General features: G+C 50.3%; 16 protein-coding genes, 2 long non-coding RNA genes and 1 other non-coding gene across 35 annotated transcripts; 12 read left to right on the top strand and 7 right to left on the bottom strand.

The window, feature by feature from the left end:
* Nucleotides 1-3,579: 3,579 nt before the first annotated feature.
* MEPCE (methylphosphate capping enzyme) lies at nucleotides 3,580-8,142 on the top strand. The gene is made up of 4 exons (XM_008141402.3): nucleotides 3,580-5,807; nucleotides 6,916-7,134; nucleotides 7,307-7,433; nucleotides 7,549-8,142. The coding sequence occupies exons 1-4, from the start codon at nucleotides 4,140-4,142 to the stop codon at nucleotides 7,599-7,601; spliced, it is 2,067 nt and encodes a 688-aa protein (XP_008139624.2). The 5' UTR covers nucleotides 3,580-4,139; the 3' UTR covers nucleotides 7,602-8,142.
* Nucleotides 8,143-9,533: 1,391 nt separating this feature from the next.
* PPP1R35 (protein phosphatase 1 regulatory subunit 35) lies at nucleotides 9,534-10,737 on the bottom strand. Its single transcript, XM_054714268.1, has 4 exons — nucleotides 10,451-10,737; nucleotides 10,118-10,370; nucleotides 9,900-10,036; nucleotides 9,534-9,797 (listed from the first exon to the last, which is right to left on the bottom strand). The coding sequence occupies exons 1-4, from the start codon at nucleotides 10,685-10,687 to the stop codon at nucleotides 9,624-9,626; spliced, it is 801 nt and encodes a 266-aa protein (XP_054570243.1). The 5' UTR covers nucleotides 10,688-10,737; the 3' UTR covers nucleotides 9,534-9,623.
* Nucleotides 10,738-21,262: 10,525 nt separating this feature from the next.
* Nucleotides 21,263-37,112, bottom strand: LOC103285983 (sperm acrosome developmental regulator). 3 transcript variants are annotated; one of them, XM_028145212.2, is made up of 6 exons: nucleotides 36,619-37,111; nucleotides 35,178-36,216; nucleotides 32,515-32,681; nucleotides 27,140-27,188; nucleotides 24,160-24,483; nucleotides 21,263-21,720 (listed from the first exon to the last, which is right to left on the bottom strand). In XM_028145212.2, exons 2-6 carry the CDS (start codon nucleotides 35,937-35,939, stop codon nucleotides 21,454-21,456), a joined length of 1,569 nt encoding a protein of 522 aa, XP_028001013.2. In that variant the 5' UTR covers nucleotides 35,940-36,216; nucleotides 36,619-37,111; the 3' UTR covers nucleotides 21,263-21,453. The 3 variants fall into 3 exon arrangements, with proteins under 3 accessions (XP_028001013.2, XP_008139625.1, XP_008139626.2); XM_008141404.3 differs by lacking the exons at nucleotides 21,263-21,720; nucleotides 24,160-24,483 and adding an exon at nucleotides 26,028-26,709 and having other exon boundaries at nucleotides 36,619-37,112; XM_008141403.3 differs by lacking the exons at nucleotides 27,140-27,188; nucleotides 32,515-32,681; nucleotides 35,178-36,216; nucleotides 36,619-37,111 and adding an exon at nucleotides 24,737-25,154.
* A 4,444-nt stretch (nucleotides 37,113-41,556) lies between these two features.
* On the top strand, nucleotides 41,557-47,767 carry NYAP1 (neuronal tyrosine phosphorylated phosphoinositide-3-kinase adaptor 1). Its single transcript, XM_008141406.3, has 6 exons — nucleotides 41,557-41,624; nucleotides 42,969-43,324; nucleotides 43,801-45,315; nucleotides 46,176-46,391; nucleotides 46,587-46,696; nucleotides 47,227-47,767. Exons 1-6 carry the CDS (start codon nucleotides 41,557-41,559, stop codon nucleotides 47,488-47,490), a joined length of 2,529 nt encoding a protein of 842 aa, XP_008139628.2. The 3' UTR covers nucleotides 47,491-47,767.
* Nucleotides 47,768-61,041: 13,274 nt separating this feature from the next.
* On the top strand, nucleotides 61,042-61,181 carry LOC114231638 (U4 spliceosomal RNA). The gene has a single exon (XR_003617620.2). It is a non-coding gene; the product is annotated as a U4 spliceosomal RNA (small nuclear RNA).
* Nucleotides 61,182-83,657: 22,476 nt separating this feature from the next.
* On the top strand, nucleotides 83,658-110,712 carry AGFG2 (ArfGAP with FG repeats 2). Of its 2 annotated transcripts, XM_028145223.2 has the most exons (13): nucleotides 83,658-84,035; nucleotides 94,335-94,428; nucleotides 95,610-95,725; nucleotides 96,805-96,958; nucleotides 97,538-97,703; nucleotides 98,416-98,541; nucleotides 99,379-99,411; nucleotides 107,107-107,227; nucleotides 107,409-107,491; nucleotides 107,676-107,759; nucleotides 108,651-108,779; nucleotides 109,134-109,219; nucleotides 109,566-110,712. In XM_028145223.2, the coding sequence occupies exons 1-13, from the start codon at nucleotides 83,815-83,817 to the stop codon at nucleotides 109,623-109,625; spliced, it is 1,473 nt and encodes a 490-aa protein (XP_028001024.2). In that variant the 5' UTR covers nucleotides 83,658-83,814; the 3' UTR covers nucleotides 109,626-110,712. The 2 variants fall into 2 exon arrangements, with proteins under 2 accessions (XP_028001024.2, XP_008139629.2); XM_008141407.3 differs by lacking the exon at nucleotides 99,379-99,411.
* Nucleotides 110,713-111,679: 967 nt separating this feature from the next.
* Nucleotides 111,680-113,940, top strand: LOC129148817 (uncharacterized). Its single transcript, XR_008555785.1, has 2 exons — nucleotides 111,680-111,903; nucleotides 112,671-113,940. It is a non-coding gene; the product is annotated as an uncharacterized LOC129148817 (long non-coding RNA).
* Nucleotides 113,941-117,402: 3,462 nt separating this feature from the next.
* SAP25 (Sin3A associated protein 25) lies at nucleotides 117,403-120,122 on the bottom strand. Its single transcript, XM_054714893.1, has 6 exons — nucleotides 119,918-120,122; nucleotides 119,589-119,701; nucleotides 119,394-119,500; nucleotides 118,074-118,203; nucleotides 117,838-117,935; nucleotides 117,403-117,755 (listed from the first exon to the last, which is right to left on the bottom strand). Exons 1-6 carry the CDS (start codon nucleotides 120,061-120,063, stop codon nucleotides 117,462-117,464), a joined length of 888 nt encoding a protein of 295 aa, XP_054570868.1. The 5' UTR covers nucleotides 120,064-120,122; the 3' UTR covers nucleotides 117,403-117,461.
* A 378-nt stretch (nucleotides 120,123-120,500) lies between these two features.
* On the bottom strand, nucleotides 120,501-131,393 carry LRCH4 (leucine rich repeats and calponin homology domain containing 4). Of its 3 annotated transcripts, none has more exons than XM_054714890.1 (18): nucleotides 131,085-131,392; nucleotides 127,455-127,599; nucleotides 127,184-127,310; nucleotides 126,896-127,001; nucleotides 124,964-125,100; nucleotides 124,707-124,822; nucleotides 124,468-124,567; nucleotides 124,143-124,233; nucleotides 123,976-124,052; nucleotides 123,794-123,855; nucleotides 123,562-123,687; nucleotides 123,364-123,432; nucleotides 123,168-123,271; nucleotides 122,963-123,046; nucleotides 122,661-122,746; nucleotides 122,336-122,473; nucleotides 122,159-122,236; nucleotides 120,501-120,854 (listed from the first exon to the last, which is right to left on the bottom strand). In XM_054714890.1, exons 1-18 carry the CDS (start codon nucleotides 131,302-131,304, stop codon nucleotides 120,750-120,752), a joined length of 1,971 nt encoding a protein of 656 aa, XP_054570865.1. In that variant the 5' UTR covers nucleotides 131,305-131,392; the 3' UTR covers nucleotides 120,501-120,749. The 3 variants fall into 3 exon arrangements, with proteins under 3 accessions (XP_054570865.1, XP_008139630.3, XP_054570864.1); XM_008141408.3 differs by lacking the exon at nucleotides 120,501-120,854 and adding an exon at nucleotides 121,235-121,859 and having other exon boundaries at nucleotides 131,085-131,393; XM_054714889.1 differs by lacking the exons at nucleotides 120,501-120,854; nucleotides 123,364-123,432 and adding an exon at nucleotides 121,235-121,859 and having other exon boundaries at nucleotides 131,085-131,393.
* Nucleotides 131,394-133,540: 2,147 nt separating this feature from the next.
* Nucleotides 133,541-141,549, top strand: FBXO24 (F-box protein 24). Of its 3 annotated transcripts, XM_054714892.1 has the most exons (11): nucleotides 133,541-133,648; nucleotides 133,981-134,079; nucleotides 134,180-134,363; nucleotides 135,677-135,915; nucleotides 136,137-136,371; nucleotides 136,958-137,116; nucleotides 137,376-137,497; nucleotides 137,745-137,876; nucleotides 140,411-140,581; nucleotides 140,903-141,010; nucleotides 141,125-141,549. In XM_054714892.1, the coding sequence occupies exons 1-11, from the start codon at nucleotides 133,646-133,648 to the stop codon at nucleotides 141,263-141,265; spliced, it is 1,593 nt and encodes a 530-aa protein (XP_054570867.1). In that variant the 5' UTR covers nucleotides 133,541-133,645; the 3' UTR covers nucleotides 141,266-141,549. The 3 variants fall into 3 exon arrangements, with proteins under 3 accessions (XP_054570867.1, XP_054570866.1, XP_028001023.1); XM_054714891.1 differs by having other exon boundaries at nucleotides 137,445-137,497; nucleotides 140,903-141,536; XM_028145222.2 differs by having other exon boundaries at nucleotides 140,903-141,528.
* A 957-nt stretch (nucleotides 141,550-142,506) lies between these two features.
* On the top strand, nucleotides 142,507-147,636 carry PCOLCE (procollagen C-endopeptidase enhancer). The gene is made up of 9 exons (XM_008141411.3): nucleotides 142,507-142,727; nucleotides 143,566-143,674; nucleotides 144,112-144,370; nucleotides 145,211-145,335; nucleotides 145,810-145,946; nucleotides 146,261-146,532; nucleotides 146,776-146,853; nucleotides 146,991-147,161; nucleotides 147,304-147,636. Exons 1-9 carry the CDS (start codon nucleotides 142,633-142,635, stop codon nucleotides 147,468-147,470), a joined length of 1,413 nt encoding a protein of 470 aa, XP_008139633.3. The 5' UTR covers nucleotides 142,507-142,632; the 3' UTR covers nucleotides 147,471-147,636.
* Nucleotides 147,637-149,178: 1,542 nt separating this feature from the next.
* MOSPD3 (motile sperm domain containing 3) lies at nucleotides 149,179-153,089 on the top strand. Of its 3 annotated transcripts, none has more exons than XM_028145228.2 (6): nucleotides 149,179-149,255; nucleotides 149,739-150,006; nucleotides 150,854-150,929; nucleotides 151,350-151,579; nucleotides 152,577-152,741; nucleotides 152,864-153,089. In XM_028145228.2, the coding sequence occupies exons 2-6, from the start codon at nucleotides 149,802-149,804 to the stop codon at nucleotides 152,893-152,895; spliced, it is 708 nt and encodes a 235-aa protein (XP_028001029.2). In that variant the 5' UTR covers nucleotides 149,179-149,255; nucleotides 149,739-149,801; the 3' UTR covers nucleotides 152,896-153,089. The 3 variants fall into 3 exon arrangements, with proteins under 3 accessions (XP_028001029.2, XP_054570863.1, XP_008139634.2); XM_054714888.1 differs by lacking the exon at nucleotides 149,179-149,255 and adding an exon at nucleotides 149,270-149,333; XM_008141412.3 differs by lacking the exon at nucleotides 149,179-149,255 and having other exon boundaries at nucleotides 149,499-150,006.
* A 6,213-nt stretch (nucleotides 153,090-159,302) lies between these two features.
* On the bottom strand, nucleotides 159,303-174,299 carry TFR2 (transferrin receptor 2). Of its 3 annotated transcripts, none has more exons than XM_054714267.1 (18): nucleotides 174,276-174,299; nucleotides 172,493-172,745; nucleotides 172,209-172,395; nucleotides 167,740-167,880; nucleotides 167,537-167,648; nucleotides 167,332-167,454; nucleotides 166,804-166,920; nucleotides 166,534-166,673; nucleotides 165,985-166,148; nucleotides 165,049-165,168; nucleotides 164,569-164,651; nucleotides 164,424-164,487; nucleotides 164,267-164,334; nucleotides 164,103-164,179; nucleotides 163,925-164,009; nucleotides 163,612-163,839; nucleotides 163,137-163,277; nucleotides 159,303-160,003 (listed from the first exon to the last, which is right to left on the bottom strand). In XM_054714267.1, exons 2-18 carry the CDS (start codon nucleotides 172,617-172,619, stop codon nucleotides 159,719-159,721), a joined length of 2,262 nt encoding a protein of 753 aa, XP_054570242.1. In that variant the 5' UTR covers nucleotides 172,620-172,745; nucleotides 174,276-174,299; the 3' UTR covers nucleotides 159,303-159,718. The 3 variants fall into 3 exon arrangements, with proteins under 3 accessions (XP_054570242.1, XP_008139637.3, XP_054570240.1); XM_008141415.3 differs by lacking the exon at nucleotides 174,276-174,299 and adding an exon at nucleotides 172,989-173,042; XM_054714265.1 differs by lacking the exon at nucleotides 174,276-174,299 and adding an exon at nucleotides 172,989-173,043 and having other exon boundaries at nucleotides 159,939-160,003; nucleotides 163,137-163,839.
* A 555-nt stretch (nucleotides 174,300-174,854) lies between these two features.
* ACTL6B (actin like 6B) lies at nucleotides 174,855-192,928 on the bottom strand. 2 transcript variants are annotated; one of them, XM_008141416.3, is made up of 14 exons: nucleotides 187,816-187,840; nucleotides 187,302-187,378; nucleotides 186,914-187,079; nucleotides 186,537-186,637; nucleotides 180,132-180,229; nucleotides 179,398-179,492; nucleotides 179,226-179,332; nucleotides 178,447-178,536; nucleotides 178,231-178,292; nucleotides 178,005-178,119; nucleotides 177,786-177,866; nucleotides 177,591-177,686; nucleotides 177,299-177,385; nucleotides 174,855-174,935 (listed from the first exon to the last, which is right to left on the bottom strand). In XM_008141416.3, exons 1-14 carry the CDS (start codon nucleotides 187,838-187,840, stop codon nucleotides 174,855-174,857), a joined length of 1,281 nt encoding a protein of 426 aa, XP_008139638.1. The 2 variants fall into 2 exon arrangements, with proteins under 2 accessions (XP_008139638.1, XP_054570239.1); XM_054714264.1 differs by lacking the exons at nucleotides 187,302-187,378; nucleotides 187,816-187,840 and adding an exon at nucleotides 192,911-192,928 and having other exon boundaries at nucleotides 186,914-187,040.
* Nucleotides 192,929-195,949: 3,021 nt separating this feature from the next.
* Nucleotides 195,950-201,216, top strand: GNB2 (G protein subunit beta 2). 2 transcript variants are annotated; one of them, XM_008141418.3, is made up of 10 exons: nucleotides 195,950-196,117; nucleotides 198,406-198,551; nucleotides 198,821-198,859; nucleotides 198,966-199,072; nucleotides 199,403-199,466; nucleotides 199,551-199,713; nucleotides 199,808-199,874; nucleotides 200,161-200,362; nucleotides 200,451-200,667; nucleotides 200,748-201,216. In XM_008141418.3, exons 2-10 carry the CDS (start codon nucleotides 198,495-198,497, stop codon nucleotides 200,852-200,854), a joined length of 1,023 nt encoding a protein of 340 aa, XP_008139640.1. In that variant the 5' UTR covers nucleotides 195,950-196,117; nucleotides 198,406-198,494; the 3' UTR covers nucleotides 200,855-201,216. The 2 variants fall into 2 exon arrangements, with proteins under 2 accessions (XP_008139640.1, XP_054570862.1); XM_054714887.1 differs by having other exon boundaries at nucleotides 198,319-198,551.
* Nucleotides 201,217-201,496: 280 nt separating this feature from the next.
* Nucleotides 201,497-216,855, bottom strand: GIGYF1 (GRB10 interacting GYF protein 1). The gene is made up of 29 exons (XM_054714884.1): nucleotides 216,631-216,855; nucleotides 213,358-213,486; nucleotides 211,624-211,852; nucleotides 210,794-210,928; nucleotides 210,645-210,703; nucleotides 210,423-210,530; nucleotides 210,199-210,328; nucleotides 209,995-210,090; nucleotides 209,749-209,860; nucleotides 209,531-209,639; nucleotides 209,127-209,167; nucleotides 208,734-208,904; nucleotides 208,259-208,512; nucleotides 208,020-208,128; nucleotides 207,358-207,495; nucleotides 207,062-207,162; nucleotides 206,690-206,861; nucleotides 206,402-206,568; nucleotides 206,202-206,302; nucleotides 206,002-206,118; nucleotides 205,780-205,880; nucleotides 205,578-205,660; nucleotides 205,337-205,477; nucleotides 205,027-205,254; nucleotides 204,606-204,790; nucleotides 204,349-204,509; nucleotides 204,095-204,258; nucleotides 203,883-204,012; nucleotides 201,497-203,786 (listed from the first exon to the last, which is right to left on the bottom strand). The coding sequence occupies exons 6-29, from the start codon at nucleotides 210,455-210,457 to the stop codon at nucleotides 203,734-203,736; spliced, it is 3,099 nt and encodes a 1,032-aa protein (XP_054570859.1). The 5' UTR covers nucleotides 210,458-210,530; nucleotides 210,645-210,703; nucleotides 210,794-210,928; nucleotides 211,624-211,852; nucleotides 213,358-213,486; nucleotides 216,631-216,855; the 3' UTR covers nucleotides 201,497-203,733.
* On the top strand, nucleotides 215,912-229,954 carry POP7 (POP7 homolog, ribonuclease P/MRP subunit). 4 transcript variants are annotated; one of them, XM_054714885.1, is made up of 2 exons: nucleotides 215,912-216,009; nucleotides 229,264-229,954. In XM_054714885.1, the coding sequence occupies exon 2, from the start codon at nucleotides 229,274-229,276 to the stop codon at nucleotides 229,694-229,696; it is 423 nt and encodes a 140-aa protein (XP_054570860.1). In that variant the 5' UTR covers nucleotides 215,912-216,009; nucleotides 229,264-229,273; the 3' UTR covers nucleotides 229,697-229,954. The 4 variants fall into 4 exon arrangements, with proteins under 4 accessions (XP_054570860.1, XP_054570861.1, XP_028001045.1 ...); XM_054714886.1 differs by lacking the exon at nucleotides 215,912-216,009 and adding an exon at nucleotides 216,108-216,231; XM_028145244.2 differs by lacking the exon at nucleotides 215,912-216,009 and adding an exon at nucleotides 216,944-217,305.
* A 10,232-nt stretch (nucleotides 229,955-240,186) lies between these two features.
* Nucleotides 240,187-242,138, top strand: EPO (erythropoietin). Its single transcript, XM_054714263.1, is given in 5 exon segments — nucleotides 240,187-240,257; nucleotides 240,259-240,472; nucleotides 240,734-240,820; nucleotides 241,089-241,268; nucleotides 241,438-242,138. Coding segments are annotated over 5 exon segments (711 nt in total). The 3' UTR covers nucleotides 241,597-242,138.
* Nucleotides 242,139-250,996: 8,858 nt separating this feature from the next.
* On the top strand, nucleotides 250,997-252,561 carry LOC129148702 (uncharacterized). The gene is made up of 3 exons (XR_008555665.1): nucleotides 250,997-251,051; nucleotides 251,940-251,992; nucleotides 252,497-252,561. It is a non-coding gene; the product is annotated as an uncharacterized LOC129148702 (long non-coding RNA).
* The last annotated feature ends 1,055 nt before the right edge of the window (nucleotides 252,562-253,616 follow it).

The following is a 253,616-nucleotide window of genomic DNA, read 5'->3' as shown; positions in this document are numbered from 1 at the left end:
TTTAAAGAAAATCTCTAACCTGATCAATAAAGGAAAGCCAGGAAATCACTGACAACTCAAGTCTCTGCTCCTCTGTTCCAGACTAATTATTTTTTTCCACAATAACAAATACTGAAATATAGTTCAGAGAGAGAAATATTTCTAAATAGTTAATAAATATACAAAATACCACCAACTTTCATCTGACCAGCTAATAAATAACTTTCACTTAAACACTAAAAATCATCACATTGGTTTTAAGAAAAAAATCGCCTTGCTCAGCAGTTCTCAAAGTGTGATCCAAAGACTCCTGGGTGTCCTCTCCCTTTTCCAACTAGTTATTGTGTTAGGCTAATTTTCTCATATACTTCAACCAAAACAAGATACAAGCATACCTTGTATATATTGCAGATTTGGTTCCAAACCACCACAATAAAGTGAGTATCACAATAAAGCAAGCTGTAATCTTTTGCTGATGGAGGGTCTTGCCTTTAATTTATTTTTTAAAAAAACCACCCTGGCTGGTTTGGCTCGGTGGATAGAGCGTTGGCCTGTGGACTGAAGGGTTCCAGGTTCGATTCCGGCCAGGGGCACAGGCCTGGGTTGTGGGCTGGATCCCCAGTAGGGGCTGTGCAGGAGGCAGCCAATCAATGATTCTCTCTCATCATTGATGTTTCTGTCTCTCTGTCCCTCTCCCTTCCTTTCTGAAATCAATAAAATAGATCTAAAAAAAAAAAAAAAGACAAACATGCAACACCTGTGAAGCACAATAAAGGGACGCAATAAAGGGACGTGCAATAAAACGAGGTATGCCTGTATCATAACAGATTGAATTTAGAAACAGATGAAAATCCAGCTGTCTTCTATTAAGCCAAACATGAAAGATATTGCAAAAATGTAAAACAACATCATGTTCACACTAACTTTCCTTTTGTTTGGGAAAATATATTTTTCATAAAAATGTAAACATGTAATAAGTTTATTATTTTAACATTAATAAATGTTTAAATTTTTCTGGTTAATTTCTGCCATAAATATAAACCAATCTTTGGAGTCCTTCAGAATTTTCAAGAGTACAAAAGAGTATAACATGTTTAAGAACTGGTCTAGCTAAATAACTTAATTCAGTCTTGTAAATGCTTTTCAAAAAGCATTCATTCTCTTCCCTCCTCCCCCCATTTAAAATGTGTTCACAAATTTCTTCCTCCTAACTATCCAAATATTCCCTCTATATTGTTTCTGGAATCCTTGATCTAAGAAAATAAATGTAAACCCTTTAGAATTGTACTCTAATATAAACTATGCAAGCATCAAAAACCTGTATTTAAAGACTATATTTAAAAATCTCCTTTAAGCTGGAATTGGATTTCCTTTTGGCTTTAATGTCTAATCTGCTTATTTTCATGCCTCAATCAGTAACAGTTGGTTTCTTTTCTCTCTTTTTTTTTTCTGTGCTCAGAGAGGATGATTTAAAACATTTAACAAGACAGAAGGAAAAAGAAGATTCCAGCTACCCTACTGCCTTTACTAGACTACCTGACATTACTGTCATAACTACTATAGTTAACCTAAACCTTTCACAGAATCTTATAAATGGTGAACTAAAGCTTCTTGGTTCAGAGAGTGCAGGGAAGCACAAAGATATGGCCACTTATCACAAAAACACACTCTTTCGGGACTCTGAGCTTGTTCTTGCTATCTACTGCCAAAGACGCTTCCAGTGTGCCCTCGTTCCCGACCTCCAACTAGCCTTTTTGGTGTTGTTTTCGCTTAAAGCAGCACATCTCCATCAACTTCCACATCACCGCGCCATTTTTCCTCTCAGGGTGCCAAGGTTTGGAACAGTAAAAGGCCTTAATTCCACCTTTAAAATTTGAGGGAGTAACTTTCTGGTGATCGCCATTTTCCCTCGCTCTTCCTTCACCTCGTCTCTCTTAAGATCGGAGGTATCACAGTCAAAAGTCCTTGACGCCCCTCAAAGAGTAAAACAGTGTCTTTCTAGATTCTCTTCCCCCATCAAGAACCCCACCATGAGAGACTTTCCCCTCAGCTGCCCCTCCCGCTGAGACACCAGAATCCTCATTCTCGCTCGGACCCTCAGTGCCCGCCAGTATGAAAGAATAGGTTACTTTGTTTGTTGGCTGGGGGCGAGTTTGCGGTTAGAGGTTCTCAGGAGCAGGGGTAAGAGTTGTCACCCTGACGAGAAAACTCAGACGAAAGATCCCAGGATTAGCTGCGCCTAACACCTTCATCTGTAACCAGGTTAGAGATAGCTACCTTCTGGAGCGAGGAACAGAGAGAACTACTGCAACAATTCTGCAAGCCCCTCCAACCTCGACCCACTTTTCCCGCCACCAAGAAAAGGCGCGAGGACACGCATAAGCTCCACAGTTCCCTCCAGCGGCGAACGCTCAGTGCTGAGGCGCATGCGCAGTCGGGAGATGCGTTTGCGCTTGCGCAGCTGAATGTCGCCATCTTCCCCTGTAAAACTACAAATCCCATAATCCTAGATGGCCTCACTTTTTTCTTTAGGCGTCCACAGCAGTGCCTGATCGTTAATGAACCACAGCTTTCTTTTACTAACTCTTCTCTGCCCCAAGCTGTCTTTTCCTTTTCGTTCCCTGATTCCTATTATTCCTTTTAGTCTCCTTCGCACCCGTACTTTAATATTTGTTTGAGACTCTCCGCCCCATTCTCGCCGCTCCCACCAGTCTGGGGTGCAACAGGGCCCGCACCCCAGCACTGTTGGCAGGGAGAACGGGCCACCTTGCACCCAGTAGAATGGGCGTTGAATAGCTTCCTCCTCATTGGCCGAGGCAGGGCAACCAAGCCTAAACCTCTTCCCCACCCACACTCGTTTATCTTAAGGCGGCACGAAGCCGTAGCTGTGCTCGGAAGGCCTGCGTGCGAGATGGTGGTAGTGGTGAATGTATTGCTATTGGTGGTTGCGGTGGGCATAGGGTCGCAGTCCTCGGGCTAGGGGGTCGAGCGCGCAGGAGTCCGGTGGGGTACGGGGGCGTTGGCATCGGGGCTTTGGGAGACGGAGGGAAGGGCGTGGTGTCCTCAGGTGATCGCGATTAGGGGAAGGCTGAGGAGCAAGAGGACTACGCGGCCATTTCGTTGGAAAAGGAAGTTGGACATCAGCTGTTTTAGTGATTTTTTTTTCAGTTCAGCAGTGAATATTTTCCAGGGAGGTGAGTTAAAATGACTTATCGTATTTTATTGAGAACAGTTCGTAGGAAGACAGTACACTCGCTCCTCCCTCTACTTTTAAGGTTCACCCCCTCGTTCCCCACAGCCCTTCTAAGTAGGTGGGCAAACGGAGACAACTAAGTCATGAATAATTCATGAGGGCCCTCCCGTTCCTTAGCCACGCCCCTCCCAATCGTGCTAACGCACGTTACGTGTACCAAACCTGGGGAAGCGACGTAACAGTCCCCGCCCCTAGGACGGAGGGCGGGGCACCACCATCAGCACGTGCTGCATCAACCCGCGCAAGCCCAAAAGGATGTGCGCAGGCGCTCCCCGCTAGGGGGAGGAAGGAGGCGGGGTGGGGAGGTTGTTGGGTTTAGAGCCGGGCGGAGACCGCTGAGACTCATTCCTCAGGAACAAGGGTCGGGTGTCAAGGAGACCTTTTCACACCAGCTCCCCGTCCCCGCCTACGGTGGGTGGGTTCGCGCGGCAGAGACAAAGGATATCAGTAGGGACGAACATAGCTGCGAAGGGAAGTAGGGTGTCAGTTTGGGGTGGTGGGCTTTTGGGGGGATTAAAGGGAGCTATATTTAAACTCCCGGAGCCGTTAAGTTGGTTCGTACTCGGATGCGCGCGCGACCAGGGTGGCGGCGGAGTGCGCATGCGTGATTCTGGGGCGAGAGGAACGCGCTTCGCAGTGCGCGCTCGCGGCAGAGCGGTAGTGGTAGAGGAGAAAGGGGTCGGCGCACGCGCGGTTTATTCCTGGAGTTCGGGTCTCGCGGGCATCTTGTTTTGGTCTCGTAGGCGAGGGGGCCGCGCTTCGGGGGAGGCGCTAGGGCGCGAGACTAGGCGAGAGGAGCTGCGCGCGCACCCAGGAAAGGGGGGAAGGGAGCGGGTGTAGGAAGGGGGGGGTTAAGCCCCCTGGTCCACCCTCTTAGCCCTCGACTGGGACGGAATAAGGGGAGGCAATGATAGAGATGGCGGCGGAGAAGGAGCCGTTTCTGGTACCTGCCCCGCCGCCGCCGCTCAAAGAGGAGTCAGGCGGAGGGGGCAGCCCCTCGGTGCAACCGCACCGAGAGCCCGCCTCCGGGGAGCTCCGCGGCGGTACGCAGCGTGGGCCTGGCCCGCGAGCACACGCAGCCGGGGTCTTGGCTTCTGGAGCGGGCAAGGAGAGCCCCGGGGCTACTGCCCAGCCTCGGGTCAGCCAGTCGCAGCAGCAGCGAGGGGGCGGCCTCCAGACGCAGGGGGAGGCCCGCTTGTCGGATCCCCACGGGCGAGCCGCTCCCCCGGACGTGGGGGAGGAGCGACGGGGAGGGGGTGGAACAGAACTGGGACCCCCTGCCCCGCCTCGACCCCGGAACGGCTATCAGCCCCACCGGCCCCCTGGGGGAGGTGGGGGCAAGAGGAGAAATAGCTGCAATGTAGGGGGAGGTGGTGGAGGCTTCAAACATCCGGCCTTCAAGAGGCGCAGGCGGGTTAATTCGGACTGTGACTCTGTGTTACCCTCCAACTTCCTCCTGGGGGGCAATATCTTTGATCCACTGAACCTGAATAGCCTCCTGGATGAGGAAGTGAGCCGCGCACTCAATGCTGAGACCCCTAAGTCATCCCCACTTCCGGCCAAGGGGCGAGATCCAGTGGAGATTCTCATCCCCAAAGATATTACTGACCCACTCAGTCTCAATACTTGCACTGATGAGGCCCAAGTAGTTCTTGCTTCACCACTCAAGACTGGTCGGAAGCGACATAGACACCGGGGACAGCACCACCAGCAGCAGCAGGCAACTGGAGGGATTGATAGCCACTCTGTGCTGCCCACAGCTCCCCCTACTCCCTCACTCCATGGGGAGGGCACCACACAGCAGCAACGGCATAGGGGCCAGAACCAAAACCGTGATGCCCCCGAGCCCTATGAACTCAACACAGCCATCAACTGCAGGGATGAGGTCGTGTCTCCCCTTCCATCTGCCCTACCGGGTCCCTCAGGCTCCCTCTCAGCCTCTTCAGCTGCCTCAATTGCCTCTGCACCCCCGTCTTCCTCCTCACGACATAGAAAACGGCGCAGGACTTCCAGCAAGTCAGAGGCAGGGGCTAGGAGTGGAGGAAGCCAGGGTCCCAAAGAAAAGGGCCGAGGGAGTGGGGGAGGCCGCCACCACCTCCACCCACTACCTGCAGCAGGTTTCAAAAAGCAACAGCGAAAGTTCCAGTATGGGAATTACTGCAAGTACTATGGGTACCGAAATCCTTCCTGTGAGGATGGGCGCCTTCGGGTGTTGAAGCCTGAGTGGTTTCAGGGTCGGGACGTCCTAGATCTGGGCTGCAATGTGGGCCATGTGACCCTGAGCATAGCCTGTAAGTGGGGCCCATCCCGCATGGTAGGCCTGGATATCGATGCCCAACTCATCCACTCGGCCCGCCAAAACATCAGACACTACCTGTCAGAGGAGCTGCGTCTGCAATCCCAGACTGCTGAGGGGGACCCAGGAGCAGAGAGTGCGGAAGGGATCACAACCATCCGAAAGAGGAGCTGCTTCCCAGCCTCACTGACAGCAAGCCGGGGTCCCATTGCTGCACCCCAAGTGCCCTTGGATGGAGCAGACACATCAGTCTTCCCCAACAATGTTGTCTTCGTTACGGTAAGAGGGTCTTGGGATAGGGCCCAGGTATGAGGATGAGATTAAATAATAATGTGACAGGAAGGTTATGAGCCAGAGGGATTTCTGTGCATGCAGTCCACACCAGGAGATCCAGATCCTCAAGAGAAGGGTCTGAATCCACTGGGTGTCCCTTCCTATAACCTGGAAAGGTAACTCCACCTGGGCTCCTTTCTTGTGACTCCTAGCCCCAAAATGGGATCTGACCCCTTTTGCCCTGCTCCCTACCTGGACTGTAATCCAGGCCAGTCCACCTTCCCTAGGGGGCTACTTCTGATGCTCACTAGGGGATTTGGTCCACATGAAAACTTGTCCTCTAACCTACTGAAGGTGCATGAAGGGATGGGTATCAGACATGGAGTGTCTCAGGGTGGAGGGAGGATTAGGTAGGGTAGTGGCTAATATTTGCAGTTTCTCTCCATTGATAGGGACTTTGTTTGCATTCGATAGAGTTGAAGAGTGTCAGTGGTCAGGAACCCAAGTGGCTTGGCCTTGGACCATCTCCACATTGACCCTAGATAATAGGATGGAGAAGAGTCAGAGTCCTCTGTGGGAAGGGAGGGTAACATGTCTTCAGCGTCTGTCCCCTGACTGCCTGCACGTAGCTCCTCATAAAAACACTCCAATTCGGCCATCTCCAGTAGTGTTGGAAAATAGACTTTCCAGAGGGCGGTATTGAGCTTATCTAGAAAAAATTTCTTAAGGGATGGATGGCCTCTTCACTTCTCTGGAAAGAACAGTCCTAAAACTTTGCCAGCCCCAACTACTGAGAAGGAACCACAGGTCTCCCTTTCAAATCTGGGTTAGGTCCCTTTGCAGAATGTTGACTCTCTGGGCTTAATGGACAGGGTCTTGGAGGAACTCTAGCATTCTTTCTCTGAAGTTTCACCCCAACTTTGGAGATCTCGTGGATACTTTGCTCAAATTAAAATTATCCAGGCTTCTTTTTGTTTGGTGTACCACCAATAGCATGCAAAAAAAGTGATACTGAGGGTATCGAAGATGATTGTGGCCAAGGGCTACAAAGTGAGGCTGCAGAGTGAATGTGTGGGGCCATGGCTCTTAATGCCGCTGTTGACCTCTCCCTCAGGGTAACTACGTGCTGGATCGAGATGAGCTGGTGGAGGCCCAAACACCTGAGTATGATGTGGTGCTCTGCCTCAGCCTTACCAAGTGGGTACATCTGAACTGGGGAGACGAGGGACTGAAGCGCATGTTTCGACGGATCTACCGGCACCTACGCCCTGGGGGCATCTTGATCCTCGAACCCCAACCTTGGTCAACCTACGCCAAGAGAAAGACTCTCACAGTGAGTTGGTATTTAAGTGGAAATTGGGTATGTCCTTTAGTTGAGGCAAGAAATACCCCCAAAAAAGTGGAATGGACTTTCTGAAAAAGGTGAAAAGATCTCCTGGGAGGGCATCATTCTCTGGCAGGGGAGAAGGCAGCAAGGTGAAGTGGTTCCCTGCTCTTCTCCCTAGGAAACAACCTACAAGAACTATTATCGGATCCAGCTGAAGCCAGAGCAGTTCAGTTCCTACCTGACATCCCCAGAAGTGGGCTTTTCCAGCTACGAGCTTGTGGCCACACCCCACAACACGTTCAAAGGTAAGTCTGGCTTATTTTGGTGGGGGGAGGAAGACCAGTCCTGAGGGAGAAGGCACAGACTCTGTGGAGTCTTGAGGTCCTGCCCATCCCTCCTGATTGCACACTCTCCTCTTAGGCTTCCAGCGTCCTGTGTACCTGTTCCACAAGGCCCGTTCCCCCAGCCACTAAGTGGCCCCCTGAACAGAAAGTGTGAAGAAGCTGCCCGCTGCTCTTAAGGACCTGGGGAAAGAAAATATCCTGCAGTCTTTCCTTTCTGGCTCCAAAAGTTTCCTTTCTTGGATCTGCATAGAAAGCTTTTCCTGTGTTGCTGCCCCAGCCTCCTCCCTACACCTCTGATACCTAAGCAGCAAGCCCAGCTGTTCTGGAGTTACGGCCATCTTCCTCTTCCCCCAGCCCACTGGCTGGATGGCATGGACTGTTTGCTGACCTCTGTTCTCCTAGGGCACAGGAGGGTGGGGAGTTATCAAGTTCTCTGGCCTCTTCCTCCTGTCCTTCCAAGGAGAAATTCCCATTCTCCTCAGCCCTTGCCCCTACCTACGTTTCAGTGGACCACATGATAGATGGACTGAGGCTAAAGGGGGGGAAGCTTGATGGGGAGGCATGCAGGTACTGTGAAAATCCCTCTGCTGTCCCCCATTGGGAGAGGGGGTTGGGTTTGGAATGTAAGAACAGCACAATAAACTTGATGTTTAGGGCAATGGCCCCCACACCTATGTCTAGCACTTTTTGTTTTATATATATATTTTTTTTAATTGATTTCAGAGAGAGGAAGGGAGAGAAACATCAATGATGAGAATCATTGATTGGCTTGCTTCCTGCACACCCTGCATTGGGAATCAATCCTGCAACCCAGGCATATATGCCCTGACCGGGAATTGAACTGTGACCTCTTGGTTCATAGGTCAATGCTCAACCACGGGGCCACACAGGCCAGGCTGGCACTTTTTAACTGGTGGGAAGGGATGGTGCCTCCCAGTACAACCTGTGCTTCCTCTGTCTAAACTACTCTCAAGGTTTTTCAATGATTGGGAAGATTGTGGATTGCTACATCTACACACAACTATATAGGACCCTAGTGAGGAAAAGGGTAAAATGCAAATTTTGATGTGAAACTTGAAGAGCCCATCTTTCTCCCATCCTCCCCCCACCAAAAAAAACAAAAAACATTCACAGTTGTTTTTTTGTGGAAGCTTTGGCAGAGGCTAACTTTGGAATTTAACAGAGTTCAAGTGGAGCTAGAAAAAGACAGTTTGGACTGGACCGACTCCCTGCTCTAGAACCTCCCTATCATCCAACCTCTTTTTTTGATACTGTGGAACCAGACTAATAGGCAGTTTAACTTAACATGTAGCTATTCAGCGGCTTGTCAAGTATTGAGTACTCTGGTCAGGTGTAAAGATGGGCAAGGCCCTTGAAGGTAAAAGGAGATAACTTAAATAACTAAATGCTAGTAGCTGCCTTGCCAGGTTCCTTGAGTCAGGTAACATGCAGGCTGAGATCCACATAAAGTGATCAGAAATAAGTGGTGCAAAGAAACAAGTGTAGTGCCATAAAACACAAAGGTGGTAGGTGTGACTGCAATCAGGAAGATGTGGGGAGGGTACCTAAACCCCTGACTTGACTCTAGCTAGTGTGGCTCACAGGGTTGGAGACTCCTTACACTGAAAGGTTGTGAGTTCATTCCCAGTCTGGCGTTTACTAGAGGCAACCAGCCGAATGTTTCTCCTGTCCTCTCTAAAAATCAATATACATCCTATGGTGAGGATTAAAAGAAAAAAACTAGCCCTGGCCGGTTTGGCTCAGTGGATAGAGCATCAGCCTATCGATTCTGGTCAGGGGCATGTACCTTGATTGCGGGTACATCCCCAGTAGGGGGTGTGCAGGAGGCAGCTCATTGATGTTTTAACTCCCTCTCCCTTCCTCTCTGTAAAAAAAAAAAATAAAAATATATATATATATAAATATTTGTTTTAAAAAAGAAAAAAACTAAACCTCTTACTTGGACCAGTGTTTTCTACTGGTCATTATGGAGTTCCTTAAAGAAGGGGCCAAAACACTTGACTTCCAGGCAGCTTCTAACCTACGGCTTTCCATCTTAAGCCTTCCAAGAAAAGTCCCATTTGTTAGCAAAACCACTTTATTATGTTACTTTCAACACAAAAATACGAGCAATTCTGGGAGCCTCCTGGTCTACACTTCCCAACGCCTTAGTGTTCGATGCATGAGGAAGGTATCCTCTGAAGGGCGGGGCCGGAGTTGAAGGCGGAGAGAGGGCAGACTGTCCAGGTTCAGGTGTGGAAATTCATAAAATAATGTTTCTGGGTCACACAGCATAGTCATGTCTGGCCCTGGCCCAGGTGGCTCCTGTTGGAATGGAGTCCAAAGCAAGGTTACACTAGGAGAGGGAAGAACCCGCAGCGGAGAAGGGAGGGGAACACGGGAGGGGACTCAAGCCAAGTCCCTCACCTTTGGAGGCGGGGCTCGGGCCTGCGGTGGCAGGAGCGCCAATTTCTCCCTCAGCGCAGCGTTCAGAACCTGTTCCTCGGGCACCTGCAGGCTCACCAGGTCCCGGAAAAGCCGCTTGGAGCGCGGCACGTTCAGTCCTGAGACCGCAGGGGGAGCGGAGGTGAGCCGCGTCTCTCACCCCAGCTCCCGCGCCCGGACTGCCATCTGCCCGCCCTCACCCTCGGCCACGCTCTCCTCCAGGACACAGCGGGTCTGGAACGATTTTCTCAGCTGTTCCTCCACGGCCTTGGCGGCATCGAAGTGGCCCGCGGCTGCGGCCCGCGCGGCCTGCAGCTCTAGGCTCAAAGCCAGGCTGCTGTGCTGCGCGGGCGCACCCAGGGCCTGCGACGCCGCGGGCTTCTCGCTCGGTGCGGCAGGGACTGGCAGCGGCTGGGGCCGGACCGGGGAGGACGGCGCCAGGCGGAAACGGACCTGGGAGCAGAGAGCAGGGCGGTGAAGAAAGGGGACCGGGGTGGTGGGCGGGCCGCCGGCCAGGCCTTCCGCCAGCTCACCTGCCGCTCCTTGCGGGCCCCGCCCCGCCGGCTTGCCCGCCCCTTCCCCCGCCCCGGGCTGCAGTTCGGCTGCTCTGGGCTCTCGGACCGCGGGCTCAGGCTCAGGCTGAGATCCAGGCCAGGCTCGGGCACGGGAGCTCCGGGCTCCGGGGCGCGGGGTTCCGGGGGTGGCCCCGGGGCCGCAATGGCCGCCTCCCCTTCCCCCGACCTCAGCTCTGATTCCTCGCAGCCCATCATCTTGGAGCCGAAGCGAGGCACTCGGTCACTGGGGGCGGAGGCTCACGGGGCGCGGGTGAGCACCTCCTCTCCCCGGCCCTTCCCAGATATCGCGACCGGAAACCGTTAGCCCGACCCAGGTGGGCGGGGAGGCAAGCCCTCGCCCCGCCCCGTTACGCTGCCCAGCGTCATTTTCGTTGCTCCTCCCCCAGCTCCCGGCGGGCTCCTGCGGGCCGGCCTCCGCCCCGCCCCGCCCCGCCCCGCCCCTAGGCCGGGCTTTTAGAGCCGGAGCCGTGGAAGCGCTACGGGTCCTCATCAGCACCATTTCTCCTTTCGAAATCTCCGACATGGCGCCTTTCCCGGCGCACTCTTCTCCTGGAGCCGGAGTATGTCAGTCCTCCTGTCGGGGTGCCAAATGGGGCAGCTTTAACTTAACTGCCCAGCTTCCTCGCATTGGGCCCCCCTACTCGGTGCCGTCACTGCAGCTCCCGGTTTTCCGGCGCCTCCGCGCTCGGACCAGAGCTGCCCCGTTGGAGTGAGGGCCGGGCTCGCCGCCCCAGCCGCCTGCTCCCTCCTGGGACTCGGGACGCTAGTGGTTGCTTGAGCATTCACTGCCTCACTCAGCCTTGAGGCTTTTTGTTACTTTTTCCTTTTCGAGGGTCTCCTAAAGTGCTCATTTCTATAAAAATAGGTATATGTTGAGTACCTATTTTATTTTTTGCAGTTTAAAAGGTCTCACACATTTATTACTGAACCTACTACTGCAGGAAAAAAAATCAACAGAGCAAAATCATGAGTCCAATAATTTTCCAATTAAAATGCCCCAACTGCCCAGACAGTAGTGATCTTTTCAATAATTTAAAGGTGCAAGCAACCTGGATACAGCATAAATATGTGAGCTATCTCTCATGTGTGATTCCTCATGGACCCGGTTTGGTTCTTCTCCACTGTCTCCTCTTCGAGTTGTACCTGATTTTATTACTAATTTTCATCAGAATCCCTTGGGGGATGGGCCAGGAACCTCTTGATCTGAAAGTTGTGGCAAGACAGGGCAAAGGAGAAGCAAACTGCACACACCTCGATGGTGGACAGAGAGAGAGAAGGCTTGAGTACAGTTTTTAAAAAAGAGGAGCTTGGTGGATTTATCGGACCCCTGGACTGCAAGGCAGATGACTTGAGCCCTCGCTTATTCCCTACCTACCTTGGGCAGGTCCTCTCAACTCTGTGAGCCTCTGTTCTTGTGTTAAATGTACTAAATTGGATCTAGGACTCAAGGTTCTCCCAAAAGTGGGTCAATATAAGTAAACAGGCATGTTTGTGTACCACTTTTTTTGTTGTTGTTAAACTTGGATCTTTTTTTTAAAAAAAATATTTTATTGATTTTCACAGAGAGGAAGGGAGAGGGATAGAGAGTTAGAAACATCAATGAGAGAGAAACATCAATCAGCTGCCTCCTGCACACCCCCTACTGGGGATGTGCCCGCAAGCAAGGTACATGCCCTTGAGCTGAATTGAACCTGGGACCCTTCAGTCCGTAGGCCGAGGCTCTATCCACTGAGCCAAACCAGTTAGGGCTGTGTACCACTTTTCACATCCTTTATCTTCCTAAGAAATGGTGTGGAAGATCAGATAGAATGGATAGTGTTGCCTTCGTTTTACAAAAAAGTTTTTGAGGATCTCAATGGCTAAACACCGAGGACTTAACTGTTAAAGTTGGGAATAAGAAAGTGTGCCCATTTCCTCTACTCTTTTTTTTTTTTTTTTTAATTTCAGAAAGTAAGGGGGAGGAAGAGAGAGATCGAAACATCAATGATGAAAGAGAATCATTGATCAGCTGCCTCCTGCATGCCCCTCATTGGGGATCAAGCCCACAACCCAGGCATGTGCCCTAGACCAGAAACGAACCCAGGACCCTCCAGTCCGCAGGCCTACGCTCTATCCACTGAGTCAAACTAGCTAGGGCTCTCTCTACTCTTTATTTGTAAAAGGGAGTAGGGAGGTACAAATGTAAATAAATAAATACATTTTTTTAAGTGGAAGTATACATTTAAATTTTTTAATGGTTATTTAGCTTGGAAAGGAGAGTAGAATGAAGCACGACTTGAATATACTTTGTGCATTTGACTTCAGAAATCTATGTTTTACATGATTGTATGATAAAAAATATTTTTTTAAAAAATCAATTCCTACCACATATAATACCTTAATAAAAAAAAATTGGAAAAAAAAATCAATCCCTACAAGTCAAAAGTAAAAGGAACAAATGAACCTAAATGTATATCTAGTTGGTGGCCTAACTGCACAGAAGGGAACTCTTCTGAATGACTTCAAAACACACTGTTTTAACTATACATCTGAAGATCTACCCAAAAGACAAAATTAACTGCCAGCCCTAGCCTGCTTGGCTCAGTGGATAGAGCATGGGCCTGTGAACTGAAGGGTCCCTGGTTCAATTCCAGTCAAGGGCATGTACTGGGTTGCCGGCTCCTCCCCAGCCTGGGCCATGGTCAAGGGTGCGTGCAATCAATATTTCTTTCTGTCTTTCCTTCTCTCACTCTCTCTAAAAATCAACGGAAAAATATTCTCGGGTGAGGATTTAAGAAAAAAAAAGTGATGAAGATGGATTGTGGTGATAGTTGCACAACATTATGAATATATTTAATAACACAAATGTAGCCCTGACTGGTTTGGCTCAATGGATAGAGCATCGGCCTGCGGACTGGGAGGTCCCAGGTTCGATTCCAGTCAAGGGTATGTACCTTGGTTGCAGGCATATTCCCAGTGGGAGGTGTGCAGGAGGTGGCTGGTGGATGTTTCTCTCTCATCGATGTTTCTAACTCTCTATCCCTCTCCCTTCCTCTCTGTAAAAAATCAAAATATACTTTTAAAAAAATAACACAAATGTATACTTAAAAATGGTTAAGATGTTAAATCTTATGCATATTTTACCACAATAAAAAAATGGGAAGAAATAATTATGTAGATTTGTATTATAACAGGAAAAAATATGCAAATCTAAAATCAGTGATTTATGCAAATTCCCTGTAGTCTTGATTTAATTAGGAAGTAACTATATGAAGTCATGGCATATTTTAGCTTAAATTAAAAAGCATATCCTGCCCTAGCCAGTTTGGCTCAATGGATAGAGTGGCAGCCTGCAGACTGAAAGGTCCCAGGTTCAATTCCAGTCAAGGGCACATGCCCAGGTTGTGGGTTCGATTCCCAGTAGTGGGCATGCAGGAGGCAGCCAATCAATGATTCTCTCTCATCATTGATATTTCTATCTCTCTCCCCCTCTCCCTCTCTGAAATAAAAAATAAAAATAAAAAGCATGTCCTTCTCTGACAAGGTGGCTCAATTGGTTGGAGAATCGTCCCATGCACCAAAAGGTTGCGGGTTTGATTCCCAGTCAGGACACATACCTAGGTTTCAGGTTCAACTCCTAGTCGAGGCGTGTACAGCAGGCAACCCATCGATGTTTCTCTCTCCCCTCCTTTCTCTCTAAAATCAGTGAACAGCCCTGGCTAGTTTGGCTCAATGGATAGAGTGTCGGCTCTCGGACTGAAGGGTCCCAGGTTTGATTCTGGTCAAGGGCACATGCCCAGGTGGCGGGCTCCGTCCCCAGTTGGGGGCATGCGGGAGGCAGCCAATCAATGATTCTCTGTCATCATTGATGTTTCTATTTCTCTCTCCCTCTCACTTTCTCTCTGAAATCAATTTAAAAATACTTTAAAAATGAGTTTATCATATTTAAAAATAAATAAATAAAATCAGTGAACATATCCTCAAGTGAGGATTTTTTTAAAAGCATATACTAATTCTGTCCACTGAAAAGCCCTTAGAAACAATGATGGACTCAATAAGCACTCCTAGCCCCCAGTTTGTGGTAACTAATTCCATATGGGCATTTTAATATCTATACACAAGTGTTCATAGCAGCTTTGTTCATAATAGCCAAAAACTGGAAATCATTCAAATGTCCTTCAACAGGCATAAAGTTAAACTATGGTACTTCTATATTATAGAATACTACTCAGAAGCAGGAGCAAACTGTTGATACATCCAACAACATGGATGAGTTGCTAGGTTATACTGAAAAAGAAAAATCCAATCCAAAAACTTATATATGTGGTTTCATTTATATAACATTTTAGAAGTGACAAAAGTTTAGTAATGGAAGACAGATTTAGTGGTTGCCAAATGGTAGGGACTAAGTGGAAGAGGTAGAAGGAGTGACATGGGTGTAGTCATAAAAGGGCAATACCAAGGATCTTTTGGTATTGGAACTATTTATTTCCTTTATTGTCATGGAAATAGGACCCCACACAGGTTATAACATTTTACAGAACTTAATACATACAGATGCAAAAATCAGTACAACACTGGGAAATATGAATCAGATTGGTGGATTACATGAATGAATATCAATATCCTGGTTGTGACAGTATATTATATAGTGTGTGAAATATTACTGTTTTAGTCTATTCCTGTTGTTATAACAGAATACCATAGACTGGGTGGCTGTAAGCAACAGAAATTTATTCCTCACAGTTCTGAAGGCAGGGAAGTCCACGATCAAGGCATTAGCAGATTCATTGTGTGAGGAGAACCTACTTCCTGGTCCACGGAGGGCTGTGTCCTCACATGGTGGAAGGGGGCAAGGGTGCTCCCTGGAGCTAAACGCCTCCCAAAGGCCCTGTCTCCAAATACCAACACTTTGAGGATTAGCTTTCAACATATGAATTTTGGGAGAACACATTCAGTCTATAGCAATTACCACTGGGGAAAACTGGGGAGTGTTTAAGTGATCTGTCTGTATTATTTTTTTGTAAATCCATGTGAATCTACAATGATCTCAATAAAAATTTTAATTTAAGTTAATGTTGCCCGGCAGCGGTCGCCAACCCGTGGTCTGTGGACCACTGGTGGTCCATGAGGTCCGAAAGGTTGGCGACCTCTGGGTTAGAGCATGGTCCTGATACACCAAGGTTGCAGGTTTGATCCCATCAGGGCACATACAAGAATCAACCAATGGCTCCGACCAGGTTGGTCAGTTGGTTGGAGATTGTCCTGTACACCAAAAAGTTGCAGGTTCGATTCCTGGTCAGGGCACATACCTAGGTTGCTGGTTCAATCCCTGGTCAGGGCGTGTACAGGAGGGGGGGTCCCTCAGCCAGGCCTACTCCCTTCACAGTGCAGGAGCCCTCAGGGGCAGGAGGCAACCTGGCGATCAGGGGAAGGCAATGGCCCCTTCACACAACGCAGTAGAAAAATCATCAGAGCATATAAACAGTAAAGGAAAAACAACTGGGTCTTAAACTTAGAGGATGAAAGAGAAAGCCATAGAAAGGTCATACAGACCGCCTGGACCCTGGAGACCAGCCTTCTTAGGGCCTCATCTGCCCCACCTTGGGCAAGCATAGCCGACAACACACCTCACTGAACAATGCACAGGTTCCTCCTTCAGCACAATAGACCAAACTTGCCTTTTAAAACCTGTCCCTCTGCAGCCACTCACCCCAGGAGGCATTGAGGGGGAAGTCAAACAGAGAGAAGCTTGTTCCTCAGCTTTAGCAGGGAGACAGACTGGAGCATCCAGGGTAAGCTGAGCAGATAGGTGTGGGGCAGGTGGGCTCAGCTTTGAAACAAAGAAGACTGAGCAAGGAAAGAGAAATCCCACCCTTAGTCCATATCCCCCTTCGAGATCTTACCAGCTGTCTGCCCAGTTCTCCAGACTGACCCAAGGAGCAGGCAGCGACTTCAGTATAGGGTGGAGAGTGCTGGAAAATACAGTAGCAATGATGCAAGGGAGAAAGGACTCAGCATGACCCACTATCAGAAGCGCCTGCTCCTAGGCCTGCAGCCCTCCTGACCCCTTGGAAAAGCGCCAGCCCTATGAGCTTCACAGGTGCTCCCCGCCAAATCCATGTATCTCCGAGTCCTGGGGAACCAGGGCCATACCTGAAGGGCGGTGCAGACAAAGGATGTTGGGCCCAAAACAGTCCTGGAGACTAACATCTCATTTGACTGGTGACTTATTTCCTCAAAGAATGCCAGCCTTGCAATCCTACAGTCTTTTCTCTTAATTAATCTCATTCCTGCCACTACTGAGAGGAAAATGGGAACAAGTTGAAATATAGCTACAGACACCCACAAGTACATGTAGGCACATGCATCTGTGTTCATCCAGCTGTACACTCTGCGTGCATGTGTGAGAATAACTGTGAGGCCAAGGTCTTCATGACTGTGGCCAGCCATGGTGGGGCTCAGTCAGGACTGGCTCTCCTTCCCAAGGGCTCAAATACTAAAGTGGATGAGGTACAAGGGAAGGGAGGGACATAGGGAGAAAGAAGATCCAGTGACTAGGGCTGAGACTTTGTTTCTGGGTTCAAAGGCTTAAACTAAGAATGTTTTATCCAGGTCAACTCTCTCCATGGCAGCTTTGAACTGTTAGGAAGCAGGGCTGTGGAAGTTGGAGGCACCATGTGTCCCTAACCCTGAAGAGTATATAGTGGGTAATGGGAGCACAGGACCCAAACGGGAACCCCCGGAAGCTGGCAGGGACCAGAGCAACCAGTAGCTCAACCCATCATTTTATTTTAAGAGCCTGAGGCCCAGTGAAGGGAAGTGACTCGCGCAAGTGCCACAGCAAAGTGGTAGTAATATTGCAACCAGGACTCTGTCAGGTCTTCTTCCTGCTACCCACTGCGCATGCATTTTTTTTTTTTTTTTGGGGGGGGGGGTCACACCTTAAATGGCGTTCCTTCCACCAGGCAGCTGGTTGGAGTATGCTTCCCACGCACTGGGTGAAGACGGCCTTCTGGTTCCTTCAGCAGTGTTAGGCCATGGGATAGTAGCCATAAACCGTAAATCTTAACCATTATCACAACATCAGCCAAAATGTATGGAGCCCATGTAGTGCCAGGCATCACATCCCTGATCATCAGGACAACCCCGTTATACAGTTGAGGTCCTGAGGCTCAGAGAGGTTAACCAATTTACCCAAGGTTACGCATTCAGGAAGTGTTAGCTTAAACCACTTCCCCTGCTCTTAAGTACTGCATTTCACTACTGTCTCCCAAGAATACGGGTAAGAAAGTAAATATGATGATTTCAGATACTTTTAAGTACTACGAAAAAAATAAAGCATGGCGAGACTTAGAGGATGGCCATGTGTCTCTCTTCCGTTCGTTAGGTTGGGTGGTCAAGGTTGAAGATGTAGCGGCCTCTGTGCAGATTCCAGACTGACCAAGAGCCCACCATGCCAAGAGCTGAGAGAAGGGCATTTTAGACGAAGGAAACTGTTGGATTTTTGGGGGGGAACGCCCTTGGAAGGTTTAAGCAGGGGAGTGACATATTTTGCTGTGTGATGAATCGATTGTAGGGGGATCCCAGGGAAAACGCAGGAGAAAAGATTTGACATTTTCAGGAAAGTTGGTGATGGGGGAGGAGGGGGAAGGGTCTGGGCTGGGAAGAGAGCCAGGGCATCTGGGACCAGCATTCTTATTTTGCTCCCCACATTCCCAGGGACCCCCCTTGCTAATAGGATGGTTAAGTTTTGAAAACAAAGAAGGACCCCTGGCCCTGGCCGGTGTGGCTCAGTTGGTTGAGCATCATCCCACTCACCGAAGAGTTATTGGTGCGATTCTTAGTCAAGACGCATGCCAGGTTGTGGGCTCTATCCCCAGTCGGGATGCCAATCAATGTTTCTCTCACCCTCTCTCTTCCTTTCTCTCTAAAATCAGTTTTTAAAAAAGGACCCTGGTTCCAGTTAGGCCCACTCATAGCCCTACCATTTTTGTCTCGTGGAGTAGAACAGCTTCAGAGGAGGGGAAATGCCCGGGGTCGGATGGGGATAGTGGGGGAGGGTGTCTAAGAATTTTCACTCAAGACTGCCACCGGGAGGTAGGTTTCCCAAGGGATCTCCCTGTCTGCCACTGCTCTCCACCAGGAGAGGGCTGTGGTGGATAAGAATTCTTTCCCCAAATCTCCACCCCAGGAGATCCCACACGCTTTCCTCCCTCCCAGTTGGGAAGTTCCTCCTCAGGTCCCACCACAGGCCTTCTACAGGGCTCTGGGCTGGATTATTGACCTTCCCTTTCCATTCTGCCTCTTTCTCTCTCACAAATCTCCTGCCCCTGCATGGCCAGGCCTAGACAGGACTCCATCATGTCTGGGGAGAGTGGTAGGAGGTGCTAACAGCTCCCTTGGCTCCTGGCTGAACTCAGCTTCTTCCTTCCCTCCTCCCACTCCCAAAATGCTGGAGAAGCCAATGGAAAATGAGAGCAATGTTCCTTCCCATAAGTCCACAGCCTCCAGCCCAGATTGACTCCTGGGCCTGTAGCTACTTGCAAGACTGTTTATTGATGACCCGCAAGTGCCCAGCCTTCCCCAGACCCTTCCCTAATTTGTCAAAAATTTTAGGTCCTCAGGAAGATAGAAAGACAAGCCTGTTTCTAAGGACTTGGAAGAGCTCAGTGGATCCCAGACAGGGAGGCACTATTCCAAAGCCCTGGGACCCATTAAACATCTGGGCTTCCTGGGATACAGACCCTGTATAGCCTGTTTGGCCCCAGTACATTCTTGGCACATAATGGAGGTGTGATGAGTAATCTGTGATTGAAAACCCCAGAAATGAGCCACTGCGTTATCATTTTGTTTTGAGAACCCATCTAAAACTGGCTTTGATTTCAGGCTGAATTCAGGACTAATATTGAGCAAAGCCACTTCATTCATGCATTGAACATCTATTGCATTACATGTATGTGTGTATACATGTCACATGCATGTAACATGTCCTGTGTGAGCTAGGCTCATTTGTTGGATGAATGAAAACATGAACTGTCCTTCAGTTTTCTCCTCTAAAAAAATGGAAGTTGCCCTGGCCTGTGTTGCTCGGTGGTTAGAGTGTTGGCCAGCGGCCCGAAGAATCTCAGGTTCAATTCCTAATCAAAGGCACATCCTGGGTTTGGGGTTCACTTCCTGGCCCTAGTATGGGCACATTCAGTGTCTCTCTCTCTCATATCAATGTTGCTCTCCCTCCCTCCCTCCTTCCCAGTGTCTCTGAGAAGCAATAGAAAAAATATCCTCAGGTGAGGAGTAACAAAAAAAGGGAAGTAACAATACTTCATTGTAAAGCTGTTGTGAGAATTACTTAAAATAAGACATAAAGCCCTAGCTGGTTTGGACTGAAGGGTCCCAGGTTCAATTCCGGTCAAGGGCATGTACCTTGGTTGCCTGCACATACCCAGTCGGGAGTGTGCAGGAGGCAGCAGATCGATGTTTCTAACTCTCTATCCCTCTCCCTTCCTCTCTGTAAAAAATCAATAAAATATATTTTTTTAAAAAATAGTCATAGTAGGTGCTTAATAAGTGGTGGTTAATATTAATTGTGGCTGTAAGTGTTCAGGTGCTTAGCTGTAGGGTGGGGCGGCCCAGTGCTACCCCGGACTCTTGGGAAAGGGCACCCGGATTCCCAGCAAATGGGTCCCAACTCTCCCAGAGCTGCAGGACTGGGGGGAGGGAGAGGGGGATTAGTGAATCCATGCTTCCAGCAAGCCATCCCTGTCGCTCCTCACTATCCCCTAGCTTTCTTTGCTCATGCGCACTGTCTGCTACTCACAACTCACCTCTCCGTGAGCAAGACTCTGCAGCAAAGCAGTCCGCTCTTTCTCCCCAGCTTCCCCACCCCGGCCTCTGCTGTCCCCTAAGCTTGGGCCCCGCTCTGCCATCCCTTCCTCCTTCCCCAGGCCGCCCCAGCCCTGTGGGCCCTGAAATCCCCGAATGTTGCTTGTTTTTGTTTTGAGAAATATCCCTGCTTTTCCTTGGGGAGACACCCCTGCATCTTCGCAAGGCTTCTCAAGAGGGCAGGCTGAGCTGGAGAGGGGGACTTGCGACTCCACGCCCCGCCCCCTCCCCGGTCCCCCACGTCGCCCCAACCCCACCCCCCAGAGCGCCAATCAAACTCCTTCTAGATCTCCAGGGGCTTGGCGCAAAGCCCACATCCTCCGAGCGGAAGTGTGCACGGCCCTCCCGCCAAGACTGCTCCACCCCCCGCCCCGTGGCGTCGCCGCCGGGAACCCTGGGATGTGTAGTTTTCGGCAGCTCTCGGCAGGGCCATCGCCAGCAGGGTCAGCCTTCCCCACAGATGCACGTCCTGCTATTGCCATATGCATCTTCAGACCCACTGACTCTCCGGGCCCAAGAGCACTAGAGAGGCAGGACTGTGCGCTGGCTGCTGGAGGCCGGCAGTTTCCAGAGGGGTCCGTAGGGCCTTGGACAAGTCCCATAATCGACAGTCTGACTTGCAGGATTTTGAGGGAGAACAGGCTCAGGACCTGGCACGCAGTGTGTCCTCAATAAATGGGTGCTAATGTTATCTTTACTGGCCAGGCAGAGTTGACAAAGACAGTTCAGCCCCTAAGCGTGCGTGGGCCCAGGCCAGGACCTGTAGATACACATACACATACACATCTTCCCAAAAGGCCCAGAGGTTACTCCCGATCATATTTGATCCAGCAACTCAGTGCCCCTCTCTGTCCCACCCAAGTTACCCTCTTTGCCTCTGGCCATCTACAAATACACTCTATATATTCCTACTCAGAAATATCTGATATTTATTTCCCAACATTTTGAAAATTTTTTTTACAAATTGAATAAAAGGAATGAAGGGGAGAAGTGGGACCCCAGGCCTGGCCCTGGGTTCCTGATGAGAGGTGACAGTGTGAAAATGTCTCCTCACCCACAACTCCTGGCCTGCTGCCCTAACCTCTCCTTAACAGCCTTACCTAAGAGTGAGGTGGGGGCTTTCTGAGGATGTGGGGTTCCCCCCTAGAGGCATCCTTTTTCAGGCCCTGAACTGGTTCAGGCTGGGGGCTAGTGTGGGCCCAGTGGTGGTGCCTTCTGCGCCTCTCTTGCCTGCGGGCCAGCTGTCGCAGTTGTTTCCGAATGGCCCACAGCACCAGATACACTTCCCGCAGCATCTCAGCTTCCGGTGACTGCAAAGGGGACCCGGTCCTTATTTCGGAAGGAACTGAGGTAGAACTCACAGATGACTGAAAGAGAGAGACGTGCACATGTAAACAGCTTGGTCTAAGGAGAAACAGCTGGTGGAACCACCTGCAGATAAATAGCAAAGGCTTTTAATTCCACCTCCTTCATTATGCCTTAGCTCAGGCATTGTCTCCTCCAGGGAGTCTTCTCAGGCTATATTAAGTGTCCGTCTCTACCCTGGTGTTTGCCCTGTCAATCATCACTATTTGTTCTTCAGACTCAACACTAGAATGCAAGATCCTGGAAGATTAGGATCTGACCCACCTTTGAGTTCCCACTGGTGTTTCATGGAAAGCATGTTAAAATGAAGAAGGATCTCTGTTTCCAGCCCAGAGCTCCCTTCTGACCTCCAGGTCCTTATATCCCACTGCCTCCTAGACATCTTCCTGCAGATGTCTTACGGACATCTCAATATGTTGTGTCTCAACGCCCAAACTCATCATCTCCTTCCCTAAGTACGCCCCTGCTCCAGCCTGCTCTGACTTCTATTTCTCCCTATTCCCTCACCATATTCCAACCAACCACTTAGTGCAACAATTCTACCCCTTAAATATTGCTCTGACCCATTAACTTGTTCTACCCGATGCCTCTCCCCAAATCCAGAATATCCTTCTCTCTTAGCCTGGACTACAACACCTCCAATGGGTCTGCCTGCCTCTCCTCTTGTTCCCTTCCGATCCCTGCTCCCTCCACAGGAAAGCCAAGTGACTCTAAATTAATGCTGCAATACTTAATTCAAGGCCAAGATAAGCTGATTTGGTAGTGATCTAGACATTTCCCAGATTTAAATTAAGTTTTTCACTTTGAGATAATTGTAGATTCACATGCAGTTGTGCAAAATAATAGAGTTCCTGTATACCTTTAATTAGTAGTCTCCCCTAGCCCTGGTTGGTTTGGCTGAATGGATAGAGTGTTAGCCTTCGGACTGAAGGGTCCCAGGTTTGATTCCAGCCAAGGGCACATGCCTGGGTTGTGGGCTCAATCCCCAGTAGGGGGCGTGCAGGAGGCAGCCAATCAATGATTCTCTCTCATCATTGATGTTTCTATCTCTCTCTCCTTCTCCCTTCCTCTCTAAAATCAATAAAATATATATTTTTTAAAAAAAGTATTCTCCCCTCCCCTATAGTAAAATCTTGCAAAATTCTAGCACAATATCATATCATAGATATTATAGTCAGGAAATTGACATTGATGCACTCCACTGATCTAATTCCCATTTCCCCAGTTTTACTTGTATTCATGTGTGTATGTGTGTGTGTGTGTGTGTGTGTGTTGAATCCTATCCAATTTTATATCATATGTGCAGGCTCATGTATCCAACTACCACAGTCAAGATGATACAGGAGATTTCCATCACACAAGGATTCCTCATGTTGTCTTTTATAACAAACCTTCCCTCACCTCCCCACCCCCACCCCCACCCTCACTCTGCAGCCCCTGCCAACTACTAAACCACTGATCAGTTCTCTGTCTATAATTTCAGTATTTCAAGAATGGTATATCATATAAATGGAATCACATAGTACCAATAACCTATTTTGGATTGGTTATTTTCATTAGCATAATTCCCTTGAAATTCATCTAAGCTGTTGAATGTATTAATAGTCTGTTCTTTTTATGGCTGATAAGTATCCCATGGTATGGATATATCACAGTTTAACCATTCACCCATTGAGGGACATTCGGGTTGGTTTTGGCTATTACAAATAAAGCTACTATGAACATTCATGTACAGATTTTTGTGTGAACATAAAATTTCATTCATTCATTAGGATAAATGCCCAAGAGTACAACTGCTGGGTCATATAATAATTGCATGGTTAGTTTTATAAGAAGCTACCAAACTGTTTTCCAGACTGACTATACCATTTTGCATTCCCACCAGCAACGTAGGAGTGCAGGTGACCTTTCTAAATCAAAATCTGTTATTCCTAGGGTCAAATTCAAACTCCACAACTGGTCACCAACTCTCCCTTGTACTCAGCTCCAGGATCACTTTACTGTGATCCACACAACTTGGGCCAGCGCTCCAAACATCTGTGCTTCTTCCTTCATAAATGCTCCTTCCGCTCCTTCCACTTTCTGTTGACACCTCCACCCTGCCTCAAGCTCCACTAAATCCTTCAGTCTCAGCTTCACCCTCTTCTGTTAGGAAGGTCTTCCTTGACGTCCCAGGCCTGCATGAGATGCCTCTCCCTTGGATCCCCACAGACCCCTGTGCCTCCTGTACTCAGCCAGCAATGGCTACGATCTTGTCTGTAGCCCCCCTTGGTCTGGGTAAACCTTGTCCATCTCTACCACGTATCCTCGGAGCCTATCTCAGCAACTGGCACTAAATAGGGGTGCAGGAAATCAATGTTCACCAAATGAATGGAGGGAGGAGGGAGTCCTGTGGGGAGGGGTGGGAAGGTTGTTGGGGACAAGGGGGATATGGTACTGACCTTCCAGCTGCACATTTGCCAGCCAGACTGGAGGGCCGAGATCATGAGTGTGGAGACAGACTTGGCAGCCGTCCGGGGCAGCTGCAACAGGGACCGGCTCCCACGATCCAGCTCCACTTTAGCCCCATCTGTTGTCTTGGCCAATGTGCAGGGATCAGCCACCTTGGGGAACACTCCCATCCTGGAGACTTTAGCCTCTGTAAGGGGCTCAACCAACTTGAAAGTCTCAACCATACTGGACGCCTTCTCCATCTTCAGCGCAGTTTTCTCGGAGTCAGGGTGTTCCACAATGGTTGACTTAGCTCTGGGTTTCCAGAAAAACACCTAAGAACCAAGAAGGGAGAGGAAGGATGGGAGAGAGAGCCAGAGTGGAGACAACAGTCAGAAGGGGAGGCACAGAAGGGATGGGACAGAGTGTGTCCTGGCCTCCTCCTTGGCTGTCCTACCTCACTTCTCCCTCCCTGTCTAGTTTGACCACAGGAAGCCAGGGGGAGGGGGTGTTTATGTGACCTAGAAGTCATTGGCCAGCACCTCCCACCCCAGCATGGTATAAGAAAGGGCAGTTTCTGAAACTTACCAAGAAAGTAATCTTTCGCCAAACCCACTGGCAGAATCTTCTGATAGCCATTTCTCCCAATTCACAAGTCCCAAGTAGGGGGCAAAACCAGCATTTGGTATGGGGAGAGGGTATGGGGGGCAAGCTGCAGGCCAGTGGCTGCCACCTAACAGGTCTCTCAGGAACTTCAAATGCAGCAGTGAAGAAATAAATAAGGAATCTAGGGGGAAAGCTCCCCCTGGCAATTCATCCTAGGCCTCCCCTCCCCTCCCTGGGACAGGGAGAGGAGTCAAAGTGGATGAGAACCCAGAGTGAGGTAGAGTTCTAGCCCATTGTGAGAGCCTGCCTGGCCTTGACCCCAACCCCCGAGGCCCTTCCAAGAGCCCAGAGCCAATCTCTGAACCCTCAGCCCTTCTTTCCCCAACGACATGAAAGGGAAACTAACATTTACGGAGCGCTGGGACTCACTGGGCGTTTTCTGTGTATGACGTCCTATAATTCTCACGGCAGCCTTCAGGTAGGTATGACTGTCAGTGCCGTTTTACCCACGAGGAAGCTGGGATTCAAAGAAACCAGAGACCTGCCCAAGGTCATAAATAGAAACCAGAGACCTGCCCAAGGTCATAAATAGAGGGAGCCATAGGGTCAGCTTCCAGCACCCAGACTTCTACAGGTCCTGTCCAGGCTGGGGACAGGGCCCTCATGAGCTGAGGCAGCTGCTTTCCCCCACTTCCCCACTAGATGGGGTCCTTCTCCCTACCTGCTGCTTCTGCCTTGGACAGGAGCCCAGCTGAGGCTGTCTGGGAGGGGCCTGCTCCCTCACTGGGCCCCATCCTCAGCCAGCTGGGGGTGGAAGCCACAGAGGCTGGCCAGGCCTGGCGAGGGCACTGTGTGCCCGGGAAGCCTGGCCCACACCCAGGGCTGAGACAAGGGGCCCATTCAGGGCCCCCTGCCCCACCCCCAAGCAGCCACCCGGATCCAGCCCGCAGAGGGGACACACTGGGAAGCTGAGGGTGGATCCTGTACAATCACCAAAAGGCCTCATTGTTTCCCTGTCGTCCCCACCCCTCCCCAGCACGTGGGCTGACAGCCCCCTCCACCCTCCCTCCCTCTGCCTTGCCTTGCCTGCCCCTTCCCAGGACCTGGCAGGCCACTGGCTCCCTTTCCAGCATCTCTTTTGACCACTCGGAGCCACATTAAACCTCCCCAGTTTGGGCAAGATCTCCGGGGAAGCCTACAGCCTTAGTCCCTCTCCCACGGTAGCAACTGCTGGTGTAGGGCCCCAGTCTGGACACAAGCAACAAGATGCCAATTTCCAGATTCAAGTTTCTTTGGATTTTTTAATTATAATTATTATTTTAATAACAACCTGAATCCCAGAACTTCCAGATACTGTCCATATTCCCTCCCCTGGGCAGAGAAGAGGGGGCACTTCCAGGGAATAAGGTAAGGATGGGTGTCTGCCAGGAAGCCTCCAACTCCCTCAAGCCATCTACTGCTGGGGGTCCCAGAACACTGACACCTAGGGAGGGAGACGGGAGCTCCATCTAACACGCTGTCCTGAAGCCCTCTCCTCCATCAAGGCCTGGGGATGCCCCAGCCCAGTCCCTGGGCACTGTGGGGAAATGGAGGAAGGATCGGGGGACAGGCCAATTCTGAGCCTTTAACTCCCACCCCTAGGGATCAGGGGGAATTAAAGCTGCATAGGAAGAGGGGGCAGGCAGCTGGCGCAAGGCCTGGCAGCTGTGGCAGCCCCCAAAGGCACATTGTGAGGGAAAGGAGGCTCAGACGGAGGGCCCATTGGGCGCAGGGGGCCCAAGCCGAGGGACCCCTGAGGACGGCAGCTGGGCCAGCTGCTCAGGGCTGGCCAGGGCACGCAGCAGTCCATTCTCTTGCTCCAGCGCAGCATTCCGTTCAGCCAGGTCCCGGATCTGCTCCTTCAGCACCTCCACCTCCTCCCGGACCGCAAACATGAGGTGGGACTTCACCAGGTCCTGGGGGACAGGCAAAGGATCAGGGGTCCCAGGCCACCCCAACCTCATTGCCTGCCCAGTCACTTGAAGGGCTGGGTGTGAGAAATCCTCCTCCTTCCAGATAATGAGGGACCACTGGGGAAGAAGCAACGCAGGGGAGGAGAGGAGGGACAGCAGAGAAAAAGGCCAGACAGAGGCAAGGTCAGGGCTCAAAGACAGAGATGGGGAACGGGAGCAGGGCCAGACCCAAGGGAAGTCAAGGGTTCAGGTGGAGTCTGGAGCTGGTGGAGGGCCCAAGGGAACCCAGCTGGGAGCAGGTGGAGGAGCTAGGAGACAGTGTTCCCTAATAATGAGGACAGCACGGGTGGAGCAGCAGGCCAGCTAATAGAGGCAGGACCCGGGCATCAGCACATGAGCAGGGACCTCCTGGGGCCAAGATGGCTTCTCTTACCATGGCTTGTTCGATCTTGTTGTCAATGCCAACCAGGCTTCCGGAGCCACTGGAGAGAGAGACAGGGAGACGAGAGGTGAAGAGGAGCAGGTGCCAAGCCAGGTGTCTGGACACCATAGCCAGTTGCCTTCCAGATGTTTCTCAGAGCAGGCTCTGGCCTCCACAAGCCCCATTGCCGCAGCCTCCCACCCACATCCCAGCCTGTACCTGTGACAGTAGAGAATCAGAGAGAGGAGGGTTTTGTCCATCCCCCGGCGGGGTGAGGGTCTCTGCCCAGGCCCCCCTAGGCCCCGGTGGGGCGGGGGCCCCGAAGCCCCTCGGATGGGGGATGCTCCCCTAGGGGAGCAAGGAGAGGAGACACAGCCCCTTTTCCGGGGAGGTCCCGGAGCCATTCCTACCACTCGGGTCTCAAAAGATGACACCAGGGACTTGACAGAGACTCCTGGCTGGGCCATCCCCAAGGGGCAAGGGTCCCCAGGCCTCCCGCAAAGGGAGAGGGCTGTATCCGTACTGCCTGGGGGGCTCAGAGCCCCCCGGGCAGAGCGGGGTCCGGCTGGTGCCAGGCAGGCAGAGAGAAGACAGTGCCCAGGGGGTGCTGGTCTGAGAGATATACACCATCCCCCAGGGCAAAGCCTGGCTGCTATTGGCTCCTCAGGGACACGGGGACCCCCTCCCACTGGCTTCATGGTGGGCGGGAATTCCCAGACTCAGTCAGTGCCAGTGTCCCCTTCTTAACCTGGCACCAATCCCAGAGCGGAGGGGAGGGAGCCTGGCTGAGGGAAGTCAGCTGGTGGGCCTGGTGCAGGGCGGGCCGTGGGTCCAGGAGGGGTGTAAAGGTTGAGGGAGAGCCTGGCCTTGGGAGGCCTCTCCCCACCTCTGCCTCCATCCTGCCCCCTCTGGCCTAACACTGGCCTCCCTCAAGGTCTTAGCTCCTCTCAGCTGGGGTGGCGGTTGCGGAGGAGGGGGTATTTGATGTGCTTGTGGTCTTCCTTGGAGTGTAAGCAACCCCCTTTCCAACATAAAGCTTTCATCAGTGGTCTCTCCTGGTGCCTGCCCAGAGGAAACCCCACCTCCCATGGTGAGGGCCAGGAGGAATGGGAAAGGTTACCATGGCAATGGAACAGAGTCCAGAGCCCTGAAAGACCAGTACAGCCTCTGGTCCTGGGTCTGGGGTCTGGAGTGTTGAAGGAGTGAGGGCTGGAGGAGAGGTGGGAAGGCGAAGCTGGAGGTGGGACACTGGGAATAGGAGCAGAGACTTTTTTGAAGACCCTTGGAGCAGAGGACAAGAAGGGGAGAGCAGGTCTGGCTGCAGTTTATTAAGTGGCCACCAGAGGTCAACACAGGCCTGGCACACCGGTCCTGAGGGCCAAGTTCTGGGTCCCAGAACCAGACCTCCCTCCAGTCTCTTGGAGGCCTAAGGCCTGAACCATCCTTTGAGCCCTGCCCTAACCTCCAAGGCTCCCTCTTCCCACCACTCAGGCCCCAGAGTCCTGCGTCATCCCTGGCTCATGACCCAACCCTGTCCTGTTTCTGCCTCAGCCCCAGGGCCAGCCCTTCAGCCAGGACGGTGCTGTAGGATCACCACCCTGACCTCCTGCCCCCAGCTTCCCCCCCTCTCTTAGAGTAGGTGGCCCCAACGTGCTGCATCCTGTGCCCTTGTGCTCAATTGTCAAGCCCTCTCTCCTACTTGTCAGTTCCAACTTGCTTTCCTCGAGGGGGGGCGGGGTTGGGGGAGATTAACACTCATTTCAAGGTGACCCTTGAATGAGGCCCTGCAGCCAGGAAGAGAACACAGGGAGCTGGGAATTTTCCATTTCTCATCCAAGCTCTGGGTGCAGAAGGCCCTGACAGGTGGGTAACCAAGGGGGTGACCAGGCCTGAGAGAGCAGCCCAGGGAGGGGTGGGGGAAGGACACCGGAACTCCTGGAATTGGAGGGGAGAGGACAAGTTTAAGAGTAGAGGGCAGGCCAGCCAGCTGGAGAGTCAAAGCAGCTTTCAAGCTATTTCAATCTGAGACACCTGGGTGGAGACTGGGCCACCACAGAATCTCCCTCCCTCCCCTTCCCCATAAACAGACACACAGAGACCAAAGAGGGGCAGACTCATAGGAATAGGAACCCTGGCTTCCTTGGCGGACACTTGGGTAAAGATGCCAAGTACGTTGTTTGTTCTTGCCAGAAATAAAGGGATACTACAATAATAAACATTTGTTGGCTGATAGATGACTATCTCCTGTTTGTCTAGTGCTGGAGAGTTTTTGACAGCACTTTCCACTGTCACATCCTAACATTAACACTTCAAGGGACCAAGACTCCGGCTGGCAACCCAAGCCCTCCCTTTGAGAACCCTGAGTGAGGGGCGGCAGGCATTGTGCTGGAATTCTTGGGCAAGGCCAGGAGCCGAAAGCTTGGGGTTGGCTGAGTGAGATCAACTTTCACCAGAAGCCCAAAAGGTGACTTTGTGTGAATTACAACAATATATCCCCCTTCTTCAAGACCTTTATTGCCATCTTCCAGAAAACTGTCATGACTTCAAATGTCGACAGTGACTTCAAATGTGCGTGGCGCCCCCTGGAGTTGTGCAGGGCACAATGCGCACAACTGGGGACTCTGGGTCTGCAGGACTCTTGGGTCCTGGGGCAAGAATAGCCTTAGAACTGGTCTTCCTTTTTGGAGATCAAATGAAATAGCCTCAAAATGAGGATCAGATGAAGAAGCAAGACATCTGGGAGAGGTGAAGGTTCTGATCCCAGGGACAAGGGCCAGCCCTGCTCCCTCGCTGAGTTCTGAGGAGCCCCCAGGAGCTGGGCCTGGGGCCAACAAAGTGGCATCCGGCAGCACTGTCTACACTCCCTCCCGGATCTGTGGTGTTTTTGGGGTGGGGCCAGACCAGGAGTGGGGAGGATGGCTCCTTGCCCAGCTTGAGAGAGCTGTCCCTGCCTCTGTCCTGGAGAGAAAGGGCATCCTAGAGATGGCTGCTCTTGGAACACAGGCACCCAGTAGGAAAGGGGAGAGAATGCGGTTTTGGTGTCAGACCCAGGCTCTGATTGCAGTCTTGCCACTTACTAGCGCAGTGACCTTAGGCAAGTTGCTAAAACCCTTCTCCTCTGAGTCTCAGTTTCTTCAAGTGGGTATCATAGAGTTGCTTTTAGGATTATGTGACATAAAATGTAGCATCTGACCCAAAGGAGACACCGGATATAAATGTACTTTTTCTTTCCTGAGTTCCTGGAATTCAGTCCTTATCATGCTTGGATTCCCGATGTTGGCCATCCACTCATCCATCCACCCAGCCAACCCATCCACCTATCCAATTATTCAAGTACCTTCCAACTTTAAGGCCCTGTTGAGGGTGCTCCAAGGTTATTGCAACTCAGGGGCACTTGAGCAGTCTGAATTCTCCAGGCACCCTCTGTTCTCCCATCCCCAGACTCTGGAATTGATCAGGCATCCTCAACTCCCCATCTGGGATCCATGCACTTAACATCCCAACCCATTTTCCCTCTCAAAAGGGAGGTCCCATGCCACTTGAACCCTGTTCTCCTGCCAGCTTCCAGCACACCAGAGAGGTGAGGTGGGGGCTATATGCCTCTTTCCAGGGGGCGAAAGGGGTGGCCCAACCTAAACCCGCTGGCCCAGCAGGGTGGGGCACAAGGGGCTGGGCTGGGCCAGAGCTCCAGAGGCTTGCAGGAGAGCAGGGTAAAGTGGAAGCTAGGAGCTGGACCGGTCAGACTGGGGTGTGTGGAGGGGATGGGACAGAGGGAGGGAGGGGACAAGCCAAAAGAAGACAGCTGAGGAGGCTTCTGGAGGCAGAACTCTCTAAGGGAAAGCAGGAGGCTAGGCTCTGAAATCAACAGGGGTGGAGGAGGGACAGGCAGCCCTAATGCCAGGTTACTTCCCAAATGGGAGGAGGAGAGGGTGGGAAGAGCTGAGAATAGCAGCAATGGGGGCAGGTGACTCTCCAGGCCCTGGCTGACCTCACACCTCACACATTCCTGACAGCCCGAGCTCAGATGGGAGCCCAGACAGGGCCCCGCCCATACGGGCCCTGTCCCTCATTCTCCACAGCCTCCACCAGGCCCTCACCCTCCACCCCATCCACCAGATCCCAGCCACCACTTCTCTTTCCTCTTGGGCTCCCAGCTCTCCCCAAGGCCTCGGGCATTTTTCTTTGGTGAGACTCGGCCCCTGATTGTGGGGGTTGGTCTCACAGAGGGGAAGAAGGAAGAATGATCCCCCCAGCACCCACTAACTCATCGGTAAGCCCTTATTATTTCTCCCAAACAGGAAGTCCCTCCTCCAAAGCCTCAAACAGGAAGTCCCACTCCTCCCTCCAAAATAAAAGTTACGACTCCCTAGCCCTTCTTCTGGGTTCCTATCAGTCTACGGCCAGAAGGGAGCAGCTTGGCTATCTGACTAGCAATTTTGTTCCTCCCTTTTCAGCTTGCTGACATTCCTATGTTGAAACCTGGCCCTCAAAACAGGAAGTTCTGCCCACCACGCCACAGAACTGATCCGGACATTCCCCCCTGAAGGGCAAACCCCAGCAGCTCAGCTCTCGGTGCCTTCCCTGCGCCCCTCAGCCATCCTCTCCATGGCTTTGGCTTGGCCAAGGAGAGGACCCAGCCCCGGGGTGTTCCTCAGCAGAGAACAGAACCTTAGGGACATGCTTCCTTGGTACTGGAGGTCCTAGGACCCTCAAGTAGTCCACATGGACTATAAGATGTTACCATTAAGGACAGGAGTTCTGTTCCCCTCAGTAGGGAGAGAGAGATGGGGACTAGGAGGAGACTGACTCCCTATTCTCACCTCTCTCACATTTGCTAATAAGTTCTTGGGGTTGGCCAGATGATCGCTAAATCTGCAAGAGGTCTGGAATTTGACAATGACTCCCTTCAAACTCTAAAAAAGTACTACGGCCCTGGCCAGTTTGGCTCAGTGGATGGAGCGTCGGCCTGCAGACTGAAGGGTCCCAGGTTCGATTCCCGTCAAGGGCATGTATCTTGGTTTCGGGCACATCCCCAGTAGTGGGTGTGCAGGAGGCAGCTGGTCAATGTCTCTCTCTCATCGATGTTTCTAACTCTCTATTATCCCTCTCCCTTCCTCTCTGTAAAAAAATCAATAAAACATATTTTAAAAAATAATAATAAAATAAAATTAAAAAGTACTATGATTGACAATCTTAAACCTAGAGTGCCACCCAGCTCTCTCCAGAGAGGGAGTGGGTCCCAAATCAACTTTGCCCAGTGTGTTATGCCCAGGCCAGGTATCTCTGTTTAAGAGGTCCCCTCCAAGTTTAACTTGGGTGAAGGACACCTACCCCGCAGTTTCACGTGGCTATGCGAGGTACGGGGTTCGGAGGCGGAGCCCACCTACCTATCATCATCGCTGTCCAGGTGGCCACTGATGGCCAGCATGGATCGGGCCAGGCTGAGGCTCTGGGCTGCTGCTGCTCCGAAGGGGTCTGGAGACTTGTGAACCAGACTGGCATCAGGGAAGAAGTAGAGGGCCGGGGAGCTGGGGCGAGAGTCGAGGGGGGGTACCTGGAGGCAGAGAGGTAGGAACTGTCACATTAAGCAAGAGAAAGAAACCAACCACTTTACAACTTGCCTAGTAGTCTTCCTCCCTATCCACCCCTCCTCCCCATGCTCTCTTCCAAGGACCCAGGGGTCCTGCCCTTGCAGCCCCCCTTTTCCCCAGGTCTGGGGAAAGCATCAGGCAGGTACTAGAGGCAAGGAAACAGTGCCGATCCTGATAACTAGGTAAGTGGCTTCTAAAAAGTGGTTCACAAGGTATCAGAGAGGGGCTCTGATCTACACACCAGCACCCTGCCACCAGCTGAGCCAGGACCCCTAATCAGAGGCTAATCAGAGTGTCTGCCTTCTGTCACCCAACTTCTTAAAGCAACTTAAATGTCACTTCCTCAGAGAGGCGTTTCCCTATCATTGGACTAGTAAATTCCACTGAACTGTTCCTTTTTTTTTTTTTTTAATAACACCTAATACTACCTGACAATAAAGTATTTTTGCCTCTCTGTTGCTAAAAGGTAAGCTCCAGAGGGCACAGCTTAGTTTGTTCAATAGCTATTTGTAGAATGAATGAATCCTCAGAAACTGGTCCTCCACCCTCCCACCCCCACTATACCCATTCAAGCCTCTCCTCTCACACTTTTCAGGACTCAGGTGGAGTTCTACTCTGGCTCTCTGGCCCTGGGGTAGGGGGTGAGGGAGCGGGTGGCAGAGATGGGGGAGGCGGAGCCTGGGCGTGGACAGCCCAACAGGCACTGGGGGAGGCTGCAAAAGGGCGGGGGCCACAGGAACAAGCCGCCTCTGTGAGGCCCCAGGAGGCCCCAGCTTCTCAGAAAAGCCACGAACAGAGAGTTCAGGGTGGTTAGAGGGACAGACAGAGGAAGGGGGCCCAGGTGATGTCCCGGCCCTCCTCCTGGCTCCCGTTAGAGGCCACTGAGAGAGAAGAGGCATGGGGAGTTGAAGGAAGACTAACTTTGGGGCAGGGAAGCAGCAGCACAGATGCGTGCACACAGGAAGGGATCAAGACCTAAGAGAAGAAAAAGGGGTTGGGGGCACTGAGAAGAGAGGGGCAGGGTCTGCGGGCCCAAGGGAAGCTCAGGCAGGGCTTAAGGATAGAGAGAGCAGAGGCTCGGGGCAGAGGGGCCTGATTTGGAAGTGTGTGGGGGATAGGGAAGGGACCAGTAAAGGGAACAGCATCTCCTCCCCTGGGGTAGAAATGAATGAAAGAGCTCAAGAAAAGTAGGGGTGGGGGTAGGGGGGTGGCATGAGAGATGTAAACTTCAGGCCAGGAGGGAGTGGGGGGAGCCGGTCCTGACTGGTCCTGACAGGGCCCAGACATCCAGTCTCAGGTTATTTTTATACTGTGGTTTGTGCCCAAGGCCAGGAAGGGGGAAAGTTCCCATCCTCACACTCCCTGCCTTTCCTCCTGCAGCCCAAGGTGTTATTTTCTCCTCCGGGACAGACACATCCAACCCCCAATCCCCGGCTGCCCACCCCTCACCCCAGAGACCCAGGCAGGCATCCTGCCCCCCAGCCCAGACTTGTTCCTCTTTTGGAGACAGGAAGCAGAAGGAGCAAAGGATTTAACTCCTTCTCTGCTGCTTCCTGCCTCTCTCCCACTCCACAGTGGCCAACCCCAGTTACTGATCCTGGAGAGGCCCAGACACAGGGAACTGAGACAGACAACAAACCAGCAAGCCCCCCCCCATCCTTGCAATGGGTCCCCAGCACCACCCAATTCCTCAATTTCTCAGAGAAATCTGGCTTGGGACAAAGCTAGAGAGGGGCTGGGACAGGTGGCTGGCTAGTGAGAAGACCGCCCCCCACCCCCTTGGGAATGGAGCTGCAAAGGAGAGACAGCAGAATGCCTACTTTTTGCCCCTCTCCCCCAACTCTGGCAGTTCCTCTCCCAGAGGCCCAAACCTGGGGCCTCCACCCTCAAGGCCTAAAGGGTGAGACGAAGACTAAGAGAGAAGGGCACATCTCTGTGACAGAGAGGTGGTGGGACGGGCTATATGGAGATGGAGGCTTGGGCCAAAGACAAAGGAAAGGCTAAAGAATGTAGAGAAGAGCCCGACTGGTGTGGCTCAGAGGTTGAGCATCAACCTATGAACCAGGAGGTCACGGTTCGATTCCCGGTCAGGGCACATGCCTGGATTGTGCGCTCAGTCCTCAGTGGGAGTTGTGCAGGATGCAACCCATCAATGATTCTCATCATGGATGTATCTCTCTCTCTCTCCCTCTCCCTTCCTCTCTGAAATCAATAAAAAAATTAATTTAAAAAAAAAAAGAATGTAGAGAAGAGGGAGCCTGAGAGGGGAAACAAAGGCCGTGTGAGGAGTAGAAAAGGAGCTGCAAGTGAGATGGCAGGAAGAAAAAAGAGGGGCTATCTGATCTGACAGAAGGTGATGATGGAGAAGGAAGAAGTCAGTTTGGAGGTGGAGGCCAAGGCCAAGATGGTCAAGCACCACCCCTCAGGTGTCTCCCCCCGCCCTGGAACCCAGCTCTTACCTGCCCCATCTCCTCTGGAGCAACCAACTCCATCCTCAGTCGCAGGGCTCCATCCTTAGTTCGGGACAGTGGAGGAGTTCCAGCTGTCGAGCCCCTGGTCTCCACTTCCACCCTCAGGGAGGACAGGGGCGTGGCAGCCCGGGATGTGCCCACGCTATCTCCAGCCCCAGGCTCTGGGGGGCGCTGCTGGGGTGGGGAAGCTGACAAAGGGGGTGTTTCCACCTTGGCCTTGCCAGGCACTGCCAGCTGGCCCAGCCCCCCAGTGAAGGAACGGGCCTGAGGTCCAGGGGAGGTGGGAGGAGGGAGAAGCCAGGAGGTTGGACCCTGAGACAGGCCTGGCTGTGGGATAGGGGCTCCCAGGCCCAAGCTGGCCAGCTCCAACCTGGAATCCAAAGATCTGCCCCCAGTACCCCCTGAGGCCCCTCGAATCCCCTCCAGGAGCCGGCCAAAGCTGGGGGGCTCCAGGTCTCTCTCGTAAACATCCACACACGTCCAACGGCCACGGCGATAAGGCTCTCCCAGGCCCTGCGGCAGCTTCACCACCCGGAAACGGGAGGCCGGGGCCCCAGGCGGTGGGGAACCATTCCGGGGGGTGCTCTTGCCCCCTGGCTCTGGGTTGGGCTCCCCGTTGGGCAAGCGGGGTGGGGGCCCGGTAGGGACCGGCAGGGCAGGGGACTCTGGACCTCCAGGGCTCCCGGGGCCCTCATAGTCCGTGGTGACGCTGGTGATTTGGAAACTACTTTTCTTCTTGCCCCCACTCATGGTCCCTGGGGCTCAGGATGGGGCCAAAGTGGGCGGGGGACCGGGCGGTAGTGGCTCTTCGAAGGGGCTCAGGCACCCCTGGAACAGGGGAGCCACATGGCGGGGACATCAGGGCCCCTGGGGACGTCTGGGTCCGACATGGTGGGAGGGCCTTGCAGGAACTGGGGGTGCCTGGCTGGTGAAGGGAGAACAGGGGAGGGGAGGCGGCGAGAAGGGGGAGCAGGGGCAGGTTTTTCCTGCTGCTGTCGCTGCCGAACTCCAGAGCTGAGTTTGCAAACTGGAAAAAGAGTGAGAGAGTGTGTGTGTGAGAAAGCAGTGGGCAGGCCACCTCCGGGTCCTCCCCTCTGGGGAGCAGAATGGGGGAGGAAGGGGAAACCACCAGAGACAAAGAGGCAGAGATGACAGAGACCGGAGGAGAGAGTCGTCAGAGCGGCGCACGGAGCAGGAAGAGGCGGCCAGACCCAAAGTTGGGCATTTCTCGGCTGCGATTCAAACTCACGGGGCTCTAATTCGTCCCAGGAGCAAAGGGCTCCAGGGCTTGGTGAACGGGGAAGGGGGGGGGGGGGGTAAGCAGCTCCTCGGCCTGGCAGGTCCTCAAGGCCCCCCACACCCCAGCTCCCCCATTCCTGGGGCAGGCCCTGCCCGCCGCCCCAACGCCCCGCCCAGCCCAGCGCCTCACCTCTCGGCCTCGGCCAACAAGCTGGGCCGGGGGTCCGGCCGCCTAAGATGTCGGGCTGTCGTTCCCCGGGGCCTCTTGGCCCCAGCAGCGCGGGGGGCGCAGGCGGCGATCAGAGACGGCCCGGTCCTCTTCGGGGGCCGCACCTCACCCCGCGAGGCATCTCCGTGGAAAGTTTGCGCTCCGGAGAAGAAGGAGCCCCCGCCTCCTTGGTGGAGCCCAGGCGCGGCCTCTGAAGCCCCAAGTGTCTCGGGGCTGATGCGGGAGGGGCGGCTCGGCCCCCTGGTCCTGCAGGTGGAGCCACTTCGGTGGTCGGGGCGAGCGGGTCTCTCCAGTCTCCTCCCGCGTGGCACCAATGGGTCTCCTCGCCGCTCAGCTCCTTCTGGTTCGGTCTCACTGCCTCCCTCTTTCTGGGCTGTTGACAACCCCCACACCAGGAAGTCCTGCCTCCTCGGGCCTGCTGACTGCTCCTCTCCTCCTCCTCCTTCTTCCCCTCTTCCTCCCCTTCCTCCGCCCTCTCTCCCTCCTGGGGCTCCGGGCCAGCTGGCGCGGAGCCAGGCCTGCCACCGCCACCGCTGGGGCAGCAGCACTTGCCGCCGCCGCCGCTGCCGCTGCTGCTCCCGGGGCCCCGGCCCAACTCCCTTAACCCCACACCTGCTGGGCCCAAGCTCAGCCTTTCCTCGTTGGGAGCGGCCGCGGAGGGCGGAGAGAAGGGGAGGAGCCTGCAGAGCGCACAGGGATTCCCTCACTTGCAGGCACTCGCTGCCTTTGGCCTGCAGGCACCGAAGAGTGGGGGGGGAACCGATCGGGGACTCTACTGGTACCGACCACCCCACCAACACCCGATCAATGTTATGGTGCTGCTGAAGCTGTTACTGCCATATCTTTGCCAGCTTTCACAGTCACTGTGTGAGGACGGTATTGTTCTTCTCCCCTGTCCCTCCCTATTTTAAAAAGTGGATTGTGATGACGATTTGTAAAAATGCCCAAAGAGAATGGTATAATGGACTCCCAGGTACCCCTCCTGCAGTGTCAACAGTGATAAACTCACAGCCACTCTGGTTTCACCCACAGCCCCTGCTGTTCTGTGTGGGATTATTTGAACCAAATCCTAGACATCATATTTCACTTCTTTGATGTGGCAATGGAGACTCAGAAGGTTCAGAAAGGGTATCAGTGGGAGAGCAGAGGCATTCACACACTCAGGGGTGTCCTTGTCTGCCCCCCATTTGGAAAAACATCATACATGTCCACACAGCCACCTGCACTGATGCCCCTGAGGATGAACCGCTGGTCCCAAACATGGGTTCCTCTCCCACCTCTCACGCGTCCCATTTTTTCCATCCCTTGCTCCAGGTGGAGCCACTCAGTGGTCGGGGCGAGTGGGTCTCCCAAGTCTCCTCCCGCTATGGGGAATCCACACACACTCATCAAGGGCCAGCCATATGCTTGGTGTGAAAGAATAAACCTCCAACTGCCCTTGTCTCTTTTTTGGCACCCCAACCAACATTCTGAGAGGAATTATTTCAGCAAAAGCCACCTCTGCCTTCATTCCTAGGTTCAGAAAGAAATGAATTCAAATTAATTTTGATCAAACGAAACTGGTCCCGAGTATATTAAAAATCCCTCATGTTTGTTCACTTCACATACATTATCTGGTAGATTCTCAAACAGACCTGGGAAGAGATGGGATGGGCTTTGAGTTCCAATGTTTCTGCTAAGGAAACTGAGGCTCAGAGGCATTCAGTGATTTGCCCACGGCCTCAGCTAGTAGGAGACTAGCACTGGGCTGTCTGACATCCCTTCTTCCTCAGCTTTAGCTCATGGGAATTTTAAACCAATATTTAGCATTAGGCAAAAATTAAATGATGCAAAGCCCCTTGGGCCCCCATGCTTATATATTATCATTTATCTCTTTGTTAAAATGCACCTGCACTCCTGCCTCTCTCCCTTCATGGTAACAATGGCTACCATAGCCAGGTTCTGAGGCCTCCCAAATATGAAGTCCAAGAGACAGGCTTCCCCCCCCCCGCCCCCCTACCAAAAAAAAAAAGAACACACACACAAAAAAACACACCTCTCTCCCCCTGGCAATATTCAGAACATATTCCTATTGCTCCACTCCCAGATTCTTCTTCTTTCAGCTCTGACTAGTTACAGACTATTCAAAACCCATCTTTAGACCCTCCCCTTTCCATGGCTTTAGATCCTTAGTATCCTCTTGGACTTCTCTGAGTCTATAGTGCCAGGAGAGTATTGGTCTCTGCAGAAATGTTTGTTGAACCAATCAATAAAAACTCATTCACACTAAGGTGTAAAAGAAAAAAAAACAAACACACCTGTTGTTTTAATGTATTGCCTCTCTTGGGGGCATTTATAACAGCCCTTTAATGTATGGGGCCCTTTACACTTGTATCCATTACTGCCCCCAACATTATTGAGGTAGGTATGAGATGAGGCAACTCTGAGAGGTTGCTCTATTTGCCCAAAGCCACACAGCACATCTTGAAAGACTGCCATATAAAGTAACATTCACAGGTTCCAGGGATCAGGGCGTGGATATCTTTTGGAGGTCCATTTTTTCAGCCAGTTAAGGGTAGAACTGAGGTTTTCTTGCAGCTAACCTGCACCAAAGGTAATTCCAAAGAAGGAATTTCTCTTATGGAGCTGATGAGAAAGGTGATGGGGGAAGGGGGCGAGATCTCATTCCTGAGCGACCATCCGGCCTGGGCCAAGGTGGCTGCAGTCAGATCTATCCAGAGCGCCCAGGTCCGAGCGGGCTCCGCCCGCGGAGTCAAAGGTTGCAGGGAGGATGACTTGGGCTGCGGGGGCGGCCTGGCGGAAGACTGGGCCCAGAAAGTGCAAGAAGGCCCAGGCGCCTGGGCGGCTGGAGGGATAGAGGACCGGCACCAAGCGAGCCAGCGCGGTGCCCTCCCGCACCTGGGGGGGGGCCGGCGGGAAGCTGGCGTTCAGCCAGTGGCGCACGCCCCCTGCTGGGCAGAGACAAGGAAGGTCCCGCTCCGGTCTCAGAGCCCCTTGGCCCAGAAAGCGGCCCCCCCTGCCGGCCTCGCCGCCTCACTGCACTCCGGGTTCCGCAGCCGCAGACTCGCCCCTGCCGGTCGCGGGGTGCGCAGCCGGGGAGCCCCTGTCGCACAAGGAACTCGCGCGGGTGCAAGCCTCGGGCTGCCGCTGGGGGGCACCGCTGCGCGCTGCGCCTGGCTTCGCTCCGCGGGGACCTTGGCCACCGAACGGAGCACGGCCCGGCCGGGCACCGGGCGAGAGGCGGCGAGGAGCGGACGCCCCAAAGCGGGGGCTGGCTGGCGCCGGGTTCCCAGCGCCCCACGACCTTTCTCCGAGTCCCCCCGAGGACTCCGTGGCCCCCGTCATCTCCCACCCCAGCCAGGCGGCCGCTCCCCTCCGTCCTTGGAGAGTGGAAGGGTGGGTTTGGGGCCGGGGGCGGGTCTGGGGGCGGACCCGGAGGCGGGGCTGTCTCTGCGGCAGGACCCAGCTCGGCTTCCCCCAGTCTCTCTCTGTCTCTCCTCCTCCCTCCTCCTGCTCCGGGCGGAGCCCGGCATGGGGGGGCCGGCGTCCGGCAGGCCAGGTACGGTTATGTAGAAATTGGGAAGGCTTGGTGCGGGGAGGTGGGATGGGGGAAATCAGGGGCAGGGAGGATGGGCGGACTGAGAGACGAAGAAACCCAGGATAGCAGGACAAGGGGAAGGGGAGGGGTGCCCGTGAACCTGGGGCCCTTGGATGGAGAGGGGGATGAAGCTGGCCAGGTTTGGAACGGACAAGGAAGGGAGAGGACGGCCGTGGGGAGGGGCGCCTGGCAGGAGAGGTGAGGCTGAGGCGCAGGAGAGTGTGTGTTTGGGGGAAGCGAAACCAGGCAGGTATGGAGGCCGCAGCTCTAAAGGTAGCGACGGGGCCAGACTGGAGATAGCAGGGTGGGATTGGGGGGCGGGAACTGGGAGAAGGTAGCGGGAGCCTCCCAAATCCTGGGGGAGGAAGAAGGTGATTTGAGCTATCAGCGAGGGAAGCGGACACCATCGCTGAGGAGCCAGGGCGCAGGATGAGGGGTGGACGGAGGCCCGGGCCCAGGCAAAGACCTGGAAGGGGGAAGGCAGGGGATGGAGATATTTGGGCGGCAGTATTGTTAATACCCAACTCAGAGTGCCCCTACCCTTTCTCCAGCATCCCAGCCCTGCCCTCACGACACCCCCCAGCCTCAGGGCCCGAGATGGGGTGGGGAATCTGACCACCTCCCCCTTCCCCAGTGGGGTGCAATGTTCGCAAGTAGGCCCAGGCATAACTCCTTGTCTGTAGGTATGTCCGGTTCTGTGCAGCCTGTTTGTGTGTGTCTGTCTGGAGGTCTGTGTGAGCTGTGGGTGTGTCAAGTGTTTATGTCTGTGTGTCTGACTGCTCCTAGGTTGTGTTTACCTACGCGGATCTCTGTGTCTGGCCCTCTGTTTGTAGATATGGGTCTATGGCCCCATGGTTTGTGTGTCTGAATGTGTGTCTGAATGGGTGTTTGTGGGGCCCGTTTGGTGGATCAGGATGTATTTACAGGATGAGAATCTCTGTCGGTCTGATTTCTCCAAAGTATGTATTTGTGTCTCTGAACACCTTTGTCAGGATGTGTGACTCTGTGTACAAATGTCCCTCCATGTCTGTCTGTCTGTGGGTCCTTAGAGGTGGTGTTGGGTTTGTGTGCCTCTGTTTTCTCTCTGAGGACCCGAGTCATGTCTCTGTTCCTTTCTCTCTCTCTCTCTCTCTCTCTCTCTCTCTCTCTCTCTCTCTCTCTGATTCCTGCCCCCTGCCCCCATCTTTCTTTTTTTTCCTTCCCATCCCCCCACCAAGTGGATCCGGGACCCAGGGAGGGCCGTCCTCCGGGCCTGGTGGCTCTGAGCAGGGCCCCCCAGCCCCCACCTCCCACTTCACGACATGAACCTCCTCTACCGAAAAACCAAGCTGGAGTGGAGGCAGCACAAGGAGGAGGAGGCCAAGAGGAGGTAAGGCTGTGTCCTGGAATGCCCCCTGACCTGCCTACTTCTGCCTCCCCCTAGCTGGGTCACATCCCTTCTGCCCTTCCTGGGTCCAACAGCCTGGTCATCAGTCTGATCTCGGAGTCTGTCCAGAATTGCTGGAATGGCACACACCCTGTCCCCCCCCCCGCGCCTGCCTCCAGACCCTGTCCTGCCCTTTTGGGGGGCTTCCAGCTTAGGAGCACCCTGTTGGCTCTTCTCCATTCCCAGAGGCCCAAGTCACTCCTTCCCGACTCACCTCTGGCCTGTGGCCTTCTCTCTCAATTTGGGGCTGGCTCCTGGCTCCTCTGTCATCTGACCTTGGAAGGGGCAGGCCATGCTGCCCTCACAGTCCAGGGACGGGGTCATCTGTGGGGCACCAGAGAAGACCCATTTGGCCCCCTCTCAGCCTCTGCTGGGGGAAGGGAGGGCCCAGAGGAAGGGTGGTGTGTGTGTGGAGAGGGACATGTAGGCCCTACAGAAGAGCCAGAACTTGCCCTCTCTCCTTGCCCTCCCAGGGACCCGGGGTCTGGCCTCTTCTCTTTTGCTCCCTCCTCATCTTCACTCCCATTGACTGCACAGCCTCTGGGAGCCTGAGTCAGAGCCATCTCCCTGCTCCCTTCTCCCTTCTTAAAACTAGAGTTTAATTCTTGTTAATTAGATTAATCAGAGCTATCACTGCAGTGATCTCTTCCTAATGAAGGGTTAGTAGACAGGGCCTTAATGAAAGCCCACCCCACAGTTTCTCCCCCTCTTCCCTGCCAGCCATCCCCTACCCTTCACTCATCCGGAAGCTCAGGGGACAGTGAAAGGGAATGGGGGTGAGCCTGGGAGGGTGACAGAGAGAGGACAGCACTGAGGAGAGAGACAGAGATCAGATCAGCCTGGGGAGGCTGCTCCAGTGATGTGGTCTGGGAGAGGAGGTGCGGTGGGTGTGGAGCATAGGCCACTGAGGCTGGACATGGGGAAGGCCAGAGGCCAGGTGTGAGCATGAGTGAAAAGGAGCAGAACTGTGGTGGCAGGTGTGAGCCAGAGGGGGTTGTGCTGCCCGGGTTTGCCATCTCTCGGCCTATGTGTGAAATCGTCCACATGTGTGCTGAGTGCTGGCTATGCCTGGGCTGAGATCGGCCAGCGCTAGGCTGCTCCCCTGCACACATACTTACCTCTTCTCTCATCCCGTTTTTAAAGCCCAGGGGTTCTGCCTGAAGCTACTACTTCAGTGCCCTGGACCTTTAGGCCGCCCCCCATCCCCACCCCAGTCCCTCCTCTTTCTCCCTGGGAGGCCACAGGGTTGCAACCGACCTCTGCTCCATCTTGGCCTTCTCTCCCCAGCTCCAGTAAGGAGGTGGCTCCTGCAGGCTCGGTAGGGCCCGGGGCTGGCCCAGGGCCCGGGGTCCGTGTGCGGGACATCGCCTCTCTGCGCCGCTCCCTCAGGATGGGCTTCATGACTATGCCCGCCTCCCAGGAGCACACCCCCCACCCCTGCCGCAGCGCCATGGCCCCTCGATCCCTCTCCTGCCACTCTGTGGGCAGCATGGACAGTGTGGGGGGTGGTCCTGGGGGAGGAGGTGGGGGTCTCACTGAGGACAGCAGCACACGAAGACCCCCGGCCAAGCCCCGGAGACACCCCAGCACCAAGCTCAGCATGGCAGGGTCCGGGGCAGAGACGCCCCCTAGCAAGAAGGCAGGTGAGATACCCCCAACCCTCCCCAGGGGAAGCAGGGAGTGGGGAGTTGGAAGGATCCATTCCAGGCCAGGGGAGGCCTGCTGGGAGGGTTCATTCAGGGAAGAACCAAGGAAGTGGAAGATTTCATTCTCAGAGGGGCTGGGGGTGGTTCCTTTTCGGAAGGGTTTGAGATGGATTATTCAAGGACAGGGGAAGTTTCCTGAAAAGTTCGATCTTGGGAAAGGGGTGACATGTCCTTGGAAGTACATGAGGGTGGGAGAGAATTTAGGGTGGGAGTTTCAGATTCTGAGGAGTTCATTAGAAGGACCGAGGGTTGACTGGTAAGATGGGAACCCACTGGAGCTGTAAGTTGAGAAATGTGGGCAAAATGAAGAGGCAGCTGTGTCCTTGCAGGTGGGTCAAGAGGTCAGAAAGGGTCTCCCTGTTCCCTTCCCCAAACAAGAGCACAGTTTATTTTTCTCTTTCCCATTTTCCCAGGCTCACAGAAGCCAGCCCCAGAGGGCCGAGAGTCTAGCCGGAAGGTTCCTCCACAGAAGCCCAGGCGAAGCCCCAACACCCAGCTCTCTGTCTCCTTCGATGAGTCCTGCCCCTCAGCTCCCTCTCCCCGAGGGGGAAACTTGCCCCTTCAGCGCCTCAGTAGAGGGTCCTGCATCGCTGGGGACCCTGAGGTGGGTTCCCAAGAGGAAGAGCCAGTGTACATTGAGATGGTGGGGGATGTCTTCAGGGGAGGAGGGAGATGTGGAGGGGGCCTGACTGGGCCCCCTCTTGGGGGTGGGGGTCCGACCCCTCCAGCTGGCGCTGACTCAGACTCGGAAGAGAGTGAGGCCATATACGAGGAGATGAAATATCCGCTGCTCGAGGAGGCGGGGGAAGGCCGGGCCAATGGGCCCCCTTCGCTGACCGTCACCTCCTCGCAACACCAGCCTCATGCCCTCCAGCCCCACACCCACCATCGTCCAGCCTCAGCCCTCCCAAGCCGGAGGGACGGGACGCCCACCAAGACCACTCCTTGTGAAATCCCCCCGCCCTTCCCTAACCTCCTTCAGCATCGCCCTCCACTTCTGGCCTTCCCCCAAGCCAAGTCTGCTTCCCGAACCCCTGGCGATGGGGTCTCAAGGCTACCAGTCCTCTGCCACTCCAAGGAGCCAGTGGGCTCTACCCCAGCTCCCCAAGTGCCTGCCCGAGAGCGGGAGACGCCTCCCCTACCGCCGCCGCCTCCTGCTGCCAACTTGCTGCTGCTGGGACCCTCGGGCCGGGCCCGGAGCCACTCAACACCGCTGCCACCCCAGGGCTCTGGCCAGCCCCGGGGAGAGCGGGAGCTCCCCAACTCCCACAGCATGATCTGCCCCAAGGCGGCAGGGGCGCCGGCAGCCCCTCCTGCCCCCGCCACCTTGCTCCCCGGCCCCCCCAAGGACAAGGCCGTGTCTTACACCATGGTGTACTCAGCGGTCAAGGTGACGACCCACTCCGTCCTGCCAGCTGGGCCTCCCTTGGGTGCTGGGGAGCCAAAGACAGAGAAGGAGATCTCGGTCCTCCATGGGATGCTGTGCACCAGCTCGAGGCCCCCCTTACCTGGGAAGTCCAGCCCCCACAGCGGAGCCATGGGCACAGCAGCTGGGGTTCTCCACCACCGAGGCTGCCTGGCCTCCCCACACAGCCTTCCGGACCCAACTGCAGGCCCCCTAACCCCCCTCTGGACCTACCCAGCCTCAGCAGCTGGGCTTAAGAGACCCCCTGCCTATGAAAGCCTCAAGGCTGGGGGGGTGCTGAATAAGGGCTGTGGAATGGGGGGCCCATCCCCCCTGGTCAAGATCCAGCTGCAAGAGCAAGGGACTGATGGGGGTGCCTTTGCCAGTATTTCCTGTGCCCACGTCATCGCCAGTGCAGGGACACCAGAAGAAGAGGAGGAGATGGGCGCAGCGACATTTGGGGCAGGCTGGGCTCTGCAGCGGAAGGTCCTGTATGGAGGAAGGAAGGCAAAAGAGCTGGACAGTGAGTGAAAGGAAGGTGGGGAGGGGTGCGGGTGTCCATGGTGATTCAGGGAAGGCCTTGGAGGAGTTATTTGGAAGCCATGGCCCATTGTCCTGAACTGGGAAGAGTTCTGGGAGACCAGAGGGCCGGGGGTATGCAGTGGACTAAAGGGATGGGGTCCCCAAGGGTGTGCTGAAGGGACAGTAAGATCTGGGCTGGGGAGGTAGGATCTGGCCCCCAGAGCAGCCTCTCCTCCTGCCCAATCCTGCTGTACTCCCTGGCCCTCCCTTTGCTGGGCTGCAGGGGTGTGTGAGTGTGCGCACACTTGGAGCTAAACACAGCTGCCTCCCAGCTGTTACCATGGCAACTCGTCCAGACTGGAGGGAGAGGAGAGGGAGGCCCCTACTGTTGCCTGGCAACGCAATGCTCTGCCAGGCCTACTCTCAGAGATGAGCTTAGTTCACAGTCAGCCCTTCCTCCAACAATTCCCCCCCACCACCACCCCCAAACATACACACGCACACTTCCTGGCTCAGGATTTAGGATTCTTCCCCTCCTGGAGATAGGGCCCCTGTTCTGTCTGGGTAGGTAGTCATTACAGCCCTATCTGGGGCTGGAGGGGCTTGGAAGCTAAAGCTGGGATAGGGTAGATCCCTCTGCCAGGAGTCATACCAGTGATTGCAATGGAAGGTAGCAATACCCGGGACCCTCCTGTGTGTGAATGTGCTGGGCGAGGTGTGACATAGGGCCCCTCCCTTCCCAGCTGTGACCTGCAAAGGGGCCGTGACTTGTGACCCACCCATGCTGCAGTGTGTGGAGCTGGGGGAATAGCGAGACCCCTCCCACATACAGGCACTGAGCTGTCCTTGTCATCCCAGCAGAGGCTGAGGATAATGCCCGGGCCTGGAATGGCAGCACCGAGGGTCCAGCCAAGGTGGAGCGTGAGGACAGGGGTCCTGTGGCATCAGGGATCCCAGTGAGGAGCCAGGGGGCAGAGGGCCTGCTGGCCAGGATCCACCATGGAGGAGACCGAGGAGGGAGTCGCACGGCGCTGCCCACACCCTGCCAGACCTTTCCGGCCTGCCACCGAAATGGAGGTGACACCCGGCCCTCCCACACCTGTGCCCAGACGGGGTGGGCTGGGGGGAGTTTCCCAGGGCTCATGTCCTGGGGCCTACACCCTAATACCTCATCTCCATCCCCTTCCCTCTGCGGAGGCAGGGGCAGCCGGGAAGGGGCTGTCCTCGGGAACCTAGTGGGAGACCTGAAGGCCCCTCCCCTCACTTCCTCAGACTTCACGGGAGGCTACCGCCTGGGGCGCTCTGCCTCCACCTCTGGAGTCCGGCAGGCCGTGTTCCACACCCCCAGACCCTGCAGTCAGCCCCGGGACGTGCCCAGCCAGGTGAGGAGGAGGATGTTGGGTTTTGTTTGTGAAGGGACAGATAGAGGGGAAGGCCAGAAGGTGGAGAGAAAGGCATGAAGTCAGGCTGGGCCCTGGCACAGACTAATAGGGTCCAGGTAGAGGGGGCGGGGGCGGGCGGGAGTTGGGGGAGGATCCTGGAAAGGGGCTGCTTTATTGATGGGCAAGCCGGGCAGGGCCGCCACTGGTGGACAGTGTACCTTTGCGCATCCCCTCTGGGGTGGACCCCTGGAAAAGCGCATCCTACTGGGAAGACAGCTTTGAAAAGGTGCCCCTTCCCCAGGGGGAGACGGGCACAGCCTGGCAGCAGGGCTCACCGCTGGGCAAAGGGTGGTGCAAGGGCTGGGTTTCTGTCCCCGTCGGTGCCCCCAGCCAGGGGGAGAGGATAGGGTTAAGAGAAGACTTGTTTCTGGGAGAAGGCGGTGGGGACAGGGCGCAGGCCTTCTGAGGTCCTTGACCCCTATTCTCCCTTTCTCCCCGCGCCGGGGCGGCGGCGGGAGGAAGGAGCACAGACCCACCCTGCACTGCCGCTGCCCCTGCCCCTGCCGCCCCAGCCGGCCCGAGAGCGCGAGCGCGACGGCAAGCTGCTCGAGGTGATCGAGCGCAAACGCTGCGTGTGCAAGGAGATCAAGGCGCGCCACCGGCCCGACCGGGGCCTCTGCAAGCAGGAGAGCATGCCCATCCTCCCCAGCTGGAGGCGGGGGCCCGAGCCCCGAAAGTCCGGCACCCCGCCCTGCCGCCGGCAGCACACCGTCCTCTGGGACACTGCCATCTGAGGAGGGCGGGAGCCGGGGCACCGGGACTGGGGAGCAGGGCAGGGCTCTCCGAGAAACTTGCCCGAATGAGGGACACTAAGGACCAGGTGAGAGAGAGCCACCCCGGCCTTCCTCCTAACCCCTGAGGCGGGGAGTCTGCCAGGCCCACCGGGCTTGGGGCGCTAGCAGTACCCACAGAATTTTGGGGGAGGAGGAGGGTTTGCTTGAAGCTGGGAGTGAGACTCTCGCTGCTCTTCCCACGGAGCGAGGTAGACCCCTCCCGAGAGGGCAAAGGCCAAGCCAGAGAGGTCAGCATGGGGGTGGAGGGAAGGGTTAGGGAGGACGGGGGATGGGCCAATTGAAGGAGGGACTAGAGAGTGAGAGAGGTGAAGGAGCTCTTATAGAGTCGGGGATTGGGGAGGGCATATTTATTTTATTTATTTTAGTCTAGAGGGCAATTCTGCCCCCACCCCCACCCCCAAAGCAGGGAGTGGGGGGTCGAGAGCAATGAAAGGAAAGCAAGTTTGCACTCTCCCCAACGCCTACAGGCCCCACTATCCAGGCCTGCCCCAAAGCTAGGGACTGGTCTGGAGGGCAGCAGACTCATTTCAGTATTTACAAGTCGCCAGAATCTGGTAGTGAGCTGGCCTGCTCTGAAACAGGCATCTTATTTAGCTCTGGAGTGAGGATCTGGCACCAGGGATGGGTGGGATGATGGGGAAGGAGGGACATTTTTGTGGGTGGGGGGAGGGCAGGGTATTTATTTCAATTTTAAAAAATCAGAAGAGATGTCGGGAATTTTTTTTTAATTCCTTTCTTGCAGAATAATATATTAAAAGACTAATGATCCTAGAACTGGCTTCTTAAATCTCAGTGTGCTCTGCCTTTCTTACGTTTGTTTCCTTTTCCCTCTGACCCTGGGTTTGTGGGAGTTGAAGGTTGTGCAGGGAGGGTTGGGTGGCTGTACTAACAGGGACAGGTGGAGTTTGAGGTAAGTTTTCAGCGACTCAACATATTTATGGAGCATCTGATGTGTGCTCGACAATGTGCCAATGCAGAAGGAACATTCAAACTAAGACCTGCCCTCGAGCAGTTGTAATCTACCCAGGGAGATGAACCACCAGAGCTGACACTAGGCAGTGCTCCAGGAGTAGGAGAGGGCGAGGGCTGGAATCAGCTGAGAATGCTCCCTGGAAATTGAGCCTGTAAGGACAGGTAAGGTTTGGATGAGCTGGGGGAGGAAGGAAAGTCCCAAAGTCACAGTGATTGTCTGTAGAACAGTAGAAGATGGGGGTTCGGGCCAGGAAGTGTGTTTAAATAATACATACGGCAGCCCTGGCCGGGTGGCTCAGTTGGCCGAGGGGTCATCCCATACACCAAAAGGTTTCAGGTTCGATTCCTGGTCAGGGCACATGCCTAGGTTGCAGGTCCCATTTCCTGTCTGGACGAGTATGGGAGGCGACTAATCTGTGTTTCTCTCCTACAACAATGTTTCTCCCTTCCTCTCTCTGTAGAATCAATTTAAAAACCCCAAACAGCCGAAACCGGTTTGGCTCAGTGGATAGAGCGTCGGCCTGCGGACTCAAGGGTCCCAGGATCGATTCCGGTCAAGGGCATGTACCTTGGTTGCGGGCACATCCCCAGTAGGGGGTGTGCAGGAGGCAGCTGATCGATGTTTCTCTCTCATTAATGTTTCTAACTCTCTATCCCTCTCTCTTCCTCTCTATAAAAAAATCAATAAAATATATTAAAAAAAAAACCCCAAACAAACATATCCTCAGGTGAGGATTAATAAATAGATAAATAAATAATACAGAGGGCAATAGGGAGTCAGCCATGATGAAGCTGGTTGAGAAAGATGGGCTTCAAAGGAACATGCTGGTCTTGGGGAAGGAACCCAGAGAAATCCCAGGAGGTGCTGTATCACCGGGAAGGAGGATGGAGGACAAGAGACAGTGAATGGGGGTGGGAGGAGGGAGAGCATCTTCCAAGCCCAGTTTGGAGCTTATGTGATTGGGGAAATGATCACCTTGACACAGCAAGGAAAGTGGGGTTAAAAGGACTTTGAGTGAAGATCAATGAATTTGAAGCAATAGTGAATATTCAGTTAAAAGATTTGTGACCACCTAGAAAAGAGTTTCCAAAAATATGGATAATACAAGAGATGTTTTTAAACAGTATGGAGGACATTTAAAAAAAACTTTAATTGTCTTGTGTTTATTTTCATTCATATTAAAGAAATTATAACCAGCACATCAGACTTCTTGTTATTTCATGGTTATTATTACATAAGGCTAATCTTTATATGTTTTCATTGATTTCAGAGAGGAAGGGACAGGGAGAGAGTGATAGAAACATCACTGATGAGAAAGAATCATTGATTGGCTGCCTCCTGCATATCCCTTACTGGGGATCAAGCCTGCAACCTGGGCATGTGCCCTGACCTCTCTTGGTTCATAGGTCGAGGCTCAACCACTGAGCCACACTGGCCAGGCAGAAATGAAAAATTTTAAGTTTGAGCACATTCACAATTTAAACTTATATATGGCCAAGTCAGTCTACAAACATAACTGGGAAAGTTTTTCTTCTAACACATGAGAACATGATCGGTACAATATACAAGGAAGATTTTTGAGTTGATAAGAAAAAGAACCCAAACAAATGTGAAAAAGAGGACATGAACAGTTCACCAAAGAAACAGAAATCACCAATAAACATGTCCAACCTTAACAATAAATAATGCAAAATAAAACAATAAAAAAATACTTTTCACCTATCAGGCAAAACTGAAAATTTTCATAACATCAATCTGGCAAGTATGTGCAGGAAAGAGGCACTGCTTGTAAGTGTAGATTAATACAGTCTTTTTGGAGGTCAGTTTAACTATTAAAATGTTAAATGTGCCTTAGCCGGTTTGGCTCAGTGGATAGAGCGTTGGCCTGGAGACTGCAGGGTCCCAGGTTAGATTCCAGTCAAGGGCACATGCCAGGGTTGCGGGCTCGATCCCCAGTGTGGGGCACGCAGGAGGCAGCCGATCAATGATTCTCTCTCATCATTGATGTTTCTATCTCTCTCTCCCTCTCCCTTCCTCTCTGAAATCAATAAAAATATATTTAAAAAATTTTTTAATGTGCATGGTTTTGAGTAAAAAATTCCATTTCCAGGAATTTATCCTACAGAAATAGTTATATAAGTGTACTAAGGTAAGTGTACAAGGATGCTAATTGCAGCATTGTTTGAAATAATGAAAAACTGGAAATAACCCCTAATGTTCACCAGTATGGAACTATGTCATTTATGGTATCCATGGAAAACTGAAGCTGTTAAATACAATGCGGAAGATATAGCTGTTCTAAACACAAGAAGCGGTTCATAATAAGTGAACAAAGTAATGTGCAGGAAAGTACAATATAGAAAAAGCACATTTTGAGAAAAAATATTTGTAAATTTTTATGTAGGTCTGGAAGGAAGTACACCCAAATACTTGGCGATTATTTTGAGGCCTGACAAGAGAGGTGTCTTAATTTGCTTCAAAAAAATTTAATTACTTAAATTTTTATGTGTATATCTTCATTCTGAAATCAGAAAACTATATATTTATTATTTTTTAAAAATAAGTAGTTATGTGTTCAAAGAGGATAAAGACAGAGGACAGGGGTGGTGCTCAGTGACAAGGAACAGAGCTAGGCACCGAGTGCCAGGTACTGTGGAGCCAGCACATGTGGGTTCCAATCCAGATGGGCACTTAGAGGTTGAAAAGAGAGAGGTAGGGATAGAGATGGCGATGAGGTGAGATGAGAAAAACTCAAATCTCAGCAGATTTGGAAGGAGAGGCTGGATTGGATGGGGTCAAGGTAGTAAGGGCTCAGACAAAGGCCAGGTGCTTAAGGATGCTGTGAGCCTGGGCCACTCAGACCTTTTGTGAGATGTACAAGACTGAAGGCCTGCAAAGAGTTAAAATGTTTAAAAAACTTAGACTATGCCAGAGCTATAAATCTCACACTGGGAAGTCAGCCTGGGCCCAGCCTGCCTGCCTAACACCTGGTAGAACACCTGGATGTCCTCCTGGGGCCACCAAGCCACTTCCAACTCTGACTTTCCACCTTTTGAAACTCCAGCAAAGCAGGGAGGTCTAGGGCAGTATAGCCCGAGGTGAGAGTGTCCTGGAGCGTTCAAGCCAAGAGGGTGACAGGAGCTGGGTGGGAGAGACCTTCATTGGGAGGGAACCCATTCAAATGAAAGGGGGGAGAAAAGTACCTCAGAAATAATGTGCTGCCTTATTTTTCATGGCCAATTTTCCCGCTGAGATAATATTTCAGCTCTGAAGAGGGATTTCTATCAAAGGGTCACGTCAAAAAGACTTGGGAGCAATTTTGAAGAGCTCTCAATGGCCAAAGGATGGGATAATTCGAGCATCAAGATGGGTAAGAACTGGCCTGGCTGCTGTGGTTCAGTTGGTTGGAGGGTTGTTCGATGCACCAAAGGGTCTCAGGTTCAATTCCTGGTCAGGGCACATACCTAGGTTTCAGGTTTGAGCCCCTGGTCGAGGTGTGTACAGGAGGCAACTGATTGATGTCTCTCTCTCACATCAGATGTTTCTCTGTCTTTCTCCCTCTCCCTTCCTCTCAATAAAACGTATCCTCAGGTGAGGATTTTTTTTTTTTAAGGGCAAGAACTGCAGTAGGTTGGAAGACAAATATGGTTAAATTCATTAGTTCATAATGACAAAAATATTTCTCACCTTTGGAGGATGGCAGAGAATCAACTCATTATTTTAAGAACTGGTAAGTAAAGGGAAAAAAGTCAAGCATCTATTTAGCTTTATAAAATCACTGGTGAAGGGTAGTTTCTGTTTATATGAATATTTTGGCTAGTACATGAAGACAGGATCTTAGAACTGGAATATCGCCATGAAGTAATGGATTCAGGTATTGAGTTTCAGTAACAGCGATCATCACATACACAGTACAAGAAACAACCAGACATGATGTGCTTCCTGATAGAAGAAAGACCACCATCTATGAAGTGTTCTAGTCCCTCCAAAATTGAACTTAGAAATATAATCAAGCCTGTAGATGCCACTACCAGTTATAGGAAATGAAAAGGAGGGGAAAATGCATTGAACACCAGGGGATGCAATCAGCAAAATGGACACTGGGAAATGCCTCAAGGCAAACCTGGATTCTTCAACCAATATATTGCCAAGGAAAATAAAGAAATGGAGAAGGAACCTGTAGATTAAAAGAGACTAAAAAAGACATATTGCCCATTGCAATAGATGGACCTTATTTGGATACTAATTCAATCAAACAAACTTTTAAAAGCTCAGTTCTTACATTTGTGAAATAATTGGGAATATGACCACTGACTGAATATTAGATGAAATTAAGGAATTATTATTAAACTTCTAAGTGTAAAAATGTATTGTGGTCAGAGTCCTTTAAGAGAGAACACTGAAATATTAATGGGATAAATTATATGAGGTCTGGGATTTGCTTCAAAATAAAATGAAAAGTGAGAAAGTGTAAGGGGAAGAAATGAATGAGTTGATCATTGTTGTGGCTGATGAATGTTTGGTCTTCCCTTGGGTCTGTTTGAAATTTTCCACAATAAAAAGTGTTTTTGTGTGTGTGTTTTTAACTTAGTGTGATGAGTCAAAAATTTTCCTCCTTTGAAAAAAATGAGGGGTGAAGCAAATGATTTGGGGAGCCCCTCCCAGCACACATAATTAAAAATAACCTTTTCTCGCCGAAACCGGTTTGGCTCAGTGGATAGAGTGTCGGTCTGCGGACTGAAAGGTCCTGGGTTTGATTCCGGTCAAGGGCATGTACATTGGTTGCGGGCACATCCCCGGTAGGGGGTGTGCAGGAGGCAGCTGGTCGATGTTTCTCTCTCATCAATGTTTCTAGCTCTCTGTCCCTCTCCTTTCCTCTCTGTAAAAAATCAATAAAATATATTATTAAAAAAACCCAAAAAACCTTTTCTTTAACAAAAAACACACAACCTGATTATATATATATATATATATATATATATATATATATATATATATATATATAAACTAGAGGCCTAGGATTCATGCACATTGAAAGGAAATTAATTAGAAAAAATATTTTCGAGGCCGGGGAGGGACCTGGGGAGATTGGTCGGCCAGGGAGGGACCATGGGAAGGCTCCAGTACATGTCTGGCCCGTTTTGCCCAGTCCCCATTGGCAGGACCACAGCAGCAAGCTAACCTACCGGTCAGAGTGTCTGCCCCCTGGTGGTCAGTGCACATCATAGCGACTGGTCGAATGAACAGTCGGACACTTAGCACATTAGGCTTTTATTATATAGGATATGCATTGTAGAAAGTTTTCAAATATTGAAAAGCAAAAATAAAATAAAACACTATATTCCTACCACCCAGAGGTTACCATTTAACAATCTATAATAATAAAAGCATAATAAGCTCATTAGACTGGACGTCCTTCCGGATGAAGCTGGGGCTACGAGGGAAGCCTGGTCCCGGGTGCCAGAAGGGAAGCCGGTACCGGCGGCCAGGGGAAGGAAGGCCTACTCTTGCATGAATTTTGTGCATCGGGCTTCTAGTTTCCTTTATAACATTACAGAATTTTTTCTCCAAATATATATATTTAGTGATTTCAGAGAGGAAGGGAGAGGGAGAGAGAGATAGAACCATGATTAATGATGAGAGAGAATCATTAATCAGCTGCTTCCTGCACACTCCCTACTGGGGATTAAGCCTGCAACCAGGGCATGTGCCCTTGACCAGAATCCAACCCAGGACCCTTCAGTCCGCAGGCTGATGCTCTATTTACTGAGCCAAACCAGTTAGGGCTCTCTGAATATATTTTGAAAGCTGTTTTTCTTTGTTAATGGTCTCCATCTCCCCATGCCAATAGATTTTCATCTTATTTAACACATAGGTCATATATACATTTCTTTAATTGTGCCCCAAAGTGTCCTGGTGTCTTAGTTTAGGCTGCCATAACAAGATACCATAAACTGGGTGGCTTAAGCAACAGACATTTATTTCTCATAACTCTGGAGACTGGGAAGCCCAAGATTAAGGTGCTGGCTGATTCAGTTCCTAGCTTGTGGATGGCCACCTTCTCACTTGCTCCTCATCTAGAGAGGGACAGAGACAGGGAGAGAGCAGCACTAGTCTTTCTTCCTCTTCTTAAGAGGACCCTAATCCCACCACGGGGGCCCCAACCTCATGACCTCATCTAAACCAAATGACCTCCCAAGGTCTCATTTCCAAATGCCATCATATTGGAGGTTAGGGCTTCGTCATATGAATTTCAGACTGAGTTTATCCTGAACCATACAATGCATCCGGTTGTTATGTTTCTTCGTGTCTTCTAAGTTGACACATTATCTTTTCTTCTTTTGTTCCCATAACTCAACTGGTGAAACCGACTGGACCAATTATCCTGCAGAATGTCGCACTCCCTGCATATGCTTAGTTGCTTTCTCAAAGTGCCTCAGTGGTTGACAAGTACCAGGAGTGGAGCCCCTTGCTATTCAGACCCAGGTGGCCTAATGCATGCACCTTCAGGGTGGCAGCCCATTCTGAGGGTGCAGCTTCCAATGCCCCTCTGTAACCTCCAAACTGTCCCTAGAGTGCAGTGAGGAGCATGTTGGCTGAGGACTCATCCAGGCCACCCACTGGCTTTTGCCACCATCCCAGAGCAATTTTTGCCACCAAAAATGGCTGGGAGCCAGAAACGACAGACCAGAAACTTTAAAAAATTTCCACTGACCAAGTGGTGACCTTATGCTGATTGTGCTTGACATTCCTGCCTTAAAACCCAGGGATGGGTGGGACCGAGAAATGTACACATTCCAGAAATTTCAGGTTAATGAGGGGAAACCTTTTGGAATAATTAGAAACTAGAAGGAAAATTTTATGTGTATTATTTATTTTCCTGCCCATTCAGATCTGAAGTCACTTTGCTCATTGAGCAACATAAAATGTATCCTTGCATTTGGGTCATGACACTGTCATGGTTGGTCTACTTAGAGATATGGAAATTGAGAATAAAAATAGAGAATACTTCTCCCATTCCACCCTTTATTTTGACTTTGAGGTTGAGTGAGTGAAAAGATCTATGAGGAAAAGTTCCCCTCCTCTCCTTTGTATTTCTTTTTCTTTTCTTTTTTCCCCACCTAGGTGGTCCTAAGGTAAGGGAAAGAAGACAGCTCCTGATAAGAGCTTCTTACAGAGGCAAACCCTTTCACTCAGGGTGGGAAAGGCTCCTGGCAGGACGGACAATTCACTCCTAGAATTCCCTACTGGGGTGGGGGGTGGGAGTAATCCACCTCCTTTCCAATAACAGAGGTAGAAGGCTGCCCGCCGACCTTGGCATCTTCAGTCATTGCTCTGAAAGAGACCTGCCCCCAGCCCACCCTTCCTTGTGGTGGAAGGAGGATTTCCCTTTTGCCGTTCTAAAGGAGAGATGGGGCCTCTGCAGGAAAAGAGGCTTTGTGCCGGCCCACCAATAGCGCCCCCCCCCGCCCCCCCCTCCGCTCATTACACCTTAGAGGGGGAGACCACTTGGGCTTTACATGGGGTGGGGAGGGTACAAGAGGACAGCAGAGAGGTCAGCCATTGCTCCTGGAGGTGCAGATGAGGGAGCTGCATAAAACCACGGGCTGGGGAAGCTGGGGGAGGGTGAAAGGGGTGTGGCAGTAGAAGCACCCTGCCAAGCAGGCAAGCAACCCCTGTCCCTCCCAGAAGGGTGAGTGAGTCCAGGTGGCCAGAAAGTGACCTAGAAATACTCTGCATCCTAGTCAGTGGACCTGAGTCCCTGACCCTGGTGGTATTGCAGCGTAAGAGGAGACTCTACTACCCAGGTGATGTGCTAACTGGTAGCTAGAGCACGGTTCTCAACCAGGTGATTTTGCCCCCCAGGGGACATCTGGCAGTATTATTGGTTGTCACAACTGAGGATGCATTTGCTCCTGGCAACTAACAGGTAAAGGCCAGAGATGCTGCTAACCATCCCACAATACATAGGACAGCCCCCCTACAACAAAGAAGCACCTGATCTGAAATGTCCATAGCGCTGAGGTGGAGAAACCCTGAGTCTTGAGGTTGAGAAACCCTAAGTTAGAGTATCTTAACATGCAGAACTTTAGGTTCCTATTGTAAAAACTAACAGCTTTATTCAACCCACAAATTTTTGTGTATTTGTTTTCAAGTGTGCCAACTTTTAAGTCAGACTGGGTGGGGTTAGAAAATTATACAAAACCTTTCTTAAGTTCCAACCTTCATCACTTGTTAGCACTTTAAATTTGTATTATCTTATGTTAACAACTGCTTATTGACCTCTAATGGGTGCACAATGGAAGCTCTGAAAATCACATTGCTATTTTTTCAAATCAGTTTCTTTCTTTTTTTTTTTTTTTTTTTTAAATATATTTTATTGATTTTTTACAGAGAGGAAGGGAGAGGGATAGAGAGTTAGAAACATCGATGAGAGAGAAACATCGATCAGCTGCCTCCTGCACACCTCCTACTGGGGATGTGCCCGCAACCAAGGTACATGCCCTTGACCGGAATCGAACCTGGGACCCTTCAGTCCGCAGGCCGACGCTCTATCCACTGAGCCACACCGGTTAGGGCAAGTTTCTTTCTTTCTTTTTTTAAAATATATTTTTATTGATTTTGGAGAGGCAGGGAGAGGGAGAGAGAGAGAAACATCCATGATGAGAATCATTGATCAGCTGCCTCCTGCACACCCCCTACTGGGGATTGAGCCTGCAACTGGGGCATGTGCTTGACCAGAATCAAAGCTGGGACCCTTGAGTCCGCAGGCCGAAGCTCTATCCACTGAACCAAACCAGCCAGGGCTCAAATCAGTTTTACAGAGGTATACTTTACACACAATGAAATGTACTTATTTTAAGTCTACAGTTTGAAGAGTTTTAACTCCTCTGTATACCTGCATCCGTAAGTTTTTTTAAAAAACTAAGTTTAGGTTTATGGAGTTATGGTTATAAATGTGGAATTTAAAGTCGACTAGATCAGGGTTCAAATTCCAGCTCTACCATCTATCAATCCTCAGTTTTTTCAGCAAGTTGGATTAATAATATCCACCAAAGGGGTTATCGTGATGATAAAAACTATGACACACAAAGTATTTAGCACAGAACATGCCTGACATATGGTGAAGTGTTCATCAGTGGTAATAATAATCGTAATTATTAGCGTTCTCACCATTTCATGATACATTTGGCTAATTTCGTCTATATCTACATGTCTTCCCAGGATGAGCACACCTTCTACAAGATTACAATATGCATTTATACACACATGATTCCCAAACCAGAATTTCCAGCATTGACCTCTCTCCTGGAATCCAGAAGAACAGGACAATTTTCCCTGGGCCCACCTCAAGACACGTCCACAACTGTACTCATGATCTTCCGCCCAGCCCCCCACCATGTCTTAGACTCCCATCTCAGTCAATGGCATCACATCCAGTCTCCCGAGGCAGAAATCTCTCTGTCAAAAAACCTGGTTCCTTTCTCACTCACACACACCCTTTATTCATTAGGGTATTGGCTTTACTGCTTTAAAACAAACCCAAACAGCAGTGGTTTAACCTAAATGGAAGGTTATTTTTTGCTCATGTTAAGTGTTTAAACATAAGCAGTCCATAGCAGATCTGGAGGCTTCAGGATCTTTCTTTTCGGTTGCTCTGCATTCCAAGTGCGTTGCCCTTGTTCCACAAGGCCTGAGTGGCTTACTGCTGGGCCCACTTTTCATGCAGCAGTATGGTACTTGCTTCCAATGCAACAGTCACTGCACTTAATTCTCATACCACCTAAGAGGCAGCGGTTGTATTAGGCTGACCCATATAAAATTGCCATTTTTGTTGATCAAATATGGTAGAATATTGGCAATTTCATATAATTCAACCTAGTAGTAGCTCTACTTTACAGATAAGAACTCTACTGCACAGAGAAGTCAATAACTTGCCCAAAGTCACACAGCAAGTGAACAGTGCAGAAGGAATTAAAATCCAGAGCCTCCCTGGAAGCTGGGCCTGTGGAATATTCTTCAATAGCAAAGTTTGGTTCCTCTGTGCCCAATGTACTCATAACCTAGTTCAGTGGTCGGCAAACTGCGGATCGGCTCGCGAGCCGCGGTTTGCCGCTCTGTTGACTAATGAGTTTGCCAACCACTGGGATAGGGGCTTAATCACAAGGAACAACAACAGCCTGTAATTATTGGAATCGAGAGTCTAGGTCAGTGGTCCGCAAACTCATTAGTCAACAGAGTGGCAAACCACGGCTCAAGAGCCGCATGTGGCTTGCGAGCCGCAGTTTGCCGACCACTGAACTAGTTGCAGGGCAATTACACTGGAAAGCTAGATAGAAGTTCAAGAGAGAAACAACAACAGCTTAATATAGCTATGTAAAAATGTCATACGCCATCTATGATTTCCCCCTCCTCCCCCCCAAATGAGTGGAAGGACACGACATTCTTTTTTTTTAGAAGTTGAGGAGACAGCAATGGCCCCAAACTGGTGTGGCCGGAAGTTTCCCCAGAAGAGGGGAGATTGCAAATGAGTCTTTTTAAAAAAAAATTTTTTTTTTTACATATATTTTTTATTGATTTCAGAGAGGAAGAGAAAGATAGAAACATCAATGATGAGAGAGAATCATTGATCGGCTGCCTTCTGCATGCCCCACACTGGGGATTGAGCCCACAACCCGGGCATGTGCCCTGACAGGGAATCGAATCCTGACCTCCCGGTTCATAGGTTGACACTCAGCCCTTGAGCCATCCCAGTCGGGCGCAACTGAGTCTTTTTTTTTTTTTTTTTTTTAATATATTTTATTGATTTTTTACAGAGAGGAAGAGAGAGGGATAGAGAGCCAGAAACATCGACCAGCTGCCTCCTGCACACCCCCCACTGGGGATGTGCCCGCAACCAAGATACATGCCTTGACCGGAATCAAACCCGGGACCCTTGAGTCCGCAGGCCGACGCTCTATCCACTGAGCCAAACCGGTTTCGGCGCAACTGAGTCTTGATAGCAGAGGTTTAGTTTCGTGGTGGTGGTGGGAGGAATGTGTAGTGGCAATAACCACAGTCTGTGCTATTTAACAAACCTTTGAGATGTTACCTATGAAAACTTGGGTCTCTGTCCTTATTTGGTTGTGCATATACACGCGTGTGTGTATGTTTACACTACTATAGTGTACCTGTGGATTTCTTCCTCTGTTCCACATTTCTCACTTTTTGTATATGTGTCTGGGTATGTCTTTCTGTGCCTCCATCTGTCTTTCTGTGTCTTGGCATTTGTTTCTCTCTCTCCTTCCCCTTCCTTCCTTTTTTTATTTCTCTATCACCTGCTCTCTCTTCATCTGTCTCTCCCTGTCTTTGCTATATAACGAGTCCCATGTAAGTCCTAAGTATATCTTGTACTATTTTTTTGTACATATTAAATAGTTTGATGCACCCTGCCCCAATTTAAAATGCAAAGGAACAGAATGTTCCATCACCCCACATAAATCTCTTTTCTATTTTATTTCTCCTTCCCCTGGCCTTTTATTTAATTAATTCATTTTAAGTTTTATCAAGTTAGACATGTACATTATTTTAAAAGTCAAGCACTAAAAGCCTAATTATGAAGCAAAGCACCCCACCTTATTACACGCTTGACCCACTGCTTAAATTTCATGTTTCCAAGATTTCAAGTATGTACCTCCTCCTAGTTTCTAAATAATATGCTTGTACAACTATTCCTTGATTTTTTTCAGGTTTAGATATGATTTATTAAAACGGAAAGTGAGTATTTAATTCTTATACCTCTACCCCCACACACAACTCTTCCCCTCCCCCATTCTCCCAATACAGTTATATCCTAATTTTTGGACACAGCAGAATTCAGTATTTATAATATTATTACATAAATATTATTTAAAGCTGAGCCATGTGGGAGACTATGATTATACTTTCTTTCCTGGAGTTTTCTTTCCCTGGAGTTAATCATCTCAAGTTTTGTCTCGTTTTCTAAGTACCTGTCAGGAATTCAATCCCCTCAGATGATCAATCGGCCTAATGTTTTTCTTGGAGACATCTGTCCTGTAGCCCTTTATCCTTCTGTTACAGTCTTCTAAAAGCTTACTGTTGGCTGCCACATAGCTGTCGTCCTGGGACACTCTCCCCCACCCCTGTTCCTGAGTCCCATGCTTCCTCTTTCTCGGGTTATTCAATGTATGTATGCACCACATTTTGTTTATCCACTATCCATCAACGGATAATTGGGTTGCTTCCAACTTTTGGCGATTGTGAATAATGCTGCTATGAATATGATTGTACAAAATTTTTACAAACTTTTATCTGATCTCTTTGTCCACCCCATATGCATTCCCACTTTCAGGGATGCCTGGTGTCTCTAACATCTAAGCCTTTTTGAGGTTCTGTGATGACAATCAACTTTCTATTGGCCTTTCCTGTTGCTGGCTTATGTCTTAGCTTTTTTTGGTCTGCTGTAAGTCAGTTATCATTGTCCATCTGCTTTTTAACATCAAAACATTTTGTTATACAGCTTTGTGCAGTGGCAGTATCATAGCCAATGAGGTTTATCCAAGGCGCGATTATTGCTAATTGAAAAAAAAAATTGTTATTGTTTTCTCCTTTCTATGTCCATGATGGTTTACATCTTAAAAGAAAATATTTTATTATAATTTTATTGTGATTTCAGGAGGGAGAAGAAGTAAATGCCAGTGTACCTCCATACTTAAAATCTCTAAATTGTGTTACTTCTGAGTGATATGATTTCTGATTTTTCCCCCTTGCGGCCAAATGGCTCCCAATTCTTAAAAATGTAATTTCTTCAGTGTAAAAATATATGTGATAATGAAAAACAGTTTGGCAGGCCCTCAAAAAGTTAAACAGCGTTACCATATCATCCAGCAATTCCATTCCCAGGCATATGCCCAAGAGAATTATAAACATACTGGAGGCCCAATGCATGGATTCATGCACATTGAAAGGAAATTAATTAGAAGAAATATTTTAGAGGCTGGGGAGGGACCGTGGGAGGTTGACTCCAGGGCGTGTCAGGCCATCTTGCCCAGTCCCCATCAGCAGGACCCAAGCAGCAAGCTAACCTACTGGTTGGAGAGTCTGCCCCCTGGTGGTCAGTGTGCGTCATAGCGAATGGTCGAACAAACAGTTGGACAGCTATTAGGCTTTTATTATATAGGATGTTTACACACACACACACACACATACACACAAAATATATATATATATATATATATACAGCATTGGTCATAATAGCCAAATTTAAATGTTTATTGGCAGATGAATGGATAAACAAAATGTAGTATATTTATACAATGAAATATTATTCAGCCATAAAAATAAAGTACTGATAAATACAACATGGATTAGCCCTGAAAACATTATGCTAAGTGATAGAAGATTCTTATGCTAAGAGTTAGAAAAGATCACATATGTATTATTCCATTTATATGAAGTATACAGAATTTGCAAATCTATAGAGATAGAATGTAGTCAAGTAGTTGCTAGGGGATGGGAAATGGGGAAGACTGCTAATGGGTACTGAGTTTCTTTTGGTGAGGAAAATGTTCTGGATTTAGATGGTGATTGATGATGGTTGCATAACCTTGTGACTATACTAGAAACCACTCAACTGTATACTTTAAGATGGTGAGTTTGTGAAATTTATATTATATCTCAATTTTTTAAATGTATGTGGTTAGGAATTAGGAGTGAAAAATAGGACAAAAATTTAAAGTAAGCGACATAAAACTTCGATAGTACATCAAATTCTCTTATGGTCATGGATTGTAGAGAGGCAGAATATGAAGATCAAGATAGATGTTATATCTATACTTTATAGGCTAAACCTCTGTAGCTCACACAGTATTTAGCCACACACCACTATGATTGGCCATGATGGTGAGAAAGAAAGATGATCTGGTAGGCAGCAGAAGAATAAGGTGGCAAGACCACAAAGAGAAATGAAAAAGCTAGGAATCTGGTCACAGCTCCATCCTGTGGGTCTCTTGTTCTCATCTGTAAAGTGAGAAGACTGGATTAAATCCTGAGCCCTACCCAGGTAAAATTTAGTAGCTCTGAGTTAGGCTCCAGAAATCTGATTTTTTAAAGTTTCCAGGTGATTCTGATGTTCATCCAGGTTTGGAGATCTCTTTTTAGAAACTGGTAAAAATCAATATTTCAAATTGTATGTGGTCTGAGATTCTTGAATTTCCTTTTATGAAATTATTTTTATGAAAGGTCAACAAATTAAAAAGTTCAGACACCTAATTTTTTGCTAAGTATAGTTGCCCATAGGAAACTTGTAATACATATAGTTATTCTAGAACAGAACTGGGAATCAAACCCATTATTTCGAACCCAATTCAAAGGGGTTAGTTATCTATGTATGTAGTCATTCCCATACTCTATGCTGTTTTAATTCTCCATGCCTTTACATGTGCTATTCCTTATGCCTGGAATGCCCTTCCAATCTTTCTGGACAATTCTTATGCAACCTTCAAGATTCAGGTCAGCCGGGCCATTGTGGCTCAGTAGTTGAGCATCAAGCCATGAAACAAGAGATCACTGGTTCACTTCCCAAGCAGAGCACATGCCCTAATTGTGAGCTTGATCCTCAATAGGGGGCTTGATCCCCAATAGAGATGTACAGGAAACAGCCTCTCAATGATGTTTTTCTCTCATCGATGTTTATATCTCTCTCTAAAGACCAATAAAAACATTTTTTTAAAAAAAGATTCAGTTCAGCCCAGCCAGCGTGGTTCAGTGGTTGAGCATCGACCTATGAACCAGGAGGTCACAGTTCGATTCTGGGTCAGGGCACATGCCCAGGTTGCAGACTTGATCCCCAGTGTAGGGCATGCAGGAGGCAACTAATTAATGATCCTCTCTCATCATTGATGTTTCTATCTCTCTCTCTCCCTTCATCTCTGATATCAATAAATACATATATTTTTAAAATATATTCAGTCAAGTTTCCTTTTCTTCAGAAAGCCTTCTAGACCTTTTATATTGAACTAATCATCCATTCTCTGTGTTCCCTTAGTGCCTTGTGTTCACCTGCCACTGTTGTATTAGTTATTACAAATTACCTCAAAACATAGTGGCTTAAAAAAAACAACTATCATTTATTATCTCACAGTGCCTATGGGTCAGGAATTCAGGACATGGTGGGGTTGGTTTGTCTTTGTTCCACATGTTTGGGGCCTCAGCTGAAAGATTAGAAGGCTGGAGGGCTGACGTCACCTGCGGGCTTGACCGAGGCTGGAGAATCTGTTTCCCAGATGGCTCGCACCCAGGGCAGACAAGTTGGTGCTGCCTATTGGTGTAGGCCTCCATTTCCTCCTGTGTGGGCCTCTCCTTAAGCTACTTGGATGGACCCAGCATATGGCAGCTCCTTCCCCCAGAATGGACCATCTCAGAGAGAGCAAGGTAGAAGCACAATATGTTTTGTGACCTCACCTCAGAAGTCACACTGTAATTTCCCTCACATCCTATTTGTTGGGAGCCAGTCCCTAAGCCTGGCACACATCCAAGGGGAGAGGAGTTAGATTCTACTTTGTGGAGGGAGGAGCATCACAAAAATCGTGGACATATCTTAGAACGACTACAACCATTATGCATTCCATAATATTGATTACATGTTTCTCTGTGTGTCCCCTACTAGTTTGAGGGCACCCCCATACCAAGGGCTCTGACACAGGGCTTGGCACCAAGGGAGCATTCAAAAAATATTCAACTATTACTTGGATATCAGAGAAATCAATCATCCTGACTACAGGGCCGTCAGACCTTCTCTGGCTTCTGAGAATGAGTTCCAGAAACTCGGATCTGGGTCCAGGCTGTATGACCTCGCCTCCCAATGCCCTCAACACTCTGCTAGAAAATTCCTCAGGTTTAATGAGGACATTTCAGGGTTTAGGGTGGGATATTAGTACAATCTGCAGAACTTAATCTCCAGCATACATATGCCCAAATCCTGTGCCTGTCACTTTCCCAAACCTGCTGCTCCCCTGGTGTCATCATTCCAATAAAGGACACCAGAGACCTGACACCATTCTGTGCTTCCCACCTCTGCTTTCTCTCAAAAGCCGCTCGGATACGAAGTCCTACAATGGGTGTGTGGACAGGGGGAACACAAGCTAGTGGATGAGGGTCTTTGGATTCACATGTACACTGAGTATTGTCTATGGGCTGGATACATGGTATGTCTCATATACATACACACAGTTTCAAATTTATATAAATAACATGTTAATAACATATTGAAGCACAAATTCACCTAAAAGTATTCCTGAATTCAGAGCAGTCTTTTGGAATGTATTTTTCCCCCATCAATGAGCAGTACAACTATCATCATGGGGATCAGTGAAACTTTTTGGTGTTAAAGAAAGATCCCTAAAATTGTGCCACATATACATACTAGGGTATATTTGTACATGTGCAAAATGTAAATAAATTATGGAATATCCATATAATGGAATATTAGACAGTCATAGAAATGAAGACACTCTTTAGGGACTGCTGTGAAACAGTCTCCAAGATCTATTTTAACTGAAAAAAGCGAACTGCAAAAGCAGCGGGCTACAAGTTGTATATATACACCCATAAGAGTACTGAAGATTCTGATACACTTGGTTTTCCCCAGAGAAGGAGCTGGGGGCCACACAGCTCCCCACTTCTTATTGCATCACTTTCAAATTCATCAACATGTCATTCATGGCCCTTGTGCTCTGGCTCTTTTCAGCTTTCTCTGTCTGCCTTCTCCTTCAGACTCTCTGGTTCAGGGCTGCTGACCCCCTTCCAATTTCCCGAGGGAGCGGAGTTTCTTATATCTCCATCCATTGCTCACATTCCGCCACTTGGAGTTCCCTTACTCCCCTAACTTCCCTGGCTCATCTCCACCCATATTCCAGGATTCAACTCATGTGTTACCTGTTCTAGGAAGTACTTCCTGCCCCTCCTCCAAGATGAGTTAAACAACCCTTCACATTCATTCAATCTTCTGTAAAGATGTATTGTCCTCACTTCTGGCCAGGACCCCTACCAGGTGTTGTGGGTACATAAATTAAAAACATAGCCCCTGCTCTTAAGAAAATAGCCACGTCGTGAAAAGGTACCCGTTAGGGTTAAACCAATGCCTCCTTACCAAGTTCTAAGGAGTCAAGTTGAGTGTGGAATTTTCAATCTTTCAACTGACTGAACAGTTTCTACCTTCCTCCCTTGTCCTCGAGGACACTGTGCACACACCAGCCAGAGCACTATCACATTGTAATACAGAACTCAATTGTCTCATTTCTCTTCTCTACCAGGCTGCGTGCTCTAAGAGTGGGAAGTAAAATGGAAAAAAAGAAAAGGTTACATGAAGGTCGTGGAATTATAATCAGGCCTTTAGGAATGGAGATAATTTCAACCCTTTTAGATGTGGAGGCAGAAGGACATTCCAACTCGACGGAACAGGGTGAGCAAAGGAGACACGTGGCTGTAATGAAGGACATGTGTGCGCTTGTGCACAATGAGGGAGGGGGGTTGTGGGAGAGCTGTGAGAGATAAACTAGGTTCAGCTTCTTTGAAAGATTTTGAGAAATAAAGTGACACAATTAGATTGGAGTTTTAGGGCAGGAAACTATGGGGGTAGTTTACAAGATGGATTGAATGAAGGGTGTCCTTACTCTGTTTGCAATACTATAACAGAATATCATAGACTCGGGGGGCGGGGAGGTTGCTTATGAACAACAGACATTTGTTTCTCACAGTCCTGGAGGCTGAGAAGTCCAAGATCAAGATGCTGGCAGATAGGTGTCTAGTGAGGGCCCACGTTCTGGTTCACAGATAGCCGTCTTCTCAGTGTGTCCTCCCGTGGCAGAAAAGGTGAGTGAGCTCCCTGGGGTCTCTCTAAGGGCACCATCACATTCATTAGGGCTCTGTCAAAAGGGCCCACCTCTCAAAGGCCTCACCTCCACGTACCATCACACTAAGGGTTAGGATTCCAATCTATTATTTTTTTTGGGGGGGGGAGGGAGTGTCACAAAATTCAGTCTATAGCAGGGGGAGAGATAGGCACCAGGGAGATCTGTTAGGAGTCAGAAGGACGTGGTAATTAATTAAACATGGAGACTGAGGGAGATTCTTTTTGGACCTTTCCCTTTCCTCAGGCCCCATGTGCAGCAAATCACACCCGCTATTGATTTGAGCACCTCCACTGCCACTGCCTTAGCTTAGCCTTCCGCATCTTGGCCTTCTGTCTAGGATAGGCTGTCTATCTTCATGATGCTTTCTAATTACATTGCTCCCAACAGCTAAAGAAAAACAGCCTTGGTCTTTTTTTTTTTAAATATTTTTTAACAGCTTTATTGATATATAATTAGCATATTATACAATTCACCCATTTAAAAGTATACAATTCAATGGTTTTTAGTGTATTCAAAGAGTTGTGCAACCATCACCACAATCAGTTTTAGAATATTTTTATAACCCCCAAAAGAAACTCCATACCCTATAGCAGTCATTCCTCAAAGCCCCTAACTCCTCCCAGTCATAGATGACCACTAATTTACTTTCTGTCCGACTGCCAGTTTAGGCCCGATCCCCCAGGGATCCCTGCGGGATTGGGTGCAGGCCGCGCTTAGGGGACCCCCCCCCCCACCTGTGTGCACTGGGCCTCTAGTTGTCAAATAATATTCTATTGTATGGATATACCACATTTTGCTTATCCATTCATCAGTTGATGGACATTTGGATTGTTTCCACTTTTTGACTGTTATACATAATGCTGCTATGAACATTCACATACAAGTTTTTGTGTGGACACATGTTTTCTTTTTTAAAATATATTTTTATTGATTTCAGATAGGAAGGGAGAGGGAGAGGAAGAGGGAGAGAGAGATAGAAACATTAATGATGAGAGTGAATCATTGATTGGCTGCCTCCTGCACACTCCCTACTAGGGATTGAGCCCACAACTCAGGCATGTGCCCTTGACCAGAATCAAACCTGGGACCCTTCAGTCTGCAGACCCACTCTCTATCCACTGTTTTCAATTCTCATAGGTACATACCTAGAAGTAGATTGCTGAGTCCTAACTGAATAACTGCCAATTTCTCTGCATCCTCACCAGTACTTCTTATTATCTATCTTTTTTTTATTATAGACATCCTACTGGGTATGAAGGGGTTTCTTATTGATTTGTATTTCCCTAATGACCAATGATGTTGAGCATCTTTTCATATGCTTTTTGGTCATTTCTATATCTTCTTTAGGAAAATACCTCTTCAGACCCTTTGCCCATTTTAAAAAATATATATTTTATTGATTTTTTACAGAGAGGAAGGGAGAGGGATAGAGAGTTAGAAACATCGATCAGCTGCCTCCTGCACACCCCCCACTGGGGACGTGCCCGCAACCAAGGTACATGCCCCTGACCGGAATCGAACCTGGGACCTTTCAGTCCGCAGGCCGATGCTCTATCCACTGAGCCAAACCAGTTTCGGCATTTGCCCATTTTTAATTGGGTTATTTGTCTTACTAATATTGAGCCCGAAATCCAGGGCATGTGGCCTGACAGTGAATCAAACCATGACCTCATGGTTCATGGGTCAATGCTCAATCACTGAGCCACACTGGCCAGGCTTTATATATTCTGTATATCTTTCATCAGTATATGATTTGCAAAAATATTCTCTCATTCTGTGTTGTCGTTTTTAAAATATTTTTTAACAGCTTTATTGATATATAATTAGCATACTATACAATTCACCCATTTAAAAGTATACAATTCAATGGTTTTTAGTGTATTCAAAGAGTTGTGCAACCATCTTGCTTTTTGATGATGCCCTTTGAAACACAAAAGTTTTTAAGTTTAATAAAGTCCAATTTATTGATTTTCTTTCATTGCTTATGCTTTTGTATCATAATTAAGAAACATTTTCAAATGCAAGATCACAAAGATGCATGCCTATATTCTCTTCTAAGTGTTTTATAGTTTTAGATCTTACATTTAGGTCTTTGGTCCACTTCAAATTAATTTTTTAAATGATTTTTATATTTTACAGTCAATTTGTCATTGGTAGAAATGTCACTAGTGATGATTTATTTATTTATTTATTTATTAAAATATATTTTATTGATTTTTTACAGAGAGGAAGAGAGAGGGATAGAGAGTTAGAAACATCGATCAGCTGCCTCTTGCACACCCTCCACTGGGGATGTGCCCGCAACCAAGGTACATGCCCTTGACCGGAATCGAACCCGGGACCTTTGAGTCCGCAGGCCGACGCTCTATCCACTGAGCCAAACCAGTTTCGGCTATTTATTTATTTAAATCCTCACCTGAGGGTATTTTTTTCCATCGATTTTCAGAGAATGGAAGGGAGGGGGGAGAGAGAGAGAGAGAGGAGAGAGAGAGAGAGACAGAGACAGAGACAGAGAGAAACATTGATGTGAGAGAGACACATCTATGGGTTGCCTCCCACATGTGCCCTGACCAGGGACAGGGATCAAACCTGCAACCCAACCCAGGTACATGCCTTTGAACAGTAATTGAACTAATGATCCTTTGGTGCACAGGCCAATACTCTAACCACGTGGTCACCCCGGCCAGGGCTATTTTTTTGTTGTTATAACTCCCTGATGGATTAACCATTTTATCATTATAAAATGTTCCTCTTTATCTCTATATTTTGTCTTAAAGTCTATTTTGTCTGATATTAGTATGGCTTCTCCATCTTTATTATTGCTACTTTCATGGTAACTTTTTCCATCCTTTTACTTGCAGCCTTGGGCTTTAAGTGATCCTAACTGGACCCTGATCACAGATGATTGGATTTAAGGACATTTTGAGTCTAAAAATGAGTCACCAACTTAATGAGATCCCCAATGCTTAGGGAGGTGACAGTGAGAGAGAGAGAGGATGCCATGAGAGAGGCCACGTGGCCCTGAGAGACAGAAAAGACAGGAACCAGTCCCAGTTTCTGTAGATTTCCAGTTCCAGACCATCCATATCCTTACAGTATACCCACCCCCTTCCCCACCCCCTACACTTTTCAATTAGACCTTGTTTCTTGCAAACAAAATACCAAACTACCCTAAAAAAGACATAGAAGTTTATTCCAGGAGTAGAGGTGCAAACAACAGAATCTCAGAGGAGCTATGAAGTCTTCTTTTTTTTTTTTTTTAAAGAACATATTCTCTTTTTTAAAATATGTTTTTATTGATTTTTAGAGAGAGAGGAAGTGAGAGAGAGAAAGAGTGAGAAACATCGATGAGAGAGAAACATCATCAATCGGCTGCCTCTTGCACACCCCCTTCTGGGGATCAAGCCCACAACTCAGGCATGTGCCTTGACCCGGGATAGAACTGCCATCTCTTGGTTCCTGGGTCAACGCTCAACCACTGAACGAGTGAAGAAGACGAAGAAATGATCCCTGCATCCCTGAATGAGAAATTAGAAGTCTATGAATTGATAAAACAGTTAATGAAGACTTCTATTCAGATACTATGCCCGTTGAAAGTAAAGCTTTGGTGGACTTCACTGCCATTTCTTTAGAGTACATTAGGTCAATCACCAAAAGTACTTTTGAAACCACAGATACCTGGTTTGCCTCCCAAAGATTCTGATTTAATTGCTCTGGGGCAGGGCTAGGGCATTGGGATTTTTCAGATCTCTGCAGTTGATTTCAAATTACATTAAAGTTTGAGAATTGCTGCTTGAAAGACTTTCTAAGGGAATAGGGAACATAAAGACTGTATGGCTAAATGGATATTTTTACAGCAGTAGGTGATTTGCATCAAGAAGGAACAAATTGCAATCCCAGGGTATCTGGGTAGAATCATATAAAATATTCAAGGCTTCCCTGTGACCCTGAAACAAGAAACACCTTTCACTGTTAGTCAGTGGTAAATATTGTAAATATTGATCATATTCTACTTCTTAATTTGAGTGGCTTAACTTCTTAACTTACCAATGTTCATTCATTTTTATGCATCACAGCTAACATATGTAATATCTATTCTTTATATATTTTTGAATACGTTATAAAAGTTTTCTGCCAAGCCTGGCCGGTGTGCTCAGTGGTTGAGTGTGGACCTATGAACCAGGAGGTCATGGTTCGATGTGCAATCAGGGCACATGCCCAGGTTGTGGACTGGATCCCTGGTAGGGGGTGTGCAGGAGGCAGCCAATCATTGATTCTCTTTCACCATTGATGTTTCTCTCTCTCTCTCCCTCTCCATTCCTCTCTGAAATCAATAAAAATATTTTAAAATTTTTTCTTCTGCCAAATATTTTATAATCAAAAAGGACACTGCAAATTGCCAAATGATAGGAGTTACTATGTTCACAACTCTGCTTATGGTTAAAATTAAGGTTTTGAGTATCAAAGACTGAAATCCTGTTAATTGGAATAGCATTATGTTAAGGCCCGCCAAATAATTTCTACTGCATTCCTGATTGCCAAGCAAATGTGATGAGTCGCCTCATAATGAGGAACATCTGGTCATAGGAGTCTGCAAATACCATGAATCCAAGGATGAGCAGGGAAAAGAGGAATTGCAGGCAAAATGAATTGCAAGAATTTTTTAGGGAGTTTGCAAGAGTGACTTGAATCCCATGGGTTCAAAATCCAGGAGGATGAAATAAAGGAGTGTAGACTACTACTTCATTTCTTTCCTCCCTCCTCCCTCCCTTTACTTCTCTGTCTCTGTATCCACCCCTCCCATTTTCCTTCTTTTCCTGAATAGTTTGGCTAATTATACTTCTTTGTTAAACTGCCACTGAGAGCCTGATGGCTCTTGGCACACTGTAGACGAGTAGATACCAAAATTGAAGGAAGAGGAAATTACAGTATGTTACCAATGACCTGCTAACATCTGCTTCCCCCATCACACCTCCTCTTCTTCAGAAAAATGTACCACCAATTAAAGACTAATTAGCAAAACCTCTTAGTTGTATGTGGAGGAGGGGGCATCAGATGGATTGTTCCAGCCAGAAACATGGAAGGAGTGCTATTAACCAAAAGGAAGTTACTGATAACATTGGGAAAGGAGGGAACTACGAGGTTAGAACCAAGAGGAGGCAGGTGTTAAAAACAAGGAGGCAGGGGGACCATCCAATCTCTGTTTTTTGCTGAGACCAGGTTGACATTCTGCCTGTAGCCATACTGGTTGTTGAAATACCTAAATGCTTTCCTATCAGTTGGTAAAGTGCTGCCTAGTATCTACTGATGCCCCCACCCGACCCCATCTACCTGCCTTTAGGCCACCACCCTTTCTTCTTATCTGGTAACTAAAGGGTTAACCACCAGCACAGCTGTTGTGTCTCCTGGAATCTGACAGTGCTAAAGTCAGCATCTATTCTAATTGGCTGGTGACCATGTGGTAAGCAGCTGCTAAATATTTTGAATATCATCCCTAGCTGTGACCACAAAAAAGCAAAAGCCGAATAGGTGAGATAATTTGGTGCAAAAAAATGGCCCAACACACTGAGTTGAGGTTTTGGCTTCTGCTTCAAGTGCTGGCAGGAACAGAACAGATGTGTAGGCCTGGGTTCCACGTGATTTGCACAACAAAATAATTCCTTAGTTTAACTGGCAAAGATGTAACTAAGGCTAACATACTACATTAGTCACAGGCCCTCTGGTCATCCTTGAGTCATAGACCCAGATCTCTCTGAAGAAGAGGATGGGAACCTCAGAGAAAGCTGCTACATCATTCAGTTCTTCAGGCTGGTTAGTACCAAAGATTGACTGGACTCGAAAAATAATGGAGGATTACCTCAAGCTGAATTAGATGCATACGTGATATAGAAGAAATTTATTTTTTTCTGTTTCTCTTTATCCACACCATCAGAAACTATTTGTCTTCAGCTGGTATGTGTAGCAGCGTATCTTCATAGGGACCTAGTTCACTTTACCTAGAGTGAATATCAGGACTGAGTTCTGATCCCAGGAAACCCCTAATCCCTAACAAACAGGGATGGTTCATCACAACTTATTTATTCCTCCATAGATGTCACCCTAATCTTCTACATTGATGATATCATGCTGATTTGCCTTGGACATTAGGAAGTAGCAAATTATTGATACACTAGAGGCCTGGTGCGTGAAATTCGTGCACAGGTAGGGTCCCTAGGCCTGGCTGGCAATCAGGGCCAATTGGGGCCTTCCGGCTGCTGACAGGGCCCTTCCTTCCCCAGCTGCCAGCTGCCGGCCTCAGCCTTCCTTCCTTCCTTCCTTCCTTCCATGCCACCCCCTGGTGGTCAGCACACGTCATAGTGAGCGATCGAACTATGGTCTCCAAGTCGAACTCCCACAGGGACAATTTGCATATTAGCCTTTTATATATATATATAGATAGTTGAGACAGGAATGTATTAAGGGTGTGAGATTAAGGGGTGATTGGAATAAAGTATAATAGACTATCTCCTTCAAAATGAAGGAGTGGGGTGTGAACAAAGGGTAAGTTGCTACATTTTATACCTTTCAGGAGGGTCTACAAGGAGTTGTGGAAGCAACACATGCCTCTATTTTAGCAGGGCTTTTTTTTTTTTTTCACTGCAAAAAATAATAGTTCACTCAATGAAGCTCAAATAGGGAAAGCAGATAAGAGAATGAGAAAAACCAAATATCCTAGATGTGAGGCAATAATGGGGTCAAACTTTGTGTAGACTGAAATCCAAGGAAATTCTGGATGCGAGAAAACTCCAGGAATAGGATCTAGCAAGCCCAAGAAAGGGAATCTGACTACCTTTTCTTCTTTTAAGTGTATGTTTTATTTTTAATAAAATCTGACATGTACATAATTTAAAGAGTTAAATACTTCCAATGGCTTGTAAGAAAAAAATAATAGAAGAACCCTTTCAGTGCTTCTCCATTTCCAACTAGCTCTTCAGAAGCAAGCACTTTCAGTTCTTATAGCTGATTATTTTGGTATTTAGCTCCATATTTCCAAATAAAATAGTTATATTTTGAATCCTTAATTTCCCCCCCCAATTTTATCCATTATCTATTGACTTACCACTGTGATCAATGAGATCTAGCTCTCTAACTTCCCAGTCTTTCTCTCTCTCTCCCCCTCACTCTCTCTCTTTCTCCCTTCCTTCTCCTTCCCTCCCTCCCTTCCATGCTCTCTAAAACTCAATGGAAAAAATATCCTCGGGTGAGGATAATATATATATTGTTAATCCCTTATTGTTAATATCTTTCTAACTAAAATGACAAACATATGTTCAGAGGATGGGGTAGATGAGAGAGAGAGAGAGAGAGAGAGAGAGAGAGAGAGATTATATGAGAGAGACACATCCATGGGTTGCCTCACCCATGCACCCCCACCAGGGCCAGATCAAACCTGTGACCCAGGTACGTGCCCTTGACCGGAATTGAATGCTATTATAACTGAGCCATGCCAGCCAAGGCATAAAATCCTCTTTATCTCTCCTTATCATGCTCATGCTTTCCTCTGCCATCTTCAACATATGAAATATATTTTAATAGCTGTTTTTATGTCTTTGTCTACTAATTTTATCATCTGTGTCATCTCTGGATCTGTTTCTGTTATTTGATTATCTTGCCTCACCATGGGTCATGCTTTCCTGTTTCTTTGCATCTCTGATATTTTTTTACTGCATGCCAGACAGCGTGAATTTTACATTTGGGTGCTGGATTTCTTTGTATTCCTTTAAATATTTATCTCTTTGGGATGCAGCTAAGCTATTTGGAAATAGTTTGGCGAGTCTGTGATTTTTTTCAAGGTCTACTTTTCAGTTTTGTCAGTGGGAACCAAAGCAGCCTTTAGTCTAGGGCTAATTTGGCTAGCTCACAGAGAGTATCCTTCGGAGTATTCTCTATGCCTTGTGTATGATGAAGTTTCTCCATTCTGGTTGTTAGGAATGTAAACTATTCCTAGACTTATGCAATCTCCAGAAATGGATTCACCTGTTTCTTTCTGGTGGTTCATTATCCGGACTTAAGTAGTTTCTTCATACACCTGGATGAGTACTCAGCTGAAGACTTGAGAGGGACTCTCTGAAGATTTCAAGAGCTCTTCCTCTGTCTCTGTACTGCTCTTTCTCCAATACTTTGCCCTGTAAACTTGAGTTCTATTGGCCTCCCTGAATTTTTAGCTCTGTCTCTTTAACTCAGGGAACCCTGAGTGGGCTCTGTGTAGGTTCTCGTTCCTTGTACTGAAGACTGAGAATTCTCTCCAGGCAGTAAGCTAGAGCAATGATAGGGCTGACCTCATTTTTTTCCCTTTTCTCATGGATCACTGTCTGTAGGGAGCGGTTATAGAGTTAAGCCTCGGACTGACCTGCTGGCAAAGTCGCAAATAAGTCCCAGCTTGGAGGGCACAGCCCTCTAAGCATAATTAAGCTTGATATTGTGACTGCTCCCTAGATCTTTCCTGGGTAGCTAGTGGGCTGTGGAAGGTGCAGCAAGTGCTGCCAAAATAAGTGAAACTTACAAGAACATTGTAAATTACCTTGTTTACCTCTGACTATAAAATAAACCATCAGCTTGCAGTCTGGATCTGTTCTGTGACCTCAGCCAGGCACAGAAGATCCACCTAGACCCAGCTTATTCTCTTGTCTGTCTTTTTCTTCATCCTTCACCAGCCTTCCCTCAGGCTCGCTGAACCCTTGGCTGTGCTGGCGCGGCCCAACTGTCCTGTGCTGCCTGTTGTTCAATGTACGAAAACATTTGCTTCATATACTCTCTCCATTTTTAAAATCATTTAACATGGGAGGGTGAATGCAGTCCTTGTTATTCCACTGGGGCAGAGCTAGTCTCCTTGCTTGTCTCTTCACATTAGACAACTTTAAAGGCCATAGGCCTTGGTGTACTTGTCTGTCTTAGGATTCTGGGTCTTCCCATCTTCCAATCAGTTGTGGCCAGAGACCTTTAGTACAAAATTTTACTGCTACAGTGGATTGCCCACCCAGTAGGGGCCATAGAAAGATGATTTGATTTCTTTAGAAGAATCTGTGAAAGGGCCCATCGCCAACACACATAGAGCAAACCTGCTTAGGAGTCCTTATTTGACTCATTTACTGGTTAGCCTAAAAATATGTTCATTTGAGTGAGGAGAAGGAGAAGAAAGGGAAGTTTTGAAACTAGTCAAGGCTATAGAGCAAGATGCCCTTAAGATCTTGCCAACCCCTCCTAACCGGTTTGGCTCAGTGGATAGAGCGTCGGCCTGCAGACTGAAGGGTCCCAGGTTCTATTCCCGTCAAGGGCATGTACCTTGGTTGGGGGCACATCCCCAGTAGGGGGCGTGCAGGAGGCAGCTGATCGATGTTTCTCTCTCATTGATGTTTCTAACTCTCTATCCCTCTCCCTTCCTCTCTGTTAAAAAAAATCAATAAAATATATATTAAAAAAAAAAGATCTTGCCAACCCAATTATGCTGAAATGTCTAGTCCATGCACCCTTATCATACCCAACAGGGAGTCACAGTGGGGGGTCCCTGAGGTTTTGAAGCAAGATCACATTTTAGCAGATAACTATTCTCCTTTCAGGAAACAACTCCTAGCTTGCTTCTGAAATCTAGTGTAAATATCTAAGATAAAAAGTTTCAATGAAACCCAAACTAAGCATTGTTTAATCTATCTTGCCTCACAACTGGGCAACCCAGAAGCTTCCCATTACTAAGTAGACTCCAGATATGAAGGCTTAAGTAAGTTACTTGAGCATATTGTTCATGTCTTTATATACTTCTCCTCTCCCCTGTTACATGTACTTTCACTTGCCCCATTGCTACTCATCCTCAACACAAGCCCATTGCTGCATGGGAGAGCCTCCTCTATGATTAGTTAAATCAAGGTCAAAATAAATCTCTGGCCAGATTTACAGATGTTCTGTGTAATATACTGGCACCACCCAAAAGCAGGCTGGCTCATCATTATTATATTAAAATCCCATGGAAAGTTTCATGTTCAAGATGGTAGCATGAAGGCAGCATTTTCCTTTTACCTTCTTGCAACCATTTAAGAGCATAGGGGAGAATAAGAAACAAAAATACAAATTCCAATTTCCGCAAAACAATGAACAATAAAGCTTCAAACCGCGATTCAAATAGAAGGGCTGCCTAAAGTAATGGAATTCTAGCAAAGGTACATGTGGAAGGAAGGGTAGTAAGGTCACTGCTATTGCAGATCTCAAGAAGAGACAGTACAATACATTTCTCAAGGGTGAGGCGTACACCACTTCAGGATCTGTCCTAGGTGTCTGAGATGGGGATACTGAGTAGGCAGAGAAGCAGGCAGAAGCCTCCTAGACCTAGTGTAGTTCTGTGAGGTGGGACGAATGACAGTCAGACAGGCAAGCCAATGCATGAGGAAGTCTTTCTCTCTGGGGTGGCAATGAAAAACTCTACAAGTAAGTAAGAAGTTGGATGACTTCAGTAATATATTAATAAGGTAGATCTGATATTATCAAACATGCCTTAGTTTCAGGTACCCAGAAAAACTTCACAAATGTTGGCTACCTATTAGGCTACAAAGAAAGCCTCATTCAGTTAGAGAAAAATAGAAATATATACACCATTATCCGATCACTATGTAATACAACTAGACATGAACATTAAAACTAAGGGTGAAAATGTCTCTATCACCTGACAATTTTATTGTTCTTTTTGTTGTTGTTGTTGTTAACCCTCACCTGAGGGTAGTTTTTCCATTGCTTTTCAGAGACAGTAGAAGGAAGGAAGGGGGGAGAAAGAAAAAAAGAGAGAGGGGAACATTGATGTGAGAGAAACACATCCACTGGTTGTCTCTGGTTGCCTCCCACATGCACCCTGACAGGAGGCGGGGAGCAAACCCTGAAACCCAGGTAGTGTCCTTGACTGGGAATCAAACCCATGACCCTTTGGTTTGAGGGCCAACACTAACTACTGAACAACACTGGCCAGTGCTTTATTGTTCTCTTTTAAAAGAAACTCTGGAGTCAATAAAAAAAAATAAAAATGCAGGATATTTAGAAAATAATAATAAACACCATAACATGTTAGAATCTATGAGCTATAACTAAAACAGTGTTCATATAAAATGTTTTTGACCCTATTTAATAAAAAGTTAAAATAAGTAAGCATCCAACTCAAGAAATTAGAAAAAGAATAACAAAATAAACCTAACAGAGCAGAAGAAATAAATGGATACAATCAGAAATTAAGTTATGAAAAAACAACAAACAAAAAACAGTAGAACTATCAATAAAATGGGAAAAATGGATGCTTCTTCAATAAAATAAAATATATTTGCTAACCCAATAATCAACATCAAGATTTATGGGAAAACAAAGATATACTTTCATTAAAGGGAGGGATATTAAGATCTTTAATTTAAGATGTTAACTGGTGTGTGTCACTTTGGAGCTAGGCCTCACCACTGCCTGCTGGACTGTGTGTGCTTCCTCTTCACTCTGCAACCTGCAATAAGCGTGCCCCCCACCTCACACGTTCTACCTGTGGCCCACCTGCCAGCCCCCAGCCCTTCCCACAGTACATCGAAGGATGTAGGAAGCGGTTATAGGGTTAAGCCTCGGACTGACCTGCTGGCAAAGTCGCAAACAAGTCCCAGCTTGGAGGGCACAGTCCTCTAAGCATGATTAAGCTTGATCTTGTGACTGCTCCCTAGATCTTTCCTGGGTAGCTAGTGGGCTGTGAGAGGGGCAGCAAGTGCTGCCAAAACAAGTGAAACTTACAACAACATTTTAGATTACCTCATTTGTCCCTGATTATAAATAAAGCCTCAGCTTTGCAGTCTGGATGGGTTCTGTGGCCTCAGCAAGGCACAGAAGATCGACCTAGACCCAGCTTTTTCTCTTTGTCTGTCATTTCTCCATCCTTCGTCGCCCCTGCTCAGGCTCGCCGAACCCTTGGCTGTGCTGGCGCGGCACAGAAGGACACAGGTATTACTTTGTTAAGGTTCCTTTGAAAGCTTTTATGCCTTGCTCCAGCTCATGCTAATCAGAACTCTACTTTAGCAAATGAGAGGTACCCAGGCATAGTCACAGTCAGGGAAACTACAGCTTTCTTGTAGAGTTTCTTATTATATTTCTTTTCTTGGAAAATAAGAAAAGATTTCCACTATTAACTAAGTACATTTAACAACTTAATTAGACAAGAGAAAGTAATTAGAGATAGAAAAATCAAAAGAAGTTAAAACTGTCGTTATTTGAAGATAACGTGACCTCTACCTGGAAAATGAAGATAATCAGCTGGGGAAAAGGTATTATAAACAGTCAGTGAACTCACTAGGAGACTGGTACAGTCCTGAGGCTATACTAGAGCATCCAACTTTTTGGGAACCTGTCAGGAATTTAGTGGCAGGTTCAATACTATCAGGTTCCTTCTCTCACAGAGGGTGTGGTGATTTATACACACTGGAAAAAAAAATGTTTCTTCTGTATTTAGGTTTTCTTTCCCAGCAGGTCATGCCTCTGACTATTTCACCATCCCTGGAATTATTGACTTTGCATAACACAAATGTGGTCCAGACAAAATTGTCTCCAACCAAGAAACTCACTTCCCAGTGAAAGAAATAAGACAGTTGGCAAGCCATGGGCCATTATCATATTTCCCATCCACTAGAAGCAGCTGGCCTTATAGAACAATGAAATGTTCTGAAAACAGATCTAGCAGTATCCAGGAGACTGCACCATGAGGCTAGGATGCTTTCTTGCAGAAAGTGATATGTGATCTCAAACAGTGACTGAAATGCAGTGTCAATTCTCCCTCGGGCAATATAGACGTCCAGAAACAAAGAGTTGGGTGGGGATGGAGGGTGGCAGCTCTCCTATTACTTCTCTCTTAAAAATGTTTGCTTTCCATCTCCTAAGGATGAGATGTTTTCAGCAGGTAACCCAATAAGGGTTCTACCTCTCCATTTGGAATTCCTCTTGCCACTAAGGCAATGCAGAAGAGGATGTTCCTGTGCTAGAGTGCTCCCCCTGATTATGAAGGGTTATTACTCCCTAATAGGGCCTGGGAGGGATAGAGGTGGGTGCCTCCTTGTACCACTATAGCCAGTGGTACAAATTAATAGAAAGCTATCACAATCCATATTAATGTTCTAATTTTCCTCCCCCACTATTGTATACACCAGGTTTGATGGCAGCTAAGTCTACCAATTTGTTCAGGTTTTGGGATGGTAAGAAATAACCGTTGGCTAATGAGAAACCTTAGGAGGAATGGGCAGCACTTGGTAACTGTGAATTCTGAAATTTAGAAGAAATGTTTAAAGTGGTTTGAGATGTCACATCTGCATATCTGGATGTGACTTGGTGTTGCCTCCTGTTAAGGACTTAAAGTGCATTTGTGGTTTTGATAACGGAAAAATGGAACAAGGTACACATTGGGGCGCCCAGAGCTTAGTTAGTTCTGGGCTCTCTTCTCTGTCTACATGATATGCCTACGCAACCTCTTCCAGTCCCATGGGTTTAAATAACTGCTTTATACTGATGACTCCTAAAACTCCTGCAAATCCAGACTATATATCTACCTGCCTATTTGATCAACTCCTTGGAGGCATCCCAAGGGTCTCAAGTCAACATGTCCAAAATAAAACTACTAAATTTTAGCTGTCAGTATCCCCTGATCTGCTCCTGCTACAGTACCCCCTTTTCCAATAAATGGCACCATAAGCTGCCCAGTTGCTCAAAACAAAATGTAGAGCTTCCCTGTCCAATATGGTTGCCATTAACCACATGTGGCTATTTAAACTTAAATTTGATTTTATTAACATTAAGTAAAATAAAATTTTCAGGGTCTCAGTTTTACTAGCCTCATTTCAAGTGCTCAATAGCTACGTGTGGCTAGTAGCTACCATATTAGACAGTCATAAATGGAACATTTCCACCATCAAAAAGAGTTCTATTGAATGGCACTTCCCTAAAGAGGTTGTCATTGATTCCTCTTTCCCTCGACTCCCACCTGTATTCCATTAACAAGTCCTATGGATTTTATATCCAAAACATTCTCTGAATCCATCCATTTCTTTCCAACCCACTCCTATCACCATGGTCTATGCCACCATTACCTTTCACTGTACTGCTGAACTTATTTCCCAATTGCCCTACTTCCGATCTTACTTACCTATAACCATTTCCCCTATAGTGGACAGATATATATATATATATATATATATATATATATATATATATATATATTTTATTTCAGAGAGGAAGTGAGAGGGAGAGAGCAGTAGAAACATCAATGATGAGAGAGAATCATTGATTGGCTGCCTCCTGCACACCCCCCTACTGGGGATCAAGTCCACGAACCAGGCCATGTGCCCTTGACTGGAATCGAATCCACGACCCTTCAGTCCGAAGGCTGATGCTCTATCCACTGAGCCAAACCAGCTAGGGCCAGAATTATTATTATTATTATTATTAATATATTTTATTGATTTTCTACAGAGAGGAAGAGAGAGGGATAGAGAGTTAGAAACATTGATCAGCTGCCTCTTGCACACCCCCCACTGGGGATGTGCCCGCAACCAAGGTACATGCCCTTGACCGGAATCGAACCCGGGACCCTTGAGTCTGCAGGCCGACGCTCTATCCACTGAGCGAAACCGGTTTCGGCATAGAATTATTTTTTTTGAAAACTGAAAGTCAGATCACATCTTGCCCTGGCTACAATCTTTCCAATGGCTTCTGTGGCTGAGACTGTGGTTTTATCCTAATATCCTTTCTCCCTTTCAACATCAGTAACAGAACCTCTGAAGTTTAGGTGAGCACATGGAGGCCCAAAATAAAGAATACATTTTTCAGCCCAGCCAGCATAGCTGAGTGGTTGAGCATTGACCTATGAACTAGGAGGTTCAATTCCTGGTTAGGGTACATGCCCAGGTTGCAGGCTGGATCCTTAGTAGGGGGCATGCAGGAGGCAGCTAATCAATGATTCTCTCTCATTAATGTTTCTATCTCTCTCTCCCTCTTCCTTCCTCTCTGAAATCAATAAAAAATATATTTTAAAAAAGAATACATTTTTCAGAGTCCCTCTTTGCACTTAGGTGTGTTCATGTGACTGAGTTCTGACCAATGTGGCTGTGTACAGTTTCATGGCATGTCCTTAAATAGAACAGGATCTCCCTGCTGCTGTAACAGACATGATGGCTGAAGCTAGGATAGATCATGAGGTAAACTTGGGAGTGTAGGTAATGTGTTATGGAGCAACAGGTAGAAGGAGCCTAGGTCTCTGGCACAGTGGAGCAGCCCACTAGCCCTAGAATGCCTACATAGACTATCTCATGAGAGAGAAATAAACTTCACCTGGCTTAAGCCCCAATTGTTTTGGGTTTTCTGTCACAGTGGGACCTAATTCTAATGAATTCAGCCAGCTTCCCATCACACTTAGAAGAAAATCCTAACTCCTAACCAAAGTCTGGAAGGTTCTGCATAATCTGGTTCCACTCCAGTATAATCCCTCCCACTTTTCACTCATTTCCCCATGCTTCATCTACTCTGGCTTTCTTTTTTGCTGCTTCAACACACAAAACTTGGTCATGCTTTAGGGCCTTTATACTTTCTTCTGCCCGGCTTGCTCCTCCTCAGGTCTCCTCATGGCTGACTCCTTTTTGTTAATCAGGTTTCAGCTTAAATATCACTGCATTAGAGATAGTTTTACTGAACAGTCTAAAATATCCAACAAGTCACTTTTTAAAAAAAGTTTTTATTGATTTCAGAGAGAGGAAGAGAGAGAGAGAGAGAGAGAGAGAGAGAGAGAGAGAGAAACATCAACAATGAGAGAGAATCACTGATGGGCTGCCCACTGTACCCCAGAGCCCACAACCTGGTCATATTCCATGACCTCCTGGTTCATGGGTCCACGTTCAACCACTGAGCAACAGGGGCTGGGCAAGTCACTCTCGTTTACAATAGCTTATTTTAATTCTCTGCATAGAAAGTATCACTAACTGATAATTCTGTAACTATTCATTGTGTGCCTTCCCCTACTAGAATGTAAGCCCCATGAAGATAGGAATTTGATTGGTTGTCCAGAACAGTGCCTGAAACCTAGTAGGTAGTCAATAAGTGTTTGTCAAATGAATGGTCAAATACTATTCCATGGATTGTGTGGTGATAAAAAGCAGGGTTCCTAAAGTAAAATGACCCAGATTTGCCCCGCCAGAGTGGCTCCTTGGTTGGGCATCGACCCAGGAACCAAGAGGTCACCAGTTGATTTCCGTTCAGGGCACATGCCCAGGTTGCAGTCTCGACCCCCAGTAGGGGGCATGCAACACACAAATATCCTTTCTCTTCATTGATGTGTCTATCTTTCCTTCTTCCTTCCTCTCTCTGAAATGAAAAAAAAATATAAATATATATATATATATATATATATATATATATCTGTAGTAAGACGACTCATATCAGAATTCGTCTTACTATATATATATCTGTAGTAAGATGACTCATATAAGAATTCGTCTTACTATATATATATCTGTAGTAAGACGACTCATATCAGAATTCGTCTTACTATATATATATATCTGTAGTAAGACAACTCATATCAGAATTCTGGCTGGGCCACGTACCAGTGTGTGACCTACTGTAAATTGTATAACCTAATACTGTAAAATGAAATTTCCTATGGCATAGGGTAGGATTAAATAAAATAGCATGTATAAAGCACTTTCTCCCCTCCCTCCCTTCCTCTGAGAGCTCCATCTTTCCCTCTCCCCTCGGTCTCCTTATGGCCACTTCTCTTCTGCTTTGCGTACTTCTCTGTACAGTCTAGCTAAGACTAGGACTTTGAAATTTGGCGGGAATTAATGTCATCAGTCGGAGAACCAGAACTGCGCATGCGCGGGACATCTACACTCCTGCTTGCTACCTTTGCAACCTTGACAGCCAATCAGAATAGGCGTCGGAGCCCAAGTTCCGAGAATTCACCCTAATGGTCCGGGAGGCGGGCGCCTTGCAGGCTGTGGCGAGATGGGGAGGGAACAAGAGGGGGGCACGCACAGTCTTCGCGGCCAGGATCCTTGCGGGCCAATGGCAGAGGCCTAAGGTCTCTAGGCAGCAGGGTGTGGCATTGGCGGCTACCGCATCTAGAGGCCGTCTAATGTCGGGCCAATCAGAGTGAGGAGGTGGGAGGGGACTAGCCAATCAGTGTGCAGGATAGGCGAGGCTTGGGGCTGAAGAGTCTCGCGCGGACGCCGCGGGCTCCCCAGCTTCTGTCTGGGGAGTCAGGCGTGCGGAGGCGACTGAGGAGGCGGGAAGGCGGTAGTGGTTGAACGGGAAGGGGCGATTGCTGATTTGCTGGGAGGAAGTCCGAGGGAGTGGGCCGTCATGGTGATGGCGGCGAAGAAGGGCCCGGGGCCGGGTGGCGGGGTCGGCGGGGGAAAGACGGAGGCGGAGGCGGCTTCGGAGGTGTGGTGTCGCCGGGTGCGGGAGCTGGGCGGCTGCAGCCAGGCCGGGAACCGCCACTGCTTCGAGTGCGCCCAGCGCGGGGTCACCTACGTGGATATCACCGTGGGCAGCTTCGTCTGCACCACCTGCTCCGGCCTCCTGTGAGTGGACTGGCGCGGGGGGAAGGGGGATCGGGAAGGAGTGGCGGAGAGTCGGCGTGCAGGCCAGCGAAGGGACAGAGCCGAGGTGGGGGGTGGCGGGGAGGCCTGGGGACGCGCCGGATGTGGTGAGAAAGTCCTCTGTTGCAGAGGTGTCATGGGGAGAGGAAAGGGGCAGCGGAGGCAAGACACCCGATTGGAGTCGCGTTGCAGGGGAAAGGAAGGACACGGGGGAGGAATGGAGAAACTCCCTACGGGAGGCAGGGAGAACCGAAAGTGGGGATGGTTGAAGAGAACTGAGGGGAGGTGGTTGGAGATTTAAAAGGCTAGAGAATGACATAAACCTTGAAAGGGAACTTCATGTAGACGGAGGACAGAAAGGAAAGACGTAGGGCAAACTGGGCTCAAGATGAAGGAGTACCTTTCTTCCTTGTGGCTTGTGGCCATCCTGGAGTGTGAGATGGAGAAACCAAGTTAAAATTGGCACATCAACCCAGGTTGAGAGCACGGAGACAGTGGCAGGTAAGGATCCCATTCACGTGCTCAGGTGCAGGTCCTCACCTTGCAGGGCTTTGAAATGCTATCCAGAAGTGCTGGTACTAGTAGGTATCTTACAGATCTAAGTGATGAGAGCTGATGGGTTGCCCTGTTAGAGAGCCTAACTTTTCCAACGGTTTGTAGATCTGGATGAGCCATCCTTAAGTGTAATAATTTACATCTTTAAGCTCCTTGTTGCCATGGTTTGATCCTAGTAGTAACACCTTGCAACTCTTCCTAGATTGAGGGAGAGAGGAGAATGGTTGTATAATCTGATTCGATGTACTTGGCACTGGCACTGTATTTGGCCATGCCTGAGCTAATTGAGAACCACAGTTCTAGCCCATTTTCTGGTTATATAGTAAGTTTCTTTAACCCCCTTAGGGAATTATTTGGTTAGATACATGATTAACATTTGATACCAAGCCTGAATCTCTATATTTATATTTTTTTATCAAGGGGTTTATTATTACTGTTTTTTAGTATTGTTTTAATACATTAGTTTGGTCATTGGTTTCATTTTTTTATGTATTGATTTCAGAGAGGAAGGGAAAGGGAGAGAGAGAGAAACATCAATGACGAGAGAGAATCATTGATCCGCTGCCTCCTGCATGACCCCTACTGGGGATCAAGCCCACAACCCGGCATGTGCCCTTGATTGGAATCCTTCAGTCCAGAGGCTGACGCTCTAGCCACAGAACCAAACCAGCTCGTTTTAACAAGGAATGCTTTCCTTGTTTCTTCTTACACCTTCAGGAGCCAAGGAGAGAGCAGTATTGTTCTTGCTTGACAGATGGGAAAACAGAAGCAAAGAGAGGTTTAGTAATTTATCCAATACCTTATGGGGCTTGCTGTTTTCAGCATTTGTTGTTTGATATTAGTTATGATCATGGCAGGTCAGAAATGAGGATCCAGGTCTTCTAAGATACAGTTTAGGATAACTTCTATATTCAGTTTTTATCTCCTTTGCCAAACTGCTTTGTCCTGGTCAATCTCACTTGGGTGTTGTGAGAATGGACTTGACTTTGGTCTAAGTAAAAGCCACTGTGGCTCTTGGGATAATGGTTTAGAACCCAAATAGAAATGTGTCAAAAGCTGTGGTAGAAATGCAAGTGAAGCAAAATGATAGAAACTAGAGATTAGGACAAGTACTCTGAGGAGAGACGGAGCAAAATTTAGGAATATTTATAGCATAAAGTAGAAAGAGAGCAGATTCCTGAAGACCTTGTTATGAAAAGGAAAATCTGCTTATAGAGTCTGGAAAAAAATAAAGAAAAGCAGAGGGTTAAAATTGATGATATTAGGTCCTAAGAAACAGTGTTAATTCATTCCCATGGTTAGCTGTGATGGAATGAAAGATAAAACCCTGGAAGTGCTGACATCGTTATCATAATTTTATAGATCTTGCTTTAAAGTATCCACAGACAACATTTCCCTTTTATAATGAATATCCTTCAATCAGGACAGTAGGAGGGGCAAGGGAAATGGGACACATTAAAAACCTGGTTTCTTTTGCTGGAAAAGTTAACTCCTTAAATATCAGTGCGCAGTTTGCAAAACTTGACCACTTTCTCCAGTGGTCGTTATTGTTGATCCCGCTAATGAAAAGTCAAATGATTGTGATCGGGAGAGACACTGGGTGGAGGTGAGTATGTCGTAAGGGTTGATGAACAGAAAAGTACCCCAAGAGGCCTGGCTCTGTCTGAGGCAGGGGTGGGGAACGTCCAGCCCTCAGGCCATATAAGGCCCACGAAATAATTTGATCTGATCCTGCCAAGGCATTAACAGCTAGTTAATTAAATGTTTGACCAAATATAGCAGGTTAATTTTTAAGCTGATAATTTTGTATGGCCCTCGAATGATGTTATAAAGAACCAAATGGCCCTTGGCAGAAAAAGGGTTCCCCTCCCCTGGTCTAAGGCGTGTGTATCTCAGACTAGGACTTAGCTTTTTGTCTGTTTGTTTGTTTCTGAGGTCAGTCCTTATGTGGTCTCCACTTTCTGTCCTTGGTTATCGGTGTTCTCTCCAGCTACTCTCCAGTTGATTCTTCAGGATGGTTTTTCTGTATTTTAGTTGTAATTCCTGTTTGGTCCTGGGAGCGTCAGTTAGCTTCCATTTACTCCGGCCCCATGTTGGAATCTCGAGGGCTTAGCTTTTTAGGAATTTAAGTTCCAATGGGAACAAATGGTAGGAATATACTAGCTCCTTTTTTTTGTTTTGTTTTGTTCTTAAAAATTCTAGAAAGGACATTTTTGCTTAGTATTTTGATAAAGCATTATGAGAATCATTCCGGGTGATTCTTTTTTTTTTTTTTTTTTTTTTTTTTTAAATTTCTTTATTGATTAAGGTGTCACATATTTGTCCTCATCCCCCCATTCCCATCCCACCCCTCTCCCCACGCATGCCCCAATCCCCTGTTGAACTTAACCGTTGGATAGGCTTATATGCATGCATACAGGTCCTTTGGTTGAACTCTCCCCCTCCCCCCACCCTCTCCCTACCCTCCCCTATCCTCCCTCTGAGGCCCGATAGTCCGATCGATGCCTCCTTGATTCTGGTTCTGTTCTTGTTCCTCAGTCTATGTTGTTCATCATTTCCTCTAGATGAATGAGATCAAATGTCACTAGATATATACTAATAAGAACTGAATGTGAGACGAGCAATAATATTTATGCTGACAGGCAAATGAATCAATCTGTAGCGAGCTTCCCCCTGGACCAACAGTTCTTTTGAGACCCAATTTCGATGTCCAGTAGTTCCTTATGTGTACATGTCAGCACTGACCCCTCAGCTCTGGATGGTGGACAAATGGTGGTAATGGAGGTCCGACTCCCTCTGGTTTGGTCTCGGCCGAACCCAGGGGCACGGCGTCACCTGGACTAAGGGGCACGTCGCCTCACCCATACCCAAGGGGCGCGTGGTCTCACCCGGGCCTGGGACCCAGCCTCACCCGGATGGATCCAGGGGCGCACGGCCTCACCCGGACCCAGGATCTGGCTTCACCCGTACCCAGGGACGCTTGGCCTCTCCCAGACCCAGGGGCACGTGGCCTCACCCGGGCTTAGTTGCACAAGGCCTCACCTGGATCCAGGGACACATGGTCTCACCCAGACCCAGGAACGTTTGGCCACTCCCATACCCAGGGCCACTTGGGCTCACCCGGGCCTAGGTGCACGAGGCCTCATCCGGATCCAGGGACGATTGGTCTCACCCAGACCCAGGGACGCTTGGCCTCTCCCAGACCCAGGGCCACTTGGGCTCACCCGGGCCTAGGTGCACGAGGCCTCACCCGGATCCTGGGACACATGGTCTCACCCGGACCCAGGGATGCTTGGCCTCCCCCAGACCCAGGGCCACTTGGGCTCACCCGGGCCTAGGTGCACCATTCCGGGTGATTCTTGAAGTGGTAGACTTTAGGGAACATATTTTGGTGATTGGGAAGCTAGGCCAACCCTATGTTAGCAGGAAGTCACAGTAGAGTGAAGGATCAAGAAGGGGCTGGGCCGCTAAATGAAACTGAACTGAAGGCATGTTGAGGTTATAAAGAAAGAAATATCAGTTGAAATTCTCTAAGAAAGCCTTAGTTTCCTTGACTGTGACTCTCTGCCTGGGTTCCAGTGGTACTTCTCATTTGCTAATTGGAGTTCTAATTAGCATGGACTAGAGCAAGGCATATAAACCTTGTAAAGGTGTCTTTACAAACTACTACCTGTGCCCTCTGGTGTGGGCAGGGCTGGGAGCTGGCAGGTGGCCAGAGGCAGAATGTGTGAGATGGGGCATGCTTACTGCATTCTGCAGAGTGAGGGAGGGAACACACACAATCCAGCAGGCAGTGGAGAGGCATGGCTCCACAGTGACACATACACAAGTTGACACCATAAATCCACATGGTTGATTGCCCATAGATTAGGATTTTTGCGGTGGTGAAAACTGATCGGCCAAAAGCCTGCACATTCATTTATTCAGTCAGTCAACAAATACTTACTGAGTGTCTATCAAGCCCCAGACACTGTTTTAGGTGTTGGAGGTATGGTAATAAAATTGACAAAAGTACCCGGATTCATGTAGCTTACATCCTAATAGAGGCCATGGACTGTAAATAAATAATTAAAGATATATTTGCAGGTAGTGATAAATGTGATGGAGTAAAATAAAGCTCAGCATGGGCCAGAGAGTGGTGGGAACTCATATTGAGGTAGGATGATAAAAAGAGAAGAAATATTCTTTGTTAAAATGAAGAGGAACCCTGGCCAGTGTCACTCAGTGGTTAGAGTGTTGGTCCACGAAATGAAGGGTCGAGGATTTGATTCCCAGTCAAGGGCACATACCTGGGTTGCAGCTTTGATCCCCACCCTGGTCTCAGGGCAGTTGGGGAAGCAACCAATCAATGTGTCCCTTTCATATCAATATTTCTCTTTCTCCCTTTTCTTTCTTTCCTTCCACTCTCTCTAAAAATCAATGGAAAAAATACCCTCCGGTGAGGATTAACAACAAAAAATGAAGAGGATATTGAGGGTGAAATTGAAGTACCATACTTAGCACCATCTCCAGAGAAAGGAGACAGCAGAATTGGCTTGGTATTTTGAAAGACAGTTTTCTGTTGAGTGTGTTACAAATATGTTTACCTCTTAGAGGGATGGAGTATTCTGGGGGCAGTGAGAAGAATAACCAGAATTACAAGCTGGCTGGATTGGCTGATGTAGCAAGGTTGACTGTTCCAGCCAGAGTTGAATTTCCCAAGATCTGAAGAAAAATTCAGATTTTAATATTGGTGGGTGGGTGATGACTAAGCCTTCTTCTCTGCACATGTAAGCTCATTCTCGCTATCTCTTTTTTAATGAGAAATACTTTCTCAGCTGTAGCAAAAACCCACAGTTTTGGTGTGAGGGCCTGAGAGAGAGAGAGAGAGAGAGAGAGAGAGAGAGAGAGAGAGGCTGTTTCTGCTGTTTCTAAATTTACATACATGCTACCACAATTGTAGGTCCCAAATTTGACCTAGTTTTTATTCATTGGTTTTCTTCCAATACCTAATTTCCTTAACCTGGTATAGATCCTTTTAATTTGCCCATGATTGTATGGAAAATAATACAGTAATTAATAAAAATACAAGAATAAGCTGTATTTTGAGTACTCACAATTCTAAATCTACTTTTGCCCCACCCTGTACATGTACACGTGCTAGATTGTTTATTTTTCTGATTCTTCTACCAAAGGATGAATCTGCTATTTGAAGCTAGGTTGGGGTAAAATCGCTGTTAAAAAGGATTTCTAAAGCAGAGCCTTAGATGTTCTTCCTTGTTCTGGTTTGCTTGCTTGCCTCAATGAATAAACCCCTTTTCTGTAAGAAGAAAGCATGGTGAGGCCTGAAATGCATTGACATCAGGGATGGGCAACCCAGTTTTTCCAGCAAAGTATGTGACATGCTTCCCTGACATGACTGTTTGGGTCCATCGTTTAAGCCTGTGGTCGGCAAACTGTGGCTCATGAGCTACATGCGGCTCTTTGGCCTCTTGAGTGTGGCTCTTCCACAAAATACCATGGCCTGGGCGAGTCTATTTTGAAGAAGTGGTGTTAGAAGAAGTTTAAGTTTAAAACATTTGGCTCTCAAAAGAGATTTCAATCGTTGTTCTGTTGATATTTGACTCTGTTGACTAATGAGTTTGCCGACCACTGGTTTAAGCCATTGTCCTTCAAGTCTCAGTGGATACTTGTCTCTTCTACTTCTGCACAACTTTACTCTGATGGTGGCATTAAGTCAGTATCAAGGTGCGCAGAGCTCTGGGCTGGGTGTCAAGAGATGTGCTTGATAGCTCTTTATTTGTGACAAGTTCCTACCCTCTTTGTCACTTAGTTTCCCTGTCTGGTTTGTTAGGGGTGGCTCCTCATGGAAGCACTTTTTATCTCCACGAAGGGAAAGGTGTGTGTTAATAATTCAGTACTTTTCCATCTGTCTGGGTTGGAGAGAGAGACATGTACCTTGCCCTTATTTTAATCCCATTTCTCCATCCCCTCCCACCTCACCTTTCATATCCTCCTCTGCTGGGCTGAGGTGGACAGAGTTTCACTAAATTACAGATTAAAGCACTTGATCACATGAGGCCCTTGGACAACTTTAAAATCCCCTAAGAAAATAATAAGTTACCAAAGAAAAGAGAAGAAAGGAAAAAATTGTAAAAGGGTTAGCATTGAGCCTGAAGATAATATCAGGATTTTAGTGACTACAAGAGAAGTCAGCTGTTTATCATTGTCACTGAGGAACAACAACAGGAAATGGCTTGAAGCAGGGGAATTTAGATTAGGAAGAAGTTTCCTAAAATTAGTGAATTTGACCCTGGAGCAGGGTAATAGGGATACTTCCTATTAGGGACTCTTCTTGATGATGTTTGGGTTCAAGGTAAGGACTAAACTGGTTAGCTAACCCCTACTTAGGCTAAGAAATACAAACTGGGGTGTACGAATTTGAACACAAATATTCAGAGGTAAGGAATTCCCAAGTTCAGATTTGGCACAAGTGAAAGAACTTGGGTGCTGGGTGGAACTGTTTTTTTCCATTGTTGACCTGGCAGAACCTTCTCATCTGAGCAGCTGAGCAGGTTTGAGGCTTTATGAAGCAAGCTAGAAGCAAAATATGGGCCAGTTTGAGGGTGATGACCACAGAGAAACAAAAGATGTGGTATCTGTAGAAATATTAGGGTGCTTAATAGAGGGAGGGGAGAGAAAGGCTAAGCGAGAGAATTGGGCAGACTTTAGTATCTCTGCAAGTTGCTTCACTTGCCAAGTAATTCAGAGTACTCTAAAGATTGAGGACTTCAAATGTTATTTAGGTTCATTTTGGGGAAAAGGAAACTGAAGTGGAAAAAGACGTTATTACTGGGCTGAAGGATTTGCATCCTAATAATGTACTTGCTTTCAACTAGAAAAACTTGCACTATTCTGGGCAAATAAATTTATCTCTATATTTCCCCCAGCACCTCCTATTTAGAAATAACAGAAGGGTACCTCCTTCTAGTTCTCACTTCTTTTGGGGAGAACCTGAAAGTTAATTTGGGAAGACTACATACAAGTTGGAGGGTTGGGTCTGTTTAATTCTAGGCCAGTGACTCACATCTGACCCACTGGCTGACCCTGGTATGTACCCAAGGGGAAGAAATACTCTTAGACAACTTAATGTCATCTACCGGGAGGGAGGGGCTCTTGTTTCTAAATTGCTTCTCTCAGCCAGCAATGGCTTCTATGATTCAGAAACAAATTCTGACTCATAGGCCATGGAACTAGTCCTTCTGGGCTGCAGAATGTGGTATTGCCTTATAGAGAACTCTCTCTGCCCCTCTTCTGTGGCTCTGGTTATAGTACATAAGCCAATCTACAGACATTAAGGTCAAAGCAATGGTTGTTATGCTTTGGAAACATCCTATTCCATCAGATTCATTTGGCCCAACGAACCTAAATTACTTAGTTTCTCTGCCTTCCCTTTATCCTGTCTCATCCTTCCTCCCCCTCAAAAAGCTTAGCCATAGAAAGTTCTGTTGGCCTGGCGTGGCTCAGTGGTTGAGCCTCAACCTATGAACTAGGAGGTCACAGTTCGATTCCCCGGTGAGGGCATGGGTCAGGGCAACATGCCCGAGTTACAGGCTCAATCCCCAATGAGGGTGTGCAAAAGGCAGCCAATCAATGAATCTCTCTCATCAGTGATGTTTCGCTCTCTCTCTCTGTCTTCCTTCCTGTCTGAAATCAATAAAAAAAAATTAAAGAAAGTTTTGTTGTTCTAAGCATCCCCTCTAGATTGATACATGGGGTCAAGTCGCTTCCCCTCCCCCTACAAGGAAGCACACCTCCCTGTTTATACTTTGCTAACAGTTCCTGGTTCTTCTTTCTGGAAATGTCAGTGACCTTTGTGTGATAGGCTTAGAATCTGTTTTTCAAGTGTAAACATAATATATTTTTACTTTCCCCCTGTCACCATTTCTCTTCCTTCCTCCACTGCTGCATCATGGTGCTCATTCTCCCTGATCCAGCTGTGTGGCTAAGTCACACCCTACTGCGTTGAGAAGTACTCTTGTCCAGGCTCCTTGGTTCCTTCTTACAAGCCAGCAGTCCGGTGATTGAGGACTGGGTTCCGTGATTTTTGTATCCCCCAAGGAGCCTTGTGTTTTGGCAAAGTAAATATTTGTTAGTGGGAGGTGAAGACGAGGACCAGGATCATCAGGTCAGAGAGGTCTGCTCTGGCTAGACCTCACAAAGGTCTGTTTTCTGAGAGGGAAGGGCCTAGTTGTTAAGGTGAGAAAGGGCAAGGGAAGGAATATAGAAGTAGGCTGTCTGGACTTCAAAACGAAACAAAACCAAGCCATTAGTAAGAGAGGCTTCAGGAGAGAAAACTGGAATATCTCTGAAATGTGATCAGAAGAGAGTCTTCAGGGCAGATCAAGTTTAAGAGCTATTGTTTGGCATGTAGGAACAAAGCCTGGCTTTTGGTTCTCCTTGCTATTATCTTTCCTCATTGATATGGCTTGTTTTTAAAGGAGTATTTTCAGACCCTTTACTGAAAAGTCTAGCAGCAGAATTATTCAAAGTGCCCTCAGTTGTAGCCTCCATTGTAGCCTCCAATGTCCTGTCCAAAAGGGGCCTGCCCTTTACTGTTCACTCGGTGCTGTGTCATCTGTCTTCCCTCCCAGCCCCCCCATTTTCACTTACACTAACCCCAACACTGCCGTCCTTCCAGACCGGGCAGGAGCATCTTCACTCTGTGTGCGCACCTGTAAGCATGAATGTGTTTTCCCCCCTTTCTCTAGGATTTTCATTTGGTGAATTTTGTTATCTCTTCCTCCCCCCTTTGCTTTCCTGAGGGCATCAGCCAGGACCCTGTTCTAGAGTTACAGTACTTTTATTTTCACATCTTGGCTCACTCACTTTTTCTAGGGGAGTAACAGTTTGAAGAGGCCTCATCATTTGGACTGTCTTTCCTGAATGTGCCTGTGGTCTTCCATTCCTGGCCCCAGGGACCAGTTTATTTGTTTGGGTTTAGCCAGTTTTGTCTTAATCTGATGAGGGCAGCAGGTCTAGAGCAGAGTCAAGCTTAAGGTATGAGAAACCTGCTTGCGTTGAACCTGACTTCCTCCTGCTTCATTGAAAGATCTAGAAATGAGAAAGTCCAGAATATTTCTTTTCCCAGAGGTTTCTTCATGAAAGAGAGGGACCCTCTCTATTCCTGCTACCATGCCGACCTTCTGTATAGACACGAGGAGCGGCAGCTAGCCTGGGGACTCAGTTTTTTGTCTTCAAACCTTATCTTTATTAGTATTAATCAGGAATTATCCTGGGCCTTTATTTTTGTCTTTCTTGTTCTTGAGAAATAGATGGGCTCTGGGACCTTGAGGATGTGCTGTAGGTCTCAAACAATGATAACACAGGAAATGGGAAGTGGTTGCACAGCTGAGTTGCCAGAAGTACCCCCTCAGCTGAACACTGAACTGTTGGGGCCTGAGCCAAGATAGAGGAGGGCTCTGGAGGGGCAGTCTCTGACTTCCTCTCCAGAATGACTGGGATCACAATATGTTCTTCACTCTGTCGTCCTTGTCTCTTATTAGAAGCCTCCAAAATATTCTTGCTTCCTTTCTTTCTTTGAATTAGGAAGTAGCTCAGGCAGGAAGTTCTACTTGAGGTTAATTTATGTGTTGTTTTATCCTTTCTCCCTTCCTCCCCTCCCATAAACAGACCTGCAGCGCTAACTGCATTATACTTTGCTTTCTTTCTATTTCTCTCCCACAGGAGAGGCCTGAACCCCCCGCATCGAGTCAAATCCATCTCCATGACAACTTTCACTGAGCCTGAAGTAGTATTCCTGCAATCCCGTGGAAATGAGGTGAGCAGAAGCTGATGGAGTATTACAGGCTATGTGTAGTTGCCCTATCTGCTGGAGAGCTTTGTCTTAAGTTTACAGAAAAACGCTTCAGTTTCCTTTCTGGTCAAGTTTCTCTTATTTTTTTTAGTATATAAGATATCTTGCCTTATGTATATTTACAGATCTCAGTTATACAAATTGTGGTTTGTAGGCCCCTTGTTGGAGGAATCAGGGAAAGGAGCAAAATCTCTGCAGAGGGTTATCCCTGGGCACTTGAGGGGGAAAATGGTTAGCGTTCCACCTTGATGAGCATTTAGAGTTGACTGGGCCTGCCTCCTCATTAAGATCTCCTGGAGCTGACTTGAGCCTTAGCAACCCAGGTTTAAGTCCTTGTCATTTACTTGAAAGTGAGTTAAACCCCTTCCTCAGCTAAATCTGCTGATAGGAAGATGTCATCCTTGGTGTTAGCAGTACGCCTAGCTTACAAGTGATTGGCTTACTTGGAGGGTGCAAACAAGGGCCTCTGGAGGGTGTTCTAGAAGCCACAGCTCTGAAAATTGCCCCTGACCTCACCCCATCCAAATTTAGTTCCCATAATTCTCATGGCCCTCTAATCCTCCTATATAATAAAAGCATAATATGCAAATCGACCGAACTGCAGAACAACCAGTTGCTATGACGTGCACTGACCACCAGGGGTAGACGCTCTACACAGGAGCTGCCTGTCCCCCCTCCCCCATGGTCAGTGCGCTCCCACAGAGGGAGTGCAGCTCAGCCAGAACAGTAGCCAGGCTCACAGTTGGTGAGCGCAACATCGGTGGCAGGAGCCTCTCCCACCTCCGCTGCAGGCAGGCGGTGAGGAGTGAAGGGTCCCAGACTGTGAGAGGGTGCAGGCTGGGCTGAGGGACCACACACACACACACACACACACACACACACACACACACACCAGTGCACGAATCTCGTGCACCGGGCCTCTATTTTATAATATGTGTCAGATTATATAATTATAAGTTTATTTATTTTTTTTATTTAAAGCATGACCTCCCCATTAGATGACAGCTCTGTGAGGACAGGGGATCATGTCTTCACACTGTGTCCATGCTCAGTAGATATTTATTGATGAATATCCTGGAAGTGGTATCATTCCCCTTTCATACTTTCTGCCCCAACTCCTCTGTCACCTAACTCCATTCCTTTAGGTTTGCAGGAAGATTTGGCTGGGTCTTTTTGATGCTCGGACATCTTTAATACCAGATTCCAGGGATCCTCAGAAAGTGAAGGAATTTCTCCAGGAAAAATATGAGAAGAAGAGATGGTAAGGAGGAAAAAAGAGATTGATATGAATACATGGGTCCAATACATACTTCATCTGATAGTCCAGATTCCAGAGTTGAATTGGGGCTTCTCTCAAAAGGTAGACTTGGGTTTAGTCTGTTTCACTCAGATTCGGTTAGGGCTAAATTCTGCCTTCAAAATAATAAAGCTACATGGAAAGATAACTTGTTCTTGGTCACTAACCTTGCAGCTTTGATGTCCCCTCTTTTGGGGAGATGGTAGACTAATTGGAGGGGGAGCTAGGCCTGTGGGAGTGTGGGGTCACTATTTATAGTTCACCTGATTTTATATATGTCCTATATAATTTTTTGCTTTTAGCCCATCATTTCATTCATGATTTGTATGTATGTTGTTTTCTGGAACAGGAAAGCAACGTCTCTGTTCTCCCCTACCTTTTCTTTCCCGAGGTGTCACTTCTTATTGTTTGATTTTTTGGGCATGAGCATGTTGGGAGTAACTATAGGGTAGAGAAGAGAATGCAAGGAGATTGGTGTGGTGGATAAAGCAGCACTTTGGATTCCCTCCTGGGGGTGTCCTCACGAGAAGGAAGATTCTTCCAAAATAGAGACCACAGACACTATAGTGAGAGGGATTTTATAAAAAGTAGCAGGACCTGGCAGGAGAGGTTTTGAGCTCTTAGAAGATGAGGTTTTGAGCTCTTACTATGAGATTGAGAATCTGAAGAAATACCCAGGAATAAAAGGAGGGACCTTGAGTAGGAAGTTGAAAATAGGATCACTATTCATCAGCATTATTGCAGATGTTACACTTGAAACCTAGATGGTTTGGCATGTCAGAAAGAGGAGGAAACAGTAGGCATAAGCCAGAGCAAACTGAATGTCCTGCAGAAAAAAAAAATGAGCATCTGACAGTAAAGGGGAATCTCAAGATAGGCAGAACTTTGCTTTGTTGCTAAATTCCTTTTAGTTCAAAAAAGAAAATTAGGAAAAAATGAAAAAGGATTTTGACTGCTATAACCTGTGTTTTTCCAAGCACCTAAGGTGAGCATGGTCCAAGGTTTTAATCCTCTCCTTTCAACCTAACTATTCTTTCTCGAAGGTATGTCCCCCCAGATCAAGTCAAGGGGCCCACTTACACCAAAGGCAGTGCCTCCACCTCTGTCCAGGGCTCCATCCCGGAAGGGAAGCCTCTGCGTCCACTTCTGGGGGACCCTGTGTCATCTCTTTCAGCTGATGCCTCCACCTCTAGCCAGGTAACTCTCAGATCTGCCCTTCAGGATTATTTTGGGATTTGGGAGACAGGACTATCAGTTTCCTAAATCTCCTGGACTTAGTAGACAACAGTTAAGGAGCTGTGAGTTGGTTCTCAGCCCTGCTGTTACCTATGTCTTGCATCTGTCACCTTGGACTCATATCTTTTGGAAGAAAGAACCAACAGGAAGTGGTATTTAGGGAAGTCAGAGTATGAACTCCAAACCTGACCATTCCTCCAAGGAAACACAGAAGGGGCCGGGACTCTGCTTCAAGCACCTGGGAAAGATGAGGAGGTAACAGCTCCAGGGGGACTGTCGGGCAATATTCCTGTATATCTCAGAGTTACCGTAACTAGAATGCTCTAAAATGTGTGGTTCTGGGAGCTGGTGTCCTGAGAAGACAGAGGAATTAGGTATGAGAGAAGCTAAGGCAGTTTCTGCCCAGGAATCCTCTCAGTTGAGAGCAGTTTCTTGCTCTCCTCTCCCTCCACTTGCCTATCTGGGGGTCGCCTGGGGAGCCCTGCAGGGGCTGGCATTTCTGGGATTCCAAGTGCTATATGTAATGTCTTCTCCTCCAAGTCTGTTAGCCAGTCTCAGGCTCGGATATCTCAGCCCCGGAGCGCTCAGCCACCTCCCCACTCCTCGGCCAAGAAAGCCAGTACTGACCTGCTGGCTGACATTGGTGGAGACCCCTTTGCTGCTCCCCAGACAGGACCATCATTTGCTGCATTCCCAGCCTTTGGGGGTAAGTGGGACTTGGGATAAGTACCTTACTACAACGTATGCACCCTTAACACAAAAATTCACTTCCCCGGGTGACCAGGTTTTACTTGGCCTTGGCTGTCTTCACATGAACAAACGTGATGGTGATTCCGAAGCCTCAAGGCTGGGCGGGTTGGGGTCAAGGGGGTACCAGGGATTATGTTTGGGAGCTGGGGCTCCTGGCACGTTCTTTTAGAACACTGGAAATGGACTTTTTATTACTTTCACTCTATTAAAATGGGAGCAGGAGGATTATCATGTCTTCCATATACCCTAATGTCTTCTCAAAGATCAGCAATAGCCAATAATAGAGTTGAATAAAGTGGTACCTGGTTTCCCTTTTTGCTTTTCAAGCCCCTTTCTCCCCCAGAAAATAATTTTCCCCCCACATGATTCTGCTCAAACTAGTCCCTGACAAAAATGTTAATGCCTCATGGAGTAAGGATAAAAAGGTGGTGGGAGTGAACTTAGAGCCTCTGAGATCCCCTTTCCCCCACATGTGTCTAGCTCTCTGCCAAAAGCCCCTGCCATCTCCCTGTGAAAAGGATCCTGTGGAAAGGCAGATGCCTCATCGGGTGGCCTTTGAAGGCCTTTAGAATTAGTGTATATTATTCTATTATTATTTCATTATTCTAGTTAGTGTATATTACTGTATATTAAAATACATTTTATCTATATATTCCCTTAACCTATAGGCCAGACACCTTCCCATGGGGGCTTTGCCAACTTCGATGCCTTTGGCAGTAGCCCCAGCTCTTCTGCATTTGGAAGCATTCCTCTGGCTCGCCAAACCCCGTTTCAGGCCCAGCCAACAGCCACAGGTAAACTCTGCCTCTCTGGTGGTTTCCTTTCTCCCAGCTGCATCCAGCTGTTCACATCCATACATCACCTTTCATTCACATCTGCACCAGCCTAAAGAACTGTACAAAGGATACAAAGAGACGCTCTAGGAAAGGCTGAGAGGAGTCTGAGGAGATGATTTTTGTGATGAAGAGGGGGCTCTATTGTTCTATTTTTATTTATTTTTTTATTCAGAGAGGAAGGGAGAGGGAGAGAGAGAAACATCAATGATGAAAATCATTTATCAGCTGCCTCCTGCACACCCCCTACTGGGGATCGAGCCCGCAACCCAGGCATGTGCCCTTGACCGGAATTGAACCCAGGACCCTTCAGTCCGAAGGCCAACACTCTATCCACTGAGCCAAACCAGCCAGGGTTATTGTTCTATTTTTTAATGGAAGGGAAATGGCTAAAATTTCAGCAGGAGCTATGCGGGTTGTGCACTAGGAGTTTTCTGACTGGGAAGCAGAAAAATTGAGAAAGGACATGACCTTTCCTCTAGAGTGCTCCATTGTCTGTGTTGCAAAATGCCCAAAGGGCAAGGGCTGGGTCAAAGTCCAAGGCAGTCTCCAGAAGTCCTCACCCATCCCTCTTAGAGCAGAAGCCTGCAAACCCTGTGTTGTGTAGTTTATGTTGTACAATTGAAAGAGTCTAAGATTGCCTTAAAGCATTCAGCTTCCAGAGTGTTTGGACTTCCTTGGATGCGGGAGGGCAGCTGGAGTTCTGTAAAGAGCAGATGTCTGAGGAAAGCCAGTGACTTACGCTCTTTTTCTTTCTCCCACCTTCCTGCCCTTTCCCTCCTAAACCCTCATTGCCAGCCAGTGGGATGCTAACTGGAAGTTACAGCTTTGGTAAGTTATTCTGCCTATCCTATAGCCACCCAAGTTAGGAGCTTACCTCAGGTCCTCTGATCCTTGAGTTTTTAGGTCTGGAAGGAACTCTTCAAATTTAGCCATTCTCCAGATGAGACAGTTCAATCGTTTCCCTATTCGTGCAACCCACAGAATGGCAGACCTCGACCCTGGGCCCAGGCTTCCTGCCTCTTGCTCTGCCCACAGCCTTCCCACTGTGACACTGAACTGGCTACTTGCTTTTGTTTTTATTTTATTTTCATATTTTTGAATGGGACAAGAAGAGACATTTTTATATTGATAAAAGTTTAAAAAGTAAGTTTAACTGACAGGGTAACCTTGAAATTCATAAAGCAATAACTATTAGACAATTAAAATTTAATAAACCAACAGAGAGGGAGACTATAATAGACTCACAAAATTAATAAAGTAGATAGACAGTTAAGGAAGGAAGTCAACCATTTGAGTAACACTTTAACAAGTTTGACCTAATAAATATAAATAGAATTTTGTAAACAAAAGGCAGAATATATAGCATTTGCAAACATATAACTATTTTACAATTTGGGAAATTTGTAGGGGGAAACAAAATCTTCATAAATACTAACAAATAGAAATTACACAGGTCACATTCTATATGGTAAAAAATGTCCTAAATAAAACTTAAAGGCATGAAACAGGGAAGAGATACTTACAACCTGGAAGATAGACAAAAAGCTAATAGCCATAATGTGTTTTATAAAACACCTATAAATAAGAAAGAATAGGATAATGGGCAAAGGATACGAGCAGATAATACCCAGAAAAAATATGAAAATGTCTTTGACCCAACTAATCAGATGCAAATTAGGATAAAATATTCATTTTGACATTATATTAGCAAAAATTTTAAAGATTGATAATGGCCAATATTTTGTGGGGAAATGGGGCCTTTTTTATTATTATTTCAGCAGAAGGAGAGGGAGAGAGGAATAGAAACATCAGTGATGAGAGAGAATCATTGATCGGCTGTCTCCTGCACACTTGCTATTGGGGATCAAGTCCTCAACCCAGGCATGTGCCCTGACCGGGAATCAAACCATGACCTCCTGGTTCAGAGGCTGACACTCAACCACTGAGCCATACCAGCCAGGCAAATGGGCCCTTTTGTGAGCTGTTGGTAAGAATGTAAATTGGTACAGGAATATTCAGGTTAGCAAGAGGAAAGTGTTCTTGGGAACTGGAGCTCTAACGGAAACAGTCTATACAAGGTTATTATAAGTTGGTCTGTGCAGAAATGCATTCCTAGCACAGTTGATTGTTTTAAATATTTTAAAGGAGAAAAAGAAGGCATTAGCCCTGGAGCCATTCCTGGCTGAAACTGGGGTGAAACTTTTGTTCGGTGTCTGACCATCTCAAAATGCAGAGTCTGCAACCATATCCAGAGCCAACCAGCATTTATGAGGCTCTTGCCATTGCTAGAAGCATCCTCGGATTATCTCCAGGAGGAATGAAAGAGTCCTCATTTTGCAGGAGAGAAAACTGGCTCAACTTGATCAGTGACTTGGCCAAAATTGAATAGCTGATAAGTGGCAGATTCCATTCACTTTGTACCATATCATGATCATGAGGTTGTTTCTGTGTGTGTGATATAAAAGAACTATTGGGCCCACCTGGTGTGTCTCAGTGGTTGAGTGTCAACCTATGAACCAGGAAGGAGGTCAAGGTTCGATTCCCAGTCAGGGCACATGTCCCGTTCCGGGCTTGATTCCCAGTAGGGGGCGAGCAAGAAGCAGATAATCAATGATTCTCTCTCATCATTGTTGAATCAATCTCTTTCTCCATCTCCCTTCCTCTCTGAAATCAATAAAAAATATATTTTTAAAAGAACTATTGGGCCCTAGCTGGTTTGGTTCAGAAGATAGAGAGTTGGCCTGTGGGCTGAGGGGTCCCAGGTTTGATTCTGGTCAAGGGCACATGCCCAGGTTGCAGGCTTGATCCCCAGTAGGGGACGTGTAGGAAGCAGCCAACCAATGATTCTCTCTCGTCATTGATGTTACTCTCTCACTCTCTCTTCCTCTCTGAAATTAATTTTTAAAAAAAGAACTATTGGGTATGAAGTAGGGAGATGTTGGTGAGAGGTGGGTATTTCTTCTGACAAGCCTGGTTGTATTTTTATATTTCTGAGAGGGAGTATGGGGAGGGGAGGTTTCTAAAACTGCAGTTTCCCCCTGAAACGGCTATACGACGTGTGTACAAATACAGCTCCAGAAGTGAGGCTCTGGAAGTGTATTAGAAGCAAACTCAAGCACAGATATTCCTAGCTGTGGCCTCCTTTCTGAGAATGTGCTCTCTACGGTGTTCACTTCAAGTAAGGGCCAGTTCTGCCCTCTGCTGTTCACCAGGAGACACACAACACTGCTTGCAGATGGAACCACAGCCCCTCTCTCAGCCTGGGAGGGCAGAGGACCTGGTCCTCACTGAGGGGAGTTCCCTGACATGAGGGCCCAGAGCAGGACTGAAAAGTCTGATCTAAGGGAGCTGTGTTCGCTCAGAAATTCCATGTACCCTGAGTCAATCAGGCAAGGAAAGGACCTGGGGCTGGAAAATCAGAAGCTCCAACAGCCCCCTGCTGGTCTTCCAGCCTTCTTCATGGCCTGTGGAGTGGAGAGGATTGAAGACCAAGAATGTGCAGTGGCATGATAGCCTAGCACTTGTTCCTGTAGGAAGTCCAGGGGTTGGAGAAGAAGTGTGGCCAGGAGAGCACCGTCTTTTAAGTGCTGGGAAGCAGCCCATCTTTGGAACCTTGCAGTAGGCAGGCTCTGGGCACCTGTCTTACCTGCTGGGTTCTCAGCTTCTCCCTGTTAGAGCCTGGTCACCATCAGTTATGCTCCGTGCCTAGTACAGTGAAGATACCTTTAAACAAGGTTTTGGAGGAATACAGCTAAACCTTTAGAAAAGAAAAAGCATGGAGATTCAAATTACAGTTCTGGGCATTCAGAAAAAAAAAAAAAAAAACTTGATTGACAAGAAAACAGGATGAGGTTTTAAGGAGCCAGGGAGCAACACAGATGTGAGAACCAGCTTGGCTTTGCCGTTTCCTTCCTTGTATCCTTTATCTTTTCCTTTCCCTTCTTTTTCCTCTTGTCTCTGAGAGGAAAAGTGTCTTCCATTGTGAAGGATCCCTCTCACCGTTTCCCACTTTCTGCAGGGCTTTGTCACATCAGTTTTATCTGAATAACACTTCTACTTCATTTCCCTTTGCTGGCATATTCCCTTTTCCCCACAATATGCTTAAAGTTTCCCATTCTACAGGATGTTTCCACAGCCTTACCCGTGCTAGTCTCTTGTCACAACTCCTCTCCACAGGCATACCTCTGGGAAGAGAAGCCGATGGCCTTCATTTACTCATTTTTTACTATCCTGCCTCTCTGTCTCTCTCGCTCTTTTTTTTTTTTTTTACAGATTTTATGGCATAATATATATACTGTTGTGCACCTTGATTTTTTTAAACTTTATGGTACTATTAGATCTTTTTTTTTTTAATCAATACATTAGCAGCTTCCTCACTTTTTTAATAGTCCAACATATGTATATATCATTATTTATTTAATCAGTCCCCTGTTGATGAATATTTAGGATGATTCAGTCTTTTGCAGTTAAACAGTGCTGCAGTTAACCCTGTACATCATGTTTGCGCATGTAAGTTATATCTGTAAGAAAATTCCTGGCAGTGGAATTGATCTAGCAGTACTTTTATTTATTACTACAAATATGTCAAGTGCTCCGAAGGAAAAGAACAAGGTGCTCTGAGAGGAAAACCAGGATCGAATTCACATTAGTGCATCAGGAAAGGCTAGTCTAAAGACATGGTTTTGTTAAGCCCAAAGGGTGAGTAGGAGTTAGCAGGCCAAGGTCATGGGTAGGGCCTCTTGTTCAAGGCAGAGGCAGAGCATGTGGAAAGGCTGGAGTTGAGGGTCTAGGGAGGGTCTTCTTCACTTGTGTTCATGTTCTGAGCCAGCCATCATGTTTCCTTTTATTTTTTTATTATTTTTTTAAATTAATCTTTATTGTTCAGATTATATTTGTTTCTCCTTTTCCCCCCATATCTCCCCACCACCCAGTTCCCACCCCTCCTCTTCCCTTACCTCCCCTCTTCCCTTACCTCCCCCCCACTGTCCTTATCCATAGGTGTATGATTTTTGTCCAGTCTCTTCCCGTACTCCCCACACAGACACCCCTTTCCCCCTGAGAATTATCTATCCACTCCCATTCTATGCCTCTGATTCTATTAAGTTCACCAGTTTATTCTGTTCCTCAGATTTTTAATTCACTTGACTTTTAGATTCACTTGTTGATAGATATGTATTTGTTGTTCATAATTTTTATCTTTCTTCTTCTTTTTCCTCTTTTTAAAGAATACCTTTCAGCATTTCATATAATACTGGTTTGGTGGTGATGAACTCCTTTAGCTTTTTCTTACCTGTGAAGCTCTTTATCTGCCCTTCAATTCTGAACGATAACTTTGCTGGGTAGAGTAATCTTGGTTGTAGGTTCCTGCTATTCATCACTTTGAATATTTCTTGCCACTCCCGTCTGGCCTGCATGGTTTCTGTTGAGAAATTAGCTGATAATCGTATGGGAGCTCCCTTGTAGGTAACTAACTGTTTTTCTCTTGCTGCTTGTAAGATTCTCTCCTTGTCTTTTGCCCTTGGCATTTTAATTATGATGTGTCTTGGTGTGGTCCTCTTTGGATTCCTTTTGTTTGGGGTTGTGTGTGCTTCCTGGACTTGTAAGTCTATTTCATCAGGTGGGGGAAGTTTTCGTTCATTATTTCTTCAAATAGGTTTTCAGCATCTTGCTCTCTCTCTTCTTCTGGTACCCCCAATAATTCTGATGTTGGTTCGCTTGAAGTTGTCCCAGAGGCTTCTTACACTATCTTCAACTTTCTGAATTCTCTTCTCTTCATGCTTCTCTGGAGGCGTGTCCTTGGCCTCTTTGTATTCCAAATCTTTGAGTTGATGCTTGCGATCCTCTAGTCTGCTGTTGGGTCTCTGTATAATATTTTTTATCTCAGTCAGTGTATGTTTAATTTCTAGTTGGTCCTTTTTCATATCCTCGAGGGTCTCATTGAATTTATCGGCCTTTTCCATGAAATTCTTGAAAAACCTTATAACCGTAGTTTTGAACTCTATGTCCAGTCGCTTGTTCTCCTCCATTTCTTTGGTTTGTGATCTGTTTCCTTGCCTTCTCATATTCTCTGCTTCCCTAAGTTGGTAGGGTAGCTTTGTGTACTAGATGTCCTATTGGTTCAATGGGTCAGCCTCCCAGTTACTTGAGGTGGACACTCTTGGTTTACCCTTGTGTACTGTGTGTCCCCCAGCAGGAGCTACAGCAAGAACTAGTTTTCTCCTCCTTTGCTTGGGCGGTTTTGGAGCAGTCTGACTGGAGCTGCAGTTAATTTGGTTGAGCTGCCACAGAACAGGCCATTTATATGCAAAAGCCGCTGTGTGGAGCCTGGGCGGGTTTGTAGAATGTGTGGGGCGGGGTCTCAGGGCTGGGCGGGGTCTCAGGCCATCACTAGGCTGGGGCATGGCCAACGGCGATGGCTGGCGTCAGCCGTCTCTGCCTTTCCCCTTTCCAAGTCCCTGCGCCCCGCGTTCCAGCGCAGTAAAACAATGATTGCTGGGCGCACCTCTGCAAAAAAGTCACTCTCACTTTCCGACCCGATGGCCGAGAGTCCAGCTTCTCCCCGTAGGTGTCTGGGTCCCCCGAGTGTCCCCAGAAACTGGATTTCAGAGTGATCGGGAGCTTGTCTCCCTGTGGGTTGAAGAAAAACCGCGCACCCAGTCGCCCGCCGCCAGCCCGATTCGCGCGCCTCCGTACCTCACTCAGCTTTTCAGCGTTTGTGCTCCTTTCTCCCCTTAGTTGTAAATCTACCTCTCAGCCAGCTTTCCCGTGGTTCTGGGTGGTAGACATTTTGTCTTTTAGTTGTATTTTTGAAATTGTTGTGCGAGGCAGCAGATTAGTTGTTTAACCATGCCGCCATCTTGGTTCCTCTCTATCATCATGTTTCCTTTTAGACTCTGTCTTGCCTCTCTGACCCTACAGATCATTTCTTAAATCATATGTTATGATAATACCTCACATTTGTGTTATATTTTAGATTTCAAAACACTTAGAGGGTCTTTATAGCTACCCTGTGAGAGGGTGAGAAAAAAATGGAGAATGAAATGGTTTGCTATAATCACAGTGGTAGAGCCACAAGTAGAATCCAGTTCTTCTCACTTTACCTATTCAAATAGTCTTTTATTATTATTACTAGAGGCCCAGTGCATGATTGAATCATGCACGTGTAGGGTCCCCTACACGCTTTCGCTTTCGATCACGGGGGAGCTGGGTGCCTGTCCGCTGGTGCCTGAGTGGACAGGCACCCAGCTCCCCCGCTTTTGATAATCCGCGGTGGGACGTGAGCTCGCTGTCCCAGAGGCCGCCGCTGGCGAAGCAAGCTCAGTGTCCTGCTGGCCCAATCGGCTACCCCGACCACCCCGAGTCCCGCCCCCCCCCCCGCTCCTCCTGGCCAATCGTGGGCATAGCGAAGGTTCGGTCAATTTGCATATTTGTCTATTATTAGGTAGGATTATTATTTGAGAGAGAGAGACAGCCAGTTGTTGCTTCACCCATCTGCACATTCATTTGATTGATTCCTGTATGTGCCCTAACATGGGTTTGCCTTAGGGAATTGAACCCTTGGTGTTCAGGGACCGTGCTCTAACCAACTGAGCTACTCTGCCAGAGCTATTCATTCTTGAGCACCATCATGTTGCAGACACTATGCAAAGTGTGTTTTCCCTTCAGTAATGAGTCTTCCAGCACTCATAAAAATAAAACTTTTTTCATTTGTAGCTTTGTTATACCCTCACAACAGCTCAGAGTGGTTGACAGATGATCTGTAGACACATAGATAAAGAGGCTTTCGGAAAATGACAGGGCCTTAGGCCTCTTCCTGTGAGACGAGATTGCTCAGGATTTCCAGGACTCCTGCTCTGCAGGCTGTTTTGTAAAACTCCCACGTGGGGCTTGTCCTCTGCTTTTTCTTTTTAGATGTGAACCCCAGGGAGGGCAGGAGAACCTGCAGGCGCTCTGCCCAGTGAGCAGTGTCCCTGAGCCCTAATCTAAGCTCCTAGCATCAGGGTGGCTTCCCAAAAACAGAGGTGGCTCCGAGGGGAGTGCTGATGGCTGGAGATTTATGTTCATCAACTCCAGGGCCATCTCATGAGATTCTCCCAAGTGTCCTTGGACCTTTCTGCCCTTCAATAGCTCTTCCCCCAGCCTCTCTGTCTGCCCTTCATATGATTTATCCATCAGTGGAAATGCTGCTTCGAGTCAATTACAGCCTCTTGGGGGGAAAATGGAGAGTGTAAGTCAGGTCACCATCCCTCCTGCTCTCGGAGAAAGCTGCTTTTCCCTCAGCGGCGGCGGCTTTGAGCACTAGGAAGATTGAAAGCCGAGTATCCCACGGCCTGGAATTCTCAGTGGGAGACAAGCCCTCCTGAACTGGGTGATGGTGGGAAGACTGGGCTGGCTCAGAGAACCCAGGTGGTGCCTCTCATGTGATCACTCCACTCCTCCACTGCACCCCATCTTCTCTTCTCCTGCCCTTTCCATCTTGTCTCCGGCCTAACACTCCCTGTTTTATTTCCTATGACTTACCAGGGAGCAGCCAGGTGACTCCATTTGGTGCCTCCCCTCTTGCACCTGCCAGTCAGCCCCACAGCCTCACCGATATGGGCGGCCTCCTGGGACCTGGGGCATCAGCTGGAAGCCTCCCTAGCAGGTAGGCACAGACATGGTTTGCCTTAGGGCAGGAGAGGGGGCCAAGAAACCCTGGCCTTGCTCTTCCCAGCCCACTCAGCTCCTGTCTGGCAGCACTGGGTTTGCCATCTCCCAGTCCCTTGCCCAGGTTATCTCCTTGGTCCTGGAAGCTGTGCATGCTGACCTCTCTCCCCACATTGCAGCATCTTTGGGATGACCAGCCAGGTGCCCACACTCCAGTCGGCCACACCTGGCGGAGGTGGCGGCACAGGGCTTGCCTTTGGAGGTGAGTCCTGCCTGTGAAGACCCAGGGAGGGAATCCACGTCCTAGAGGGAATTGAGAACTCTGGGCAGGGGTGGGTGGAATGGAGAGAAGAGTTAGAGGAATGCTCAGTTATCACAATATTAAGCAAATGGGGAAAAAATAACCATCTTTTTTTCTCATCTCTACCCCGTTCCACCCTGAGCAGCGTTCACCAACCCTTTCACAGCACCTGCTGCTCACCCTCAGCTGCCTTCCACAAACCCATTCCAGCCCAATGGCTTGGCCACAGGTAAGCCTTCCAGACTGTCCCTGTCCCTGTCTCTCACAGCACCAATTTCTCTGTACCTCTCTCCCCTCACTCCTCCTCGCACACTGTCAGGAGGAGCAGCAGGCAGCCTCAGCCAGCAGTTGTGGTCTTCCCAAACTAGTCCCCCTACCCCCCTTCTCCCCCAGCCCAGGCCAGACCCATTTTAGTGGGCAAAAAGTAGAAGCACCCAAGTTTCAGAATCAGAATTTCAGAATTAGAGAAGTAGACTGCTGTTTACCTGCATCAGTTCTAAGGTTGTTTTAGTGTTGACTGGCAGTGACAGTGATTCCTCTTTCTCCAACCCACGGTGTCCGAAGGTGAGCCACCTGAAATCATGACCCTGTTCCCTGCCCTCATGAGCCAGAGTGGTATGGTCTCCTCTCACCCTGCCTCTCCTGTTCTCTTTCTTCATGCACTACCATCCCTTTTTTTGTTCTCCAAAACCTTGAGGCATGAAGAGAGAAGAATAACAGCTTCCAGTGGTGTGGCACGTGGCAGGCCCAGTGCTAAGTGCTGTACATCTGTTATTTCATTTTCACGGTGGCCCCAGGAGATAGGTACTGCTCCATTTTAGAAATGAGATAACTGAGGCACAGAAAGGGCTGATAATTAGCTTTTTATTTATGCAGTTTAATAGGTAGCCTAAAGCTGCCCCCAGTTCTGTGTAGTGTTCATATGGGCAGGAAGCAGGCAGGTTTGGTGTGTTGCATGGAAGCTGAAGAGCTCTCTGGCTCATTCAGGGTACTTCTACTGGGTACCTCTGGTTAGGAAAAAACTCCATTCTGTTTTCCCATCTTGGAAGGATTTAGGAAGAACTTTTCTCCAGCCTGTGTTCCAGAGCTCCGCCTGAGCCTCATGTCCCTCACTCCACAGGACCTGGCTTTGGGATGAGCAGTGCTGGACCTGGCTTCTCCCAGGCGGTGCCACCCACCGGGGCCTTTGCCAGCACCTTCCCACCACCAATGTTCTCCCTGCAGACCTCGATGACTCAGCAGCAGAATGGTAAAGGAGGCAGAACTCACCCTCCTTCCTCTCCCCCCATTTCCCACCCCAGCGACTCTGTGTGTGCGTGTGTGCACACGTATACACGTGTGTTACACCCACCCACCGGAATATTAGGGAGCCAGACGTGCAAGCTAATTCCATTTGGGACTATAGGGGAGGAATCAGGGAAGCACCAGACCTGCCTGTGTACTCTGACCGCTCCATACCTTTATTCCCGTCTTTAGGAAGGTGCCCTCTCACTGTGCACCTGGGAGGTAGCTGTGCCTGCCCTGCAGGGAGGAGACAGAGCAGGTCAGCACCAGCATGAGGGGCAGGGCTCATGTGTGCTGAGTTTTTGCTCTTGCTTCCCAGGATCTTCCTTCAGTGACTTAGGATCAGCCAAGCTGGAACAGAGGCCACTCAGCCAGCCAGGGGGCGTCTCCACCAATCCCTTCATGGTGAGTGCCCCGGTCCACCAAGGTGTGGGGCATGGCCTCGCACTCTGGGGCTTGGGGACAGAATCCTAGAAGAGGGTGATGTGGGGTGGAATTTAGACCCCTTCCTCATAAAGTTCTGCCTTGTCCCAGCCAGGGATGAGTGGGGTAGTTGATGGGCCTCAGTTCTTCTCTGCCCTGTCATCTCCCCCAACACCCACCGCCTCCACTTGGCTCTTAGCTCCTTCGAGTTCCCACTTTCCTCAGCACAGTAATGTTAAGGGAGAAAACAATCCTGAACTGCATTTCTTCTGTGGCCTCCAGCTTTTCTTCTTTAATCTAACAATTTGTTGTTGTTGTTTCTTTCCAGACTGGATCCTCATCAAGCCCATTTGCCTCCAAACCTCCCACCACCAACCCTTTCTTGTAGCACTGTGTCCTGGGGGGCGGTGGCGGTGGCTCTTCCCTGCTCTCTGGGACCCTTCTACTCCCTGCAGCTCTGGTGACCACTTGCCTGTGGCATTTCTGAGGGTCTGAGACCAGAGTGGGCCTTGTTGTGCGGGGTAGGGGTCTTGGAGATGGAGGTGCTAATGCTTTGCTTGGAGCTTGCATATAAAAGGCAGCTTCCTCCCTTCTTCCTTCCAGCCCCCACCCAGGCAGGAGGCCTAGGAGAGAAGGCAGGGCCTGGCTTAGAGGAGCAATAGTGTTTTATTTCTCAAATTATTCATTACAATGACAGTAATCCCCCTCCTCTCCTGCCCTCAGCATACACAGTGCTCCCTTAGTTCCCAACCCCGTGGGCAGAGGAAGCTGTGGGCAAAGGCCGACCAGGTTGCCCTGGGGGAACTCGGCGCCATGTCCAGCTCTCCACACTGTTCTCGTGGACAGCAGCACGGGGGGGGGGGGGAGAGCACAGTAAAGGTGGCTGAGGTGTGGTGCTGACGTGGGATAGTGATCGGACAGGCTGAGAAGGCGCTGGGGCCCTGGCTTGGGCCAGCACACCCCTTTCTCCATGGTTTTTGCTTCCCTAGCTCTCTCCCTCACCCTGGACACTCAGAATGACTAGTTTTACCTACATACTTAGACATGTCCAACTCCTGTCAAGCACTTTAGTTAGTTGTGGTGTCATGTTTGGATACCAGTGTTTTATATTTATATAGAGAGAATTTTCTAATATAGCCTATTATATATATATATATACACAGAGAGAGATATATATATACACACAAGCAGCCATTCTCCCTCTCCCAGACAGCTCTTTTACATGGGGAATGGGATGGATCCCCATCTGTGCCTCAACCAGCAAAGCCAGAGCTCCGGAGGGTAGGGGGAGGGCAGCCACATGTGAGCACCCCAGAGCCTGGGCTTTTCCAGGGAAAGGCTTTGTGCAATTGGCTACCTTTTTCCTTTCTTTTTTCCATGTACCTCCCTGGCCCCCAAATCTCTGCACCAAAGCTGTTAATAGGCAATGTTGGAAAAGAACATTTCATTTGAAAGAAAAAGAAAATGGCACTCGGTCTTGTTTCGGGCCAGCTGGGTGCCCTCACGTCAATCAACCTGACTGCCGGGGTTGCTGTTCATGTTGCCTGTGTTGCCTGTGGTGCCGCCTGCTGTTGGCCAAGGACAGTTGGCCCAGGACAGGACTCCTTGCCCACAGAGCCAGCTCCTGTCTGAACTGGAGTCCCGTGTTGGCAACGGGAGGGAGCAAGGCAGGAGAAGGGCTGCCTCTACAGTGACAGGAGACAGGTGGCTGTCAACCACGCCCAGGTGCATTCTCAGCCCCTCCCCAGACTGTTTCCACCTGAGGATGTTGTGGCAACAGCCTTGGTGTCTGTCTGTGTGGTGACGAGACAGATAGCTTGGGTTAAACACCTCACCTGACGGAGGCGAGGCACAGTACTCAGCCTTGCTGTCAGAAGAGGTTCCTCCCTTTTCCAAGTTGCCCAGGGACTCTTGGCCCTTTCGTTCTTGGGATTTCTCTGGGTTTTTCTGCCCAGTTACCTTTAACAGTGTAACAGCAAGAAGAAACAGGTATTGGGTTATCACTTTGTATTCAAAGATTTTTCTGAAAATACCTCCAGCTGCTGCCATTTGCCCAGCCAGGATGGCTCCGAACCTTCCCACCCATCCTGTCTTGTGTCTGTTTTCATTCTCCCAGCCTCCCCTCCTTCCCTCTCCTGGTGGGGTCTCCCAGGGTGGACACCATCCTTTCCCCCGCATTTATCATGTTCTGTCTGTTTCCTTTCAGTATTTTTCTGTCACCCTTGATTATCTCTCTGTCCTCCCTCCTGTCTCTTTAGCATTCTCTTTGCTTAGAGCCAGGGAAGGGCGGCAGGAAAGCTGCTATCGTTGCTGTGTAGTAGGGGAAGGAGCCTTTCTTATTTTTCCCCAGCTTCCCCCCACACACACACACCCCTCCTTTCCTAAGCAGAAATAGGTTTGGAGGTGAGATTTAAAGAACCAGGAGCTGCAGTGATTCTTACTGCTTGGCGCCTGGGCCCAGGACCTCCCTGCAGTTCCTTTTCCCTGCCTCCCAGTCACTCTGTCCCATAAGGACTCCAGCCAGCTCACTGCCAGAGCTGGTTGACCAGTCAGAAGTTACACTGGGTCAGCCTCAGACCCCAGGGCAGAGAAGTCAAGAGTTCCCCAGGCACAAGCCAAGACTAGGACTACAGCTGCCTCTTGGCAGCTTGGCTTCCTCTCTCCAGGTGAGTGGCAAAGAATGGAAAAATCCCTCGCCTGTTAGAAAATGTCTAAATGACTGAGCTGTGTTCCTCCTGCCCTAACCCCTGGGGCATCTAACGTCCTGCATGGCCCTGCCTGGTAGTTGCAGATCTGAACCCCACTGCCCATACACCGTGGGGCTGGAGGGACTCACCAGGCTCCCACCAGGTTTCTGACCAAGTCCTCATGCTCGCCCCTCCCCCCGACCATTGCTATGACCATGCTCTGCAGACAACCACCCTCTGGTTTGGTTCTATCCTTCAACAGGTCATCTGTGGGTGAGGAAGCAGGTGCAGGTCCCCAGGACCTCTAAAGAGCTCCATTCTGTCCACCTTGGGGCCATGGTGGGGGAGGGCTGACGGAAGGGGCTAAATGTATGGCGTTATCCCTGCATCACTCTCCACAGTGGAGTAGGAAACTGGAGGTGGGAAGGGCACATGGGAACAGCCTGGCCTTCGTACCACAGCCGCCGCCTCTAGATTCCTCTCCCGGGTTAAGGTATTTCCACAAGGACTTAGAATGTGGAAATCCCATCCCACCATCCCAAAGGAATGCACAGGTGGACCCCTGTGGTTGGGAGAAGTGTTCTCACCCAGCAGAGCTGAGGTTCTGCCATTTCCTGTCCCCGGGGAGCCATCAAGTTACCAGGGCAACAGGCTAGAATAAATCTTGTCCGGGTAAGGACAAGGGCAGTGTTGCTAGGGCAACTGATTAGGCCAATGTGACTCCAGGCTCTTTTTGTACCCAGCAGGCTAAGTCACCTGGCATCGACTACCAACCCATCTACCACTGCTCCTTACCCAGAACCCAGGCACCGAGATCCCTGCTGCTTCCTGCTTGATCTTTACCCACCGTTTAAGGTGACCTAGAGCTGCGCTCTGACAGCAGCCGTGATTTCACAGGACGGGTGTTGCCAGGTGGCTTGGCTGATGGGGAGTGGAAAGGAGTAGGTATGACGAGAACCTCCTGTGGGTAGTTTCAAATCAAACCTGTGGGAAAAGGCTCCAGGCCAGGGGCACCGCAGGTGGGCCCCATGGGTGCCCTGCTCTTACAGGCAGCACCCAGGCGGAAAGGGGGGGGCCTGCCGATGGCTTTTTTGTCCCTGCCACTTTGCACATTGGCATGTGGTACATAGATGAAGGCCACACTAGGGACTATGGCCTTGAACATACTGTTCTGGTGGCGACTTACAGACCCCCATACCTGCCTCTCCCTGGCCAACGCTGACCAACAGTGGCAGCTACCACTGTCCCCAGTGCACAACCTGAGCTGCCAGCACCTCGCCTGCATATTGATGGGCTTTGCTGAGGGGGGGAGGGGCACCACCTGCCAGCTGGCTGTTTACCCACCCTGAGGATGCTGGTTGGCTCCCGTATCCCACTCCCTGTATCACCCTTAAAGGGTGTTGAAGGATATAGCTAGCTTCCATGCATACTGCACCTTTGGCTCCTCCAGTACTCCAGCCCCTTCTTTCCAGGCCTGGGAAGTGGAAAAGCTCTACTCTTGCTGCTCAGGCTGTCCTGGCCCTTGGACTAATCAGGAAAGAATCAGGTTCCCTTGCTTCAGTACTCTTGTTACATCTTTTCCTGACACTGCTCCTCCCCAAACACCATCTTTAATGGAGGCTACACCTGCCCTTCTTCCCCTCCCCTCCCCAGTTCCCCGCTTTAGGTATCTTACTTCCTATCAGAGTGATGTCATGAGGTCTTCTAAGGCCCCCATTGGTGTCAACTGCTGGTTTGTCTTGTAGAGTGGGCACTGACCAGTGCCATCTTCCCCAAGTTAGTCGGTCCATGGGAGATCAGAAGTGAGTTGTCACAATGTTTGAATTCCAGTCCTGGCCTGGCAGCTCAGTTGGTTAGAGCATCCTCTGATTACTCCAAGGTTGCGGGTTTGATCCCCAATCAGGGTACATATAAGAATCAAGCAATGAATGCATGAATAAGTGGAACAACAAATGGATGTTTTTTCTCCTTTCCTCTCTCTAAAATTAATTAAAAAATTAAATGTCTGAATTCCAACCCCATCTCAAACCTCTCAGGAAACAAAGGGCAAAGGATACCCCCACCAGAAAGTCTGTACTGTGATCAGAGATTTCAGCTGGCCCATGGTGGCATTTTGGGGGGGCTGAGGTAATGGGGCAGCATGACAGACCTGCCCCTGCAGACGGCCTTTTCCTCCATAGAACCTTCTTCCATGGTCTCTTGACCTGGATTCTGGTGGGTACGGGCCATACACAGGGGAAATCCACAAGTTTACTTACCCCAAGACACCTCCTATCACCCCAAATCCAGAGAACCTTCAGCTCCTTGAAAGCACAATCCAGCGCTAGGTGGTCTGGTTCCTAGAATTACTCGGGAAGGAAGAGTGGGAAGGATATTGGAAAACCAGTCCTGAGTGGGAAGGACATTGGACTGCTGGAATCAGGAGAGGGGGCTGCTGTAAGGGTGGCGGGGCTCGGCTGCAGGTGATCCAGGCCTGCGGATTCCACAGCAGCACCATCACTGCTGACACCGTTACATGCTGCATTCTCATTCGCCTCAGCTGGTCACTTTCTCACCGTCAGCTCTAAACAATGGAGATGCCCCCAGGCTCCCTCCTGCAGAGCCCAGTCCCAGCGGGTGGGGTGGAGACTGTCCCGACTCAAACTCCACTTCCACCACGGGGCTGGCGTCCAGCGCGCGAGGGGGGGAGTTATGAGCTGTGGGAGGAGAGGAGGCGAGGGGAGCCTGCCAGGATCCATCTTCGGAGACCAGGGTGTCCTAGTCACTGGGGCACACGCTACAGGCAGCGAGGGGCCACTGCAGAACCCCTGCCATAAGCTTCATGTCGGGGCTGGAGAGAGGCCGGGCATCAGGACGGGTAGCAGCCACCTCTACCCCACTTCCGGCCTTTCCTCAGTCGCCTCATCCCCTCTGCCGGCCACTTGACTGCCTTCGGGCCGGAATGAATCTCGCAGGCGGTCACCACGGGGACACCAGAGTGCAAGTCGCTCGACGTGCATCTGAGTCCACCGAGGCTTCGCAGCCACTTGAGAAGCAGAAGTCCCAGCACCGCCGTTTCTCCTGCTCCGTGCAGAGCCCCCAAACCTCGAATGTCACCGGAACTGAAGTTTCGCTGGTGGAGCACCGCCCAAACTCGGCGTGAGCCTGGCGGGTGCGTGCACCAGCAGCCAGCGCGTGGACGCGCACCAGGGCCGCCCGATGATCCTCTGCACCTGTGGCCGCAGCCTGGGCGTGGCGGGGACCAGCGAGGTGGGGCAGCAAGTGTGATAGGATAGGGCACCTTCCTCGAGGTGCATGCAGCCACCGCAGTGAGGCCCAAGTTCGGGGTGGGCGGAGAGAATATGGGGCCAGGGTCCGATAGTGGATTTGGTCCATCCATAACCTCTCCCTGGTCTAGGTCACCGAAATCAAGTTCAAACATTAAGCGTTTACACTTGATCCGTTCGCAGAGCACAGTGACTCCAACACACTACCGCCCCCCCCCCCCCCCGCCCCACTTCCCCTCCCCGTCCTGTGATCATCCAGTTGTCCTTCCAAGGTTTCCAGTTGCCATAAGGATCCCGGGACCTGAACCCTCACTCCGTTTCAGGATGTCTGGCCTGTGACACTGTGGCCCAAGGGGCTGAGGTGGACATGAGGCCTGGGCAACAGTGTCTACTGTCTGGGCCTGGGTTTGGGGGTCCTGAGCCTGCTGCAGAAGCCCCAGGACACCCTGGCATCGTTACCTGGGGTCCCTGCTCAGTGTGTGCTGCTGTGGCCTTGCAGACTCCTTCTTCCTGAAACTCAGCCACTCGGGTGCACAAGTGGGTGCTGTGGCTATAAACAATAGATGTCATGGTGCCTGAAGCATTCATGAAACTCCTGGCCGCCATGAAGCGACTTAGGGACGCTGGTGCCAGTGGTAGGACTGAGCCACTGCCAAGGGGTCCTCCGATGAGCACCTCCAGATGCTCTGTCCCCTAGCCTCATGAGATCCGAGTCATCTGGGCCCGATCAAGGGGTATGAGCTGTAGTGGGTGCCTGGGTGAGAGAAGCAAGCAAGCAACCCTCCTGACCTGGGTGCTGGGGCATCAGCCTCATACCCCACACTCGGAGGGCTTAGAGGGGAGGGAACCACATACCCATGGGAGCCGGGAGTGACTGTGAGTCAATGGGAGCCCATGAGCGGTGGGTGGGCTACTTTATGATAGCACCTCCCCCCTCACCTTCCTTCTGCTGCCAACCCTGCTCCCCACCAGTTGTTCTAGGATTGGGAGGGCACTGAGTGCCCATGAGCTGTTTTCCTCTTCCTCAAGCTCCCTGCCCCTTTTCCTATAAGCCAGGGCCAGGGAGCCAGGGCACAGGCCCCAAGGCCCCCATCCCAGCACTGGGGCGAGCTGGAGAGCAGCAGGGTATCAGCCAGTCCAACTAGCCCAGGAGTATGTGTGCACCGAGTACATGGCCCCAGACCACTTAGAAATGGACAGTGCTATACTGGACCCCCACCCCCGCCCCCGCCAGCCACCTCAACTAATTGACCGGGACCTGGTCCCTCTGGAAGCATGAGGCAATGTCCCCCACAGCTACCCCAAATCAAGTTCCAGAACCAATTCTGGAGGCAAGGGTGAGAGTCTGCCAGGTCTATCTGACAGATGGAAAGTGAGATGAGGGAGAGAAAATGGCAAAGTTAGAATGCATTCCCATGTGTTCCCACAACTGAGGGGTTCTAAGGCACAGGCACCCCTGAGGGTGACCTACAGAGGCACCAAGCTGCCCCTTCGGAACTGCCGCCCACTCTGCCACTTCCAGCAGTGGGAAGTCTTCAGGAGGAAGTTCCCCAAGAAGTTAGATTCTTTTAAGAGAGAAAATTCTAGAACACCATCCCCCCTCCAAAAAATCCTACAAATTTCTGGGCTTTCTCAGCCAAAGCTCTGATCCTCTGTTTCCCTGCAAAGTTGGACAGCGTCAGTCCCGAGTCTCAGGGGAACCAAGGCTGCCACCCTTCCTCTGATGACTCCCACAGGGACCTTCCCCTCCCCCCCCGACCCCCCACACCTGCAGTGCCCGCCTGTGTCTCCAACAAGCCAAAGAACTAACCCTCAGCTCCAAGGCTGACCTGGGACCTCAGCGCAAGAAGGATGAAAGCACCAGGTAATGATGTGCCACCCCCTTACTCCCTAGATGGCCTCTCCCAATGTCAGCCACACGCTTACACAGTCCTCCCTTTCCCGTGCACGGCAGAGCTGATGGAATCCTTGTTTCTTACTTACCCAGTCTGGAGAACTGTACTGTGGGCCCCCTCATTAAAGGTGCCTTTCTTGGTCAGCCTGAAAAGGTCTTAGGCCCATGTATTCCCTCATCCTACTGTAGGGGGTGGCCAACGAGGAACAAGAATTTTAGGGGAGGGCAGCCAAAGCTGCCATGGAGGAAGAGACCCCTATCCCTGCCTGAATGCCCCATTCTGCTACTTACCACACAGAGCCTGTTTGCAAACGAACACATTTATTGACAACAGAACTGCCTGAGGGAGTAGGGCGCCCAGGGTACCCCCAGAGGTGCTATGGACAATTGGTTTCTGGGGTCTGTGGGAGAGATGGGTCAGTGCAGTGAGAACCACTGGGGCCTGCGTGATCAGAGACAGGGTCTAGGGGACCAGAAGGGGGGGTGGGAACTGCCGAGGAACCTGAGGAGGAGCTAGGTCTTGGCTCCCCCTGGCTCATCTGCAGGAGGCCAGTGAGGGCAATCAGCTCAGGCCCACTGAGCCAGGTGGTGCAGCAGCCAGGGGACCGGGCGGGGCAGACCTGGGGGGACATGATAGGGGGTGGGAGCAGCAGCTTCAGAGAGCCCATCACCTGAGGAGAGAAGAGAGGGAAGTGTCTCCTCCCAAGCCCTGCATGAAGGCTGAGATAAGGCCAGGGCAGGAAAAGGGCTCACCTGCTGAGGGGTTTCGGACAGGTACAGGGGAACACGCTGCCCAGGGGGCAGCAGAGGGTCTGAAAGAAAGACATCTTCACGGCACATCACCGGGAATCCTAGGGAGAAAAGCTGTTAGGGTGCCAGGCTGGGTTTCCCATCCCATGGACCTCTGCACTGGTTCCCTAAGGAGCTCACGAAGCCTTGAGTCTGAGGGGACCAAGGGAAGTTCCCTGCATCCCTGGGCGCCTGCTCACCATTCTGATGGACTGCTGCAGGAGTCAGGCGTCTGCGGTCCCTGCCTGCGGCTGCCTCATACAGCGGCCAGAAGGAGGGATGACACAAAGTCCGGCTTGAGAAAGAGGCACCGGAAGCACAGCTGGGTCCCTGTGGAGGGTCAGGAAAGATCACTGGAGCATGCTTGCCCCACCCCGACACCAGAGCCATAGGCACCCCCTACTCACCCACACCACACCACAGGCACCCCCTGCTCACCCACACCACAGGCACCCCCTGCTCACCCACACCACAGGCACCCCCTGCTCACCCACACCACACCACAGGCACCCCCTACTCACCCACACCACAGGCACCCCCTACTCACCCACACCACACCACAGGCACCCCCTGCTCACCCACACCACAGGCACCCCCTGCTCACCCACACCACAGGCACCCCCTGCTCACCCACACCACAGGCACCCCCTGCTCACCCACACCACACCACAGGCACCCCCTGCTCACCCACACCACACCACAGGCACCCCCTGCTCACCCACACCACACCACAGGCACCCCCTACTCACCCACACCACAGGCACCCCCTGCTCACCCACACCACACCACAGGCACCCCCTGCTCACCCACATCACACCACAGGCACCCCCTGCTCACCCACACCACACCACAGGCACCCCCTACTCGCCCACACCACAGGCACCCCCTGCTCACCCACACCACAGGCACCCCCTGCTCACCCACACCACACCACAGGCACCCCCTGCTCACCCACACCACAGGCACCCCCTGCTCACCCACACCACACCACAGGCACCCCCTACTCACCCACATCACACCACAGGCACCCCCTGCTCACCCACACCACACCACAGGCACCCCCTGCTCACCCACATCACACCACAGGCACCCCCTGCTCACCCACACCACACCACAGGCACCCCCTGCTCACCCACATCACACCACAGGCACCCCCTGCTCACCCACACCACACCACAGGCACCCCCTGCTCACCCACATCACACCACAGGCACCCCCTGCTCACCCACACCACACCACAGGCACCCCCTGCTCACCCACACCACACCACAGGCACCCCCTGCTCACCCACACCACACCACAGGCACCCCCTGCTCACCCACATCACACCACAGGCACCCCCTGCTCACCCACACCACACCACAGGCACCCCCTGCTCACCCACACCACAGGCACCCCCTGCTCACCCACACCACACCACAGGCACCCCCTACTCACCCACACCACAGGCACCCCCTGCTCACCCACACCACACCACAGGCACCCCCTGCTCACCCACACCACAGGCACCCCCTGCTCACCCACACCAGCTGAGAACCAGCTTTAGCCTCATAGTTGGGGTCCCATGGTGCCAGCAGGGTCATTCTTGACGGGGCCATCCCCCAGGCCCTCTGGGGAGAAAAGGGAACTGGGGGGGGGGGTAATTTGAGATTAAAACAGGCTCAGGAGTGGGTAAAGGGTATTAAGGAGTAGAGGTGGCAAGGCCCAGTACCTACCTGGGGTTCCTGGGTACTGCTCAGCTACCCGGCCTGAGCGGGGCGCGGCCCGCAGCTGTTCTCTCCGGGTCCGGGTCCGGGTCCAGGAAGGCCTTGGGGACCGGAACTGAGGGCTGGGAGGTGGAAAGGTGCTGAGATGCCCCAGTCATAGCGCCCCCGCCTTCCCCCTCCAAGTCTGAATACTTCCATGGCAAGGTCAAAGGTGCCTGGTGCGGGGAGGCGGAACATAACCACTGTTCGTATGGGCCATGAGAGTCTGCACACTGCGGACCCCTCCACCCCCACGGCGGATTTCCCGCAAGTGGCTCCAGCGTGCCCGTGCCCCTCACCTGTGCTGTGGGGGTGTACCTGGTTCCCCCAGGGCTTTTTCTCCAGAGTTCCAAACCTTGCCGGGGTCACCGAACGGTGAGGGGCCCTGTTCCTCAGGCGCCTGCTCCTCGCCGGCGTCCCACCGTGGAAAGGGCCAGGGCAACATGCCGCGCCTGGGGGAAGGGAAGGCCAGGGCCGCACCTCTGTGCTCGGCCCCTCGCTGCCCAGGCCTCCCACCCGGTCTGCCTTGCCCCTCCCCGGCCCCCACTCGGTCCCAGCCTCCCTCAGTGTTGGGCACAACCCTGTCTGTCCGGGTGAGTCCAGGTTGCCCGCCCACCTCGCCCACCTCACCCACTTCACAGGGCCTCGCAGCGACGCCAACACTCAGTGCGTTTCCGGCCACGTGGCGTGCGCTCCCGCTGGGGTCCCGGGGGCGACCCCTGTTGGTGGGGGCGGGGGTTGCGCAGCCCCGCCTGCCTTCAGAGGGTAGCGCTGAGCAAAGGTCACTTAGAACCCAGCTGTGGAATGGAGGCGACCCCTTTCCCACAATGCATTGCTTTCACCACTTTCCTTCGCAGATACAGAGACTAGCGGCAACTTAGAGACCTTCCAGCTTCTTTATTGCACTTGACACAACATCCGATGCCCCATCTTCCATCCCAGACCCGCAGTCACACTCAGAGGAATCCAGGCGCCTTGCTGGGCAGGCCTGCTTCCAACCCAACGGGTGCCTGAGGAACAGGGCCAGGCGAGGGCACCCTCACCAGTCCTCGCTAGAGCAGAGCCCAGGCCTGGCTGTCTTCTGTTCCTGGATCCCAGGCCGGTCGTGGCCCTGCGCCCCTACCTCAACCCCTAAGACTGCTCCAGCAGTGCGTGGACGACAGCAGCGATGTAGGGGAGGCCCCTTCCTGGGGCCCCCTCCTCTTCCAGGATGTGGTGGGGCTGGCACAGGGACTCCTGGGGGGGAGGGGCCCAGATTAAATCCCCCTGCATATCTTTCCCTCTGGGCTTCCCAGCCCTGGGCAGAGGGCAGGGTGGGAGATACCCTAAAGGAGCCTGGTCAAAGGAAGCTGACAGGATGGCCCTTAAAAATGTAGGAGGTGAGGTCAGGGCACCCTGGACATGGCTTGGGGACAAATGAGATGCAAAGAAGCTGCTAGCAGATAACAGAAGGGAGATGACACAGGGGCCAAGGCTCTTAGGGGAGGGAAGACCTGTCATTTCCATAGGGAAATGCTGGAGTAGGCAGGCTGGCACATAGAGCCCAATGGGTACTGCCAGGACTGGGCCTGGCCACAGTAGGAGCAGACGCAAACACACACACACACACAGGCAGCCACAGTCTGTACAATTTATACATGAGATGGGGACCCAGACTGGGCCTTGCATCTCCTACAAATATAGAGTTCTCTCTACAAAATATAGATAATTTAGCCCCCTATATCGGGGGTGGGGAGTAGGGGGTGGAGAGGGAGTGAAAATAGGAAGGTTAAGATCCACCCCCTCTGGGGGAGCAGAGGGCAGGGCTGGGTGGGAGAAGGCATGAAGGCACCATCAGCGCTGAGATGGGAGGGGCCAGAGGCTGGGGGCCCAGGATCTGGGGGTACCAGAGTGGGGCCTCTGAGGTCAGTGTTTGTGAGGGGAGGAGGGTTCACTAGTGTCTTTGGTAGGGGCTGAAGGCACCAATGGTGGGCATGGGGGTTGCACAGGAGTCTTATAAATAGAAATAGGGCAAGGTGGTGGGGGAAGGGGTGACTTCAGGTCCTAGGAACCCAGGAGCCGAGTGTAGACGACATAGAGCAGCAGCATGAGGACCACGTAGAAGAGGATGAAGCCGCCCAGACCAGAGGGGGGCCAGAGCGGTTGGGGGGCCCTGCCCCCCACCCGCTTCACAGCCTCCAGGGTGGTCCACAGCCCCTGGGCGGTGCCCTGGAGGAGATCCGAGGGCGAGCACAGGTCAGCCTGGGAAGGGAGAGTAGGACAGATGGACAAGGACAAAGGGCAGACGTCATCAGCAGCAGCAAGACAATTCTTTCCACCCCCTGCCCTCACATGCCAGGGCCAGAGCCATGCCAACATGCAGAGTGCAGGGAAGAGGCATGCAGGGAAGGGAGGCATGCAGGACAGGGACTTCCTTCTGCGGAGCACATACTCCCTGTGAATGGAACCCTGCCATCCATGCAAAGGGTTCAACTAAGCCCAGAATGCTACCATTCTTTATAGTAGACCAGCCCCAGGATCCTGAGATCAACCCCCCATACCTCAGGAACCCCCATTTTTCGACAGGCTTCTAAGAAACTCTCCACATTCTTCCGAGACTTGAGGGTACTGAGTTTTGGCTGGGGATGTGTGAGAAAGGAAAAAAGATAAGAGATTAAGGGAGGGCCATAGGAGTCCCCTGTCCCATTCCCTACTTCCCACCCTGGGCCCCAACTAACCACAGCAGGTGAGGGCACATGAATGAAGGGCACAGAGCGGGGCCTCAGCTGGTTGGCCAGCTGACAGAGGATGACGCCGTTGGCCAGAGCTTCTGCCAGGTCCTCAGGCAGGGGCCGCTGCAGCCGCGACTCAAGGACCTGAAAGGCAGGGAGAGGAGGAGGATGGGGGGATGAGAACGTCAGAGTCAGCAGGGAACTCCAGCCTGCATCTCCCGTCCTCAGCCAAAGCACCAGGGTGGACAAAGAGGATATTGAGGGAGGCCAGGAAACCAGGAGGTGCCATGCTGAGCCCTGGCCCCACTCAGGCAGATCCCACCCCTCTTACCTGGCGCAACTGAGCCATCAGCTCCTTCTCGTCCAGAAGCTGGGGGGATCGCCGAGGTCTCAAGACAGAGTCTGGTGAGGAAGGACCTGGAGAAAAGGAGGGTGTGGGGGCTGTCTCCACTACCACTGTAGACTTTGTAGCTGGATTACAGTGTCTGGCACACACATCTCCTGTCTCTGTGTTTGTGGGATTTTCAACACAAAGAGACAATTGACCCGAGAACTCCCAGGCCCGGGGGTGACTGCAGCCTGGGGGTTAGTGCTGCATTAGCACTGGGTTAGCACTGGGCAGGGGAGACCCACCTGAGCCACTCTGAGAGGAGGAACGGAAGAGGAAGCTATTTGGTCTCTGGATGGAGCCAAGTGGCCGAGGAGCAGGTGCTGTCACTGGGGAACAGAGGCAGGGGACAGGGGCAGGTGAGAGACATCCCCTCAGTGTCCCACTCTTCTCTCAGGCTACCCCTCACCTACACAAGCCCCCATCCTCTTCCCAACGCCCCTGTCACACCTGGTCCACCTATAGGAAGGGACTCCTGAGAGGTGGGGGCTGAGACAGGAGCTCCCTGTCCCCCTGAAGCTCCCAGTTGGGTGGCACTGGACTTGGGCATGCCGCTGAGGAGACAGAATGGGAATTAGAAGGGATGGTCAGGGGGAAGATGTGCAGGGAGAGGGCTCAGGGAGGTGCAGTCTTGGAGGACACATACTTGTAAGTGGCCTGAGTGGACAAGGCTGTAGCACCTCCACCAGGAGCCCTGACCCCCAGCTTCTGAAAGCTAGAAAGTGAAGGAAGAGATGTGGGGTCAGCAGTTAGGCAGGGGGCTGCCAACCCTGAGGGGCAGAGTAGCTCAGGAGGGCTCATTTCCACTCATTTCCAGGGCCCACCACCTGACAGTAGCCCACACCTGTCCTTCCTGAGGGCCCCCCACACTCCACTCTGTTGTTGCTGCTGCTGCTGCCTCCGCTCACGCTCCTGCCACAGCTGCAATGTGTCCGGGCGGCGCCGTTCCTCTCCAGACAGTTCCTCCCGCCTGAGGGGCAAAGGCAGGATGAGAGGGGTAGAGTAGGTCAGAGAAGAGAGACGGTGCAAGGAGATTGAGCAAAGGAAGGAGGTGCCAGCTCAGGTGGCTCTGGTACCTGCTGCTTGGTGCCCTCTCCCTGTCCCCTGCTACAGGGCTTAATTCTGGTGGCTGCTGCTCCTGAAGAAAGAACAGCAGAAGGAGGAACTGAGGGAGCCCTGATCTCCAAGCCTGCACTGGCCCCTCCCTCCAGCTCTCCTCTCACAGCAGACGGACAATGGACAAGGGCTAGCCCCTCACCTTGGCAGCACCTCGCTCTTCATCCTCCCCAGGCACGTGGCTGTCAATGAAGTCAATCTGCTCAGGGTCTCCATCAGCTGGAGAGGCAGGACACGTCAGCAAGTAGATGGGGGCCTTCAGGCTTGTCCATCCCCCTCAGTCCCAGGGCCCCTGACACCACCACTCACCACAGCCATCCTCCTTCCGCTCCCTGGGCCCCCGAGGCTCCCGGGCCAGCTCTGATATCCGGAACGACAACTCCGAAAAGTCATCAGTTGACTGGAAATGCAGAAATGCAGAGATGGAAGACAACTGGGGACTCCTGGGTTCAGGGCCTTAGGGTCCGCTGCTAAGCCAGCCCTTCCCCAGGATGCTTGGGCAAGGGAAGGAAGAAGACAGCTCCAGCGGCCATCTGTCACTCTGAGATTTAGAAGTAAAAGGCAAAGGGTCCTGGCTCAGAGGTTCTCCTCCAGGACTGAGATCACCAATGTCCCTTGGGAGGGAGGCACTTACCTCATTTCCAGACCACCTCTTGCTGCCACTGTCAACACTGTGGAAGCCTGAGTCCAGCCCGCCATCGTACCGACGTCCCGGAAATAAGTCCTCAGCTGGGCTGGGGCCAGCCAGGGAGAGCTGGTCAGTCCTATACTGAGCAGCAACCCCCGGCCCATCCTCCCTCTGGAAACCATGGGGATATTGGTGCCAGGAAGGGGTATTAGGGATCCAGGCTTCCTTCCCACACCCTTATTTACCAGGGGCTAAAACTCGGGGGGCGGGAAGGGGCCAGGTCCCCCAGTGCAGCGCCCCCACGCCGCCCAGCCTCTGTTGACAAATACTTGAAGATGTGAAGTTTCCCCTTCAGGCAGATCTAAGTGTGAAGATGAGCACGAAAGGAGTTAGGGAGAAGCAAGGGGCATCCGAGATCCTACTTGGCTACCAAAGGGACCCACCCACACTCCCGCCCAATCTCAACCCTGTCTCCAGTGTCCGCCCCAGGCCCACCTCTTACCTGGGCAGGCGGGCTTTGCAGGGGGTTGCTGTCCAGCAGAATGACCTGCAGGTGCCTGAGGCGGCAGAAGGAGACCGGGATGCGGGAGATGCGGTTACAGGAAAAATCCAGGCGGACAAGAGGAAGGTCCCCCAGCTCTGAGGGTGCGTGAAGATAAGTCAGGAGTAGGCCCAAGGGCTCAGTTCCTCTACTCTCTGCTGTGGCCTGGCTGGCTGCGGGCACTGTCTGAGAACAGTCTCCCTGCTCCTCTCCCTGCTCAGACATGGCCCACCTTCATGCCTCCCTCCCCCATCAACTTCAGCTCATGCCCATCCCAGGTGCTTCCTCCATTTCTCCTCCCTGCCCACTCCCTACTCCAACCACCCACTTCTTTCTCAAGTGACCATCACAAGCCCCAAATCAAACCAACATTGATACCATGTTGCTCAAAAACTCCCTACTCCAACCACCCCCCTTCTTTCTCAAGTGACCATCACAAGCCCCAAATCAAACCAACGTTGATACCATGTTGCTCAAAAACTTTCCCTGACTTGCAGCTGGGGTTGCTGAGGGTAAGTGAGCTGTGCCCCACACAAAGGCACCCAGGCAGGAGGGGCTGCAATCCCACCTGCGCTTCACTAGCCAAGCCCTGCCCCCTGGGTGAGACTGTGCTTGCCCAGAGGTAGGGGTGCCTTTGTCTGATCTGGCTCAGCCCATGTTTCCCATCTCACTGCCCATCCTCATACCACATCAGATAACCCTCCAGCCCCTTGACTTCTGGGCCTTTCCACATGCCGTTTTGCTCAACGAGGAGAATGCCATTGTTCTGTCCACACATCTTTCAACGTTCATTCAGCACATCACCTTCTCCATGCAATCTTTCCAACATTAAGTTGGAACTCATTGCTCCTTCCTCTGTGTCCCCAGGACATTTTGCTGGGGTCTCTTTTATGGCCCAGACAGAGTTTATTTGTACCCCTACTGACTTAGAAGAGGGCCAGCATAGGAGTACGGGGAAGCCCAGAGGAAATGGATGACCACCTGACGCCTGTCTCTTGTTCTTCAAAACCAAGGTTAGCATGGCGCAGGTCCTTTCTGCCTAGCACTTTCTAACCGCATCCATGCTGGACCAGGTTTACTCCCACCCACATGCGCTGCACATGGGGTTTCCTCTGCCTAGGCTGCAGAGGGTGGAGAACTCTCCTTCAATGGTCAACTCCTGCTGCACCTCGGAGCAAAACCTTCCTCAAGTTCCCCAGTAGAGCCAGTGCCTCCCTGTGTAGCTCCTGTAGCTCTCTAAGTCTCCTGTTCTAGAACTTTCTCCTGCTTCTCTCCCATTAAATTAAGATTTAATTAAGCCACCACATTTTAAGAGATGGCCCCAGATCTGAGTGACATCACTCACATTTACCTGGTCCCCACCTACAGCACAGGGAACACATACAAAACAATGCTGGCTGAATAAAAGAAGGTGTGGCTGCTTTGGAGCAGAAGCTATCAAATGTTGGGGTGCATCACAATTAGCTCATTAAAATGGAGCTGGTTGGGCTCCAGCATGTGGCCCCACTGATTCAGACTCTCTGGGGAGGAGGTGCAGGGCATCATCTGACTCAGGTGTTTGAGAACTCCTGCTGGGGTGAGTGGTGACACAGGATAACCTTAAAGGCCCCTTCTGACCTTGAGATTCTACAGGGTACCGATGCACTCACCTACTCCCCTTTCTGTATCTTTCCCCACATTTGTAAAATAGAGCAAATAACCCAGGTCTTGCCAGCTTCAGAGGGTTGCTGGACAAGAACAAATAAAATAATTTAGTTTGTTTGATACAATGCAAAACCCTGGTCAACTAAGCATTATTTTTCTGTGGCAGATTCCCTTTCTCTAACTTTTCTCGAACTTCTGTCTGTCTCTCTCTTTCTCCACCCCACACCTCCAATTCTTCATTTTCCTTACCATCAGGCAGGGTGCTGAGCTGGTTCCTCCGAACATTGAGATCCCGCAAGGAAGGGAGGCTGCACAGCTCTGTGGGGAGGGACTGCAACTCATTGCTGCTCACATCCTGGAATGAGGAGAAAAGTAGGAAGAAGCCACAAGACCAGGAGCTGTCTCCTGTCTCTGGCCACCTCCTTTAGTCTGGGCCTCATCCCTAGGGCGCATCCTGCCTTTCCTTCACTTCTCCCCCAAAAAGGTCCCTGGTGCCTGGCTCTACAGTCCCTCTCTCCCCCTGCTCCCCATTCTCACAAGCTGCCGAAGGCTCCCCAAGGTGCTGATGTCGGCAGGCAGGGCTCCCAGTTTGTTGTTGCTGACAATGAGTACCCGCAGGGGCAGCTGGCAGATGTAGGACGGCAGCGATGACAGCTGGTTTCGGCTGTGGAAGGAAGAAAGGCCGTGGGTTCACTCCCCAGTGTGGCCCTCCTCTAAAAGTCACCAGGAGGGTCCCCCAGGGTACTGTACACTGGTGCTTGGGGCTGAGAAGGATAAGCTGCACCTTCCCCTGGCCCTGCCTCCTTACCTGAGGTTGAGGTAGGTGAGGGCTGTGAGATTCCCCAAAGCTGGGTTCAGGCATCTCAGGCAATTGTGGTAGAGGCTCAGGCCCTCCAGGGACACCAGCTGGCACGCGGCCTCTGGCACCTCGGGGAACCGGTTCCGGGACAGGTCTAGGGGAAACAAGTGTCAGGGGAGAGCTGTAGAGAGGCCCAGCCTGGACAGGACCACCTTGAACTTCTCCAGAGCCAGATGCCCAGCCCTCTACCTTCCCAGCAGACCTGAAGAATCAGGCCTATAAACCTGGGCTACCTGGAGGAAGAACAAAGCCTTCTGCAAACTAGAGCACATTCCAAGAATGGCAAAGGGAAGGCAAAGGCCTTAGGGTCATTGGACTGGAGAAACTCAGACTAGGGGTGTGGGGACAAGCCATGGATGCTGTCTTCAAACAAACAAATGAAGGGTTAGACTGGAATAGTGGCTGGATTCTATAACTCTTGTGGCTTCCTGTTGCTCTGTGATGCCAGGAGAGATGGAAGGCAAAGATCATAGCAGAGTGCTAGTACTCAAAGAAAATCACAATGTGATGAACTGGGAGGCTCAAGATAAGAATATGGACAATCTCTGGGCGAGACCACTGACAAAGCCCATCCTTCATCAGGGGTCCTAACTCCCAACCTCAACCTGTGTTCAGTCCGGGGAAAAACCAAGGGACATTAAAGCCTGGCTCTAGAATTAAGGCTCCCAACTCTGGACAACGGTTTTTCACCAGCCCCTGGGAACAGCAAACCAGGTCCAAGGATCTATGAAGTCACAGACTCCCAAGGACCAGGAAGGGCATCAGCCAAGCTGGAGGTGGGAGCTAGAGTCCTCTGATCCCTCCCATAGACACACTTTCTTCAGGGCTCACTCATTCCCACCCTCTTACAGCCCTACCAACCCTCTTCTACTTCCTCTCTCATTGCCCAGACTTCGAGCAATCACCCCCTTTGCCTGTGTCTTGAACACGGCGACTAGTGGAGAGGATGGGAAGGAGGGTAGAGACTTTTACTGCCGCTTTAACTCAAGTGGTGGCCTGCCAGTGCAATGCAAGGAATCAGGCATTTTGTGTTCCCATCAATATGGAGAACTCACTGCTTAAACCTCTATGCCTGGGTTTATGTTTCTCCTGCTGGCCTGTATTGGGAGGGGCCCAGGGCCTGCTGGGGGAAGTCCTGAGCAGCAGTACTTGGGTGAACTTCTTAAATGGTCTTCCCCAGGGAAGAGTGAGCAAAAGCTGAGGGGAGGAGAATCTGGGATAGAGCCCCCAAGGAAATGGGTCTTGTGACAGGAAATGAATCGGTCAGGTTCTGTCTCTGGTGGGCCTTGTGTTTGCCTGAGCGGATGACAGCCTAACGCCCCAGGAATCATTCTCTCTCCCTCTCTGCTCCCAACCTCGGTGCACACAAGACCTGTCACAGGAAAAGACAGTTACAGATAGGGTGGGGGGACCCAATGCTGTCCTCCCACTCTCACCCTCCACCTGCCTGCTTTCTCTGCATCCACCAAATGTGCGTGCACACACGTATGGATGAAGGGAGAGAACCATTTGTGATGGGGTAGGCAGGTGGTAGGGTCAAAAGCTAGGAGCGGAAGGGAGCCCAGGCAGGAGGAGGGAGGGCACGAAGGCACAGGATGTGGTCTGTGAGAGAATGAGCTGCACTTCTCCTTTGTGAAAGTGGCCCCTCCTCCCATCTCAGGAGTCATCCTTCAAGACACAGGCACCCGGAATGAAGTCCAAGCGATATCAGGGGCCTATGCCATAGGTAACATGCATGGAAAACACTGTTTCAGAAAGAGCTGGGAAAGCAGAAGTTCACACTTATTCCGGCAGGAGTGGTGAAGCTTTTAGTCCGGGTTGGAGGGCAGGGAGGTGTGGAGGGCAGGGTATGGGCAATACTGTGTTTTTGTCACTTCCCCTTTCCACCCTAAGCTACAGGCACCCTGTCTGAGAAGAGGGGACAGAAAGGGGAGTTCTGAACAAGATAGACCCCACCTGGCCTAGAATCTGGGCCCTGAAAGTTCTGAGAATTCGGGCATGGAGAGCAGGGCAGAGAGGGGCTCTCAGAAAGCTGAGATTTCCCCGCTTCACCACATAAGCTCACTCACAAGAGAACTGGCTGCACCCTGGGCCAGAATGCCGGGGGAGGAGGCGGGGAGGGGGGGAGAGCTAGGAGGATCAGGGAGTTCTTGGTAGTTTTCCCCAGGAGTCCACTCACTGAGACAGAGCCCTAAGGAAGTAAAGAAAACATTTGGTCTTTGTCAAAAAACAAGCAAGGGGGAGGGGAAAGAGAACAGACATTGAGTGTCGCACAGCTGCTGAGGTCAATCTGGAGCTTGGGGGTTAGGAGACTCGGGGAGACAGAGAGGATGGCTCCTGGGGCTCACCCAGTCCCTGAACGCACTGCATAGTGGGCAAGCTAGTTTACCCAACAACCCAAGAAAAGTGGAAAGGTTTAAACTGGTTCTCCCCAGGGCAGTGGGAAGGAGTATGGCCGTGCCCACTTGAGTGTTTGCAGGTGAGCAGGCACCTGCTAGGTGAGAAATGCAGTCCCAGGGCAGTGTCAACAGGAGGACACTCTCATCCAGTCCCAAGTCCCACCCTGGGCTAGGCTGGGGTGTGGCTTCGGGAATGCAGTCCTCCTCCCTTGTTCCAACCCCTGCGCACACACACACACACACAGCTGCCAGCCCAAGGTCACAGGTCGTCTCCAGAGCAGCTGAGGCCTGACTCACCTGTCACAGTAGAGTCCCCCAAACCCCACCATCAACAGACACCAGGGTGTAGGAAGCATGATTAGAGGGATCCTGCGGATGGGGAGTGGAAGGATAGTCAGACAGTCTCTAGGTTTCCAGCACTCCTAGCAAGGAGATAAGATTTCCTTCCTTTTAGCAATTGCCTAAGTCTCTCCCCCTGGGGAAAGCAGAAACAGAAATGGGAATTCTAGAGTCCCTATGAGGTCATGGGCTCCATAGTGACCTCACACACGCAGGAAGGAGAAGGAGTCTCAGATAAGGGGGTCAGGAATAAGGAGGAAGAATTGGGGAGCAGAGGGGAGATGAAAGATCTGCTTCTTTCCCACAGGCTGGCTGGGTGAAGAGTGGAGAGGGCCTGGGACCTTAGACGGCGAGACTGCTGGCAAAGTAAGCAGAAACATTGGGTTGTTAGGGACAAATCCAAGGGAAGGAGGTCCTAAGTCGGCTCGGAACGGGGACAGAGTTGCAGACGATGTGGAGGAAGAGAAAGGAGTCATTAGAGGGGTTCATGGGGGCTCCTTTTTGGAACGATCAGAACTGAAGTTGAAAAAAAACAGGCAAATAAGCCAACCAGGTAAGAGGAGGGACCATTCTACAGGTGCGCCAATATGCAAATAAAGAGAAGCGGGGGGGGGGGGGGGCGGGGTGGAAAGGGGATCACAACATTCGGCCAGGAACGCTGGGCTCTCCAAGAAAACGAGAAACGCGTTGTCTGGTAGTTCTTAAGGCGGGGAGGGGGAGAGGGTCGAGAACGCCGACGGCCGAGGGGAGTGCCAGGCTCCTCGGCCCCCAGAGAAGCAAGCGAGGGGGCGGGGCAATGCAAATGAGGGTCCCGGCTGGGCTCTCGGCCCGGAGCACTCACCAGCCTGGGTGATGTCTGACAGGTCGTAGCTGCGGGCCGCGCCCCGGGGGAAGTGCTTCAAGCGCCGGTTAGACAGGTTCAGGGTCCCGGTAGCCACGGCCTCCTCGAGGGCCCGCTCTGCACTGCGGCTCCCGGGCAGACCCGGAGATCCTGGAACGGAGGTCGTGGCCGCCGCCTCCTCACCACCGGCGGCAAGTGAGGCCGCGATCGCCGCCGCCATCCGCTCCGGGCGGCTACCGTTGCCTGACTGACGGGACCGGCCGTCCCTTCCCCCCCTCCCCGCCTCGGAGCCGCCGTAGTTACTTCAAGGGGGAGGAAGTGGGACCAGAGATCCGGTGGACCAATCGCGGCCCCTAGCATCGGAAGTGGCTAATCAGAACCCGCCGGGGGGGTGGAGACTCTGGCGCTGGAGTGAGGCGAGAGAAGGGAGGAGGACTAGAATGGAACTCTCGCCAACGGCCGACGCTTCAGCCGGGCTCACCCCGTGCAGCCGCATCCAATCACACTGCTTAGGCTGGAGAGAGAGCCAATCAGATTCAACCAGGAGGCGGGGACGCCGGCGCTCAACTAAAAGGGATAGGGTTCCGAGAGACCGCAAGCCCCAGTCCTCTTCTAACGAAGATCAATCGTAAGCCAGATACAGGCGAGTGACTGTCAAGAAGGCCAATTAGATTCTCTGGAGGGAACCTGGTCCCACCTCTCCTCTGAGGGACGGCTCTACCTACCAGTAGCATGGGCGAGAAGGCGGTCCCTTCGCTAAGGAGGCGGGTGAGCTAGAACTTTAGGACGGAGGTAAAAAAATGTGAGCGCTGCGCGCGGGTTGGCCTGGGAGCATTTCAGGGCCAGGAGGAGGGCGTGCGCGCTGTAGGTGTGAAGGAGCGGGCCAGCTGCGAGGCCGCGAGGTAGACCGGAGAGGGATAGGCGACCAGCGCGCAGGGCGTCGTCGCGGCCTGAACGACTGACTGTGAAGGCCATTCCGGCTGGGGCGGCTGAGGCCCTGCGACGGTCTGTGCGGAGACCCGAGGGCGGCTTCCCAGAGCCTGGAGATGCCCAGCTCAGCTCCTGGAGGGAGGGAGGGTCCCGGGAGCCCGGGAGAGCCTGCCGCCTGGCCTGCCAGCCCAGCCAGCAGAGCGCGCCGGGGCGGGAATTGTGATGACAAGTCTGGGGGTTTAGGCTAGAAGGGACCGTCTCTCATCTAGAAGTCCTCCATTTGACAAATGTGGAAACTGAGGCGGAGGGAAGGGGATGAGTTGGCAGGAGCCAACAGCAAAGTGCTGACAACTTGCACCAGAACCCCAGGCTTCCCACGGCATCAGCTTTTACGGTGGGCTTTTTCTGTTCTCGCCCTCTTTGCCCCAGGCCTGGGGTGAAGTAGAGTGAATGAAGGGGATCCGGAAATGAGAGGAAGCTGGCAAGGCTTCCGTCTGCTGAGAGACCCGACATCCTTTTAGATGCCTTGGGGGCCTAAGTGGTCCGTCCACCTTAGTGTGTTAATAGTGGCCTAGTCGCTCATAAGTCACTTCTCAGATGTTGACATTCCTAAACATTTATTGAATTATTAAAATTTCATCTTAGGTAACCCCGACCAGCTGTTTACTCAGTCACCGTGAGTATGGGAGTTTGATTGGACGGGTGACAGGCAGTTCGCCCAGTAAACCAAGTCTGTAATACTGAGCGGCTCAGGGCTGGCTGACCAGGACTGGATTCCTTTGAGCCCCTGGAAGAGCCAGCTACTACTTGGATTTATTGGTGCAGGTCTGTCCTACCTGTACAGACACAACCCCAATTCCTGTTTCTCATAAATATCACTCCCCACCCCAAGACTAAGTCCTAGACTTTGGAAAATATCCTAAGCTTTCAGAGTAAATCTAACCCTTTCTTCTGCCATAATAGGTTGCCCTTCATACATGCAGTGATGGTACTGACCCAGGAAAGCAGTCTGCTTGTGGATGTGTATTTTTCATGAGACGTTAAAGAGTCTGTGCTGAATTGCACTGACTTTCACGCTTTTATAAGATAGATGGTCATTAGCAGGGTCACCTTCCCCCTCACCTGGCAAACTGAGTCTATACTTTCTTTGAGGGGGCGTGTCATACTAGAGCTACAAATCCTCTGGAGGCCCTGGCCTGCAGAGATATGAAGAATTCACCAGTATTTCTCTATAATAGTTAATGCTAAAAGGGCCTCAAGTGGAAGAAAGCTCCTACTACTCCCTGAAAGTAAAGGCATCACCTACCAGGAGTTCACACTGTATTTCTCCTGTAAAATGCATATCCCGTGAGCCATTGGGTTGCTAGAGCTGAGCAAGAACTGAGGAGCTAAGACAGAAAATTCCTGCCAAGGTTGGGGAAAACAGGTCACAGTGGCTAGGCAGTGAGGTCACAGAGAGGTTTGTTTGCCCCAGACTCCATGGGGGAGGGGCCTAGGAGGCAGAGGGGCCCTAGAGGTCCCCCAAGCCCAGGCAGGGGACATGGTGTGGGAAAGGCAGCAGGGACAGGGCCCAAGACTAGTGCCAAGGGGTCTGGAGACATGAGGACAGGAGCAGGGAGAGGGCAGTTAAGATGGTGAGGAGAAGCCAGAGATAGAAGCTGCAAAAATTCACCAGGCTGTGAGGATAAGAGGAGGGGCTTGGGTGGGGGGAGTGTCAAGAGAAGGGCAAGAAGAGGTCAGCAAGAGATTTGGGGAGGGGTTACTTGGAGAAATTGGAATAAGGAACAAAGACAGGGAGGATTGAGCCATGGGTCTAGAGAGAAAGATGGGGAGGATTTGACAGCACAGAGCTGGAAGATAGAGCTATGAACCCCCAAAATAGTAGTTAATGAAAGACAGGCTGAGAGAAGGAAATAAAAGGCATGATCCTCATGGAACCCCTGTGCTCCCCTTTCTTCTTGGGTAGGTGAAGCGGAGCTGCCCTTCATGTGGCCCAGAGCCTGGGGGTGAAGAGAAGAAGGGGAGAGGGAACCCTATTTCTGTTCAGTTGTTCCCCCCAGAGCTGGTGAGTCCTTGAGGAGGGGGAGGTATTAAGAATAAAGGACTGGGAGTCAGACCACTGAGGGGCCCCCAATGACCCCTGCTTTCTCCCTCCTGCCCCTCAGGTGGAACATATCATCTCATTTCTCCCAGTCAGAGATGTAGTTGCCCTAGGCCAGACCTGCCACTACTTCCATGAAGTGTGCGATGCTGAGGGCGTGTGGAGACGCATCTGTCGCAAGCTCAGTCCTCGCCTACGAGAGCAGGGTTCTGGAGTCCGTCCCTGGAAGAGAGCTGCCATTCTTAACTGTACACCTTCCCCAGAACCTGTACTTCTCTTTGCCTCTGACCTACCTTATTCTGGGATTTCTCCTGCTCCATAGAGTTGCCTGATGACCTCAGCATTCCCAGCCAATCTTCCAGGGCTCCTTTCTCTGGAAGAAACTTGTTAGATTCAAACATGCCACTGAGTACTTCAAATCTCTAGAACCACGTTCTAATAGATGTCCCACCCAGAGCCCCCATTATTAGGATCCCTACCATGTCTCCTTCCATATTCAAACGCTTCCAAATCTTACCCTAGAGACATCTTCCACTCCCCAAACCACAAGCTTCCCCTCCTGTAAACCAGGGTTCCTCAACCTTGTCACTGCTGAGGTGTTTTGGACCAAATAATTCTTTTTTAAAAAAAAATGTTTTTATTGATATTTTTAGAAAGAGAGTATGGGAGAGGGAGAGAGAGAAACATTGATGAGAGAGAAATATTGATGAGCTGCCTCCTGCACACCCCCACTGTGGATTGAGCCTACAATCTGGGCATGTGCTCTGACCTGAAATCCAACCGTAACCTCTGGGTGCAAGGGATGACACTCAACCAACTGAGCCACACTGGCCAGGGCCCAAATAATTCTTTGAAGTGGGGAACTCTCCTGTGCATTACAGAATGTTTAGCAGTACCCTTGGGCTCTACCCACTAGATGCCAGTAGCACCTCCCTCAGTTGTGACAACCAATGTCCCCTGAGAGATAAATTCTCCCCCAGACTGAGAAACATGCTCTAAACCCCCCTTCCTTTCCAGGGAATCCCTATCCACTTCATCTCACATAGTAGAGATTAAGGGAGATCTGGATAATAGATCCAGAGATAGGGGTGAGGGAGAGTTACTGGTCTTTCTGAGTCATTCTTTTTTAACTGCTCTTTCTTCCTCACTCCTCTGATTCTTTTCTGTGTATTTATTATATGTCCCTTGATGTCTCCTGTTTCTCATAAATATCCTCCCCCCACGCCAAGACTAAGTCTTAGACTCTGGGAAATATCCTAAGCTGTCAGAGTAAATCTTCTTAATGCTACGAAAGTTTGGATCAAAGAAGTGCTCATTTAGAAGCATGTTTATGGCCCCGGGCTGAGGTGGGCCAGGAAAATTAACCTTTAGTCATTGGGTATAATTAAGGATATCCTCTAAGCTCTCCATATGTCCTTTGGAAGGGGTACCTTTCCCAGTCCTGGGGATGGAGAGAAGCTAAATAGCAGGATATCTGAGAAATCTTGTTTGCCCAAGCTCTGATTCATCTCCCTGGTGTTATCCCAACCCATTGAACCTTCCATATCCCTCCCTTCTCCAGACACGAAAGGCCTGTATTTCCAGGCATTTGGGGGCCGCCGCCGCTGTCTCAGCAAGAGTGTAGCCCCTCTTCTAGCCCATGGCTACCGCCGCTTCTTGCCCACCAAGGATCACATCTTTATTCTTGACTATGCGGGGACCCTCTTCTTCCTCAAAAATGCCCTGGTCTCCTCCACCCTTGGCCAGATCCAGTGGAAGCGAGCCTGCCGCTATGTTGTTTTGTGTCGAGGAGCCAAAGATGTGAGTAGCAGAACTTTGACAGCTAAGAACCCACCCAACCTCCAGGAACCCAGGGCCCACATCAGAATTGAGGTGTCCTCCTTAGGACAGCTGCCTTCCCATACCAGGAACTGGAAAACAAGTCTCCATTTCCTAGCTCCGTACCCAACTATCTCATCTCCTACCCCAGCCTCATTCCACTCCAAGCTCTAGATCCCAGACCCCTTTGTCTTTTCCTACAGTTTGCCTCAGACCCAAGATGTGACACAGTTTACCGTAAATACCTCTATGTGTTGGCCACTCGGGAGCAGCTGGAAGTGGTAGGCACAACCGGCAGCCGGGCCTGCGACTGTGTCGAGGTCTATCTGCAGTCTAGTGGGCAGCGGGTCTTCAAAATGACCTTCCATCACTCCATGAGCTTCAAACAGATTGTGCTGGTTGGTCAGGAGACTCAGCGGGCTCTACTGCTCCTCACAGGTGTGGCTTTGAGCAGTAGTTTACAAATTGTTTTCTGAAGATTCTTCAAGACCTGCTGCAGGGGATGGGGAGGGAGGCCTCACACAGGGTTCTGAATGCCATCTCAAACCAATTAGCTCTGCTTTTGTCTGTCTCCTACTCTAAGATTCTGCATATTTCATATATGCAAAGGGCCCTGCTTTAAATTCTAATCTCCCCAACCTCCATACCAGGCACCTCACTTTGTACCCTATACTGCCTCCCTGTACCTAACCACACTCCAGACTTCTTAATGCTATGCAAGGCCCTAAATCCCCAAACATCATTCCCAACATTCAGACTGTATTCTTCCAAATCTACTAGGTTTTCTCTCCATTCATTTCTCACACTAAAAAGGACTTCCCTGGTTTATTTTTGGTGGTAAGGGGCTGGAATCTGGGAAAAATGAGACCACTCTTTCCTTATTTCATCTCTACCCTTTTTCTTAAACCCCACTCTAGGGTAGTAATGTTTCATCTTGTATGGTTTAGGGGGTCTATTGGGAAGTTAATGTGGATATTGGAGGGTTCCTTCTCCCACATAATTGTCTGCTTCCCCCAATCTCCAGAGGAAGGAAAGATCTACTCTTTGGTAGTGAATGAAACCCAGCTGGACCAGCCACGCTCCTACACAGTCCAGCTGGCCCTGAGGAAGGTGTCCCGTTGCCTGCCTCACCTGCGTGTGGCCTGCATGGCTTCCAACCAGAGCAGTACTCTATACATTACGGGTAAGAACCACCTCCCTTTTTGCTCGAGGCCCCAGCCTTGGACAGATCTTCCAGATACCCGCAATCATTATTCCAGCTCTGTGGTGGACCCCTGGGGCATCCTAGTAAAAAGATGTTGTTTAGATTCCCAGACATCATAGCTGGTGAATTCTAGTGGGTGTGAGACTCCCCGGATCTTGTAGTTTTCATCCCAGGTGGGGCCTTATCCCTAGGAAATGGGTGCCCAAAGCTGCTGAGCTGAGGGCACCCGACCCCCCAGATGAGGGGGGAGTGTATTTTGAGGTGCATACCCCAGGGGTGTATCGTGATCTCTTTGGGACCCTTCAAGCCTTTGACCCCCTGGACCAGCAGATGCCACTTGCTCTCTCACTACCTGCCAAGGTAGGATCCTGGAGGGATGGGGAAGATCATTACAGGAGGGACTTTAGGGGTTGAAAGGTTCTGAAGGTCTGAAATATGAACAGGAATCAAATGATTGATCAGGGAGGGACAGGGGACCCAAAGAGATGGGTGACATAGAGGGCAAGACCAAAAGAGATCAGCAGGTTAGTGGCTGGGAGGTTTTGGAGTTCAGAGTTCCTCTGGAGGGAACTGAATGCCCACCTCCCCTTTCTGTCTTACCCCCTAGATCCTATTCTGTGCTCTTGGCTACAATCACCTTGGCTTGGTGGATGAATTTGGCCGAATCTTTATGCAGGGAAATAACAGATATGGGCAGCTGGGAACAGGGGACAAAATGGACCGAGGGGAACCCACACAGGTGAGACTGTTTCCCAGAAATTCTCATCTTGACCCCTTCTTTCAATTCCTTGACCTCTGGATCTCTCCACTTCATTTCCATAAAATCCACTTTCTACGCCCTAGGAGGTTAAGCCAACCAGTATGTAATGCCCATCATATTTTGCATGTCTTATCCAGGGTTGACACTATGAAGTTTGTTCTGTGCAGTGCATGCTGTAAGTGTAAGAGGAATTTAGTGAAGCAGGGAGACCTGGGTGGGCTGGAATAACAAGAAAAGGTGAGATGTGAGTAGGGCCTCGTGGGTTAGAAAGGATTCAGGTGGGACTAGGGAAAGTTACCTGTGTAATAGGGATGAGGACACAGCTTACACATAACTGGGACAGTGAAAAGGCTGGCCTGACTAAAGGAGGGAGGGTATTTTGTAAATAGTTGGATATGAGGTGGTATATAAGTGGGTGTGAGCTTGGAGAGGTATAGATATGGGAGAGTCATTTCGGGTTCCAGAGTAGGAGAAGGCAACCACACAGGTGACTGAGAACAGGTCACCTGGCCAGAGTGCACAGGAGACCGAGAGTGAGAGGCCCACTGGGAGGCTGTTAAGTGACAGGAGCATTTAAGACAAGGGCCTGGGGCTGGTACAGTGAGAATAGAAAGGAGATATTGAGATATATGAGATATCTTAAAAGAAAATGAACAGGCCCTGGGAACTGATTAGATGTGAACAGAAGGGTGGAGGACAAAGGTATCTCTGGCAATAGTTCCCTTGAAGAAAAATGGTATCAGCAACAAACATGTGAATTGGAAGGGGATGCTGCTGTGAATAAAGAACATAAATTTGGACTTTCTTGCAGTGAGAGTAGGACAGTAAAGTGGAAATATCTCACTGGCAATTTGGTTCCAAATTGGAAAAAAAGTTGAAATGACAAAAGTAGAGATCAAGGAGTAAACCTGGTAGGAGCCACCATTATAGGCAGAGGGAATGAAAAGTTTGCCCCTGACACAGGAGGCATGCCCTGTTCCAGAAGCCATGGGCACAGGAAGTTTCCAACAGGAAGAAGTGATTAATGGTGACAGAGATAATGTAGGAATATACTTTACTGACATGGAAAGATGGTCATGCCATATTTTTAAGTGAAAAAAAAAAGTGTGAAATGGTTTACATAGTATGATCCCAGTTTTGTTTAAAAAGACAATTTACATGTACAGTTGACCTTTGAACAACACAGGGGTTAGAGATACCACCCACTATGCAGTCAAAAATCCGCATGTAACTTCAGGTAGCCCTCCACATATTTAGATTCCCAACCACAGTTAAAAATACAGTAGTCCCACCTGGACGGTGTGGCTCAGTGGTTGAGCATGGGCCTATGAACCAGGAGGTCACGGTTAGATTTCCAGTTGGCACATGCCTGGGTTGTGGGGCATGCAGGAGGCAGCCGATTAATGATTCTTATCATTGATATTTCTATCACTCTATCCCTCCCCCTTCCTCTCTGAAATAAATTTTAAAAAATATTTTAAAACTGTTTAAAAAAATACAGTAGACCCTCATACAACACAGGTTTGATCTGTACAGGCCTATGCATAAGTGGCCTGCACTTTAAATCTGGGTAAAAGTGGACCTGTACAGTTCAAACCTGTGTGGTTCAAGGATCAACTGCATTTGTATAGGCAGCAGTAAAGAAGATCCAGCAAGAGATTAACAGTGGGTGGTGGGATTTCCAGTGATCTTTAAATTAATTTTTGCTTGCCAATATCTTATAATGTTTCTACAATGACCATAAATTACTTATCTGTCTTCAAAATAAAAATGCTCACATTGTCAAGAGAAAACATCCAGGAGAGGCCCTGGGATTTGGCAGCCAGCAGGTCAAGTGCATTTGGAAAACATGTCAGTAGCATAGAAGGAAGAAAAGCCAGATCACAAAAAAGTTCAGGAAAGACTGGCTGTAGTGAGAACAAGAATGTGGTCAACGTCAGACTGGTCATGTAACCAGTTCTTCTGCCTAAAGAACAGAGATAGGAGGCAGCAGAAATCAGGAGGAAATATTTTAAAATAGCCATTTGAAAAGATAATATGAAAAACTGAAAATATTAGAGAGAGAAGGAAGGACTACAAGGAAGGAAATTCCTTTCTGGGGGCTAACCTAGAATTGCAAAGGAGAGGTTGGGTCTTTAAGCCTTGGGAAGATACTCCTCACCCTGAGGCTGGAAAGCTGGATGAGAGGTTGGACTAGCTGAGGTCTGTGGGGTCAGAATGAGAGAACAGACAGCAGGCCGTGGCCTCAGGCAAATAACCTATTTTCTGGGAAGCAAAGATGAGGAACCAACGGAAGTGCTAGAGCCCATTGGTCAGACTGGGGCTTCAGGAGAACCAAGGAGGGAGAGATTGCTGCTGGTCTTCACTCAGCAGGGAGACCTCCTGGGGAAGGTGTGCTGGGTCCCATTTCTTCCCTCTCCTAGCGTCTCTAGATTCTGCCCTGAGCCTTCTCTGACCTGGGCCCCTAGTCCCTTGGTGTATCCCCCTTAGGGATCCTGGCCCTGTATCCTCAGGTGTATTATCTGCAACACCCCATTGCCCTGTGGTGTGGCCTCAACCACTCCCTGGTGCTGAGCCAGGGCTTGGACTTCAGCAAGGAGCTGCTGGGCTGTGGCTGTGGGGCTGGAGGCCGCCTCCCCGGCTGGCCTAAGGGGAGCGCCTCCTTCGTCAAACTCCATGTCAAGGTCAGAGCAGGGTCAGGCGAATGGGCAACCAGGGAGGGCAGGTAGCCCACAGGATTCTGGCTGTGGCTACTGCGGGGGCCCCAAGGGCCCCGTTTCCCCTATACCACCCCACCTCCCTTTTCGGTCAGGCACCATGGCTCCTGGCTCTCTCCCTTAGCAGATCCTGCTGGTGCTCTCTGACCTCACACAACCTTGGGGTTCAGCCAGCCAGCTCACTTGCTGGCTCAGGGCTGGTCTGAGGGGGAGGGACACAACAGCTGGGGCTTCGTGGGAACCCCTCAGTAAAGGCCCCACTCAGCCATGCCCCTTCTCCCCTCCAAGGTCCCTTTGTGTGCCTGCTCCCTTTGCTCTACCAGAGAGTGTCTCTACATGCTGTCCAGCCATGACATTGAGCAGCATCCCGCCTACCGAGACCTACCAGCCAGCAAGGTGGTGGGGACCCCTGAACCCAGTCCAGGGTCCGGAGTACTCCAGGACCCTGGGGGGACAGCTTGGGCCTGTAAGGAGTACCTCAGCCAGATCTACAGTTGCTCCACGTTGCAGGACCGCATGGAAAAGATGAAGGAGATCGTGGGCTGGATGCCCTTGATGGCTGCACAGAAGGATTTCTTTTGGGAGGCTCTGGACATGCTACAGAAGGCTGCTGGAGGGGTTGGACAAGGCCCCCCAACACCTGAGAGCTGACCCCCCTCTCCTAGTCTCACCCCTGTAGGGAGAGTCTGGCTCTGGGCCAAAGGCTAAGGAGAGATGGAGTGGTAGCAATGAACACTGTGCATGGGAAGGGGGCACAGTGGGGTGGGGACTGCTGGACATGCCAGGGTGGGGTGGGAACTGTTTTGTAAAATGTTCGAGGGGCTGCCCAGGAGGGGCCTCCAATCTTACTATCATGGACAAGAGATTTGATGGACAAATAGAATAAAAGGCTGAAGTGAGGCCTAGTTTGGGACCCTGGAGCCTGGGAGGACAATGGGGCACGGAATGGGGGACCCAATGCCTAGCTCAGTGGGTGAGGGAGGGCAGGAGCATAGACAGGGGCGGGCAGAGCAGCAGCTGCTCAAGCACCTTCAGCTTGCTTTCCCCTTCCACTCCCAAGACCTGACCAATCTTCTTGACTGGAAATCCTAGCCCTGCCTTCTGGAACAACATATGCCAGCATTTGCCAACCTTTAGGACCTCATGGACCATCAATGGTCATATGCTATTGGTGCCCCCCACTGGATCCTCTTATTCCCATCCTGAAGAAGCCATTTCTGACTTGTGACAGTTTTCTATCCATTTTCCTTCATCCCTGTGAAGTCAACCTCTCTCCTCCCTGCTTTCTGTTTACCTTCCGGATCTGATCTCACGTGTCCTTTCCCCCTACTTTTTACTCTATCCTCCTCTTCCTGCAGAAAGGAGACACTCCCTTTATCCACATGCCATGCCTCCCTGCCCCATTCCTGTACCTCCAGATAATTTGGGAGAAAATGGGTGAGCAGAATTCTTTTCTCCTTGGCCTAGTCTGGCCTGGGGATAGAAGATAGTGGAAATTTGAAGCGGAAAGTAAGTTGGAGCAGGTGGTGGTTGGGAAGGGAGTGAATGCTTAAAGGTTGGGAGTCCAGGAAAGGACTTTCTCTGGGTGCTAAAGAAGCAACAATGGAGAGGATCATGAGTGGGCTGGAGAGTCCTGGGGAAGGACTAGAGGCTCTGTTCACAAGATGCTTGGGCACTGGACAGAACGGGCTTCCAGATGACATTACTTGATGCCTAGATTATGGCTGAGGTCCTGATGCTCCCTCAGCCCTTCATTGCTCCTCCCACTACTTAGGTCAATATTTATGTGTCCTTTACCTAGAGAGGCCCCTGGACTCACCACTGTCCCAGTTCCTCTCTCCCTGTCCCGCCTTCCCCACGGCCCTCCCCACTGGCCAGTCCCCACGCCCACAGATCCGAGGCTGCCTCATCTGGCACCAATTATCCCTGCTGCTGCCGCTGCCGCTGCTGCTTCTGCTGCTGAACTCGGGCTGGCTGCTGCCTCTGTCTTGAGGACCCCAGCGCCTCTCCCCTCAGCCATGCTGCCTGCTGCCACAGCCTCCCTCTTGGGGCTCCTCCTCACTGCCTGGACCCTGCTGCCCTTCGCCCAGGGCCAGACCCCCAACTATACCAGGTAGGTCTCTTGGCACCTTCTAGTTAGCTTGAGTGAGCTTCAAAAGCCAACTCCTGAGGGGTTATGCCTGTGGATCTTGTGCATTCTTTTTCTAACATCACCCCCAAGATCTCCCAGTTCCTACTCTTCTCTGGTCCCCAAGTCTACCCTCCCCGCTACAAGACCACTGTCTCCTGTAGGTCACCACTGCTCCCCATTTCCTCAGCCTCTGTCCTCTTCCTTCTGTCTCCCCATTCACTCCATGGAACGTGAGAAAGCCAAGACCTTGAACTTGCTTGATAGCTGGACATCTGGATTCCAGGAAAGCAATTAGATATTATGGGGGAAAGCGAGGCAGCAAGTGGGAGACTTGGGGTCAGATACTCAAGTAGTTAGCTGCAACAGAAGCAAAGAAAAGGTTGAGAAGTCAGGGAGCCTGGTCTCCAGGTTCAATGTGAGGGCCATCGCTGCTGCTTCTCGCTCAACTCCCCGCCCCCTCCCCCGCACAGACTCGTGGCGTGGCTGTGTCTACATCTGGAAGTAGTTAGGCAGCTGCTGTGGACTGCCTGGCAGTGCAAAGCGGGGAGAGTAAGGGGGGGGGGCGCTAAGGAGGATTCCGGGAATTCCTGTTGTGTTGGGGGTGGGGACTGGGAGTTGGAGGCATAGCTAAGTTGCTGGCCCTACTTTTTCCTGGTCCTCTACTATAGTATTTCCCTCCTCAATTTCATCTAGGGTGGCTGAGGCCGTCCCAGATCCCTTAGGCCTTTCTCCCTCATCCTCAGGTTTCCCTACCCTCATTACCCTATCCCAGTCTGTCCACTACTCCCCCACCCATGCTGACCCCTCTTCTGTCCTCCAGACCTGTGTTCCTGTGTGGAGGGGATGTCACTGGGGAATCAGGTTACGTGGCAAGTGAGAGTTTTCCCAACCTCTACCCCCCCAATAAGGAGTGCATCTGGACAATAACGGTGAGAAGGCCCCTCTGGTCACTACCCCTTGTCAAAGTCTCCAAGGCCTGGGTCCAGCCAGTCAAAGGCCCTCCCCCAGCACTACTATTACTCCCTGGGGAAGTCCAAGACCCCTCCCCTCTGGTCACTGATCCATCAGTGTCCACAATAATACGTGGCAAGTGTTCTCACTCTTTAACCCTTAATTCAATGCCAGCTACTCCATTCCCAACTTCCTTCCTGCCCCCTGTAAATCTCTCCATAGACCTCAAGCCTTGCCCCCTGCACAAGCCACAAGCCTGATGCAGAGCCCAGGCCCTCTGCTCTGCACCCTGATGGGGTTCCTTCATGTTCAGGCCCAACTTTATCCAGGCAATGCTTGGGGAAAGGGAAGTGCCCTCTGCCTGGGTTGTGTATGACCTGACTTTGCAGGTCCCCACCCCTGTCTCTGCAATCAGGTCCCTGAAGGCCAGACTGTGTCCCTTTCCTTCCGAGTATTTGACCTGGAGCTACACCCTGCCTGCCGTTACGATGCTCTGGAGGTCTTTGCTGGGTCTGGAACCTCGGGCCAGCGGCTCGGACGCTTCTGTGGGACCTTCCGGCCAGCACCCATAGTGGCCCCTGGCAACCAGGTGACCCTGAAGATGACAGCGGATGAGGGTACAGGAGGACGAGGCTTCCTGCTCTGGTACAGCGGGCGGGCCACCTCGAGCACTGGTGAGACGTTCCTCACCTTCTCCTTCCCCTTCTCCTGGTCCCACCCTGGCAAGGCCCCGCCCTCAGCCTTAACCTTCACCCCAAGATCCTAGGTCCCCATTGCCTCCCTTTCCCTTTTTCCTCACTAACTGCCCCTCCAGTCCCTCCTCCCCATCTTCTCTCCCCTCTCCCGCTCCCGCCACCCCCCTCTTCCAGGCCCCACCCCAGGCGCGAGGCGGAAATGGGTCACCGACCCGCGGGTGGAATGGGCGGCCTGGGGTTACTGGGACGGTGAGTAACTGCCCGCCCCCGTCCGCAATCGGGCTCCCTCTGACTGGCGTGAGCGGGCACCCCTGGGAAGGGGGACCAGGTTCCTCCGACCCAGAGCCTCCTACACCCAGCCCGGGGCTCCCGATTGCGGTCCCATCACCTCCTCCTGGCGGCAGAAGTCTCCCCTAAAATATTTAAGACCTCCCAAAGGGGCTTATGCCCCAATTTGAGGGGACCCTCACAGCGTGGGGACTCTTGAGCCTGCAAAGGGGACTTCTCTGCCAGGTAGAGGAGATGGGATCTAACAGGGGAAGAGGAACGGTGTGGCAGCGGGTCAGGGGGAGGGGCAATAAGGGGCGTGTCCAACCAATTCCTCCTCCCCCTTCCACCACCTGCCTGGGTGCCCGGAGGTCCTGCGCCTTGCTCTTCCTCTGCTAACCTACCCACCGTTTCCTTCCCCTCATCTCTTCTCGCCCCTCATCCTGAGACCCCGACATCCGACCTTCCTGCACGAGCTCCCAGCCTAGAGCTTTTCTCAAGCTGACCGAGGATCTCCACTACCCCCACCCTACTCCTCTCTCCCCTCCCCAGAGCACCAGTTTTGCGGGGGGCGGCTGGAAAAGGCCCAGGGAACACTGACCACGCCCAACTGGCCCGAGTCTGATTACCCCCCGGGTATCAGCTGTTCCTGGCACATCATCGCGCCCCCAAACCAGGTACCGACCCCCTGCCCGGGCTGCCCTCCGGACCTGAGCAGTGTCCTCCAGCATGCAGCTAGCAAAGATTTATTGAACATCTACTATGTCCTAAGCACTGAGCTTTCGCTGGTGGGAAGCAAAAACAGACCCAAACTGCTTGCATGCAAACAAAAATGTAAAATTATACCTATGATCAGTGAGGTATCTGATGCTGATAAACTTGGTGTGTGTGTGGTGATGGTGAGGTGGTGGAGGTGGTGGGGGAGGTGGAGGAGGTGGATTTTGGGTCTATTCCTTGAGAATGAGCCTGGACTTGACCTTGCCCACCATGGCGGAGGACACCACTTCAGGATTCCTGTGTATGTAATCCTCTGAGCTGTGGTATGAAAACATTAAGAGGAGGATGCGAGGGAGGTGAGAGGAGGCTACTGTAAACATCACCAAAGGAAGTGAGAGGTGCCAAGCAGCCTCTGCCCTGTGCCCTGGCATCAGGTGATCTCGCTGACCTTCGGGAAGTTTGACGTGGAGCCGGACACCTACTGCCGCTATGACTCGGTCAGTGTGTTCAACGGAGCCGTGAGTGACGACGCCAAGAGGCTGGGGAAGTTCTGCGGAGACACAGCCCCGGGGTGAGGGGACAGGACCTGGGTGGGTTGCAGGTCAGGATTTCTCCACCTGCTCAGGAGTCTGACCTCTGGCTGCTGTTGGGATGGGAGGGGCTTAGCTGAAGAGGCGGGATCTGAACCCATGAGCTCCAAACCAGTGGGTGGAGCAGGTAGGGGACTACTAGGCCCTGCATCAGTCCCGTGGACCTTGGATACACAGGCTATTGGGGCCTAAGAAGTCGGGAAGCTAATGTAGCCAACTTGGGGGCTGGCGCCTGGGTAGAGGCAGGGTGCAGGCCCTCTTGACACCTCCCACAATGCCCTGCTGCCGCCTGCAGTCCCATCTCCTCCGAAGGGAATGAGCTCCTCGTCCAGTTCGTCTCAGACCTTAGCGTCACTGCCGATGGATTCTCAGCCTCCTACAGGACCCTGCCGCGGGGTGCCGCCAAAGAAGGGCCGGCTCAGAGCCCGGGAGAGGATGCCCGGCCAGGTCCCCCGCTCCTTGGCCCGGGCCCCAAGCCAGGAGCCCCGCCCAAAGTCAAGCTGGGACCCCCACCTGCGGAGAAACCAAAAGCCGCACCTGAGGTCCAGGCAACTCCTGTGGGCCCTGGTGAGTCTGAGAGTCTGAGAAGGGGGAGGAAGAGGATGCAGACTGAGTTCATTCCTGGGCTCGCTCATTCATTCATTCATTCATTCATACAACACTCATGGGTGCCACCTCTGTGCTAATAATGGTTGGCACTGGGTACTGAGACCCAAAGCTGGATAGAACTTTGAACAAGTTCAAATCAATAAGGCTGTTATTGGGGAAATAGATCACCTTCCACAAACAATGTCCCCCTCCTCCTCCTAGATGCACCCAGTGTCACCTGCCCAAAACAGTGCCGGCGGACAGGCACCTTGCAGAGCAACTTCTGTACCAGCAATCTGGGTAAGAAGCCTCATTCACATGCTCTGCTCTTCCAGATCTTCTAACTCCCGTCCTGTCCCCAAAGTACCCTCCCCCTTTTGGTTCTAGCCTTGCCCTGGCCGCCTGTCTCCTCATCTCTCACCCTCACTCTCCCACAGTGGTGACGGCAACAGTGAAGTCCATGGTTCGGGGCCCAGGAGAGGGCCTTACTGTCACTGTCAGTCTCATTGGTGCTTACAAAACTGGAGGCCTGGACCTGCCCTCTGCACCCACTGATACCTCCTTGAAGTTTTACGTGCCTTGCAAGCAGTGCCCCCCCATGAAGAAAGGTAACAGGGATGTGGAGTAGAGGAGAAGGGTACTTAGCTTCATGGAAATGAGAGAGGTAGTAGAATATAAGGGGCTCAGACAAGGAGGCACATCTTTACGGTATATAACATGAGCTCTCAATCTTTCCCTTCCCTCTCCCAGGAGCCAGTTATCTGCTGATGGGCCAGGTGGAAGAGAACAGAGGTCCTATCCTTCCTCCAGATAGCTTTGTGGTTCTCTACCGGCCCAACCAGGATCAGATCCTCACCAATCTCAGCAAGAGGAGGTGCCCCTCCCAGCCTGTTCGGGCTGCTAGGTCCCAGGCCTGAAATCCAGGCCAACCTTGGCCATTGGCCCTAGGGATCCATTTTTTATCCAAATAAATATTCCTTGACTGAGGAAGGGGTCACATATCCATCTTTATGGTTTTGGTGCCCATCTTGGGGATTTCTTTTCATTCATTCAATAAACTCAACAGACATTTATTATACAGAATCTTTTAAGAGCCCAAGTTGGATCTTGTCACCCCTTTGCTAAAAACTCCCCATATTCTCCACACATATGCAAAAAACACACACACAATGGTAACTATAGTGTGTCCCCCCAAAAAATGTATATACACACTTTGAATAATTATAAAGGCAGTGTTTATTAAAATACATTTCATTTTTAAAACTGAGCTATCAGCTTATAAAGTATGTATACATTTTTGGGGACACCCTGTCTTTAGAGATGATGGATATATTAATGAGTTTGATTGTGGTAATCTTTTCACAGTGTATACAAATCATCAAGTTGTAGACCTTAAATATATACAGTTTTTATGTCAAAGATATCTCAAGGCTGTAAAAAAGAAAATTTAAATACTCTCCTACAGTTTTTCATCAGTCTCAAAATAAAATCCAAAGTCCTACTGTAGGCTCAAAGGCTCTGGATGTCCTGCATCCTTCATCCCCCTTACTCTCATCTCCAATTATTGTCTTCCTTAAAATCACTGTTCCAGTCACACTGGCTCTATGACTATTTCTAGTACATTGGCTTTGCCTGTGCTATCCCTCTACCTGGAATTCTCAGTTAGATCTCAGCTCCAAGTTCATTCTAGTCAGTCATTTGTTCATTCCAAATGGCAGGCATTAGCCCTGGCCGGGTGACTCAGTTGGTTAGAAGTCCTCCCAGTATGCCAAGATTGCGGGTTTGATCCCCAGTCAGGGCACATACAAGAATCAACCACTGAATGCAGAAATAAGTGTCTAATAACAAATCGATGTTTTTCTCTCTCAAATCAATAAATAAAAACAAATGGCAGGCACTGTTTTAGGCACCAACGGTACAACAAAACAAAGTCCCTCATTTTGTGGAGCAGAGATAAATGGTAAAATAAACATAAGGACAAGTAGCTCTATGAGTGCTATGAAGAAAACATCATGATCAAGAGGACAGACAGGGATTCTACATTATATAGAGTGCTCAGGCAAGGCTTTTGGATAAGATCCACTGTTTTTGCTCCACTGCTAACTGTGTGGCCTGGGGAAGACTTCACCTTGCTGAGATTTCCTTGTTTGTAAGAGTTGAATATATGGAATGGTAATGTATGTGGCAACAATAATAATAATAATGTAAGTGGCAGGGTTGGTAAATCTTAATTCCAAGTGTAAATGTGATTTCCGAATCCCGTGCAGAAAGGAGAGAATCAGGAGCGGAACCCAGGGCTGAGACCTGAGTCCAACTGGGAGCAACTTCCAATTGTAGGAAACGGTTTTGGTTGCCGCAGAGGCTTCCGGGAGAGCCTGGGATTGAAGGGGAGAAAGAGAGGGCTTCTTTTAGATGGGATTCTAGCGATCTGACGGTCTCGGAGTGGGGAGGAAGGAACAAAGGCCGCCCGGGTCTCCCAGAGTAACTGCAGGGCTGGAATTCTAGACCGAGACGTAATTTTCCGACACTAGAACCTAGTCAATCCCCTCTGTAAACGCACCAATCGGCGTGTACGTATGGCGGAAACGAAGCCGCCCTGGCCAATGACAGAAGCCGTGTGGCGGAAGTACCCAAACGGCCTCGGGGGCAGGAGGCAGCCACGGTCTGCTCACAAGTTGATTGACAGGTGCTGTGACCAGAAGGTGAGCGTCGTAGCGAAGCCCCAGGAATCGCGGCCCGAGCTCAGGGAGGGGTCGGAGGCACAGATACCACAGATACAGGTCTCCGCGGGGCAGGCGGGAAGGGCAGCTCCGGAGGAGACCCCAGGGCAGGCGGAGTCTGGCCCAAGCTGGGGCGGAATCCCGGACGCCCGGAAGGGGCGGGGCCTAGTGGAAGCGGCTTTGGGAGGTTTGGAGCCCGGCCTCGAGACCGGGCCCGGGCTTGGGAGCCGCAAGGGGCCGGGTTTACCGGGTGGGCGTGCCCTTCGAGGTGGGGCTTGGAGGCGGGGCCGAGAGGGACGGGCTGAGCTGAAGAAGTTTCGGAAGCTGGGTCTGGTCTGCGGGACCCTCTCTAGTCGAGTTCCAAGGCGGTGGTGGCGCTGGCGGCGGCGGCGGCGGCGGCGCTGGCCCCAGTCCAGGCCGGCCCCACAATCTCGTCCGTTCCCTTTTGCCCCTCTCGTCCCCCAGCTCTAGATTCCAGGCCCTGTCCCCCGAGCTCAGCCCTCGGATGTCCCACTGCCTAGAGCCTGCATGCGCCGCGGGGCGCCCCAGGACCAGGAGCTGGGGGGTCCCGGGGCGCTGGGGCGCGGGCCCCGGGGCGCCCCTCCTCCCTCGGGACCTGTCGTCCCGGTCCTCGTCTTTCCCCCCGATTTAGAGTTCAGGGCGGACCAACGGAGCGGACCCAGGCAGCTGCTGACCCTCTATAACCCCACGGGAGCGGCGCTTCGCTTCCGAGGTGAAGGGATGGGCGCCTCATGCTGGGGGGCTGGGGGCTGGTGGCAGGACATTGGGGGTGTCAACGTAAGGAACATGCAGACCTATAGAGGATTTTTGTGAGTTTATTTGAGCCAAACTGTCGATAGTTGCTGGGAAACAAAAATCTCAACGGAATGAGATAATGCTCTAGAAAATGGCAGTTTTGCATCTTATTTTATACATTATAATCAAAAGAGAAGACGCTAGTGGATTACATGAGATCCACTGGCGATAGATTAGGGAGGTGGGAGAAAGCAAATTGGGGAAACTTCTGGGATTGGATGAAAAGTAAAATGATAGACACATACATCGTTTACATAGGTGGGTACAGGATAGTTAACAGTGAATAATTAACATGTTAACCATAACAATGAGGATTTTTGGTCTCAGCCCTGGTACATTGGTTGTGCCCTGAGGGGTCTGGGAAAAGGGAAGTTACCCTCAGATTCCAAAGGAATGTTATCTTAAATTCAAAAGGCAATAGACAGGCTTAGTTAAGGTAAAGATTGACTTTTGTCAGGGAAGATTTTAACCTAGCACATGACTTCCTGCCCTAACGGCTTTTAGTTAAAAAGCTTTAACTTCAAACCTGACTTACTTTAGGTTTCTGAGTTTGCAAGGCCGCCAAGTAGGCCTTCCCTGATCTTGGCAGGTTAGTATGTGGTCCCTTTTTGTCCACATGGTCAGATGGCCAGCCTTGGTGGACTAGAAGAGTCATGTCTAGTCCTGGGGGTAGAAGGCAAGGGGGACTCTATTGTCCCTGGTGGGAAAGGTTTGTGTAGGGTCTCAGAAGCAAGAGTCAGTCTCTCTGTGCTTATATCCCTCAGTCCTGTGCACAGCACCTGCCAAGTACACAGTGTTTGACGCAGAAGGATATGTGAAGCCTCAGTCCTGCATTGACATGTGAGTTGGGAGGGTGGAGAAGCCAGAGGTTGCTGCTACCTTTCTCTAAGTAACTGAGCCATGGTCTAAGGCTGGGGTGGGGAGTGTCCAGCCCAAGGGCAGTATAAGGCCTGCAGAATCATTTGGTTTGTCCCTGCCAAGGCAACCACAGGCAGGACATAAATCTAGGAGCTTTTTTTCATAGCAACATAAATTTATATTAAGTGAATGATGTTATAAATATCCAAATGGCCCTTGGCAGAAGAAAGGTTCCCAACCCCTGGTCTAAGGTCTCAGACCTGGTCCTCTTCAACTTTTTTCCCAACCCTCTGTCCGTAACCCAGTGGGAAAGTTTCCTGGGAGCGTGGGGCCTGGATCTACTTGGTTCATTGCCTATCACTCACTTCCTCTCAATGGGCCTCTCTCCCATCTTGGGACCAGTGTGATTCGCCACGTCGCCCCCATTGCCAGCCACTATGATGTCCAGGACCGCTTCCGCATTGAGCTGTTTGAGGAGGGAGCTGAGGGCCGAGTGTTGGGACGCAAGGACATCACCTCGGTTTTGAGGGCCCCAGCCTACCCCCTTGAACTTCAGGGACAGCCTGACTCAACGCCACACCCAGGGCCTCCTTCCTGGACAGCACCACCCACAACCAGACACCTCCCTGAAAGTGAGTTGGAGGATGGGAATTTCTGAGTTCTGTAGGGAGGGAAGACCTAGCATTACTCTAGAGATGAGCTTGGTTGGAGTTGCAGAGGTCTTCAGGTTTAGTTTATTGGCTTTTTGTGGAAATGTTCCTAGGAGTTGAGATTTTATATTACACTAAAGGCCCGGTGCACGAATTCATGCACCAGTCGGGTCCCTCAGCCTGGCCTGCAGGATCGGGCCTAAACTGACTCTCTGACATCGCCCAAGCAGTCCCGGATTGCGAGAGAGCGCAGGTGCACTATTGGGGCGGGGAGGGATGCGGGAGGCTGGCCAGCCGGGGAGGGACCAGGGGAGGGCTCCATGGTGTGTCCGGCCTGTCTTGCTGATCTTGCTCAGTCCCTATCGGCCGAACCTCAGCAGCAAGTTAACCTACAGGTTGGAGCATCTGCCCCCTGGTGGTCAGTGTATGTCATAGTGAGCGGTTGAGCGGCCTTAACGTATCATTAGCATATTACATTTTGATTGGTTGTATGGCTGACCAGACATTTAGCATATTAAGCTTTGATTATATAGGATTAGGGAATAAACATATTTTGCAGTTTACCTGGTTTCTGGCTTCTATACTTAGATGGGAAAATTCTTCCTTAACTTTAACTTCCATACTTTCTATTATATGCCAGCTCAGTTTGGTTCCATAAAAAACCTGTACTGAGCAATTATGCCACACCAAGTTGTATGCTGGGTCTGGGAAAAGGAGTTTCCTGCCTAACAGACAAGTACACAGAAACCAATAATCAGGCAGAGTGAAGAGAGAAGAAAAAAATTGCTGAGGGACCAGAGGAGAGAGGGTTTCTTATGGCTGTGGGGACAGAGGCTTTAGAGAGGAGAGGACACTTGCATTGTGTGCTTCTGAAGGACAATAAAAAGTGGATCCACCTTCTGTCTTCAGCCTCCTCCCAGGAGGACCTTGGGTTGGGGAGGAGTTGGGTCTGGAGCTTCTGACAAGCCTTGTTTCCCAGAATCCCACCCACAACTGGCCACCAGCTCCTTCCTCCTGTTCTTGCTGACCGGCATAGTCTCGGTGGCCTTCCTGCTGCTCCCACTCCAGGATGAACTTGGCAGCCAGCTGCCCCAAATCCTGCATGTCTCCCTGGGACAAAAGTTGGTGGCAGCCTACATCTTGGGTGAGCACAGTAGTGGTGAGGGGATCTGAGCCCCAGAGAAAGAGGGGTAGGGGTTGGGAAGAGGGCTCCCAGAGCTCCAGGGCTACTCATTATTTCTTGCTCTTTATTTCTCCCCTCTCCAGGCCTCCTTACCATGGTCTTTCTCCGGACCTGAGCCCCCTGCTCAACCTCCACCCCACCTCGCTGGGCAGGGATGTGGACATGAGACAGCCACTGTGATGCTCATACCTTGCCTCGACTCCTACTCCCTTCTTCTTCCTGCCACTCCTTCCACCCCTGACAAAAAATACCCAGGGATTTGTATTCATTTTTCAAGTTGAATAAAATAAATTTGCAAAATTAAACTGAGAGATGTAGGGAACATGCCCCTTTCTCCATACTTCTTTTTCTCCAATACCTCCTACTCCCATTCCTAGGGACCCAGGTACCTGGGCCAGTGAAGAGGCCCAGCAAGGATTCCAGCAAGAATTAAGTCCTGGGTTCTGGTTCTGGAGCACTGAAAAAATTATGACCTTGAGCAAGTCCTTTCATTTCTGTGAGCTTCAGTTTCTATCTCCTAAATGAGAATATTGAGAAAGTTGATTCTCCTCCTCCCCCACCCCACCCCCCGTCCCTTTCTCTATATCCAATGGGTCTGTTTTGTTTTGTTTATTCATTTGTTTTGATTTTTAGATTCCACATATGAAATACAATATTTATCTTTGACTTATTCACTTAGCACAATGCCTTCTGTGTCTATCCATGTTGTCACAAATGGCAGGTTTCATTCTGTTATGGCAGAGTAATATCCCATTTTATATATATATATATATATCACATCTTTTATCCATTCATCTATTGATGGATACCTAGGTTATTTCCATATCTGGGCTTTGGTAAAGAATGCCACAATGAACATAGGGATACATATATCTTTTCAAATTATTGTTTTTGTTTTCTCCAGATAAATACCCAGAAGTGGTATTTCTGGGCTGTATGGAAGCTCTATTTTTTAGGAATCTTCATACTTTTTGCATAGTGGCTGCACCAAGTTATAACCTCTGGGAAAGTTGATTTTTTTAAAAATATGAGTTTGGAGAGAAAGGGAGAAGGGAAGAGAGAGAGATCAATGAGAGAAACATCAGTGAGCTGCCTCCTGTATGCCCCCTGTTGGACATCGAGCCTGCAACCCTGGCATGTGCCCTGACCAGGAATCAAACCCACAACCTCTTGGTGCATGGGGCAATACTCAACCAACTGAGCCACACCAGCCCTGGTGAAAGCTGAATCTTGAGATCCCCTTTAGCCCTTTAAAATAGGATCCTGTCCCTATGCCAATGTACCTAAAGCTAAAAAGAAACAATAAAAAATACCACCTGCTTTAGAGCTCTAGTCTCACTGCCTGGAGCCATTGGGGCCTCTTGCCAGGGCTGCCTGGGTACTTCCAATCCCCAGAATCATCTGCCTTTTTGTCCCTTCATCTTCTTTTATTTTGTCTCTTCCTTTGATTTCAACTTCTGTGGGTCAGAAACACTAAGGTTACTGAAGATGGGGAGAAATAGCATTGCCTGATATAACCTTAAGTGAGCCACTCAAGAGACATGAAGCCATGGTGAAAAAATAGGATCCTTGAAAGGCAGGCTTTAAGCCCTCAAGATGCATGGTGAGGGGATTACAGGGAAAGGGGCATCCAGCATCACTGGCAGATTTGATCAGGGGCAAAAAATCAGCAAGATAATGTTGAGACTCAGTCTGTTACGCTGCTGGAAGACGATTATCAGTTGTTCTAGCTTTACTTTTGGGGCCTTGGAAGCTGCCCCACTGCCCAGGAAGTCTTGTTCCTCCCATACACTGGCCCCAGTAGGGCATGGCCCCACTAGTGTGCAGAGAATGGCTCTACAGCCGTGTCAGGAAGTATGGGAGGGCTCTTGCCATGGCCCAGCAAAGCCCTCAGCAAATTACCTGTGATAACCATTCATATGGGCTGCCTACCCCAGGTCCCCAAAATGCATTTTAGGTATCACACACTAATGATCCTGCTGGTATGTGATGTGAAAAGGCCTTGTTGCCAGTGGGATCGGGAAGGCTTTCTAGGACACAGCTATGAAGCAGCAACTGTAGGAATGGGAGGAACTTGGGAAATATACTTATTTATTTAAGCAATGTTTTTTTAGAAAACAGTACTTGCAAAAGTTGTAGTGTGTATGCATTAGTTTTCTGTCGCTGCTCTAAGAATTTATCACTAATTTAGTGACTTAAAACAATGCAAATTGCCCTGGCTGGTGTGGCTTAGTTGGTTGAGCATCATCCCATGCACTGAAAGGTCACAGGTTCAATTTCCAGTCAGGGGCACATGCTTGGGTTTAGGCAGCTGATCAGTGTTTCCTTCTCCTTTCCTCTCTCTCTAAAATAAATAAATAAATAACCACATTGAAAAAACAACACAAATTAACTCTACAGTTCTGGGAATCTGAAATCCAAAATGCGTCTTCTGGTGATAAAATCAAGATGTCAGCAGGGCTGCCTTCCTTCTGGAGACACCAGAGGAAGATGTTTACTTGCCTTTTCTAGCTTTTAGAGGCTATCTGCATTCCTTGTCTTGTGGCCCCTTTCTCCATCTTTCAAGCCAGTTATGGAAGTAACAAATAATCATTGTTTTAAATCACTGTTTTTTTTTTTAAAAAAGCCAGGAGTGTAGTATTTTCAAATCTCTCTCTGACTCTGATCCCTGTCTGTTATATCTCCTTTATCTGTGATCTTCCTGCCTCCTTTTATAAGGGCCTTAATGATTACATTGTTCCCTGCTCCAATCAAGGTAACCTCCCTGTGTGTTAGTTTGCTAGGGATGCCACAGCCTGGGTGCCTTAAACAGAAATTTATTATTCACAGTTGAGGCTGGAAGCCCAAGATAAAGGGATTGGCAGGTTTAGTTTCCTCTGAGGCCTCTTTCCTTGACTTGCAGACAACTGCCTTTCCTTCCTTCCTTCCTTCCTTCCTTCCTTCCTTCCTTCCTTCCTTCCTTCCTTTCAATAAATCTTTATTGTTCAGATTATTACAGATGTTCCTCTTTTCCTCCCCATAGCTCCCCTCCACCTGATTCCCCACCCCACCCCATGCCCTTACCCCCCACCACTGTCTTCATCCATAGGTGTAAGATTTTTGTCCAATCTCTTCCCATACCCCTCACACCCCCTTTCCCCTGAGAATTGTCAGTCCACTCCCTTTCTATGCCCCTGATTCTATTATATTCACCAGTTTATTCTGTTCATCAGATTTTCAATTCACTTGATTTTTAGATTCACTTGTTGATAGATATGTAATTGTTGTTCATAATTTTTATCTTTACCTTTTTCTTCTTCCTCCACTTCTTAAAGAATACCATTCAGCATTTCATATAATACTGGTTTGGTATTGATGAACTCCTTTAGTTTTTTCTTGTCTGTGAAGCTCTTTATCTGGCTTTCAATTCTAAATGATAGCTTTCCTGGGTAGAGTAATCTTGGTTGTAGGTTCTTGCTGTTCATCACTTTGAATATTTCTTGCCACTCCCTTCTGGCCTGCATAGTTTCTGTTGAGAAATCAGCTGACAGTCGTATGGGTGCTCCCTTGTAGGTAACTAATTGTTTTTCTCTTGCTGCTTTCAAGATTCTCTCTTTGTCTTTTGCCCTTGGCATTTTAATTATGATGTGTCTTGGTGTGGTCCTCTTTGGATCCCTTTTGTTTGGGGTTCTGTGCACTTCCTGGACTTGTGAATGTATTTCTTTCACCAGGTAGGGAAAGTTTTCTGTCATTATTTCTTCTAATAGGTTTTCAATATTTTGCTCTCTCTCTTCTTCTGGCACCCCAATAATTCGGATGTTGGTACGCTTAAAGTTGTCCCATAGGCTCCTTACACTATCTTCATATTTTTGGATTCTTTTTTCTTTTTGTTTTTCTGGTTGGGTGTTTTTTGTTTCCTCATATTTCGAATCTTTGGTTTGATTCTTGGGGTCCTTTGATCTACTGTTGAATTTCTGTATATTCTTTATTTCAGACAGTGTATGCTTAATTTCTGACTGGTCCTTTTCCATTTTTTTGGCATTCTCATTAAGATCTTTAAAGGTCTTACTAAGTTCCTCAACGGTTTTTAGCAGATTCTTGAGTAACCTTATAAATGTGGTTTTGAACTCTATGTCCAGTCTTCTGCTTTCCTCCATTTCTTTCATTTGTGATCTGCCTCTTTGTCTCCGCATTTTAGCTGCTTCCCTGAGTTGATGGAGTGGCTTTGTGTGCGAGGTGTCCTTTGGGCCCAGTGGCTCAGCCTCCCCAGTTACCTGAGGTGGACACTCTTGGTGCACCCCTTTGTGGGTTGTGTGCACAGTCTTGTTGTAGGTAAGCCTTGATTGTTGTTGGTATCACTGGGCGGAGTTGACCTCCAGGCCAGTTGGCTGTGAGGATCAGCTGTGTCTACATTGGGAGAGCTTCTGTGCTCAGTTTGGATGGGGCGGGGACTCAGGGCAGAGCAGGCAGCCTTGATTTCCCGTCAGCCCCGCCCTAAGAGGCTTGGGTCTCAGTGTCCCGCGGCAATGGCTGCGCGCACCTCTGAGAGAAGGCTGCTCTTGAGTTTTGCCTGCTGCCAGACAGTCCAGTTTCTCCCCAAATGAGTGTGGGTACCCAAAGTCTCACCTGGAACTGGAGTGCGGTGCAGTCGGGAGGCCCTGTTTCCCTCCAGAACGAGCAAGGCAGCCGCGTATCCAGGTGCCCGGCCTTTCCTCTCTCGTGCGCACATCTCCGTGTCTCTGCACCTTTGCCCTCCGCCGCTCCCGAGTCTCAGTGTCCTTTTCTTTTTCCTTCTAGTTATAGAATTTCCACTCAGTCAGCTTTCCGGTGGTTCTGGGTAATGTCTGCTTTGTCTTTTAGTTGTAGTTTTGAAATTGTTGTGCGAGGCAGCAGTATAGGTGTTCACCTATGCCGCCATCTTGGTTTCTCCCCTCTTCCTTTCTTTCTTCTTCTTTTTGACAACTGCCTTCTTGCGGTGTCCTCCAACAGTCTTTCCTCTGTGTGTGCACATTGCTGATATATTTCTATGTGTCCAGTTTCCTCTTCTTATAAGGATACCAGTCAGATTGGAGTAGGGCCTACCTTAATGGCCTCATTTTAACTTAATCACCTCTTTAAAGGCCCTATTTCCAAATATAAACACATTGTGAGGTGCTGGGTGTTAGAGTTTCAACATATAGGTTTGAGGGACACATAATTCAGCCCATAACACTCCCCATCTCAAGATCTTCAATTTAATCACATCTGCAAAATCCTTTTTTGTTGTGTAAGGTAACATTCATTTAGTTTTGGTGGATTAGGACATGGACCTCTTTACCCAGACCATTATTCTGTCTACTACTGGGAGCAAATGGACAAGATGAAGAATGGTTGAGAAGCCACTTGAAAGATTTTTTTCTGGACTGTGTGTCAGGGAAGCATATAGTCAAGGAGGGTTCTGATCCCAGTTCAGTCTCCTGAGATCCCACCAAGTTAGTTCAGAGGGCTAAAGTGTGTGTGTGGTGGGGGCGGGAGGGAGGGGGCAGGTTCGTCCTGGAACCTAAGCCATAGACTAAGAGGCTTTCATGTCCTGCATCCTGAGGAGCCGAATAGGACCTCTCACGCCATACTGGAAGTAAGAGAGGACTAAGGATCCTGAGAGGTGGGCCGTGGGATTTCTGCAGCTGCCCTGAGAGTGAGAACCAGGGCTACAGCCTGCTGAAACCAATATGAAAGGTAAAGTGGTGCCAGCAAGCCTTGTAATTCCCTACCCTCCTGCAGCTTCCAGCTCACAAGACCAAGATTGGCCAAAGGGGACCTTGACAGGAGAGAGGTCCCAGGCTGGGCCAATAATGGGTGTTTGACTGTGCAGTCTACCATGACGCCATGCTCTGAAGGCGGTCCTGTGTTTGGGGTTAATACTCTGTGGTTGTTGTCTTGAAATTCTTAATGATTCTACCTCTGCATTTATGTTTTGGAAGTGCTGGAGTCCTGCACTAAATGGGTTCTTGACTGCTAGCTTCCTGCCGCTACCTGGCGATAGCTGCCACCCTCCTTCCCCAGCAGGAACCTGGGTACAGGCACAGGGAGGGTCCAGGGAGGGTCCAGGGTCAGGTTTGGGTACATTTGTACCAAGTTGTGGGTAGAACCCAGAGTGCCTATGGGCATCTGCCCCAGAGTATTTCCCTGTCTGAGGGTTCTGGACAATAAACAGCAAATAACCACCATGACAGGTTGACAGGAGAAGAAAGAAAATGGCTTTGTTCTTGCTTTTTGAACAAGAGGTCCTGCATTTTTGTTTTGCACCAGACCTTACAAAATATGGAGCTGTCCCTGGTCCCAGGAGAAGGTACAGAGCCAGCCCTCCACTCCATGGTGGTCTTTGGAGACCACCTTATTTCCTTAGGCATTTTCCTTCTTTACATAATGAGACATCGGAGTTTTCCCAATGGAGACAGCATTCCCATTGCATCCTCTCTGTCCCCTTCTTCTCAACCCTTTCCTAGGTCTTAAATAAGGGATGATTGGGTGGGGTGAGAGTGAGGAAGCATAAAGGTGCTTACAAACAACAGATGCCCAGGTGGTTTATTGAATTTCAAACCTCAGCCCCTTCTACCACAGGCCACATGTTAGCCATAGGCATGGCCCCAGCCATCTCTCCCACCAAGAAAGCTGGCCAGGTCCCCCGGAAACCTTCCAGAGTGGTCTCTAAGTATGGGGCACCTGGCTCTTGAACAGGAAGGGGCTGTGATTGATGGAACAGATGCTGCTATCTGATTAGCTGACAGTATGACCCTCCTTTTTGGACGGCACTGCTCACCTAATCCTACACTGTAGGGCCAAGGGTGTCCCCTAAGGAGACAGGAAGGGCTAATGAGAAATCGGTCAGCAATGAGAGATGTTGCACAGTCACCCAGAAATCGCTCAAGTGGGAAGAGCAGGAGCTCTCGGCCGGGGGCAAGAGCAGGTATCCCCACTCCTCAGAAGTTGTTATCTATGTTCCAGACATCCCCGCTGAGTGCATTGGCGGCCCCCTGCAGCGTCCAGGTGAGCAGGGCCAGCTGGCGACGAAATCGGCTTTCCTGGAAGCCCAGGCCAGGCGCCACCCCGGAGGTGGCAGCCCCTAGGGTCTCAGAACTGCTGGAGCGGAGCAGCCGCACGTGGTTGAGCAGGGCGCCCAGCGTGTGATCTCCTCGGCCCAGGAAGATGTGTCGGAATGGGAAGTCGGCCGGCGACACGTATTGGGACAGGAAGTAGTATTCCACCTGAACAGAGAGGGGGGCCAGGTCGAGGTTGGGGCTTGCTCCTCTCTCCCCGGCCCCAGCGAGCTAAAACCTGAACAACAATTCCAAACCAAGATTGGGACCTAGTACTGGCTAATAAACACTATTGAGCAGCTTAAGTCCCACCTCCCTTTGGCTACCCAATCAGGAATGGCCACTCGGTGATGTCACCAATAGCCGGGTAGGATGTTCTCCCGTTTTTGGGTTGAATTCCTTTCTTTTTATCCCTTGAACCTTCAAGTCTGCATCTAGGTCTCCCCATTCACGTCCCTGCCCAGAGCCCCAGAGAACAGTCTATCATCCTGCTGTTTCTCACTTTCTCATACCCCAGTCATATCGCCTCACCTCTGCCAATGTCCATAACAGAGTCAAAGGTCAAGGGGACAGCCCAATCCTAATGAAGTGCCTGACTCTGCCCTCACCACCTTCTGACTCAGATACTGTTTGTCTTCCCTGAGATGGCCTTGCTCCTACCCCAGTTCTCCTCCCACCTCTCTGCCAGCCTCTCTGGTTCCTTCTGCTCCCACCTGTGAGCTGGCCCAAGGTTTGACCTCTACCTTCTGCTCTTCTCTTTACCTACAATCCAGTGTTGTTTTTTCAATCCTGGCTGCATATTCAAATCACTAGGGGAAGATATTTAAATTACCATTACCTGGGTGCCACCCCAGCAAAATCAGAATCTCGCACACTCATATCTTTCAAAGGCCTCATTCATTCAAAGAGCTCGTCCATGCCCTTAAACTTCAACCAGGACCTTGTGGGGACAGTGACAATCCTGCCCTCTAGCCTTCTGGGCCTCCTCACTGGGGTAGGGGCACCTGACACAGCCTCACACACCTGTGGACACCAACTTCTTCCCAAACCTGACCCTGCACCCCCATTCCTTTGTGAGCACCATGGTCCTCCCCAGGTGCCAGGCTCTCTGCCTTGAAGGCGAGTGGGAGTGGGGTGAGCACAGACTTTGGAGGCAGACTGCCTGGTTTCTAATTTCAGCTCTACCACGTACTGAGAGCTGATACGTTACTTAGCCCATCTGAGCCTCAGTTTCTATGTGCCATACTAGCAACCTCACAGGATTTGGGGGAGTCCTGAGAAAGTAAAGCCGTCGTATTTGGTAGCCCTCAATAAATGGCAGCTGCTATGATGATTCTCCTCCTCTTTTCTCAACACTCAGACTCTCCATTTTACTTCCACATGTCACATCAGTCCAGTCCCCTCACCATAGGTGGCATATGCTGCCCTCTGCCACCCTCACCCAGAGCTCAGTCATCATTAATATCATTCTCTTTTCAGGCCATTGACATTCTGGCCAAATCCTTCCTAAAATTCCACTTTGCTCACATCACCTTCCTGCTTAAATGCTTTCCTAGTTTCCTTGATGCCCAGACCCTGAAAATTCAAAGTTCTTATTTTGGTATTCAAGATTCCCCATAGTCGGTTCTTAACTCACTGCTTGGTGCTCCTCTGCCCTCAGATTCTCCATGGAGCCTCTATTCACACTCTGCTAGCCCACACACTGCTCACCAGGAGAGCCAGGCCCCATTTCACTGCCTCATCCTTATCCTGGGGCTCCCCACCCTGAAACTTTTTTGCACCAACTCAAGTTCTGTCTGTTATTCAAGACCCATGTCACAGTCTAAAGCCTGGGGTCAGCAAGCTTTTTATGCAAAAAGCAAGACAGTAAACATTTTAGGCTTCTCAGGCCATTGTTTCTGCAACTACTCAACTTTGCTGCTATAGCACAAAAGCAGCTGTAGACAATATGAAAACCAATGAGCATGGCTGCACTGCAATAAAACTTCATTTATGAAAACAGAAGGCAGGCCAAATTTGGTCTGTTGGCCGTAGTTTACCAATCCCTGGTCTAGAGCCACAAAGTTCCCTGGGCTTGGCCTAGCCCTGCATTGCAGGTTCTGGAGGCCTGAGTCTTTTCCTCTCCAGCCTGAGTCTGAATCCTTTGATCCCTTACACACAGATGCTTTTAGCCCTTGGGAGGAACCTTTGAGAGTGGGATAAGGGGGGTGTCTTTTTGTGTTCCTGGAGTCTGGCGCATCAGGGGTTAAAGCAAGATCTGAGAATGAACCGTGCACAATCTCTTGTCTCACCAAGGGTCACATGTCTAGTGGAAGGGACAAAGGGAAGGGGAGAAGGAGAAATGAGGAAGGGGGAAAGGAAGAAGATACTGAGGGGAGAGGAGGATGAGAGAGAGACCAGGAAAAGGAGCAAGTATGAAAGGGCAAGAGGGATGAATTTGTGAACGAAGAAGAAATGAGTGATGCTGAGGGAAATGAGCAGGAACCCAAGCAGGAAAAATGAAGGGGGAGAGAAAACACAAACCTGCAAGGGGCCGACATGTTCTCCCAAACTGTTCTGTGAGCACTCCGGGCTCCCTGCTCATCCCACACTCAGCGAGGCTAGTCCTGCTTATGATCTGCCCTATAGATTTCCCCCACTCTCACAGTCTCTACACATCCATTTCCTGAGACAAAAGGTTGCCAGGTTGAATTCTTGGGTGAAGAAATGGAAGGAAGAGGAGGGGTTAGAAATGGGGATGGAGTGTGGGTTGCAAAGTATTAAAGCTAAGCAGGAGGGATGGAAGAGGGAATAAAATCTAATATAACTTTCACATGACACCTCCTCCAAGCAGCCTTTCTGAGTTTCACGCATCTCATTGCCAGAAGGAAGAGAGCTCTTCACGCTCCGAATTCTTAAGCTTTTTGTACCTCCAGGGCCGTAACCCTTTGCCTCTTGTACTGTGGACCATTGTGGACATGCTTTTTCTCTCCAGGGGGTTGGTGAGACAGTGGTTGGTGAGACATTTGGGGGGGGGGAGGGCGCTGTGGGGGGTGGGGGTAGTGGGGGGGTGGAGTGTCCCAGTCCTGCCATGTTGGCCAGGCGATTGTAGTCAAGGGACTGGCCCTCTCTGTCCATTTCAATATTAAGCGGGGCCTGCCTCAGTGGTCACTCCAGCCTGTCGCTTAGCAATATGCGTCCAGGACTTGAAGAGTTCCCAGGACAGGGATTGAGGGGAGGTAGAGAGAGGGGCAAGGCGTACACCAGTGGAGGAGCTAAGCAGAGGGAGGAGGGGGCACAGGGCGAGGGGGCAGGCCCTCACCCGCATGATGCGCACGTTGTACATGCGTGTCAGCCTTTCATCGCTCTCCTCTGAACTGTAGATCTCTTTCCGCAGCTTCTCTGCCGCCCGGATGTAGTCCCCTCGTGCCGAGTACACCCACTGGAGGGTCAGCCCGCGGGCCTAAGGGCGGAGGTGCGGGCTGGGGCCGGTAGCAGGGGCCAGGACCCGGCCTAGGATGGAGGTCAAGGGGCTGGGGGACAGGCCGGGCCTGGCAGGGGTGGGAGGTATAATAGGGGGACAGAATGCTGGGGCGTAAGAAGGGAGAGGGAAGACCTGTGTGGTTGGGAGGGTGCAAATCCTGGGGGCTTGGGAGGGGCTTAGGTGCCTGGGCAGGAGTAAAGGGGCCAAGACGGAGGGTGGGGGAAGCGACAGGCCTCCCTGGGCTGGTCAGTACTTTCAGGGGACAGAGTGCCCTCCAACCCCAGAAGCCGTGAGGGGGATTGGCATCTTGGACCTTGAGGTCCCCAGAGAATTCGTTGAGGCTGCCGATGTGCCTGAGCACCACGTCCCCGTAGCGGCCGAAGTCCAGGGGCAGCAGGTGATCGTGGCTGAGCCGGATGAGGAGCTGCCCTGCAAACTGGGCCACAGCCTGGGCCACAGCGGGCAGACGGCCCCGCAGCACCTTGTGCAGGTTCTCATACGTGTCGTCCTTCGTGTGCAGGAACGGGTACACCTGGCCGTCCTGCCGGGACAGGGGTTGCTGGCGCAGGCGCAAGGTGCAGACAGGCCAGAGGGCTGCTGCTCTGGGGTGGGGCGGGGAGTCTCACCTCCACGAAGGAGAACTCGACGGCAGGGACCCCCGCAAAGGCAGTGAAGGAATAGGCACTGCTCTCCATGGGCAGTGGCTGGATTCTGGGGTTGGGGGGCAGGTTAGAATGCCCTGTGGGTTCATGCTCCTCCCACACCAACCCCAGCTCTCCTCCCTCCCACCTTGCCCTAACTTACACCTCTGCGTCCCAGCTGTGATTGCTGAACGCCACCTGCTCATAAAGGGTCTGCCCGCTGTGGTTAGGAGACTCCACCTGGGGGCAGGGTGGGGGCAAGGTCAGGCTCCAACCCCCTCGCCCCCCAAGCTTCCCTCCATTCCCTGCTCCCGGCTAGACTCTTGCCTGCTTCAGGATGTTCTCGATGAGGCTCATCAGAAGGGGGCTGGTCTTGGCGTGGAACTTGTCATCCCCTGCAGAGAAGCAGGCCAAGCTCAGGACTTGGTCCCAAGGGCAGGGGTTCACCTGAGGGGGTCCAGATGGTGGCATTGCCCCTGCTCACCCAGCACGGCATTGTCCAGGCTCACATAGGCCACGGCTTTGAGATGCAGCAGGCTAAGGTAGCCCTGTGGGGGAGGGGTATGGAGTATGAAGCCTCTCCCTACTTCTCCCCACTGCATGGCTACCTGCCCAGGCCCCCACATTACCTCCAGCCACTCTGTGGAGCCCACACTCCCAAAGTCACCTCCATCCCAGCTGATGAAGAGAAGACTTCTTCGAGGCTGGAAGCCTGGGGCGGGAGGATGGGCTCAACTGGGGACCAAGCAAAGACACCCCTCCCCCTTTGTCTGCCTCTGTCCTGGTCCCCTGGGGTCTCTCCTTCCCTCTCATCAAGTCCCTAACCCAGCCCTGGGTCTGCTCTGACTCAACTCTAACAGCGATGGAGAGGGTTTACATATGGAATCTCCCGTTTAATCTGCAGACGCTGGACTGCTACTACTTTCATGTTTAGATGAGGAAATGGAGATGTAATCAGTTGCCCAGGGACACACAGGACATGAGTGGTTAGGTTGGGAGCCAGGTCTGAGTGGCCACCCTCCAGCCTCTGCTGCTAATTGCCTCTCTGCCCCGTCCTGACTCAGGTCACAGCCCTGGCTGCCCGGCCCAGGCCCAGGCCCTGACCTTACCATTGCTCACCATGGAGGAGAAGGTCCGCACCAGCTCCAGCAGTATGGCAGTCCCCACAGCAGACCTGGCTGCCCCAGGGCCCCACGCATCCCTCTGGGCCCCAATGACCACATAGTGATCTGTGGGAGGAGATGTTTAGAGTCCACCTCTTACACTGGCGGCACCCAGAGGCTTCTCCCTCCGCCTTGGGAAGACAGGTGCTCACAAGGCCTCCCCATTTTCCAGGCCCCCAACTAGTCCATCTCAGCCCCTCAGATTTCTGCAGCCCCTGCTGTCATTAAAGCGAGTGCCCCTCCTCCACTGGCCCTGCCTGGGTGGCCTGCTCCTTCAGTGAGACGCCTGGGTCATCCTGACTCCACTACCTCCCAGGTAAGCCATGTCCTGCTGTTCACCAGGTTTTCCCTGTTAAATCTCTCTGCCCCTTCTCCGCCCACGACAGCATCCTCATCTGAGCTTCGTCACAGGCCTCCCTGAGTCACTCCCTCAGTGCTTATAGGCACCAAACGCTTCTTCCCAAGTTGCTCTGGTGACCGCAGTCTTCAGCTCAAGAACCCACCTTGGCTCCCCACCGCTATCCATATCTAGTTATGCTTCAAAGGCTCATCTACCTGATCGGACCTCCCTTTCATGCCATCACCCACTGATGCTTGTTCATCTCCAGTGTGAGACAACTCACTACTGCACAAAACGGCCCATTCTGTCTATGGGCATGTTGGACCGCGAAGTCTCACCACCACCCTCCACGGTCCCAGTTCAGCTGCAACTTGCCAGACTGCCTCCCTGCTAACCCTTGCTGCACCCTCCACTTCAGCCAAGGCCGCCTCCCTCCTCTGGACACCACTCTGGCCCACTCTCCAGGGCCTCCTGCTCCAGCCCCATCTCTGGTCAGGATTTATAAGCAGCTCCCCTCCCGAAGGCTGGGCAAGCAAGCACACCTGGCTCTGATCGGCCCTCGATGCAGCCAAAGATGTTGCTGATGGGGGTGGAAGCCCTGCGGTTGTTGACCCCTAGGTGCAGGCCTGGCCCAGGGCCCAGGCGATAAGGGGAGCCGGAGAGCTGCCCCTGCCATTCTTGTGGGGCCACAGGACCTGCAAGCTTCCTGGAGAGGGGTGGGGCAGAAAGGGTTGGGAGTAGCAGAGAGGCTCAGGCTATAAAAGAGCCTAAATCCTAGTCTTCGCTCTTCCTCTCCCTCCCACCTTCTGGCTCCTGCTCTCTGCCTCTGCACCCTGACGGAGAGGGCAGGCCAGCCAGGGCGGCCTTGGACGGTTGTGCAGGCTGTGTCCTGCTCAAGGTGCCCGTGGAGGTGGGCGTGGTATCCAGCAGGAGCTCCTCTCACCAAACGGTGGGCCCTGGCGCGAGGCAGGGCCCTCCCGGAAGAGCCATCGTTTTCTAGTTCACCCACAGGCACCTTACTGGCTAGCGGCAGCCTACCTCTGCCCGCCTCCTCTCCTGGTTCCCACCACCTGGTCCCCCACGCCCCTCACCGCAGCAGGCGGGAGGCGATGTCCGCACTGATGGGCTGGGCCGGGATGCTTGGAAGGCCCGAGGACTGGACTGGAGGGAACTGGGTTTGATTGAAGGAAGGGAAGCCAGGCGTGTAGGGGTCCCCAGTGCCCAGGTGCACCTGTCGGGTGAGGGGTGCCCACTCTGAAACTGTGCGCCAGGCTCCCAAAAGGTGTGCCAGCTTCATCCTGGGCACGAAGGTGCAGCCCTGGGGCCCTAGGAAAGCTCTGATAACTCCCCCCAATACTTACATGTCCATACACAGCCCGGTGGCTGGACAGGCCTGGCTTGTGTGGGCCCTGGGGGAAGTCGGCTGGGTCGGGATATAGGAGAACTCCTCCTGCCCCAAAGTCCTGGGCACTGGCCACCTGGGAAGGGGGACGGGGGTTGGGGGGCGGGGAGCGGTGCTAAAGGACTTTCTCACAGAGAAAACATTTATAAGGGCAGGAGAAGCAAGTAAAAGTGAAATGACACAGCCTTTGATCTGCAATTGTAGACCCACAGAGAGAGAGAGAGAGAGAGGCTGTGGGCACCACCTGGCCCTCATCTTTGTGCCCTCCCACCGTGCCTTGGCAGCCTCAGACCCCACAGTACCCCACATTCTCCCGTGTTTCTGTTCCCCATCCCGGACCTCCTGATTTTGTTCCTCTCCAGCATTTTCTTCCAACCCACTTGGTTCTTTCTTTTCTCCCTCTAATAGCCTCCCAGACGCTTCCCATGTGCGTCCTCCCCGCTGCGCTCCATTCCACCACCATCCGTCCCCATCCGGGGACCCTCACCTTCTGGGCAAAACTGATCACCCCCAAGCGCACCAGCAGGAGGCGCCCAGCCGGCTCCACTCCCCTGGTCCGCAGGTGCTGCAGGTCCTCCGGCCGCCCGTAGTGGGCGTACAGCAGCTCTCCCTGCGGAGGCCCAGGGCGGTCAGCGCGCTCACCCCGTCCCGCCGCCGCCCCAGGGAGAGAGGGCGAGGCCGGAGGCGCTCACCGTGGCGTTGCCGGTGGCGCTGTAGGGACAGTAGACGTCCGGGTCCTCTAGCGGCAGCTGTTCCCCGAGCCTCCCGGCTGCATCGACCCAGTGCAGGGTGTTGGGGTGAGTCCTGAGGAGTTGGGGTGGTGAGCGTCCCCCATCCCACACGCCCCCCCCGCCCCCCGCCTCACCGCCGCGCCCCTCGACCTCCACGCACTCACCGGTCTGGGTACTGCAGCCCCACGTAGTGCGTGTCTGTCCACACGTGGTCCAGCTTCTGGCGCGAAAGTGCAGCGTGGATGTCCCGAGCAAGGGCGGCCATCCCAGCGGAGCCGGCAACCCTTTCCCTAAGGCTGGTTTGTCTGAGTGGGGAGAGGGGGGATTGGGGCCCGGCAGGGGAGAAGGCCCGGACTTTTGGGCGCCTGGAAGCGAGGAGGCGAGGGTGGCCCTGGTTCCCAGGCAGTGAGGGGCTGGCTCCTAAGGCTGACCCAGATGCTGCCATCACCACCCATCCCATCGCCACGGACTGTGACCCAGCGTCTCCAGGCCTCCTTATGCTTAAAATATTAGCTGCCAAGAGCTGGGGGCTCTGTCCTCCATCCCTTAGGTTCGTCCTTGTTCAGGCCAAACTCCAACCGACTGCCCCTTCACACGTTTGTGCTTTGCCCCTGGCACGAAAACACTTCTCTTCCAAAGGGCTAACTGGGCAGAGACAGGACGCTTCGTCTCCCCCACCCCCACCTGGGCCTCATGGAGACACAGTACACCAAAGTTCCCAGTAGAATTGTGGAGTCATTTGTCTCATTGGAGACCTCACCCTGTCTTCTTCCATAGTCACCACTCACCTAGCAAGCCTATTGTCACCTGAGCTCGCCCTGTTCTTCCATCTCACCTCTGCCACCCCCTCCCGCGTGGTCTCCCCGTCAGTGGGCTCCACTGGCTCTCAGTGGCAAACAAACCCTCCCTCGGCAGCATTACCACCCAATACCCCTTCTACGCTCTGCCTTGGCAGAGACACTGCTCCCCCTGAGAAGCCAGGTCTCCCTGGGGACTCCTGAGGGGGCTCCGGTTCATAACCACCTGGGCTTGGAGCGGAGGCATTCTCTTGGCCCCACTGTTCACAGTTCTGGTCATTCCTCCTCCAGTAACACTCTTTCCTTTGAAGCCCGTGCCCTCCAACTCTCCCATCCGCCGTCCCTCCTCACTGCTGTTATCTTACAGCCCAGTGGTGTTCAGCCAGTGTGCCACCAGAATCTTTAAAACATGCAATACCTGGCCCTCGCTGGTTTGGCTCAGTGGATAGAGTGTTGGCCTGTGGACTGAAAGGTCCCAGGCTCGATCCGTGTGGGGCATGCAGGAGGCAGCCAATCAATGATTCCCTCTCATCACTGATGTTTCTATCTCTCTCTCCCCCTCCCTTCCTCTCTGAAATCAATAAAAATATTTCAAAATAACAAGGAAATAAAAAAAGAAAGAAAAGGGGACACACACTGGATTCCTGCACAGTAGTAAGGAACAATAAACTAGATATGCACATTGTAATATAGTAGAACTTGAAAGCACTGTTAGGTTAAAAAGAATTATTAAAATTAAAAGCAGCCCTGGCCAGTGTGGCTCAATTAATTGGTTGATGCCTCATCTAGTACACCAAAAGGTAGTGGGTTTGATTCATTGTCGGGGTACATATCCAGGTGGACAGGTTTGATCTCCAGTTGGGGCTCATTCAAGAGGCAACCAATTGATGTTTCTCTCTCTCACCCTCCCTTCCTCTCTCCAATATAAATTTTAAACATTTAAAAAAAATTAAAAGCACACACTAGAGATGGTTATATCTGAATAGTAAGTCTTGGAGTGATTTCTTTTTCAATTTCTTCTTTGTATTATTCCATATTGCTTAAATTTTAAAATAATGAACATGTAGCATTTTACACAAACATTGTTTTGAAAAAATCTACATATGCACATAAAACATGGTATATATGACAAAGCCACATATAAGGCACACCTCTAACACATTAGATGAGGTACTTATGGGTGAGGGGAGAGGGGAGGAGTGCTCAGGGACAGGGAGAGAAAAGTAAACAGGAAATCCCTTTCACTCTCATTGACCAATAAGGATACTGTGCTATGGTCTCAGGGGTGTGATCACCTCCATTCTTTGCACCTGACCTTCAAAAAATTCCTCACCCCACATCTGATCATGATACTCTATTGTTTGAAACTTTCTAATTCTCACTCATTCCTTTTGGAGTAAAATCCAAGGAAGTTCATGTCGCCAGTGAGGCCCTTTTGCCTGAGCCGTATCCACCTCAGCAGCCGCAGGGACTTGCTTTTACTTTCTCCAACAGGCCACCGTCTTCCTGGCTCAGACCCTTTGCACGTGCTGTTCTTTGGCCTAAAATGCTTTCCACCTTCTCTTTGCCTGATGACCAACCTGTCACTTCCTCAAGGAAGTCTTCCCTGACCCCCTATCTAAATTAGGGTCCCTGGGTTATAGTTATTCCTCACATTCTTTACTTTTCCTTCAAAGCCATGATCCTGGTAACAATTGTGCTGACATGAATGTGATTATTACTTTAGTATTGATTTCCTCCAGTAGACGGTAAGCTCTATGAGGGCAAGATCCAGACTATTTTGTTCTCTGCTCTATCACCTCCAGCTACTTAGCCCAGCACCTGCCACATAGCAGGTGCTCAAAATATTTGTCGGATAAATTATTAAATGAACTCATCAACGTCACCTCTAGTCCAGCCACCAATCTCCTTGGCCACACCCTGGATCTTGTCATCACCTGGAACTCCATCTCCAGAATATTCTTCCATTAAGGAATTATCTACTTAAGTACCAGGCACTGTGGTAGGTGCCTGAGACTCCAAGATAAATAGGACATAGTTTATCAGATAAACCTTAAAATTCCAGAATCTCACTCTCTCTCTCTGACTAGAGCTTTTCATTTTCCACCTCACTCCTTTACCCTCACTATACCTGCTCTTCAATCGCATGAGCACTCCAGACTGTCCAAATTTCTCCAAGCCTATCATCAGCTCCTGGTTTCCCTTCCCTTCCCCATCCAACCTAAAGTCACTTCAATGCTTGCTACCCTCTTGCCTCCCTGCCCTTTGATGCCATCGACAGCATGACACCCCACCCCAAGACCTGTTAAACCATCCATCTGCTCAGCCTATACCTTGACTGCCAATCAAGAAGATAAAAAAGCCCTGCATGTTGTTGATGCCACAGATTTTTAAAAATATATTTTTATTGATTTCAGAGAGGAAGGGAGAGGGAGAGAGAGATAGAAACATCAATCATGAGAGAGAATCATTGATTGGCTGCCTCCTGCACACACCACACTGAGAGATCAAGTCCACAACCCGGGCATGTGCCCTTGACCGGAACCAAATCCGAGCCCTTTCAGTCTGCAGGCCGACATTCTATCCACTGAGCCAAATTGGCTAGGGCGATGCCACAGATTTAAGGTCTTTCAGCAAGGCAGATTCAGTGATATCAGAGTGATCAAGTTTAGTGTTGCTCTCATGAAGAAAAGGAAATATATTAATACAAATTACTACATAAACATGATAAGAACAATTAAATGATCATCTCAGTATATTCTGAAAAAAATACTTGAAAAAATTCCATCACTGTTTTACCTTTCTGATCATTAAAAAAAAAAAAAAAAAAAAACTCAGTAAGCTAAGAGTAGGAAACTTACTTAATTTTCTTTTAAAAAGCTTCCCAGAGTCTGCAGCAAAGTTCACATTCAATGACAAAGTATTATAAAGACATTCCTGCCCTGGCTGGGTAGCTCAGTTGGTTGGAGTGTTGTCCTGATACACTAAGGTGTGGGTTCAATCCCTGGTCAGGGTACATACAAGAATCAACCAATGAATGTATAAATAAGTGGAACAACAAATATATATTTCTCTCTCTCAAATCAATTTTTAAATCTTTAAAAATATATATATATGTTCTTATGAAAGTCAGGAAATAGGTAAGGATATCTACTGTCACCAATACCTCATGTCCTCTCCAATGCAATAAGAAATGAAAGAGAAATAAAAAGTATCAATATTGGAAAAGACGCTATACGTCTTTCACTATGTGCAGCTTCTATGATTTTAGAAAACCCAGGAGAATCCACTGAAAAATGATTCCTGGCCTAAAAGAGGGCTCTTGGTGGCCTGACCTGTGGACCTACCAGCAGGACAAAGAGCACGCCGGCCGGCTTGTGCTGTGCTGCCGGCCTGCACACTCTGTGTCTGGGTGGTTTCTCTCACAATGTAGATGGGGGGATGGGCTGCTCCCACAAATGCATTTCCTTTCTTGTTTTGCTGATTCGCTAAAACACCCCTCCTCAGATCTGCCAGAGCTCCACAAGTCAAAATCCGAGCTCCCCGGTGTGGCATTCAAGACTTTTTGGGGGTCTGCCCCACCTCATATGTGGACCTTCTGTTCTTGTTCAGACAGTCAGCTCAGCATCTCCCAAGTGTGCCACCTGAGCCCTCTCTCTGCAGGTTCATCTCGGGAACTGCCCTCCCTCCTCTCAGCTCCAATGCCTGCCATCCTTCCCAGGACCCCTGAACAGGGCGGCCAGAGAGGCAGGTGGGAGGACTCAGAAGGGAGACTGGGAGAGGAGGAAGAGGAGACAGAGAGGATGAGGGTGTTTGAGGGCCAGGATGATGCTTACCTGATGGTGTTCTCCAGGCTCCCCTCCCCCAGGTGCCGTAGGAACATGGCCTGGAGGTCACTCCAGTATAATGTGGCTTGGCGGGAGTTCGGGCCCAGCTCATAGTTCACATCCTCGCTGACCACCAACACGCCGTTCCCGCATGCCTGGCAGGACCCTCGGAAGGCCACATAGCCCAGAAGGAAGGCTGGCAAGTGGCAAGATGGAGATTCTCCTGTGCTCCCTCTGGACCCCAGACACTTCCCCAGCCCAGACCCTTCACTGTGAGGGCAGAAGGTTCTCACCCCCAGTGAAGATCAGCAGGGCTGTCAGGACCAGGTAGGGAGCAGCCCTTCGTCCGGCCGCTGCCCAGAGTTCCAGGTTCTGCCGCCCTGCTTGAGAGCCCAGGGGCTCGGGGCCCCTCAGCTCCATGGGACAGAAGTGGCCTGGTGGCTTGGCCACCTCCTCCTCCTCTTCCTCTTCCTCCTCCGGGCACCCCTGCTGGGTGCCTTCCACATGCTTGTAGATGGTCTGCGAGGGTCGTGGGGACAACCTTTTCTGTGGGGGTCAGGGGGGCATGAGATTGGGAAAAGAAGTGTGGGGGGCAGGGAGGGATCTGGCAAAAATAGGGTCAGGGACTTTGGGGTGCCACATGAGCACAAGGCAAGGAAGAGGGTCCTGAGAGTCAGGCTGGAGGGGAGAGATTGAAGAGGGAAGGGGAGGGGCCAGCCTTGGGGTTTGAGAGGGGGCTAGGGCCTAGGCAGGAGGCCTAAGGTGTCCCCGGGCCCCACTCAGTCTTACCGCTCCCTGGAGTAGACCCCAAAGCCGCTCCATGCTTGTGCCCCCTCCTGAGTCCTGCAGGCTGATCCCACCCCCAATGATAAACCGTTTGTGGGAGCCCTGTGAGGGCCCCTTATCAGCCCTAGCAGGTGGCCTGCGCGCTGGCATTTCTTGGGCCCCCCCCCCAAGGAGGGGGCACAGCCCCGGCCTCAATCCAGTCTTCCAGACATGCCCCCCCCAGCCCAGGCTAGGGGAGGAGGGGTTGTACCCGCCCCCGCCAAATCCTCCCACAGTCCCTGTCTAGTCCTCTTCCTACAAAACAATCAATTTTTGACCTTGGGCAGACTTTGGCCTCCCAGTTCCCGTCAGGGGTGGGGGAGGGGTGCTGGTGGCTGGGGAGGGCGGAGAGATGGATGTGTCCCCCCGCCCCCCTCCTGCTTCCGCTCCTCCCAGTGTCCTGGGGACCCCTTCCGAGGTCCCCACCTTGAAAATCTCTGCCCCTCCTTACCTGGCTTGCAGGCCCAGTGCCCAGGCCCTGTATCATACTAGTTGCCCTCTCTGTCTGGATGCCTGCCCCGGTGGGACCCTAAGCTGAAGGTGCCCCCGTGGTGTGACCTGGGGGTTTGGTTTGGCTGTGTGGGTGTCTTGTCTCATGGGAATCAGGCTGAAATGCGGGTCTCAGGCTCCTAATGATGCCCAGGAGGGAGGGGCGTGAATGGTAGCCGATGGTCAGGCAAGACCAGGGAGTGCTCCAGGATGGGGGTCCCGGAGTCAGGGACCTGTGGGTCAAGGCCCACCAGGCATGGGTGGAAAGAGTCCTGGCCAGGGAGGGGTAATGGGGGAATGAGGACACATATGTAACACAGTGATCAGTAAAGAAATAAAATTTAAAAAAAGAAAAAGAGAGTCCTGGCCAAAGTGTGGGCAGAGCTAGGTGCCCTTTGCTGATTCATGGTGCTCTCTGGGCGCTTCTGCCTGTTCGGTGACTAAAGGGCTTGGGCCACACAGACTTTTACCGCTTTTGGATCTGGGGACCCCAGGAATACATCAGGGCACCAACCGCTCAGCTTTACCCACCGCTTCAGGCAGGGGGCGCCGATCCCCAAGCCTCGCTGAGGGCCCCAGGACAAGGTGCTCAGAGCCGTAGGGCTCAGGGACCTCGTGGGGGCCACCCTCGGGAAACCTCATTACTGCCCAAGTCGGAGGAGAAGTTCTGAGCTGCCGGGGCGCAGCAGTGCCCCGCCCTCCGCCCCGTTCTGGCCACCGCCGCGTCCGGGGAAGGAGGACCCTAGCGGAGCCCCGGCTCACCTCAGCGGCGGGTCCGGGTCCGGGTCCGGGTCCGGGTCCGGGTCCGGGGTGCCGGGGCACAGCCTCTTGCGAGCGCCTCCGCCCGGCCCCCTCCGGCCCCGCCTCCGCCCGCCCCGCAGGCCCGACCTCGGGCGCTGCCCTGGCCGCGGATCCTCTCTCCACCGCCCTCCCTACCCCCCTCGGCTCTGGGAGACTCTGCCGGGTCCTCGCTGAGGGAGCCTCCCTGGGCCGTGGATTCTCTCTCAAACCCGAGGCCTCGGTGGCTCCAGCGGCCCCCCCCCCCGCCCCCCGCCCGCAGCCAGGCCCCGGTCTCCGCCGTGGGATCGGGGCCGGAGGTAGGTGGGGCCCGCCCTCGCCAACCCCCCGACCCCCGCAGCCACCCCGCACCGCCAAGGAGGCCAACGTTTATTTTTCTTAAAACAGTTTTACTCCTTTCAACCTAGAAACATCCCAACCTTTGAGGACGAGCGGGGCGGGACGAAAGGGGGCGATGGGGCGGGGGCGGGGGCGGAGTTGGGGTGGTGCGGGGTCTTCTCGGCGCGGGAGGCGCCAGCTGCTGCGGGTCGGGGCGGGGAGCCCTCAGGGGCACTTCCGCTCCACGCACTGCTTCCCGCCTTCTTCGTACTCCTGCTTGGAGATCCACATCTGCTGGAAGGTGCCCTGGGCGCGGGGACGACAGCGGAGGTCAGCGAGGCCCCGAGGGAGTGGGGGCGAGCGCTTCCCCACGTGCCACCAGGGCAGGCTCGGCCCCTCCAAACCCTCTTCCTGGCCTCCCCCGCCCCTCACCCCGCCTCCCTCCGGCAAGGACCTCCCTAACCCCCACCCGCGCCAGCATCCCGCCAACCCCTTCATATTCTGGGGGCGAAGACCCTCCTTCAGGCCGTTCAATCATCATGTTCATTCATTCATTCAACAAGTATCAATTTCGCACCGTCTGCCCTGGGCCAGGCCCTGTTTTTGAGCTGGGTGATGGGACTTACAGCCCCAGGCCGACCAACCAGCACCCAGCACCCCCCCCCGCCCCACCCACACACACACACGCACACACATGTATACGCACACTCCACCTCCACCAGGCATCCTATCACTCCATCAGGCCTTACAAACTGGTCACGTCTTCCCTCCTTCCCAAGGAAAACCTTTCACCATTCCTGCACCCCCTGACTTGAGATGGAGTCTCCACTCTGGTGCCCCACCCCTATTGCCACTTGCCCCTGAGGGCCTCCTGCACTGGGCATTTCAGCCTGTCTCTTCTCTTTCTTTGATGGTTGCTCTGTCTCCGTCTGCAGGTTAATGCCTGTGTCCGTGGCTCTGTCCCTTTTTCTCTCCTTGGCTCCCAGAACAAGGCTTCCTGGACCAGCTCACCCACTCCCCTGACTTCTCATGAGCTAAAACGCACGCCTCCCCCAATATTCCGTGTTCCTTGCAGATTTCCAGGCTGAGTAACAGAGCCAAATACTCAGCTGCCTTTTGGGTACCTTTTCTTGAGTGTCCCTCAGGACTTCACACTCAACATGTCCACCACCGAGTTTATTATCTTCCCCAGGTGTGGCCCAAACTCGTTTCTATGGTCTTTCTTGCTTCCTAGCACCGCCCAACAGAGCGGTCACTAGCCACCTGCGGTTACTGAGCACTTGAAATGTGGCTGGTCTGAATTGAAATGTGTTCTATGTAACATACACACCAGATACTGAAGACAAAGTCCAGAAAAAAGAATGTAAAATATCCCAATCATTTTTATATTGATCATGCATTGAAATTATATCTGGACATATTGGGTTAAATAAAATATATAGTCTTTAAACTTAATTTCAGCTTACTATTTGGACTTTAAATATGGCTGTTAGAGATTTTTAAACTGCATATGTGACACATTACAGTCCTTTTGGGCCTCATCCTAGACCCTCTTCCCTCTTGCTTCTTGCATCTAAATAGTGTCCACATTCTGTCAGTCGGACCTCTGATAAGCTCCCAAATCCACCCCCTAATATCGACTCCTTTTTCAAACCCCAATCATAGTAGAGACCACTGAGCCCAAGTGAGCTTCCTAAATTATAATTCGACTATCTGCTGTGTCTGCTCGCTGCCTTTGGCCTTGCCTGCCTCTGCTCATGGTCCAAGCTCCCTCCCTCCCTCTTTGCCTCATGGGCTCTTACTCAATCTTCCCATCTCAGTTTGAATGCTCCTTACAGGCCCTTCATGGTCCCTGAACTGGATCAGGTCCTTCCTTAAAGGAATACCCTCACACTTTGTGAGGAGTTCCTGTTTAACGGTCTTGGCCTCTAGACTGTCCCTGCTCATGGAGGCAGGGACTGTGCCAAGCGGTCTGTGCACTTCAGCCCACAGGAAGCCCCAATAACTGTGTGTGGCCACATGCTCAGCCCTGAGCTAACTTCAGACTGTTAGCCTTCTGCCTTTCTGACCCTCGTTTCTGTCTCTCTGGGGGCTCCCCCTCCAGTGGATGTCCCCCCTGCGTGGCTGACACTCTCCAGGTGCGGTTTGCATCTCCAGCTCCCTGCTCGGTATCTTGCTTCTGCCCCAGCAGCAGGCCCACGCGGAACTCTTCACCTACTGCCCCAGACCAGCCTGCTTGCCTCCTTCTCTAACTGCCCCTTGTTCTTCACCCCGTCCCCACTACAGCCCATGACTCCAGGCCAATATAGCCTCCTTCCAAGCTTCCCTTGCATCCAACTCACACTGGATTCTTAAAGACATAGTCTTCTCGAACATGCCTGTGATGTCACCTAGCCTTACCCCAAACCTTCAGTGTCTCCTCTCTGCTGACTACATGGATGCCGCACCCGGACACACAGGGCCACAGCAACCTCATCCCAACCAACCACTCCAGCTTCACGTCCCTCTACTCCCTGATTTGTGTCCTGTGGAGCATCAACCCTTCTGGGAGCATGACTGCCCTTTCTCAAAAATAAATGTTTGTTGAATGAATAAATGAGGAGGCAGGCAAGGCCCTGGGGCTGTCCCTTTCCCACAGTCAGAGCCAGGCCAGACCCCTTCCCACTTACGAGTGAGGCCAGGATGGAGCCTCCAATCCAGGGGCTGAATTTGCGCTCCATGGTGCTGTTGCTGGCAATGAGCTTCAGTCGCATGCTCTGGGGGAGAACAAGGGCTTGGGGAAGCGGACGCCTGGGTTCTGGGGAAGGACAGGGCTGGGGTTGGGGAAGACTGGGAAGCCGCAGGGGGAAGGTTCTGCTCTGGCGGCCAGGACCCTAGAGGTTTGGGAAGGAGGAAGGACTTGGTCCTGCAGAGCTAACCCAGGCCTGGCGTCGAGGGCCCTAGCTGGGGGTGGGCTCCTACCGGTGGGGTCTTCTGGGAAAGCTCCCGATTGAGCCTGTCAGTGAAGCCCTGAAGCAGTGTGTTCCCACCAGTGACAATGACACTGCCGTAGAGGCCCTGAGAGCAGTGAGGAGGAGTAAGCAGACAGGGAGCAGCCCTTCCCTGTCCCCCCACTTCTCCTGGGCCCCTTTGCCCCGCTGAAGGCTTGGGCCTCACCGGGCGAATGTCGATGTCACACATGCCGATGCTGGTGGTCACCACATGGCCCACACCCAGCATGGTGTTCCCCGAGAGGCCCTGCAGAGAAAGGTGACCTGGGCGTTGGGCCTCCTGCCCCTTCTCCCCAGACGCCTGTGACCCTTCCCAGCCTCCCCCACACCTCGGCATCTGGGGACCCCAGCCAGCCCCACAACAGTGGCCTCCAGCCAGCCCAACCTTGACATTGGAGGGATCAAACAGGCCCTCAGGGATGCGGAGCCGCTCAGCACCGTAGTCTGTGTTGTAGCCATTGGGCATCTCATAATGCACAGTGGGCATCTGTGCAGCCACCCTGCCCAGAAAGGAGCAAGACTTTGTTTTCGATCATCACAAAGGACCGTAGGACCCCCCCTGAGCTCCAGGCCTGCCCTCTTTCCCACCCCCAGCTGTGGGCCCCACTCACTGCTCATCGTAGGGAGAGTCTGAGACCTGCAGCACAGAGGCCTGGAAGTCCTGGATCACCTCCTGAGAACCCAGGGAGGTAGTGAGGGTTGGCCACCCGCCTCATACCTCCACAACCCCCTCCCACCTGCAGGGCCTCTGTCCCTGTCTGTCTGCTCATGGCAGGGGACTGGCAGCTAGGGAGGGGTGTTTCGGGGGATCGTCTCCAGCGTCTCACATTGCACATGTAGTTATGCCAAGACTTGGAAACCTGAGGTAGCTTCTCCTTCTTCTTCCAGTTCGGTGGGGCGCCCTCCCGTACGGGCTCCTGTGGGGGTACAGCCTATGAGCATCCTTCCTCATCCCATCCTTGCCCAGCCCACCCTGACCACACCTACATTCCCAGCACTCACTGGCTCTGTAGCTAACAGGCACTGGGCTCTCTGCTCTATGGCCCACAAACGTGTTTCCATCCCTGTTAGAGGAGGGATAGTGGGGAGAGCCTGTTCCCACAAATTCCACCCAGGCAATTGGTACAGCTGATCTGAAAGACCCGGGTCAGAGAAAGCTGAGGGAATAGGGAACACAGTGGGAGACCAGAACCTTAAGGAAACAGCCTTTACTGAGCCAGGTTCCATGGGGTGGTCCAAGCAGACCCTTGCATGTAGTATCTCATTTGACACAGCAGCCTTATGTACTGTTCCACGTTTCAGGGGAAGAAAATGGGGTTCGGGGAACTTCAGTCTCATGCTCTAGGTCACACAGCTTTTACATGGTAGAAGCAGACCTTGAAACTGACCCCAGAACTCACCACACTGGCCCTTCACATCATGCCATCAGCTGGCTGTGTGACCTAGGCCACATCCCTCAGCCTGTCTGCATCTCTGATGCCTTGATTGTAAATGGGGAAATTGGACCCAGGGTCCTCTGAGGGCCCTGCTGCTCCCGCTCTTATATCTAATGAGATAATGGGTCGACAGACACAGGTGAGGGCCCAGGATGCCCCAGAGGCCCCACCTTGGCAGCAATCATATAAGGTGGGATGATGTCAATGGCCATTTCTTGAAAGAGCTCCCGGCACTGCATGGAGATGAAGTCCCCTGCCAGGGGTGACTTGACGATGCCTAGAAAGGGAGAGGTGTCAGAGCCTGGTCTCCCAAGGCACTCCCAACCTCTGCTGAGACCCCACCTTGCTGCAGGACGTAGCCATCATGCACTGGAATGGCCGTGGTGTGGGTGGCCCCACTGTCCAGTACCAGGCCGGTGGAGCGTCCGTTTGCAAAGCTGGCATAGGACAGGTAGGTCAAAGAGATAGCAGCAGCAAATGAGGGGGCAGGGACCCAGGTCTGACCTCTGCTATGCTGAGGTACAGCCCATTCCCAGTCTGCAAATTTCTCCTTGTTTGTGACCCATCTGCTGTAGGAAGGCTCCTGAGACCTCTGTCACTTTTCCCCTCTCTGAATCACAACACCTTCCTCTCTTCCTTCTTTCTGAGCTCCCAGCCTCTTTTTAGTTGTGGTTTTATGTCCTATGGGCTCTTTGAAATTAGGGGCCATATCGCCCCAGTGCATATAGCACAGGGTTCAATGCAAGGCAGATCCTTAAAAAGAAAATGCTGATTAGCTGTTTGGGAAGGAAACTCCTGTATCGTATATACGCCTTCTTCTCTCCAGCCCCAGCCCCTACTTGGCCCAACTTTCTCTCTGCCCAACCTGACCCAAGAAATGGGAAGTGGCTGCTGACCTGACCACCCCAGGGTCCAAGGCATTAGTCCACAGGGGCTTTCTGTACTAATGGGGTTCCTGAGGGTGTCTGCCCTTCCAAGACCTTATCTCCATAGACTCAAGCCTAACCCCTAGCTCAGCAGGCTACACACCCTCTCTGGCCCTCCACCCAAGCAGAGCAGCTCAGCCCAGAGGATACGCGGTGAGCACAGCTGTCTTGCATAAGAAGAAGGCAGGAATGTTGTACTGTTCAAACATCAGCTCAGTCAGCTTCTCCCGCTTGGCCCGTGTATTCCACTGGGGAGAAAGTGCAGGAGGGGGGAACTCAGGAATGGAGAGGCTCAGGCCCATGCACGTACATACACACACACAATTTTGACTGGCACAGAGGTCGTCCCTGTAACCCACATTGACCTTTAGAATGTCAGAACTATAAAGAAGTTTAAAGATCACAATCCAAACTCAGCTGAAGAAGACAAAACTCAGAGAGAGAGAGTGATTTGCCAAAGGTCACATGGTAGAGCTGGGACTCGAGTCATAGTTTCTTGACTCCTGGCCCAATGTTCTTTATTGTACAATATACACACTTCAGGCTCCTCCCAGCCCCCAATACATCTCTCTTCTTCCCCATTCTAATCATTTCAGAGGTGAGATATTTCTGGGTAAAAATGGTGGATTGAATACAAACATCTAATTTTATTCCCTTCCAGGATCCCAGCAAAACTATAATCAAGGGGCAATTTAAAAAGACATAAACCCACAAAAACCAACAAACACATGAAAAGATACTCAATGCTGATGGCCATTAGGGAAATGCAGATCAAAAGCACAATAAGATACCACTTCACACCCACTAGGATGGTAACAATTATTTGAAGAAAAAAACAACAACAGAAAACAACACGTTTTGGAAAGGATGTGGAGAAACTGAAACTATTGTAAGTTGCTGGTAGAAAGGTAAAATAGTTCAGCCACTGTGGAAAGCAATTGGCAGTTCTTCAAACAATTAAACATTAAATTACCATATGATCCAACAGTTCAACTCCTAGTTATAGACCCCGAAGAATTGAAAACAGGTGCTCAAACAAATCTTGTACACAACTATTCATAGCAGCACTATCAACAATAGCCAAAATGGAAACAACCCAAATGCTCATCAGTGGATGGATAGAAAAACAAATTGTGGTATATCCATACAATGAAATATCACTCAGCCATAATAAAAATCCAAGTACTGATATATACTACAACGTGAATGAATCTCAAAAACATTATGCTATGTAAAAAAATACAGACATAAAATATCACATATTGTATGATTCCATTCTGTAAAAAAATCAAAATAGATATATCCATAGACACAAAAATCAGATTGATGGTTGCCAAGGGTTGAGGCAGGGGGCGTGGGAGATGGCTTTATGAAAACGGATTTTCTTTTGGGATGATGAAAATGTTTTGGAACTAGATAGAAATTATGGTTGTACAACATTGTGAATGTATTAAGTTGTTAACATTAAAAAGGTTCATGTTAGCTGGGAGAGAGAGAGAGATGTCCTCAAAGGTTGGGAAAAATAAGAAAAGAGAAAACAGCAACCTCTTTCCCAAGATTGGAGATCAGATAGGTGAGTGGTAACTGACTTCACAGATCCAAGAATGCTGATTCATAAGGCAGTAGAGGAAAAAATCAGAAACAACCTGTGTTAAATTGCAGACCCCTCACAGGTCTCAGGAATTGGCAATTTCAGGTATCTCTGGAAGTGGAAGTGAAGGGAAAGCTAAAATAAAATTGTTTAAAGCTCTTCAAGTAACAGATCCTAAACTCTTTCCCCAATTCCATATTACTGGGCTATTGCTCACCCTAACTCGGGAGAAAACTGGAAGAATATGTTGAACATCAGTCCTATTCTCTCTCTTGGCTCTTAGAATGGTGGTGCCAGGCCTGTCTTTAGGGTGGAAATCTTTCCTGTGAGTTACATCAAAGATATAAAGATTCCAATTATCAGAGGCTGCCTAACAAACATCCCAGTCAGAGCAACCTATAGCAAAGATCATAGCCCCCCACCCCACACAGCTTCCTAACAGCTTCTTTTATTTTTTGGATCAATCCTCACCGGAGGATATTTTTCCATTGATTTTTAGAGAGAGTGGAAGGTGGGGGAGAGACACACAGAGAGAGAAAAACATCAATGTGAAACAGACACATCACTTGGTTGCCTCCGGAAGGGTCCCGACCAGGACAGGGGATTGAACCTGCAATTGAGGTTCATGCCCTTGATCAGAATCCATTGCTCTATCCACTGAGACAAACCGGCTAGGGCCCTATCAGCATTTTAGTCGCTCATCTTTTTTTTTTCTTTTTTAAAATATATTTTTATTGATTTCAGAGAGAAAGGGAAAGGGAGAGAGAGAGAGAGACATTAATAATGAGAGAGAATCATTGATCGGCTGCCTCCTGCACATCCCCTACTGGGGATCTAGCCCACAACCCGGACATGTGCCCTTGATTGGAATCAGACTTAGGACTTTTCAGTCCGCAGTCCGACGCTCCATCCAATGAGCCAAACCTGCTAGGGCTTAGTCCACCATCTTAATCATAAGCAGACACCAAGGATTTACATAAATCTAAAAAAACACACCAAAAAACCTGTAAAATGAGGTAGAGCCCTGCTGGCCTGGTTCAGTGGTTGAAGTCGACCTATGAATCAGGAGGTCATGGTTCAATTCCCCGTCAGGACACATGCCTGGGTTGCGGGTCTCAATCCCCAGTGGGGGGCATGCAGGAGGCAGCTGATCAATGATTCTCTCTCATCATTGATGTTTCTATTTCTCTCTCTCCCTTCCTTTTTGAAATCGATAAAAAAATATATATATTTTAAAAATTAAAAATAAAATAAATTGAGATAGAGAACCAAAAAAAAAGGGCGGGGGGAGGGGGAAGTAGCTTAGGAGAACCAAAATTATGCAGGGACACGAAAATTTTCAAAAGCAAAATTTATAATATCCTTTATGAGATAATAGATGATCTTGTACCCATGACACAGGAATAGTATGCTCTAAAAAGTAACATTTGTGTAGCAAAAAAAGAACTCCTGAAAATTAAAAATACAGGAGCAGATATAAAAAAATCAATAGAAGGGTTAAAAAATAAAGCTGAGCCCAGCCTGTGTGGCCCAGTGGTTGAGGGTCAATCTATGAACCAGGAGAACATGGTTCAAATCCCTGTCGGGCACCCAGGTTGCAGGCTCGATCCCCAGTTCAGGAGGCAGCCAATCAATGATTCTCTCTCACCGTTGATGTTTCTATCCCTCTGTCCCGCTCTGGAAGCAATAAAAAATTTAAAAATCTGCCCCCATTTTGTATACCCATGTACTTACTAAAAAATAATAAAGTTGAGGGAATGTCTTGGAAATTAGAGGGAAAAATGAAAATGTGGAAAAATACAAAAATTAGAGAACTAGTTCAAGAGGTGTAGAATCCAAATAATAAGATTTCCCAAAAGGGAGAACAAAGAAAATTTAGATAAACAAGTAATTTAAATTACTGAATTAAATAATTACTGAATTATTTTTTTTTCACTGATTGAAAGACACAGGTTTCTAGATTGAAGTTACATACTGAGTGTCTAGAGCAGTGAATTTCAACCTTTTTCATCTCACAGCACACATAAATTAATTACTAAAATTCTGAAGCACACCAAAAAATATATTTTTTGCCGATCTGACAAGAAAAGTGTAATTTTGATTCATTCACATTGAATGAATGTTGTTGTGTTGGCTGTTGTAATTTTTTAATTTATTTGACAATCTAAGGGAAAAAGAGGTTAGTGCCCCAGACTAAATAGTTAGGTATTATATATTTTTAAAATTCTTGTGGCACACTGATTGAAAATCACTGGTTTAGAGCCGTGGTCAGCAAACTGCGGCTCGCCAGTCACATGTGGCTCTTTGGCCCCTTGAGTGTGGCTCTTCCACAAAATACCACGGCCTGGGCGAGTCTATTTTGAAGAAGTGGCGTTAGAAGAAGTTTAAGTTTTAAAAATTTGGCTCTCAAAAGAAATTTCAATCATTGTACTGTTGATATGTGGCAACAATAGAAGCTGGATGACAATGGAGAAGTACCTTCAAGATTATGGAGAAAAATGATTTCCAATTTGGAGTGTTATACCTAGCTAAGCTATCAATACAAGATCAGACATGCAAAGTCTCAGAAAGTTTACTTCCTGTGACTTGTCTAAGGCAATTACTGGAGACTGTGCTCCATGAAAATAATAAAGCAAGTTTTAAAAAGTAGTCATGAGATGCAGGAAACAGGATTTTTAACATAGGAGAGAGGCAAAGGGATTCCCTAAAATGATGGTGAAGGGAGATGTCAGGATGATAGCTATGTTCTCTGTGTAGAAGGCAACCAGTCCAAAGTGGAGCGAATCAGTGGATTCTTGAAGAGATTTCTTTCAAGAAGATGAAATTGACACAATGCCAAAGTGATTTTTTTTTAAAGTATGTATCATCCAACTTTGTTCTCTTAAGATTTTTTGACTATTCTGAGTCCCTTGATTTCCATATGAATTTTATTTTAAAAAAATTTTTTTAATTGATTTCAGAGAGGAAAGGAGAGGGAGAGATAGAAACATCAATGATGAGAGAGAATAATTGATTCGCTGCCTCCTGCATGCCCCCTAATGGGGATCGAGCCTCCAACACAGGCATGTGCCCTTGACTAGAATCGAACCTGGGACCTTGGAGTCTGCAGGCTGCCATTCTGTTAAACTGAGCCAAATCAGCTGGGGCAAGGAATTAATTTTTTGAGAAAGGTATAAATAAATGATGAATAATTTAGGGTCACACTTCTTTTTTAAAATTCTCTCCCGAGGATATATTTTTTTTTTTTGGAGGGGCAGAACCTCACGTGGGACCTGTGAGGTTCGACTTTATTTTTTTTTATTTTTATTGATTTTTACAGGGAGGAAGGGAGAGAGATAGAGAGCTAGAAACGTCGATGAGAGAGAAACATCGACCAGCTGCCTCCTGCACATCCCCCACTGGGGATGTGCCTGCAACCAAGGCACATGCCCTTAACCGGAATCGAACCTGGGACCCTTCAGTCCGCAAGCCGACGCTCTATCCACTGAGCCAAACCGGTTTCGGCCGGAGGATATTTTTTTTCCATTGATTTATATAGAGAGTGGAAGGGAGGGAGAGGGAGAGAGAGAGAGAGAGAGAGAAACAGAGAGAGAGAGAGAGAGAGAGGAGAGAGGAGAGAGAAACCTCCATGTAAGAGAGACACATCACTTGGTTGCTTCCCACAGGTGTCCCACATGTCCCTACTAGGGCTAGGAAACCTGCAACTGAAGTACATGCCCTTGACCAGGAATCGAACCCGTGACTCTTCTAACCAGGCTGACGTTCTAATCACTGAGCAACCGGCCAGGGCTAGAGTCACACTATTAAGTAGATGGGAAACTATGCAAAATAAAAATCAAGACAATTTCAGTTCTAGGAAAAACAAAAGGTTGTGCAGGAAAGGAAAAGTAACCATAGTTTATTGCCTGGCTCAGCCCTGATTAGTATACATAATAACAACAGTGTAAATACTGAATATTGATCTTAGAAAAACCTAAAATACAACTGTACATAAAGGTGGAAGTGCTGGGCCAGCATCGGCCTATGAATCAGGTGGTCATGTTTCATTCCTGGCATCGGGCTCAACCCCCAGTAGGGGTCATGCAGGAGGCAGCCAATCAATGATTCTCTCTCATTCTCTCTCTCTCTCTCTCTCTCTCTCTCTCTCTCTCTCTCTTCCTGTCTGAAATCAATAAAAATATATACTTTTTTAAAAAGGTGGGAGTGCCCTAAGCTGGTTTGGCTCAGTGGATGAAGCATCGGCCTGCAGACTGAAGGGTCCCAGCTTAGATTCCAATAAAGGGCACATACCCAGGTTGTGGGCTCAATCCCCAGAAGGGGGCATGCAGGAGGCAGCCGATCAAGGATTCTCTCTCATCATTGATATTTCCATCTCTCCCTCCCTCTCCCTTCCTCTCTGAAATCAATAAAAATATATATTCCTTTTAAAAGGCGGGAGAAACAAATATGTGTGGTGTGGGCTTGGGGAGGAAAAAGAGCTAAATGCTCATTTTCTATAGTTGGAAATCCATGGAGAATGCCTAGAACTAAAACATCCACAGGCAGCATTTTAAGTATGTTAGTGATTTGAAAGAAAATGACAAAATTAGCTAAAAGAGAGAAAAGCAGCTGCCTCTGGAAAAGGTAAATGGAAGGAAGAGAGTATGAATGGCAATTTTTTTACCTTAACATACTTTATAAAGGAAATTGATTATTTATGTGCATATATAGCATTGACAAAATTTTAAGTTAAAAGTTCAAAAAAGGACTTCACAAGGGAAAAGAGTGGATAAGGCTGGCTGGGGGAAGGGTGAGTGGATGGAGTGGGAGGAGAGAGAGGGATGGAGACCAAACCAGGGAGGGAGGAAGAAGATGTGGTTGGAAGGAAAGTGTGAAAATGGAGATGGGTGACTGATGACAGAGGCTTGCGGAGAGAGGTGAGTGATGGGCCCAGGGTTGGACTAGAGGCTGGACGAGGCACTTACCGGCGCCTCAGACATGAGCACTGGGTGCAGGTTTGGCTCGGACTTGACATGTTTGCTGTAGGTGTGATCCAGGATGGCGCGGAAGCACTCCCAGTCCTCGACTGGGGCCAGGATACCCGCAGGAAGAGATGAGGTTGGGCAGGCAGGGGTCCAGAGACAGGAAGGAAAGGAAGGGGAAAGACCAAGTCCAGGGGAGGGGAAATGAGATCAGCTCCGGTGGCAATCCCCCCTTCCCAGGGCAGCTGTGGGAAGCAGTGAGGGGATCCCTGGGACTTGGGTAGCTGCAAGGAAGACTCCATGGGTGTGGGGTGCTGTGTCCCAGACTGAGGGGTGGACTTCAGGTCTGTGTCAGGAGGCGGTGGATGGGGGCCCCTTACTCATGCCATTTTTGAGGGGTGACATGACCTCCGCTCCATCCCGAGGCACATGCAGGGCGTTGGTGTCGATGTGAAAGATCTTCCCTTTCTTCTCCTTCTCCCCCTCCAACTCCAGCCCGCACCCCTCCTCCGCGGCCAGCAGCCCCACTGTGGTAGGGAAGTCAGCCTGGAGGGGTGAACCGGCAGGGAGAGGGATCAACCTCTTGCCCCAGTCCAAGCCCTCGGCAGGACCTCAGCCCGCCCCTGGGTTTACGCAGCCAACCCAGCATGTTTTCTCCCACATTCCCGCTCAGCAAAGCTCCTCTCTGGGCTGAGAGCCCTGCGTTTCTGGGAAGCCTGGAGAGGCGCCCGGAGGCCCTGGGATTTGGGAAGGGGCTGGAAGGCTCACCTTGGGACAGTCCTCCCCAGCGTATCCAGCGCGGACCGAGAAGGAGCCAATGTCAAAGACCAGCGCACCCACCTCATCTGTGTCGGGAGACAGGTGTGTGAGGGGGTCTCTCCCAAACTCTCTCCCCCCGGATAGTTCCGGGGAGCAGTCATGACAGAGCCACCTTCAATACTGGCCGAGACGAGTGGGAGCTTGGCTTGGAGTCCGGAGTCAAGCTTCCCGAGCCCCTTCTTGCCCAGTGGCCTTGTCAAGCCAGTCTCTTTGCTGGCGAGGAAGGGGTCGGGGCCGGGCGGCGGTGGGGTGAAGGGTGTAGAGGTTGGGCCAGGTGCGCGCGCGAGTTTGGGGAAGACCGAAGGTAGGAGGGGCACAGGACCCAAACCCAGGGCTGGACCCGCTCGAGCACCGAGGTGACAGGCCCCGGGGTGCCCAGAGCTTGAGTCGCGCCAGTCGGGGCGCAGGGCTGCAGGTGGGGGCCCCACCAGGCTTGAGAGGCCAAAGCCGGAGGCTCGCTCACCTCCGCCGTAGACGCCCCCGCTCATAGTGCCCTCTTCAGCTCTGCTCGCGGCCCGTGGGCGGCGGCGGGATCAGCACCGAGGCGGCCGGACAGCTCCCGGGATCCCGGGTGGGGCGGGGCGCGGGGCGGCCAATCGCAAGGCCGGATCCCCCACCCCCAACAGCACTGCGGATTGGGTACGAAGAGAGACAATAACCCAGCCAGGGGCTGCTGCTTTAAAGGGATAGACACCACCACATTAGGTGGCGGGATGGGGATTAGCGTGTGGTTAGCAAGAACCGTGAGACGGGCCCTAAAGGATAAGCAGGCAGAGAGCAGAGTACCCAAGAGATGGAGACCATGTCCATCCGGAGGCCAGGATTCTGCAAGGTGACTGCTGCTGGGCCCCTGCTCCCTTACCTTTTTTTAATTTTATTTATTTTTAATTGATTTTGAGGGAGAGAGAGAGAAACAGAGCGGAGGGCTGTCTCCTGCACGCCCCCTACCGGGGATTGAGCCTGAAACTTGAGCATGTGGCCTGACTGGGAATCTACCAACAGCCTTTTGGTGCACTGGATGAGGCCCAACCCACTGAGCCACACCAGCCAGGGCTGCTCCCTTACTTTTTAAATTGGGACCAAGGAGCGGGCGCCATAGGCGGGGAGAGTCATCCATTCTCAGGCTCCTGAAAAAGGTTCTGCCATACCAGGCCTGAACGAGATGAGGAGGGGGAGAAGGGGGAGAGGGAGAGGGAGATATAGGGGAGTAGGGGTGCCTCTCTCCTTCTCTGTCTTTCTGATGACCCCTCTTTTCCTTGTCTGTCCCTTGGGGCCTGAGCACACTTATATATACATTCATACATGGTGCTCAGCCAACCCAGCATCAGCTTCCTTTCCCTATTCTTCTATCTTCATCTGTTCTCCTCAGAAGATATTTATCAAGTAAGCAACTAGAAGGATCCTAGATTCTTCTGGGCTCCTGGCATGAAGCCACCTTCACAGCAGTTTTGATAGCAAAGGTGAAGGTGAAGGTGCCTGCATTGTTTCAGCTGTGAAACTCTGATGTGAGTATGTGTATAGGTGTGTGCTTGTATGCATGTTTGTATGTGTCAGTATGTGAATACATCTGTGTGTTGGAGGCACTTCCACCTACTTGTTTTGGGTTGGTGGAGCATTAAGATTAGAGGAAGAGGGTACTATGTGATGTGAGAATGCCCCTGAAGGTTCTCTGCTCACCAGATGCTCACTCTGGAAGGACAGATGGCTTGAGTTGGCTCATAGATAAACCCCTGGCAACCTGGGTATTTCACATGATGAGGGTTGGTTCCAAGTCGAGGCCTGGCTCCCCAGATTGGAGGAGTCCAGGCTTCAGTGGGAGGGATGAGCTATAAGGGAGAGAGCCTACTCAAAAGCTGGGAAATTGAAATATTCTTGAGTGACCTTTGGTCAGTACTCCAGATGAATTGAATGAGCCCCTTAACCTCCTGGCGCCTGCATTGTTTTCATCTTTCAAAATGCTGAAGTGATAATTAAAGGGACACTGGGGGGCGGGGGGAAGTAATTCTATTTAGGGCTTTCATGTCTCCTTTTGTTGATATTTAATGACGTTTCTTCACTTCTTCTGTAAATTCACCTGTCAATTCCTACTATCCCCTCTCCCACTCCAGTCTGGATCTCACACTCAGAAACTTCCCCAGTTGAGAGAAAACTTACTGATCCAACTCTAGATGTTACATGAATTTAGAGGCAGACCCCTGTTTTGGGTCACATAGCCAACTGGGAAAGAGCCAGGACTAGAAATCACATCTCTTATCAGCCAGTTGACAGATGACTTTGTGTCATAACACCTTTCTGTGCCTCTCCAAGCTTCACTCTTCCCATCTGTAGCACAGCTGTAGGACTTAATCTGATGCCAGAATCAAGTGCCTAGCTAAGAGCTGGGCATGCAAGACTACTCAGTAAATGTTGGGTCCCAAGAATGTCCCTGGGGAGTTTTTGAGGCTTTAATGATATTATTCATAAGTTAGAAATCTATAGTCTATCTGGTAATGATAAGTGAATTTTCCTGTGATGGTTGGTGGAAAAGCTAATTGAAAAGCTAGTTGGTGCCCTAACTTGTTTGGCTCAGTGGATAGAGCATTGGCCTGCGGACTCAAGGGTCCCAGGTTCGATTCCGGTCGAGGGCATGTACCTTGGTTGTGGGCACATCCCCAGTGGGGGGTGTGCAGGAGGCAGCTAATTGATATTTCTCTCTCATTGATGTTTTGAACTCTCTATATCCTCTCCCTTCCTCTCTGTAAAAAATCAATAAAATATGTTTAAAAAGAAAAAAAAAGAAAAGCTAGTTGGCTAACTATAGGACTAGACTTGGCCAAGTCAACTGTGGCCAATCTTCATTTGTCCTTGGATCTGACATGCTATTCTATTATATATGGAAGTAATTAAGGTAAAGGTTATTAATATATTTCACTCATCCATTCATTGATTTAACAAGCATCTTTTTTTAAAAATAGATTTTATTGATTTTTTTACAGAGAGGAAGGGAGAGGGATAGAAGTTAGAAACGTCGATGAGAGAGAAACATCAATCAGCTGCCTTCTGTACACTCCCTACTGGGTATGTGCCCGCAACCAAGGTACATGCCCTTGACTGGAATTGAACCTGGGACCCTTGAGTCCGCAGGCCGACGCTCTATCCACTGAGCCAAACCGGTTAGGGCACAAGCATCTTTTATGTCTACCATGTGGCAGGCATTGTGCATGGCACGGGAATACTGCAGTGCATATGATATATCCCAGCTCTCAGGAAGTTTGGGTGTCGTGGGGAGCTCAGACATACATGAAAATAGGATGAAATGGAGGCCTAAAGGAGAGAGGGGCCTCCTGTCTTTGAGAGTCCAGGGAGGCTTCTAGAAGTGAAGTTTGAACTGAATTATGAAGGATGAATAGGGGTTCACTAGTGAACAAGGTGGGAAAGGTCTTCCTCATAGAGAATAGCATGTGCAGAGGTCTAGAGACATGAACATTTCTGGCATATGTGGAGCTCAGTCTAGAAGGAGGGTTGGATATGAGCTGGTGGCAGAGACCACTGTCAGGGGGAGATGAGACTGGAGAAGTAACAAAAGATAAATTCTTTTGTGCCTGAGCTCTATTTTTAAAAATATTTTTCTTGATTTCAGAGAGGAAGAAAGATAGATAGATTGATAGACAGCTGGATAGATAAATCAATGATGAGAGAGAATCATTGATCAGCTGCCTCCTGCATACCCTAGGGATTGAGCCCAGGCATGTGCCCTGACCAGGAACTGAACTGTAACCTCCTGGTTCATAGGTTGATGCTCAACCACTGAGCCACGCCGGCCAGGCCTGAACTCTAGTTTTATTTAGTAAACACAAAGTATCTACTATGTGCCAGGCACTGTTATAAATGTTTTATAAATATTAATTAATTTAGTCTTCATAATGACCCAATTATTACCTGCATTTTGCAGGGGAAACAGGCATAGAGAGATTAAGTGACTTGCCCCAGGTCACTCAGCTGGTACGTGACAGCTGAGACTTGAACAGTGAAAAGTATTGATCCTGGGGGAAATGTTGCCATGCTTCTATTCATTTCATAGATGTTCTCTAGGTGCTTGATAGACACTGGGAATAAAATGGCTTATGTAACTTATGCAACTCTTGTCGGGTTTAATGTCTATCCTGGAAGGTGGATGATTAAACAGTTAATTCAATAAAGTCACTGGAAGTTCTCACATTACAGGCCCAAATTCAGGTAGGCCAAATCTGAGCACCTGGTAATGACATCAAAGATGGTAGGACCAGGACCCTTAGGACCCCACACCTTGGAAATGATTTGGCTCTTGTGAGGGTCTGCTCATTGCTTGGTGAGCTCTCCTTCAGCTCTCTACCAGATAAACCAAATGCCTTGGCTTCATAGGAAACCCCTAGCCAGGGGTGGCAAGTGCCCAGAAATAAACAGTCCAGTAAGGCTGAAATAGGAATGCAGCCAGCATTGCAGTGGGGCACAAACAACAGTGTGGTCAGGGAGACAATATTGAAACTAAGCCTGAGGAAATTACCTGCATTTTTCCAGCTGACGAGGAAATAGAGTTGGAATGGGGGTGGAAGGTATTCTGATTGAGTAGAGGGTACAAGACCCAGCCTATGTGTCATGCAAAGAAGTTCCATCCTTCTCATGGAATCAATGGGGAACTATCACATGGTTTTGAACAGCAACATTATATGGTCCAATTTGCATTTTAGAAAGATATCTCTGGCAGCTATTTGGTAGTTTGATTAGAGAGGGACTATCCCAGAGGCCAGGAAATAGGCAAAAATCAAGGGAATAGCAGTTGGCATACAGCAGAAGAGATGGATTTAAGAAATATACAAGAAGCAGCATTGACAAGATGTATCCACCAGTGTGTAGACTGCTAGCCTTACATCAATAGTCATCTCTCTTTTTTCTTTTTTAATAATGTTTTAGCTAAGTATATGGCAAGAGACTACATTTCCCAGCCTTCCTTCATTCTGGCCAACTTCTGAGCAGAAGTTAGTGGTGTCCTTAAATAGGAAAGCACTTGTGCTTCCCAACCCCCACCCCAATCTCATCTCAATGCTAGTGGAAGCTGCCTGGGCCACACTGGTCACAGAGATGGATGCTAAGTGTTGAAGATGGCAGAGGTGTCCCCACAGTCCTGAAGTCTTTGTTATAGCAGTTTGGACTATACTAACCAGTTGAGCATCCTTTGGGTACGTGCAGTGAGGAAGTGAGAAGCTCCTGGGTGGATGGTGTTAACTGGGCCAAGAGATTCAAAGACAGGGTAGAGTTGGGTAGAATGGGGTGGAGTAGAAGAAGATAAACTTAGTTTTGAATATATTGAATGTGAGATGTCTGAGAACAGTGGTGTGTAGTAAATGTTTTAACAATAAGCTCTTTGAGAAAGAGGAGCCCTGATCTGAAACATTTGCTGATTTCCATGGTGTAAATACGTCCACCGTGATGATTATAAGTTACTACTATAAATATGATTTCACTGAGCTAGGAGTGGGGAAGAGAGGTACACAATGGGACCTTGTTAGCTGGTCCGAGCTGGCATAAGTTGACTCTAGCACATCACTCTCCATAAGCATTCAGATGGAGATATTCAGTCTGCAGTCAGATATACACCAAGTCTGTACAGGAAAAGAGATATCTGGGCTGCAGACAGAGGTTTGAGAATTATGAGCAATTAGGGGGTAGTTAAAATCACAGTACTAGATAAAATCACCAGTGAATAGCACAGAAAGTGAGAAGAGGAGGCTGAAGTCAGGATCCTGGAAAAACAACAACAACAACGTTTACAGAATGCCCTGAGGAGGGGAAGAAGGTCAAGAAGCTTGAGAAAGAAGTTAGAGGAAGGAGGAAGTGTCTCATTATTTGTCAGAGCCAGGTTCTCCACATGTGCTCCAGGGTTTCTGCCTTCTCAGAGAAATTGGTCATTCATTTGGTCATCCCCTACCTCTCTGTATCCTTCGCCTCCGTCACCCACCTTCACCCACCCGTCCTTTCAGTTATCATTTAAACAAGCTCTAGTAGCTCCCATCAAAACACAAATATCTGGACTCCACATCCTCCTTCCACTGATATTCCACTTTCCTACACCCTCCAAGTGGAGATTCCCAAAGCCTTGGTCACTTTGGTGGTCTCCACTGTCTCATTTCTCACTCACCCTCAGCCCACTGCGAGCAGACCATCCTTTGCAAATGCTCTGGCAAAGTCACTAGTGGCCTCTGCTTTACTCAATCCTATGTGCACTTCCCAGTCCAGTCTTGCTTCATCGCTCTGCAGCATTCAACACCATTCATCATTCCCTTTTTGGAACACTCTATTCTTTTGGTTTCCAAAACTCACATTCTCCTGATTTTCTTCTTAGCTCTCTGGCTTCTCCTTTGGCAATTTGTGTTCCTCTGCCTGACCTCAGGCCATCTTGTCTTTCCCCCAAACCTCGTTATGACTTCATATGCTCTAAAATGTCACTCCGAAGGATCTAATTCAACCCAGACTCCTCTGCTGAGCCCCAGACCTGTTTGGACAGCCACCTACTGAACATTCTTCCTTGTACCTCTCCTAGATACCTCAAACCTAATACACCCCAACTTAAAACTCTTGCCCTGGCCAGTATGGGTCAATTGGTTGGAGTGCCTTCCCGTACACCAAAAGGTCACGGGTTCAATTCCCTGTCAGGGCACATACTCAGGGTTGCGGGTTTGATCCCCAGCTGGGGTGCATATAGGAGGCAACCAATCCATGTTCCTCTCTCACATTGATGTTTCTCCCTCTCTAAAGTCAATAAAACATATCCTTGGGTGAGGATTAAAGACAACAACAACAAAAAACACACACACCGCCACCTCTTGATCTTTCTTCTCAAATGTGGCCCTTCTCAAATGTTCTGCTCTTGGTAAGTGGTACTTCCAGGATTATTGTTATTTCAATAATTATCTACCATCTGTCTCATTTATAAACTGCAAGCTCCCTGCATACAGAGAAGGGTGCATGTGTTGCCAGTTGTAGTCTCAGTGCCCAGGACAGTGCCTGATAGATCATTTGGATTCGATAAATATTTGCTAAATGAGTTAAAATAGGGAAGCATATTGGCACAGAAACTAAAGTGAGAGGAAGCAGTGTCAGATGCCCTAGTTCTGTGGTCGGCAAACTGCGGCTCGCGAGCCACATGCGGCTCTTTGTCCCCTTGAGTGTGGCTCTTCCACAAAATACCACGGCCTGGGCGAGTCTATTTTGAAGAAGTGGCGTTAGAAGAAGTTTAAGTTTAAAAAATTTGGCTCTCAAAAGAAATTTCAATCGTTGTACTGTTGATATTTGGCTCTATTGACTAATGAGTTTACCAACCACTGCCCTAGAGAGATGAACAAAATTGGATTCTAGTCCTAGGCTGTTAGTTTTCTAAGTGACTTTAGGGAAGTCACTTTGCCCATCTGTATATATTGAGAGAAAATTGAAGTAAATTACCTGTAAGGTCCCTTCCAAGTTCTAACATCTATTATCTATTGCTAATATATCACTAAATTGGTAGGTGCACATAAATGGAATTTGTGCTTAACTAAGAATGTGACTTTCTTCTTATTTTCTTTAAAAATTTGTGCTTTGAAAACTATTTTAATGCCTATAATAGAGGCTAAATAAAAATTGTCTGTTTTGATACTTTACTTTTAAATTACATGAGGACTCGGTGAAGGCTATTCATGTACTTGAACTTTCCAAAGCCTTTTCAAAATCCATGGGAATCTCATAACAATCCAAGGTGACTTGCAGGGCAGGTAGTTGTAAACACTCTCATTTTACAGAGGTGGAAACAGGCCTATACTTACATTCTCATCCCTTTCAGGGGGGTTCATGGAAAGACTAGTATTGTTACCATTGCATAGTAAAGTCGCTAAAGCTGTCTTGGTTCATATCTCTACTCTGCAGTCCTAGGAATCACTTCCACTACTATAAAATGGAAGCAATGCTAGTACTTAACTTCATAGTATTTTCGTGAGAATTAAGTTAGTATGGAACTCAGTAAATATGAGTTATTACAGTGTCGTGCAGACCTGTAAAAAGTTCTACAAAAGCCCACTTTGGTGAGAAACTGCCTCAGCAAGACCCTTCTCACGGCATTCCCAGCTTCCCAAGGGCCCACAGCAGACCCATTCCTTCCTGCTCAGAGATTTCCAGAACTGCTGCCCCTTCCCTCGGCCTCCAGGAGGCCCAGTCCTGGGCGGGTCAGAATCTCCCCAGTGCCGACTCCCGGTGAGGGGCGTGGTCTCATAGGTCGGGGGCGTGGTCAAACAGAGAAGAGGGGCGTGGAGCTTCCCTTCCCAGTCTGGAGCCACCCAATCCGGGAGCGTAGGTCACGTGACCAGAGAGTGGTTTCACCCTCCCCTATGCCGATACCACCTCTTTCAGATCCAGGGGGGCTGTCTTACTCCTTTTCGGAAAGCAAAGCATTAATTTGGACCCGTTTTGCGTCGAAATAGTGTGGAGTAATAGCTTCGTTTTGACGGAGTCAATCTTTGCCCCTTAAATAGTATTTTCCGTTCCGGCCTCCCCCCACTAAGTAGTTGGTCTCGCCCAGCCGGGCCCTGGGCGCGGCGGCGACGGCCGCGTCACTGGCAGGCGGGATCCCTCCGCTCTGGGGAGAACAGCGCTGGGCGGTTGAGTTGGGGTGATTGAGGAAATCCATCCGCGTCGCCGCCGCTGCCGCCGCCTCCGCCGCGGAGGAAGACAGGACCTCCCGCGCTTCTCTAGCGACCCTTGGCAGAGTCCCACCGCCACAGGTACCTTACGCTGACAAAAGGAGTCCTCATACCCCCCAGCCCCAAATTCCCATGGGGGGGTGGGGACCTTTCTTCCTTCTGTCTCCCGGGTCTGGCCTCTTGGGAGCGGACGTAACTCCCCAGACCTCCCCTCCCTTCCTCTGGCCCTGTCGCTCCTAAACCCGGAAGGGGAACTGAGGACCCTCGCTCCCAATAATGCACGCCCTCCCTGCACCATTAGGCCCATTTTGCCTGACCCCAGATCCCATCCGGGCCCCGCTTGCCTCTTGATCCCTGAGAAGTTGGGGACAAATTCGGAGCTTCCTCTAGGCCCCGTTCCGCCCCCTTCCCCCTCCCCTCCCCCTGTTTGCCCCTGAGTAGCACCCCTCGTGTCCTCCCATTTCGGACCCCCGGTAGCATTCATCTTGCAAAACTCCAGAATCCTCAGAGAGTCAGGCAAGGCCGCGAGGCCACCCTTCCCTTCGCCACTCTCCTACCCTCGATTTGGGTTCTGCCTGCTTTCTGGCCCCATTAATCTGGAAGGGAGTCCTCGGCACCCCTTTCCCTTTACTAGTCCTAACCCCGAGCCTAGCTCCCGGGAGCCCCGGCCCCCTGCCCAGATTTCTTTTGGGCAAAATGGAGGTCGTGGGGGCCTGAGGGCCAGGCCAACAGCGCTTCGCAGCGCGGCACCGGCCTGCGCCTTTTAGCTGCAAGATCCGGGACCCTCCCTTGTCCCCTTCCCTTCGCCTTGCCGGGCTTGCGGGGGCGGGGGCACCACAATTTCTCCTTGTGACCCCGGCTGCTGTGTGCCCAGAATTCGGGGGCCCTGAGGGGGTCCTGGAGGTTGACGGGACTGAGGGCTGGGAGCATCGCCCCCGCCCCCAGCGGCTTCCTCCTGGTCGGCTTCCTTCTGCCCCGGGCCTCTGGCGTTGCCGTCCAGCCCGGGCTGCTGGCCGCTGGAAGGAAGGGGCTTTGTCAGGAGCTTGGGAGGTGGTGGGGGGCTTTGCTCCCTCCCCGCTTTTTCTGAGGGGCATCCCTGGGCACTGGCGTAGAAAGCTGAACTGACAGAGGGGAAATGTCAGTGGGGAAGAGGAACGCCCAGGTCTGGGGGAAGTGGGAGCAGGGTGGGGGACGCCCGGGTCGTCCGAGTGCAGGGTGCTTGGCCAGATCACACAGGTGTCCAAAAGGGGGGCGGGGGGACAGGACTCTGGGTCCTGGAGCGGAGCCAGCCAGGCCCCTGGGGCCCCAGTGACGAGCCCGCGGACTGGGATCCTGGGGTGTCGAGGGCGCAGGGCTGGGCTGCCCTGGGGCCGCCGCTCGCCGGCGCCGGAGAGAGAGCAGCTCCGCGCCTCAGGGCGGGAGACCTCTCTTCGGAGCCCTAATTACTTGTGAGCGGCTCCCGCGGGCTTTCCGCAGCGCGCCGGGGCGGGCGGCCTGGGCTCTGGAGGGAGCGGCGGCTTGAGGCTGCCCTCCCCGCCACCCTCGCCTCCACCTGCCGCGGGCGGGCAGCTAATGGGGTGCAGCCGGCCCAAGGATTATCCGGGGTGAGCCATCCCGAACCTATTAGTGCCCAGTCGGCTTTTCCCAAATCCTGTAAACAGCCACCCTGGCCGGTTCTGGGGAGGAGCAGGAGGCTGGGTCGGGCGGGGGCGATGGGGTCGGGGGTGGGGTCACCCACCCTACAGGTCTCTGCCTTGGATGCGGTTGTCTTGGCAACCAGGCTAGGGTGGGGACACTTCACCAATGAGATGCTCTCATTCCGGGTGACGGTTGCCTAGGCAACCCCACGAACAGCCCAGTTTACCCCTCTTGTCTTCATCTCCCCCCCCCCCCCACCTCCCAGTCTAAGCTTGGGGGGGGGTGTGCGGAGGGTGTGCGGCTTGTGGGGATGAATTTAAAGGGGCACCGCCCCTTTCAAAATGAGGTGCTAGTTGGGTGGTGCCTGTGTGGGCGGGGCAGACGCCTGGTCTGTTTTGCAGGGACTCTCCACCCCCTTCACCTCCCTTCCTCCCCCAGTTCCTGTCGCGGGAACCCGCCCGGGCTTCTGTCGGAGGGAGGGGTTTCCCCTGCGCTTCCTCTTGCACTTCCCGCTTCGTTTCCGGGGGGCGGGAGGAAGATTGGGGAAGTCAGCTATTCCTAGGCCACATCTCCAGTGGCAGAGGCCCCGGGTTCTGCTGCGGAGACCGAGGCCACCACCGCCGCCCTCTTTCCTTTCCGCCCAGCGTTCACTCCTTCCTGCGGGCTTCAACTCTGCCTTTCCCCCCTTCTTCCCCGTGGCCTCGGGCCTGACGTCTCCCTGCATCCCCCAGGCCTCGGGCCAGCGGCGAGGAGCTGCCTCCCCCAGCCCCCTTCCCGCGGCCCCCAGCCGCCCCCAACCCCGCCCCACGGGCCCGGCGCCATGAGTGAGCTGGAGCAACTGAGACAGGAGGCTGAGCAGCTCCGGAACCAGATCCGGGTGAGGGCCTGGCCGGCTGAGCTGCGGGTGGGGGACTGAATGGGCACGGCCTGGCGACTGTGTGTGTGTGTGTGTGTGTCTGTGTGTGTGTGTGTGCGCGTGCGCGCGCGCGCGTGTGCTGGATGGGGAGGGGGTGTTCTTTATGTGTGGGGGTGTACCCTAGCCCTTTACTGTCTTATCCTCTCCACTCCCCTGTCTCATGTGTTCTTTCCTCCCCCTCCTCCCCTCATCATCTGCCTCTCTCTGACTGGTTCTGCCATGTATTACAGGATGCCCGAAAAGCATGTGGGGATTCAACACTGACCCAGGTGAGATGAATCCAGTGCTGGACTTGGGGTTAAGGGAAGGAGCCAGGGTTTGAGGCATACTGCTTAGTGGGCTCTGCCTTCTGACCCTGGCTGCCTCCACCTCCAGATCACAGCTGGGCTGGACCCAGTGGGGAGAATCCAGATGAGGACACGGAGGACCCTCCGTGGGCACCTGGCAAAAATCTATGCGATGCACTGGGGGACAGACTCAAGGTGTGTGCGTGGTTGGGACTGGGTGCTAAGCTTTTGTGTTTGCCCTCGGGCTAAGTTTATAGCAGGCAGTTGGGGTAGTGGGGAGGGGCAGCCTTGCAGATCTAAGGAGATGAAAAGGATGCCCATGTTGCTGAGTATATTTGGGAAGACTGTGACTCCCAGGTATCCCGAGGGGATTGGAAAGAGGCCCATACTGACAGGAACTTCTGGACTGTTGCTGGGAGTTGTCTCAGAAGAGCCTCCCACCAGATGGGAGGCTGGTAAGAGTGTCCTTCCAGAGGGGGCTTCGCACCCTGACCCCTCTGTCTCTCCCTTGCCACTTTCTAACAGGCTGCTGGTCAGCGCCTCCCAGGATGGGAAGCTCATCATTTGGGACAGCTATACCACCAACAAGGTAGAGGTGATGCCTGAGGCTGGATGGGGCTGGGCTGCAGGCCCTGCCTGGTTTCTGACCCTGGGCACTGCCCCTCCTCCCTAGGTCCATGCCATCCCGCTACGTTCCTCCTGGGTTATGACCTGTGCCTACGCGCCCTCAGGGAACTTTGTAGCCTGTGGGGGGTTGGACAACATCTGCTCCATCTACAGCCTCAAGACCCGTGAGGGCAATGTCAGGGTCAGCCGGGAGCTGCCTGGCCATACTGGTAAGGGGGGCCTGGTAGGACATAGGTGCTGTTGGTGGGGGAGGGGCTGTGCTACCCTCCCTTAAAGACCTGGCTGACCAGCCTTTTTCCCCAGGGTACCTGTCCTGCTGCCGCTTCCTGGATGACAACCAAATCATCACCAGCTCTGGGGACACCACCTGGTGAGGCCCTGTCATCCGCACTTCCTGCCGAGGGGAACACTGCCTCAGTGCTTAGCATGTAGTACACACACCCTGAGCAAGTGAGGGCAGAGCTCTTATTCTGAACATCTAGCCTCCTCCTGTGGTGGTAAGGAGGAGACAAGAGTAGGCTTCTGTGATTCAGTGGCTCCTGATGCCCCTTCCTTGAAGACTGTCAGGGCTGTGCTCACGTGTTGGAGGGTTTGGGAGGCAAGAGTCCTCTCTGCCCTCCTCTCTGATCCCTTCCTTCTTCCTGTCACCTTCCTAGTGCCCTGTGGGACATTGAGACAGGCCAGCAGACAGTGGCTTTTGCTGGACACAGTGGGGATGTGATGTCCTTATCACTGGCCCCCGATGGCCGCACCTTTGTGTCAGGTGCCTGTGATGCCTCTATCAAGCTGTGGGATGTTCGGGATTCAATGTGCCGACAGACCTTCATTGGCCACGAATCCGACATCAATGCCGTGGCTGTAAGTTCTGGGCAGGCTGGCTGGCCCCTCTCTGCCAGGCTTCTGGCCCTGCTCTGTGCCCTTACTCCACTCTGGTTGTGTCCTGTAGTTCTTCCCCAACGGCTATGCCTTCACCACTGGCTCTGATGATGCCACGTGCCGCCTCTTCGACCTGCGGGCGGACCAGGAGCTCCTCATGTATTCCCATGACAACATCATTTGCGGCATCACCTCTGTTGCCTTCTCTCGCAGTGGCCGGCTGTTGCTTGCTGGCTACGATGACTTCAATTGCAACATCTGGGATGCCATGAAGGGCGACCGTGCAGGTGAGAGCTGGGTGCTGGGCTGAGATAGGCTAGGACAGGGAACCAGGCCAGATGAGTTCTGATGTACCCCTCCCTCACAGGTGTCCTCGCCGGCCATGACAACCGTGTGAGCTGCCTTGGGGTCACTGACGATGGCATGGCTGTGGCCACAGGCTCCTGGGACTCCTTCCTCAAGATCTGGAACTAATAGCCCCAACCCCAACTGGGCCCGGCCAGGAGGGGCCTTGCCCACGCCCACACTACAGGCCGGGAGCTTTGGGGCTGGGGCACATGAGCCTCCCTCCCCTGGCCATAGGGCCTTGGGTCCCTGCTCCCCTACCCAGGTTTGGTTCCTCCCGGGGCCCCCACTGTGGAAATAAAGATGGGAATAGAATGGGGGAAGAGGGGCAGAAAGCCCTCCTTCTTTAGCTGCCCTGGGGTCAGGGCCTCATCCCCCTGGAGGGTCAGAGGCAGGCGGTAGAAACTCCAGGGGCTTTTTTAAAACTGGTTTTATTTTAATTTTTATTATATTTTCAGTTTTTCCATAAAGGAACCAATTCCAACTCTGTACCTGGTCTCTCCTCTTGCTTGTGTCTTCCTTACTTTGGGGAGGGCATATCAGCTTGGGGGTAGGGGGCCCAAGTAAGGGGCCAGAGAGGAAATTTCACTCTTCCTCAGACCAAAGCTGGTCATAGGCAGGAATTTTTGCCCAGCAGGGTTGTGTGTTCCTCCTAAACACACACAGCCCTCCATTCTGACTGACCAACCACACCATGTCTGCAGTTCTTTTGAATTCCCAGCTCTGACTCTCCTTCCCCTACACCCTTTCCCCAAGAAAAGATGCAGAAGCTGAAGGGAACACACACCAAGTTTTATTGGGGGTAGTATTTACAGGGGCAGGTAGAAGAGGGAGGAGTAACAGGGTGGGGGAGACTTCGGGTACAAGGCAGACAAGGGGATACAGAAGGCCCTTGCACCTCACCCTAACCCCAGGAAGGGCCGGAGAGCAGCCAGGGCCCAGGAAGAGGGGCTGGGAAATAGCAATGGGGGGGAATGAGTCCCTGGGCTTTGGAGGGCTCAGGGGCTTGTAAACATTGACCACTCTCAGAAGGGGATAGGGTGGGAGAGGGTTCCCCCTACACTTCCTCACAGGGTTAAGGCCTCTCCAGGCTCAAAGTCTCTTTAGCTAAGGGGGAAGGGGAAGGAAGAGAGGGGAAGAGTGTTATCCCCCCTCCCCCTGCATTGGCTGCGGCAGGGGTGGGGGCAGTTACATTCAGTCACAACAGTACTCCCCCCACACCTCTAATGCCGCCAAATACTGGCGCAAGGAAAAGGGGAGCTGGGGGGCCAGCAGCAGCAAGACACTTCACCCTGGCCCATCACCCCCTTATTGCTTTAGAGAGAATATTGTCTTTTCACGGACGCTAACACTGTTGAAACCAGGGAGAAGCAGGTGGAGGGAGCCCCTCCACCCCTCAAGGCCAGCTTTATTCCCCCAACACTGACCCAGTTGCCACTTTGGTGCAAAAACAAATGAACAAACAAAAACAACCACCCCAAAACAAACAAAAACACGTGGTCTCTCTGGGGATGGATGGGGGAAAGGAACTGGGGCCGCTCCCCATTTCCCCAGGGCAGGAAGGAGAAATACATTCATGGAGGGGAGGCAGTGGCAGAATCCTGCCCTAATACTGCACTCTGAGCAGTGAGGTCAACAGGAGAAATTAGGTGAGAAACCCAAAAGATACAACAAACTTAAAACACACACACACACAAATGAAGACAAACCCAGGCAGGTGATTGGGAATAGGTCCATGAGCAGAAGGACCACTTCCCCCTGACTTAGGCGAAACAACACATCTATTCTTGACCCCCCACCCCCCAAACTTACCCAACATTAAAAATGTATCAGGGGAGTAGGGAGGGGAGAGGCCACTCACTCTCTCCAGTTTGGTCAATGGAGGGGTCAGAGCAGAGCTGGGTGGTCCACATCCCATAGCCAGCTGGCTGCAGGTGGAAAGCTCCCTTCTAACAGCCCCCACACTGCAACCTGAAGCCCCAAGCTGCCCACTCCCTTGGCCTCCTGGGCCCCTCTTCTCACCCCCTTCACAGGAGAAATAGTCATTAAGTGGTGCCTCTCTCCAGCCCAGGAGGAACTAGTTGTCCCACCTCACTCGAAGGGATGCAGCAGGGGCTTATGGCCCAAAGAATACATTCATGTGGCAAGGCAGGGAGCTGGGCTTTCAGCTTCACACCCAGTTCCCCTAATGGCAGTGGCGGAGGAAACCCCTCACCAGGGCCAGAGTGGAAGTTCTGCTGTCCTGACAGCCAGATGAGGTTGGCACTGGCTGGCCCTCTGCCATCTACCCCGTCAGCCACCTGGGGACGGGAGGTGGCCTGGCCCATTTGTGCAACTTTCCCCCAAAGCAGCAAAGCCAAGGGACTCCTTTAGCCCCGACCCCGGACACCTCTGCCACAGTCATAGCAATAAGGGGGCCTTTCACAGCAGTCCGGCCGGTGGGGCTGAGGGGACCTCGCTGTGCAAACTGCTGGCACCCCAGCTTCCAGTTACCTCAATGGCCCATCTGGCAGGGCAGGGAGGGTAAGTGCAGCCTTGGGGGCCAGGCAGGACAGATTGATGGGGCCATATCCCCACTGCCCAAAAATAACAGTGTGTTTTTTCTTTCAGCCTCCTAACTTTTTTTTTCTCGTTTTTCTTTTTTCTTAAAAAAACAACACAACCCAACAAAACAAAAAACTCTGGACCTTCCATTGTCACCCCCACAATCCCCAGAGGGGGAAGGGGTGCTTAGAGTCTAGTTTTTAACAATTTCGTCTCTCCTAACGTTTTCTTCAATTTTTAGATTTTTTTTAAAAGGAAAAAAAAAACCTTCCCCCCAAAACTATTAAAGTGCCTCGTGGTGGGTGAGTTAAGGTGCATCGTGTGGTTTGTAACAAGTGCTGGGGACCCTGCCCCTGCTTCCTCCTATGCTCCTTATTGGGAGCCTGCAAGCTGGGGACCCAAGAGTCCAAGCTGCTGCTGTTGCCCCTGGCCTACAGTCCAGGGGGGCTGGTGGGACGGGCTGGTCAGTAGTCATCCACGCTCTCGATCTCACCAGAAGGTCCATGCAGGGAGTACCCTGAAGCCGGAAGAAGCTGGGTTTGAGCTCTTTCACCCACAGGTGCCTGCTCCAAGCTGAGGAAGGAGCCTTACTGACCGCACCCCCAAAACATACCCAAGATGCTAGGGTCCGAGTGTAGCATTAGTGCCCTCCTCTTGGCCTTGCTGCCCTCCCCAGGGCCAAGTTTGGTGCTGTGGTTGGTCTGAAAGGCGGTCTGCAGAGAGCCGCTGCTCAACCACGCCTCCTGCCAGGCAGCAGAAAGGGAGAGGGAGTCAGGAGGGTGCTGGGCAACCTCATCCTCACCTGCAGGGGATGCGAAACCTCACCTGCTGCTGTTGCCGTTGTTGGCTGGCTTTCTGTTTAGCCCTCCGTTCCAGGAATTGTTTGGCAAATTCTTTGGCTTCCAGCGTGTCCCCCAGGCAGGAACGAATATAATCGTGGACATCATAGGGGGATTCCACCTCTTTGAGGATCGCTACAGCCATGGGCACTATAGGGCAGGATGGTGGCTGTCAGGGCCCACTTGATGCAGGTCTGGCACCTCTGGCCCAGCCCAGCCTCCCAGAGTCTGCCCCTATACCATCCAGGCTGCCCGTGGTGCTCAGTGTGTGCAGCATCTGCTCACACCACTGGGTGAAGCCATCCTGGGGCCTGGGAATGCCCTGTAACAGCTTCAGCAGCTTCTCTTCCTCCTCTGTCTTTTTGCGCACAGGCCGACCAGACAGGTGGCTATACGAGTCACTAGGTTGGATAAAGACAGATCAGAGACAAGAGATCAGTGCAGATGTTCTCCATCCTTCCAGCCCTAGCCCAGACCCTGCAGGCCCTGGCACCCACCTGAGAGAGGGGCTGCTCCGGCTGTTCTTCAGGCCCAGGCTGCGGGCCAGGCTCCCGCTGCTCTTGACGGTGTCCTCCCAAAGCCCCAGGCCGACACTGCTGCCCCCACTCTTGTCGGGCCCGCCCCACAGCGGCGCAGACTCAGATACCCACTGGTTCACGGGAGTAGCGCCCAGGCCCCCAAGCTGGTATAGATGGCAGAAAGTCAGGGTGGCCCAAATAGGGAAAGAAAGCTAAGTGGGGAGGCTTGTAAGGATCACATAGGGGGGCAAAGTAAGGATCACATAGAAGGGAGATCCTTCAGTCATACATGGACCAGCGCTCCCCACCCCACACCCAAGTCACCCTGAAAGCTGACTGGAAGGGGTTCCTGCAGGCCCCAAACTTGCAAGTCAACCGGGGAAGGGTCCAGCTTGCTCACCACTCGGTGGTTGGAGGCCTGGGCCCGCGATGACTCCCGAGGCAGAGGCTGCTTGTGCAGCTGTCGCTCGCTCTCCAACTGCAGTTCAAGCAGCGTCTTCATGGAGAGTCCTTGCTTGGCCAGGCCAGCCCACAGTGGGGGTGGGGAGCTGGGTGCAGGGGGCACTGGGACAGCGGCCACTGCCTGCTGCTGCTGCAGCAGCTTTAGTAGTAGCTCCTGTTGCCGCACCTGAACCAGTGAGTCAGTGAGGGCCAGCAATCTGGCCCCAAGCTCAGGCCCAAGAAGGGGGAGGGCTCAGCTGGGAACCCACCTGCTTGCGCCGAAACAACTCCTCTTCCTCCTGTCGCCGCTTCTGCTCCTCCTGTTGCTGCTGGCGTCGCTTCTCTTCTCGGCGCTTGCGCTCCTCCTCTTCCCGCTTCACCCTGAGCTCCACTTCTCTGCGCTCTTGGAACTGACAGTCAACAAAATCAGCCGTCAGATGTGGGGGCTGACTTCCCTGCCTCAGTTCAGCCCTTGACATCAAGGATTCCAGCCCCAGGATGCCTACTCACTTTATGTTGCAGCTGGAGTTGTTCTAGAATTGGACCCTGAGTCGAAGAGTTAATTGGTATGTCCCATAGACTGGCCTCACCGCCTGCAAGAGGCAAAGGCAGCTGCAGGAGGACGCTCAGTCCTCCTGGACTGAAGCAACCTGAGGGGTAGGTGAGCCCCTGAGCTCCCTACTCCCCCAGAGACTACTGGCTGGACACACACCTGATTGTGATGAGGCTGAGGTATGTATATCCCAGAGGGAGCCTGAATCTGGCACCGACAAAGACCGGTTCATCGTCGGGAGCAGGTTCTGGTCCCCACTTCTGAGGAGCAAAGCACTGATTCTCAGCAATCTAAACCCATCTCCCCACTTTACATATCCTGAGGGTTCACACATGCAGCCAAGCAAAGACTGCGATGTGACAGGCAGAGCAGCCCACAGACCTGAGGGGTTTGAGAGCTTGGAGCTGCTGCAGGAAGGCGGTAAGCTGCTGCTGCTGCGGTGGCGTCAAGTCCCCCAGAGCCACCTTTTCCCGGAGCCCACACTGCTGGAGGGGGCGGCTGTAGAAAGGAAGACAGGTATGAGGGGACCGCCCATATAACCCGTGTCCATCCCTACTCACAGGTCCTCCTGGGCCCTGTACCTGTTGACCAGCTGAAGAAACTGCTGGTGCTGCAGTTGCTGGTACAGTGCCGCTGCTGCCAGCTCCTGCTGCTTCTTCAGCCGCTCCTGGTCCATGTTTCCCTGAGTAAGGATGAGAGAGAGTATTCCTTGTTATGCTCCACACAACCGGTTGACATCCTGCCTCCCCTCCCTGCCTCACCCAAAGGTGGGTATGCTCACCAGCAGCGGGGGTGGTGAGGGCCCGGGGGCAAAGGGGACACGACCCCACATCTTGATCACCTCACCAAGTGGCTGGAAGCCCTCATCACAACCACGCTTCACAAGCAGGGCCATGGAGAAATAGCCCGCCTGGAACCACTCTGCCATCTCTTGTGTTGTAAAGGGGCCTGGACAGGCAGAAAGGGGGCTCTGGTCAGAAAGGTATGCCAGAGGAGCCCTGAAAGACAATGATGGTGTGCCACTACCCATAGCAGCCCCTCCTGCATGCCCCCCACTCCCCACGGGCACCTTGGATCTCTCCCTGTGGGTCCTTGTAGAACCATTTTCGGGCCGCACCATGGCTGAGAGGGAGGGCAGTGGCAGCTGCAGAGTGTCGCAGGCCCTGGGTGTGCATGGCAGCCGTGAACTGCTCCTCCTCCAGGGAGCTGTCTTGTAGGGATGCCACAAGCTTCTCTGCCTCCTGGGAGCCCAGGGAGAGAGGGAAGGCTCAATTGCCCAATCACGCAATAGCAGGACAGGGCTGGGGCTAAGATCAAGCGAGGGTGAGCTAGACACAGTGGGACGGATGGGGAAGAGCAGACAGACAACAGCTTTCTGTCCCCCTGTAGGGGAGGATCCCTAGAGCCTTCTTAGGCCCCCTGCCCCCTGCCCCCACCCAACCTGCTGCAGGTGCTTCAAGCCTTCATCATCTTCCAGATCTCCAGGCGGGCCGGGGGGTGAGCCCACTCCAGGACTCAGCTGCATGCCCCTCAAATCATCTCCTGGGAGCAAAGGAAGGTGGAATGGAGGGTCCAGAGAAAGTGCAAGACAGTCCCCTATCCACCCTCTTCTAGAAAAGCAGGCTCTACTCTAGCTCTCACACAAACAGCCTGTGCACCACCTTCCCACAAGGAAGAGGCAGGTTTTCACCACCAGCCCTTGGTTTCAGAGAAAGGGCAGCCCCAACGTCTGGCTACCTTCAGTAACTGGCAGGTCTTTCTCCACAGCATCACCTCCTTCCCCATTAGCTCCCCAGAGTGGGCCCAAGGTAGCCAATGGGGATGGAGAGCTGGACTTCTCCTCTGAAGGTGGCAGTGGGGTCAGTTCCTTCCCACCTGAAAAAGGGTAATTACCAGACTTCAAAACCTAAGAGCCAGAAGTCTTTAAAAATAGCACAAGCCCTCCATTTATGGCCAGATCTTGGGCTTCTAGGTAAAGAGTCCACCAACTAACTCTGGTCATCTTAACTAACATTCAGTAACTCAACACCACAAACTCTACTTTGCACACTTCCTCTTTGCCCCTATAATACTGGACACTGGCATGTGTCCATGGCACTGTCCAGGGCTGTATGCACAATACCATAAATTCACTACTATGTTCTACAGATTCTTCAAGGGATTTGCAAAGGTCATTTTGATCACGCTTGATTTTCATATGACACACTGCCTTTAAAATACAGCCCTGCTGTTTCTGGGTTCCTTCCCACACTTGTCAGTACCTGCTTTTCTGGAGTTTGTAAGCAGCCTTCTCCTGAAGGTGAGTGGACAGTCAGTACCCAGCCTGTGAGGGGACCCTCTGCCAACCTAGGCCAGTTCAGGCTCTCAGGCCTTCTCCTTATTCCACCCTGCAGGCTTACCTGCCTCAGCTCCCTCCTCGTCCAGCCCTTCGGAAGGCTCTTCCTCCTCTTCCTCCAGACCCTGGAAGTCAAGCTCCTGCTCCTCAGGAATAGACCCCTTGGGGCCCTTCTGCACGGGATTAGAGAATACAGTGGGAGGTCAGGGTGCAGAGGATAAACAGGCGGGAGTGAGAGGACCCCATCAGGCAGGTTCCCACCAATCTCTAATAAAAGTCTTCCCCTGGCCGCCTCATGGATACCTTGAGAGGCAAGAAGGCTCCAGAGGCATCAAAGGTGCCCATTTCTTCATCCTCATCATCCAGGCACCACTCTGGGAGCCCGTCCTTGTCATCATCAAAGCCATCAGGCGCTCGGCACCTCCGGAGATGAGAGCTGCTCCCCCCACCCCGCCCTTCCTCTTCACCACACCCTCCTCGATCCCCTCGCAAATCAAAATCAAACTTGCGACGGCGGTCCCCATGTTCCCGCCAGCCAGCCGAGCGGGGGCCACCATCTGTGCAGGAAAAGTCAGAAGGAGAATCAGTCTCCCAGTCGAGCCAGAGGCTTCTCTTCTGCTGCCCACAGGACCCCTGGGACCCCCGGCCTTTCCAGGACTTCCCCCACCCACCTCACTCAGAACACTTTTAGTTCCCTCCACCTGGCCATGAAAGCCCCCTGCATGGGATGTTCTTGCTGCTCCCCACCCCCTACAACACCCATCTACCCCAATCTCACCAGGGCTAGATGAACGCCAGCGGTCACCATCTCGCCGGGGTCCTGCCCCAAGTCTCCAGCTGCCCTCCTCCTCTTCCTCTTGCTCCTCCCGGAGAGAACGCCAGTTCTCGCTATCTGAGCGGGCATGTTCCTTCCTCGGACCAGCCCCTCCCTCCTCAAACCCGGATCGTGCTTGGGGGCAGGGGAAGACACAGTCAGCAGAGTGGCAGCCACAGTCTCTGGAAGACTCTTTCTATAATCCTCATTGACCAAGAGGAGCCCAGCTCCAGGTTCTCTTGCCCCACCCCGCACCTTCCCCAGGAAAGGCCCCCCTCACCGGGGCCACCCATTTCCATCTCCCCCCACCTCTCAATGACCTTCAGGGCCTGGAACCTCCCTCACCACTATCCATACCTCCATCCCTCCTGGCCGACTTCTCAAACCGCCTCTCGCCTCTGCAGGAGGGAAAGGTGTTGGTCAAAGGAGGACAGCTTCCCATCCCTGACTTTTGAGATCTCTGCACACCTGTCCATTCTGCTCTGAGAAGGGAGGGAGGGGATGGGGGCCTAGGAAAAAGTCAGACCTGGGAGAGAGCCCAAGGGGGCACACAGAACAGAAGGTACAGAACAAATGGGGACTAAGAAAATCAGAAGGGAAGGGCAGAGGGCAGAGAGAGCAGTTGCTGACCAAGGCTTATTTGATTATTCTCCTGCTGCCCTCCAATGACAACGACCTAAGCCTTTCTTCATGGGATCCAAGGTCTTAACCCTAGGGCTTTTCTCTGCTCTGCCTCTACGCCACCTCCTTCCAGCCTGCACCTGTCATCCCAACTCTGGCTGCGCTGGATCTCCCGGGGGTTTCGACCAAAGGCCCCGTCGCCTTCTTCAATGCTTCTTTGGTAAAAGCAACTGTCACCACGGCCACGACCTGGAACAGGAATGAGATGCACATAGGAAATTTGCCAGATCATCTCTGCACATCTTCAAACCACAGGCCCCACCACCTGCTACCCCAGCACACGTTATCAGCCCCCTACCTCGGCTCCGAGTGCTGCCCCTGCCACGGGAGGCGCCGCCTGGGGCGGGGCCAGCCCCTTTCCCCATCAGCCTCAGCACAGCCACACTGTTCACTGACAGGGAGAAGTTTCTCTGAGGAGGGAGCCAGGGGTGGGAGTGAGGACCCAGGTACCTGACTGCCCCCACCCTGTCCAGAACTGTACCCTCCACCACCTGTCTTCCCAATCCAGCCCCTCCAAGATGGAGCTCCAGTGCCCTAGCCCCACCTGCTCCTCTTCGGTCAGCGGCTCCAGTGCCAGGGGCTGCAGTGGCTCCTCCTGTAGCACCGCAGCAAATTCCTTGTCCTGCAGCTCATCTGGGACCTGTCAATCAGGGCAGGAGGGCCGAGATACCACATGCTCCTGGGAACTCTCCACCGACTAAGGACAGGCAATCGGATCACATACCCTTCCCTACACCCACCCTCCCACCTTGTTCTCCTTGACGTAGAGAGCCAGCATCTCCTCTCGCCCATATCGATAGTCAGCCAGCTTGTACTTGGGCATGGCAGGAGAAGGGGGCGGGGAGGCCACGCTGCCACCGCTAGAAAGTGCCCTCAGCCTAGAACAGGGACATAGGGAAGAAGACAGACCGGAATTTGAGCAGCTCTATTCTTTCTGGCTTTACCATGCCACCCAAAGCATATGTGACTCACCACTCGGGCCCAAAGTTGAGGGTCTCTGCTGCCATTGTGGAGCTGGGTGTGTCCTAGAGATCAGAGATGAGCAGGGGTGAGGGGACCAGGAGTTCACTCTCCAAACACCTGTGGAGGCAGAGGGGACACCGGGCTTAGAGACAGCACACCCAGATAACCCTGAGAGGATGCTTAATAGGTCCCCACCTTGGTGGGAATGTAATGGGCTCTAAAAGGACTCACCTAAACCAGCCACGTGCCACTCACACCATGAGCTAACCAGAGTCACAGCAGGGGAAGACCTAGGGGTAAGGTAGGAATCAGGGTAGCTAGGACCCTTCTGTTTCTGCAGGGGGGCCCTCCCTCACCCCAAACCCACCTGATAGCCTTACTCTGGGCAGCAGGTAGAGTACGGACCAGCCTCTCTTCAGGCAGGAGCCTATGCTGAGTGAACCAGGGCCCCAAGCTACTAGATGCTGGTCTGACCAGTGGTGCCCAGGGAGGGACCTTCACATCTGGGAAAAATCCTTAATGAGACGAGGGGAAGAAGGTGGGTTAAATTAATGGGTCAGGCGGGTCTCCCTGCCTGTGGCCTACATAATGGTGACTGTAGCCTCTACTCCTTCTCATTTCTGTCCCCCATGTTTGGTCCCACAAACAGTTAATTCACCCAGCAAAGCCTGACTGAGGTGCTGGAGGTGGGCAGAGAACACTCCAGGCACCTCTCTAGGTCTCAGCACTCTGGCTGCATGGCATGGCATTCAGTAAGGGGGTGGTTAAGGTTTGCATGGACATTCAGGACAAAGATAAAACAAAAACAACCAAACAAAAAGAAAAATCCCACTGAAACCACAAATATTCCAGAGAGAGAAAAGGTCAGTTATGGAGAGAAGGATTAGAAATTAATCTGGGAGAAAAATTACTTTCCTTCTGAAAAATTTCAGGGCTGGCTGCTTGGCAGCTAGAATCCAGAGACTCAGTTTCAAGAGAAACCCCGTACAAGGGGAGTGGGGGTGGGGGTGCTATTCCAGGGACAAAGGTGGGGCACACGTTGAAGGCTTCATGAAGGCAAGCCCAGCCGGTGCACCCATGGGCTGGTTTACCAAATAGGAACCAACACCAAAGCCCCTTCCTCCCAATCAGGAAGAATCCAAACCTAAGTAAAACGAGCCAAGAAAGGAACCAAGTTATGATGATACAAGGTGGGAAGAAGGCCCCTCACCATAAAGTCCAAATAAGCTCAGAGTTACTGAGGCTGACAGAAGTGGCGGCTTTGGCAGTGACCTGTCCCTCTAAGGACCAATGAAAGATGCTCTCAGAAGGCAGCTCATCCCTGGCGGTTCCGGGCAAGCAGGGTCTCAGGTGGCTGCGCAAGGATTCTCTCACTGGTTGGGAATAAGGCTGGACTGGAGTGCCCCCACAATGCCCATTAACTCCAAGACTCCACAACTCTGGGAAGGAAGAAGAAGGGTTTTTACCAGAGGGGCCAAGGGGCAGAGGCTCTCTGACCTGCAGCTGCATACCAGAACATAAAACTCTAGAACAGACACAGTACCCACTCCCAGAATCCCAGCATCTCAGGATGAAATGGAGCTTTTAAGACCAGCTAGAATGGGGCTGACCTCTCCCAGCATGAGCATCTCTTCTACAACTGCTCTGGCTGGATATTCATTCCTGGTGATGGAACACGATACGGCACACATGGCCGTCAGAAGACAAGTCTGTTGAAAAGCTCTTCCTTTCATGGAATGCAAGTAAGCCTCCCAGACAGCAGAGTAAGGTTACTTCTTTCAATGCTACAACCGTTATGTAATTTGGACAATGGATGAACCTTAAAGACTGTGCTAAGTGAAACAAGCCAGTCACAAAAGAACAGACATTGTATGATTCCTCTTATATGAGACTAGAGGCCCAGTGCATGATTGAATCATGCATGTGTAGGGTCCCCTACACGCTTTCGCTTTCCATCGCGGGGGAGCTGGGTGCCTGTCCGCTGGTGCACCAGGCCTTTCAGAAGCCTCTGGCTCGGTGGAGGCTTCTGAAAGGCCTGGTGCCGGAGCGGACAGGCACCCAGCTCCCCCGCTTTTGATGGTCCGAGGTGGGATGTGAGCTCGCTGCTCCAGAGGCCCCTTCTGTGCGGCAGCACAGCCATGGCGCAGACGCTGAGCTCGCGCCATCCCGAGTCCCGCCCCCTGTGCCTCCCGCTGGCCCAATCGTGGGCGTAGCGGAGTGATGGTAATTTACATATTACCATTTTATTAGGTAGGATTCCTAGAGGACTCAAATTCAAAGAGAGGAGAGAGTAGAATGGTGGGGGCAGGGATCTGGGACAAGGGGAGTTGTTTAATGGGTACAGAGTTTCAGCTGAAATGGGGCAAATGAAAAAGTTCTGGAGATGGAGGGTGGTGATAGCTGAACAATGTGAATGTATTTAATGTTGCTGAACTTTACATTTAAAAATGATTAAAATGGCATATGTTATATTTTACCACCATTAAAAAAAAAGGTTTAGCCGAGACCTGTTTGGCTCAGTGGATAGAGCGTCGGTCTGCGGACTGAGGGGTCCCAGGTTCGATTCAGGTCAAGGGCATGTACGTTGGTTGCGGGCACATCCCCAGTGGGGGGTGTGCAGGAGGCAGCTGGTCGATGTTTCTCTCTCATCAATGTTTCTAGCTCTCTATCCCTCTCCCTTCCTCTCTGTAAAAAATCAATAAAATATATTTTTAAAAAAAAGGTTTAAGGAAAACAATAAAAGGCATTTGGGGATAGCTACCACAAACTTAAGTCTTCCCCATTTTAAGAAAAACACCTCAAATTCCTTCAAACAAATCTTAGGAGAGGCTGTTCTGAGCCTCCTCCAGTTCACTCCAGAATAGCCATCTTCTAGAGGAACGAAGGAGTCCTGTGGCATGGCAGGCTGCGATGGGGAGAGGGGAACAGAAAAGGGACAACTCACCCTTCCACCCCGCCAGGGAGTGGGGCAAAGGCGGCACTCCTTGGTGCTTTCCACAGCTGCCTTTGCCTCTGTCCTGGTTGCAATGAGCAAAGTGAAGAAAAACGGCTCCCAGTGTGAAAAGCAGGATATCTGCAGAGGCAAAATGAGAAGCAGTCAGGGGTTGGGGTGGGGAGCATAGGAGCAGTTGGAGAAAAAGGCCAAGACTCCAGGAGGAGAACCTGGTCCCAGAGCTGGTAGCTGACTGGCCCTTCCTTGCCAAGCAGCATGCATGCCTCCCATAATTTCCACCCTTCTAAATAGGCATGTATCTTTCCACATGCTTCCTCGAAGCCAGCAGTTCTCAACTTGGGAGAAGAGGCGGGGAGACATGTGGCAAAATCTGGAGACATGTTTGACTGGCATCACTGGAAGGTGCTACTGGCATCTAATGGGTAGAGACCAGGGATGCTGCTAAACATCCTATAATGCATAGGACAGCTTTCCACAACAGAGAATTAGCTGGCCCAAAATGTCATTATTGCCATGGTTGAGAAACCCTCCTCTATGCCACAAGCAGAAGTAATGCCTATTCTTTGTTTATAGAGAAGAATGAAAGACCAGAGAAACCAAATTTATTGATGAAGAGCAAGGAAATAATTCCCTAATTATACTGTCCCATGAGAGAAATCTGAAACCCTGCTAGGAGGGAAATCCTTGGGAAAAAGAGGTTTTTTTTTAAAAATTATCCTGGGGGTTGGGGGGGGGGGGGTAATGGGAGAATAAGGACACATATGTAACACCTTAATCAATAAAGAAATTTAAAAAAAAATTACCCTAAGTTTCTCTATTACACACTCTCAAAGCCAAGCATTTGGATTCCTTTCCATGGAAGGGTGGGAGTCAGCAGGCAGAGTAGTGGGGAGAAGGCCTTTCCTGGCTACTAAGGATCTCCTCATAGGCTCCTTTCAACTTAGCCCCCACCCCTCACCATCTGCCTGCCTCCTCTACCAGCTCCTCTTTCTCAGGCCTCAGTATACCCTCACGCCCCTGGCATCTGAGTTATTACTATTAAAAGGCTGCCCCCTGCTGGAGTCAAGGAGACAGGACACACACTGATCCTGGGTGCTCACAACAGGCTTGAAGGAACAGGAGGGGCGCCTGTTCTCTGGGGTTCAGAACTCACAGGAGAAGGTAAAGATCCAGAGAATAGGCAGTCCCAGTACACACTAAGTTAAGAACATTACTTCCTCATTCCATCACCCCTAAAATTAGTCCCAATCCAAAGCAATGTGCCTTGGCACAGAAAGGTACCACTATTAACAGAAGTAGAATCCCAAATTCCCCAACATTTGAGAAACTGCCCAGCCTCAAGCCTGTTGGAGGTGACTCCGCCCTTTGTCAGGATGGGAAGATTCTCCCTGCATGGTAAATGAGAACTCTTTGAGGCTTAAAATACGGTGCAAGCCCTGGCTGCTGTGCCTCGGTTGGTTGGAGCATCATCCATGCACCAAAACGTGTCAGGTTCCAATTCCTGGGCAGGGTACATACATATTCAGGTTGTGAGTTTGAGCCCCCATCCAAGCACATGGGAGAGGCAACTGATCAATGTTTCTCTCTCTCTCTCCCTTTAAAAAAAAATCAATAAAAATTTATAAACACACATACACACACACACACACACACACACAGTGTAAGCCCAATCCTCTTGGCTGGTCAGCTATCCCAGCTCTATACTCTCTGAACTATCCTGACAAATGCGCAGCGTGTCTACTAGTTCACAGTTTTTAAAGCACTTTTTACACTTTTAACTCATTTGATCCCATCTGCCCACTTGCCCAGTCTTGGGCTCCAACCAGGGAAAACAAGGAGGATGGGCTGCAGCCGCCCCAGCAGGGGACCCAGAAGTCCCTAGACACTCTATCCAGACTGGAGAACCACCCCAAACTCTCAAGCATACTTTGTGAGTTTTAAGCCATTTTACATTTCTTGTTAGAATTTTTTAAATCCTTCACAGAACTGCTAGCCTCTTCTCACCTCTGCTCTAAAGTGCGTCTATTTTTTTTTCTATCCCAAACTCCAACCACAGACGTAAAATGGAGGGCAAACTGGGGTCCTTTAACCCATCAAATCACACACAATACTAACACCCCCACTGGCTGAAAAAGCCAGACGAGGGGGTCTAAGAACACAACTCACTGGACTGTAGCCACCATATGGTACCTGGATCCCAGGCCATGGCAGCAACACCAAGTCCAGATCTGCCCCAACCATTCCCAATGACATGCTAGACCTACAGTGCAGGGAATACAACTGGAGAAGGAGCCGGGGGAAGGTGCCCTGGGACCGCACAGGGAACAGTGCAGATGAAAGAACCAGAGAAGCAAACTCCCACACACTGTGAACCGCAAAGGGGGCCCGCCTGTCGGTACCCATGCCGTTTCAATTGCAGAGGCAAGTTGGGGGCTCTTGCTGGGGAGAGAAGTTCCAACTGGCACGTGAGCGGAGAGGCTGCTGATGGTTGGGAAAGCAGTAATGAGAAGCAGGAGGGGAGGACGGCCGGGGTGGCCGCAGGAGAGACCCGGCCAACAAGTACTGACTTAGCATCTCCCGGGGACAACCTGGCGGACCAGACCTGGAAGCTTACTGGGAATCCCAGTCATGACGGAGTCAGAGGTAAGACACGAGGATCTCCTTAAAGTTAACTTGAAAAAATAAAAATGAAAAAGCCAGTGTGGCGGGGGCTGCAGCCGGGGAGCTGCTGCCTCAGGGGCGACGGGCCGGGAAGCGCCCAGACGGGCATCAGGAAAGGCTAACGTGCTCCATCCCGCCGGGCGGCCGGGAGGAGGGAGACCCCGATGACCAAGCACTGGTGTCGCCGGCGGCAAGTAAATCCAGGTGAGGACCCAGCAGAGGAGAAGGCTTCCCCGTTCGCCCAAGTGCAGTGCTCGGACTTGAAGACCCGCGGGGCCCAGCTCATTCCAACACGAACCCGGAGGCACGCTGAGCAGCCTCCGGGGGGCGAGGGGCGGTCGGGTCGGCGGCGCTCGAGCGGGTCTGGCGGAGGATGCTGGCAGGGGGAGACCGGGGACCCCCTGGCCGGGTTTTGGAGGGGCCGGAGGACGACCGTTAGGAGCGCGGGGGTGGGAAGGAGGCGGGCCGGCCCGGAGGACAGCGTGCCCTTCAGGGAGGGGCGCCAGGTGCCCGGGGCGCGGGCAGCCGCCCCCCGGGAGGGACGGGGGCGCCGGAGGCCGCGCCGGGAAAGGGGCCGACAGGGGGGCTAGGAGGCGGACGCACCGGGCGGCAGCGGCCTCGAGAGCGGCAATGAAGGTCCGTGCCGGCAGCCCGCGCTCTGGCTCCGGCTCTTGCAGGCTCGGCGCGGCCGCCTCGGCGTCGGGGGCGGGCCTGCCCCGGGCCGGGGGCCGCGGCGCCGCCGAGCGCTTACCACGGCTGGCGGGAGGCGCGGGGCTCCGGTCGCGGGGCGTGGGCGGCGGCGGGCGGGCGGGCGGCGCGCGGCTGGCCGGGGGCGGCGGAGGCGGCAGGGGAAGGGGCGCTGGCGCTCCCGCGGTGGCCGCTCCTCTCTGTTTGTGTTTGTAGCAAGATGGCTGCCCGCCTCGCACCACGTGACGCGGACGCGGGGCCGCAGGGCCGCCCCCTCCGCCGCCGCCGCCTCTCGCCGCGGCCCGGCCGGCTCCGACCCACACGGCCTCGCCAGCTCTCCGCGTGCCCTGCTGGGGCGGCCTGCACGCCCGCCGCCCCCAAGCCCCCCGGCACGTGACCCGGGAGCCCGTCTGGTCACGTGACGCGGGGCTCGCGGCGGTCGGGGGGGTGGGGGTGCCCCCGGGGTACTCCCTGGCTACCCCTGACACGTGACGCTCTACCTTCGTGGAGGCCGCCGCTAGTGAGTGACACCGCCGGCTTCTGAGCAGCCAGTCGGCTTCCTCCAGGAAGCCCGCCTGTGTTGAAGGAGAGGTGCGTTTCTCAGGTGCCCTGGGATTCCTGCAATAAGTGAAGGAACCCCCTGATTTAAAACAGCCCGAGGCAGTACTGGCTGCAGAGACGTGGAGTTTTGACTGGCTCTGCCATTGACTAAGAATTGACTTTCTTTTGTCGTAACGAGGAGTTGATGTCGTTCGCGGCCCCATCCTCGGCCCCCACTCCACTCCCTTCCTGGAGTGCTGAAATAATTAAAATATGTGAATGTGAAAGGCTTTGAAAGGATGGTAACTGCTATGCAAATGTAAAATGTAGATTGACACCTCCTTTGTTTAAAGCGCTGTTCAGGAATGATTTTTCTGAATCCCTGAACCTTTTAGGATGAAAAAGTTTTGTGTGTTTTCACGATTTTCCTTGGAAGTCATTCTAGAATGTATATCCTACCGCCCAGCTTCCTAAAATAGCTGTTACCAAATACAAAATAATCCTCTTCAAAACAGGGAAAGTCAGTTCAGACTTGTGCCATAACCAATAGCGGACCTTAGGAGAACCAGTAAAGCCTTTTGTTCCTGCACCGAATCCCTTCCTCTCCCCCCCAGGGCTTCTATGCATTTGTAGTTTTAGTGTCCGTTTTTTTTTTTTTTTTCCCCAGTTCCCTTGTTTTTCTTGCAGACAGGATCCCTGCCTCTGTTGTCCGTCAAACAGGCTGGAAAATGGCAGTTGTTTAAAGCAAGGGCTCCTGTCCTGGTTCCATCCATTACCAACTGTGGCCTTGGACAAAATATTAATCTCTCTCCTCTGGATTATATAATAAAGCACTTAACACAGTGCTTGGCATAGGGCAAGTACTCCACAAATGTTAGTTAATAGCGGCTTTTGATTACACACAGTCCACAATATTCAGATTATTAACACTGTATGAAAATGTATCAACAGAATCCAGTCTTGGATCAGAATTTTTCTCCTAGAATAGGCTCGTCCCCCAACTGCCCCCCTGCTGGCCTGCCTGGTCATCCCCCAGCTACCCCCCTGCCGGCCTGCCTGGTCACCCCTCAACCAGACAGTTGGGGTATTTTTGTTTGTTTTTTTACTCAAAAGCTTTTTGCCCTAGCCAGTGGTCAGCAAACTCATTAGTCAACAGAGCCAAATATCAACAGTACAACGATTGAAATTTCTTTTGAGAGCCAAATTTTTTAAACTTAAACTTCTTCTAACGCCACTTCTTCAAAATAGACTCGCCGAGGCCGTGGTATTTTGTGGAAGAGCCCCACTCAAGGGGCCAAAGAGCCGCATGTGGCTCGCAAGCCGCAGTTTGCTGACCACGGCCCTAGCCGGTTGCTCGGTGGATAGAACGTCGACCCGCGAATTGAAGGGTCCTGGGTTGGATTCCTGACTAGGGCATATACTTCAGTTGCAGGCTCATTCCCTGGCCCTGGCCCTAGTCGGGGTGCCTGTAGGAGGCAACCAATTCACATCAGTGTTTCTCTCTCTGCCTCTTCCCCTCCTTTCCACTCTCTCTAAAAATCAATGGAAAGATATCCTCCGGTGAGGATTAAAAAAAACATTTTTTTAAGCTTTTGTTGTTGCTTTTTGTTTGTTTTTTAACTTTGCTAGATTGTGTTCTGGGTAGTTGGAAGTTAGCAGTCTAACTTCTGAATGAGTGAGGTCTTAGCATATCTTATTATTAACTAGAGGCTCAGTGCACGAATTTGTGCACGGATGGGGTCCCTCAGCCTGGCCAGCGATTGGGGCCCAATCGGGCTGTCTCGCCCAGTCCTCGATGGTGGCCGATGGGGGCCGGCCGGCTGGGGAGGAACCACAGGAGGGGTCCAGAGTGTGTCTGGGACGTCTTGCCCAGTCTCAATCTGCTGGACCCCAGCAGCAAGCTAACCTACCAGTCGGAGCATCTGTCCCCTGGTGGTCAGTGCACATCATAGCAACTGGTTGAGTGGTCGACCGAACAGTCGGACACTTAGCATATTAGGCTTTTATATATATAGACTAGAGTCCTAGTGCATGAAATTCGTGCATGGGAGAGGGAAGGGGTCCCTCAGCCCGGCCTGCACCCTCTCCAATCCGGGATCCCGCAGGGATGGGGCCTAAACTGGCAGTTGGATATCCCTCTCACAATCTGGGACCACTGGATCCTAACCACTTGCCTACCTACTGGCTTGATTGCCGCCTAACCCCTCCCCTGCCAGCCAGATGGCCCCCAACTGCCCTCCCCTGCTGCCCTGATAGCTCCCAACTGCCCTCCCCTGCTGGCCTCATGGCCCCCAACTGCCCTCCCCGACTGGCTCATGGCCCCCTAACTGCCCCCCTGCTGACCTGCCTGGTCGTCGCCCAACTACCCCGCTGCTGGCCTGCCTGGTCACCCCCCAACTGTCCCCCTGCCGGCCTGGTCACTCCCCAACTGCCCCCACCTGCTGACCTGCTCGCCCCCCAACTGCCCCCCTCCCAGCCTGGTCACCCCCCAAGTGCCCCCCCCCCCCCCCCCGCCGACCTGCTTGCCCCTATCCACCTATGCCTTGGCCCTGCCACCATGGCTTTGTCTGAAGGACGTCCGGTCTCCCAGTCTCCTGGTCTAATTAGCATATTACCATTTTATTAGTATAGATTAGCAAATGTGAGATTGTAAATTATGGTGGAGAAATGGTACATGGGCAAAGGGACCTCTGTGCACTGGGAGCAAGCAGTAGGTGACAGTGGTGGCTTGTGCTGAGCTGAAAGGAAGGGCAAGATTTAGGTACATTTAGGAAAAGTGGGCATCCCCTTGAGAATAGTGACAATGCAGGCTGATGGGAGAAGAGGACCTGGATTGCTAGTTAGACGAGAAGTGAAGTGAAATTTCAGTTCAGGCCTTGAATGCTACCATGGAAATGGTTTTGATCCAAGTGTAGCACTCACTAGATGCAGTGAGTCAAGAAGAGCAAAACTGCCAATGAGAATGAAAAAAAAAAAAAAAAAAAAAAGAGCAAGACTGACTCCACGGTATAAAATTGGAATGATCCCCCATCATTCCTGTGTGCCAATCTGTGACCCTGGGCAAGTCCTGTCCCCCGACTGTAAAATGGGAACCAACCGTGGTGCTGATGATAACACTATGGAAATGAATCCTATAAGCTCCCTCTCTGAGAAAGGAAACTATCCTACCTAATAAAATGGTAATATGTAAATTACCATCACTCCGCTACGCCCACGATTGGGCCAGCGGGAGGCGCAGGGGGCAGGACTCGGGGTGGCCGGGGTAGCCGATTGGGCCAGCGGGACGCTGAGCTCGAGTCCCCAGCAGCGGCGCGCTCAGCGTCTGCGCCATGGCTGTGCTGCGGCACAGAAGGGGCCTCTGGGGCAGCGAGCTGACGTCCCACCGTGGACCATCAAAAGCGGGGGAGCTGGGTGCCTGTCCGCTCAGGCACCAGGCCTTTCAGAAGCCTCCACCGAGCCGGAGGCTTCTGAAAGGCGTGGTGCACCAGCAGACAGGCACCCAGCTCCCCCGCGATGGAAAGCGAAAGTGTGTAGGGGACCCTACATGTGCATGATTCAATCATGCACTGGGCCTCTAGTATCAGATAACCTCTCGTGCAGTATTAGAGGAAAAGTTTACAAACAAATCACTTGGACATAAAATATTTTTTATTCAGATACTATGCTGTAAAATGTCTTGGTCTGTGTTGTTTTAAATTTGCAAGCTTTTGAACTAAACAGAGATTTAGTTAGATGATTAATCTAGATGAAAGGAAGGTCTCAAATAAGACTAAACAGCCAAGGGGGGGCTGGGTGGAGGGTGATGGGGGGAGGGGAATAGGGGACATCTGTAATACTATCGTCAATAAAAAACAAGCTTTAAAAAATAAAAATAGAAGATTCATGCCCCACAAAAAAAAAAAAAAAAAAGACTAAACAGCCAAGCTCTGCCTTTTTTCCTAATGGAAGATTCCTCTGTGGTGTTTACCTTCAATGAAATGTTTTAGGTAAGGACCATCTTAGTGTCAAAGCAGCTCATTACAGAGCTTGGCTTCACCCAACTAATTGTGAACCTTTATATTTATCTGGATGTCAAAGTTTGGAAAACATATTTTAGATAACATGAAAAGACACACAACTTAACCGCCCTAACCGGTTTGGCTCAGTGGATAGAGCGTTGGCCTGCGGACTGTAAGGGTCCCGGGTTCGATTCCGGTCGGGGGCATGTACCTTGGTTGTGGGCACATCCCCAGTGGGGAATGTGCAGGAGGCGGATGATCGATGTTTCTCTCTCATTGATGTTTCTGGCTCTCTCTCCCTCTCCCTTCCTCTCTGTAAAAAATCAATAAAATATATATTAAAAAAAAAAAAAAAAGAAAAGACACACAACCGTTCACAAATTATCCTTATTTTTAATTATCAGACAAAATGGGCTTTAATTTATTGCATTCAGAATTAGTTTCTACTAAGTTCTTTGGTCCACCAAATGTAATTTCTTATCAAGTGACCCACATTGCTAAATCCACTGGCCCAGTATCATATGTGGCCTCTCAGCAGCATATGACAGAATCAATCACTCCCTCCTCCAGAAAATGCTTTCTTCACCTGGCTTCCATACTCCCTTGGATTTCCTCCTATCTCACTAGCTGCTCCTGAGTCCTTTGCTGGTTCCTACTCTCCTCTCCTATCTCCAATGACTTAGTCCTTCTAGACCTCCTCTTCGTAATAGGAGGAACTACACAGGATATGAGTCCCACTGCTAGAAATTCTGTCTCAGCTTAGCCATTGCTTCCCCCAAGGTCTTATTGGCTATCTCCCCTTGGGGGTCTACCAAATTCCTGTACTTTCTCCCCACTGGTCATACTATTTTTCACATCTAGTTTGCCTTCCACACTAACTATGAGCTGCTTAGCATGGTATTCTATGATGTTACCAGTAATCCAACCATCTAACAGGGCTCCTTGATCCCACCTTTATTGCTGAGTAGTATTCCATGGTGTGGATGTACCACAGTTTTTTTTAACTATTCTCCTACTGAAAGACACCTGGCTTGTTTCCAGTTTGGGATATTATAACTAAAACTGCTATGGACATGCGTGTACAGGTTTTAAATGCTCAGGAGAGTTCTTGCTGGGTCATATGGTGAGTATATGTTAAGCTTTACAAGAAACTGCCAAACTGTTTTCCTAAGTGGCTATATCATTTAACATTTCCACAAGTGGTATATGAGAGATCCATACATATGTATGACAAGTTTCTCTGCATTCTTGTCAGCACTTGGTATTGTGAAAGATTTTTATTTTGGATATTCTAATAGGTGTGTAGTAGTCATCATGGTTTTAATGGCTAATGATATTGAATGCTGTATGTGCTTTTTTTTGGCATCTTGATAGTATCTCATCAAGATTTTTGCCTAGCCCTAGCCGGTTTGGCTCAGTGGATAGAGCATCGACCTGCGGACTGAAGGGTCCTGGGTTCGATTCCAGTCAAGGGCACATGCCCAGGTTGTAGGCTCAATCCCCAGTAGGTGGTGCGCAGGAGGCAGATCATCAATGTTTCTCTCTCATCATTGATGTTTCTATCTCTCTCTCTCCCTTCCTCTCTGAAATCAATAAAGAAATTTATATATATTTTTAAAAGACTTCTGCCTGTTTTCTAATTCTTGAATTTAGAGTGTTCTATATATATTCTGGATACAAGTCCTTTGTCAGATATATGATTTGCAAATATTTTCTCCCAGTCCGTGGCTCCTCTTTTCATCGTATTAATGTGCTCTTTCACAGAGTAAACGTTTTTTTAATTTTGGTTGACACAGTTTATCAATCTTTTTGTTTAATAATACGTGGTGCTTTTGGAGTTGTGTCAAAAAACTCTTCACCTGACCCTATGTCGTGAAGATATTTACCTATGTTTTCCTCTGAAAGGTTTACATTTTATATTTAGACTTATCATCCATTTTGTGTGAATTTTTTCCATAGAGCTGAGGTTCAGTTCTTTGCCTGTTTGTCCAATTGCTTTAACACCATTTGCTGAAAAGACTTTCTTTCCCCATTCAACTGATTTTACACTATTGTCAAAATCAGCTGGCTGTACTTGTGTGAATCAATTTCTGGGTTCTCCGTTCCATTTTACTGATTTTTGTGTCTATCCCTTGGCAAATACCACACTGTCTTGATATTGTGTTTATATTTTAAGTATTAAAATCAGGGAGTATGATTCCAACTCTTTCTTTTTCAAAATTGCTTTAACTTTTCTTGTCTTTCCATATAACTTTTACAACAAACTTGTTTAAATCTGCAAAAATTCTTGCTGGGATTTTCATAGGAATTGTATTAAAGCTGGAAATCAATTTGAAGAGAATTGATATCTTTACTGTTAAATCTTCCAATACACAGACATGGTATAGCTCTGTATTTACTTAAATTTTTTATTTTTTTCATCAACATTTGTAGATTTTTAGCATCTAGATTTTGTAGGTGTTTTGTTAGATGTATATGTAAATATTTCTCCCACCTCCCCCATCTCTGCGGTAACTATAAATGGTATGATTGTGTTTTAAAATTTAGTTTCCAATTGTTTATTGCCAGTGTATAGAAATACAATTGATTTTTTTAAAAATATTTTTATTGATTTATTACAGTGAGGAAGAGAGAGGGATAGAGAGTTAGAAACATCGATGAGAGAGAAACATCGACCAGCTGCCTCTTGCACACCCCCTACTGGGGATGTGCCTGCAACCAAGGCACATGCCCTTGACCGGAATCGAACCTGGGACCCCTCAGTCCGCAGGCCGACGCTCTATCCACTGAGCCAAACCGGTTTCGGCACAATTGATTTTTTTATATGTTAATCTTGTATACTGCAAACTTCCTAAACTCATTTATTAATTATAAGTTTTTTTATAGACTCTTGGGATTTTTTATGTATATAATCATGTCATCTGCAAATAGAGACAGTTCTATATTTTCCTTTCCAATCTATATCCTTTTCTTGCCTTATTGCATTGGCTGGAACTTCCAAGAATAAGAGTGGTGAGAGAAGACAGTCTTTTCAAAGAAAGGTGGCCATGCCCGGCCTGAGTGGTTCAGTGGTTGAGTGTGGGCCTATGAACCAGGAGGTCATGGTTTGATTCCGAGTCAGGGCACATACCAGGTTGCTGGCTCAATCCTCAGTAGGGGTCATGCAAGAAGCAGCTGATTGATGATTCTCTCATCATTGATGTTTCTTCCTATCTCTCTCTCCCTCTCCCTCTCCCTCTCTGAAATCAATAAAATAAAAACAAAAAGAAAGATGGCCAGTCTTTTACCATTAAGTATAATGGTAGTTGTAGGTTTTTTGTAGATGCTCTTTATCAGGTTGAAGAAGTTTCTTCTATTCTTTGTTTGCCTAACATTTTTTTTAATCATAAATGGAATGCTTAATTATGTTAAATAGTTTTTCTGCATAAATTGAAATGATCATGTGAACTTTTTTCTTTAGACTGTTAATGTGATATCTATCTATCTATCTATCTATCTACACACACACACACACACACACACACACACACACACACTTTATTTAAAAATACTTTACAGCCCTAGCCGGTTTGGCTCAATGGATAGAGTGTCGGCCTGTGGACTGAAAGGTCCCAGGTTCCATTCTGGTCAAGGGCACATGCCCAAGTTGCAGTCTTGATCCCCAGTAGTGGGTGTGCAGGAGGCAGTCAATCAGTGATTCTCTATCATCATTGATGTTTTTTTCTCTCTCTCTCCCTTCCTCTTTGAAATCAATAAAAAATATGTTTAAAAAAATACTTTACAGACATGGGTGCTTGAAAAAGCTCTTTAGTTAACTGTATATAAATGAAAAAAATTAATAAATAACATTAGTACAACAGACCTGAACATGAATACACTGGCAAAACAAATGGACTTAAAATGGAAATGGACCTTAAAGCTCTGCTGTTTTCTATAGGAATATTTACCTGCTGTTTTTCTTGTTTTTTACAAGTGAGAAAGATTAAATACTATGAATATAAAATGTCTTATATTAATGACACACTTTTAAAATAGCCAACAAAAATCTCACCTACGCTTTTTGTTTAACTTCCACACTGATGCACAAAGCGAGGCCCTTTGTCCTGGAGAAGCATCAGCTCTCCGGCCCCACCCAGGCCAAAAATGTTAAGTCACAAATTAGGAGAACCTTAGAGAGAACTGTTTCTATCTCCACATTCTTTATTAGTTAAAGGCAGGGAAGAACTGAGAAAAGGGAGAGAAAAAAGTAAAACGCTATTACATACAAAACATTTTTTTTTTTTCCTTTCCCCCCTGAAACCTAGTGGTCACAATTCTGAAGACAAACTCTTGGTCACAGTTCTTGCTGCCTTTTCCAGGGAAAACTCAATCCCCAGAGAGGGCGCTCACTGCTTAATGCTCTAAGTCTGAAAGCTTCCAACAAAAGGGAGGCATAATGTGATAGATATGTTGATTGGTTTTCTTATATTGAACCATCTTTGAAATCAGCTTCACTTGGTCATGGTTTATAATTCTTTTTATATATAATAGTCCCCACTTATCTGCTGGGGATACATTCCAAGACCCAAGTGGCTACCTAAACACAGATAGATAGATAGATAGATAGATAGATATAGATATATAGATACTGTGTTTTTCTTTTATTTTTTAATCTTTATTGTTGAAAGTATTACATATGTCCCCCTATTGTCCCCCATTGACCCCTTCTAGTCCGCCTCTGCTCCCATCCCAGGCCTTCACCACACTATTGTCTGTGTCCATGGGTTATGCATATGTATATGCATACAAGTTCTTTGGTTGATCACTTCCCACCCACCCTTCCTTCCCCACCTTCCCACTGAGATTCTGCTATCTGTTCTGTGCCTCTTTGTCTCTGGATCTGTTTTGTTCACCAGTTTATTTTGTTCATTAGATTCCACATATGAGTGAAATCATGTGATACTTATCTTTCTCTGACTTATTTCGCTTAGCATAACACTTTCCAGGTACCTCCATGCTGTCTCAAAGGGTAAGAGATCCTTCTTTTTTACTGCTGCATAGTATTCTATGGTATAAATGTAATACTCTATTTTTTCTTATACATACATAGATTTTCACTTAAAGGAAGCACTTTATGGCTTCTCTTTGGCATATCTGAATTGCCAGCCTCACTACTCTTGCTCTTTGGGGTCATTAAGTAAAATAAGGGCTACCTCGACAGTTGATCTGATAACTAAGATGGCTTCAAAGTGATTAATGGATGGGTAGTTTATACATTGTGGATATGCTGGACAAAGGATTGAATCAGGAAGGCGAGATTTCATCACACTATTAAGAGCAGCACGCTGTTTCAAACTTATGAATTATTTCTTTTTAAAAAAATATATTTTATTGATTTTTTTTACAGAGAGGAAGGGAGAGGGATTGAGAGTCAGAAACATTGATGAGAGAGAAACATCAATCAGCTGCCTCCTGCACACCCTCCACTGGAGATGTGCCCACAACCAAGGTACATGCCCTTGACCGGAATCGAACCCAGGACCCTTCAGTCCGCAGGCCAACACTCTATCCACTGAGCCAAACCGGTCAGGGCACTTATGAATTATTTCTGTAATATTATCAGAAGCCCATGTAACATTATCAGAAGCAAGTTGACCATGGGCAACTGAAACCTTGGAGAGTGAAACCAGGGATAAAGGGAGACTACTGTTGAATTCAATTTGCTAACATTTTGTTGAGGATTTTTGCATCTTTGTTCAGGAGAGATGTTAGTCTGTAGTTTTCTTCTTTTGTATTTGCCTAGTTTTGACCTCATAAAATTAGTTGGGAAATGTTCCTTCCTACTCTGTTTTCTGAAAGATATTGTGTGTATAATTCGTGTTATTTCTTCTTTGGTAGAATTCACCAGTGAAACCATCTGGACCTAGATATTTCTCTTTCTAGAGGTTTTTCTTAAAGCTATTGATTAAATTAATAGTTATAGGGCTATTCAGATTATCAATTTAATCTTGGGTGAGTTTGGTTGGTTGTGGTTTTCTAGGAATTGGTCGATTTCACCTAAGTTGTCAAATTTATGTATGTAGAGTTGTTTGTATTATTCTCTTAGTATCTTTCAGTGTATGAGAGATCTTTAGGGCTATTCCCACTTTCATTTCTAATAATCAATTTTATTTATCTTTTCAAAGCTTCTGAGTTGAGTTTCTTTATTGTCTTTCTATGTATCATTGATTTTTGCTCTTTATTATTTCCTCCCATCTTATTGCTTTGGCTTTATTTGGGTCTTCTTTTTCTAATTCCTTGAGGTAGAAGCATAGATTATGCTTCCCTTCTTTTAAAAATACTGAGCTGTTGTTTCAGAGTACTCCTTGGTTCCCGGAAGAACTATTGGTCCATTAAAACTCAGCTCAGGTGTCACTTCTGAGGCAGAACAGGGTTGTAGCCAGCCTTTCCTCCTCACCTACCTCGCCCTCCCTCATTACCTTCCAAACTGGTGGTTAATGAAAGAATCTGAAGGTAAAAAGAAGAGAACTATGGGATTTAACTAGTGCTGGGAGTTCTTTCTAACCTGCAGTAAAATAAGGTTAGACTCCACCCTAGGCAACTAGAGAGTGGTCTGGGGGCCATAAAAATTCCAACTCACTTATGTAGGCTTCCAGTTTACCAGGTTATATTGGACTTCACAACTGCATGGCAAGACAGGAATTACCCCATTTGAATGATGGGAAAACTCAAGCAGAGTAGTTCGAGACCCCCAATGCAGGTCTAACGCATTTCCAAAGGGAACTCTCCAGAAGCTGCACCAATCTGGGCAGAGAACTTCTCCCCACTGGTCTTAGGGAGCCAGGAGCACCCCGCCCCCCAGCGCTTCGCCTTGCCCTGCCCGCTAGGGGGCGCACGTCCCTTCTCCCAGGTCTCGGGAAGCCACCAAAGAACCGGTGGATGATAGTTGAGGGGGGTGAGTTAGCGTACCCCCAGGGAATCGTGAAACCTGGGCCTCATAGCTTGGATCCTCAAGGGTGGGCCCGGGGTCAGGCCGGCAACAGGCATGGGAGAGGGGCAGGTCCCCGTGAACTGCAGGGGAGTCCAGGGACGCTGTCCTCTGTCGAGGGCCACCCCTCACCATTCAGTGCCCCCCTCCGTATTCGGGCCGCAGGGACTTTGGGCGAGAGTTCAGTTCTGTCAACTCTGTCACGCCTCCTCTGACCAGAGGAACTGCGATGGATGCCGGAGCCCAGCCTTGTCTTTAGGCTCCTTGGCGATCCCATTCTTCTGAGTTCCCTGCATTCCCTGCTGTCATTGCAAGACCCTCACCCGCATTCTTCACGCCCCTAGAATAGCCGCGTTCCCCACCGCCCCCACAAGACCCCTCTCTCACCCCAGGACCCCTCCGAGGGCCAGGAACTTGGTCTGGCCCGGGGAAGCTGGCCGCCTCCTCCTCTGGCTTGGTACCCGCCCCCTGCCCCCGGGCCCGCCTCGGAGACACGTGGTAGATCCCGTCACGCCCGGAAGCCTCGCGTTACTCAGACTCCTCGCGCGGGGGCTCGAGCGGCTCGGGACTAGGGGCGGGGAACACGGAGGCCGGCGAGGCGATTCGTGCATCTCGCAGAGGGCCGGTGTCGCCCGCGATCTGGCGTTCCTGTTGAGCGCCCCTTTCCTTCACTTCTTCGGGTCTGGGGTCCTGGCTGCACCCTCCATTAGGCCGGTTGGCACCACACGTAAGTGACCTGGCAGGGGAAAGGGCCGCGTATGCAAGGAGGCCGCCCTGGACCGGAGCGGGGAGGCACGAAAGAGTCAGGGAAGCGGGTGGTGGAGGGGCTTGAGGTTGGGGGCGATGTAATGAATGAATGGAGCTGGCGGTGGAAGATAGGCGGAAGCTCGGGGGTCATGGGCGGGGACTGAGGCCGGAAGCGAAGAGGGGCACTGAGTGCGCCCCCTCCTGGTTACACCTTTTGGACAGGAAATGGAGTAGAAAAGTAAGCGAAGTCGCTTGTCACCCCTCGCTGATCTTGTCTCTCCCTCGCCCCTCGGCCAGGGCACGCCACATGGCAGAAAACCGAGAGCACCGTGGGGCCGGCGAGCCTGAGCTGGATCCAGTGGAGTACACCCTTCGGAAGCGACTGCCTCACCGCCTGCCCCGGAGGCCCAATGACATTTATGTCAACATGAAGACTGACTTTAAGGCCCAGCTGGTCCGCTGCCAGAAGCTGCTGGACGGTGGGGCGCGGGGTCAGAACGCATGCACTGAGATCTACATTCATGGCTTGGGCCTGGCCATCAATCGTGCAATCAACATTGCCCTACAGCTGCAGGCGGGCAGCTTCGGCTCCTTGCAGGTGGCTGCCAATACCTCCACAGTGGAGCTTGTTGATGATCTGGAACCAGAGACTGATACACGAGAGCCGCTGACCCGCATCAGAAACAACTCGGCCATCCACATCCGAGTTTTCAGGGTCACACCAAAGTAATTAAAATGAGTCTGGCTCACTTTATCCAGCCACCCTCAGCTAGGCTCAGGTATGACTCTCCTTGTACTGAGTGCTGTCATGGACCTCCTGCCAGAGTCAGGAAAAGCCTGTCTCCTCATAGCCCAAAGGATTCTGAATTGAGAGGGAAAGAGTGTCTCTGGTTGGGCCCAAGCACTAGGCCCTCCTGAGTCTTTGTGGTCTGTAACCAACCATTGTCCTAGACAATAAAAAGTGTCGAGTTGTGTTAGCGTCCATTCACCCCACTGCCACTGCCTTTCCCCTGTGTAAAGTCTGTGTGTGCTTGAAAAGAAGAGTAGGAAACCTGACAGGTACGTAACTGGAGGAGGGAAAGTTGAGGTGCCTTCACAGAGAGCAGACATTGTACTATGGACAGCGTAACAAACTTTAATACAATGCAGAAGCCTGACAACCCAAAGTTTGCTTTAAAACTTCTCATTCTCTCAGAGGCAGGCCGAATGGATAAGGTGTACACTTTTGCCTGCTGAATGCAGCTGGGATAGTTGTATGCTCAGAAGCATCAGGCTCTGGTAGAGGTTCCCAGGCACAGAAAAGGTGGGGGTGTAAAAATGAAAGAAGCAAAAACTAAGGTCTCCTGTGTATCCGCCTCTGTGGTAGGGATTGGCACATGGCTTCATTCATTTCTTGGTCCTGCAGAGCCCAAATGGTTCTAAGCGACTATGGTCCAGAGCCCTTCAGACCTTTCTGGCTGGGCTGCTCTCGTGGGAAAAGAAAGCCTCTCCCCTGAATTACTGGGCACAGATAAATACGTTTTGTTTGGATAGTTTTAGAAAGATCAGATTTCTCATGTTTATCAAACCAGAGTCATCTAAAGCAATGTTTATCAAAGTGGTTGGTGATCCATTTGTGGGTCTTGAAATCAATGTACTGGATCATAGACTTAAGAAGCAAGTAGAGTCCTAGCTGGTTTGGCTCAGTGGATAGAGTGTTGGCCTGTAGGATGGAGAGTCCCTGGTTTGATTCTGGTCAAGCGCACATGCCCAGGTTGTGGGCTCCATCCCCAGTGTGGGGCCTGCAGGAGGCAGCCGATCAATGATTCTCTCTCATCATTGATGTTTTTCTCTCTCCCTTCCTCTCTGAAATCAATATTTTTAAAAAAACAAAAAACTTCAACCCTCAAAGATGATTAAAAAAAAAAAAACAAGTTGAAGAAAGTGCAACTTAAATGGCAGTGTTGTTGCCAATTTTTCAGTTAACAATGTGTTCATATATACACACTAGAGGCCCAGTGCATGAAATTCTTGCACAGGTAGGGTCTCTAGGCCTGGCTGGTAAGGCCTTCCTTCTGGCTGCCAGCCGGGGCCTTTCTTCATTCTGTGCCGCCTCCTGGTGCTCAGCGCATGTCATAGTGAGCAATTGAATTCCTGGGGGTCGAACTCCCAGGGGGACAATTTGCATGTTAGGCTGTTTTTATATATATATGTACTAGGTATATAAATTGTTTTACTGTGGTTGAAATCAAGTTTGAAAGCATCTGATTTAAAGGTTAGTTAACAGAATTTTATTCTAGGTTGTTTGAAAGTAGTTTGATTTGGGTTTTGAAAATCAGGCTTCTCATTTATTGAAATCCCTTCTGGCTTGAGGATTCCTATTGATGAGGGACTTTGGTGCTGGGTGAGTGACTGCCAGTAAAGTGGATTCCTTACAAAAGGACCAGTGCTTCATTCAAACAGCTAAACATGCTGAGCAGCTGCTGTGAGCCAAGGCTTGGCTTGGGCCCTGGGGATCCAAAGGGGTGGATATAAAATGGTCTCTATCTTCAAGGAGTTCATCATTTAATTGGAAAGGTGGATATGCAGTTTTTGTGAATGAGGAAGATGTGTTATAAAAGAATTAAGAGTAGTCCTGATATGGAAATGTGGAAAAGGAAATGCTAACTTCCTGGTGGGGTCCAAAATGGTTTCACCTTTGACTTGGGTTTTGAAGGATGAATAGGAGTTTGCCAGGCAAAAAAAGAATGGAGAGGGCATATCTGGTAGAGGGGTTGGTATGCACAAAGCGGGTTCATGAACAGGCAGGACATGTTCTGGGGCTGGAGGGTCACTCAGTGGCTAGAAAGCAGGAGGTGAGGGAGAAATGGGAGATATTCCTATCACACCCCCTAGCCCCATACCCCTATCATCCTTGATTGCAAGGCTCCCTTACCCTGTAGCCCCACAGTAGCAAAGGGAGCTGGATGGAACTATGTGTCTCCCTGCACGTATGTGATCTTGTGTCTACGCTTCTGGCCTGGGCCCAGCTGAGGTGGTGGCAGGCAGCCTTCTGCATTTGGTTTGTTTTGGCAGCTATGTCTCCCAGCCTGTTTGTTTGTTGTTTCTACTCCATGTTCTCTCACTGCTTGCCAGAGCGGCTTCCCTCAGTGGCAGTTTTATAGAAATAGCCATTGAACATTGGATGATATGTGGGCTCACCCTTGAGTGTGTGGGGGCATGTAAAAGATGAGGGGAAGACTTCTGCATCTATTGGAGTCCATGCATGATGGGTGGGGCAAGGAACTCCATCCCATTTGTAGTGAGGCTGACTCTGGCTTCTGTCCACCCTCCACCCCCAACTTCTGCTGGCTCTCTGAAGTGTCTTTCATCAAAACTTGGGAAACAGGGGAAGGTATGTCCAAATGCAGTTTCCCTCCCTTCTTTTTACTCAACAGCTGCAGAGCCCACAGTGCGTGCATAATCACCTCCTACTTCAAAAACATCCTGAGGCGAGAATTCAGATGCTTAGCTTGGAAGTGGGTGCAGACATTTGTTCATCATCCATAGCGTTATTGAGCATCCTTTAGTTGTAGGGACTTGTGTTAGGTGCCAGGCCTGCCTGGAGAGGAATAACCGTTGGTCCTGTAAAGTCTAATAGGAAGCAGGACAGATAGATTTAAAAAGACAAATAATTTGCATAGTGTTTGGAACTGTCTTGGTGTTTGTAAAGGCTACTATTGTTAGTATGACATTTTGCTAAGGGATGGTTTGGAGCCTCTTAATGTAACTAGGGAGCGGGGAAGGAAGGTGATTTGTGTGTGTTTGATTCACAAGGCTGGGTTATTAGTTTTGTCAGCTTTTCATTGTGGTTGCCTGGTAGGGAAGAAGGCCCTCAGGACACATGAACTAGTTTGGATGGGCTGATAAGTAAGTCCCATATTATGTCCCAGAGTTCCTGGTGCTTGGTCAGGAGTTGGGGAAAGAATGGTATGTTCCACACACCTTTTTTTGTTGTTGTTAATCCTAACCTGGGGATATTCTTTTCCATTGATTTTTTTTTTAAGAGTGTAGAAAGGAGGAGGGAAAGAGGGAGAGAGAGAGAGAAGAGAGAGAGAGAGAGAGAGAGAGAGAGAGAGAGAGAGAGAGAGAGAGAGATTGACGAGAGAGAGACATCATTGGTTGCTTCCCGCACTCGCCCCAATCCTGGCTAGGGAATGAACCAGCAACCCAGGTACATCCCCTTGACTAGAAATCAAACCCGTGACCCCTCATCGAGGAGGATGATGCTCTAAACACTGAGCACATTGAACCTATGGAGAAGCTGGACTAGAAGTATGTGTCTAATGTAGTTCCTTAGGGAAGAGATGTCCAGCTGCACAGAGATTTGGAGTGAGGCCAAGGCCATCCCACCAAGAAAGAAGTTTGTGAAAATGACCACTTAAGACTCCATCTTCCTAATGGCATTATGGGTGCTTTTTAATTTATGTTTTTTGGTTTAGCCATGTTGTCTAGTTTTTCAATGGTCATGTGTGTTTTTTCTTAATGTATAATATTAACTCTTTTTAAAAATTGATTTGAGAGAGAGAGAAAGGGAGAAGGGAGAGAGAAACATTGACTTGTTGTTCTACTTATTTATGCATTTATTGGTTTTCTTGTATGTGCCCTGATGGGAGAGCAAACCCATGGCCTTAGCATATTGGGACAACACTCTAACCAAATGAACTACCTGGCCAGGGTTGTATTATTTTTGTAATAAGAAAAGTTAATTTTTTACTTTTAAAAAGGTGGGGTGATCAGGGAGCTAGTCATCAAACTGATGAGATAACCTCAAGGAGAAGTGATTTCACTGCCCAGTCCAGTAAGGAATAAATATCTGATGGATGGATGGGTGGCTGCACAGTAAGACAGCTTGCTGTCTACTCTATAACAAGCCTCTGCCCCCTTGAGAAACATCAGATGTCTTGTCACTGGAAGTATGCAAGCAGAGAGCTTCATCTTCACGAGACCTCCTAGGTTCCTTCCAAGTCCATGCATCTTGTTTGCTGCAAGAAAAATATACTAAATACCTGAAAATACTAAAATTATTTGCTGGCGCATGAAATAAGACATGAACAGAAGTAGGAAGAGCCTATAGGACCACCAGTAGAGTTCATGCAAAATCCTTAGTCCCCAAGCTCCATGTTAACAAAATGAAACTTTTGTATTCACAATTGTACACCTGCGAAGACCTTACATAGGAGAAAAACATTACTCCCATTAATATTGCAAGTAGTGTTTGGTTTCAATTAGGACTTTCTAATTTTATTTTTGCTTGGACAGGAAAGTTACTCTGGCCAATTTAGTAGCTCTGTCTTCTGGTATAGGATGGGTGTTGTGGGAAGGGGCTTAGGAATATTCAGCGGTACTCGTGAGCTAGAGATCCTAGGATTGAGCTGACACTTTTCACAGAAATCTAACTGGAGGAAGTGGTTCTGAGCTTGAGAGAGAGGTATTGGTGCTCTGGGAGCCCTGCTTTAAGGACTCAAGTGCTTGGGGGATTCAAGAGTCAAGTAACTGAGAAAGGTGGCTTCATAATGCTTATCTAGAGTGGGCCCACAGGCCTCATTCAGACCAAGGGCTTTGAGCTTCTTTGGGGACCCACACTGATGGGGCAAGAAATTCCTGGTTAGCCCTAGGCTTTGAATAAACAAAGTTTGAGTCTTGTCTTGATATCGGTTTCTTAACCCATCTCTAGCTCTCACAGTGACTCCATTTCACCCAGTTGTATTCAGGGGCAAGTGTCTCCCAAGTGCAGTCCATGTGCCCAGCTCCCCAGAGGGAATAGTAAAAGATGTTGGAGGAAGGTCAAAGAATATGCTGGGGGTTTGGTCTCCAAGCCTCCAAAGTGAGAACAGATAGCTGGTATAATAAAGCAGGGAGCGTAGAAATCATAGTTAGCATTTGTTGATCACCCTATGTCAGATATTACATAGTCCCACCATGGCCCTGGGAAGGGATTACTATGATTTTCACCATCCCCATGCTATAGAAACAAGGTTCAGAGATAAAGTCATAAGTCATAAGTCGGTGCTAGCTAGTACGTGGCAGAGCTCAGGCCACCGATCTGGGCTCCCTTGTTTACTGAACTACCCCTTTAGGTCGCTAGGTTACAGTGCTGCTTGCGGAGAACAAAAACCTGGATCTGGTTCTGGCTACTTGTGGCCAAGAAAACAGCCCTTGCCTCAGTTTCTCCAAATTGATCTTTGCATAGGATTTTCTTTCTCCAGCAGGAATCCCTTCTCCAGCATTCTCGCTCCCTTTCCAGTTTCCCAAGGGCAGGAAGCCCTCCCCCACCCCATCCTCGGCCACCTCACTTCCCAGCACAGAAGGTCTTCTGGGCCATTGGCTGAACTCTCTGAGTCAAGCTGAGAAGCAACTGCTTGGAAAGCAGGGCAGGAGCGGCCCAGAGCCCTCCCTCCACTCCCCCTTATCCCCAGCCCAACTCCAGGCAGCTGGGGCTTCATGCTGCCTGGGGTCTGGGACAGCTCAGGGGGGCTGTAAATTTGCTTCTCCTTGGATTTTCAATCTGAATTGGCTGCCAGGAAGACTTCATGGAACAGAGCCTGCCTCCACCCCCGCCATCCTCTGGTCACAACGGTCCCTTTTCAGATCCTGCCTCAGTGGCTGTCTTCACAGGAAGTGGAGGGAGGCCTCTCAAGCTCCCAGTATCCCAGAGCTAGGTTGTCCAGGTATGGCTCTGGCAAGCACTCTGAGGATGAATGGCTTACTTCCCTTCTCTAGGTCAATCTCTGACTGAGGTGTCTGAAGTGGAGGGACCACATAATGGCATATAAGTGATAGCCATAAACAGGAAACATGTTCAGTGCCACATGAGTACCACAGTGAACAAGGCCTGTCAGACACTCGCTCTCTGCTCTGATTAACAGGGCACCCGTGCTGCATGACTCCAGAGAGTACCATTCCCATCAGTCTCTGAATGGCACCCCCTTGAGTTGTGCAGTGCTCACCTTGACAGTTGTACATGGTGGCCCTGCCAGTGAGAGACCTAAGACATGTAAGGATGGCAGCACAGAGGAAGAAGACAACTTCCTGCTGGGGGATCAGGGAAGGTTTCATAGAAGAGGTAATGCTTGGGCCGAAACCGGTTTGGCTCAGTGGATAAAGCGTCGGCCTGCGGACTCAAGGGTCCCAGGTTCGATTCCGGTAAAGGGCATGTACCTTGGTTGCGGGCACATCCCCAGTGGGGGGGTGTGCAGGAGGCAGCTGATCGATGTTTCTCTCTCATCGATGTTTCTAACTCTCTATCCTCTCTCTTCCTCTCTGTAAAAAATCAATAAAATATATATATTATATTTTTTTTTAAAAGAAGAGGTAATGCTTGGGTTTGGTCTTTGAAGAACAGGAGAGAGAGTGTGGGCAGGTGATCACGTGGAAGGCACAGGTTGAGCAAAGGGCAGGAAGCTGAAAACCATCTAACTGTGCTTGTGTGATGAACAAAGTGGGAGAATAGGCTGGAGAGGTCGGTGGATGGCAGAACACAGAGGGTCTTAGTTCTGAGGCAACCAAGAGCCATTGCAGACTCCTGCTCAGGGGAGTGACTCAAATGAGGCTATTCAATAAGAAAGTCAGTCTAATGGCAGGGTTGGGGGTTAACTGGAGGGGTCAGTGAGGAGACCTGCAGTGGTCCTGGGACTGAGTCGGCATCATGCCAGAGGAATAGAAGCAAAGGAAGATGGAGGGGGTGCTGGGCAGGAGATGGTGAATTGGTGAATGTTGGAGGGAGAGCCCCAGGTAGCTTCCTGTTTTCTTCCTTATCCTCAGGGTCCCCTGATGAGGACAGATAGGTGGACCCTGCTGGGCAGTATCCAAGAACACCTGGGTTGAAGTTGTCCTCCACACCAGCCTCTGCTCTCCTAGCAGGATTACACAGTTTAGGGATTGGGTGTGGGGTGGACCAAGATCCTCTCCTCTCTCCTAAGCTGCAACCATAGCTTTCTCTTTGAAAGCCACAGAGGATGAGCCAGCACCACCCCTGCCCAGTAGGCCCCAGCACCTGTGCTCTTGACCCATCTTCCTTCCTTTCTTGAAGGTAGGGGCCTCTGACAAATTGCTGTCAGAGGGGAGGGAGGAGCAGGTCCCACAGCCCAAGAGGCTCCTCCTCCCCCCACCCCCATCTGTTCCTGGTCTCCTCTTCATGGTCAGGTCAGGGCAGTGACGCAGGAGTCGAGTTGAGGACTGGGAGAACAGAGCCTGGGGGTTGGGGGTTAGGGACAGAACACATGTGCGGACGTGTGTGGACGTGAGTGTGCATGTGCTCGTCTCACAGCTGGGATCTGGGAAGGAAGCAGAACTGGGTTCTGAAGGCCAAGAGGGGCTGGGAGTCTGCCTGGTGCTGAGAGGGAAACTGGGACCAGAGGGCATGGTGGGGCGTGCAGACCCACATCCAGTACCCCACGTTCGAGGAGGGCTCCCAAAGCAGGCTCGAGGTGAGCTGAGGGCAGGAGAGCAGAGTGGGAGAGAGTCAGGGCCTCATTACTTCCGCCAACCTCTCCATCTCTCTGAACCCCTCTTTGATCATGCTCTCCCCTCACCCCTTTATGTCTTCCTCCCTCACCTCATTCAGGTCACCTTCTCAGCATGCGTCCCTGCTTGCCTGATCTAAAATTGCAACCTCTTCTAACATTCCTGGTCCCTCCCCCTGCCCCCCCTTCTGTGCCTGTTCTTAGTCCTTATCGCTATTGGAGATCCTCTTTTATTCATATTTGTGTTTGTCGTCTGCCTCTGTACTAGAATGTTAGCTCAACCAGGGCAGGCATTCTTGTCTGTTTCATGCACTGCTCTATCCCCAGGTCCTGGCCAAGAGTAGGTATTTATATATAGATTTCTTGAATGAATGAATATTCATTTCATTTTTTAAAAATTCCTCACTGAGGATATGTTTCCATTGATTTTTAGTTTTATTTATTTATTTTTTGAAAAAATATTTTTATTGATTTCAGAGAAGAAGAGAGAGGGAGAGAGAACTAGAAACATCAATGATGAGAGAGAATCATTGATCAGCTGCCTCCTGCACGTCCCACATGGGGGATCGAGCCTGCAACCCGGGCATGTGCCCTGACTGGGAATCAAACTGTGACCTCCTGGTGCATAGGTCGATGTTCAACCACTGAGCCACACCAGCCAGGTGAAACAAAATTTCTTGAATAAATGAATGAACATTTCCCAACAAAAGTCAAATTCCTCAGAGTGGCATTCAAGGAACCTGACCCCTCCCTAACCAGCACTCTGGTCTGATCTCCTTTCCGTAGGCTGTGCACCCGACCCTCCTTTCCCTTTGCGTAATTGGCCTCCCACACCCACCTGACATCTTTTCCTGTTGAAATCCTGCCTGCCCTTCAAGGCTGAGCTCCTTGTCAGCTCCTCCATTAAAGCTTCCTTGACTTCCCCTACAGCAGCTCTCCCTCTTCCAAACTCTTACCGCTGAGCTCTGTGCACTCCGGTCCTCACACACTGCCCTGTGTACACATCCTGTCTCTATGGTAAGCTACTAACTCCATCCAGGAGACATCCTAGGTCTCAACACATCTTTTTGTCTTGCAAAGTGTGTGTGTAGTCAAGTGTCTTGCATAAAGAAGGCACTGAACACATGAAGAAAATATTTCTAATATCATGAGGCCAGGTAGGGAGTGAAGGAACTTATATAACTACCTGTAGGACTTTGCTGTCTTATGAAACCTGCCCGAGGTAGGCCTGGTACTTTCATCATACCCATGTGACAGGTGAGGACACAGGCTCGGGGGCTGAGGCCATTTTCTAAGGTTTGAGAGGCAGCCAGCCTGGTCCCGGCTTTAGGAAGATTTTCTCCTGCCTCGGGGCTTCCTACAATTCACAAAGGACTCGCTGCAAATCCGAGCTGCCGTCACTCTGGGGGCTAGCTTTATTCACTCTGGGGGCTAGCTTTATTTCAGAGTTCGTAAGAATTCTGCCACGCAGGCTGACCTGTATCACAGGACAAAGAAATGATGTGGAAGTGCGTGTATGTCCTGCAGAGCATACCATGTGATTTGTGCCCTAAAAGTTCAATTCCTGGGCTTTCAGGGTCCTAGAAAGTGAGGAGGGGGAGAAGACCCCCACATTTCTTGCTCCATACACCACCAAATTCCTCAACATGAGCAACACTGGTTCTAGAACAAGTACAGGGGCTGTGAGAAGAAAGGCAGCTGACTTGTCCCTGCCAGCAGCTTCCAGACTCAGCGCCTTCGCAGAAACCTAGGCACTTCCAGCTCTGAGCCCCCGCTCCTGACCCGAATGGCCCCCCGGGAGGCGCGGGGGCCCCTAGCCTTTCCCAGGGTGGCCCCCCTTCTAGGCGCAGGCGTCCTGCCCGTCCCGCCGGTGCACACCCAGCTGCACCTCCCGGAACCGGGGTCAGGCGGGCAGAAGGGTATTCCTGCACCCGCGCCGGCCGCGCCGCGCCGCTCCCGCCCCGGCGAACCCGCGACCCAGGCGTCCTGCCCCCTGCTCTGACCTCATGGCCCCCACCTCGGGCGACCACTCACGCACACAGCCTCCCGCCACCCCCACACACGCACGCACACATGCAGATAACAGCCCCGACCCCCGGCCGCAGCCGCAGTCCCCGGGCCAACGCCGGCCGGTCGCCTCGCCGCACGTCTTCCCGGACGCTGGCCCTGCGCTTGCTCAGCCCGACCCCCGGCTCGGCAGCCCCTGGACAGCGAGCCCCCTCCTCCGGCCTGTGGGGTGGCCCAGCCCCATCGAGTTTCCCGGGATGAGGGCTCGGGGCACGGGCGCCGGGCGAGCCCCTGGTCGCTGAACGGCCCGGCGGGGCACGGAGATGGGGGTGCGCGGTGAGTGTCGCCCGCAGGGGAGCTCCCGCCCCGGCCCCTGTTTGAGAAGGGATTTGCCGCTGGGACTGCCGGCCCAGAGGGGGCTGGGTTCAAGGACCCGCGGCTGGCCGAGGGACCCCGGAAGGGCAAAGGGGGTGGGGCAGCCTCCACGTGTCGCCCGGGCTTGGGGAGACCCCGGGAAAGGCAGAATGTGACCTGGAGACGGGGACGAGGTTTTGGGGTTCGAGGAAAAGAAAAGCGGCTGTGTGGGTGGGGAGGAAGTTGATACCTGGGTCCTGGAGCAGCCAACGGGATCAGCGAGAGGGGAAGCCTCCGTCCCAGCCGGATTGAAGTTTGGCCCCGAGAAGCGAGCCGGCGGCTGGGGGGTGGGGGGTGCGCTCGGCAGCAGGATTGAATGAAGGCGCCGGAGGCAGAATCAGAGCGCTTGGAAGATTGGGGTTGGGAGGGCCAGCCCAGGCGAGGAGCGTGTGAACCTGCCCCTCCAAACTAACACTTCTCCCCTCCCTTCCTCACACCAAGCCTGGCTCTCTTTTCTAGAATGCCCTGCCTTGCTGCTCCTGCTGTCCTTGCTGCTGCTTCCTCTGGGCCTCCCAGTCTTGGGCGCCCCTCCATGCCTCATCTGTGACAGCCGCGTCCTGGAGAGGTACATCCTGGAGGCCCGGGAGGCTGAAAATGTCACGGTGAGACCCCCTTCCCAGGACATTCCACAGAATTCACTCTGAGGGGCTCAGGGGCCTCCTCCCAAATCCAGGAACCTGAACTCAGTCCTGGCACTGGGTTCAGGCTGGAGGTGAGAAGCCAGAACCCCAGTAAAATTGATAAAACCGGTAGCCCCTTATGCACACCTGGAAGCTAGGTCAGGGGCACAGCCGGAGGGGCTGTGGCCTGTGCGCTGGGCTGAGAGCCCTTGGGACATTGACTCCCTGGGGTTGTGTTTTTAGATGGGCTGTGCTGAAGACTGCAGCTTCCGTGAAAATATCACCGTCCCAGACACCAAGGTTAACTTCCATGCCTGGAAGAGGATGGAGGTGAGTTCATTTTTCCTTCCTCTTGGGGAGTCTCATTTTGGAAACTTGATAGGGCAGGAGGGAGAATGATACAGAGAGGAAATGGAGTAGCAAAGATGAGGACTGAATGGAATATGTTAATCTGTTCATTCATTCATTCATTCATTCATTCCACAGACCCTTTTGCACGCCTTCTGTTTGTTTGCTCAGCTTTGTGCTTAGGGCGGCTGAGAGGGAGGAATAAGGGGTGGCTTGGGCCCAGCTGACTCCAGGTCTCTGCTCCTTTCAGGTTGAGCAGCAGGCCTTGGATGTCTGGCAGGGCCTGGCTCTGCTCTCAGAAGGCATCCTGCGAGGCCAGGCCCTGTTGGCCAACTCCTCCCAGATGTCTGAGACCCTGCAGCTACATGTGGACAAAGCCATCAGTGGCCTGCGCAGCCTCACCTCCCTGCTTCGGGCACTGGAAAGCCAGGTGTGTAGGAATAGACCCTCCCTAACACTCTGCCCTTTCTGTAAAATGGGAGAAGGGCCCTGCCAAGGAACACTGAGACTTCCCTCATACCCCCTCCAATTCTGTCCTGGATCCAATCTCCCTCCAGGGTCCCTGGCACTGCAGTAATCTTGTATTCTCTCCTTGACAGAAGGAAGCCATCTCCCTTCCAGATGCAGCGGCCTCTGCTGTTCCACTCCGAACATTCACTGTTGATACTTTGTGCAAATTTTTCCGAATCTACTCCAATTTCCTGCGGGGAAAGCTGAAGCTGTACACAAGGGAGGCCTGCAGGACAGGGGACAGGTGATCAGATGCTCCCACCCTGGGCACATCCACCACCTTGCTCACCACTACTGCCCATGCCACGTCTCCCACACCACCACTCCCGACCCCCATCAAGGGGCTATCAGCTTAGCACCAGCCTGTCCCAAGGACACTCCAGGACCAGCGGTGACATCTTAGGGGCCAGAGGAACTGTCCAGAGTTCAACTCAGATCTAAGTGTGTCACAGGGCCAGTCTAAGGCCCTGAAGCAGGAAAAATTCAGAGGAGATCAGCTTAAACTCGGGACGGTGCCATGATGGAGAGACACCAAACTCATCTCCATGCCCTACAGAACTGTGATGCCAGGACAAGCTGGAGGGCAAACACCTCTTTTTGCACCTACCAAGCAGGGATAGGATGGACTGGAGAATTTAGGTGGCAAGTCATGAATTCTCTAGGTCTCCATGGAGGACTCCATGACAGCAAGATCCCCCTGGATAATGAAGGTGGTGGGAGCCATGAGGATGGGACGGGGCTGGCCCCTGGCTTTGTATGTTTTTGTGTGTTTTTCAATCTCACTGGCAACAAATTAAACCATAACATGGCTCTTGGCTTTTCTGTTTTCTTGGGAGCCCACTACTTCCCTGGCTCTGCCCCCATCATGGCAGCAGGGAGCAGGCCTGGGAAAGCAGAGGTGGAGGGAGTCGGGCCCTACGTGCTGCCTTGCATGGCCTGTCTGACCTCTTGACCCACTGGGCGTAAGGCCACAAGCTCTGCCCACACTGGTCAATAAGGTGGTTCCATTCAAGGCTGTTCCCCTGTAGGCAGCTACCAATGCTTATTCTTTCTGCCTCTTCTTCTCCGTGACCCCTTCAGCTAATGCCACATTCCCAGCATCAGTCTTTGCCACCTCAGTGCACCAACCCCCTTTATATCCAGCTGACCTCTCTCCTTGCCTGGGGATGGTCATCATGAATATTCTGCCCCTAGACTTGCAGAAGGCGCAGTACACAACAGTGCAGAAGCCGCTTTCCCAGACAGCGGGCTCGCTGAGCACTCCTCAGTGCCTGTTGCTTCTCTAGATAGCTCACTTCTGTGACCTCATTTATTCCTCACACAGCCCCAGGAGAAAGTTACCGCTGTCATTCCCATTGTTCAGAAAAAGAAGTAATGTCACTTGGCCAAGACCAAGGCAACAGGAATTCCCCAGCACTCACCCTTCCCTCTTCTGCTTATTCCTTCCACATAATCCCTACCTGCTCCCTGCTCCTCTGGGATTGGGGACACGGAACAAACTAATTCAACCTTCATTCCTGATCCCTGCTTCTTATCTAACCCTTTACTCTGACGACCAATTTCAAATTCCTTCCCAGAAATAATGCTCCCAGGGAAAAGCAGTGCCCAAGACAGATCTGTGCAGACAGCAAAAGATGTGACAAACTGTATCTGGACTCCAATCCTGGCCTTTTAGTGCATATGGCAACGAGTCTTTCTGCTTTTATAGCAAAACTTAGAGAAATCAGCCTGTGCTCCTGAAAACATGCAAAAAGGAGAGGATGTTTGCAATTTTCAACAGGAAAAAATTATGGGCAGTTTGGGGGAGTTGTAGGGTATTTGCCAACTATGTGTAGGGGGCAGGGGGAAGCTATGGTGGGAAGACGCAGCAAAGGGGTGGCCCTAAGGTGAATTTTCACCCTGGCTAACTCCTGGCCTACAGTGCCCTCTTCAGGCCCTATTAGGAAATGCTAGAGAAATCTGCAGGCAATAGCATCCTTAGTTCTGACCTCACACATTTCAATAAAAATTTACATTGTGGTTTCCACATGTGGCATCTGGTTCTTGACCCCCTGCTGTGAATCAGTAAGGGAGGAATCTATCTTTCTTGATGATGGAATTGAAGCTAAGAGATTTGTTCTGAAGCCCAAGGAATGCAGCTAATAAATTAACTTGAGATTTAGGACTCATAACTCCAAAGCTTTGTCCACTCCTTTTCAGTCTGACTTGCTGCCTATTCATATCCTGGCTCTTTTGTCCCAAGAATTCAGGGCCACTGACCCTCTACTTCTCTTGAGACTTCTACTGCTTTCAATTAAACAAAAAAGCAGTCAATGGTACCTGAACTAGATGACCTGGGCCAGGTATAATGGGAAAGCAAGTTAAGAACATTAAAACATAATTCATTTGCCCTGGCCAGTTTGGCTTAGAGCAAGCGTGTCAAACTTGTGGCCAGCGGGCCACATTCCTAATGAGGCATGCACCCACTGGCAGCAAGTTTGACATGCTTGGTTAGAGGTTAGAGCGTCGGCCCACAGACCAAAGGGTCGTGGGTTCAATTCCCAGTCAAGGGCACAGGTTCAAATCCCAGTCAAGAGAATCAGTTTCAGGTTTGATCTCCCAATCCATGTGTCTCTCTCACGTGGATGCCCCTCTCTCCTCCCTCCGCTCTCTCCCTCCCTCTCTCCTTCCCTCCCTCCCTTCTTCCCTCCCTTCTGCTCTGTCGATAAATAAATAAATCAATAAATGGAAAAAATATCATTGGGTGAGGATTTAAAAAAACAACCCCCCTCCCATAATTCATTTATTCCACATTTATGGAGTGCCACCTATGCGCTGTCTTTTGCACTAAGTGCTAGTGAAATGACAGTCTGTACTGCTCACAGCCCAATGTATTCCAAGAGTTGGCAGCTCCCAGGAGCAAAAAGACAGGAGCGCATTAATTTAGCCATAGTCAGCTTGGTATGTGACTTCAATGCTGAGATGTGGCGTACTCAGGATGTTAAGAACCTGGGGCGGCCAGAGTTCCTGCCAGAGACACAGATATGCGTAAAGGGCATTGTCAGAGTTCTGAGGTGCTTCAAGTGCAGGTCAAGAGTGTGAGCTTTCTTCCGTACTGTGATGATGATTATGATTAACAATATATTAAACTCTGGCGTTTGCATGATCTGCTGGGATTTACAGCACAACTTCATGATCTAGGAAGACAATAGGTACCACTCCGATTTGTCAGATGGGAAACTAAAACTAAGTTGTGGCCGGTAAGTGATGGAATCAGCTCTTCTGACTTCCTGGTGGGACAGGAGCCAGAGCAGCCCGGCTCTGAGTCAGCAGGTTACATAATTGTTTAATGGAGATGCCTTCTGTTTGTACAGTGCTGTGTTTTCCTGGGCATCTCTCATTTATTCTCCTAACTCCATGAGGAAGACAGAGACAGTAGAGGATCCCCACTTTGCAGAAGAGGAGACTGAGGTCCAGAGAGTGTATGACTCTGAGAGGAAGGGCCCAGATCATAAGCCAGGCTCTCTGACTCTGGGTCCCTCTTCTACAGGAAGCACACGTCACTGAGGCAGAGGAGAGAGTAGAGGGAGTGGATGGAAGGGAAGAAAGAGCATTAGGCACATCCATCTCTCACTACCAACTCCTCCCCACTCCATTCCCTGCCTCGGGCTCCCACTTCCTCCCTAGATAGCCAAAAAATGCCTCCCAATCTCCCCAGTGCCCAGTCTCCCAGCACTAGGGGCCAACTCAGCTCCCACCTTGACAGCAGCCTCTGGTCTTGGGTAAAACTGGCTGAATCCTCTCCCTGGGCCTGAGCTGAACCTCAGGCTGCCAAATGCACCTGCCTGCCTTGGCTCACAGCTGCCTAGGATTTTTTTGAAACTACTCCGTGTGCAAGTCTCACCACAGCAGGTGTGACTATTGCTGGAGCTGAGTTAGCTAAACGGGGCCTCTTCGACATTGGACTCTAAACTGAAAGGTAACTATCATTTCCAGTTGGTCAAGGCTAATTCATCATAAAATTGACATCATGAATTATTGGCAACAGAAAAACAGACAGCAGTATGGTTTCCCAACTTATGTGAGTCATGCCCAGATGTCTATAAACCCCCTTTTAGATTTTAAAAACTTGATTATTTAAAAAATTATGTGACACACACAATTTTTGATTTAAGAAAACTTTGGCCCAACTGGTGTTGCTTAGTGATTGAGCGTTGAACCACGAACCAAGAGATCACTGGTTCGATTCCCAGTCAGGGTACATGTCCGGGTTGTGGGCTTGTTCCCTTGTGTGTGTGTGTGGGGGGGGGGGGGTGCAGGAGGCAGCCTATCAATGTTTCTCTCTATATACTCTTCTCCCGTTCCGTCTTTCTAAAATTAATTAAAAAACAACAACAACCATACTTAAAAAAAATTCCCTAGCTGGTTTGGCTCAGTGGATAGAGCCTTGGTCCGAGGACTGAAGGGTCCCAGGTTCAATTCCAGTCAAGGGCACATAACCTCATTTGCAGGCTCAATCCCCTGCCTGGTGTGGTGTGTGTGGGAGGCAATCACTCAATGTGTCTCTCTCCCCTTCCCTTCCACTCTCTCTAAAAGTCAATGGAAAAATATCCTCGGGTGAGTATTAACAACAGAAAGAAAGAGAGAGAGAGAGAGAAGGAGGGAGAGGGAGGGAGGGAGGGAGGGAGGGAGGGAGGGAAGAAGGAAGGAAGGAAGGAAACTGTGATAGTCTCTCCCCTCAGTCTTGCCGATGAGGAAACTGAGGCTCAGAGAGGGTGATCCAAGTTCCCAAGGGCACACAGAGATGCCAGGACTGACGCTCCAGTTCTCTGAAGTAGTTTCCAGGGATTTTCTACATTCCAGGGCCTCTCACATCTATTCCTGTAGCTGCCAGTCTTGTCAGGGACACACCCTCTGGGGCCTTGCCCGTCTCTAACTCCCCAAAATGCAGAGCCTGCGGGTTCCCTCCCAGCACCACTGTTCATCCTTTCCTGTCCGGCACTGAGCTCCCAGCCCCCACCCCCAGGCAGGCTGGAAGCGGTAACTGTCCAAAGGAAGCTGTGGCGCCAAAGGGAGGTCGGGAAAGGCAGCCCTCAGAGGCCTATTGCCCAACAGGAGGGGCTGTGGGTCAATCGGCTTCTGCTGCTCTTCCCTGGTTAACTATTTCCTGGCTTTGTCCCTCTATTGATCGCTCTGCTAACTTGGTCTAGGCCAGTGGTCGGCAAACTCATTAGTCAGCAGAGCCAAATATCAACAGTACAACGATTGACATTTCTTTTGAGAGCCACATTTTTTAAACTTAAACTTCTTCTAACATCACTTCTTCAAAATAGACTCGCCAAGGCCGTGGTGTTTTGTGGAAGAGCCACACTCAAGGGGCCAAAGAGCCGCATGTGGCTCGCGAGCCGCAGTTTGCTGACCACGGGTCTAGGCAGTGGTTCTCAACCTTTCTAATGCCGCGACCCTTTAATACAGTTCCTCATGTTGTGGTGACCCCCAACCATAACATTATTTTCGTTGCCACTTCATAACTGTAATTTTGCTACTGTTATGAATCATAATGTAAATATCTGTGTTTTCCGATGTCGCGACCCACAGGTTGAGAACCGCTGCTGTAGAGCCCAAGACCATCGGAAAACACAGATATTTACATTACGATTCATAACAGTAGCAAAATTACAGTTATGAAGTGGCAACGAAAATAATGTTATGGTTGGGGGTCACCACAACATGAGGAACTGTATCAAAGGGTCGCGGCATTAGGAAGGCTGAGAACCACTGGTAGAGGAAGGGTAGACCAGGGTTTGGGATGGGCATCCTTTGTATCCCCGGCTTTGACGTGAAGGGGCAGAGGATCTCTCTCCCCGGGTCTAACCCCTGCATGGGCCCTGTTGGTGCTCGTTTGGGCAGAGGAGTCCCCAAGACTGGAAAAGGGGCTGGTGGGTTTGCCTCTTGTGAGCCTGGTGCTCGGCTGTACTGTCCCCTCCCTGAGAGTCCAGGAGAAGGGCCTGCCTAGGCGTCGCTGTCACTTGTCAGGTGCCCCGGGCATAGAATTGGAAGTGGGGGGTGAGGGGCTGCCGAGGTAAAGGGAATGACACGGAAGGTTTCTAGGAACGCATGGGTGTGGTGGGCTGTAGGGAATCTGGACCTCAGAGCTCAGCTCACTGCGGGCCAGCTCTCTAGCCTAGCTGCAGCTTTGTATGTGTACTGAGGATCAACGGGATTTTCAAAAGCCGAAAAGCTGCCCTTTCAACTGCAATCTTATGTAGAATTGCCATTTATGAAACTGATAGAAGCATAGTTGCTCTGGCTGGGGTGGAACCCCCCCATTTGGATGCCCCCAACTTTTGGTGGCTCCTCAAAGCTACCAGGTGTTCCTGTGTATAGATTTGGCTTGTTATAGACACCTTAGTGAAAATCTTTGTTCTGGGATTTTGCATAAATGGGATCACACTATAAAAATTTTTCTGTGTCTCACCTCTTTTGTTTAACATATGTGTAGATGCTCTCCCCACCATTGGACTCTATGGATCTACCACCATTTTTTTTTTAATTTTTAAGTCAGTAACAAACTCTAATAGTATCCTATTATCAAGTAGCACTTTAAAAAATATTTCTTAAGATTGTGGCAAAATGCACATAACATTTATCATCTTGTCCATTTTTAAGTGTGCAGTTCAGATGCACTGAGTACATTCACATTGTTTGTGCAATCCACTACCACCACCCATCTCCAGAACTTTCATCTTGTAAAACTGAAACTTCCTACCTATTAAACACTAACAGCTCCTTCTCCATTCCTCCCAGCCCCTGGCAACAACATTCTAATCTCTGTCTATGAGTTTGCCTATGCTAGGTACCTCGTATGGGTAGAATCATATAGTATGTGTCCTTCTGTATGGACTTTTTTCACTTAGCATAATGTCCTCAATGTTGTAGCACGTGTAAGAGTTTTCATCCACTTTAAGGCAGAACAATATTCTGCTGTATGTATATGTTACATTTTGTTTATCCATTCATTTGTCTATGGACACTTGGGTTGCTGCCACCTTTTGGCTACTGTGAATAATGCTGTTATGGACATGGGTGTACAAATATCTGTTCCAGTCCTTGCTTTCAATTCTTTGCAATTTTCTCAATTCTATATACCTAAAAGTGGAATTGATGAACCATATGGTAACTCTATTTTTTTGAGAAACACTGTGTTTTTTTAATACTTGCATAATATTCCTTGAATATGATCTACTGGCAAACATTTGGGTAATCTCAATTATTTTCCTATTGTAAACAATGCTGCAATGAACATATTTAAGGTATGTACATCTTTATGCAAATAAGCATGTATTTCTGTGGGAAGATTATTAGAAAGGTAATGCTGGGTCAAAGATATGCACATTTGGAAGTTTAATAGTCATTGTCAAATTAACTTCTAAGATGTTTTCACCAATATACAGTCTTATCAACAATGTATTTGAGTGTATCTACTTGCATACTGACCAGCACTCAATGCTATCAATCTTTTTTTAAAAAAGTATTGGTTTTTAGAGAGAGACAAAGGGAGAGGGGGAGGGAGAGAAAGAGACATCAATGTGAGAAAGAAACATCAAGTGGTTGCCTCCTGCATGTGCCCCGATCAAGAATTGAACCGGTGACCTTTCAGTGCATGGGAGGATGCTCAACCAACTGAGCCACACTGGCCAAGGCTCAATGTTATCAACCTTTTATTTATTTATTTATTTATTTATTTTTTATTTATTTATTTTTAAGGTTTTTTAAAAAAATCTTTATTGTTGAGAGTATTACAAATGTCCCCCTCCTCCTCCCTGCCCCCATTAGCCTCCTCCACCCAGTTCCTGCACCATCACAAGCCTTCACCACCCTATTGTCTGTGTCCATAGGTAATGCATATGTGCATATAAGATCTTTGGTTAATCTCTTCCCACACCCCCTCACCCCTTCCCTTTGAGATTCATTAGACTGTTCCATGTTCCCATGCCTCTGATTATATTTTATTCATCAGTTTATTTTGTTCATTAGATTTCTTGTTCATTTATTTTGATTTTTAAATTCAGTTGTTGGTAGATATCTATTTATTGCCATTTTATTGTTCATTTCTCCTTCTTCTTCATTCTCCTCCTCCCCTCCTCCTCTTCCTCCTCCTCCTCTTCTTAAAGAATACCTTTCAACATTCCATGTAATGCTGGTTTGGTGGTGATGAACTCTTTTTGCTTTTTCTTGTCTGTGAAGCTCTTTATCTGATCCTCAATTCTAAATGAGAGCTTTGCTGGGTAGAGTAATCTTGGTTGTAGGTCCTTGCTTTTCATCACTTTGAATATTTCTTGCCATTCCCTTTTGGCCTGCAAAGTTTCTGTTGAGAAATCAGCTGACAGCTGTATGGGTGCTCCCTTGTAGGTAACTAACTGCTTTTCTCTTGCTGCTTTTAAGATTCTCTTTGTCTTTAACCTTGGCATTTTAATTATGATGTGTCCTTGGTGTGGGCCTCTTTGGGTTCCTCGTGTAAATCTATTTCTTTCAAGGGGAAGTTTTCTGTCATTATTTCTTCAAATAGGTTTTCAATATCTTGCTCTTTCTCTTTTCCTTCTGGCAGCCCCATAAAGGGAATGTTGGTACACTTAAAATTGTCCCAGAGACTCCTTACACTATCTTCATATTTTTGGATTCTTTTTTTCTTTTTGCTCTTCTGATTTTTTTTCTTTCTTATATTCCAAATAATTGATTTGATTCTTGGAATCCTCTACTGTTGAATCCCTGTAAATTATTCTTTATTTCAGTTAATGTATGCTTAATTTCTGACTGATCCTTTTTCATGTCTTTGACATTCTCACTAAGATCCTTTCAATCTTTTAAATTGTTGTCAATATGGCAACTTAATTTGCTCAGCATTTCCTTTATTGCTAGTGAAGTAGAGAATACTTTCCAATACTTACTGGCTGCTTATATTTCTTCTGTGACTTGTCCTTTTCAATTATTTGCCAATAAGGATTTTAGCCTTCACTTTACTTGACCTTCCTATTGCCTTTGCCACTGTTGCCAGCTATAGAATTTCAGGTTTGAAGATATTTTCTGTTGGAATTCTGCAGACAATGTTCCGCTGACTCTTAGAATCCACAGTTGCCATGCTGATTCCTGATACTTAGTATGTGACCTGCTTTTTTCTGTCTGAAAGTGTTCAGGATTTCCCTTCACCCCAATATTCTGAAATTTTACGACAAGCCTTTCATGGGTCTCTTTGCATTCACCATACCAGACTCTTAAATCAAGAGACTCATGTTTCGGTTCTGGGCCATCTTATGTAGTTTTTCTGAAGTAATTTCTTTTTATCTTTTTTGAACTATTTTGGTTGGACGCTAGACATCCTAGACTGACCCTCCAAGTCTCTCTTTTCTTTCTCTCTTGTTTTCCTTTTCTCTCACTCTCATTTTATTTCTCTCAATTTCGATTTATAACTCTTCTATTTGGATTTTAAATTTCAGCCATCATAGTTTTTATTTCTAGTTCTCTGATTGTTCACTTTTCATGGCATCCTTGGGAGGATACCCAGCAAGGAGGATCAGGAATATTTAAGTAGCCTGGGCTCCTTACTCTGCCTTCCCCGTCTCCCCTGAGAGTTGACTCTGAGGTCCCACATGGCTTCGACAGTCTGGACTCTGGTGCTAATGATGGGGGCTGCCTGCAGCCAGGGCTACATCCCCACCTCGGTCTGGTAAGCTGGGCTCAGGGGGTGCCTGGGGTTGGCTCTGAGGAATAGTGAGGGGCAAAGTTGGAGGGGCAAGCAGACTAGTGATGAAGGGCACAGCCCTGGGGAGGAAGATGGGAACCCCATGGAATTGAAAGAGGACAAACAGAAATAAGGGGAGCCCCACAGCCTCAGAGCCTGGAACTGAGGCGTGTGAGAGCTCAGTGGGAGCAGGATGGAGCCGAAACATGAGGAAAGAGGGAGGAGGTGTAGGGCTGGGGTGGCAGGTCTGAGAATGGCAGAGGAGAAGAGAGACGTCAAATCATCAGAAAATGGACAAAACCTAGAGCAGACCCAGCACATGGGAGAGACTTCAAGTAGGAAGCATGAAATGCATGGCTCAGCATCCTGGAGCTCATTGGGGGGTGGGATTTGAACAAGTGGAACTGGAACAACTAAAACCAAGGACTATTCTATGTGGCCCACACCACCTGAGGAGGGGCAGGGACTTCTCTGTAGAATTTGGAAGGAGAGGAGGGGTGGTCCCTTTGTTAGTCCTACGTTCAGTTGCGTGTACCTGGGGCAATATCACCCCCACCACACGCCTAACAAAACAGGACCCAATATAGTCCCTACTTTGTGGGGAAATCTGGGCTATAGGACAAGAAGATCTCAACCCAAAGGAAGGAGATTCCCAGGTATGAAGTGGTTCCTCCTCACCCAAGATTCAACCATGCCTGACACCCAGGGCATAGAGGGGTAGAGGGTCTTGGCAGGGATGTGAGGACCTCTCAGGGAAGATACCTTTTTGGAGAGAGATGGGAACTTAAGGTGAACTCACAATTATTGAGGCTTATAATTCTTGATATTGACAAGGATTACATTTTGGGTTTTTTTTTCCAAATCAACCTCAAGGACTGAGAAGCCTCCAGACCAGAAGCCAGTTGCCCGAAGTTCTAGGGACAACTGTGAGTTGAAAACCAGGACCGCTCAGACTTTCTCTCCCTTCCAGGGTGGCCACCCATGTGCCGTCCAGGCCAGGCAATTACATAAGTGTGTGAAGGGCAGCCCTTAGGTGACAGAGGGTGGAGGGAACGGTAGAGGAGTACAAGCCTTGCCTAAAAGAGTCACATTCAAAGGAACAACAACAACAAAGTGTATGCTGCCCAGGCAAAACCTGTCTGGCTCCCCGAATCCAGCCCCTGGACCTCAGTTTGTGACTCCAGACCTAGATGTTCTGCCCTGCTCACCCCACCCACTCCACCCATCCCACCCACCCCACCCCCGCCCTGAATTTCTCCTAAACGGTGACTTATTTCTCAGCTTCTCTTTCCCAAATCTCTGCTCTGAACCCTAATCTTAGTGGCTGCCTTCTCTAAGCTTAGCAGTGTTGCTAACACCTACCCGCCTAGTTTGACTCTGCAGCTAGACCTCTCCCCTCTCTTGGCTTCACGGTGGCCTTTTCTTCCTAGCCATTATCACCCAGTGTGATTTTGAGGACAACTCCAAACCCTTCTGTGACTGGACTCAAATATCCACGAATTATGGGAACTGGATTCGAGCCAGTGGGCCCTCCATCATGGGCAGCACTGGGCCCACCGGGGGTTACCCCAATGGAGGTGAGAAAGTCTAAAGTTTAAGGAGGCAGCTGGGAGGAAGGCACAGGCAGATCTGGGTGGAGGGACCAGGGAAGGAGCTGGGAGTGGGCATCTGGGCTCTGGGAAAGGGTTGGAGCAGCCCAGGGGGGCGGCAGGGCCTCACTGTCCTGGGCTCTGCCTCCCCAGAGGGCTACTACCTGCATCTGGACTTCGGCACCTCCCAGCAGGCCAGGGTGGCCCGCCTGCTCAGCTCCCCCATATGGGAGCAGGGCCCTCTGTGTGTGCACTTCGCCTACTACATGTTCGGGCTGTCGTGGGGTGCCCAGCTCAAACTGCTGCTGCTCCCGGGCACAAAGAGCAGGCACCCCAACCTGCTTTGGAAACACATTAACATCCAGAGCCCCTCCTGGATGCCCACCACTGTCACTGTGCCCAAGGGGCATGTCCTGCCCACCCAGGTAAGGCCAAGGGCAGAGCCTGGGGACCCACTGGGAATCTTGGTATCAGGTGTGGGGGGCCCAGAAGGGACTGGGACAATGAGGAGGTGTGGAGGTGGCTGGGCCATCTGAACTCAGGCAGGAAACTGGGAGCCTGCGGCAAAGGGGCTCACGGGGTGGGTGATCTTTCCTCCCTCCCACAGCTGATATTTGAAGGAGTGAGGGGCAGCCCTGCTTCCCTGGACATCTCTCTGGATTCTGTCTCTGTCCGTCGTGGCTCCTGCAACAAGGGTGAGTCCCTTTCTCTCCTTCTTTCTTCCCACCTCAGCATCTGGGTAGGGTGGCAGGAGTAACTTAGGAACCATGACCTGGTTTCTTGTAAAACTGAGTCTCCTTGCTTCTCTCTACCTTCATACCCTGTACCTTTGGTTCCTGAAGCAACCACACCTAAAGAGAGGTTCTCTTTTAACAGAGAGTTGTGGTGGTAGCTGTCCTGGGTGACCAACCATTACAGTTTGCCCTGGGCTGTCCCCTGTCTTAGCATTGACAGTCTTATA

This window comes from Eptesicus fuscus, chromosome 4 (genome assembly GCF_027574615.1).
Source record: "Eptesicus fuscus isolate TK198812 chromosome 4, DD_ASM_mEF_20220401, whole genome shotgun sequence".
NCBI classification, from domain to species: Eukaryota; Metazoa; Chordata; class Mammalia; order Chiroptera; family Vespertilionidae; genus Eptesicus; species Eptesicus fuscus.
This window is presented reverse-complemented; position numbering and strand designations above follow the sequence as displayed.

Bases quoted from the DNA above. Each gene is read 5' to 3' on its own strand.
- FBXO24 (XM_028145222.2), top strand. The intron at 134,364-135,676 runs GTACACCTTCCC...TCCCTTCTCCAG, and splicing joins GAGAGCTGCCATTCTTAACT to ACACGAAAGGCCTGTATTTC. The intron at 137,117-137,375 runs GTAAGAACCACC...CCGACCCCCCAG, and splicing joins CAGTACTCTATACATTACGG to ATGAGGGGGGAGTGTATTTT.
- NYAP1 (XM_008141406.3), top strand. From the start codon at position 41,557: ATGAACCTCCTCTACCGAAAAACCAAGCTGGAGTGGAGGCAGCACAAG. The intron at 43,325-43,800 runs GTGAGATACCCC...CCATTTTCCCAG, and splicing joins GCCCCCTAGCAAGAAGGCAG to GCTCACAGAAGCCAGCCCCA. The intron at 46,392-46,586 runs GTGACACCCGGC...TCACTTCCTCAG, and splicing joins GGCCTGCCACCGAAATGGAG to ACTTCACGGGAGGCTACCGC.
- POP7 (XM_054714885.1), top strand. From the start codon at position 229,274: ATGGCAGAAAACCGAGAGCACCGTGGGGCCGGCGAGCCTGAGCTGGAT.
- MEPCE (XM_008141402.3), top strand. From the start codon at position 4,140: ATGATAGAGATGGCGGCGGAGAAGGAGCCGTTTCTGGTACCTGCCCCG. The intron at 7,135-7,306 runs GTGAGTTGGTAT...TCTTCTCCCTAG, and splicing joins CCAAGAGAAAGACTCTCACA to GAAACAACCTACAAGAACTA. The intron at 7,434-7,548 runs GTAAGTCTGGCT...CTCTCCTCTTAG, and splicing joins ACCCCACAACACGTTCAAAG to GCTTCCAGCGTCCTGTGTAC.
- AGFG2 (XM_028145223.2), top strand. From the start codon at position 83,815: ATGGTGATGGCGGCGAAGAAGGGCCCGGGGCCGGGTGGCGGGGTCGGC. The intron at 95,726-96,804 runs GTAAGGAGGAAA...TCTTTCTCGAAG, and splicing joins AAATATGAGAAGAAGAGATG to GTATGTCCCCCCAGATCAAG. The intron at 99,412-107,106 runs GTAAGTTATTCT...ATGACTTACCAG, and splicing joins AACTGGAAGTTACAGCTTTG to GGAGCAGCCAGGTGACTCCA.
- MOSPD3 (XM_028145228.2), top strand. From the start codon at position 149,802: ATGCGCCGCGGGGCGCCCCAGGACCAGGAGCTGGGGGGTCCCGGGGCG. The intron at 150,007-150,853 runs GTGAAGGGATGG...TATATCCCTCAG, and splicing joins AGCGGCGCTTCGCTTCCGAG to TCCTGTGCACAGCACCTGCC. The intron at 151,580-152,576 runs GTGAGTTGGAGG...CTTGTTTCCCAG, and splicing joins AACCAGACACCTCCCTGAAA to AATCCCACCCACAACTGGCC.
- TFR2 (XM_054714265.1), bottom strand. From the start codon at position 173,021: ATGGAGCGGCTTTGGGGTCTACTCCAGGGAGCG. The intron at 167,649-167,739 runs GTGAGTGCGTGG...CCAACTCCTCAG, and splicing joins GGGCTGCAGTACCCAGACCG to GACTCACCCCAACACCCTGC. The intron at 164,335-164,423 runs GTGAGCAGGGGC...GCTTCTCTGCAG, and splicing joins CCTGGACAATGCCGTGCTGG to GGGATGACAAGTTCCACGCC.
- PPP1R35 (XM_054714268.1), bottom strand. From the start codon at position 10,687: ATGATGGGCTGCGAGGAATCAGAGCTGAGGTCGGGGGAAGGGGAGGCG. The intron at 10,037-10,117 runs GTGAGGGCGGGC...CTGCGGTCTCAG, and splicing joins GGAGGAGAGCGTGGCCGAGG to GACTGAACGTGCCGCGCTCC. The intron at 9,798-9,899 runs GTGAGGGACTTG...CCATTCCAACAG, and splicing joins CCCGAGCCCCGCCTCCAAAG to GAGCCACCTGGGCCAGGGCC.
- LOC103285983 (XM_028145212.2), bottom strand. From the start codon at position 35,939: ATGAGTGGGGGCAAGAAGAAAAGTAGTTTCCAAATCACCAGCGTCACC. The intron at 32,682-35,177 runs GTAAGAGCTGGG...CTCTGCCTCCAG, and splicing joins CTCCAGAGGAGATGGGGCAG to GTACCCCCCCTCGACTCTCG. The intron at 24,484-27,139 runs GTAAGAGAAGCC...CTTGGTTCTTAG, and splicing joins ACAAGATCGAACAAGCCATG to GTGTTTTTCTGGAAACCCAG.
- GIGYF1 (XM_054714884.1), bottom strand. From the start codon at position 210,457: ATGGCAGCAGAGACCCTCAACTTTGGGCCCGAGTG. The intron at 204,791-205,026 runs GTGAGCAAGCTG...CATCTATACCAG, and splicing joins AGGCCTCCAACCACCGAGTG to CTTGGGGGCCTGGGCGCTAC. The intron at 204,510-204,605 runs GTGGGTGCCAGG...TATCCAACCTAG, and splicing joins CGGAGCAGCCCCTCTCTCAG to TGACTCGTATAGCCACCTGT.
- PCOLCE (XM_008141411.3), top strand. From the start codon at position 142,633: ATGCTGCCTGCTGCCACAGCCTCCCTCTTGGGGCTCCTCCTCACTGCC. The intron at 145,947-146,260 runs GTGAGGGGACAG...TGCCGCCTGCAG, and splicing joins TGCGGAGACACAGCCCCGGG to TCCCATCTCCTCCGAAGGGA. The intron at 146,533-146,775 runs GTGAGTCTGAGA...TCCTCCTCCTAG, and splicing joins GGCAACTCCTGTGGGCCCTG to ATGCACCCAGTGTCACCTGC.
- GNB2 (XM_008141418.3), top strand. From the start codon at position 198,495: ATGAGTGAGCTGGAGCAACTGAGACAGGAGGCTGAGCAGCTCCGGAAC. The intron at 199,467-199,550 runs GTAGAGGTGATG...CCTCCTCCCTAG, and splicing joins ACAGCTATACCACCAACAAG to GTCCATGCCATCCCGCTACG. The intron at 199,875-200,160 runs GTGAGGCCCTGT...TCACCTTCCTAG, and splicing joins AGCTCTGGGGACACCACCTG to TGCCCTGTGGGACATTGAGA.
- LRCH4 (XM_008141408.3), bottom strand. From the start codon at position 131,304: ATGGCGGCGGCGATCGCGGCCTCACTTGCCGCCGGTGGTGAGGAGGCG. The intron at 127,311-127,454 runs GTAAGGAGGCAG...TTCCTTCCACAG, and splicing joins CTCACCTACCTCAACCTCAG to CCGAAACCAGCTGTCATCGC. The intron at 124,823-124,963 runs GTAAGAGGTGGG...CTTCACACTTAG, and splicing joins TGCAAAGCCCGCCTGCCCAG to ATCTGCCTGAAGGGGAAACT.
- SAP25 (XM_054714893.1), bottom strand. From the start codon at position 120,063: ATGTTGCCCTGGCCCTTTCCACGGTGGGACGCCGGCGAGGAGCAGGCG. The intron at 118,204-119,393 runs GTGAGCAGGGGG...GACCCTCCACAG, and splicing joins CTGGTTCTCAGCTGGTGTGG to GGACCCAGCTGTGCTTCCGG. The intron at 117,756-117,837 runs GTGAGCCCTTTT...TTCTCTCCTCAG, and splicing joins TGTCCGAAACCCCTCAGCAG to GTGATGGGCTCTCTGAAGCT.
- ACTL6B (XM_008141416.3), bottom strand. From the start codon at position 187,840: ATGAGCGGGGGCGTCTACGGCGGAG. The intron at 186,638-186,913 runs GTAAGGGGCCCC...TCCTGGCCCCAG, and splicing joins ACCCCTCAAAAATGGCATGA to TCGAGGACTGGGAGTGCTTC. The intron at 178,537-179,225 runs GTGGGGCCTCTG...GTACCCCCACAG, and splicing joins CTTATATGATTGCTGCCAAG to GAGCCCGTACGGGAGGGCGC.